Raw genomic sequence first — 288,358 nt, 5'->3', positions numbered from 1 at the left:
TCCCAAGTCTGCGGAAAGATTACATGCTGTTGTGGGCGGAATCTTTGTGCCCTCCAAAATTCTTACGTTGAAACTCCAGTGGGATAGCGTCAGGAGGTGGGGCCCCTGGGCTGATTGGGTCATGAGGGTGGAGTCCTGGTGAACGGCAGCGGTGCCCTCATGAGAGGAGACACATAAGTTCACTGCTTCTCTCTGCTCTCCAGCCTATGAGAATGTGATCATCTGCAACCAAGAGGAGGGCCTTCCCAGGAGCCCCGATGTGACAGCATCCTGATCCTGGACTTCCAGCCTCCAGAACTGTGAGAGAAACATTTCTGTTGCCTCACCTGCCCCATCTCTGGTATCTTGTTAGAGCAGCCCAAGCTGATTAAGATACAAGTACGATACGAAAAACCTTTTCCTAAACCAATTGAGAATAATTTGCCAACTTAGGGCACCATCTTCCCCAAACATATTTCCTATAAACAAGGACATTGTCCTATGTGGCCACAATAAAAAAACCCCAGTTGGGAGATTAACGTTGTTACATCTCTACCAACGAATCCTCGGATTCTTGTTGAGTTTCACCAACATGGTTGAATAATTAAAAATATTATTATTGTTGTCCTGACAACATTTTTAAAAGCAAGAAGGTGCACTTCAGAAATCAGAAGGTGTGGTTATTGGCCAGGGGTCTTCAGTCTCCTCCAGTTTGGAAAGTTCCTCAGTCTTTCCTTGACTTTCAGGACTTCAATACGTGTCAAGACTATGCAGGAGAACATCCCTCCCCTTGAGTTCACCCAGCCTCTCCTGAGAAGGTTCAGTTTATTCATGCTTGACAAGAACATGGCGGAGAGGATGCTCTGTCCTCCTTCCATCCTGTCAGGTGGCTCACAATTTTGATCTAAAGACGGCATCCGCTTTGACGTCTTGATGGAAGGTGGTGTCCTCCAGTCTTCACCACTGTAGAGTCACTCCTTGTCCCTTTGTAAAGTCATTTAGATTTTGTGATGAGAGGCAAGTGGTAAGTTGAATTCTGGGAGATTGGCCAGCCTTTGGTTATTTTTACATCTTCCCGGCTGATCCCAGAGTGCAACCAACTTTGAGAATCGGGGGCCTAATTCCTCCCTGTGAAGTAAGCATCAGCAAAGACACAAGGGGCCTTTGTGACATGAGTTAATAATAACGAAAGCTTACACGGATTAGCCAACATCTATCGAGCCTGTATGCACCTCCACTGTGCTCATTAATCAGTGTGTATTGTTGCCATCGTTATTATTATTCATGCACTCACCAGATTCTTATTGAACACCAGCTAGAAGCCAAATACTTCTAGGGGCTGGGGATACAACTGTGCACGACAGAGACCCAAATCCCCTTTCTCGGGGAGCCTACACTCTAGAGTATCAAACCATACACTGAACACCATGCTAATTGCTTTATGTTCACAGTAATGATGACAATAATAATCACGATTCATCTTTCCTGAGCACTAACTATGGGCCAGACCCTTGGATCACCACCACGACAACACTGGGAGGCAGGTGCTTTTATTATATACTTTGGAACTCATGTCGGGGGAAGAAAGGCTCTAAGGCACATAGAAATGTAGCCAATGAAACATTTGATACATTAATTATGTTCTCTTCGGTGCTAGCAAAGATGATTGTGGACCCTAGGATTTTTAGAGAACCACACCAAACTAACAAATACCACATGACATGCATAAAGCTGGCAAAAATTAGAAAGTTGGACAATATCAAGTGCTGGCAAGGATGCGGGTCAATGCAACCTTTGCACAATGTTGGTTTAAGTGTTAGCCAGTGCAGCTAATTTCAAGAGCATATTCTATGTGTATTCCTAAGAACCCAGGAAATCCAGCCTTGGGTAGATACACTGGAGAGATACACACAAGGTACACACAAGTTTATGAAGAGACATATACAAAGAAATTCATGTGGAGCTGTATGTACCCCAGAGTTGGAGGAAAGCAAGGGGCCCTTACTGGGGAAACAGACAAGCAAAATATGTTATTGTATCGGTGAAATAGTTAGCAGTAGAGAGAAGAAATCACCTGGACTCAATAAAACACAGGCAAATCTCCAAATCATAATGTCAATCCAGAAATATAAGAAACAGAATATTTACAGCATAATAACATTCATAAGAGTTTTAAAACAATCTGTAGACCAACACTGTGTATTGTCCAAGGTGTATACATACATATATGTGTGGAGGAAGGTGGATTGGAAGGGGATGCATTAAATACATGTCTGGGAATGCAGCAGGGACTGCGAGGAGTTGATAATGGGACTGTAGCTGGAGGACCAAGGGATACAATACTAACTAATTAAAAAAATAAAAGAAGGGGTGCCTGGGTGGCTCAGTCTGTTAGGACCTGACTCTTGATTTCAGTTCAGGTCATGATCTCAGGGCGTTGAGATTAAACCCTGCGTTGGGCTCCATGCTGATCACGGAGCCTGCTTGGGATTCTCTCTCTCCCTCGCCTCTGCCCCTTCCCTGCTCTCTGTCTCTCTCAAAAAAAAAAAAAAAAAAAAGAGAGAGAAGAGTTTTATAAGGACAATTCCTTGGTATGGATTAGTGAATATGACCAACTTGATTCTGTGCCTGATTTGATTCTGCCTGGGAACATAATTAAAAGGTGGAGTAATGAAGGTCTTTCAAAAAAGATACACGAGGGACACCTGGGTGGTTCAGTCCATTAAGCATCTGAACCTTGATCTCAGCTCAGGTCTTGATCTCAGGGTTGTGAGTTCAAGCCCCGAATTGGGCTCCACACTGGGCATGATGCCTACATAAAAAAATTATATATATATATATATATATATATATATATATAGAGAGAGAGAGAGAGAGAGAGAGATACACATATATATACACACACAAATAAATATAAATAAATATAAAATATATTTATATAAATATAAATAAATATCATTGTTTATATTTCTACAAGATCATATATACTTACGTATATTTATTCCAGAAAGAACTTCTTTACACTCAACCCTCTTCAAACCAATCATCATGGAAGGAACAGGGTCTTTGGGTCACACTGACATGCTTTTGCATCAAACTGACCTAATGAAGACAGGCCCACACTGATGTTCACCCTGACCCCTACCAGAAGAGCCCAGTGGCCCTGCACTTTTCTGACACCTGTTCTCCATAATACCCTTGTCCAAAGACAGAGACTTCCAGGAAAAACACAGAGCTGTCCCCATCAGGAAACCCAAACATGGGTCCTGGTTCTGCCACTTACTAGCTGGGTGACTTTGGACAAGATGTTCAACTCCTTCAAATATTTCCTCCTCTTTCAAAGCGGGGACCATGCTAGCTAACCAGAAGGTTAAGAAAGAAGGTTGGAGAAATCAGTAAGATTTTGCATGAAGGAGTCATGGCCATTTAGATGCTCCCTCTCCCCATCTCTCTAGAGAACCTCAAAGGTAACTCGAGTCTCTCTATCCATAATATTAAACACCCCCCAAAAATGGCATGAGCCCTGGATGCTGGTGGCAAGTGGGGACTGCATGCGTGGCTGGGCCGCTCTCCCTCAGACCCCCACCTGCTGACCAGGGAGGCACTGGTGGTCCTGGCCTTGCCCCAGCAGAGGGCAGCCAGGTGGGCAGGGAGTGCCTAGAGGAGAGTGGGGGTAGGGGCTCCCTGGCAGCCCACTCGGCTCCACCAAGTGGCCCAGTGTTTTCCAAAGTGCCTGCCATGACTGGTCATGGTCTCTGCTGCACTTCCTTCGAAGTATATGGCACCATCTCCCACCCAGTCATCAAAACCCACAGCACGGCAGACCCCTGTCCTTGCCCGGTGTCTAACCGCAGCCAGGTCCTGTGGGTCCTGCCACCAGGAAGCCCCTCACAGCCTCCCTGGCTGCCCAGAAACAGTCCCAGCCCTCAGAGCGCCTTGTCTCTGGGAAGACCGCCATGATGCCCATTTTCCCTCCAACATGGAGCTTCAGTCTAGAGAGAAGAAACCAAGAAACCAAGAAACCTGGAATCACCAATGGCGGTGAACGGTAGCAGGCGGTGGAAGGCAGCCAGGAGAAAAGGCAAGAATGCATTTAATCCAGACGCTGGGAGGGGAAGGAGAAGGCACGTCTAAGGAAAGCAGTTTGATCCCACAGGATCCTCTCAGCTGGCTGAGATCTTGGATTTCATCCTCAGTGTGGGAAAGCCTTTAAGGGGTGTCAAGCCAAGGAGGAGAAACATCATCTGACTAATGTTTCACAAAGGGGGCTGGGGCTGTAGACAGCAGGTTGGGGGGGTGGTCATGAAGTCAGAGGTCCCTTCTTGTAACCCCACAAGATTGGGAGAGGTCTTCGGGGCTGCCTTCAGTTATGTGCCTTCCTCTGTCTTCATCCTGCTTTGTGATAGTGTTGAAAATCACTCCGTTTCTTCCCAGGGTTTAAAAAAAAAATGCAGGGACAGGTGTGTGAGCCCACTTCCCACTAATGTCCTGAACAGCTGCCGGAACAGCTCTGAGTCCCATAAAGATTCCAACCGGGATGGGAACAGGTGCGACCATCTCTTCTAACCTGGCGATTGGCAATTTCAGTGGGTTGGCACCAACCCGTCTACCTGCAAAGAGCCCGGATGGGGTCTTCTGCTCAATGAACAACAGGCCAAAGGGCCCAGGGCTCCAGGAGAGGAGCTCAGGGCAGCTGCGAGCATGTGACCAGGGTTTTCCTCGGGGCTTTCACAACTGAATCTGGATTTTGCACAGCAAGGGAGGCTCTTATGCCCCCCAACATCATATTCAGGTTTGGTTTTGTTTTGTTTTAAGATTTTATTTATTTATTTAAGAGAGAGAGAGAGAAAGAGAGAGAGCACAAGCAGGGGGAGCAGCAGGCAGAGGGAGAGGGAGAAGCAGGCTCCCCACTGAGCAGGGAGCCCGACACAGGGCTCGATCCCAGGACCCTGCGATCATGACCTGAGCCGAAGGCAGAGGCTTAACCGACTGAGCCACCCAGGTGCCCGCATCGTGTTCAGGTTCTAGAGGCACCTTCTTTACCTTTCTCCAGGACTTTTCTGTGATCTCCTGACCCCCTCTTCAAAGACACTGGACTGAGGTGTCCCTTCATCCAGGAGCCCTGGGTGCTCAGAGAGGGTGCTCGTTCCTGCCCCTCTCTGCTTTCCTCCCCTCCTGAGGCTCAGGCAGCTGCACACCCCACCAGCCAACCTCACTGCAAGACGCGTGAAAACCGGAAGTGCGAGCTGTTTTCTCATCAGTCAGTCGGGCCACAGATGCGGTGCTGTGGGAGCCTGGCTCTGCCAGACAGAGGCTCTTGTTGGCTCTCCTGTGCCCCGATGTGGGCCACGGAGCCCAGCAGGGTCGTAATGAGGATCTAAGGAAGGGCTATCCATCACGGCTGCACATAGAGCTTTAAAACCAAGTGTGAGATGACATTCTGGAAAAGGCAAGACTCTGGAGATAGTCAGAAGATGGCAGGGAGTTTGGGATGGGGGAGTGGGGTGGGAGGGAAGAGGAAGGGATGAAAAGGGGAAGTAGGGAAGATTTTTAAGGCAAAACTATCCTGATACTGTGTTGGCAGACACATGCCATTATACATTTGTCCAAACCTTTGTTTGGACACATCTTTTAAGTTTCCTAGACTCAGTTCCACCGTGGTGGGCAGGGTTACGCACACAAGACGCCAAGCCATTCTCGGACTGCAGCAGGATGTCTGAGAATTCAACTCAGTCCCAACGCTATCTGCTTGGACATAGTGTCGGATCCCACAGACGAAGGGTTCCACTGTCCTACAAGACTGCCCCCCGCCTCCCACTTCAGACGCCAGTCACGGGCCCCAGGCTCTCTGCATCCCTCCTTCTGATGACTGGCTGTAGTTCGGAGCTTCCAGTGACCTCCTCCTTACGTCTGATTAATTTAGAAGAGCAACTCACAAAACTCAGGGCAATACATACTTACGTTTCCTTGTTTACGAAAGGATGTGATAAAGGATACAAATCAATGGCCGGATGAAGAGAGGCACAGGGTGAGGTCCCCAACACTGGTCCCCAGTGTCCCTTCTGCCTGGCTCTGTGGCATGTGGGAGCATCTTAGAGCCCCAAGTGTGGAAGCTCCCCGAAAAGGGCCAAAAAGCCCACATGTCCTATTTCCTCCCACTCAGTCTCTCCCTGTCGTGAATTTGCACGTCCATTGAACACACACAAATCCTCTCAGCTGGAAGTTTCTATCATTCAATCTTTACCATCAAAGAGGAGAAGCTCTTTGTCACAGGGGGTCTCGGATGGTTTCAGAAGCGCAGTGCCCTGGGCTGCTCGCAGCTCCCACCTTGAGCTGGATGGCTGTTTAAACTTGAAAGGGAGCTTCATTACGGGTTAACATCCAGGGTGAAGACATACGAAGCTTGTATCTGATGTTGTTGTTAGCAACGACCGCTGTTACATTAGAAATAAGTGGCAAGCAGGGGCTTCGTCAGACCAGTTAGGAGGAAAAGTTAAAAAGCAAGCTCAAGTATTTTCAGAGAGGGCTTTGAAAAGTTTCATTTGTTTGTTTGGTTTTTGTTTGTTTTTTAAAGAGTTTTATTTATTTATTTGACAGAGAGAGTGAGAGAGCACAAGCAGGGGGAACAGAGGGGGAATGAGAAGCAGACTCCCTGCTGAGCAGAGAGCTCGATGTGGGGCTCAATCCCAGGACCCTGAGATCATGACCCGAGCCGAAGGCAGAGGCTTTAACCCACTGAGCCACCCAGGCGCCCCCCAAAAAGTTTTTTTACGATTGTTCATTTATGTACATCATTGGGTCAGTGAAATGTATGGACTTTTGTGTTTCTTAAGCACAAAGACATGTTTCTCATTGGGAGAAATTAAAGGGAAATGTTACATTTATTTACATTTGTATCCTTTCTCCTCTTTTAGACTTTTAAACATTTAATGGTCAAGGCTCTTCTGATCCATCTTCCTACCTTTCCCCCATCACTTTCCCGCACTGGAATCCCGCACAGAATCAGGGCTCAGCAAATGCTTTGAACAAGGCCAGAGCAGGGAATCTCAAACAGAGACGGGGAGGTAGGAGATGGGCTTCAAAACAGCACGTCGATATATTTCTCATTGTTATGTGACAAACGGCATATGACTCAAAACACTGAGCTCCTGTCACATGCCAGGCAGAGTTGTCGGGACCAGGGATAATCACGGGGCAGAACTGAGCTAATTTCCAAGATGCTCCCATTCTCAGAATGATGGCCAGTGGTGATATGAGGAAGCCAAGTGCCTCCCCAGAGAAGTTCGAGGTAAAGTACAGTTATCGGCACCTTTCCCGTCATACTCCCCAGGCTAAGTTCATCATTCGCTTTTCCTCTGGAAATGGATGTCATTGGGGGGAGGGGAGGGGAATGCAAGGAAAAAAATCCTACTCTCTGAACGGTCACCTGGAGTTCACACATTTATGTCACTTACTCTCAAGCCAGGGGCATGGATGGCATTATTGCCCTTCTGGAGGTACAGAAGGCAAGGCTCAGGGAGGACACGTGATTTGCCCAGAGCCACAGAGCAGGTAAGACGCAGAGCTGGGACAAATTCCCCAGGTACCAACCACCCCCCTCCATCTTGGAGCTTCACATTTTAGCACCCTGTGTCCCCAGAAGCAAGAAGCCCGGGTAGGGGTGGGGGTTGTGCGTGTGGGAAGAGACGGTTCACCTTGGCCCGGACAATCGCACTGCACTCTCAGAAATGAGTGTGGTGGCGAATAAAGCGACAGAAACGTGACCCAAGCTGCCCAGCCCCTGACAGCTGGCTGCCCCAAGGCTGGTGGAGACTGAGGCTGTGACAGCCACCCCTACCCCTATTACTGCTGCTGCCCCTCTCGCTCTCAGAAATGTCACCGTGCAGGGCGCCTGGGTGGCTCAGTGGGTTAAGCCGCTGCCTTTGGCTCAGGTCATGGTCTCAGGGTCCTGGGATCGAGTCCCGCATCCGGCTCTCTGCTCAGCAGGGAACCTGCTTCCCTCTCTCTCTCTCTCTGCCTGCCTCTCTGCCTACTTGTGATCTCTCTCTGCCAAATAAATAAATAAAATCTTTAAAAAAAGAAAGAAAAGAAATGTCACCGTGCAAACGTGGCGGACCCCAGAGGCAGCAGAGGGAGCCGAGCCCCTGGGTCCGGCAGAAAGATCCAACCTTCCCTCCTCCCCCTGCAACTGACTGCTCAAACCTCAGCTTCCAACCGGCTGAAAGACCAGAGACCAAAGGCTGTTTCACAGTTAGGAGGTTCTTGAGTTATTTTAGGAATAAGACCTCACGGGATGATAAAGTTATGTGGCCACTGCTCTGGGCTGAATGTTCATGTCCCCCACAACATATATATGTTGAAATCCTTACTGTGATGGTATTAGGACGTAGGGCCTTGGGAGGTGATTAAGTCATGAGACTAGAGGAGCCCCTTGGGGGGCGGGGAGGATTAGCGTCCTTATAGAAGAAGCCGCAGAGTGCCACCAGGAGAGGGACATCGGGGGTCCTCCTCGTGCTCATTGATTCTATTGTTTCAACCCTTTTCCCAGATGTCACCCCCCCATCCCCTCCCAACCATCAGCCCCTTCTCCTCCATCATCCTGCCCGCTGCGACAGCAGGTCTCAGCCTCATTCCAAGTGGAGACCTCTGAGTTTGGTTTTGTCCAGCAGACAACGGGAAGCCTCTGATGGGCTTTGAGCAGAAAAGGACCCTCCTCATTAGGAAGATTCCTCCTGGCGGTGGTCCCCCGAACGAGCTTGTTGGGGGAGAAGCTCTTCTTGCTTCTAGCCCAGAACCTGAAGCCCAGATTCAGTTCAAGACAGTGGCGCACTGGTGCCACCTGGAGGCCGCCAGCCTCAATTACAGAAGCAGTGATCTGCGAATCAGAAAGTGGCTTTTCGGTGGGGCGGGGAAAACAGCCTGTTTTCTCGCACTGGGCGGAAAAGAACAAGGCTTCGAGGAGGTGCTGTGCTAGACACTGGAGGGGCGGCTCCTTTCTCCAAGGAGATTCTTGAGTTACTTTGGAACCAAAACCTCCCGGAAAGGGAGGTCCCCCACCAGACTGAAATCTGTCCCACAACAGATTTGTCAAAATAAAGGGAAGTCATTGCTCAGAGGAAGGGGGCTTGTTTTTGTCACCCACATGATGCATTCCAGGGGCCTGGCGGCACCTGCTGTAGGAGCCCCCAGCCACGCTGGAAAGAGAAGGAGGCTCTTGGACAGAGTGGAGAGACCGGCACATCCTGATTTCTCCACTACTTTTCTTTCTAATGTTCCCATCCTTTACAGCACAGCCCCGGAAGCAGGTAGCAAGTAAGCGATGCCAGAGATCGGAATGAAGCAGTTTTGGAGACATGGGGACAAGGGACAGCCTGGAGGACTCAATCAGTTGAGTGTCTGCCTTCAGCTCAGGCCATGATCTCAGGGTCTTGGAATTGAGTCCCACATCGGGATCCTTGCTCAGGGGGGAGCCTCTGCCTGCCACTTCCCCTGCTTGTACGCGCTCTCGCTCTCTCTCTGAAAAATAAATAAATAAAAATCTTAGGAAAAAAAAAAAAGAAGAAAGAAAGAAAATGACGACTAGACCTAGCTTCTGAATCTCCCTCTTCCTGCTAGAAGCCCCTTAATTACAGACTTCAGAATATAATTCTTGTGATATTGCATGATTTGTTTCTCTCTTCTTTCCAAACAGGAGCAAAGTATTCCTTATCGGCTTTCTCGGGGTCACTGAGTCATGGGAAGTTTATTACATTATGGCTAAAATCTCTCTTGCCATTCACTCTATCTCCTTCCCTCATACTTGGTGTTTTCTTAAGAACGTTTCTCAGTGGAGACAAGCGAGGTCATTTCCCAGAATCTTTGCCAAGATTGCATGGACTACTGCTTATGGACTGGTGGGAACTTACAAGCTCAGCCATCCCGATGTGCACAGGAAGAAAGGGAGAGTAGTTTACTCACTCAGGACTCAGGCAACCCTGTGAGGTTTGTATTATCATGCACGATTTCAAGCTAATGAAAGAGATGTGCAGAGAATTCTTTGGCCAAGGACATACAGCTAGCAAGTGGAGAAAGTAGGATTTGAAATCCTATGCTTGTCTGACCCCCAGATCCGCCTTGTTTCCTGCAGCATAAGAATTTAGGGAGAGGAAACCGCAAAGTGTTAGAGAGGCAGTGGGAGGGAAAATGAGGTTGGGTCTCAGGGCATATGGGGAGTTTGTTGAGGGTACCCCAACATTGGTTATGGGAATGGGGGCACGAGGGGAGGTGCTGGGGAAAAGGAAAGCCCCGACCCAGCAGGGGTAGCAGTCGGATTTGAGGTATCCCCAAGTCAAATGATTAAGAGGAGGTCCTAGGAAGCCAAGGGGAAAGCTCAGGTCTCTCCTCTTTTGACTGAATATCATGTAATGCTTTTTACTTCCTCCTCTATTCACGGAAAAATACGTGCTATAAAATCAAAGTTCACGTTCTGCAATTGGCTTCCAAGAGGGCTGGGCTGGATTTACCATATTTTCCTTTGAAACTGCCTCTGAGCTTTGTCTTGCCCCGGTTCCCCTCTCAGAGGCGGCAGTGTCCAGAAGCTGAGCCACAGGGAGGAGGTGGGAGGGGCCGCCAAGGAAGCAGTGATGAGCTCGGAGACCGGTCACACCGAGCAGTTGAGTGGCCTGAGTAAGTAAGTACACGTAGGGAAGGTAATGGGAGCCATACTGGAGGAGGGACAGGAAGCAATGGGGAAGGTTGGGAAGGACCGTTATAACAGAAGTATAGTATCAGCTCGTAGTGTTTAAACAAGTAAAACAGATAAATATGTTAAAAAGAAAACCGCAGGCCAAAAATGGTGTCACAAGACCAAGTCACAAAACCGGGGCTTACCACCTAACCTAACCGCAGTTTCAAACTCCCCCAGATCAGTTTCAGCTGGTCAGTCAGGAATTTTCTGACTGGCACCAATGAGGTCATCTGTCACATGGGTCCCCTCCACCTCCAAAGGAAGACAAGGCTATCCACCTAACAGCCCTTCCTGTTATTAAATGAGAAAAATTACGCCGAGTACATTTTGAAGCTCTAATTGGCTCTATGAATCAATTCGTGAATCAGGCAACATCCCTTCTAGAAAGTGGAGGGGAGCACCAAAGAGCTACAGAAAGGGAAAGGTTTGAAGGGTATTGAGCAAGCAGAGAAAGGGAACTATTAGCAAAAAAATACGTTGTGTGAGGCAAGGTCACCTACCAAAGGGAAGGGGGGCGTCTATCTGGAAACTGTTATACGTCACGTACTAGTGCATTTCCTTTCTCGGGCGTACCAGCCACATTTGCTACTGCCAAAAGTTTTACCAATCCCTCTGCTGCCTTTCCCTGGGCTAAGCTGTGCCTCAACTACTATTAGCAGGGAAGAAGCTTACTAGAGTGAGCTCTTGGGATTAACACCCCCAGAGGAAAAGAATGAAGTGATAGGAAGATGTTGGACTATGTCATGGTTTCAAGAAAGCCTCAGCTGACCCCGTGAGGAGCTCCGATACTGGGATGCCCCTTCAGAGTTTTCATGACTTGAGGCAAAAAGTCTGAGTCTTTATGTCCTGCAAAGAACAGTCATTGGATATAGGATGCCCCCAGGAAGAGGACATGACCTTGGGCAAGATGGCTGTCTGCAGCCAAGGGTCATTTCTGGAGGGCCGACAGCTGAAGGTGCTCAGCCAGCGGCACTCCCAGAGTCCTTCAGATCTGCAGGGGAATGGGGATGGAGACCATACCATCCTGCACCTTGCAATCTGGACATAATTTATCTTAATGTGCTCACTACCCCATCAAGGTTCATGCTGTCTACTTGGACATATGGTCACTCTTTTATGATTATTTCACTTGTATTTACATTGCATCCTCCATGGCAGAATTATTGAACTTTAGGACCTTAAATACCAAGAATTGTGATGGGTCTAAAAGGCAGGGAATAAGAATGGGAGCATCATTTTCCTCTGGGTCATTTTTCTAGAGACAGCCATGCTAACCTAAACAGAGTATTTCTCACACTTATTTAAGAAGAGGATCTGGAAGCTCAGAATTCAGGAGGTTGATAATTTTGCTTTGAAGTACTCGAGAGACGCTGTTGGACATCCCTACCCACCGGGATTCTGTTAGAGCAACTCAACACTGCATTGACATTTCACCCCTGCAGAGACGCTAATCACTTGATAAGTTAGTTGACATTTGAGATTCTGAAAGTAGGGGAATGGAACCATCCTTCCGCCATTCTCGTTTATCTCATAAAGGACTTTTGTAGAGAGGCGTGGCTCCTTCTTCACGCAGAGGACACTGACTACAAAACACGGCTCAACACAAGGGGTTCATTGGCTAGCTACTGAAGATGTTTTTCACAAATAGTCCTTCCCACAGGGGAATCTGGCCTATGGTTTCATGGCCACTTCCGTGACGTTCAGCGTCACGGTTGCTGGGTTTTTCTGGAGCTGGGCCACCTCAGGTGTGAATGAAAAGGAACTGTTTCAAGTTCAGCCTAAACCCATGGACTGTGGGGCCAGAGGGAGTCATTCTGACTCACAAGACTGAAATGATGTGTGTTTGGTAGCTATGGAGCTTTTCTGGTCCCCAGGAATTCCCCAGGACACGCAGCTAGCTGAATGTTCCAGGGGTGCTTAACGGTCATTAACATCAGCCTGTGGGGAGGAGAGCCCAAAGGGGGGGGCCTGAGTTTGTGGTTTGGTTTGTTTTTTTATTTCTTCTTCTTTTTTTTTTTAATAAATTCTATTTGTGCCAATATTTTCTTTTCTTTTACTTTATTTATTTTGGAAGTAAGCTCTACACCCAACATGGGGCTTGAAGTCAGGACTCACATGCTCTCCCAACTGAGAGAGCCAGAGGCGCCTCCATGTTATTTTTAAGTCAGAAGAAAACTCCGTGTTTCAATTCCAATCATATTGTAAATAGCCACCATGTAATAACATGTTTGGGTTTACCTTGTTGTTCCCCCTACCTGCCACACATCAGTGTTCTTAAGGGTAAAAAAACATTGGTTTTGAAGACCAAGAAAAAAATGGAAGCCCAGGTTGTACGATGAACATGGGTCCGATTTGTACTTTACTGTGGTATTTTAGGATGGCAAGATTGAGCAAATAATAATGCAGATGTCCCATTAAATGTGAATTTCAGATAAACAGCAAACAATTTTTAGTATAAGTATAGCCCAAATATACATGGTGCCCCATGAAGGTTATCCCAAGTAGTGCACAGCTTCCTGCACTTAATATAGCAACCCTACTGGATTTTTATGTAAAAGGAGTTGAGTTTTGTTAAGAGGTTTGCAAGGTCGGGAGGACCAGCAATGTGGCTGCCTCTGGCAACCAGAAGGGTAATGAATCCAAAGAACCATAGAGGAGACAGAGAGGCTGGGAAGACGGGGGATGGGAAGACCCTAAGCTTACCTCGTCCCATGGATGTAACTAGATAACCTCCACATCTGATAATCTAGAAAATGGCCTGAAGACTGGCAGAACAGACTCCACAACCAAATGTGGAAAAAAAGGCTACATCCAAGAGGGTATGAAAGGCAGAGACGAAGTCAGGAGCTAAAAGGACCCATGGGACCATCCAGGAAGGAAGGACATGAGGGCGTGGAGAAGGGAAAGGAGAAGACCCTTATACCCATAAAAGAAAGACAAATCCCTATAACGTTTGGCTTTGAAAACCAGAGGGGCCCAATCTCATGAGTTCTTTCAACCAGTGGAAAATCCTGGAACTTTACAAATCAGTGGGCTTGGCTCTGGAAAAGCAAGAAAGGTGAGAAGAAACTGAGTCCCTGCCCTTAAAGAATAGCACAGAAAACAGCCTGTTAAGATAGAGCATAGAATAGGCAGGTTGAAAAATGCCTGGGGCTTACAGGAGGGAGAATCTTTTACTACTCTCAGACAGCATCCCAAGGAACAGAGATGACTGGGAGACTCTTCCAGGAACAAAGGAGCAGGCGGGAACCATTTAACTCGTGTGTCCCCCCAGCATAAACACATGGTGGCCACCAGCAAGAACCAGCACAGTGCTGACTTCACTACCTAAATTGCTTGTACCCAGGCCCCCCACCTCCCCAGGCTTTGGTGGGTCTGCCCCCTCCAGAACAGCCTATCTCAGTACCAGTGCTGCGAGCCTCCTCCAGAAGACCAGCACAAACCTTGCCAACACCCAGTCTCTCCACCCAAGAGCCTTGCAGGGCTTTGAGTCCCAAGACAGCAGGGTGGTACCTCCCCTCCCATGGGGGACCAGCACACACCCTGTTAAAAACTGTGCACCCCACTCCAGCTGGCCCAGTCCCAGTGGTATCGGCACATCCCCTCTGCTGGCCTGCAAACCTTGTGGGCCCTGTGTGCCCCACCCACTCCAATGCACTCAGTCGGAGCCCATTTAAACCGGGTTCATAAGCCTGGTAGTGTGCAAGCAGCCCCAACAGGGACCAGGACCACTCCAGAGTGATTCCCGTCCCAAGGAGAGGGAAGAAACCACACACACCAGTCAGGCTGTGGCCCCAACAGTGGGCCAGGGGCAGACCGTTGGGCTGATGGCAGGCCCTGACCAGCAATGAAAGCTTCTCAGGGGACAAGTGGTTTGGTGCTACTGTATCTCTGGCAGATGCCTGGTGTGACTCAAGCCCAAGGCAGCCCCAGACTGCTCCACTAATACCACAGGGGCCAAACACTGCCCATAACAGGCAAAGGAGCCACAGCAGATGGCTGGAATGACAGAAAACGCAGTCAAACCACAAGAGTCGGGTGCATGCGACACACATAGGAGACACCCCTGAAGTGTCTGGCTCCTGTCAACAAGGGACGCTGCGCTACAGGGCACTATATGACCTCTTCCTCATAAGGCCATTACCTCAGAGCAGGAGACATAGATGACTTTCCTAATACATAGAAAGAGACACAGAGTTAGACAAAATGAAGAGAGAAAGAAATATTTCCCAGATGAAAGAATAGGACAAAAACCACAGCAAGAGACCTGAGCAAAATGGAGGTAAATATTATGCCTGCTAGGGAATTTAAAGTAATGATCATAGGGGCACCTGGGTGGCTCAGTGGGTTAAAGCCTCTGCCTTCAGCTCAGGTCATGATCTCAGGGTTCTGGGATCGAGCCCTACATCAAGCTCTCTGCTCAGTAGGGGGCCTGCTTCCCCCTCCCTCTCTGCCTGCCTCTCTGCCTTCTTGTGATCTCTCTTTCTCTGTGTCAAATAAATAAATAAATAGAACCTTTTTAAAAATAAATAAAGTAATGATCATAAAGATACACAGTGGACTTAAGAAAAGAGTGGAGAACACCACTGAGACTGTTAAAAGGAGACAGAAAGATCCAATCAGAGATGAAGAACACAGTAAATAAAATTAAAAATACACTAGATGGAATAAATAGCAGACTAGAGGGAGTGGAAGAAGGAATTAGTGACCTGGAAGAATGGAAAGTTATCAAGCCGAGTAGGTGAGAAGGGTAAAAAAAAAGCAAAAAGGCAATAAACTGAGGGAAATCAGCAACTCCATCAAGGTTAATAACATTCACAGTACAGGAATCCCAGAAGAAGGGAGAGAAAATGGGGCAGAAAATTTATTTAAAGAAAATAATAGCTGAAAAACTCCCTAATCTGGGGAAGGAAACAGACAACCAGATTCAGGAGACACAGAGATCCCCCCAAAAATCAACAAAAGGAGGTCCACATTGAGACACGTAGTAATTAAAATGTCAAAAACTAGGGGTAAAGAGAGAATTTTAAAAGCAGCAAAAGAAAAGAAAACAGTTATATACGAAGAAAACCCAACAAGCTGTCAATGGATTTTTCAGCAACTTCACAGGCCATAAAGGAGTAGCATGACATATTCAAAGTACTCAAAGGAAAAAATCTGCATCCACGAATAATCCCTCCAGAGGGACTGTAATAAGAGACAAAGAAGGGCACTATGTCATAATAAAGGGGATGATCCAACAGGAAGACATAACAATTGTAAATATTTATGCACTCAGCATGGAAGCATTCAAATACATAAAACTGTTAATAACAAACATAAAGGAAATAATAGTAATGCAATAATAATAGAGAACTTTAACACCCCATGCACATCAATGGACAGATCACCCAAACAGAAAATCATTAAGGAAACACCAGCATTGAATGACACACTGGACCAGGTGGATTTAACAGATATATTCAGAACATTACATCCTAAAATAGCAGAATATACTTTTTTTTTTTCAAGTGCACATGGAATATTCTCATTCTCCAGAATAGATCACATATTGGGCCACAAAACAAGTCTCAAAAATTCAAAAAGGTTACCACAGTGTTATGAATCTAGAAATCAACCACAAGAAAAAATATGGAAAAAGTACAAATACACGGAGGTTAAACTACATGCTACTAAACAATAAATGGGTCAACCAAGAAATCAAAGGAGAAATTAAAAATGTACATGGAAACAAATGAATATGAAAATACAATGGTCCAAAATCCTTGGGATGCAACAAAAGTGATTTAAGAAGGAAGTTTACAGCAGTACAGGCCTACCTCAAGAAACAAGAAAAATCTCAAATAAACAACCTAAATTCATACCTAAAGGAACTAGAAAAAGAACAAACAAAACCTCAAACCAGCAAAAGAAAAGAAATAAAGATTAGAGTAGAAATAAATGATATAGAAAACAAACAAAATAAAACAGATCAATGAAACCACAAGCTGGTTCTCTGAAAATTTGTTTAACAACAGTTTGATAAACCTCTACCCAGAATCATCAAAAAAGTGAAAGAGAGAGAGAGAGGACTCAAATAAACAAAATCAGAGATAAAATAGGAGAAATAAGAACTGAAACCATAGAAATAAAAATATGGAGAGAATACATTGAAAAATTAAACAGCAACAAATTGGACAACCTAGAATAAATGGATAAATTCCTAGAAACATATAAATTACCAAAACTGAAGCAGAAATAGAAAGGTTGAACAGACGGATAACCAGCAATAAATATCAGGGATCAAAAAAATCCCAATGAACAATAGTCCAGGACCAGATGGCTTCACAGGCAAATTCTACCAAACATTTAAAGAACAGTTAATACTTATTCTCTTCAAACTATTGCAAAAAGTAGAAGAGGAAGGGAAACTTCCAAATTCATTTCATGAGGCCAGCAGTACCCTGATCCCAAAACCACATAAAGACACACCAAAAAAGAGAACCACAGATCAATATCCCTGATGAACATAGACACAAAAACTCTCAACACCTCTGGGGCAAATAATACATTATATGTTAATAAAAATAATTTTTAAAAATCCTCAACAAAACACTAGCAAACCAAATCCAACAATACATTAAAAAAATCATTCACCATGATCAAATGGGATTTATTCCTAGGATGCAAAAGAGGTTCAGTATTTACGAATCAATCAACGTGGTACATCACATCAATAAGAGAAAGGATAAAAATCATAGGATCATCTCAATAGATGCAAAAGCATTTGACAAAGTACAATATTCATTCATGACAAAAACCGTCAACAAAGTGGATTTAAAGCAAACATATCTCAACATAATAAAGGCCATATACCAAACGTCAACAGCTAACATCATACTCAATGTTGAAAAACTAAGTTTTTCCCTAAGATCTGGAATAAGGCAAGGATATCCTTTCTCTACACTTTCATTCAACACAGTACTGGATGCATTAGGCACAGCAATCAGACAAGAAAAGGCAATAAAATGCATTCAAATCAGTAAGGAAGAAGTAAAACTCTCACAATTTGCTAATGACATAATAATACAGAAAATCTGAAAGACTCCACCAAAAAATACTAGACCTGATAAGTGAATTCAATGAAGTTTCAGGATACAAAATTAATATTCAGAAATCTGTTGTATTTCTATACACTAAAAATGTAGCAGAAAGAGAAACTAAGAAAACAATCCCATTTAAAATTGCACCCAAAAAATGGAGGTGAAAACTATAATACTCTGAAAAACTATAAAACTCTGAAAATTATAATACATTGATGAAAGAAATTGAAGATGACACAAATAAATGGAAAGTTATACCATGCTCATGGATTGGGAAAACAAATATTGCAAAAGACTCCATACTACCCAAAGCAATCTACAGTTTTAATGCAATCTCTATTAAAATTCAACAGTGTTTTTCACAAAACTATAATAAATAATCTTAACATTTGTATGGAACCACCAAAAAACCCAAATAGCCAAAAAAAAAATCTTGAAAATGAAAAACAAAACTGGAGGTAGCACAATTCCAGATTTCAAATTCTACTACAAAGCTGTAGTTATTAAATCAGTATGGTACTGGCACAAAAATAGACAACAGGTCAATGGAACAAAATAGAGAGCCCAGGAATAAACCCATAATCTTATCATCAATTAATCTTCAACTATGAAGGCAAAAGTATGCAATGGGGAAAAGACATGTAACTGGACAGTTACATGCAAAAAAAATGAAACTGAACCACTTTCTTACACCATACAAAAAAATAAAATAAAAATGAATTAAGCACCTAAATGTGAAGCCTCAAACTGTAAAAATCCTAAAAGAAAGCACAGGCAGTAATTTTTCTGACATCTGCCATAACAACATCTTTTTAGATATGCCTCCTGAGGCAAAGAAAACAAAGGTAAAAATAAACCATTGGGACTAACATCAAAATAAAAAGCTTCTGCACAGCAAGGGAAACAAATAATGAAATCTAAAGACAACTTATGGAATGGGAGAATATACTTGCAAGTGACATGTCCAATAAAGGATCAGTATCCAAAATATATAAAGAACTTACACAACTCCACACCAAAAAAAACCCTCCAAGTAATCCCATCATAAAATGGGCAGAAGACATGAACAGACATTTCTCTAAAGAAGACATACATACAGATACCCCTCAGACATGTGAAAAGATGCACAACATCACTCATCAGAGAAATGTAAATCAAAACCACAAGATATCACCTCACACTTGTGTGAATGGCTAAAATAAAGAACTCAAGAAACAAGAGTTGTTGGTGAGAATGTGGAGAAAAAGAAACCCTCATCCACTCTTGGTGGGAATGCAAATTGGTGCAGTCACTGTGGAAAAAAATTAAAAATAGAACTACCTTAGGATCCAGTTATCGGACTACTGAGTATTTACCTAAAGAACACAAAAGCACTAATTCAAAGGGATACACACACACACACACACACACACACCCATGTTTATTGCTCATTATTTACAATGGTCAAATTATGGAAGCAGCCCAAGTGTCCATCCATAGATGAATGGATAAAGAAAATGTGGTGTGTATATATATAACGGAATATTAATCAGCCCCCCCAAATGTAATCTTGCCATTTGCAACAACTTGGGTGGATCTAAAGATTTTTTTTTGTTTATTTTACTAAACAAAATAAGCCAGGCAAGATAAAAACAAAAACCGTATGATTTCACTCACATGTGGAATTTAAGATACAAAACAAACAACAGAAAAAAGAGAGAGAAAGAGACAAACCAGAAAACAGACTCTTAACCACAGAGATCAAACAGATGTTGATGAGAGGAGTTGTGTGGGGGGGATCTAGGTGAAATAGATGAAAGGAATTAAGAATACACCTACCCTGCTGAGCACTGAGTACTAAATGTAATGGTTGGATCACTATATTGGACACGTGAAACTAATATAACATTGTATGTTACACTGGAATTGAAATAATTAATTAATTACGACAAAGAGGAAAGTAAAACTGAGTTAGACAGCCAAACAAAATTGGACTAAAATAAATAGTGTAAGTTGATTTAACTTAAGTCCATTTTAAGCGAAGATTACACGCCAAAATAGAGCAAAAAGTTTGGCTTGGCTGATAGCTGAGGGACTACAGGTCTCTCAGGACAACCCTCTCTTCTTGCCCATCCAGGCAAGAAGGAGGTCTTGTCCTATGAAGCTACAGTCACTGACGCAGAGCACCACAGTCGACAGATCAAAGAAACAGGATTAACACTGACAGTACATATGGCTTTCATGAGACAAATCACATGATAAAAGTAGGCAAAGCCTGAAGACTTCCATCCGTGATAGTAAGACAACAGGCTCCCCACTTAGAGAAAAATAAGTCAAGTCACTCGATCGTTCCCTTGAGGAGGATTAACATAATTGTCTTTGCCCTTGGTCATCTGGAACACTCAGAGCAGCCACCCCCCTCAAAAACAGTAAGCTCCCCACTGGCATCTGGGTCCTGGGAATGATTCTAGAAAGTACTCACCTCCACATCCTACCTAACTGGATGTGGAGCCACGTCTAGGCTTGCTGCTTCATGAACAAGACCCTGACTCAGGGAAGTGGGTAAATGAGGAAGAGAACCTAAAGGAAATGGGTAGAAATGACCACCCTGAAGGGAATCATAAATCAGAAATTCAACCTACAAATCCTCAGAACACTTACACTTGACTTCCCAGGCCAGGATCAGCTTGAAAAGGCTCCATGGTGTCCTCAGCCCTAGACATGACGTGACAGATTTATAATGAGAAAATTATATACAAAAGTGCTATTTAAAAAAAAGAGTTATCTTATACCTCAGCCTTGATTATTTGCAAATCTCCACTCTAGTACCCATTTAATCACATTCAATGCTGGGGCACTGGGGTGGCTCAGTAGGTTAAGCGACTGACTCTCGGTTTTGGCTCAGGTCATGATCTCAGGGTCATGGAATCGAGCCCCATGTTGGGTTCCATGGTCGGCGCAGAGTGTGCTTGTCCCTATTCCTCTGCTCCTCCCCAGTTCATAAATAAATAGCAAAAATCTGTAATCACACTCAGTGCATAAGAGAGCATGGAATCTGAGTCAGAAGTTTAAGTTCTGTGACCTTGCCACGTCATTGCTGTTTGCTTGGCTTCTGCCGCTCCTGACACATGGCAGGGGATGCACCAGGAGCTCTCTAAGGTTGCTTCCAAATGTGTGATTTTGTGATTCTATGATCACTGAAAGTGCATTGTCAGAGGGCCCAGTAGACATTCAGGTGAACCTGCTCAATGTCTTTATTTAAAACTGTCATTATCATTATAACATCTCTGGATAATGTTCCCGGATCTGGGAAAAGAGAAACAAAGACCTTGGTAGAAATGGCTTTGACCCCTCTCTCCTCCTTCTCTGGATTGTCTCTGTCCCCAGATCAGGCTGGACTTCTGGTTTTTAGGAGTGATTCAGAAAGACAAGGGCAGTATTTGTACAAAGCCACAGCTCTTGTATCAACAATGAGATAAGAATGATCTGCCACTCTTCTCTCGTTTTCTTCCCTCTTGCATGGAGGCCCGCTGAACTGGTTCGCCCTGCTGTGGAATCACGAGTACATTTTCAAATGGTCTTCAAGAAGACATTCAGAGTGGTGCCAAGAAAAGACAGTAAAAGATCACGGTTAAGTGCAAAGACTATCCAGTGTATAACCCCTGTTGTGCACAAAAGAGCCATCTGCAGTGGCCATTCAAAAAAATCATGACTCAGAAATGACCTCTAATTACAGAAGTACATTTACTTTTTTCAAACATTTCGTTGGTGGATTAAAGCACAAAGTTTGCTTTCTGGTTGGAGAACATACCACAGCTATGACTCAATGCTCCCTGACCGGTGACTTTCAGGAGAGAAAAAACAATCCAGGCTGGTTAATGAGGACTCACATTAGACTGTGGCTTTCCAGAAGCCTGATTAAAGTGGCTTCCCCACACTATAGAGAATGTGACTTTTTGTCATTGTTTCCTCTTTTCTCCCTTTCTCTGTATTCTTTTCAACATAAATCCATTTTGGACAAATTTGGGGGAAGTTTCAAAGTTGAGCAAAATAAGTCCCCTGTGCCTCAGTTTCCACATCTACCAAAATAGAGGGAATCAAATGTTCTAAGATAGGTAAAAGCATTGTTTCCAGACTCTGAAAACAATGCCTGTTTGCAGCAACTATCCCACCAGTGTTTACAACTAGTACTTATTATTTTTTTTAAGAGAAAGAGAGGGCAAGCATGCACCATGACATGACAAGGGGGAGGGAGAGGGAAAGAATACCAAGCAGATTCTCCACTGAGTGTAGACCTCACCTCCAGGCTGATCCTGGGATCCTGATCATGATCTGAGTTGAAACCAAGAGTCTAATGCCTAACAGACTGAGCCACCCAGGCATCCCGTTCACTAGTATTATTTTATTGAAAATTTTGCCATAATCTCTCCTTCTAGTCTCACTTCCCTCCACGTTCCATCCAATATGTCCCACACATCAGTCACACTGTATGGCCTGCATCTTGTTTGTTATGGGTTATATTGTGTCCCAACCCCGACAAGAGGTCCTAACACCCAGTAGTCCACATTGTGACCTTACTTAGAAATGGGGTTGTTACAGATGTAATTAGTAAAATTTGAAATTAAGATGAGGTCAGAAGGGAGGACCCCTAATCCATAGTACTGGAGTTCGTTCTTTCTTTTTTTCTTTCTTTCTTTCAGATTGTATTTATTTATTTGAGAGAGAGAGAGAGAGAGACTCAAGCTGGGAGAGGAGCAGGGAGAGAGGGACAAGCAGACTCCGCACTAAGCATGGAGCCCAACACAGGGCTCAATCTCATGATCCTGGGATCATGACCTGAGCTGAAATCAATAGTAGGACACTACTGTCTGAGAAACCCAGGCACCCTGTGACTTGGGTTCTTTTGGGGGGAGGGTGGGTATTGAACACAGAGTGGTGAATGTGAAAAGACCCAAGGAAGGCAGAGATGAGGAGATACCTCTCCAAGCTGAGGAATGCTGCAGGTTTCCAACAAACCACTAGAAGAGAGAAGAGAGACCTTCAATAAGTTCTCTCAAGCCTTCAGAACCAACCCTGTCACACCTTGATCTTGGACTTCTAGTCTCCAGAGCTGTGCCATAATCCATGTCTGTTGCTTATGCCCAGTTTATGGGACTCTGTTACATCAGCCCCACCAAGCTAATACACCGGGCATGGACTGAACCTCCCACCTCCCTGTTTCTAGCAATGCTATGCGGGCTAGCTGGAAAACCTCCCCTGTCATCCCTACCAGTGGGAAAATCAGTCCGTACTTCAAACGTCACATTTGTCTGCTCACCTATCAGAATTAACCCATTTTCTACCATTCTTTCTCCATGCCACTCTTAATTCTTATTACAGTCCACATGCATTATCAGCTAATTGGGACTAGGTTGATCTTACTAAGGTCTATATTATAATATACATTCTATACATTATAAGTCACAATCCAAATTTCAAGGATGTATTTTTTAAAAACTAACCTTCCAAATTACGTACAAGGTTATCAGTACATGTAGGGAAAGGTAAATATTTCAGCAAGCAACAAACTTTGATGTAATACAGTTATTATATAATATTGTGTATTACACATTCATATAATACATTTGAGGCAGTGCCTTCACAGGAAGTCACGTGCGTTTGAGGGTCACGTGTTTGCTGTGATGCTTTGGGCAGCCACTCATGAGCAGCTGCTCAATCTCATTTCCCTTTAGACCCTGTTCCATGCTCCCACCAGACTGAGCAACTTACTTACCCACCTCCATGCCTCCGCACCTGTGGCTTGCTCAGTCTCGAATATGCTTTCTGTCTCTCCTTCTGGTCTCCCTTTCGTGGCGCATTCTGATTGCATGGGGGCCAGTGTCTCCGCAATGAAAGAATTCACTTGAGGGCAAACAAAAGAGATCGTGGCGAATCAAATGCACCACAAGGGAGTAGCAGGAAAGACAGCAGAGGAGTGCCGGTCTGCCAGGAGGCGGTGGTGAGGGGCTATAGTTACAGGGTAGAGTGAGGAAGTATGGGAACATACAGGATTTTCCCTTTTTCGGTAATCTTGGGAACTGTGCCTAGGTCCTAGGGCTATTTTGAGGTGGTTCACTTAATGAGCCTGTTTGTGTCACCTCATCAGCTCAGTGGTCGCTGCAGGCCCTTTTGCCTAGCTCCAGCTTCCATGGCTTGAGCCTGTTGCCTGAAAGCAGCCTCCAAATCTTGATCATCAATGACTTATGTGTATTGAGCCTTACTTGGTGGTAAGAGCATTAACTATTCCACTTATTCATCACAATAAATCTGTGAATAGGTATTCTTATCTCTGTTTTATGGAGTGGAAACCGAGCTTTTAGGGGTTAAATGAATTTCCTACTGCCCACAGCTGATAAGTTGAACCAGGTCTGTTGCGGTCAAGCTCTTGCCCAATTAGTTTCAAAAATTCTCTTTTAGGGGCACCTGGGTGGCTCAAGCAGTTAAGTGACCCAAGCTTTGGTTCAGGTCATGATCCCAGGGTCCTGGGAATCAAGCCCCACATTGGGCTCCTTGCTCCTTGGGGAGACTGCTTCCCTCTCTTCCTCTGCCTGCCACGCCCCCTGCTTGTGCTCTCTCTCTCTCATCAAGTAAATAAATAAAGTCTTTTAAAAAATAAATAAAATAAAATTCTCTTTTAAAAATTCAGGTATTACATACAAAAATGTTCACTCTCTTTAAGGGTGTAGTTTGATAAGCTTTGGTAATGGTATGAAATCACCACCATTGTTACAATATACAATAGTTCTCCCACTTTAAATCTTCCGTGTGCCTCCTTGATTGTTGAGCCCCCCTCCCATGCTCCAGCAACCACCAATCTGCTTTCTGTCACTATAGGAGAATTAAACAGTAGACAGTCTTTTGTCTTCTGTGTTTGACTTCTTTCACTCAGCCAGTGTCCTTGAAATTCATCCATATTTTTGCATGCATTCATATTTTGTTCCTTTTTATTGCTAAATGATAATTTACACTATGGATATGCCATAATTGTTTATCCATTCACCAGCTAATGGAATTTGAGTTGCTTCCACTGTTTGACTACTAAGAATAATGCAGCTCTGAATGTTCACAAGCGTATCTTTTTGTGGACATATGCTGTCATTTCCTTGAATAAATACCTTGGAGTAGAATTGCAAGGTCATATGGTAAGTCTTTATGTTTAACTTAACAAGAGACAGCCATGCTATTTTCCAAAGTGGCTGTACCATTTGGCCCCACCAATTTTACTTCTTTTTTTCTATGTATACCTTGTATTTGTTTTTCTTGTCTAATTATATTGCCTAGCACATTCAATACAATGTTAAATAGAAGTGGTGACAACAGATACCCCATCATTGTTCTTGATCTTAGGTAGAAAATATTGACATTAGTCATAGGCTTTGCATACATATTCTTGGATTGAAGAAGTCCCTTTCTGTTCCAAGTTCCCAAATGGATTTCTCATGAAAGGTATTGAAATATGTCACATGATTTTTCTGCCTTTATTGAAATGATCATGTGACTGTCTCCTTTATCTTATTAATAGTGTGAGTTGGCTTGACTCGTTTTTATTTATTTTTTTTTAAAGATTTTATTTATTTATTTGACAGACAGAGATCACAAGTAGGGAGAGAGGCAGGCATAGAGAGAGAGAGAGAGGAGGAAGCAGGCTCCCCGCCAAGCAGAGAGCCCGATGCGGGGCTCGATCCCAGGATCCTGGGATCATGACCTGAGCGAAAGGCAGAGGCTCAACCCACTGAGCCACCCAGGTGCCCCTTGACTCATTTTTAGATGTTAAATAAATCTTGCATTCCCAGGATAAGTACCACTTGGTCATGATATCTTATCCTTTTTATATATTATTGGAGTCAATTTGAAATATTACTTTTGAGGGGTTTTGTGCCCATGTTCATGAGGAATACTGATCTGAAACTCTGTTTTGATCTTATTTTCTGGTTTGGGAATCTAAGTATCATTGGCTCCATAAAATTACTTAGAAAGTGTTCCCTCCTCTATTTTTTAGCATTTGTATAGGATTGATATTGTCATCTCCTTAAATGTTTGGAAGAATTCATCAGTGAAGCAATCTAGACCTATGTGGGAAGGTTTTTAATTATGAACTCAATTTCTTTTATTGACATAAGGCTATTTGAGTTTTCTATTTCTTATTTGGTCAATTTTGATAATTTGTATTTTCCAAAGATTTTGTCCAATTTATTTAGGCTTTCAAATTTATTGGCATAATATTTTCTTTTTAAGAAAAACTACCTTTGTAATTCCTGTAGAATCTGTAGTAATGTCCTTTGTGCCATTCCTGACATTGAGGATTCATGGCATTTTTCATTTCTTAATCAGTCTGGCTAGAAGTTTATCAATCTTTTTAAAGAATAAGGTTTGGTTTTATTGATTTCCTCTATTTTTTTGTTTGCTCTTTTATTGATTTCTGCTTTATTGATTTATTGATTTTTTTATTGTTCCTTGAATTGGTTTTAAATTGTTCTTCTTTTTCTGGTTTCTAAGCCTATACTTCATATCACTGATTTGAAGCTTTTTTTCTTTTCTATTATAGACATCTAAAGTCATGTGTTTCTTTCTAAGTACTGCTTTAGCCAAATCCCACAAATTTTAATTTATTCAATTTCATTCAGACATTTTCTTTTTGTTTGTTTTTTTTTTTTTGGTTGTTTTATTTTTTATTAACATATAATGTATTATTTGTTTCAGGGGTGCAGGTCTGTGATTCATCACTCCTACACAATTCACAGCACTCATCATAGCACATACCTCCCCAATGTCCATCACCCAGTCACCCCATCCCTCCTACCCCCCACCCCTCCAGCAAGCCTCAGTTTGTTTCCTGAGATTAAGAGTCTCTTATGGTTAGAAAATTTTCTAACTTATCCTGTATTTCTTCTTTGATCTACTGATTATTTAGAAATATATAGTTTAATTTTCAAGCATTTAGGTTTTTCCTAGTTATTTTATTTTTATTGATTTAGAATTAATACCATGATGGCCAGATAATATACTTGATATGACTTCAATCTTTAAAATATTAATGAGATTTATTTTATTATCTAGAATATGGACCAGGCTGGTATATGTACCATTTGCACTTGAATTTACATATTTTACCAGTTTAGTGTACCAATAACAGTTAAGCTATTGTTGACTTTTTGACCTAGTTCATCTATCAGTTGCTGAGAAAAAGAAATATTAAAATCTCTAACAATGATTGTGGAATTATTTACTTACCTCTTTCATTCTGTCAATTTTTGCTTCCTGTGTTTGAAGCTGTGTTATTCAGTGCATACACATTTATGTTTTAAATGTTTTTTTCTTATTAATGAACCCTTTTATGATCATATAGAAGTTCTTATATATAAATCTTATAGGTATGTTGTTAGATTTATACTTAAGTATTTCATTGGTGGGGGTTCACTAAATGATATGGTGTTTTTCATTTCAAATTTCACTTGTTCATTGCTGGTATACAGAAAAGAGGCTGACTTTCTTTGTACCCTGCAAAGTTATTATAATTGTTTACTAGTTCTAGAAGTTGTTGTCTTGTTTAATAAATTATTTCAGATTTTCTATATATATGATCACGTCATCAGCAAAGAAAGACAGTTTTATTTTTTCCTTCCCAATTAGTGTACATTTTATTTGCTTTTTCTTTTGTCTTACTGCATTAGCTAGGACTTTCAATACAGTGTTGAAAAAGAGTGGTGAGAGGGGAACCCTTGCCTTGTACCTGATCTTAGTAAGAAAGCTTCTTCTTTCTCACCATGAAGTATGATGTTAGCTAGAGGTGTTTTGTAGATACTTTTTATCAGGTTGAGAAACTTCCTCTCTATTTCTAGTTTACTGAGAGTGTTATCATGAATAAGTGTTGGATTTAATCAAATGCTTTTTCTGCAACTATTGATTTTATCATGAGATTTTCTTTTTTAACCTATTGATGTGATGGGATACCTTACTTGATTTTCAAGTGTTGAACCAGATTTGCATACCTGAGATAAATCCCATTTAGTCATGATATATATTTCTTTTTATACATTCTTGAATTCAATTTCCTTGTATTTCATTGAGTAGTTTTGAATCTATGTTCATGAGAGATATTGGTCTGTAGTTATCTTTCTTAATAATGCCTTTGTCTGGTTTTGATATTAAAGTAATGCTGGCCTCATAGAATGAATTAGAAATTATTCCCTCTCATATTTTATGGAAGGTATTAGACAAATGCTCCAATTAATTCCTTAAATGTTTGGTAGAATTCAGTAATGAATTCATCTGGGCCTCATGCTTTCTGTTTTGAAGGTTATTAACTATCGATTCAATTTTGTTAATAGATATGGGCCTATTCAGATTATCTATTTTTTTCTTGTATAAGTTTTGACAGATTGTGTATTTCAAGGAACTGATCCATTTCATCTAGGTTTTCAAATTTGTGGGCATAAAGTGATTCATTGTATTTAAGATGCTCTTAATGTCCATGGGATCTTTAGTAATGTTTCTTGTTTTATTTCTGAATTAGAAATTTATATCTTCTTTCTGTGTTTCTTATTTAGTTTGTCTAAAAGCCAATCAATTTTAGAGGATACTGGAAAGATGGCACAGTAGAAAGACCCTAAGCTCAACTCATCTCACAGATACAAGAAAATAACACTTATATCAGCATAAAGAACCCAGAAAATGACCTAAAGACTGACAGGAGAACTCCACAGCTAAAGCTAGAGAAAAGGCCACATTGAAGATGGTAGGAAGGGCAAAGACATGGTTTGGGAGTGAAATGGATCATGGCTGTCCATGGTAGGGAGGGAGCCAGTGGTGCAGAGAAGGGTGAAAAACAGACTATGACACAGGGGAGCCAGTACAGGGAAGACAAATGCCCATAACATTTAGCTTTGAAAGAGAGAGGGGACGAATTTCATGAGTTCTTACAACCAGCAGGACTTAAAGCCTAGAATTTTAAAAATCAGCAGGCTCAGCTCTGGAAGAGCCCAGAGGACAAAAGGAAGCTGAGCCATTGCTCTTAAAGAGACAGCATGACAAACGGCCTGTTCAGATACAGGGTAGAACCAGCATTTTGAAAAACACCAGGGACAGATGGGAAAGAGTAATTTACCCACCTCAGAGCAAGAACTGAAGAGGCAGGGATCATATACACAGGACCACCTGTGGGGACCAGCGAAGCACCAACTCTTTCTACCTAACTTGCTTACACCAAAACCCCCTTCTCCTGTGCTTCAACAGATCCAATTTTCCCTGTCACACTTGCCTCAGTCCCTGTGCTGTAGGCATTCTCCCCCAGAAAGCTGGCACAAACCCACCAACACCTTGTCTCCTGACCTGCACATTTTGCAGGATTTCAGTTCTGGCAGCATTGACGGCAGGTCTCATTTCACAAGAAAATCTCTACACACTCTGTTAAAATGCACCCCACCCCGGGGCACCTGGGAGACTCAGTTGCTTAAGTGTTTGACCCCTGGATTCAGTTCATATCCTGAAGTCATGGCTTGTGGGATCAGGCTCCACATCAGTCTCCATGCTCAGTGGGAGTCTGCTTGAATATTCTGTCCCTCTACCCCTTTACATGCTCATGCTCTTTCTCTCTCCCAAATAAATAAATAAATAAATCTTTTTTTAAAAAAATGCACCCAACCCCTTCTGGGGAACCAACACTGTGACAATAGGCAAAGAGAGCCTCTACAGACTGGACCAAAGTAAAAAAAGGCCAGGACTCAACAACAGAACACACACAACACACAGAGGAGACACTCCCTGAAGTTCAGGTCCTGGGAACAGGGGATGCTGCACTGTGGGGCACTACAGGACCTCTTCTTCCTAAGGTCATTACCATCAGGAGCAAGAGACATAGCTGACTTTCTTAACACAAAGAAACAGACATAGAGAGTTAGACAAAATAAGGAGACAAAGAAAGAGTCCCAAGTGAAAGAATAGAACCAAACCACAGCAAGAGCCCTAAGCAAAAATGGATATAAGTAACATGCCTGAAAGATAATTTAAAGTAATGATCAAAAAGATACTAACTAGGCTTGAGAAAAGAGTGGAAGACTATTAACAGAGAGATAAAGAAGGAACCGATCAGAGATGAGAAACACAATAAATGAAATGAATACTCAGTGGAATAAATAGAAGCAGAAGAATGAATGACCTGGAAGACAGAATAAGGGAAAGTAACCAAGCTGAGCAAATGAGAGGAAAAAAAGTTATTCAGATTAAGGACAGTCTTAGGGAACTCAGTGATTCTGTCAAGCATAGTAACATTCGTATTATAGGGATCCCACAAGAAGAACAGAGAGAAAAGGGGGCAGAAAACTTATTTGAAGAAACAATAGCTGAAAACTTCCCTAACCTGGAGAAGGAAACAGATAACTAGATCCAGGAAGCACAGAGATTAGCCCAGAAAATCAACCTGAGGAGGTCCACACCAAAATATATAGTAATGAAAATGGCAAGAAGTAGCAATAAAGAGAGAATTTTAAAATCAGCAAGAGAAAAGAAGACAATTACATACAAAGCAAAACCCATAAGGTTATCCACAGATTTTTTTCAGCAAAAACTTTGCATGCCGGAAGAATGGCATGATATATTCAAAGTAATCAAAGGAAAAAATCTGCAGCCAACAATACTCCCTCCAGTATGGCTATCATTTAGAGTAGGAGAGAGAGTTTCTTGGACAATCAAAAGTTAGAGAACTTCATGACCACTAAACTAGGCCTACAAGAAATATTAAAGAGGACTCTTTGGGTGGGAAGGAAAGAACATAAGTGAGAGTGTGAAAAGTAAAAACCACAAAAGAAATAAAAATAAGTATATCCATAAACATTGGTTAATAGATTCACAAAATAAAAGGATGTAAAAGGAGCAAAGAATGGGTTCAAACTTAAATAACCATCAACTTGATATAGACTGCTATATACAGATGTTAAGTGCATATATAATGGTAATCACTATTCAAAAGCGTTCATAAATATGCAAAGAATAAACAGAAAGGAATCCAAGCATATCACTAAAGAAAGTCAAGAAACCCAAAAGAGAGCAAGAGAAGAAAGGATCAGAGAAAAACTACAGAAACAACCACAAAACAACGAACAAAATGGCAATAAATACATCCCTATCAACAATTACATTGAATATAAATGGACTGAACACTCCAATCAAAAGACATAGAGTGACAGAGTGGATTAGAAAGCAAGACCCGTCCATATACTGCCTACAAGAGACTTACTTCAGACCTAAAAACATCTGCAGGGGCTCCTGGGTGGTAGAGTCGGTTAAGTGTCTGACTCTTGACTTTGGCTCAGGTTGTGATCTCAGGGTCATGAGATCAAGCCCTGAGTTGGGCTCCACACTATGCAGAAGGAGTCTGCTTGAGATTTTCTCTCCCTCTCCCTCTGCCCCACCCACTTGTGCTCTCTCTCTCGCTCTCTCTCTAAAATAAGTAAATGAATCTTTAAATGTCTTTTAAAAAATAAAGGCACCTGCAGACTGAAAGTGAGGGGATGGGGAAACATTTATAGTGAAATAGATGTGAAAAGAAAGCTGGGGTATCCGACAAATTCTATTCTATCTGACAAATTGACTACAAATCTATCTGACAAATTCTAATGGACAAATAGACTACAAATATTTCTACTGTTCTTTCCCTCTTTCTCCTCCTGGTGTTGTAATCACTCATGTTGTAACTGGTAGTTGTCCCACAGTTCTTGAACATTGTGTTCTGCTTTTTTCAATCTTTTATTCTTTTGTCTTTTTTTCTTTCTGCCTTTCAGACTTGGAGGTTTCTACTGCTAAATCCTCAAGTTCACAGATTCTTTCTTCAGCCATGCTCAGTCCACTAACAAAGGCATTCTTCATTTCTGTTATGGTGTTTTGATGGCTAGTAGTTCTCTTTGTTCTTTCTTGGAATTTCCATCTCTCTGCTTTCATGCTTTCTCCTTATGTTTGCTGCTTTAGACATTAAAGCCCTCAGCCTCTTAACTGTAGTTGTTTTCAGTTCCAGCTCTGATACTTCTAACATTCCTGTCATTTCTGAGTCTGTTTCTGGGGCTTGTTCAGTCTCTCCAAACTGTGTTTTCTGCCCTTTGGTGTGCTTTGTGATTTTTTTTTCTGGATCCCTCACTTGGTGTACCAGGTCAAAGTGACTGCGGTAAATAGGCTTTGGGTAACAGGGTGTTGCGGTGCAGGGAGGGGATGCATTCTACAGTCCTGTGATTAGGTCTTGGGGTTTCCATGAGCCTGTGCCCCAGGACTGTGGGCTTCTCCTTCTTCTTAGTCCCCTCCCTCTCAGGTGGGACAGGATGGCCAGAGGGGTTTGGAGGAGGGTATTTCCTCCTCCAGGCCAGTTAGACTCTGGGTCAGGCTCTGGTAAAATCATTTTCCCTGAGGGCAGACCTTGTTAAGAACAGAACGCTCGGGTTGTTTCGAACGGTTCCTTTTCCCCTCCCTCTACCAGAAGCACAACAGGAAGGAGGTAAAATTCACAAAAGTGTGGGGACCCCTCCGACTGGGTCCCCCTGAGGTTTCTGTCACTCATGCCCATCCACGCTGAGCCCGCAGCAGTGTGTCCTGTACTGCTCAGGTTTTCCTGCCCCAGCACTGGGTCCCGTGCAGTTTCTGTTCCAGGAAGTTTTAATTCCCTGGATTAGTCTGTCAGTCACAGCAGCTTGTCCTGTGACTTCACCCCCCAGACAGGCCCAGGGAGAGCTGTCGCTGATTCCATTTGTTCAGCTTTTCTTGCTACGAAGGAGTGAGTAGCGACTCCCGAGCTCCTTATGCATGGAACCGGAAACCTAAAATCCTTGACAAGTTATTTTTACTTTTGGTCACTCTCCAGAGTCAGCTTAGGCATTCTCTGACTTCTGTGTCTGGGATAATTGTCCCCTCCATCTGCCTTGCGGGTGCCCTGTGCTTCCTCTAGTCACAACCTAGAAAATCAGGCCATTGCTAGGATAATTACGGCACATGACCCAACCTCTGCTGGTCATGGAGAGCTTTCCAGAGGACGGGAATTTCAGAGCCCTGAGGACAATGACAAGTGAACCAGGTGGAAAGAGCTTAGCTGTTTCCATGACCATCTCCCTTTTTCGATTCTAAACTCCTGGAGGACAAACTCCACATTTTATTCGAATTTGCATTCCCAGTATTCAGTAATTGTTGAAGGCGGGGAAGGAGTGAAATTTAATAACTGGGAAATGAAGGAAAGGGTGGTGTATCAGTTCGGAGCAGAAAGTACCAAAACAAACTTCAACCTGTGTCCAGGGAACCACCAGTAAGAGTCTGGGGCACTTGGAGCGGCGTGTTGTCTGGGAAGAACTGGGACAGACAAGCCAGCACCCACTGATGGAGGTCGGTGAATGCAGGCAGGGCAGGGGAGCGGCAGGCCCATGAGCAGAGCAGCCCTCTCTATGCACCCCTGTTTCCTGCAAACAGTGACCCTGAGCAAGTCATTCCCACAGTAGGGTTTCCTAGATTCCACATCTGAAGCTGAGAAGTGTTTATAAAATAAAACTCTTTTCAAAATGTATTTATTTGAGAGAGAGCATGAGCAAGAGGGGCAGAGGGGAGAAGGATAGAGAATGTCAAGTGGATTCCATGCTGAGTGTGCAGCCTGACACAGGGCTCGATCTCACGGCTCTGAGATCATGACCTGCGCCAAAACCAAGGTCAGATGCTTAACCCACGGCACCAGCCAGGTGCCCCTAATGGGGAGCCTAAGTGGTGTAAGCGGTTAAGTGTCTGACCCTGGTTTTGGCTCAGGTCATTGCGCTCTGCATCGGGCTCCAAACTCAGCACAGAGTCGGCTTGAAAGATTTTCTCTCTCCCTCCCTCTTCCTTTGCTTCTCACCCCACTTGTTTTTTCTCTCTCTCTCTTTCTCTCTCAATCTCTCAAATAAATAAATAAAGTCTTAAAAAATAAACTTTCAACATTCCAAATGAAGGATGGATTAACTTTTTGCAAATAGGGAGAACCTGTGATAGACTGGCCAGGCCCAGCTTTTCTGCTTGACGGAGGAGGGTCACACCAGTTTCCGAGCATCCCCTCTCCTAGGGCACAACCCTCCACAGCACCCCAGCCCGGGAGGCCTGGTGTGGTGGGGAATGCTGGTCCCCAGAGGCTGAGAGAGACCTCTGAGTCAGCGAAGTCCCCTTGCCTCTGGAAAGGGTAGCATTTCCTTGGACACTTTCTCATAGCCAAAGAAGCCATGTGGGAGCCTGGAGACAAGCACCGGAAAGGACAAGACTGCTCTCGTGAGCACTAGCCTCGGCCAGGTGGGCTTTGCTTGGCATCTCTGGCCTCAGACCTTCAGCACCTGAAGGCCTCCAGGATGTACCCCTGGAACGGGTTCTGCCAGCGGAGCTCTACCACTAAATGAAAATGTCCCGTTACATCGCTGTGCGTAATGAACTGGGGACCTTTCCTCGAGCACAGCGTGTGACACTGTGGGGAAGGCGGAGAGGGACTAAAGGAGAGGAGGGGTGACGACCTGTGTTGCCGGAGGCCTCTAAGTCACTTTTTAATTTTGAAATCAGCCGATTTCATATCCTATCAGCCGATAGGATAACGTAGCTGCCTGCCTCGTTCAGCCGGCTCAGCGAACTACAAGTCAGGAGAGTTCCCACTAAAAATCTGTTTTCTCTCCAGAAATCGGAATCCCTGGCATCCCTGGACCCATTGTCCCATGACAGCTCAGCTGTTGAAAGCTGATGACAGCTGCCCTCTCGTGGGGCTTTAACACCCTCTGGTCCCTGCCGCGTGTCCCCGTCGCCGGCCCCGTCACCGGCCCCGTCACCACGGTGCTCACGTAAGTACACCCACCTGCCTCCTCGCTGCAAGGCAGCTAAGCTTTCTGACCCCTGGGTCAAAGATTCCTTGGCTCTTATAATTTTTTAAATTATTTTTCTAAAGAATAAGTAAATCTATTCTCATTTTCATTTTTTTATTTTAATCCCAATATACGACGGGCTATTATTCATCCATTAAAAAGAACGAAATCCTTCGCTCTTTGTAAACTTGCTTCTCTCTCCAGCCTCTTCCCTCATAATGGGCAAAAGTGGTTTTCCTGTCTTGAGAATCTCATAAATTATTTTTATAAGACACCGTAGATAGAACCCGGACAAGGCTCACCAACCTTCCTATGAGGTGTGAAAAAGTAAAAGATCAAGCGTCCAGAGAAATGATATTTGGTTCTAGGTCTTCCTGCTGCTTATTCTGTGACTACTGCAGGCTTGGCCATCAGCCCCAGGCCTCCACGGGAAGGTTCTTGGTTACAGGCTCTGAATGGATGAACACACCTTACCAAGGTCTCGGGCAGTGTCTGCATTTAACCCGATGGTTTCCAAGCTTCATCCAGCTCTGCTCTCTGTGACTCAGTAAGGGCAAGAGTGGTTTTCTGGTGACTTTATGTGCTGGAATGACAGGGTGACAGGACAAGACTGGAAAGTCTGCCTGATGTTCATTCCGGTTGCCTAGAGCCTGTAAACACTCGTTGCTTCTGCGCTAAGTCTGGATATGCAGAGTAACAAGGTGCACGGTCAGTTCTGGGCAATCTCCTGGGGTTGGGGAATAAGAAAACCTGTGATTAACACAACCCCAAGCCCATACCTCTTGCATACTTGTGCCAACATCACTTTGTGTTTTTGATTGTTTGTTTGTTTGTTTTGTCTTCTGCCCTTTCCTCTGGGAAACTACTAGCATCTCTGAGACACAGCCTTGTGGTCCCTCAGCTGAGAGCTTCTGCTTGCGGCTGGGAGAATGGAGCCTCTATAATGATGTTAGTTACAAACCAGAGAAGCTAAAATGCTCATCCCTCTGGGAGAGGCAACCCGGATCTCAGATTGTATTAGGAGCTGCGTGCTTAACAGCAGCTCATTTCCTGGAAGCTGACTTCGGTTGGGGGAGTGGAGAGGAGCAGGGAAATGCACAGCCCAGAAGCCCAGGCCGGCCAGGACAGGGAGACTCCTGTCTATAATGCATGGGTTACCAGGCAAATCTCAGCTGGTGGTCAGCTCTTGTCAAAGAACTCAACAGGCATCAACCTTATTTTTCCGTAATTTTATCCCTAAGCGGATCTACTACGTTGAAAATAGATCACCGTTAAATGAGAACGGCAGAAGATGGTCCAGAATGAACCAACCTGGGGGGTGGCGGGGTGTGGGGGGATGGGGGGAGGGAGTCCTGCAGGTGCAGGGCCACGCCCTCGCTCGGTGATCTCTTCGGGGCTGTCCTAACCTCTCTGCTCACGCACTGGGCGCAGACTGAAATGTATGGGTCTTGCCCAAAGCCTAGCCCCAGGGCCATGTAGCTGGCCTTCTTCTTCTTTTTTTTTTTTTAATTTTATTTATTTATTTGACAGACAGAGCTCACAAGTAGGCAGAGAGAGAGGAGGAAGCAGGCTCCCTGCGGAGCAGAGAGCCTGATGGGGGGCTCCATCCCAGGACCCTGGGATCATGACCCGAGCCGAAGGCAGAGGCTCAACCCACTGAGCCACCCAGGCGCCCCTGTAGCTGGCCTTCTGATATCCAGCAGCTCCTGCTCTGCCCCACAGCTCAGCACCCCCTCCCTACGGCTACGCCATTTAGTGTCCCGCACAAGCCCTGGGACTCATTCTGATCTGAACGAAGCACGAGGGCTTTAACATTCTTGAACTCAGCTCTCTGGGACTCCAGGTGAAGTGTATGGTACTTGTGTTCTGGTCCCTGGCGACGTTAACCGGGTATTGCTTTGTTCTTAGACTGAATTTCCATTCTCAACCGGTGGTCCCGTTCTCATTATGGGCCCCTGGGTTTTTCCATTTGCTGGTAACCCCCTAGAAACACCTTCCCTCCACCCCTATCCATGCCTCTGGGATCCAGGCCCTCCCACCAGACTCCTTCTCCTTCTTTTGTTCTTTTTAAGATTTATTTATTTATTTGAGACAGCGCGCAAGTGGGGAGAGAGGCAGAGGGAGAGGGAGAAGCAGACTCCCTGCTGAGTATAGAGCCCGATGTGGGGGTCAGTCCTCCAACCCCAAGATCATGACCTGACCTGAAATCACGAGTCGGATGCCCACCGCCTTAGCTCCCCGCGCCCCCTCCAGCCCCCTCCTGCGGAAGAGCCGGGACGGCTGGCATTTGCCCAGTGGCTTCCACGCGCTCCCACTGGGGCTGACCCTTTGGCGTGTTAGCCCTCTATGTCCCCACAGCGCGTGTGCGAGGCAGACCCCGTCCGCAGTGCAGAGACAACGAACAGGGACCATACTGAGGCTCAGAGGCAGAGGCTCATTTCCCAAGACCACCCGACGGGGAGGCGGAGGCGCAGAGGTGTGCAGCGCGGCCGCCTGGCTTAGGGGCTTCTCGTTCTTATCTCTCCGCCCTGCGGACCACCAGGAACGAAGCACAGGTCCAGGCGCAGCTGAATCTGGTCCCCCCCCCACCCCCCCCGCCACCCTCCCCGAGCCCAGCGACTTCCAAGCGCTGCTCAGCCTCGATCGGCGGCAGCTCAGTCCTGTCCTCTTATTCGGGGTCCCTCGCTGTGAAGACTTGACCCCGTGTTGCCAACAGGCTTTGGGGGAGAAAAAACAAACTCTGGAGCCCCTTCGGCGCAAATGGACTCGTTCACTTCATAGCTTGCTGTGTGACCCTGAGCAAGTTTCTCAGCTTCTCTGAGCCTCACCATCGTAGAATAAAGGGTAATGACAAAGCGTCACCTCAGAGGCGGTTGTACAGACACATCTGGCTACCTTTAAAACCTGGAATTGAGAAGCTATTTCTCTGTCCATGCATCCGAACTCCTTGTTTAAAACTTTGTTTTTTTAAAAGCTGAATGCAGGGGGCCTGGGTGGCTCAGTGGGTTAGGCCTCTGCCTTCGGCTCAGGTCATGATCCCAGGGTCCTGGGATCGAGCCCCGCATTGGGCTCCCTGCTCCACCGGGAGTCTGCTTCTCCCTCTCCCTCTGCTCTTCTCCCCTCCCCACCCCTGCTCATGGACACATGTGCGCATGCGCGCGCTCTCTCTCTCTCAAATAATAAATAAATTCTTAAAAAATAAAATAAAGCTGAGTGTAAAAAAACAAAACAGAACTGAGATGACACTTGAAATATCCCAGATGCTGTTGCAATTGAAATCAGGACACTGCGTGGCCCACAGAAGGGGGTGTAACAAGGTCACTTGGGCATTGGTTGAGAACGTCGCCGACAGGCAGCAAAGGCAGAGGAAACTCACGGTTCCGGGCCCACGTCTAGTAGCAACGCCTCTTCCAGGAGGGGCCTCAGCAAGCACGGCTGACAGTCTCTTCAGGCTCCATCAATGTTTGCTGTTGTTTAAAGACACACATTAATTTAAAGTCTCCTCCCATTCTCTCCGTAAATTACAGCATTCAGATGAAGTGGCAGCTGCTGTAATTAAGACACAGTTAATTGCCTATCTCCTTAATTGCAATGATAGGATTTTGACAGTTTGGTAAATAAGAATTGTTTGGTTTCCTCTGGCAACTTCAGCCTTGGCTTCCCTCACAAACGCTGAGTCACCCAACTCCGGGACCCAGGGCTGCGGCTGCCGGAGACGGGCGGGGAGGAAGCGGGTTCACCTGCAGTCCCGGTCGCCGGAGGCGGGAAGGCTGGAAACCACAAAAGCAGGAAGCGTGGATCGCGGTGGCGCAGGAGGGAGCACACACCGGGCCAGGAGCTACTGAGCGCCCACCCCGCCTGTGAGCCCACGTCTGCCCCCAGTGCACGAAGGACGCTGCAGAGTGGCCGAGAGGGACGGCGGGTCAAAGCAAGAGCTTTGGGGTCACGTGGCCTGGGGCTCAGCGCCTCCAGGTGCCTTTTCCGCATGTTCTCATTGGCTTCTACCAAATGGATTTCGCAGTCGCCGCTTCATAACATTTCGAGAATTAAGAAAAATCGTCTTGTAAAGAGCCTTAGCAACACATCAGGCTGGTGACGAGTGGCCGGCAAATGCGGCCACACAGCAGGCGTGACGCCGGCTCCAAAACAGACGTCAAGGATTGTGCTTGCAGTTTTTCTTTCCCGTCAGCTAAATCTGGACCAGAGTCTACCTTCCAGTTCCCATCCCTGACATTTCTCTAGGGTCTTGCCACCTTCCGATAACACTGATTCAAGGAGCCGGAGTCCAAGCGATTAGCATCAGAAAAACTGGACCTAATGTTCAAAGCCTCTAGGAGGCAAGGGGATGCCGTGTTCCACGGTGCTGCAGAGACACCGGAGAGAAAGAAAACAGGTTTCCACGAAGAAACCCTACAAATGCTCCTATCCCACCCTGATCATTAGTAGCACTCAAAGCGTGACCATTACCTCTGATCGCACTGTGACAACTCTATTATTTGTCAGTCCTTGCTGCCCAGAGGCCACACTAAAAAGGGTCTTAGTGACAATGACATCTGGCTCTTTCTTGGGGCCACTGGTTTTGTACTCAAGTTCCTGACCTCCTGGAAGCATGAAGTGAAGGAAACATTGGTATATGAGACGTAACACTGTTTCAACGAACGAATGCATGGAAGGAAGTCAATGGGGGGAAGAGCTCCATTTAATAAGAGTGCGGGGCACCTGGGTGCTCAGTTGGGTAGGCAGCTGCGTTCCGCTCAGGTCATGATCCCAGAGTCCTAGGATCGAGTCTGGCATCAGGCTCCCTGCTCAGCGGGGAGCCTTCTTCTCCTCTCCCTCTGCCTGCCGCTCGGCTACTTGTGCTCTCTATCTCCCTGTCAAATAAATTAAAATCTTTGATTAAAAAAAAAAACTGTAAAAGTAAGAGTGATTTTAAGGAAGTTGGCTCTCGTCCTGCTCAGCACAAATACGGCTTCAGCTCTGGAGAGGGGGGCTTAAACAAGATCGGAGCTCCCAGCGCTTTCACCTAAACAAAGTCCAAAGGAAGGCAGTCAAGGGTGTTCTGGGGCCTTCCCGATGCTGAGGAAGCAGGCTTCATCAAGCTTACTCTTCCAGCCTCTTCATGCATGGCTTCCATTGCCCGGTCCCAAGCTGCTCCAGTCCCCGCATCTAACCTGCATTCTCAGGTCAGGAGAAGGCCTGAGTTAGGAACCAGAGCTCAGCTATCCAGTGAGTAAGGGATTTTTTTATAGGTGCCGGGACAGAAACAACAGTTGTAGCCACTGATGCCCGATGAGATGTTACCACGTGCCAGGCACCGTGCTACGTGTTTTATATGGATTGATTCTCTTCTCCACAGCCAAACCTGTGCTCTAGATAATAATAATGTTATTATTGCCACACGTCAACCAATGGAGACATTAGGGACTAGAGATTAAGAAATAATAAATGGGGGCACCTGGGTGGCTCAGTGGGTTAAAGCCTCTGCCTTCGGCTCAGGTCATGATCTCAGAGTCCTGGGACGGAGCCCTGCATCGGGCTCTCTGCTCAGCAGGGAGCCTTGCTTCCTCCTTTGTCTCTCTGCCTGCCTCTCTGCCTACTTGTGATCTCTGTCTGTCAAATAAATAAATAACATCTTAAAAAAAAAAAAAGAAATAACAAATTGAGGGGCACCTATGTGGCTCAGTCAGTTAAGCATCTGGCTCCTGGTTTTGGCACAGATCATGATCTCAGGGTCCTGAGATCGAGCCCAGTGTTGGGCTCCACATTCAGCATGGAGTCTGCCTGGGATTCTTTCCCTCTTCCTCTCCCTCGCCCTGCTTGCACGCTCCCTCTCTCTCCCTCAAATAAATGAATAAATAAAATCTTTAAAAACGCACGAAAGAACCAAGGGAACTGGGAAAGCAGCACAGAGAGAATTTGACCCCAGGTCTTAGCAAGAGCAAATGTCTTGCTCTTAACTAACTTACTAACTTAAGCTGCTTCTTGCAAAGAAGGGAAGATACGCGCGGGTTTTTAAACGTCAGGTGTAATGGGCTGACACACAGGTAAACAGGACATAGTGACCAGGTATGTGCAAGTCAGGTGGGCGAGGCAGGCTCTCTAGATGAAGACTGAATGGAGATCAGCCAGTCCTACAAAGGGAGAGGGACGTGTTCTAGATCCAGAAAACAGCACACAGAATAGCATAGCCATCACAGATTGCGAGGTGGAAACTGGGCTCTGGATGTCATCTTCTCAGTCAGGAGGAAAAGTAGGGATCAGTGAGGAAAGCGCTTCATTTATCATGAGGAAGAAAGCCTTCTACGCCCGCCCCCACGGCAGATGTTTTACTGTGTGTCATTGGCCAGAACCAAGTCAAGGCCACTGAGAGCCACAAGGAAGGACAGAAAAGCCACAGGTGGTTGAGATCAGCCATGAATCATCTACTGGGGCTGGACCCTTGCAATTGGAACTGAACTGGGGTTGTGTCAGCAAAAGGAGGGGCAGGGGAAGGGTGGTGGGTGGCAACAAATAGGCTCAGCCCGACACTTTCCCACCAAAGCAGAGGGTGAAGTGAGAGCAGCCCCATGAGACTAACGAGGGAAGGACAGAGACTACTTAGTGAGGTGTTGGGATTGAAGCCAGAGGGAGAAGGTTTTTTAGGTAATTCCCAAATATATGGCGAGGCTGACTGAAATGTCAGTGATTTAATTAATCGCTGGAAGGCAGGCTAGTGAGATGCATTGTCTCAGTTCGGGCTGCCCTAACACAGTTCCACAGGTGAGGGGGGCTTCGACAATAGAAATTTATTTCTCACACTACTGGAGGCTGGGAAGTCCAAGATCAAGGTGCTGTCTGATTCAGTTCCTGGCCAGACAGAGACTTTTTCTGGGTTTGCAGGTGGCTGCCTTTTCACTGTGTCCCCACATGTCTCCACATGTGGAGAGAGAGGGAGCTCTGTCTCTTTCTTATTTTCCTTTAAGGACACTAAATCCATTATGGGGACCCCACCTTCATGACCAATCTAACCCTAATTTCCTCCCAAAGTCCCCATCTTCAAACACCACCACACTGGGCATTGGGGCTTCAATACATGAATTTTAGGGTGACAAATACTCCATCCACAACATGCCAAAAATGATTTTGTGACTTAGGAGAGATTCAATTGCTTTGGGATTCTTCAGGGACTTTCTTACCTCTTGGTTCATTGGGAGGGACAAACAAAGCAAGTAAAACTGTTTTTACATCAGCCTCCCTATAATAGTCGATTGTCATAATCACTTGAATAGAAAGCAGTTGGAAGGGCTCCTGGGTGGCTCAGTCGCTAAGCGTCTGCCTTCCACTCACATCATGATCCCTGGGTCCTGGGATCAAACCCCACATCTGGCTCCCTGCTCAATGGGAAGCCTGCTCCTTCCACTCCCACTCCCCCTGCTTGTATTGTATTCTCTCTCTCGATGTCTCTATCTCTCTGTCTCTCTGTCAAATAAATAAATAAAATCTTTTTTTTAAAAAAGAAAGCAGTTGGGGTGGCTACCTGATCCTATTTCCCCAGTGGCTACATTATTGATATGTGACCCCAACCCCTGATGGACAAGCTGTGTCATTTTCATATCAGTTTCAATGCCCCAGGGCACCAGGAAGCCCTGTGTCTCTGGGATCCCAGGACCTGCCCTGGAACCTGCCTCCTGAGGTTTGGTGATTCTCATCATTCTTCCACTCTAACAGCCTTCCAAGAAATTAATTCTTTTCATCAAGTTAGTAGTAATCATGTATTACTTAACATTTATTACTTAACTTCTAACAATAGAACTTAAAACCAAAAGAATTTTATCCACCTTGGTCAGGTTTTTTTTTAATCACTTTATAACGTGTGATTGACATACACCTTGGTTAAGTCGTTCAAAGTATATTAATATGCCACAATCTCTCATATGTGGTATTCATGCCAAAAATGTCTACTTAGCATCTAATCATGAGGAAATGAGGAGGAAAAAATGAAATTAACACATACACTGTGAGACATGTTATATGTTAACTAGTGGGGACTCATAAAACAAGTCATCATCATTGGAATGCCAACCAAGTCACTGTTAGGGATTAGAAAGGGCCAACGTAATTACCAGACTTAATGTGTGAGCTTTGATTGGCTCCTGGATCATTTTTAAAAAATCAACTTTACAAAAACACTTTGGCCTCAATTTGGACTATGTGTGAACGGTATTGTGTAGCATTAGTGTTACTTCTCTTCAGTGGGACAATATGCTGGGGTTGGGTGACAAATGTTCCAATTCTTCAGAGACAAGCTAAAATGTCTAGGGTTAGATGTCATGATGTCTACCTTCAGATGATTTAGAAAAAAGTGTATAGATAACATGGCAACATAGGGAAACCCACAAAACCAGGTGGAAGGTACGTGGATGTTCACTGCCTTATTCCTGCACCTTTTCTGTGAGTTTGAAAATTTTCTAAATGAAACAGGGAAAGTTCCCAATGTGCAAAGTGTCTTACAGGACAGATTTATGTCAGTGAGGCAGAGTGACACGCCTATTCTACCTAGTTCTTGAGGCTGGTCCTGACCTATATAATTATAATTAACTTTTGTAACTATCGAAGGGCTGCCACAGGCATAATCTCGTAAAATCCTGATGAGAATGAGCCTCACGTGGTAGTTTTTAGTGCCCTACTTTATAGCCAGGGTACAGAGTCAACTGGCAGAAACCCCATCCTGGCCTGTATCTGACCTTGTGCCGCCTTGGTTTTCCTCCTTCGCTCGGGGCCAGCGCAGGAAGGAATATCTGGAAGGTCCAGCTGAAACATTATGGAGCATTTGCCTGACAAAGGGAAATTTTTATTTTAATTTCGTTATTTTTTTAAATTGAAGTCTAGGTGCTATCACTGTTACATCAGTGTCCGGTGTACAACATAGCGACCGGACGATTCAATACATTACCCGATCCTCACCACAATAGATGTAGTCACCATCCGTCACTATACAACACTATTATGATATTATCGGCTATATGCTCTATGTGGTACTTTTCATCTCTGTGACTCATTTGTTTTATAACTGGGAGTGTATAACCCTTAATCCTTTTTTTAACTCATGAAAATTGTTAGAAGCATATTGTGTTAGAGAACTCTGAAATTTTTGGAATAATTTTTTTTAATTTGTGTATAGTTGACCCACAATGTTACATTAGTTTCAGGTGTATGACACGGTGATTTGATGAGTGTCTGCCTTACATTGCAAGTGCAACTGCCATCTGTCACAACACCATGCTATTACAAGACCATTGACTACATTCCCTATGCTGTACCCTTCATTCCCACGACTTGTTCACTCCCTGACTAAAAGCCTGTATCTCCCTTGCCCCTTCATCCATTTTGCCCATCCCTCACTCCTTCCCTTCTGACAACCATCAATTTGTTCTCCGTATTTATAGGTCTGATTCTGCTTTTTGCTTGTTTGTTTCTTTTGTCTTTTAGAATCCACATATGAATGAAATCATATTGTATTTCCCTTTCTCTGTCTGACTTATTTCATTTGATATCAGACTCTCCAGGTCCATCCATGTTGTTACAAATGGCCAGAACTCATTCTTTTTTATGGCTGAGTGCTTTTCCATTGTAGATATACACCACATCTTCTTTATCCATTCATGTGTAGATGGACACTTGGGTTGCTTCCATATCTTAGCTATTGTAAACAATACTGCCATAAACATTGGGGTCCATATGTCTTTTCAAATTAGTGTCTTCATTTTCCCTGGGTAAATATCCACTAGTAGAATTACTGGACCATATGGAGATTCTATTTGTAATTTTTAAAAAGGTTTTATTTATTTATTAGAGAGAGAACAGAGCAGGGGGAGGGACAAGCAGACTGCAAGCTGAGAACAGTGTCTGACACCGGGCTCAATTCCATGACCTGAGATCATGACCTGAGCCAAAATCAAGAGTCGGAGTGCCCTCTACTTTTAATTTTTTGAAGAGCCTCCAATACTGTTTTCCCCAATAGCTGCACCAGTTTGCATTCCCACCAACAGTGCACAAAGGTTTCTTTTTCTCCACATCCTCTCCCGCACTTACTTCTTATCTTTTCGATTCTAGATATTCTCACGGGTATGAGGTGATGTCTCATTGTGCTTCAGGTTGGTATTTCCCTGAGGATTAGTGTGGAATTTCGAATTTTTAAAGAAGATTACAGGACACCAGAAACTTGAAAATAATTTCTGAATCACTGCAAAGAAACATTTTCTTTGTCCTGCATCTTCTTTTAAGCCTTCTTCTACCGGAATAGTATCTAATGGTCATGCTCCATCCCTTCCCCAGCGTTTGAATGGAGGCAGAAGGAGCACAGAGGGGTTGTGGTTCTTCTAAAGGGAGAGGAATTTTGCCTTTGGGTGCATTCCTTAGACAGAGCTTTCCGGGCAACACTCTCTGGGGCAGAAATTGCCTGAGCAAGTCTGTTGCTCAGTGCTCAAGGAGCAATACTTCCAGGATCTGACAAGTGGATAAGCTGAATGCTGAATGGTGACCTAGTTGCCACAGAGTCCCCTCCCAATGCTGTGGAGAGCTCCAAGGCTAGGATGGAACTTCAGAGATGTCCCAAACTGGGGCCAGGAGGCTAGACTTCTGAACTCCATATTAGCCACTCATTGGACATGGGTTGCCCCAGAAAGGCTGTGGTAGTCTTGACAGAGGCCACTCTTTTTCGTTGAAAGACATCCTTGGGGGAGAAACTGAACTATGATCTTTCAGAAGGCGATAGTTTCAGTTGGAACACTAGAACCTCAACCTTAAATGGGGATCCAGGAGATGTAATCTGCCTCAACTGAGCTAAGATCCTGCCAGACCAGTGTTACTGTCATGTCTACTCTTCTTGATCCAGAAGAGTTTCTCAGCCTTTCTTTATCTTTCTTGAACTTCATCATTTTTTTAAAATTTTATTTATTTATTTGACAGGCAGAGATCACAAGTAGACAGAGAGGCAGGCAGAGAGAGAGGAGGAAGCAGGCTCCCTGCTGAGCAGAGAGCCCGATGCTAGGCTCGATCCCAGGACCCTGAGATCATGACCTGAGCCGAAGGCAGCGGCTTAACCCACTGAGCCACCCAGGCGCCCCAAACTTCATCATTTTTACAAAGAGTTCAGGCTAGGTATTTTGGAGAATACATAAGCTTATCAATCTTACCTTATGATTAGAGTTCAGGTCGTATGCTTTTGACTCACTGTCTTTCCTCTCAACAGATTCTGCACTTCCCCACATGTGATGTTGTCACCCGGTCTCATTAGTCTCGTGGCCAGAAGGGGAGAAGAGGGTAGGTTCTGATGGCAAGGGGTGGGGGAGCTCTGCATTTTCTCCTCACCACCAAGGAAAGGAGGAACAACAACCCTGAACAGAGAGGAGTGGGCCGCCTCCACGGGCCCAGAGAATTTAAACGAGTCTTGAGTTTTCAAGGTCCTGAAGTGTGATGACTTCTTTTTCCTTCCCAAAACTTGGGTTGCCACTTCTTTTTCAACTATGACCTTGACATTGGCATAGCAAAGTTTTGGGATTGCTCTCTGGGACCCTGCTACTCTTAGATTTCAGAACTGATCCTGAGTCTCACCTGTTTCTGCCCTCCTGCTAGAGCAAATCAGTCTCTCCATAAGCTGCAAAGGGGGTATTCTGCTTTCACATTTTGCCTAATTCATGGTTAATCACCCTGAGATGTTCACTATCTTACTACAAAAATATGTAGTTACTCATCAAGAGCCATCCAATTTCATTGCCTTATAATTACTTCTTCCTCTGACCTCTCAAATGCCTAAGAGTCTGCACCTGCCAGAGTGTTCTATCCTACTCAAATTCTATCCTTTTGTACAGTAAGGAAAGTCTTTTCTTTTTTTTTAAGATTTTATTTATTTATTTGACAGACAGAGATCACAAGTAGGCAGAGAGGCAGTCAGAGAGAGAGCAGGAAGCAGGCTCCCCGCTGAGCAGAGAGCCCTATGAGGGGCTCAATCCCAGGGCCCTGAGATCATGACCTGAGCCGAAGGCAGAGGCTTAACCCCCTGAGCCACCCAGGTGCCCCAGTAAGGAAAGTCTTAACAACTGCTCCACCACAGAAAGCCAGAGGCCATCCTTGTTCCACTTACCACCAGTGTGTAGGTCCTCACCCATAACCTGCCAGTGGGTAATGGAATTTCAATACTCAGTTCAGGGTCAGCTTTCTTAAGCCAACTCTTTCAAATCAGGTTCACTCGGTGGGGGGGGGGGGGGGGTGTTGGGGTGGGGACGACCCCTGAGACAGAGAATTTCATGGAAGTGACTTATTGGGGAATAGTCTCAGGAACTATCCCTGTAATGGAGCAAAGGGACCAGGATTAGGTAGAGGGGGAAAATGAGAAAATGAACTCAGACACAAGAGTGTGACCTCAGCCAGCTGATTCCACAGGGACCATTGGAGCCAGGACAGCCCTACAGAATTGTCCAAACTGAGGCCAGGGGACTGGGCCTTTGTGTCCTCCGGCTGACCGGTCCTTGGAGACAAGGCTGCCTGCAAGTGGGAACCTAAAGCATGGACCAAAGTTTCCTTTGGCCAAAGACAACCCTTGGAGAGGGATTGAGCTTGAGTTATCAAGAGGCAACACACACTCTAAGCAGGTATGGAAACGCTTCAGTCTTGAGGGAGAGAATGGGGATGGGACACCACATTCCCCACCACGTGGATCATCACCCTTTTTGTAGTTAAAGAGCTCATCACCCATCTGAAAGTCACCTTGAGACCAGAGAAGTAGAGGAAGCCAGCAAAGGCAGCAGATGAATGGCCAGGAAACCTGTGTTCAAGCTCTGTGTTCAAAAGAGGGAGGAGAGGGGATGTTTCAGGAAGGTAGGTGAGGAATACTCAGCTCACTGTCTCTGTCCTAGAACATAGCGTGGGTCACTCGAAGTCAGGATTTCTTTTGTACCTACCCTCCTGGGAGTCTAAGCATACCATGGCACCGTGTCCTATAATAATTGTGATATAATTAATGAGATCAAATATTAACAGTAGTGTCCCCAGATTGAAGGATTTCAGATTATTCTAATGTTCCTAGCCATGTTTTTCTATGCTGTCTGAATTATGAGAAATATATCATTTTAAGAAAATATTTAGATATTCTGTGCAGTTGAGGAAGATCTCAGAGCTCTCTGATGTCACCATGGGAAGAAACTTGAGCCTAAGTGGGGAGAGGATGATGCCCAGTGAGCTAACAGTGATCCTGGGAAAGAGTTCCTTAAAGAATATGCTTCTAAATTTGAAGATAAGATTTGGGTATAATAAGAAATCTGGTGATTGCTTCCCTGGATAGTGGTCAGGTTAACCTTGAAAATTTGACCTTTTGAGAGAATCAAATGACAATATGATGTGGTGGAATGATAAATAGCTTTATGACCAAATTTTATAGGATGATCCCACTAATACTCTTCTAACCAGAAGAAATAGTTTGATATTTACAAAACCCAGGGGGGAAATGGAGGACATTTTAAAGCTGCAGAGAGAATAGAGGACTATATACTAGAGGTCACTGAGCTTGGCATGAGCTTGAAGAAATTCATATCAATTAGCATCTTCATGCACAAGAAGTCCTTATTTTTAGAGGGATATACAATGACCTATAATCCATACAACCTCTTCTACTGTGTAGATTACTCATATTTTTTAGTCAAATATTTGTAAACTTACTTGATTTGTATTTTTATATTTTTATATATATGGCATAAAACTACCTATTTTTTCCTTCCTTCTGCCGGTTTGGGATTTTTGCCCTTTTTCTAGCTCCTTTAGGTGTAAGATTAGGTTGTGTATTTGAGATTTTTCTTGCTTCTTGAGGTAGGCCTGTATTGCTATAAACTTCACTCTTAGAACAGCTTTTGCTCCTTCCCAAAGATTTTGGAGCATTGGGTTTTCATTTTTATTTGTCTCCATGAATTTTTTTTATTTCTTCTTGGATTTCTTGATTGACCCATTCATTGTTTACTAACATATTATTTAACTGCCATGTATTTATGCTCTTTCAATATTTCTTCTTGTGGTCCATTTCTAGTTTCATGGCATGATGTTCAGAAAAGATGCATGATATGACTGCGATCTTTTTGAATTTGTTGAGACTGGTTTTTGTGGCCCAATATGTGATCTATTCTGGTGAAGGTCCCATGTACCCTTGAAAAGAATGTGCATTCTACTGCTTTAGGATGGAACATTATGAATATATGTGTTAAGTCAATCTGGTCAAGTGTGTCATTCAAAGGCACTGTTTCCTTGTGGATTTTCTGTTCTGATGATCTGTCCACTGATGTACGTGTGGTGTTCAAGTCCCCTACTATTATTGTATTACTATCAATTAATTTCTTTATACTTGTTATTAACTGTTTTATGTATTTGGGTGCTACTGTGTTGGGTGCATAAATATTTACAATTGTTATGTCTTCTTGTAGAATTTTCTCCTTAATGATTATATAGTGTCCTTCCTTGTCTCTTATTATAGTCTTTAATTTAACAAGCATTGTTACCCTGGCTTTCATTTCATTTCCATTTACCTGATATATATTTTTCCATCCTTTCTTTCAATCTTTGTGTCTAAAATGAGTCTCTTGTAGGCAGCATATAGATGGGTCTTCTTTTTTATCCATCCTGTATCCCTACGTCTTTTGATTGAAGTATTTAGTCCATTTACATTCAAAGTAATTATTGATAGGTATGTACCTATTGTAATTTTGTTACTTGTTTTATCGTTGTTTCTATAGATTTTTTTTTAATCCTTTCGTGTCTTTCTCTTTTTCCTGGCTGTTTGGCTTTCTTTAGTGATATATGTGGATTTCTTTCTCTTCATACTTTGCATATCTATTACTGGTTTTTGATTTGTGGTTACCGTAAGATTTTTATATAATGAATATATAACAGTCTTCTGTATATAGCAGTCTATATTAAGTTGATGAATACTTAAGTATGAACCCATCCTTTACTCCTCTCCCCTCACCCCACATTTTATGTATATGGTGTCATAATTTACATCCTCTTATTTTGTGAATCCCTTGACTGATTATTATAGATGTATTTATTTTTACTGCTTTCGTGCTTCCTACTATTCTTACTCTTAATTATGGTCTTTCCTTTCCACTCAGAGAGTCCCCTTTAACATTTTCTTTTTTAGATTTTATTTATTTATTTATTTGGCAGAGAAAGACACAGAGAGAGAGGGAACACAAGCAGGGAGAGTGAGAGAGGGAGAAGCAGGCTTCTCACCAAGCAGGAAGCCTGATGCGGGGCTCAATCCCAGGACCCTGGGATCATGACCTGAGCTGAAGGCAGATGCTTAAGAACTGAGCCACTCAGGCACCCCCGCCCCTTAACTGTTTTTATAGGGTTGGTTTAGTGGTATGAATTCCTCTACCTTTTGTTTGTCTGGGAGGCTCATCATCACTCCTTCTATTCTGAGCAATAACCTTGCTGGATAGAATATTCTTGGCTGCAATTTTACATTTAATATGTTATGCTACTCTTTTTGGCCTGAAAAGTTGAAAAATCCACTGATAGACTTATGGGTTTTTGGCTGTATGTAACTGTTTTCTCTGGGCACTTTTAAAATTCTTTCTTTATCACTACTTTTTGCTATTTTAATTACTGTGTGTCTTGGTGTGGACCTCCTTTTGTTGATTTTGTTAAGGGATCTCTGTGCCTCCTGTATCTGAATTTCTATTTCCTTCCCCAGATTAGAGAAATTTTCAGGTATTATTTCTTCAAATAAATTTTCTGTCCCCTTTCTCTTCTTCTTCTGAAATCCCTATCAGGCGAATATTATTACCATGGATAGAGTTACTGAATTTCCTAAATCTATTCTCATTTTGCATAATTACTTTTTCTCTTACCTGCTCAGCTTGATTCTTTTCCATTACTCTGTCCTCCAGGTCGCTGATTTGTTCTTCTGTTTCTAGTCTGCCATTTATTCCACCTAGTGTACTTTAATTTCAATTATTGTGTTCTTCATCTCTAAATGTTGGTTTGTCTTTTTTTTAAATATCTTTGTTAAGGGTCTCACTGATGTTCTCCAGTGTTTTCTCAAATCTAATATCCTGATGACCAGTGCTTTAAATTCTCTATCAGGCATGTTACTTATCTCAGTTTTGTTCAGATCTCTTGCTGTGATTTTGTCCTGTTCTTTCATTTGGAACATATTTCTCTGTCTTCTCATTTTGTCTAACTCTCTGTGTCTGTTTCTATGTGTGAGGAAAGTCAGCTCTTGAATGTAGTGGGCCGAGTGTGCAACTTTAACAAGGTGGAGCTGGTCCTTTGCCAGAAGGAATGTGTCTCCTGTGCCAAGGCGTGTCCAGCTGGTACATCTGAAAAGTGTGCATAGGTGCGGCACACAGTTTTAACAAGGTGTGTGCACAGCCATGGGAGGTGACAGGTCACTGCCACAGAGATCAAGGCCCTGCAAAGTGTGTGATCAGGAAAAGTACTGAAAAGGTTCGCATGGGTCTTCTGGGGGAGGGGAGCTACAGTGAAGGCACTAAGACAACGCAGGGGGAGGGAGTGAGGCACAGTGTAAGCAAATTAGGTAGTGAATGCCGGCTCCCCACTCGTTCTTGCAGGTAGAATTGCTCTGTGATTAATAAATAAGTCTTCATCCCCTATGCACCAGGCATTTTTCAAACTGTTGCTGTTTCTAAGCTGTATCTCTAGGGGCTGTTTGTCATGCTGTCTCTTTAAGGGTAGGGACTGTTTCCAACCACCCTCCAGGCTCTCCCAGACCAGAGCCTACTGATTTTTAAGGTTCCAGGATTTAAGTCCCTCTAGGTGAAAGAACTCTAGAAATTTGGCCTTTTTAGTTTTCAAAGCCACTGCTGTGGGGATTTTTCTTCACCATGTGGGCTCCAAGCTGCGAAGGTCAGTTTCTCTTCCCTATCTGAGACTGCAGCTCCCTCCCTCCTGCTGAGGACCATGGTCTATTTAGCTCCCTGCTGGGACTCTGCCCTTCCTACCCTCTTCAATGTGGCCTCTTCTCTCCATTTAGTTGTGGACTTTGTTCCACCAGTCTTCAGGTCATTTTCTGGGTTATTTATATTGTTGTGGTTGTTATCTAGTTGTATCCATGGGACAAGGTAAGCTTAGGGTCCTATTACTCCACCATTTTCCCTAACTCAGCTATCTAACTCTTTTTTTTTTTAACATTTTATTTATTTATTTGAGAGAGAGAGAGCAAGAGAGAATGAGTGGAAGGAGGAACAGAGGGAGAAGCAAACTCCCTGCTTAGCAAGGAGCCTGATGTGGGACTCAATCCCAGGACCCTGGGATCAGGACATGAGCTGAAGGCAGACACTTAGCCAACTGAGCCATCCAGACGTCCCTCAGCTATCTAACTCTTAATGTCAATCTGTTCATATACTCAGAATGATATTTAAACTGACATTCACTAATCTTGGACACCAATAATTTCTGACTTGGGAGATCTATGTTCATTTTTTAACTTTTTCTTTGCATTTTTTTTTTATTGTCCGATATATGTCCATGAATAACATGAGGACATTTTGTTTGTTTGTTTCCTTCATGTAGAACATGGATTATTATTCTTAGAATTAAAAATTAATGTATTTTAATGAAAATGTAATTCAACTTGGGCTTCAGTGTCAGACAAGGCTAGATTCAAATCCTGGATTTATTACAGCCTGGGTGTGTGACTTCAAGCAAGTCCCCTAGCCTCTCTTAGCCTTCATAGAAAATGGAGATATTCACCTTCAACGGCCATGATTGGGATTTGAGACGGTCTCAAACAGCTAACACAGTGCCTGGCAATAGAAGGTGCTTACCCAACAAATGAGAACCATGTATCATTTCTATTAGTGTAATCCCAGTGTGTTGCTTCTATTTGTATCTTTAAATTTTCCCTACTTGTCTACTTTCAGCAAAGTGCTGTGTCACCAAGAATTTGGTATTAAACAACTATCGTGTCTGTTCCATGTGAGCGAGGCTGCCAGTGGGAGCCCCAGCCTAGTCCCTAGGCTAGGGTACATATGCTCTCTCCTATGTACAACCTAAAATTGTATGGGCTAGTTGCAAACACTATTTCCTAGTTGCAAACACTATTCAACCGAGAGGTGTTTCTGTATCCAGGCCAGCCTACTGCAGAGAACACTGGTGTTTTTGTTTTTTTTTTTGTTTGTTTGTTTTGTTTTTTTTTAAGATTTTATTTATTTGACAGACAGATCACAAGTAGGCAGAGAGGCAGGCAGAGAGAGAGAGGAGGAAGCAGGCTATCCGCAGAGCAGACAGCCCGATGCGGGGCTCGATCCCAGGACCCTGGGACCATGACCCGAGCCGAAGGCAGAGGCTTTAACCCACTGAGCCACCCAGTTTTATGTGTTTTTATTTTTGGTAAAGGTTGGTTTGAATGAGCACACTTGTTATTCTGTTCTTCTGAGGTTATGACTTGCTGTTAGTAGTGTTGCAAGTATGACTTGCATGTGGTAGTGTTACTGTGACGTTCCATGGATCGTAAACAATTGTAAACTGTATTTGTAAACAATTAAAAGCTTCCTTTGGCGGCTTCAGTAGGAGCTGGATGGAGCCTAGTCTAGTCTCAGACCAAGCAGAGCAGGGCTCATTTGTCCCCTGTGTGCCCTACTTCCTCAATTCTAGCTTGCAGAGGGCGTTACTTCCCAATACAACACCACCCAGATCTTTAACCTTATGTTGTCCTTGGAATGATCTTTACAGAAAAGAAAGTTCTAGTGCTTAAACAGTCTGGGTTATATACCCACATGGTTTTCTTTTCCACACTGATTTTTCACCCTTTCTTCCTTGTGCAGCTAGGCTCTCATGGAGACCAAAAGCATCCGTACTTTTTATAGGGCTGAGACCTGAAAGGCATCACCTAGCAAAATTTTCTGTCCCACAGTGCATCACAATACCCTTTGAATTTTCTATCCCACAGCGCATCACAATACCCTTTGAATGATGTAAAAGGATCAAGTCCTAAAACTCTGCAGTGTGCCTTTGCAGGATACCCAGCACCAGGAGGCAGCTGAAATAACCGCTGTCCTCAGAAGACTGCCTTTAAGAACAAAGAGGGTTCTACGCACTGCAGCCCAAGCAGGTAACACCGGTCTGGTCATTACCACCCAAACGTCTCTCCTCTCACTTAGTGGTTGCATTACTAAATAGCTGCTTGAATTTTGGATGTTCTGGAGATAACAGCTCACAATTAAAGAAACTCTGTGGCAAAGCATTTTGAAAAGCCAAGAAATCTTTCAGAAAGGGAATATGCATACCTCTCAGCTTCAAATTATTGAGCAGATCTAGCTCATTTTTTTTTCTTAGAAATGAGGTCTTTTGGGGTCCCTGGGTGGCTCAGTCGGTTAAGCATCTGAACACTCTGGAACCCAGAGAAGAGGGCTCCTAGCGATGGCACTAGGGGGTGGATATCCCCAGGGGCCTAACTTCCCCCAATGCCTTGCTTACCTGTTCCACACCTCCAAGGTAAGGAGGCCCCCAGGACTCTGGGGTTATGAAGTACATCCAGAAAACCAATGGTTGTGGCTTTTATACCAGTTTAAATGCCTCTCCCTATTTCTTGACCTTTCCCCAAATTACCAATAAATAACAGACTCTTGGGACCCTGTCAAATAGCCTGCCTCTTCCCCTTCTTTGGACAGATTAATTTAATGATAAAACTTGCTAGTTATTTAATTGAGGTTCACAAGCTGACTATCCTTACCAGGCAGTTACTACTGATCCCACTCACTACCATACTGGGAGGCCCTAACCTCCCACTTAACAAATAATATTTTTAGCTCTTTTGTAACCATAAAAATTGATGCCAACTTAAAATTTTAAACCTCAGAAAGCCCATCTCCATGAGGAAAGCGTATCACATGCTTCATATCAGGGAAAATGTTCAGGTGTGACATCTGTTCTTGGAGCCTTTTCCTTTAAAATTCTGACAGAGGGGGTTGGGAGTGGGCGTGGGGACACGGCCATTCAACTACCAGGAAGGTAACTTGTCAAGGATTCTGTTTCAGCAGCTACTGAGCTTTGGTTGCATATCAGCTTGTGCAACACTGTGATTAATATCTGACTTCAATTCTTCCACCAGGTCAGTAACATAAGAGCAGGACCACATGTCTCTTGTTAAATGCTTTTTCCCTCATGCCTGGTGCAGTGCCAAGCAAAGGTAGTTGATCAATCAGTATCTGTTGAGTGAATCAATGAATCAGTGGCGCTGTAGCAGAAGGAGAAGGGTCTTGGAGTCAGATTTGTGGGTTGTTGCTGGGTTACTGGCTGTGTAACCTTCAACATGAAATTTAACATCTTCTAGATATTCAGGTTACGATCAGGACTCCTGTGGGGACTGAGTGAAGTAGTGTACGTGCCAACAGTTGGGGAGATAACGAGCATTCCCTCAGAATGAGGTCTCTTCCATCCCTTTTCAACAGAGGGTGGTTGATCTTTTTCAAAATTGTTTTGGCTACTTTAGTTCCCTGGCATTTCCAAATAAACTTTATAATAAACTGGTCTATATCTACAAAAACTCCTGCTGGGAAGTTTGACCACATAAACCAGATCTGTGTGGAGAGATTGTCATCTTTGTGCTGTTAAGTCTCCCAAACCATGACCATAGTGTATCTCTCAGATCATCTTTGATTTCTTCCATCAACATTTTTCAGCCTTCAGCATCCGGCATCTGTACACGTCTTGTTAGATTGGTGAATGATATTTCTCTCTCTTTTTAGCTACTGTAAATATTTGTGGTTTTTAAAAAAAATTTAGTTATTTATCTGAGAGAGAGAAATTGGGGTGATTGGGAGGACCAGAAGGAAAGGGACAAGCAGACTCTGTGTTACGTGAGGAGCCCGATCTGGGGTTCAGTCTCATGATGCTGAGATCACGACCTGAGCCTAAACCAAGAGTAGAACATTCAACTGACTGAGCCACCCAGGTGCCCCAATAATTGCCTTTTAAATTTTGGTTCCAATTCCTTATTTACAGTATAGAAATGTAGGGCAGCTGGATGGCTCAGTTGGTTTAGGATCTTTGGCTCAGATCATGATCCCAGGGTCCTGGGTTTGAGCCCCTCTTCAGCAGGAAGCCTGCTTCTCCCTCTCCCTGCCCTCAACTCATGCTCTCTCTCTCTCTCTCAAATAAATAAATAAAATCTTTTTAAAAAGTAAAGCATAGAAATGCAGTTATATGTGTTGATCTTGTATCCTATGATCTTGTTAAAAACAGTTATTAGTTTTAAGAGTTTGTTTGTAGGCTCCTGGGGATTTTCTAAGAGTTTGTAGGCTTCTTGGGATTTTCTACATAGACAATTATATCATTTGTAAATAGGGACAGTTTTCTTCCTTTCCATCTATATGCCTTATATTTCCCATCCCAGCCTTATTGCTGTGTGTAGGAATGGTGAGAGAGACATTCTTGCTTTGTTGCTGATTTTTAGGAAGAAATCAGTCTTTCACTATTAAGTATGATGTTAGCTATACTTTTCTATAGATATTTCTTACTAGGTTGAAAAAGTTCCCTCATGGCTGGCTGAGAAATTTTACCATAAATTTTTATCACAGGTTTTTAATCAGATTTTTGACTGTTATTCTATTTTACAGAATTCTGATGTGATCCATGAAATATTCTATAATTCCCAAAAGTTGCTGAGAAAGTTGACAAGATAAATCTTTTTTTAAAAGATTTTTTAAAATTTATTTGACACAGAGAGAGAGATCATAAGTAGGCAAAGAGGCAGGCAGAAAGAGGGGGGGAAGCAGGCTCAATCCCAGGACGCTGAGATCATGACCTGAGCCGAAGGCAGAAGCTTAACCCACTGAGTCACCCAGGTGCCCCGACAAGATAAATCTCATATCTTTGTTTCTGAAGTCAGTATCTTGACTATTAAGACTGAGGAAGTTTCTTGCAATGTACATCTCGTACTCATTTACCTTAGTTCAATTGCTTCTTTTCAGTTGTACTTTTGGCTAAGATCAAGTGTGTTACCTTAGTTCACCTTCTGAACTTCAGCATAATAAAAAATTCTATTATTAAACTTTAATTTCTGTGTCCTGGGAGTCTAACCATAATGGTTTATGGGCCAATGTTAATTAATTGGAAGTGGTTAAAATTCTCCTAAATAAGAGCTATGAGAATTTAATTTAAAATTAAATTTTAATTTAATTAAAATTTCTCTCATTCTTATAAATGTTTATCTCATTCTTATAAATGTACCTCAAGAAATAAATTCCATAGAATCAAATATAGTTATGCCAGCATGACCAAAATGTCCAACATTACAGCTGGGTTTCATAAATGATGGTATATTCAGTTACTCAATAAACATTTATGAAATGTCCACCATATGTCAGTTATTATCTTTGGCCCTAGGGATACAGCTGTGAGAACAAAAGACACTTTCCTGCCCTCTTGGAGCTTACTTTCCAGTGGGGGGACAGACATAAATAAGGTACATAAGTAAACATGCAGTATGGCAGATACTGATGAGTGTTTTGGAAACAAAGCATAGAGCATGGATAAGAAGTTCGGGCATGGGAGTGGAATGGGGTACTAGTTTAAATAAAGTGAAAGGTGGACCTCACCAACCAATATAAAGGAACATTAAATATTAGAATCAAGTACACTCTGTAGCAACTTGGTAAACTTTTCATATCTTATCCAAAAAAAGGATATAAAGTAGGATGTTTGCTGGGGTCAAGAATTTAAGTATTTGCATATATATATATGATATAAAAAAATGAAAACAGTTGTTTGTGGATAATTTTAATATTATTTTACAGCATTATTTACTCTGAGCATAATTATGTTTTCAATTTAAAACAAGAAAAACATTTGGGTGCTTGAATGGCTCAGTTGGTTAAGCATCTGACTCTTGGTTTCTGCTTGGGTCATGATTTCAGGGTCATGAGGCTGAGCCCTGGGCCAGGCTCCACGCTAAGCAGAGAGTTTTCCTAAGAGTCTCTCCTGCTGCCCCTCCCCCTCTCTCAAATAATTACATCTTAAAAAAAAAAAAAAAATGAGAAAAGTCTGTAAGGTTCCCTAAGGCTAATTTGAAGTCGAATGAAATGTGTGAGGAGGATACAGAGAGAACTCACGTTTGCTCTGGAAAAATTTTATTTGGGGTACAGCTGAGAAAGAAGCTTCTACTGAGGCGACTAATTAAAATTGCATAGATTTTTACGTTACGTTGTTCAGGGTGCCGAGAACAGTGGTTGTGCAGGGTTGGCTGTGAGCATGGAAATGATGGCAAGTTTAACACGTGTTCATAATTATCTCATTCAGCTTTGGCATGCAAACCTATTTTTTAAGATTGACTAAAATGAAATGTACTGACATGTCTTCCTGCAGACGACATTTTCCTCTGCGCTCAAGAGATGACAACTAATCACACAAGATGTGACTTGGTATCTATGTGGTAGCCCAGTTCCCTAAAGATGCAGAAAGACAGGTTACAGCCATTGCCAGACAACGTCTTCCGATGGTTCTGGGAGCTTATGCTTAGACTCCATGTGGGCTGTTCATGTGTTCCTCTGAAAATGTTTTTGTGGCATGGCCAAAGCATGGCAGCCCGGGCCTGGCTTATTCCCTCTGGTGTTGATTCAGAATTTCTAGGCACTGAGCAATCACTCTATCATGAATGGCAGACGCAGTGTTGTCCTCATGAGGCACAAATGTCCCGAATATCTTGCATTCTTCTCTCCAGCATGTCACTTCTCATGAAGGAAAATCCCAGCAGTCACAAAGCTTTCCAAGTTTAGACAGGAGCTCGATGGTATTTACTCAAATTTTCTCTTCTGTCCTTTCTTCCCTTTTTATTTTTTTCCTAATAATCACACAAGTGCCAAAAGAAAAAAAGATTATATAATGAACAGGTCCCATTGGGGAGCCAAATAGTCCGTGACAATGTAATCCGGCTTGAAAATGTTCAAGTTGCTTGAAAAACACACTCAGGGGTGACAGGACGCAGCTAGCTGCCCTGTGGGTGATACGTTGACTGGTGTTGACTAGAGTAGGGGAGAGGGAGGCCCCATACACTGTTTTCTCTCCCAGGGAAACCTGTCTCCCTTCCGGTTACTGCCTCCTGGGGGCTGTCCCAGTTTTGTTTGGCTGGTGCTCGGGGTGTCCTGGGGTTGTTCAATATAGCTTAAGAATGCTCTCAAGATAACTGTCCCTGGAACCGAATGGGTTCCCATCCTGCTTCCTCAGTGACCTTGTACAAGTCACTCTACTCAATCCTTCAGGTTTCTTGTCAGTAAAGTAGTGGGACCACTTCAGGGTTTCTGGAAGGCTCTGAGAAGTTAGTTAATTCATGTCACCTGACACATAATGTAAGCCTGTAGGTAGAAACTCAAATTTCTGTTTTCTCAAAGTTGTTGTTTTGGTTACAGAACACACACACACGTTATTGCTCACTTAACCCTCCAGAGAGGTATTGTAATCATCAACATAGGGAGCGAGGGGCCACCGTCTGTTCGGGCTGCCATAACAAATTACTGTAGAATGGGTGGTTTCTAAACATCAGAACTTTATTTCTCACAATTCTGGAGGCCGAAAGTCCAAGTTCAAAGCACCAGTGTGGTCAGGTTCTGGTGAGAGCCCTCTGCTGGGCTGCAGGCTGCCAACTTTCTGTTAGCTCCCCACATGACAGGAAGAGGGCGGAGCTCTCCGGGGTCTCTTTCATAAGAGCACTAGCTCTGTTCATGGGGGCTCCACCCCCAATACTTCCCAAGGGCTCCTCCCTCAAGTACCACTGCTTTGGGTTCAGGGTATGATGTGTGAATGTGAGGGGCCCAAGGGTAGGGTGTGGGTCTCCTTTCAGTGTTCTCCTGCTACACTGTTCTTCGCCATGTTCATGCAAATAGAGGCCCAGCTGTCTCTATATACATACAATATGAACACAGTACAAAATTTATAAGGTGCACAAAAGGTAAACCATAAAAGAGTAAGGCTTTGTCCCTCCTCTGTCCACCAGGCATTCCCTTTGTTTCCCCAGTCTTGACTTTTTCTCAAGTGAATATTTATTTTTTTAATGAATGAATTAATTTTTTATTATGTTATTCACCATGCAGTGCATCCTTAGTTTTTGATGTAGTGTTTCATGATACATTGTGTGTAAACCCGGTGCTCCATGCAATCTCCTCCTCTGACTCCCCCCCTTCATTTTCCCCTTCCTTCTCCTAATGTCCTCCATGCTATTCCTTATGTTCCACAAGTAAGTGAAACCATATGATAATTGACTTTCTCTGCTTGACTTTATTCACTTAGCATAACTCCTCCAGTTTTGTCCATGTTGATAAAAATGTTGGTTATCATCCTTTCTGATAGCTGAGTAATATTCCATTGTGTATATGGACCACATCTTCTTTATCCATTCATCTGTTGAAGGGCATCTCGACTCCTTCCACAGTTTGGCTATTGTGAACATTGCTGCTATGAACATGGGGTGCATATGGCCCTTGTTTTCACTACATCTGTATCTTTGGGGTAAATGCCCAGTAGTGCAATTGGTGGGTCATAGTGTAGCTCTATTTTTAACTTTTTGAGGAACCTCTACACTGTTTTCCAAAGTGGCTGTATCAACTTGCATTCCCACCAAGAGTGTAAGAAGGTTCCTTTTTCCCCACAACCTCTCCAACATTTATTGTTTCTCGCCTTGGCAATTTTTGCTATTCTAACTGGTGTAAGGTGGTATCTCAGTGTGGTTTTGATTTGAATTTCCCTGATGGATAATGGTGATGAACATTTTTTCATGTGTCTGTTAGCCATTTGTACATCTTCTCTGGAGAAGTGTCCGTTCATGTCTTCTGCCCATTTTTTTTACTTATTTGTTTTTTGGGTGTTGAGTTTAAGAAGTTCTTTATAGGTCTTGGATATCAGCCCTTTATCTGTAGTGTCATTTGCAAATATCTTCTCCCATTCTGTGGGTTGCCTCTTTGTTTTGTTGACTGTTTCCTTTGCTGTGCAGAAGTTTTTTATTTTGATTAAGTCCCTGAAGTTCATTTGCGCTTTTGTTTCCCTTGCCTTTGGAGACATGTCTGGAAAGAATTTGCTGTGGCTGGGGTTGAAGATGTTACGGCCTATGTTCTCCTCTAGGATTTTGATGGATTCTTGTCTCACATTGAAGTCTTTCATCCATTTAGAGTTTATCTTTGTGAATGGTGTAAGAGAATGATCAAGTTTCATTCTTCTGTGTATAGCTGTCAAATTTTCCCAGCAGCATTTGTTGAAGAAACTATGGTTTTTTTCCATTGGACATTTTTCCCTGCTTTATCAAAGACTACTTGACCATAGAGTTGAAGGTCCATATATTGGCTCTCTACTCTATTCCACTGGTCTATGCGTCTGTTTTTGTGCCAGTACCATGCTGCCTTGGTGATCACAGCTTTTTAATATATCTTGAAATCAGGCAACGTGATGCCCCCAGCTTTGTTATTCTTTTTCAACATTTCCTTGGTGATTTAGGGTCTTTTCTGGTTCCATACAAATTTTAAGATTGTTTGTTCCAGTATTTTGAAAAATGCCATCAGTATTTTGTTTGGAATGGCGTTGAAAGTATAGATTGTTCTGGGCAGCATAGACATTTTAACGATGTTTATTCTTCTGATCCATGAGCATGGGATGTTTCCATCTTTTTGTCTCTCCTTAAGTTTCTTTTGTAAGTGTTCTGTAGTTTCTAGAGTATAGATCCTTCATCTCTTTGTTTAGCTTTATTCCAAGGTATCTTATGGTTTTGGGTGCTGTTGTAAATGGAATCAATTCTCTAATTTCTCCTTCTACAGTTAAACATTTGTTCGTGTATAGGAAAGTACCTGATTTCTGTGCATTGATTTTATATCCTGTCACATTTCAAATGACTATTTAGATGGAGTAGTCTTCTGCGGCAAGTCTTCTTCTCCAGTAGGTGACCAATGCAATATGAATTTGAGCCTAGAAACAATATGTATTGTACGTCCACATCTGAGAAACACAAAAAGGTTGATGTAGAGGATGAGCCACTTACAAAATCACTGAAGGGACAATGAGAAGCAAACTCTGGGGAAGGTCTTCGAGAAGCTTCTAGAACGCCTCCACAAAACTGACCCATCGTGGGAGCGGCTGCCTGGGCCCTACGCAGGTGGGCCAAAGCCACCACCACTGCCACTGCAGCGGTCACTCCACACTCCCAAAGATGGACAGCAGGGTTCAGCCACTGCCTTCAATGCACTTGCCTCTTGACACCCAGTGCTGGAGAAACTCACCATACCACAGCTTCCCAGCCTTGCCTGCCAGTGGAAAAGTTCCAAGCAGCAGTCAGTGGCCTCGGTCTTGTTTCCCCCTACTGAGTCTCAGTCCGGTCTGTGGGGTGGGAGGAGTCTAATTCCTATCCACAGCTCTAGGTGCCAGGAATTCTGGGTGTGAAATGCAGAGCCTGCAAGCTTATGTAGTAGGAAGGCACCCTAAGCAGGGTGAGAACCAGCTCAGTGGTTTCTGGTTTTATTTTACATTTTTTTTCAAAGATTTATTTACTATTTTAGAGAGAACAAGGGGAGGGGCAGAGGGAGAGGTAGACAAGCAGACTTCCCACTGGGCGAGGAGCCTGATGTGGGGCTCAGTTTCATGACCCTGAGAACATGACCTGAGACAAAATCAAGTGTCGGACCCTTAACCATCTGAGCCACCCCAAGTACCCCAGTAGTTTCTACCTTTTTTTTTTTAAGCATATCTGTATGTATTGGCTTACGCTTTCCACTTTTTTTTTTTTTGTCCTTTTTTGGCAAAAGCCATGGTTAGTCTATCCACTCCTCAGTTTTCTTACTGTTATTTCTTTCAAGACAGACTTGGTGGCACTAGACAGCTCCTCCGTGGAAATGGACGGTGTGGAGAGTGTGTTCACACAATATGAAATGTAGTATGTAGTGTGTATGCATTTGCAATATCGACCTTCACTCTGTAATATTTTTTAGATTCCCATCTATCATGGCTGCCATCCGACTTCGAGAATTTATTGACCGCCGCCCTGTGATCCCACCCAGGTAATGTCCTTCCAGACAGAGATGCCGTCCAGAGCTGCCCTGGGGCAGTCGGACACCTGGGGGGCCAACTTGCTCACCTGCTGCTCTCTGATTGACAGACAGCTGCTTCCAGAGCTTCCAGTGACGTTTCTTTGGGTTTGGGAAAGTTAAAAAAAAAAAAAAAAAATCCCACACTCATGGTAAAATCCAAGCAAACAGGCAACTTCGAACTCCCCAACGAGAGAAGGATCTTGGTTTTTGCTTGGAAAGCCCACATTTTAGTGGGGGGCCCTTTACTCTGCTTGGAATCAAACAGACTCCTTCATCCTTCTGCCATATGGGGGGCGGTTGCACAGATTGAAACTAAGTAGGATTTTTATGCTTTCTCCCGCTTCATAATGGTCCAAGACTAACAAGTCCTAGATGTGTTTTATTGTGCTAAATCATGGCTGAGAGATAGTGGATAATAATCTATAGGTCCTAACCTCGCCTTCCCTTCACCACTGGCCGTGGGGTCTGCAAAGTGTGAGAAACTGAAATTCAGGCAGGAACTCTCCCATAGCAAGTGACTTGGGAGTCAGCCTCTTTGGCTTCGTGGTTTCAAGTAAGCCTCATGTTTGTTTTAGTGTCTAGTTATTTTTAACAATGTTTAGTCAACAAAGATAAGTCCTTCTGCTTCCAGAAATTACTGAAGCAGGGGCAGCGAAAGGATGCTTTATTCCCAGATACTGTGAGTCCTCTTCGGAGACCACCCTTCACCCACATGAGGAAGAACTGGAGGGAAACAGGGATGGGTTCCCGTATTTCCCAGTTTCTGCCTCCCCACAAGCCCTTGGTCTTTCTGTTGTGTTTGAGGCCTGTCTTGTCCACTGTCGGGTTATTTAACTGCGGGTCATCTCCTGGGCCAAATGGAAACAAACCTCCCCCAGATGCTGCTGCCTGGAGTTCTGTGGAACCAAGTCAGAGTCACTGGGCCTGGCCTAAGCCAGCCTGTGGGGAGCCTGAGGGTTAGGGTGGGACAAAGTGCAGGAGGCAGGGGGTCCATGAAGTCCTAAGAGGGGGGCTGGATTCTGTTCTCTGTGCTCATCCATCCGAGGCCCACAAGGAGGCAGGCTGATGAACTAGGCTGGGATGCCAGCCTCCCCACCGTACTCACGTACTCACGGTGGAGCTGGTCCTCGTGGACTTGACGCCATTGACCTCTGCAACAGTAGGGGGGGCCAACCCTTCCTGAGGTTCCTCAGTGGTACCTCTGGAATGTTATCTCCCACACTCCCCTCCCTCTCCCCATCACCACAGCCGACTGCCCACTCCTGTCCTCCTCCCTCCCGTCCTCCAGAGGGCGCTCCATGAAATGTAAATTGGATCAAAGCCCTCCGTTGTTCGAAACCCTCCAGTCACTGCATGTGGCATAAAATCTAAACTCTGCTGGAGCCTAGAGGGCCCTCCATGAACTGGCCCTGCCCCCGCTTCAGCCTCCTCCCTCCCGCTGTCTTTCCTTTGTTCCCCCAACAGGCCAGCCTTGCTCACACCCAGCACATATTCGCTCATTTCATCTTCGCAGCGACTGTGAGGTATAGAGGAGAAACTGAGGCATGGAGTAGTTCAGCGACTGTCGCAATCCTAGAGATAGGATTTGAAGCCACGGGTCTGGCCTCAACATCTGTGCTCTTGATCCCTGCACTTGGCCGCATGTCCAGGGACGTCCCTGGGGTGGGCTCATTTGCCCCCTCCACCCACCACGGTCACCCCTGTGGAGCCGACGGCCACAGGTGGTAGTTCTTCCCGTGCACATTTGTTGAAAAAGAAAATGAACGTGAATCAGTGAGTATCTCGTCGCAGATTTGTGGCTTGGCCTCCTGCTGACTGGCAGTCGCTGTGGAAGGCACGGACCTCCTCCTTCCTCTCAGACAACATCAGGTCCCTCCCTACATGCCCAAACCTTGGCGCCTCGTGAGGGAAAATGGAATCACACACTGTCAGGGGCACCTGATAAAATTAAATGTTCAAGAGTTCACAGAGCTCCCTTAAGAACTGAACCAGATGCAAGTGTGATGACTTGCTGTCCCCCCAGGTGACAGGCCCCCTCAGGCAGGGCTGAGGGCCGGGTTGGTCTGCAGAGCACGGGATGCTCCCAAAAAGATTGCTTCATGTGAGGAAGCCCAGTGCAGTGTGGAAGAGAAGAGATGGCGAATTTCTGTCAGACGTAGGATGGATTTTTAAAACACCACCTGAAGTGGTGTCGGGGAGACCCAGAGGCAGCCGCTCCTTCCCAGAGCCGTGGCAGCACCTACCACAGATCACCAAGGACGTTCACGTCATCTGGTTGACTCAGGGAGTCATTCCAGGGGGGTGATGGTGTGCCCCACACTTTACTGATGGGGAACCTGAAGATCCCCTCTTCCTTGAGGGGATAACGAGTCTGGGAGAAGGCAGAGCGGGCATGGCGTTGTCCCATCCTCTGTGCTGACTAGCTCATGTCCTCTCTAAGTGACTCATTCCCTTGAGCCTGTTCCTGACTGGCCCAGCGCTTACTCATTGTGTGTGATGAGTTAGTGCCTGAGTGTGGTTTCCCTACCAGATGGCGAACTCTTGGGTAGAAGACAGTATTTATCATCACTGTGTCCCTAGCACCTGGCCCATGGCAGCTGCAGAAGGGCCTTCAATGGGGAATGGTCTCACTGAATGGAAGGCCGCGTTTTCTCCTATTTGAGCTGAAGTCAGTCACATGGGGTGCTTGGAAAGTCTACCCAAAGAGTTGGAGGCAAAACCCGCCCTCTATTCCCCAAACCATTCTGCTTCTCCACCCAGCCCTCCTTCCCTCCAGCGCCCGCTCACACACTTCCCCTTCCTTTCTCAACTCCTGGGCCAAAACCCACCAAGAGAGATTCCCCAGGGACAGCGAGCAGGGCTTGTTACCCAGTGCTGGCAAAGAAGGGCTTCTCCATTCTCAAAACAGCTTTGGCAGACTACGTTCAAGGAGCAGGGCTTAGATGACTCACCTGTATACAGCAGGCACTGGTTATATGCATGCTAGGGAAGAACCCATAGTCAAGACTCAGCCTACGGGAAACGGCACAGCAACGGTGAGAAACCAGTGTGGCTTTGGAACCCCAGCTGGGTTCTTAACAAACCATAACACGGCCCGAGGGTCATCTCTCCAAGGTGGTGCTTCAGAAACCGGATGGGTGCCCAAGAAAGTCCCTCTTCTAGGCACTCAGAAATGTCATTTTTCCGTGTTACTGTGCCAGTTCCTCCCACTTTGTATGACTAAACCCCTGTTGTCACGTACTCTTCAGGGCTCAGTCACATCATCCCAGCCATGGGGCAGGCCCAGACAGCCTGTGATTTTCTGAAAATCAGAGCTCCCCGAGGTCCTGTTTGCCGAGACAGACAGACCCACCCTGTTCACAGTGCCTGCCTTTCATACTTTCTAGACAGCGAGGTTCCCACCGGCCCCCACACACTCCACACAGATCTCAACCCTGGCCACGTGTTGGCTTCTCAAATTCCCCCCACACAGCTCAAGGGTTCTCCGCGTCCCACGTCAGTGATGATTACCATTGCCTCTTGGCCAGTCTCCATACCTCTTGTCCCATGGTCCTCCACTTCGTGGTCCGCACTGCCACTGGCAAAGATCTTTCTAGAGTAAAAATGTCCCTAAGTCTTTCATCTTCTTAAAAACGCTACCAAGATTCCGTGTCACCTACAAGAGTGGTTTCAACCTTCAAGACACAACTTTCCCTTTATGTATAACAAATATCTTGTAATGTTCCTCCTGCTCTTCTGAAATAAAATCTGCAAATAACATAATCCAACTACATGCAATTCTTAAATAACTACATAAAGCAGGGACTACAATCTACAAGGAAAAGTAATTGATTATAAATGAAGGCGTCTTTCAAAAGGTGAGGTCTGGGCACCGTCGTACCCTCACCGCGCCCTCACCGCACCTCGTCTTGCCTCGCCTCGCCTGCCCCCAGCTCTGGGGGTTCAGCTATCTGCCCTGAACACCTTCACGCCCAGAAACACTTCCTACCCAGTTTGTGCCTCAAAACTTCCTCAAAACCCAACCCTCCCCAGTGGGGCTAGGCTTCCTCCTCCAGCCCAAAGCGCCCTATGCTTTAAGCCTTTCTAGTGCCTGTTCATTTCTTGCATCATACGCTTAATCATCGCAGTTTAAAAAACAAAAACAAAACCCTCGTGAAAGTTTGTAAATCTACCCAAAGTAGAAAAAAAAAAATCAGCACGAGAAACACTCATTTATCTATTTTCACATTGCAACAATTATCAGCATTTGCCCCCTGGTTTTATATGGCTTCTTGTTTCTTTTTCTCATATTTTGAACCTAATACCTGACAAGTCGAATATTTCCTTATGAATCTTGAGAACCAAATCCTGAAAAATGAGTAGCAGAATATACTCCCATCAAGAAAGAAATTCCATGGGTTTCAAGAGCTCCTTGCCAGGAACCAGGGACAAAGTGCATGGAATTTTTTATCAGACCACAAGTGGCATTCTTCTGTAAAGAACTAATGGAAGTAACTTCTTTTTTATTTTTTTTAATCACTCTCTTACTTTCTCTACTAGTATATTCGTCACTCATCAGGGAAAGGACGTCCAGGGATATTACCCCGGGCAGCTGGCAAGAGTCCATTTTGATTCTAGTACGAAGAAACATCCCAGGTGAGACACCCTCCCAGATCTTGGGTCTCAAAATTTTCACTAAAGCTAGAAGGCTAAGTGGAAAAAAAAAAAAAAATGGGAGTCACAATTTGTAGTCATAATAGTAATAACAATGGATAATAATAATAATTGTTATTTAATGGATTCAAAAAGTGTGGAAGGAGCTACACCAAACTGTTAACAATGGCTTTTTCTGAATGGTAAGAGGGCGGTATTTGTATTTTATTTTTTATCTTTTTCTCTGTTTTCCAGATTTTCTCTAATGAACATGTATTACTTTTATAATCAACAATAAATATAGAATGTTATGAAATCATCAAAGAAATTAATAAACATCACGAGTTCAGAGTTTCACCTTGTTCAACAAACTTACCCTTCCTGAGACTCAGTTTCCCTCTCAGTAAAATTGTGAATTTGGCCTAAATGGTTTCTGCCTTTCCAGATGCAATTTTTAACAAGAAGAAAAGGAAAAAATAAATAACAGTCACTTCGACATTATTTTCTAGTTTGGAGAGGCTAGAAACCACAGTAGTTAGGAACCACAATTTGAGTTAACTTTTGAAATGGTTGATTGTGGGCAATTTTAAATCCTTCTCTGAAGTCAGTTGCCTTATCTGTTAGGTAAAATAATTGGTGTAAAATTCCAGAACATAGCAAGCTTTCGAAATATGATTGCTATAGTTTTGAGTTCATTGTCTACTATATTTTACAAATTTCTTCTCTTAATCGCCTTCACCATAGTCAACTCTAGATTAGCCTCCATGTAAGGAAAAGGGAGCCAAGCAGCACAGAGTCTTAACTTAATAGAAGATCAAACTAGAAGGCGCGTTAGAGGTCATTCTGATCCAGTTACGTGAATCAGATGTAGCCCAGAGAAGTGCCGTGTCTTGTACCCGAGGTACAGTGGGTTGGTGTGAAAGCTGGTACTTGGGACGATGATTCTCAGTTCAAGGCTCTGTGTTCTAATTCAGATACACAGAGTTAGCTAAACTCTAAACTCTTGTCGGGGCTGGCCCCACCGCCAGGGCACTCTCCCCATGGGCTCTGTGGGCTGTGATAACACCCCCGACCCAACACCCAGTACCTGAATGTCAGTCCTCCCCACAGGACAGCTCAGGCAAAGGGAACCTTGACTCTACTTGACTCTGACAAGACTAGTGCCCACCCAAGACCAGCCTAAAGGGGAAGACTGAGTGCACATACCAATCAGTGAATTTAGTAAGCTTCTAGTTAAAAAGAAGGAAAAGACAAGCCCCTAAGCACTTTCCATTCCCTCCACCAAAAACAACAACAACAACAACAACAAAACAAAACAGGAAATAATGCAGTTCTTGGGACAAGTCCTAGCTTCAGTTTTTGTGGTTGTAGTATAACTTGATAGGCATCTCCTGGCCTACCTTCCCCAGGTATATTCCTCTACCAATACTGTTTCCGGTATTAGAATCGGAACTTTTGAATGAAAGTCTTATCTTCAGGACACTGATGCAGTACTTGAAAATGGCGACTATTCTGGTTCCATAGAAACAGCCAAGGCAAGAGCCGAGCGGGCTGCCAGTCCAGCAGGGGTAGAGATGTAGGGACAACCACCAGGATGTGCTTCTGAAGACAGGCACAGAAGTGACCAGACCTCCAGGATGGTTACACAGAACCCAACCTCACAAAGGACTGACCTGTTGGTCAGGCAACTGATGTTTGATCATTGCAGGGGTGTGAGGCATGCCTTTATAGGGAAAGGAGTGTGCCTGTCCACCATTTAGGGTAGCCACTTTGCAAGACCCAGTGCCTGTAAAGCATGAAATAAGAGCAAGTAGAGGTGGGCAGGAATTCTCGATGCTTCTCCAAGGCGATGAACCATGGAGCCCCATCCACCCACCAGATACCCCTTCACTCCCCACCCCTGACCAGTACCACACCCAAACCATAACATTCTCACCCTTGCTTTTCCTGAATTTGGACAGAACCTACCCATTTCTGCTAACCACTCATTGAAGAAGGCCCATTATAATCAAGTTTTTAACCCGAATATGGAATCACAATACATTATGATTATATAGTTTCAGTCACCTCGTTTAAACGTGATTAATCGTGGTGGTCCCATCAAGTAAGACTACGTCCTACTACTAGATGACTAGGTTCAGATGTTCCTAAATCTCACCCAACATCCAATATTTTTCACACCTAGAGCTGCTCATTTCATATATTTTATAGTTCAAAAATACCCATGTTGGGGTGCCTGGCTGGCTCAGTTGGTAGACCGTGTGACTCAGTCTCTGGGTCATGAGTTTAAGCCCCACATTAGGAGTAGAGAGTACTAAAAAAAAAGGAAAATAAAATAAAAATTTAAAATATGCATGTTTATTACAACATTCAGAAAACATTAATAATAAAGAATTGAAATTACCCATAGTGTCACACTCAGAGATAATCATGCAGAATATTTCAGATCTACACAAAATGGAATGAATAATATTTTTTTCAAAGATTTTATTTATTTATTTGACAGAGATCACAAGCAGGCAGAGAGGCAGGCAGAGAGGAAGGGACGCAGGCTCCCTGCCAAGCAGAGAGCCCGATGCGGGGCTCGATCCCAGGACTCTGGGATCATGACCTGAGCCAAAGGCAGAGGCTTTAACCCACTGAGCCACCCAGGCACCCCAGAATGAATAGTATTTTGAAACCCTTTTTTTCCCCAGTTTATTGGGATTCTGTTGACATATAACATTGTATTCCTTTAGGGTGTACAACATAATGATTTAATATGTGTACATACTGTGAAATGATTATTACGATAAATTTAGTTTATGTCTATCACCTCATAGAGCTGTAAATATTTTCACTCATGATGAAACTTTTAAGATCTACTGTCTTAACACCTCCCAAATATACAATACAGTATTATTAACTATAATCACCATACAGTACATTATATTTCCAGAACTTACTTTCTGGAAGTTTATCCCTTTTGACCTCCTTCACCCTTTTTTTTTTTTTTAAGATTTTATTTATTTATTTATTTGACAGAGAGAGAACACAGATAGGCAGAGAGGGAGCCAGAGAGAGAGGAAGGGAAGCAGGCTCCCCGCTGAGAAGAGAGCCCGATGCGGGGCTCGATCCCAGGACCCTGGGATCATGACCTGAGCCGAAAGCAGAGGCTTTAACCCACTGAGCCACCCAGGCGCCCCCTCCTTCACCCTTTTTTTCCCATCCCCCAGCTCTGCCTCTGGCAACCACCATTCTGTTCTTTTTCTATGCATTTGGTTTTTTTTTTATATTCCACATATAAGTGAGATCATACAGTACTTGTCTTTCTCTATTTGACATTTCTCTATTTGACATTTCACTTAGCACAATGTCCTCAAGGTCCATCCCTGTTGCAGCAAATGGTAGGTTTTCCTTCTTTTCGTGGCTGAATAGTATTCCATTTTCTACGCATACACAACATCTCCATCCATTCATCCGTCAATGACCACTTCCATTGTTTCTGTGTCTTGGCCTTTGCTAATAACACCGCAATGAAGGTGGGGGTGCAGCTATCTCTTTGAGATAGGAATTTCATTTTTTTTCTGATAAACATCCAGAAGTGGAATTACTGGATCATATGATAGTTCTATTTTTCATGTTTTGAGGAACCCACATACTGTTTTCCACAGGGCTGCATCAGTTTGCATTCCTGCCTACAGTGCTCGAGGGTTCCTTTTTTTCTTTTCTTTTCCTTTTTTTTTGCCAACACTTCTTATCTCTTGCCATTTTTGATAACAGCCATTCTAACAGTCGTGAGCTGATAGCTCGGTGTGGTTTTCATTTGCATTTCTCTGACAATTAGTGACTTGGAGCCCTCTTGGTGAACCTGTTTGCCCTCTGTATATCTTCTTTGGAAAAACAATGTCTATTCAGATTCTCTGCCCATTTTTTAATCATATTGTATTTTTGCTATTGAGTTGAGTTAGTGAGGTATTTTGGATATTAAGTCCTTATCAGATCTACGATTGGCAAATATTTTCTGCCATTCTGCAGGTTGCCTTTTTATTTTGTTGGCTTCCTTTACTGTGCAATAAAAGCTTTTTAATTTGATGTAGTCCCATTTATTTTTGTTTTTGTTGCCTTTCCTTTGGGTGTCAAATCAAAAAAAAAAAAAATCCTTGCCAAGACTGATGTTAAGGAATTTACTCCCTATGTTTTCTTCTAAGAGTTTTATGGTTTTAGGTTTTACCTTCATGTCTTTAACCTATTTTGAGTTGATTTTTGTGTATGTCATAAAATAGTTTTATCTGTTACATGTGGCTTTCCAGTTTCCCAATACTACTTATTGAAGAAGAAACTATCCTTTCCCCATTGTATACTTTTGGTTCCCTTGTCATAAATTAATTGACTACATATATGTGGGTTTATTTCTGTGTTCACTGTTCTGTTCTGCTGATCTATGTGTCTATTTTTATTCCAACAGTATACTGTTTTGATTACTGTAGTTTATAATATGAAATCAGGAAGGATGATATCTCCTCTATGTTTTTCTTTTTCAAGATTGTTTTGGCTATTTTGGTCTTTTATGGGTCTATACAAATTTTATGATTCTTTGTTCTAGTTCTATGAAAAATGTCTGGAATTTTATAGGGGTTGCATTGAAAATGCAGGTTACTTTGACAGTATGACCATTTTAGCAATATTAATTCTTCCAATTCATGAGCACAGACTATCTCCCCATTTATTTGTGTTTTCTCCCATTTCTTTTATCAATGCCTTACAGTGTTCAGATTACAGATCTTTCACCTGGTTAAATTTACTCCTAAGTATTTTATTGTTTTGATGCAATTGTAAATGGGATTGTCGCCTTAATTTCTGTCTGATTGTTCCTTGTTAGTGCATAGAAATGCAATAAATTTTTGTATATTGATTTTGTATCCTGCAACTTTACTGAATTCCTTTATTTTTTTTAATTTTTTTGAAGATTTTATTTATTTATTTGACAGAGAGAGACATAGCGAAAGAGGGAATACAAACAGGGGGAATGGGAGGAGAAAGCAGGCTTCCCACCAAGCACAGGGCTTGATCCAACACAGGGCTTGATCCCAGAACTCTGGGATCATGACCTGAGCTAAAGGCAGATGCTTAAAAACTGAGCCACCCAGGAGTCCCTACTGAATTCTTTTATTAGTTCTAACAGGTTTTTTGTGGAGTCTGTAGGGTTTTCTACATACAATAATGTTATTTGCAAATAAAGACAGTTTACTTCTTTTTTTCCTATTTGGATACATTTTATTTCTTTTCCTTGCCTAATTGCTCTGGATGGGACTTCCAAAACTATGTCAAATAAAAGTGGTGAGAGTGAGCATCCTTGTCTTATTTCTGATCTTAGAGGAAAAGCTTACAGCTTTCTACCTTTGAGTATGATGTTAGCTGTGAGCTTGTCATTACACTGAAATATGTTCCCTTGATACCCACATTGTTGACAGTTTTTTTTAAATCACAAATAGATGTTGAATTTTATCAAAATTTTTTTGCATCTTTTGAGATGATTGTATGGTTTTTATCCTTCAATTTGTTATTGTGGTGTATTTTGTTAATTGACTTACAGATGCTGAACCATCCTTGCAGCCGAGGAATAAATCCCACTTGATCATGGTGTATGATCCTTTTAATGTATTGTTGAATTCAGATTGATAATATTTTGTTGATTGAAACCTTGTTCTTTATAGTAGTTTTGAGATCATTTACATCCCATATAACACATCCATTTAAAGTGTTCAATTCAACTGAAACCTTTTTTAGACCTAATTCTGTATTGTAGACTCTTTCCCATCTCAAAATGTATAATTCTACAGCACCACTTTTAATGGTGGTAGGGTACTCATATATATTCATGTTATTTTCCGAATAATCCCCCTTTTTTTCACATGAAGATTGTATCCCTTCCTTTATGGTCATAAAATACCTTGGTGAGCATTCTAGGAGCTAAGTCTTTGCTGACTTTCCTACTTTCTGGAGTTGCTGCGACAAGGTATGTGCACATTTTAAGGATATCAATACTCGTCACCAAAATGTTCTCCCACAAGTTGCCCAGTGAATGTGTACTCCCAGAAGTGCGTGAAGCTATTCCCCCGTTACGTACTGATTCTTCTTTATTTTTACCTTCAGAGGGTGGTTATCTGAGTGGAGGTACAGGAAAGTTATAAGTGATTTCAGTATACTGAAAAATTACAATGGGAAAGGGCCTTGGGGAGATCTGGAGCACAGGAAGTAGCCGCGCATGAGCAGACCCTACAGAACTTTTGGTGCAGGTCACCTTCTGTAACCTGTGATCGGGCAGGAGGAGGGATGTTAAAGCAGGGGGGCAGGGAACCAGGATCCCCGAGCCACCCACTGGAAACTGCTGGGCTGACCCTGGAGCTTTGGAGTCTTGCCAATGGCATCTCGGTAGCCTCCTAGCCACTTCCAGAGAATGGATCTCAGCTGGTGAAAACATGGAATGCTTTTCTTCTACTGGGTGGTCAGTAACCTCTTACTATTTTCATTTAGACCTCTCATAGACTTGGCAATCCCACCCCAGAGAAAAAGTCCGATTCAGCCTCAACTAGACCAACAAACTCTCATCCGATATATTTGTTTCCGAAGACATTCAAAGCCCGCTGAACCATGGTATAAAGAAACCTCCTACGAAAGAGACTATTCTCTGCCATTTTATAAGATCGGTAAGTCAGGTCAACCCCTCTTGCTCTCTGAGATCAACCTCGCCTCAGATGAGCCTTTCTCGTGGGTTCGCTGCCATCCGGGACCAGTCAAGTTGGGGGAAAGCGTTCGTGTGTGCCTAGTGCAGGAAGAATTTTGAGACTGAACCAAGGCTGCTTCCTCCTCTCCTCTTTTTCCTAGCTCCCTATGGAATCAAGGATAAAAATGCACAAATGTCCTTGGTAGGAAGCAAGCTCAAGTGTGACTGTGTCTCACTGAGCCCCTCGTTACTCAACAGATTCCTGATTGTGCCTGAATGTATTATTAAGGGAAAATTTTTTCTTTCTTAGTCTCCCATTTTAAATGGCTTTATGACAAGTATTTGACATTTGAAGACATATTTCAAAAATTCTAATTTCCCTGTATGTTGCAACATGCGTATGAACAGCCACGCCCCCCCCGCCATGTGACCCTGGGGGTGCACACGTGGACCCCGATGTAGACATTACTTGTATTCCTGTTGTCTCGGTTGCTTTGAATTTTAGCAAGTGGGAGGAGTTGCTGCATTGATAGACTTTCTAAATGAGCAAACCTCACAATTTCTGGGGGCTCTTACACTGTGGCAGACACATATTTTGTTCTCCTAAGAGCTTTTAAGGTAAGTGCTATTACTTACCCCATTTTACAATAAAGGAGATCGAGTTGCAGAGACAATTAATGAAGCAGCCCCAGATCACAGCGCAGTAGGTGGGAGAAGCAGAATTCAGACCGAAGCCATCCGAGATTTAGAATTCTGTGCTCGACCCTTAAGCATTACTGCCTTTATCACAGCCGAGAGTCATTTGCATTACTCTTTATTTCATAATTTTCTTTCTTTTTGCTTGAACAAGAACAAGGAAATATGTAGAAGGATGGTGGGGGTGGTGGCTGGGGGTGAGGAGGAGAGGCCCTTCCTTCTGTTCTCCCCGGGAGAGGGCAGCAGCCTCGATGGGGCGCGAGGCCAGAGATGGGGCTCGGGTCCCAAGGGAACCAGGAATCGCAGCGACCAGGAAGACGGGAAGCAGATGGAACCAGGCATTCTCCAGACAGTGGAGCCACGGAGAGGGGGGCAGGAGAGGAAGCGGGATGGGGCGGAAATGGGCAGGAGGCACCTGGCGTAAGAGGTTACCAGCAGTGAAAAGCTGGGGTCTGGGAGGGGCGAGGATTGGAGGCTGAGAAAGTTGCTGAGAGGAGAGGGAGCTGGTAGCTAAGATGAGCTCATTTAGGGAAGGAGGTGCCAGGAGGGAGTGAGGGATGGTGGAAGTGGGGATCCCCCAGGGAGCCCTGGGAGGGCTGTATTAAAGAAAGTTGGGGGGGTGGGAGTGCATGTGAGGGGCTGAAGGGTGCGACCTGGGGGGAACAGAAGCCCCCAGGTCCTGAGCAGCTGGAAAGAACGGGTGGTCAGGAGGTGTCAGTGGGGCTCCTGTCCCCACAGAACAGGTTGAGCAACTTGCCCTTTCAAGACTGACTGAGTAGGAAATCATCTTCCCTCCCACGTGGGAATTTGGGTGGGCCTTGAGTTACCAAAACGAGAGTGAACGGGACCTTCTTTACAACTGCTCTGCTGTGAGGGACTCCACTTAGATGGACACCGAAGATTTTCTCCCGTGCTTGTTTTAGACAATTCCTAATTCTTTCCAAACCTACAGCCCCGGGTGAGTGTTTAGCAAAGGAGTTGGATATTTACCATCTCCTGCGTCCCTAGCCCCGTGCTGGGTGCCAGGGGAGGAGGTGAACACAAGTTCAGGCTCCGACATCAGCCACGGGAAGTTCCCAGTCTGATGGGGAAGGTGAAGCAACCATCAGCCTGTCACTGAATGATTAAGAAGCCACTAGCGGGGTAGGAAGATGGGGTCTAGAACATGGCCATGGGGACCCAAGCTGGGCCCCGCTGGGTGATGTCTGAGGCAGAGAAGTGGTGCACACGGCAGAAGGGACCCTGCAGCCAGAGGGGTGAGCCTGGAGGGTGGGGGAGCAGGGAACAGGCCAGGCACGAGGACACTGGCCTGTCTGGAGGAGGAAGTGGGGGCTCCCGTGCAGTTGGTGGAGTAGGACAGAATGGCTGGAACTGAAGAGGAGTTCGAGGAGGGCGTCTGCAAAGTTTCATTTGGACAATCAGAGCCATCTTGGGACCCGTCAAGGGAGAACCCAGGTGGCCTCGGAGGCTGTTGGTGGGTCGGCCTGCTCAGGATGGGGTGGAGAAGGCACGACTATGTTGGCAGTCAGGCAGGATGGAGCTGTGGAAGCGTGGGCAGGACTCGGGCCTTGGGGGCCGCTGGCCTGCACATTCTAGCTCTGCAGGGTTAAGCAAGACACTCAGCTCCTCTGAACTTTCCTGTGCCTGTGTAGAGTGGAGATTGAACGTCTGTATTTTAGGATAAATTGTTACTATTTAAAGTATCTGTCCTGTGCCCAGAACTGTGCTAAGTGGTATGCACATGTGTGTCCACACTCGTGGTTGCCATGAGTCCTAACAGCCACCGTGAAAAGAGGTATTATTTACTGCACGTAGCAGAAGAGAACACTGAGTCGTAGAGACTTGAGGAAACTTCCTCAAGCTGTAAGTCGTCCATCCAGGCCATCCAGATTCGTCGCACTCCCAACCCTTGCTCGGAATTGAACTGAGGAGGCTTCGTGGGAAATGGGAAGAAGACTCATGTGGTGTAGGATCTGGAGTGGGAAAGGACAGTATTAAGAGAGAATTCATGAGAGAGGAGAGAGAAATTAAAGCTCATTGCTCAGCTTTCCACATCTGTGGCACGATTGTCGGTGCCTCTGATAGAAACAACGGTTTTCCGTGGAAGTGTCAAGTTGGCACCCATAGACCACTGAGAAGAAGACGCTGGAAAGCACAGGCAGGAAACCGAAGACAGGAACAGGGTCAGACAGTCCCCTCCCCTGGGAGGTCTGAGGCCCAACCCATTCAAGAGGTAATTTATGTTGAAATATTCACGGCTCCAGTCACTGAACCACGGATTGTGTGCACATTAGTTATCTTTCCTGGAGTAACGTATCATCCCAAGGCCTAGTGACTTAGAACATAAATGATGATTTCTATCTTTTAGCTGGGCAGTTCGGGCTCAGGGTCTCTCAAGGGGTCAGCCAGATGTCAGTGAGCCCTCTATCACCTGAAGGCTTGACCGCGGCCAGAGGATCCATGTCCAAGGTGGCTCATTCACATGGCTGTCACTCATACGCTGGCTGGCGATGGGGGTCTCGGTGCCTTTCCGAGTGGGTTCCCCACAGGGGTGCCAATGGGTCCTGCCCTGGAATGGCCAATGAAGGGAGAAATTATAATGCCTTTTATGACGTAGGCTCAGAAGTCACACACTGTCACTTCTGAGGTGTCCTACCAGTCACACACAGCCAGCCCTGAGGCAGTGTGCAAGGGGATGATATAAGGCACGTGTGCCAGGGGGTGAGAATTACTGGGATCCATCTTGGAAGCCGGCAACCGTAAGATGATTCACTCATCGGCACCCGTTATGAACTAGCCACTGTATGTCTGGTGGGGGTTGACAAGAACCTGCTCTCAAGGAGCTGACATTCTTTGGGGAGGGGCTGAGGTACAGAGCATAACCAAGGACATTTTTAAAAAATTATAGGCTGGGGGCGCCTGGGCGGCTCAGTCGTCGAGCATCTGCCTTTGGCTCAGGTCATGATCCCAGGGTCCTGAGATCAAGCCCCGCATCGGGCTCCCTGCTTTTCAGGGGCCTGCTTCTCTTTCTCCCACTCCTTCTGCTTTGTTCCTTCTCTAAATAAATAAATAAAAATCTTTTTAAAAAATTATAGACTGTAGTAGGGCTGTAAGGGACATAAGCAGGGTGATAAGTGCGGCTAAGGGAAGTTACTTTTAATAGTGCAGTCAGGGAAAAAACCTCTATACGGTTTTAGCTGAGCCCTGGAAAACAGCAATGAGTCACATGAAGAGCATTTAAAGGAGCAGTGAAAAGCTTGAAAGCAGGAAAGGCCTCGACATGTTTGAGGAACAGAAAGGAGACAGCAGAGCTGGCGTGTAGTCCGTGAGGGTTCGCATGGTAAGATGCCCGGGTTCCAGTCCAAGCCCAAAGGGAAGATCTGAACGGGTTTCGAAGAGAGGAGGGCCCTGTCGTTTGTATTTTTAAAAGATCACTCTGGCTGCTGCTAAGACCCTGTTTGAAGATGAACAGGAGGCAGGGCAGGCAGACCAGTGAGGGAACCATTTACTAGTTCAGAACAGAGATGATGGCAGCTTGGAGCAGCAGGGAAGACGAAAAAGAATGAATGGATTCCAGAGATATTTTGGAGGTGACATCAGTGGGGCTTGGTGATAGATCTGCTGTCAAGAGCGCTTTGATTCATTCATCTGTGTTCTCGCAGTAAATAATCTGAGAGCCTACCCGGATGCCAGGCATTGTGCAAGGTTTTGGCAATACCACATCAAGCAAAAATAGATACAAAGTTTCTATGTTCGGGAAGCTTCGGTGGGGAACGAGGAGAGAAATAAGCACACCATTTCACCTGCCATCAATGCTAGGAAGCAGAGTTTATGTGATGCCGTAGGAGCACTTAACAAGTCAGAAAGAGACAACAACAAGTCTCTGAGGAAATGATGAGCTAGAAGTTCACCAGGCAAGGAGTCTGGGAAGAGCTTCCCGGAGAGTGAGGCATGTTTGAGGGGCGTGACATGTTTGAGGAACTAAAAAAAAAAAATTCCAAAGAAATATACGGAAGCACAGAAGTCAGGAAGGGTGGAGCTGGCTGAGGCTGGAACAAGGAGAGGGTTTACAGGTCATTTTCAGCTGTGACACCTCTAGGCTGAAATTAATGGGAAACCAGCAAAAAGTTTGGAAGGAGGACAGAGGCGCCATGATTAAAAACACATTTTGAGAAGATTGCTCTAACTGTGGAGAGGGAAAAGGAGGCAGGCTGGGGAGGCGGGTGGGGCAGAGATCGAATTTGGTGAGTCAGGAGGCCATGGCAACGGTTAGGCTAAATGTTCTTAACCTCAGTGACATCACTTTCGCAATCCCAATGCCCAGGACAGCCCAGACCGATCAAACCAGGATCTCCCGCTGGGAGAGGGTGGTCCCAGGCATCAGTACCTTAAAAAATTCAGATTAATCCCACAATGCAGCCAAGTTTAGGAAGCAGTGGTTTGGCGACTGAGGATAGCTGGGAACAGTGGAGAATTGGATGGATTTGCCAGATACTTGGTTGGCCATTGTTTTGTAAACAACAGTCAGGCAGGCGAGACCCGGGAGAGAGAGGTCTTAAATCTGAGCACTTAGAGTGAACACAGCAGGGGCTCAGTCAAGCATGTGTTTGAATCAAGAAGCTGACTCCTTGAAGGAGTCTTTTGGGGGAAGGGCTCCTCACAGAGTAAGATGGATGGTATCAAGGTGGCAGGTTTTTTCTCTTGACCATCTGACCAGTCTTTGTGATCAGATTTCAAAGGCAGGGCTTAGGACTGATCTGCATTTCATGGTCAGTTCTTATTTCTTTTTGGGAATTGGCGAGAAACATTAAATAGAGATCGTGATAGATCACAGTTATTACGCAAGAAATTCTTCTTCAGTAAAAAATTCCTCCTCAGGGCATGGGGGCTCATTCATTTCTTTAGGGAACATTTAGGCAGCACAGACTATAGGCAAGACACAGTGTAAGAAATGAAGACTTTGTCCTCAGAGAACTTGAGCTTGGGAGGACAGGATGGCCCCTCAGACAAAAATTGCCCTTGTATTCCTCACCCCGGCACCAAATGCTTAAAAGAACTCATTCTTCAAAAATAAAATATATGTTCTCAATAGCACTGTGACCCTTAGATTCTCTGAACTTCCGTTCTCTCATCTGCGAAAGGATAAAAATAGTATCTACCTAAGAGAACTCAGATATCCCTGCAAAGACTTTAGCATTCTGCCTGTAACATTTATAACCCTTCAAAAAAAAGTTAGCCATTATATTATTACTGATCAAAGAATCAGCATGTGCCAAAAGACAAAAACAAAAACAAAAAACCCAAGGCAATGGAATTGTACCTCATATAGGGATTAAGTTCTAAAACCAAGGCCTAAGGTAATAATCACATAGAATCAAAGTTATCCTTGAAAATCTCTTAAATTGTTCAAAATGATAATATTAAATGATACTAAATTATTAAAGTAGCTGGAGTAAATGGGATTCCGCAAGTTGGTTAAATTTTCTCTCTAGTTCTCAATTAATTATTCATTTTGTTTTTCGATGATGATTTTCAAAGACGTCACCCCCACAATTCCACATGAACAATAATTTCATTTTATCAAATGGCAAGGAAATCCCAAAAATCATTTCACACGTCCTTTGCATAGTATTCCCCACCCCAAATTTGCGTAGCATTTTTCAGGCTCGAGAGCATCTACTGTCTGTGGGCATGGAGATTCAGAAGGAATCCCCACAAAAGTCTGTTGAATTTACCTCGTTAAACGAATGGGTCATTCTGCTCCACTGCAACTCTGACCAAGGATCACTGAGGCTGGTGAATGGGATTCCCCACATGCCTAAGCCACTTAGATACATTTCCCTGAGACACAGTGAAACCCTCCAGAAGGTCAGAGTTGCTATGTTAACCCCACCGTAAGCCTCGGGAAGTCAAATGGTTACTTACTACAGACAGGTACACACTTTACTAAATTCGATTTAAAAATCCTTCCAGGGATGGCATTTCTGGTCATACTCGGGGGTTCAATGAAATGTTATCTATTCTTAATATCAAGAAATGTTTTCATCTTTCGGTGCTATTGACGTGCTGTGGCCAGTGGAAGAGAACAGGGAAACGATCAGGGACTTTGGGGCCAGATAATCCTGGGTGGGGTCCCCTCACGATCCTATGAACTTGGCCAAGTTCATTAATCTTTCTTAGATGGTGAAACTATGGGCGGGTCTGTGAGCGTTACTGTAGATATTAACGTAAGTAAAACACCAAACACAGTGCACAGCACTACACATAATATATTTGTGTTACGATGGTATCATTGAAACGCTCTGCTTTTTGGTTCGTCAAGATGATTGACGCATTTAACCCCCAGCCCTCCTTGAAAGCTCACCTTTGGACAGCAGAACTGTCTGTGACTGTAGATGAGAGGTTATAAAGTACAAGGAACTCCAGTGGGTATGACTTTAGGGATGGCAACAACTGAAGTTTGACACAAACATCATACAAAATGATCCGTTAATAATGTAGGGTTTAAAGGGTGTGGGGGTCTAAAATTAGGATGTCAAATGCCAATTTATATGGCTGATTTAATTTTATTTTCATTGGGCCTAATTCAACAGTCTGCCTATTGATCAGAGATTGAAACACAGAAATAATCTTTTGAGTATCAAGTCCTTCCCCCCCATGTTTTACATATTATATTCATTTGTCTTAAATCTGCCAAATTATTTTGTTATTGCACATAATTGTTGTTGACCATATGTTAAAATTTAGGAGTGAATGGTCTTAAAATAAATCCTTAATTTGTTTTCAATTTCAGATTGGGACCAGAAGTTAGCCACAATTTCATCGAATCCTAGACCACTAAATTCACTGCCAGAGTTCTACTGTTGTGAAGACAGGCTGCTTTGAAAGAAAACGTTTTAAATTAACATAACAATGGCACACGGAAAAAACAACATGCAGAGTTCCTTCTTGATTCCTTTAGATTAAAATAATGACAGAACGACTTTTGACTTAAGAGTGAGTGTATCCAGATGGCTACAATCCTGAAATATTTACCTGTTGCAAATGCTTTTCAGAATAAGGTGATCAACCTAGGGCAGGGAGTCAAGAGTCAAGTTTAAGAGAACTTGCCATCTGTTTGCACATCAGCCCCAACACCAGTCTCATTGCTGGTGTTGACAAACCGTCTTACACGTAATCCAGCAGTTATACTGGGCACCAGGTGAGACCATTATCCGTTCAATAACTGTATCACTCACTGTTGGGAAAAAAAAGTAAAAGAAGAACTTGGGGATGTAGCCAAGAAGGAAGACTGCCAACACCACAGACCCCTAAAGCTGCTGTGGATGTAGTGACCTATGAGACTGGTAAAAAACAAAAGAATTAATTTAAAGTCTGTACACAGAGAATGAATACCCCTATCTGAACAATTGGGCATCAATTCCCCAGGTAAAAAACTAGAGGGTCTTTTCTAAAGAAATGAATGATCCTGAAGAAAAGAATCCTACATTCTGGCCCCTAGTAACCCCCCAACATACAAGGTGGTTCCCCACTCAACATCCCAAAATGAAGCCTACCAGTTGATAAACTTCCCCCAGGAACACAATTTCTGGTTGTGTTCCATTACCATGTCCTCAGATGTGAAGATCTAACCACCACCTGATAGTCGGAAAAACAGCGTAACATGAAAGACAAAGACCAAAATAGAGAGAAGAAATGATGCCGGAGGAAACAATTCAGGGAACACCAAGGAACCTAAACCAAGCTAACAGAGCAACATTGTCATCTGACAAAGGATGCCTCAAAATAATGACATCCACTAACATGAACAGTCTTTCCAAAGCTCTTGGAAATGAAAAATATGATTGCTAAAATTAAAAATCTGACAGCACTAGAAGAAAAATGTGAAAAACTCTTTTTGGAATAGAAAGGCAAAGAAGATTATTGTTGTAAAAGAGACACAGAGGGGCACCTGGGTGGTTCAGTCTGTTAAGTGTCTGACTCTCGGTTTCCGCTCAGATCATGAAATCAAGCCCCACATCAGGGTCCACACCCAGAGGGAAGTCTGCTTGAGATTCTGACCCCCTTCTTCTCCCTCCTCCCCTGCTCCTCCTCCCCCTACTCAAGCGCTCTCTCTCTCTCTCTCACAATAAATAATCTTTTTTAAAATAAAAATAAAAAAATAAGAGACCTAGAATAATAAATTAGGGATTCCATCATCTGACTAATAAGCATCCTAGAGACAGAACAGAAAAAATAAGAGAAAATCATCAAGGGACCAGAAACTTCTCATATGCAGGGGTTTATGCTGTGGCCTCACACATGAAAATACAGAAAATAAAAATAACCAACTTTCAGTTTCACTGATTTTCTCTGTTGTTTTCCAGTCTCTATTTTGTTTCTTTGTACTCTCATTTTTGCTAATTCCTTCCTTTTACTGGTTTTGGGTTTAGGTTGCTTTCTTTTTTTAGCACCTTACAGTGTAAAGTTAGGTTGTTGATGTGAGACCTTTTACTGTCTTCAGTTTCCTGAACTGAACTGCCCATGTTTGCGACATCCCATGGTTTTACTGTGTTGTGCCTTCGTTGTCATTCATCTTTTAAGTGTTTCCTGATGTCCCTTGTGATTTCTTCCTTGACCCACTGGTTAAAAGTGTGTTTTTAAATTTCCACTGTTGATGAATTTTCCAGTTTTCCTTCTGTTATGGATTTCTAATCTATCCTGGAGAATTCCCCATGCACACTTGAAAAGAATGTGTAGTCTACTATTTGGGGGTAAAGGGTTCCATGAAGTCTGTTAAGTCTGGATGGTTAACATTGTTGTTCAAGTTCTCAATTACCTTATTGATCTTGGATCTGACTCTTCTATGAATTACCAAAAGTGGGGTATGGAAGACTCCAACTATTATTGCAGAAATATTTCTCCCCTCAAATCCATCAATGTTTGCTTCATATATTTGGGGCTTCTGTTGTTTGGTGAGTATATATATTATAATTAATATCTCTTGATGACTCCTTTATCAATACATAAAGTCCTTTGTTGTGACAGTTTTTGACTTAGTCTATTTTGTATGATATTAGAATATCTTTTCCATTCTTTCATTTTCAACCTACTTGAATTTTTGGACCTAAAGTGAGTGACCTAAATAAATAAATAGAGTGAGTGACTTGTAGACAGCATACATGACCTTGGGTTAGGCAGAAGACTTCTTAAGATGATAGTGAAAATGCAATCTGTAAGTGAAAAACTCAATAACTTGGACTTGATCAAAGTTTCGAACTTTCATATTTCAAAAAATACTACTACAAAAATGAAATGGCAAGCCACAAATAAGGAGAAAATATTTGCAAAGTATGTATCTGATCAAGAACTTGTATCCAGTTTATATAATGATATACAATGATCTGGTATAATTAAAAAGAAAATAACCTAATTCAAAAATGGTCAAAATATTTGAATACACTTCACCAAAGATATACAAATGACCAAGAAAAGAAGTTGCAAATCATTAGTCACATTAGGAAAATGCAAATTAAAACAACACATCCCTTCACAAACAATTAGAATGGCTACAATCAAAAAGACACACTATTACATGTATTGATGAGGATATGGAGAAGTAGGAACCCTTTATACATTATTGGTAGGTGTAAACTGGTGCATTTTCGAAGTTTCTTTTAAAAAGAAATTATAAATGTACAATATGCTCTAGAAACTCCACTCCTAGGTGTCTAGCCAAGAAAAATGAAAAGATATGTCCACACGGACTTACAAATGCTGCACAGATGAATGAAGAAAAGGTAGCATATCCATATAATGGGCAAAAAAAGGCATGAAGTCCCTGGTATGACTTCATAACATTACATTAAATGAAAACAGCCAGATACAGAAGACTGCATATCCCATGATTTCACTTACATGAAATGTACAGGAAAGGCAATTTAATTGAGACAGAGAGTAAATTTGTGAGGTTGGGGGTGGGAATGGGGAGTGACTACAAATGGGACAAAGAATTTTTTAAGGTTTTATTTATTTGAGACAGAGAGAGATAGAGAGCAAGCAAGAATTCAAGCCGGAAGAGGGGCAGCAGAACAAGCAGACTCCTCACTGAGTGGGGAGCCCGAGGGCGGGCTCAATTCCAGGACCCTGAGATCATGACCTGAGCTGAATTCAGACACCACCAACTGAGCCACCCAGGTGCCCCTGGCACAAAGAATTTTTATGGGGTGATGGAAATGTTCTAAAATTGGATTATGGTGATGGTTGCACAGTTGTTTAAATTTACTAAATCACCACACTGTATTCTTTTTTTTTTTTTAAGATTTTATTTATTTATTTGACAGAGATCACAAGTAGGCAGAGAGGCAGGCAGAGAGAGTGAGAGGGAAGCAGGCTCCCCGCCGAGCAGAGAGCCCGATGCGGGACTCGATCCCAGGACCCTGAGATCATGACCCGAGCCGAAGGCAGCGGCTCAAACCACCGAGCCACCCAGGTGCCCCACCACACTGTATTCTTAAAACAGATGAATTTTATGGTAATAAATTATACCTCAATAAAGTTGTTTCAATAAAAACCATTATGTATGTACAATTTTGACATAAATAAAACAAAATCAAACCAGGAAGTCTCTAAGGAAGACAGATTGATACTGTGCAAAAAGATGATCCAAATCTTATTTTCCTTCTCGGGTAGATTCTGTAAAGGTGGTTGCAGTTCTAGATGAGATCAAGCGAGGCTGATGGTATATACATTGGTATTTCCAAACAAAACTCTTCTTTGGTTTTGGTGAAATAAACAAAAGCAGTGGGGAAAGAGTTATAGAGCTAATAGTCTTTTCTCCCCACCCCCACATTCTGGAAGCAAATCTTCTATGTGACTGCTGAATCCAGTGAAAGCATAGTTTTCCCTGCATTCACCTCTGTATTTGTGTCAGTGTGGACATTCATTCATGGGGTTTCTAAAGATTGAGCCAATAAAGTTGTGCCAAATGCCAGTATCCCGACCATACTTCCCAAAGGTGACAGACAACGGGTTTCCGAAAGTATTAATCACTAAACATAGTTCTGAGGTACACCTGAAATTGGAAGTTACTATCAGTCAACTGCTGTTGCTCATTTCTTAAAAGCATTTAAAATTATATTCTTTTAAAAATTTAAACAATACAAAGATCAATCAGGGATTCCTTCAAGTCCTCTCCAAGTGACCAATGTTAACTCTTTCATATACCCCCCTACATACTTGTCCAAGCTTTAGATCAGGAGTTTTCAATTTTCTCCTTCCCTTCCCCACTCTTTTCCAAATGGAGCTGCACAGTAGAAAACATGCTGTGTTCATGTCAATGTGTCATGCACATCTTATAATCGATACATATCGATCTAACTGGATGTTTTTAAAGGTTTCATAGAAGATTATGGTATGCCATTAATGGACATTCATGTATTTCTAATGATACATTTACATGCAAAACAGGGCTGCTTTTGGGGGGGCGGGAAGGGATTGCTGGTGAGTCAAAGCATTTGCAAATAAATTGTATCTGAAATTGCCAAAGGGCCCCCATTTGCAGTATTCCCCCCCTGCTAGTATACGAAAGGGCCATAGCACTGATTTTTTGCATATTTACCCCTCTGCAAGTTGGAAAGTGGTATTTCAGCACACTAACCCACATTTTCCTGTCTGTAGGGGACAGTGCCTGCCTTTTCAGGTTTTGGACCATTTACATTTATTTTTGGGGGGATTAACTGGTATGTATTACTTTGCCCACCTTTTCTGTTAGCTGTCATGTTTTTACTTGTGGCGGCTGTGTGTGTAAGGGATATGTGTTGAAATATTTTTTCCCAGCTTGCCTTTTGTTTTCTTGGTGTTCTTTGTTTTTGTTTTTTAAAGAGCTTTGTTCCTAAGTATTTAAAAACTTTTTAATTTGGTCAAATCTTATGTATTTCTTTAGGGTCTCTAAGTTTCCTAACTTTTCTATACAAGGCTCTCCTGAAGCTATTTTCCTGTATTACTTTTGTAATTTGAGTTTTATTCAATCTCAAGTTCATGTTTTGAGATTGTTTTGCTATCATTTTTTTAATGTACTTTCCCAATGACATGGAATGCCATTTTAAGCCTCTCTTATCAAGCTTCCATTATGTTGCAGCTACCTCTGAAATGCCCAGTCCATTCCCCTTGTGTATTCGTTCATTCCCATGACATCACTTACTCTGACTACAGGAGCTTAACATTGTTTTAACACCTGGTGGGGAACAGCCTCTCGGCACGTACTTTTTTCAAAAATTCTCTTAGGAATTCTTGCACATTAATTTTTCCACCAAAGTTTCAAAATAATTCTGTCCAGTTACACAACCCCCTGGCAATTCAGACTGGAATGGCATTCAACTCACATACTCAATTGTGAAGGACAGCTCTATCAACCCATTAATATATAAAAAATATATTAAAAGGGCATCTCCCCATTGAAATACCTTGTTCTGCCATTTATCTCCCTTCTACTGCGCTTTAAAATTCGTTCCAGTTTTTCTGTGTCCCTGTTATGCCCCCATAATCATATCTATTACATTTTGGCCTTGACCTTTTTTCAGGGGAAACGTATTTTCGTTATTTGGCAGAGTCCTCCTCCAACTTTTTGCCAACTTTATCTGCCTCACCAGCCCCTCATTCATTTTTTTCAGTTGCTCCAACTTTCCAAAATGTTTCCAGCCTCTGGGTCTTTGCCCTTGTCCCTCTGACTACTCACCTTCTTGATCTGTTTGAATCCTGTTTCTGCTAAAGGCCATTTCTGATTCTTTCTGAACTGAGGTTAAGTTCTTCCTAACACCCTGCACTTTCCCACTGTGGCGCAGATTGCTTATAAATATGTTCGTCTGGCTGCTGCCTTACAATACACCACCGCACCTCCAACACCTAGCAGATTCTAGCAAATACTCTTGTTCAATAGAGATTACTGTAATACAGTTACGTAGGATTTCCAAGACTGAACTATATCTGAAGAGCAGAACCTCTCTCTCAACCAACTTACAGCTCACTTCTAAGGACAGAGAGGTGAGGATCACTCAACCTGGTCAAAATTGAGTAAATGTCTATCAACATCAATAGACTTGCACTTTTTTGATTAAAAAAAAAAAGCAGTGACTTGGAGAATCAATTTTTTTCCTTCATTTGTTTTTTCTGGTAATCTCTATACCCAACGTGGGGCTCAAACACATCACCTGGGATCAGGAGTCGCGTGCTCTTCCAGCTGAGACATCCAGATGATGTCTCAGTTAACACGGGTATTTTTGTTTGTTTTTGTTTTCAAGTTTATTTATTTATTGAGTAATCTCTTTGGAGAACGAGTTCTTCACATCTGCCTCTGGAGCATTACTAAAATGGTTTCAGTAACACAACACTTTCAGCCAAGATGAGAATGTGGACTTAAAAACCCCATTTCAACTCAACCTGATCTGTAATTCAAGTAGGAAGATAAACGGTAAGGAGAAATAAAAGCCCATTCAATTTCCATTAGCATAAATAAAAATTATTTATTGTAATATTAAATATGAATTTTACACAAAAGTCATTATTGATTGGCAATGGGCTTGTAAGATCATCTGTACTATCCTTTTTGTTTACTGAATCCAGCAAGGCTGGCTCTATTTCAGAATTTTCTGAAGTATTAATAAAAATATGTCTAGTGAAGACAAAAGACATTCTTTCCTAAGACTGTTTTGATGTCTCCCCACCCCATCCCTACATACTACAGGAATAAAACTCTTCTTTTATATACTAGTATCACCAGTACTTCTTTTACTAGAACAAAAACACATACACAAACCATACTAGAAATATTCCGTTCTTTTTAATCAGCTATTGATGGTATAATAAAATAAATTTAAGTGGCACCTAATTTAAACATTTAAAATAGTTCACTGAAGGATAATCTACAACACAGTAGGTTAAGCCTAACTGTCAAAACAACACCTCTTTTTTTTCCAAGAAAGAAAAAATAAAGGCATGATCAAAATTATAACTGACAATTGGGTTCATTTGGACACTTATAGATGATTCTGTAGGCATACTGGCAGGCACAATGTTGAAAATCAATCCACTAGATTTAGAAATAATGGTAAGATAAAAAAACAAAACAAAATAAAACCAGCTATACATTTCAGAGTTAATGCCCGAAATTAAAGAAAAATATCCACCAATTATCACAACGATCTTTTAATGACTGATTTTTTTTAAACATTAAGATTGTTGTTTAAGGGAACATCTTTCTCTGGACATTTAATTAAATGCCCAATGTATTAAATAATTTACAGAGAAGTAAGTTTTGTGTTCTGTACAAATTAAAGGATACATGAATATAATCCCCTCCCCCTCCCTCGCCAAAGCTCAAATTTGCAATGGTCTCAGCAGAAAATAAACAGTTCACAAGTTAAACAGAATTTATAGCATTACAAAAGTTTACAGAATCCTCTTTTCATCATTTTTTTCCTAACAGCAAAGATCACACTGACAAATTGAATGACCAGAATGTAAAAAATATTTGTGCAAAACTGCATTAATTGTTCTTCCCGTTTAGTAGAGAGAAAAGCTAAGAACGCACAATGACAATATTGAAGAAAAACTACACTGAAAGGAATTCCATTTTAGATTTCAAACAACACAGATCACACTATGACTAAACACTGAAAGAAAACGTGGCACCGTGAGCAGCAGGAGCAACACAGGACTCGGCGATTCTGCCAGCAGAGGCGGCCGACGCTGGAACACACTGGAAGTTTCTCTCCGCGTCAGCCCGCCATCTTCAGGGGCTGGAAACAATTCTAGGGCTTAAAACTCACTTCGATGTCTTTCTTCTTGAGATTTGCAGATCATAAATGAAATATTTAATAAAGCCCTTTCCCTCCCTCCTGAAGGAGTGTTTCTTGCGTCACTGGAAATCCTTAAAAGAGCTGAATCATAGACTCTCTGGATTTACCTACCCCGATCCATTTCACTGGTAGGGGAAGAAAGTACAAGAATAGTATCAGTTCATTTATAATGTTCAATCCTTGAGATGAAAAGATCCCCACTCTTCTCAGGGTCATTATTTAACTTTCCAGGTGCCTTCTGCGATCCTTTGCCGTCCTGCTAGAAGACCAGGCTGATTTCTAAACGGAACACACCAGCGCAGGTGTGTGCCTTACCAGTTCTAGTTTTAATCATGTGGTATTTCCAAGTCTTCAATGCCTACTACTTAGGTTAGCAAAATATTGGCCCAAACCAGCAGAGACGTAAAGAACCCTGGATTAAGTCCCTAATTACTAGATTAGATCTAAGCATCTTTGATAAAAGCAGGATGCTAAGAGGGGACAGTGTAACTTTTGTATCTCAAAGAAGTAGAAACACCTGGAAGAGAATACTATTTTAACTTGCACAGACTGAACCAGTCTATAGAAATCTCTAAATATTATACCACATGGGTTAACCTTCATGGAATTTTACACAGGACATTGTTAAATTCACTATTGCTTGTATTTCAAAAAAATTGTTGACTAAGACCCATAGCAAACGTGCTGACTAAGCTGGATGGACATCGCGCTGGCTGGGGCAGCTAGCAATGTGGAAAACAAGACTCGTATTTGAGACGAATCACAATACGAATCAGAATAAGTACATAATAGGGTCTACATAAAGGACACCTTCTACCCACTTTGCTTTTGACTTTCCAATCTCTACCATTACAAGTAGAAGGAAGAAAGCAATGTGTTAACAGACTTCCATTAACTGGTCACAGCCATAACCTGGTTATGCCTAACTCCCTGGCCAGCTTGTTTTTAAATAAAGTTTTATTCTTTCCTCTCCTCTTATATTTTTTCAAACTGGATTTCCTATTTTCTGTACCAGTAATTTCCTAATTACTCCCAACTCCCAAGGGTAGTTTAATCGCAAATGGGAAAACACAAGCCATTTTTGGTGGAGGTGAAGATACAAAAGGCTTTGTGACTAAGAGGGAGAAAGCAACAAGCATGAATGTCACGGGGTAAAAACCAGAGTAGTAGAGAATTAAGACAGAGTCAAAACAGTGTGAGGTAACCTACGGTCTTCAGGCACACAAAGGATTAAAGAAAGATGACTATATTTACTCTAAGAAATAAGATTATTTTGCATTTTCCTGGGCATTGATGCAAATCGTGAACACTCTACAAAATAATACTGATCTTTCTTTTATTGTATCTCAAAGGTAGACCGTTAAGTTAGAAATAGAGGAAAGACCGTTGTTCATAAAGTACACTTACCTGGAATTTGAAGCTCATCTTCAATAAATCGAACATAATTTTGTGCATTAACAGGTAGTTCTTTAAACGTCCTTGCATTTGATATATCTGTGTTCCAACCTGGCAGCGTCTTATATTGAACTTCAACTTTGTTTAAGACTTCTTGGTTTGCTGAAAGTTAAAGAGTAAATCTGTTTTTCCATGGTGGAACGCTGCCTGTTGCCAAACAGCTTTTTGCTATGTCAAAGGTTCATGATCTCTTATGAAAATCCTTGGAGCCAGAGGTGTTCTGGAATGCAGTTTCCCAGAGTGCAGGAAGGTCAGACAGTACACTGACCACCCGAGGCAATGTTTTCATAATCCAACACAGTCCTGCAGCAACAGGCTAATTCACTCGAAGCAGAGAGATTATCAGTTCTAAGAGCAACTCAAGTTTTGCTGTCAAAGGACTTTGGTGCCAAACTTTAAACTTCCCATTTTTAGAGCTTTTTAGATACCCCACTGTGGATTAGCGATCATGGACCTGCATACAGGTGGCAACCTCACAGAAAGGAGACTTGCAAACTTGCTCTCATCTGGGAGACCTACTGATTTTGTGACTGTACAAAGCTGACCTGGAAGTTTTCTTTATTATCTCACCCAACCATTTTCTCTGTAACCCCTAACAGGAACGGAAAATGTATGAAAAGTAAGAACAGTTTAACTAGAACTGTTACAGTGGATGCTGTGATGATTCTGTCCAGGCTTCCCACGTCGGGACTGAGACACTCATTCCCCCGCCTGTGGAAGCACTGCCCGCGGAGGACTCGCGCTCAGAAACTGCCCCCAGCTGAAGGGAGCTGCCTCCTTGGAACAGCCCAAATCCCACGACTGGTCAATGTGGACAACAGGCAGCACAAAACCGCAGGTTCTGAGAAAAAGAAAACTCCCAAGCAAGTCCTGAAACTACGCAACTCTCTGCCCGGGGACAATTTCCCGGCCACTGGAAGCCACGACACCAGAGTCAGTGGAGAACAGTGGTCCCACTGAGCTGAGAAGGCAGATAATCGGGTTTCAGGGAAGCTGAAGCGGCGAGAGGCATCACGGCCAAGTGTCAGAGGAGGGGGCTACACAGGGAGCTCCCACCCCTCCAAAGTCCATGTGAGAGTCCCAAGACTAACGTTCAACTTCACATGGGAGGGACCCATGGGACCACCGGAAGGCTTACCAGATGTTAGCTGTCACACAGTGGAGGGGATAGGGTCTAGAGGCCAAGCAGTGCTAAGAGAAGGGAAGGGACGGGATACGCTGGAGCTCCAGCACTGCCCGACTGGAGTGATCTCTTTACACCTTGGTAACTCCTGGCGTCCAGCTGGGAGAGCAGAAAGGCTGCTCCTTAAAATTTAAAAAACCATGTTCACGAGTATAACTGACTGCAGACCCTCCATAACAAAGCCTAAAACCAAGCTACCGAGATCCACAGAGGAGACAGAATTTGGAGACTGACCCACACCAGATTCAAGGTTTGGGAAACACCCGGGGCTCTTCATGTAACTATACTAACGGAGCAGAAAACTGAGCTTATACAAGTTCAAGATGATCAGCCAGTGATTCAACTGTCCCCTGAAACAAGAACCAACACTCTTTAGAGGAGGATAACAGAATCTGAGTCACTACAAAGTAAGTGCATTCAACCAGAAGTCATTGGTCATAGAAACAGTGATCCACAATCAAGGAAAAGAACAGTCAAGAGAAACCAAACTGGAGACGGCCCAGATGTCAGACTAACAGGTAATGATTTTAAACGTGTGTCTAAGAACTTGAGGTGATCCTTGGTTGCCAAGGACTGGTCGTCGTCATCAAGTCACAAAACCTGTACCAGCCTACCAAGTTTCATTCAAGTGCATATTCCTTTGTTTTGCATATTCCCAGGCTTATAGGATGACTAAACAAATGACCAGTTCCTATTTCTGGAAGCTGGAAACATTTATGGAACTTCCTCAGTAACTGAAAAAATCTTATAACTAAAGATATGCCTGAAGAAACACGGTGCCTCGTGCAGGAAGTCTCCTCACAACCACTCACTTTTGACATAGGAGATGAGAAAATCATTCCTGTGGCTTCGAGAACTGGGTGGGTAAATGTATTAAGAGCCTGCTTACTCTTTTGAGCAGCACTCTTTTCTCCTACCCCGCATTTCTCCAGGAAGAGAAGCATGCCTACATAGAAGTTACTTTCAAAGTAGGGAAGATGAGATTCGGGAGCAGCACAGCCGGCTGAGCTCAGAGGGACCATGTTTCTTCTTTCCTGTTTTGAGTCTGAACACATGCTCACTACTGCAATCCGGGACTCGAGTGCACAGCAGCTATGAAACGAATGCCAGTAACATGCGAATATACTTGTGCTATCCACAAAGAGGGTATCAACCCCGTGGCTCTAGGCCACAAGCTACACTGAACTTCATGAAATAGCTCTAACATGTTCACCTAATAATATTCTTTATATCACAGATGGAAAAAAGTACCTGGGAAATGAGGTATGATTTCACCATCTAACTTGTAAGCAACTCCAACTTTGATTTCCGTAAACATGTCCAAAATATCTAATTTGGTAAGTGCCAACCTAAGTGGAAGGAAAGGCAATGTTCAAACAGCAAATCTCTTCAAGATACATCAAATCCCCCAATAAACTGCCCGGGAAACAGTTTTAAAGGGAAAATCTGTACAACTAGAGAAAACAGTAGGTTTGGGATTCTTATCCACTAATTATTTTTTTAATCTTTTATTTGTTATTTGCTGGAAGTTAAGTCAAATTAATACAAACAGAAATAAATTTGTTTACATATTTATGTACATGGGTGAACAGCAACTTTTCACCAAGTGATTTCAGGGAGCCAGGCAGGGCGCTATATGCTCTCACTGTATTTCTCACCTAATTTTCAAAACACCCACGTGAAGTAGATAATACTATTATCTAGATTTTATTTTATTTATTTATTTTTTAAAGATTTTATTTATTCATTTGACAGAGAGAGATCACAAGTAGACAGAGTGGCAGACAGAGAGGAGGAAGCAGGCTCCCTGCCGAGCAGAGAGCCCCATGCGGAGCTCGATCCCAGGACTCTAGGATCATGACCTGAGCTGAAGGCAGAGGCTTTAACCCACTGAGCCACCCAGGAGCCCCAATTATTATCTAGATTTTAAAGATGATGAAAAGGGCACAGAAAGAGTCACTTGACCAAAGTTATGGTACAACACGTGAATCTGAGATTTGAGTTAGACACTAATCACGCCCTAAATGGGTTATATTGCCTCCCCTCCTACAAGCAAAACGCACCATCTACCTACCTACCTATCTCACTTCCCTCTATACTGACATGCACATGGGAGTAACAGGATTCCTTTTTCCCAACTGTGGATGTGTAGGAAGACAACCTGGGGCCTTTTCTCGTGGGTCCCCTTCCCCTAGGTCTTGGTCCACTTGAACCCTGAGCCACGATTTCATCTGGAGGCTAAACAGTAAACTTTTTCTACCAGGGTACTACTTTTCAAGCTTGCACTCCACAAAATGTGACCTGTGGTCATGAACTGTATCTTAGTTCCCTGAAAGAAATGTTTCTAAGAATACTCACGCAGTAAATCCATTAATCATATGAGCATATTTGAGCAAAACCAGGTCCAGCCAGCCACACCTTCTTTTCCTTCCAGTGGTTACCCCAAACTCTCGACCTCTTGTTTGTAATAATTCTCCAATTTCCTAGAAAACAGAAAACAGGACTTTAGGATTATAACACCAATGCTGTAAATCTAGCAGAATTACGCATAAGATCACGTGACAAGTCAAAATCTTATAGAGATGATCATCTTCCAAAAAATTACTCAGTGGAAGACAGAATTCCATACCGATGATATGTGAAGTAGGCATTATTTGGAAGAGATCCACTTTTGGCTTCAATTTTTACCATTTCTGTAAAACCAGTATTTTTTACGATGTTAGATAACTTCTTAAAATTTAGATTAACATAAAAAATGCTGCATATTAGAAACAAGGTTGTTAATTAAGTATTTATTAAATTTATTAAAATAGATAAGCCAATTGTTCCAAGAACTGTAGTTTAATGATCCTCTTAAAATCGTAGGACAAACTCTCAGCTAGTCAGTAGTTGTGGGCAGCACCACGCCTTTCGAAAAGAATGAAGGCTGACGACAATGCTGAAGATCTAAGCCACAGGGGTGACTGGGTGGCTCAGTCAGTTCAGCGTCTGCTTTTGGCTCAGGTCATGATCTCAGGATCCTGGAATTAAGTCCTACATGGGCTCTCTGCGCAGCAGGAAGTCTGTTTCTCCCTCTGACTTCCGCTCCCCCTGCTGGTGCTGTCTCTCTCTGACAAAAAAATAAATTCCTTAAAAAAAATAATAAAAATAAACTTAAAAAAAAAAAAAAGATCTAAGCCACAGCCATTCCTTACAACCTAATTTTTCACTTATCATCTATTTCCTAATTTACACTTTTCTGATTTCTTGTATTCTGACCTCAATCTGTCAGATTTGAATCCCAGCCCCACCACTCTGTGTGACTTTGCACAAGTGATTTCAGCTCTCCGTGCCTGTTTCCTCTTGTGTAGAAGAGGGACAGTGACACCACCCAGCTCCCCGAGGGTCTGAGGTCCAAAGAGCTTCTGAGGATACAATACTTGGACAGTGCCTGGCCCGACGCCACCACTGCAGAGGTGATTAGAGCAAGTCTTGAAGTCACTCTTCTCAGCCTCGGCTCCTAACAAGCTCTTGGTGAAAGGCAGTTTTTATTTATTTATTTATTTTAGATCTTATTTATTTATTTGACAGAGAGAGAGAGATCACAAGGAGGCAGAGAGGCAGGCAGAGAGAGAGAGGGGGAAGCAGGCTCCCTGCTGAGCAGAGAGCCCGATGCTAGGCTCGATCCCAGGACCCTGAGATCATGACCTGAGCCGAAGGCAGAGGCTTTATAACCCACTGAGCCACCCAGGCGCCCCCAGTTCTTATTTTTAACCATTTCTTTCCCCTTCACTATCTCAACCTCCCTCATAAACCCACCTTCATGCAGCCTGGCGCTTACAATTACCTTTAAGTACTCCCTACCCCTTTGTCTTTTGTTGCCAATCTGCTGCCACTTCAGTAGAAAGCACAGGAAGATAAGAATTAAGAGGGGAAAAAAATAGTTTTTATTTTATATTTTAAAGCTTTGTTTATTTGACAGAGAGAGGGAGAGAGAGCACAAGCAGGGGGAACAGCAGAGAGAGAGGGAAAAGCAGGCTCCCCGCTGAGCAAAGAGCCCAACCTGGGCTGGTTCCCAGGACCCTGGGATCATGACTGAGCTGAAGGCAGACACTTAGCCGCCCTGTAAGATTTTCATTTATTTATTTATTTATTTGCTTGTTTATTTATTTATTTGAGAGAGAGAGCAAGTGAGAAACAGAGAGGGGATCTAAAGCAGATTCCACTCTGAGCATGGAGCCCATGCAGGGCTTGATCCCACAACTACCAAGATCACAATCTGAGCCGAAACCAAGAGTTGGACACTAAACCAACCAAGCCACCCAGGAGACACGGAAGTTTTTATTTTAAAACTTTCAGAACTGGATCTAGTGAAAAACAGACTTACATTGTCCTGCTCTGTTGGGAAGGCACCAATGCCAACTCGAGTTGTGTAAGCTTTCACGACCCCATACACTTCTCCAACATTTTGGGGGGGCATTCCCAACCCGGTACAGACACCTCCGACTGTACAGTTCGAAGAGGTCACAAAAGGGTAGGTTCCTAAAAAAGAAACAAATATTATACACACACAGATATACATTACTCTGAAACAATTACTGTAAAAAAAATATGCATTTGAGTACATTCTAGGTACTAGACAGACTTGACTATAAACACCCTCTCAAACCTCAGCCTTTAGTCTCTAGCCCTTCTGTCCGGAACGAGAGCAAACCATAGTGGTCAGAGCTACCCCTGTGGCGCTCATTCTGGGAAGGCTCTTCGAGCGTGTACAGTCAGCTCTGTATGGCAGGTCCTCACCTAATGGATCGCTAAATAATTTCATGCCAAACCCCAGTGTTATCCTACTATGTAGACTTTTAATCTACATGTTTTTAACATGTTCCTATTGTTTTAAAAATGAATTTATTGTTTTCTTGATACAGATTTTTAAGATACAGCCACAATCTAGAGTGACAGTAGAATACTGAGAATTTGGTGATATTCATTATCCTATCTTCTCATCTGTATTAAGGGAATAATCTCCAAAATGACAACAGAAGCTAAGAGGAGTGTACTCCTTCATCCCTAAAGATCCTGTTCCTACTTCAACTATCCACAGCTAACCAGACACTCTGCTTTCTTTCCAGATTCCACAGGCATATTATGGAGTTCAAAAATACATATCTATTGTAATAGAAATAACACTTTTTCTTTAATTGGTTTACTTGAGAGTCAAAAGCCAATGAAATGTCACTAAGAGCTGAGAACACTGACTTATCCTTTGAGATCATGTTCAGAGAGAAAGGCCAAGAACCTAATAGGGCAGTAGCTGGAAGACATTAAAGCCTTAACTTTTTGAAGGTGGAAGAAATGCCCTAATCCACTCAGAATCTTAAGCCTAGGGAGTTAAGCAGATTTCCACAGATCTTAGAATACGCATGTTTAATGACAATGTTTATTAGTTCTCGATATTTAAAAAAAGGCTGAATTAAAGATCCTTCCACAGGACTCCTCTAATCATCTTAGTTTCAAGCAAACAGAGCATGAACCAAACAATGAAATCAGTTTACAGAATCCTAAACCCATTGACCCAAATAGTGATTTCATTTTTCTAATAAACTATAAAATGTAACATATGCATTGTGTATTCTACAGTAGTGCCTTAAAAAAAAGATTAATAGGTGACAAACGTCCATCATTCCTAAATATACAAGCTAAAAGCCTTGTTTTAAAATCCGTAAAGGCAAACATTAATTATTTATACCCTAAGTACTTCAGGGCTGGGTTACGCTCCAGCAAGTCATAGCTCACTTACCAAAATCAATATCTAGGAGCGCTGCATTTGCGCCTTCTACCAAGATTTTCTTTGGTGGTCCATGCAGGGCCTCGTAGAGGAAATAAACTCCATCTCTCACCATTGGTTTAACCCTTTCCATATAACCCTATAGACGGAGACAAAAACCAATTTCAATGTGTGTTATTAAGTTCCCAACATGATCGGTACAAGTAAAACTCGCCAAGTAAAACTCTGTGACAAAGCAAACTTAATTCGTGCAAAGCAGAGGGGGTTGGTGACGGCGCCCGCCCTACCGTATATTTGGATTAGCTCTGGTCTCTCATCTTGATTCTCCAGAACCAGAAAAGAAACCCTGGCTCAAGATCAGTGGAGAAACAATGAAATTCAAAGGCTCTACGTTAACCACTGCAAGTAATGATGACGGCCTTCCGTTCTTCAAGAACCAGCTCTCGGGAAAATAAAAAGAGCTGAGTATACGACATTGTGCTTTTATAGTCTGCGAGGTAGTTAAAAACCGCATTTATAAACCATGGAACCAAGAGTTTTGAAACACGCATCCAGGGACTGGCAAAACGTTGGTGTGGGTCACAAGTGACGCGGCCGAGCATGCAAACAGCAGTAACTGTTGATATTCTTTTGCCCCAGTATTCCGTTACAGCAGCATCTCAGCAGCATTACTCGCAGATAATAGCAAGTACCGTTTTACACAGGAGCATTCTAAAACTCTCACAAAACATATAAAAAGTAGTAATAATACTGATTAATTTTTTAATTCAATTAAAAATGTAATATAAACAGGAGTTCCCCCAAGGCCTAAAGTATAACTACAATAAAATCTAGTTTCAACCATGTTTCATATTCAGCCAGTCTAATGTGGAAATTCCACCATCCACTCATGAACTCACTGAACACGTTATATCCACACCACCCCTGCCCCCAGCTCTAGCCTCTTGCTTATTATTCCTGGTTTAGACCTTTCATTATGCCGGAAATGATCATGCCATTTACCATGTCCCTTATTCCTTAAAGTGCTGATTTGATATCTACCACCTATTAAGAATCTTCTTCCCCAACTCTCTTCACAATTATTCATCTGCTTTACATTCACATGAAACATGGATAAAACAGAACCAAAAAGCCATATCCACACTTTAGTGCATAAATATTTCCAAGTTGCCGGGAATAAATTTGAAGTATTTGTTGCATGACAGAATGAGAAGAAGATGGCAGTCTATTCTAAGCAACGAGCAATACACTGAAATCTAAATACCCAACATTCAGACTCTTCCTTGGAGGTCCCCCCCCCCCCCCGCCGACCCCTGCTTAAGGAATTTAGTGAGTAGATATGCTTAAGGTCTACAACCATTCTAGAATGGCATATGAGGTTTGTAAATTCCTATTCAGCTCTGGAATTCACGTTCATACCTATTTATAGAAGAGAAGAAGTAATAATCAGATACACAGGCCCAGCTCAAACACAGCAAACATCAGGGACAAATGTGAGGTGGAAAGGGTAGGAGATTTGCCTACTGACGAACTCGGGCACCACTGACACCTAAAAACAGCCACACGTGGACCCAACCTTTGGCCAATCACCTAGTCTGTCTTTTAAGACAAAGTTTGGAGCTACAGACACTGGCCCCCTGGGGCATCCTTCCAGATTGGCCCGGCCAGCTCTACAAGTTATCTCGGGCTGCCTGCCCCTCTGTTGATCTGTGCTCCACACTGCTAGGAGGGATTTTTATTTAATACAAATCTAGTCTTTTTTCTGCTCAGAACTACTCAATAGCCTTTCATTAGCTACAGGACACAAAGCCAAACTCCCTATCACTGCGTACAAGACCAATACAAGACCTATGAACTCCTACTCTCTGCTCCCTCCTCAATCTTTTCTTTCAGTCACATCATGTGAAGTGATCAAACATGTCCTGTTCTTTTAGGTAGGCCTATATGCTTTTAGACTTAAAAAGGACAAGTAATTTGCTTTACTAGTTCTTATCTTCAATGCTTTACACATATCTGTGTGGCATTTACTATAAATTATTTAACACATAACTTCTCACAGTTAATTTCCATAAAGGAAATTAACACTCTATGTTCTTAATTCTTGTGTTTGCAGGTCCTAATGCAAAACCTGAATGAATGAAAGGTCTTACATGCCAATCTGGCAAACAAGTTTTAAAAAGGACATGAAAGCACTACCTTGAGTTTTTGTAATTCGCCTTCAATGTCGATTTCCAGAGTGGGGTATATAGATTTGTACTGGTTAGCCAGAACTTTGAACCTGAGAAACAGAGATAAATCAAGACATTAGTTCAACTAAAAATAGTCCAAATAATATCATTCAATTCAAATCGTTTCTGTAGATAAGTGGTTTTAATAACAAATGAATCCCAAATTGAAGCTACATTCTAAGAAACAAAATCTAAACAGATCAATCATATGAATAATGATACACTCCAAAAACAGTATTTTTAATTCAAATTTAGGAATACCAACAACAGAATGTGTGTGTGGAAGGTGATGTGTGTGGAGGGAAGGGGAAGAACTTAAATCTGTAACAACACTTAAATCTGAATTATATTACACTGTGTGAAAAATAAAAGGGGACAGTCTACACGATGCTTTTAGAAGAGAAAGAGGTAAAGCCTTTCTTTGATGCCAACTGTTATTAAATGCAACCGCCAAACTCTCTGTCACTGAGTCACCATAAAGCTTCGATGACGATTAGGTTTCTCATGGAGATTTTTCTAGAGAGTAAGTGTCAATGAGGCAATTTCTATTTTTTAAGGTGAGTTTGGTACACAACAGTTCACCAGTACCTAAGAGCCTAATTATGTCTTGATGGGGTTGGGGGGGGTCCTCAGAACTGAAAAATCAGAGGGTCAAGACTAGGATGTGGTAACCCCACCAAAGCATCCCTTGAAATCTGTTTCTCAGCAAACCATTCCAAACCCCAATCCTTAAATATAATTTTGGCTTTGCTTTCTTGGGAGTACCGCTAGGATACCATCATGAGGTTACTTTTTGTGAAGTTTAATTTGAATTTAAGTAATAAAAATAACTTTAAAGTCCAAATTAAACCAAAAAAGTCAACCACCACTGATGTTGCATCTTGGAATTCAAAAATTCCAATTTGAAAAATTCCATCCTAGAATACCAATTTGCATCCTGGATTTGAGAAATTCCAAAAACCCCATTTACTCTTTCACTCTGAGAACCAAGTTAGTTACCTCTCAGAGAAGCCATCAAAGTCAGAAACCAGATCACACATCCGCAGTCCACTCCGAGCAGCTTTGGAAGAATAAACTGGGCCAATGCCCTTTTTTGTGGTACCCAAGCTTAAAAATAAATCAGAACAAGCTTTGAGTTAGCCAAGAAAGATGGAGATCATCACATCGAATGAAGGTACTCTATTTTCTGTCTTTGCTATTTTCCGTAAGTTAATTGCACAATCCTATTGATTTTCTCTAGAATCTAAACAGGATATTCTAATAATTTTTCTTAAACCTCTGGCCTACAATTTAAACATTAGGGTCTGGATATGCTTAAACTGCACCGAAAATAAAAACCAAAAAAACCCTACTTTTTTCCTGCTTGTTCTTGTCTCTGTTGCTCCTGGATACCATCAGCTGCTTGATGAAAATCAAATACTGAGGGGAAAAAAACCAAATCACAATTGTTGTTGAAACAAAGGTAATAGAGGAAGAGCAAAACATACTGCATTTTGAATTACTTAGGCTATAAATCCCTTAGCCTAATTTCATCAGGACTAATCAAATGGATACATTTTATTTCTTAAAAACATTTATTTATGGGGGAGGAGACAGAAAGAGAAAGAGAGAGGGAGGGGCACGAGCAGGAGGGGCAAGGGCAGAGGGAGAGAGGATCTCAAGCAAACTCCATGCTAAGTGTGGAGCCCGATGACCTGAGCTAAAACCAAGAACTAGGACTCAACCAACTGTGACACCTGGTACCCCAAGTGTATGCGTTTTAAAAAGCAGCAACAACGGTGGGAGCGAAGGTTTAGTATGCCAACAGGTATACGAATAGGGAAATATGCCGGATTGTTCATTCCTACTAACTGCAACCTATGTTGTTTTAGGGACTGTCAGTAAGAGGGTACCCCACAATTCTATGAAGCTCAGTTTACTAGGATACCCTCTTTTCTTCAGCTTCTACCCTCCAGACATCTCCGGGTTATTCTGCCATCTCTCTCTCTCTCTCTCTCTCTCTCTCACCAGTCTCTCACAAGCTTCCACTGTCTCCAGCCAAAACTATAGCCAGCTAATGAGGGTGCATATTTCCCCTCCTGGACATCTCGAATTCATAATTTTTAATGCAACAAAGCCATCGTTCCAAGACACAAATATGATGTCACCACCCCCTATGCCTTTAAAAGTCAATGACTTTCTATTGCTCAAAAGAAAAAGAGGATAATTTGATGTGGCCTCCGTGCATAGATAGTGCGCTCTTTCATCTGAGGCCCCCTTTCTGCCCTTGGGTCACACGGCCATTCTTCCACAGCCGAGGCTACAAGGCATACCCTTCCGCCTGAATGTGCCTTTTCCTGGGCCTGGACGCGCAAGCGCCCTCACGCCCACACACTCACTCTCTCCCACCAGTATTTTATGAGTCTTGGGACCACGTCAGTTCGCTTTACCAGTTGACTTCCTGAGCCTACAAGTTCTCAAATATTTACCAACTAAGTAAATAGCGACTTTATGGGACAGGCAGGCCTAGAATTTGGTCTTCAAACTTTAAACCAAGGCTTCTTTTGTTTCAAAAAAAAACCTTACGGGAATATAATTTACGTACCATAAAATTCACCCACTAAGTACAACTGGATCATTTTTCCGTACATTAAACCAGGGCTTCTTTTTGCTAATGATTGCGACTGTACCCAGTTAGGTTGAAATGTATAAATGTCAAACAGAATGACTGATATGAAGTTCCTAGAACTAGTGGTGGCATGTGTGAAAGAACGATTTGGCAGAGTCAGAAAACTAATGTTGTAGTTATAGATGTTGAAACTGGGGAAAAAAAAAAAAATCAACGCGATCAGACCTTAAGCCACCCTCTAAGCAACCCTAGCCTCTAGGGTTTGATCCTAAAGCCCTTTTTGCCCTGAGTTCCCTTTCTGAGACACTGCAATTGACAAGGCAGTCGTCTCCTCTGCCTGGCAAGGTTAATAAGCACAGACTAATGGGCTTCCCTAGTGGTCTCGTGGGGGTTCCAACACTTCCTACACTAGGTGATCACAGTACAGAAACTAGATTTTTATTGTGTGATTTAAAATTATCCTGTAAATCACTGTCTGTCTCAGTGTCACAGAACTGGGTGACATCCTTAAACTACAGTGGCCTATCGTACACCACAAGATATTTACGGGAATGTGCAAAGCAATATTACTTGTAGAATTCAGTACTGGAAATGACTCAAAGTTTTATCCATGGTAAAAATGGATAAACTGTCCCATATTCATAAAAGGGAATACACGACTCTGCAATGAAAATAAGATACTGCTTCATTTAATAATATGAGGACTCGAATGGGCATACTGCTGAGTGGAAGTCAGACACAACAGATTACATCAATGTGTGATTTGTATAAAATTCAAACACAAACGAAGCCAATCTATGATGAGAGAACAGTGGTTACCCTTGGTGAGGGGGACCAAATAATAACAAGGAAAGGTCATCAGAGAAGCTTTTTTTTGGAATGGAGATATATAGACATACAACATTAGTTTCAGGTGCAGAACATGATGACTGGGTTTTTGTATATACAGCAAAATGACTGCCACAGTGAGTTTAGTTAACGTCCAATACCATAAACAGCCACAGATTTTTTTTTTGTGATGAGAACTTTTTTTTGTTTCTCTTAACTAGGCTCCATGCCCAACGTGGGGCTTGAACTCACACCCCTGAGATCAAGACCCAAGATCAAGAGCCGGATACTCTCCTGATTGAGCCACCCAGGTGCCCCATGCTGAGAACTTCTAAGATCTATGATCTTAGCAACTTTCAAATAATGCCATACGGTATTATTAACTAGAGTCGCCATGCTGTCCAGGACATCTCTGTGACTTTTTTATCCTATAACTGGAAGTCTGTAACTTCTGACTACCCTCGCCCATTTTGCACACCCCTACCAATTGCCTGTCTCTGGCAGTTACCAATGTGTTCTCCCTGTCTTTGAGTCTGTGGGGTTTTGGGGTTTTCTTGCCTAGGACTGCCCGGACTATTCCACTTCTTTGTAGTTCCATACAAGTTGTACGATTGTTTGTTCTACTTCTGTGAAAAATACCACTGTAATTTTGAGAGGGATTGCACTAAATCTGTAGATTGCTCCAGGTAGTACAGACATTTTAACAATACTAACTCTTCCAGTCCCTGGGCACAGAGTATCTTTCTATTTATTTGTGCCAGTGGAGAGGTCTGTCACATGCTTGACTAGCAGAGTAGCTTTTTCAGGCACGAGAAAGCTTCTGTATAACAAGGTAGTCAGTGGTGAAATGGGTAAAATACTGTACACTTAGGGGACATTTTGCTGTATTATGTGTATGTTAAAATGTTTACTTATTTCTAATAATAGCTATCATATGCAATAGGAATTAGTTTATTGTCACGCTCCTAATTCAGTATATACCTTACAGCCTTCCTTTCTCATCTACGTTTGAGGGGCCAGAATAGTTCTTAAGAAGCTGTTTCATTAAATTCCGACCTTGCTAGTCAGTTAGGACAAAAACTGAGATGTTGGAGGAAGCCATTTCTTTTGAAAGAAAAGACATTTTACATTGAAGTATCTGTTTTATCTTCTATGTCCAAATGAGTTACAAAGGCATATGGCAAATCAGAAGTAAATGGTTGATGGAAAGCAGGCAAACCATATTTTTCAGAAGTTAATTCAGTACCCTTGCCACAGAGCTAATGGTTTTTAGGTTTTTCTAGGCCCCAGGGAGCTATTAGGGAAATCAACATAATTACTTTCATAAAGTTCCATCGTGGCATGGAGCCTTAATACCTCCACTAACACTGTTTTTGAGAGAATAGTTTTTGTGTGAAGTCGCGTTGAGTATCTCTTCCATTTTCTAAAGCCTCAATACTGAGGACAAAAAATGCTGCCTTGGGGACTCAGTTTAATTTTTATAAAAGATGATTATGCGTGTTCAATAGGTAAATTTCATTAACACCATTTTTTTTATTATTATCGTTAAGTTTTATTAATACTATTAATGTTACACCATATGAATGTGTCCAGCATGAGCCTCAGTACCCAGAGTATCCACTTTGCTGACATCTCCCATCTCCTCAGGTCTTCTTTCCTCAAAGCGGTTTTTTTTTTGGTTTTTGTTCTTTAAATCGTGGTCACTTAACATGAGATCTACCCTCTGAACAGATTTTTTAGTCACAACACAGCACTGTTATCAACAGTCTCAGTGTTGTACTACGTGTCTCTGGAACCTATTCATCGGTCATCCCCTTCGGCAGATGCCGCGAACGTCGTCTCCGCAGTGAAACGTCCCCAGCCACTTTATCTGAAGTTTTAGATCCCCACCTGCCTCCTAGAGACTGCCAGATGGTCCAGGGGGCTCCTTTCTCTCCTTGGAACTCATCGCTACGTGCCATGGTACATTATCACATGTTCATCTCATTGATTATGTCTCCCCCTACTGTACTATAAGCTCCACTAGGAATTTTCATTGGTCTTTTCTGAATCCTTCGTGCCCACCACCAGACCAGGCACCACACCAGGTCTTTCATCAGGGAGTTGCTGAGTCAAAGGACAGACCACCCAACAATCTGCATTTCAAATGTTTAAAAAAATCTGAAGTCTCAGCCACTTCTCAGGTCTCTTTCCCTTAACAATGATCTCTTATACCACAAATTTTGCTATGCGTTTCAATGAGACAGGGCTCATTGAACGCTCTATGCGTTTCATGAGACCTGGGCTTCAAAGCAGACAAAGCAAAAACTGACAAAACTGAAAAGAAAAATAGACAAGTCCTCAATTCTAGTTGGAGGTTTCAACATGCCTCTCCTTTCTAGGTGACTGACAGCAAGCAGGTAAAAAATCAGCTATAGGACACCGAACAACTCTACTCAAAAGAACATGTGTTCTAAGTGCAGGTAGAACACGAACCAAAACAGACCCTGTGCTGGGCCGGAAAACAAGTTTCAACAAATTTTAAAAGATGGAGATCATACATAAAGTATATTCTCTGTCTGCAACAAAATTAGAAATAAGAGAAATCAGAAAAATCATCCAATATTTAGAAATTTAAACATTTCTCAGTAACTCCTAGGTCAAACAGAAATCACAAAAATACCAAGTATTTTCTACCGAATGGAAACATACAAAATGTCAATATTTGTGCAATGTAGCTAAGGCAGTGTGCAGCTTTAAATGCTTATATAAAGAAAAGAATGGTCTGAAGTCAATGATCTAGTAAGCTTCTAAAGAGGCTAGAAAAAGTGAGTAAAACATGTCAGTCCAGCACAGTTTACGTCAAGGAAGTTATTTTCTTGCATTACTGAGGCTACGCACAGATTTCCAGCCTCTGACTGTTACCTGGAGGCACGGATACTTAAAAACTTTGATGGGCTGCTCTTTTTTTGCTGTTTTTAAAATATAAGCAGGCTCCATGCCCAGGGTGGAGCCCAAGGCGGGGCTTGAACTCATGACCCTGAGATCCAGACCTGAGGTCAAGAGTCAGACCCTTCACAGACTGAGCCACCCAGGTGTCCCTACTGTCGCTGCTCTTGAATGGGGGTCAAGGCTAAAACCAGAGTAGCCACTGCCTCAGGGGACACCCGTACTTAAATACAACGGAAAAGTTTGTACCAGTCCAATCTCTCTTTCTAGGTTATTGTCTCGATAATTAACAATTCCATCACCTCAGATAGGACCGTAATAGGGAAACAAACTTCAAATTTGTTAGTGGGGCTGAAATTACCTTGAGAATCCAGTTTGCTCTAACTAATCGTGGAGGAGAAGGCTACTCTGAATAAAGTCTGGACCATTGAAAAAGCTGCATTATTACATTTAAGACACAAAGAGTTCACTCAATAATTTGCCAGAGAGCAGACCTGCTTTTACATAATTAATGTGCAAATAAATATTTTGATGTGGTATATTTTATAACAGAATTAGAGATGTCTTGTGAAATACTGCTTTTATGACTCATTTGGGTAGCTAATTCTTTCTTCAGAAATTGGTAAAACTAGTCCTAGTTAAGGACTAGGCTTAACAAAAGACCAAAAATGAAAAAAGGAAAAAATTACTAAGATTTCATGTATTTGGAGCCCAACTATATAATCCATCCTATTTAGTCTTCACTAAAATTAAAGAAAAATTGGCTACTAAATGTCACCATGTGACAAGTTTCTGACAATAAGACAGCTAAATGTGTTATGTGCCCCTTACCAATATGAGCTCTGTCAGATATGATAAGCCTTTTTTCCCAGCCTTCCAGACCTAGAGAGAAGGAGAAAAAAGATACAGCGTATTAACCACTTTGTATAATATCTCATTTCTTTAGAAATACAATGTTTAAAAGTGTTTTTCACAGAAGTAATCACTTACACATCTTGTCTTCTGTATAGGAAACATGTTAAACAAGAGTTTTCGCACCTGTCATTCATTGTATCTACACTCATTCACTTATTCTGGCTTTCTAAATATTTTATTCTAAACAGCTCCAAACGTAAGCCAACCAAATCCACATAAAATACTTCTAAGAATCCAAAAGCAAATGGGAGGAAAAGGTCATTATTGTTAGAGGCAGTGGAGGGGTAATTAGCCGCAGAGCAGGAGGAGAATTTCAAGAAAAGGGTGAATTTTGGGACTAGCACCCTTTCCCAAAAGACAATTATAAATAGGTGGGATTAAGCGAAATAATAAAATGTTCTCACTAATTCCTCCAAAGCACCATCAACCACCGACCTTACTACAATGACTTATAACATGATATACACATCTCTCCAGTTAGCTGTGAATGCCTGAGAGCAGGGACCACGAATTTTCATAGCATGGGGCCTATCATCCCCTAAGTGTTCAAAGAACTACTGCTGAATGAATAAATGAATCTAAATGGATATGTTTCTTTAAAGACAGTACCTTAGTGAGCTACATACATTCTAAGAATAAGCTGCCAAGCTCTAAACATTTTCAAAGTTAGTATCTAGATAGTAAAACCTCACTGTTAATTTTGATAATATCCAAAGATGTGTCTCAAAAAGGATTCCTTATAAAGGGGAAGAGTTAAAGTGAAACGGGAATATTAAGCCTCCCCCTCTATAGTTGTTTTTGACATGTGAGTATGTATTCTAAAGTTAGCTTCAGGCATATTATACAGAAAATATTACAAAGAGAGTAAAGCGGATTCAGCTGGTAAGACAGGCCAAAAGGAAAAAGAAAGGAGGGCAAAAATTTTAAAGGGGATTTAGGAGAACAGAGGGCAACATGGGAACCAGCCGACCAAACTCAAAGGCAGCCAACGACACCTAAGTTAAAAATGCAGAGAGGACAACAGAGATGGTAGGGGGGCAGGCAGGATTCCGTGAAGTCAGATTTAGTTGCTAGGAACACTTGAGGTTGGGTTGTTGCTTTTAAACCTGAACAATGAACTTTCACAACATAACGAAACTGAGTATTTTAAATAGGAGCCAAGCTAAAAGGAAATAATGCTTTTCCTCAACTGCGTATTATCTGCATGACCAAATCCCCCCCAAACCCTAGCAAGGCAGCCAAACTGAATGTAAACAGCCTTCTAAAAACCCAAAAGAGATTACTAGGAAGGGCAGGAAATGAAGCCTTAAAACACAATTTTTTTTGAGGAGACGGAAGTAAATATCTGTCATAGGAGAAGCATTTCCTTCATTTGGAAGGAGGGAGGTAAACAACCCACTTTTATCCCTGGGCTCTCTAACCAACAGAAACAAGACTGACTGACCCGGCGTGCAAACGGGACCTCACTGGTTTCCTGACTCAGGAAGTTAATGTTTGGTTTGGGAGATGGGGACACCGACTTGAGCACAAAGGACAAAAACAACTCGGGAATCTCTGAGTCTCACCGCCAGTGCATAGTGATCCCAGCAGCCTGCAGACACTCTGCGGATGACCCAGGTGTGAAAAGTCCGGGCTTACACAATGACCGTATTATGTATGGCTTTTGTTTAAAATACTGATTAAAATGAATACTATTTAACTGACATTGAAAAAGCTGCCCCACAGTAACCAGCAATTTTAAAGTATAAGACAAAATGTTAACTTTGTCTGACATGAGATCCCAATGTAATTTCCAAAAAACAAACTAGTCCCTAGGTAAAGTGGTCATTCTTTCCATACCTTTTCCTTTTTGGACATTTTTCTCTGCTTCCTCAAATAATCCGGGAAGATGAATTACCACACCATTTCCTAAAGGAAAGCAAACAAATCCCAACCTTAAATATCTATACTTATAATACAGACATCTACGATAACCCTTACCTAGAATAGTGTAAAAATGAGGACTTTGACAAATGGGCCATCTGATCAAGGGAGTTACCACAGAAATGATTCCAGTTTTAAACAGTGGTGTAATGTAAATACATAATACATAGAATATAAAACACTAATATTACATTCAGTATAATTTGAAATTTTTTTGAAACAAAGTAAAACTGATCTTTTGAAAGAACCAAGTTGCGTCGTTCTAGGCAAATGGAACCAAGTTACAGCAGACGTTAAGTGAAAGCCTTTCAAATTAGGCAATCATATCCTATTAGTGATGAGAAAGTCAATTTAGTGGGTTAAAAGTGATTAGCATTTTTAAAGATTAAAAAACTAGAAGATTGCAGATTGCATCATGTTATAAGGGTTCAGAATCAATCCACGAAACACTCCTTACATTGCTCACTGTGCATCAGTGTTTGGAAAGCTAACCTGATGATCTAGTTTATAAAATTAAGATCGCCAATGACAGTTAAACACAAATTACTCCAAAAAGTATTAGCGTTAAAAGAGAGAGTTGTAAAATAGCCAGTTAGGTATATTCCAGAAGGTCCAAGGTGAAGACTAACAAGGGATCAATGAGTCATTTGAGTAGTGAGAGATGAAATCAGCTCAGATAATGAAAAATGAACACAATTATCAACTGAGGGAGGGGGGAACCCCAAGTGGTTCGGTTCATACACTTACCAATGAATGCAGTAACGTTTGGGTTAATTATTCCACTGGGCAAAAGATGAAAATCATATTCCACAGAATCTACAACAACTGTATGGCCGGCATTATTTCCTCCCTGAAAGTACAAGATAGGGGAAAATTGAACCTGGCAATAAATATGACGAGTAACATATGTCCAAAGTGAATTAATCATTTCTTCCTGAAATGTCAATATAACTTAAGAAAACCCAAGTATGTGTCTCCCACAAATACGTGCTCTTCAGAGGCTTCACGTTATTTTGGCTACCCTCTCTTCTTTCCCCATCACAGTGCCCTGGAGTGGTTTCTTTCCTGACAGGAACTAGGAAACTGGGGAATTCAGGTTTCTGGAATGTTGACAGACATACACCCTCTTAAAAGAAAAAAACATGAAAAAAGTACAGGGAACAATATTTCGTTCTTGGCACTCTCTAGGACATGGAGCAATCTAATTAAAAATCCAATGTATTTTATCTAAACGTAGAAAAATCCCTAAATTAGGGGCGCCTGGGTGGCTTAGTGGGTTGGGCCTCCGCCTTCGGCTCGGGTCATGATCTCAGGGTTCTGGATCGAGCCCCGCATGGGGCTCTGTGCTTGGAGGGGAGCCTGCTTCCCCTGCTTTCTCTGCCTGCCTCTCTGCCTACTTGTGATCTCTGTCAAATAAATAAATAATATCTAAAAAAAGAAAAGAAAAATTCCTAAATTAGAAAAGAGGAATCTAACCAGTTACCCTAAGTTGATGTAAACATTGCGTAATTCCCATCGTATTCAGAGTATCAAGCAGCTCTGTGACCTGAAATTTGTATTTATCAACTGGGAAATTTCCCAAGGAACTTTCTCAAATATTAGCTACCCTGAGACTCTAATTTTTAAATTTATGAATCAATCCTGTGAGTCTGTTTGGTACCAATCCCTGAACCACTCATTTCTGGATAAAATAATATACTGGGTCAAGGTATCCCTAAGCCGAGAAACACACTATAAACCCACAGTGAAAACTTCCTGAAGCTCAGGCCTAAAATGGTCAAGAAGAAGCAAGATATGAAGTCGGGCTCTAAAAATCAGGTGCACAGCAGATGGTTCAAGTGACCGGATAATTTTTCTATTTTTAAGTTTCAAAAACACAGAAGAAAAACCAACCAACTGATTATATGCCTAAACTTCTACACTTTGACCGTAACAAAAAGTTTAAAGCAAAAAAACCTAGGAATATATTTGCAACAAATAAAAACCTTAACATCCTGGCTGGACTTTTAAAAAAATGTCAATCGAAACTACGTCCCTTCAGAATGACTAAGGTTTAACTTTATCCCAAGGCTGTTTTTGACAAAATGAATTTACTTTTTACCAAATCATCACCAATCACAAATTCACACACACACAAAAAAGTCAGAGAGCAGATCCTGCAAAGAAAAAAAAAAAAAATCCTCTAAAAAGTAAATGCCTATTTAGACGGTATTTTTGCACAGATGCAAAGAATCCTTACTTAAAGACTAGTGTATGTCAGGTGTGAAAAAGACTGCAGTGGGGACCTGAAGTCTGGAAAACAATGGGGGGATGGCGAGCAGTACCTCCTTCCCTCAATACACCAACAGGAGCAGTGACTATTTCCTTCCTATTTATTTTTTAATACGAAATGTCTGCATAGAATACAAAAGGCACAGCCGGGATACACAGTGAAGTCTTCCTCCTGCTCCCCTCCCCACCCGCCCTACCCCGCTCCAGGCCAGCCAGCTGCCACCAGTTTTTGGTGTCCTTCCCGAGGGAATTTTGCACAGGCGAACAGGTATTTGCATGTTGTTTTATTCCACACATCAAATGGCAGCAAACTACATAGGCCTGGGCAGCTTGTTTTTACTCAGCAAATCTGGGCACACATTCCTCACCCTGCAGCCAAAGCATCTCCTCCTTTTAACAGCGACACTGTCCTGCTACTCATAGGATACGGAATTTATTTACCTGGGCCCACCAAAGAGGCAGCCCGGTTATTTGCAACCTTTTGTCATTGTAAACTATGTCACAGTACACTTCCTGGTACACACTTTATTATTACTTCACACTTGTGCGAGCTTATCACAATTCTGATAGATTCCCAAAATAAAAATAACCCCGGACAATTCTTACTTGGTTTTTAAAGAGTTTCTTTTACTCTATCCCTCCTACCAATATTAGCCTTTTTATCAGGACTTTTTATGATTTAGGAAACCTCCCACAAACTTTCAGGAAAAATCTTTTCAGAATATGAAGTTCATTAAAATTTCTTGAGATCCTATGAAGATGCTAAATTCTAAATTGTTATAAATCACTAAATCTAATAAATTTTCACTAAACTGCTAAAGCATTAGTAATTTTGCCACAAGAAAACCAGTCAAGATTATTTCAGCAAAATTGGTTTATTGTTTTAATCCATCATTTGCTTAAGATAAAAAAAAAAACACAAACACCATAACTTTTGGAGAAGACTTTTGAAGTAAGTCTCCTTAATTTACACAAAATTATTTTTATAGAGATACCAACATAAATCTTTTGCTGAAACTATTATTAACTCGGTGGTGCCCAATTACGATCTTATTGTGTAACAAAACCCTACTTTGGTGATATTTTACAGCGCTGGTAAGAGCAACCATAATAAAGACGTTTCTTTCCACGACGCAGGTGCTTGTGAACTGAGCCATCGAGATAGAAGGTGTGAGGGGGATAAACAGCCTTAATCTGTAAATTCTTCCAAGTTTACAGGTGGTGGTTTGGACTGGAAAATTCGCTGCTAAAGGCTTGAGTCACTTTACTGAACTGCTGGGCTCACTCCAACATTAATCTACCCCTTCAATAGCCAATGTCCTAGAAGGCTGTCCTAGAAGGCTTACTATCTGATTAAAATCTCATTTAAAGTCTATTTTGTTTAGCAAGAAAATATGGTTAAATATACCCAGAATAACCCTAGATTATCCTATTAAGGAGCTAGGGGAGAAAAATGTAAGTATTCTTCTTAGTATCCTTAGTCATTAGTGCCCTAAGGGGAGTTGGGGGTATGACAGCTTCTAATCTTAAAACACACAACTGTAGAAAAAAGATTCTCAAGGTGGAAAAAAAAAAAAAAAGATTCTCAAGGTGAACGGAGAAGGGGCTACTAAGGAGATTCTTAACAAGACAATCTATACATGAATTAAGTTTTAGTATACAGTCATGTTTTACAAAATGCAATAGACGAAGCTTCAAATGTGAAGTGTCTACTTGGATGCTAACATAAAATATTTATATTTTATATGTGGAATACACAAAATTCACCTTGGGAGCTCAGGCATTTGTCTCCGAACATAGATTATACTGGTCCAAGGAGAGGTCACAGGCGTTAGCAAACAGCAAAACAAGGTTTCGACAGGAACACCACTGCCAGCCACCACCTCACCCACCCACCCAAACCCTCCAGTGAATTACAAGGGCAGAGTCTGAACCGCTGGTTCCACATTTGTGATCACACCGCCTCTCCCATGAGCAACTCTATGAGCGGGTGCCAGAGTGAGCAGCAAGAGCGCATATATTTAATCAGGTTTAATAATTCTTGTAAGTAGCACTGGGGAGGCCAGAGAACTATAAAATATTTTCTTGCCTACTTTTAACAGGAACACACCATTTGCTTCTCAATGCAAAATTTCTGCAAAACAAACTTGATAAATTATCCCTAATTTATGTAGTACTAATCATGTATTCAGGTTATCAGTTAATATAACTACCTCTTGCTGTTTTGCTAAATTCCCAAAACTCATGATCCCAGTCACTCATGTAGCATTTAACACTTAATTATCAAAGCTGTATGTTTTATATTATGTAACTAAAAACACAGAATATTGTGGACTAGCAATTAATGTTGTTTTCCAGATCATATCAACAGAGAAAATGCTTTTTAACTATTTAAAACTTTTAATATTTTAAATTGTGAAATATAACCTCTAAAATCCCAAGAAACAAAAGACCAGCATAACCCCAAAGTGACTACATATTTCTTTATGGCAACTTTCTTTAAAGAAAAACATAAGTTTATAATGCCTTATTGATCACTGAATACCAAGAATAAATACAAATTCATTGTATTAAAGAATAAATACACAGAAAAAAAAAATCCAATCAGGTCTCATCAGTCACAAAACATCCCCTAATTTGGTATTTATTTTACTTTACTGTTACATTAGGATTAAATGTAAAAAAAAAAAAAAAGTATTAAATAAGCTTTTTAATGACCAAGAAAAAAAATGCCCCATTGACAAATTAGAAGATGATGATGGGGTGAAAAAGGAAAAAAAAAAAACAACAACTAAAATTCTAGTTCTCAATGCTAAAAAAAAAAAAAAAAAATCAAAATTTCTGATGTATCTTTTTCATTTTTTAAACCATTACTGAAATAGTTCATTTTCATTGTTTTATAGTTAAGATAATAAAAACCTATCTAATCCAAATATTCTTCCCTCAAGAAAAACCCTAGGTCAAACAGTTAAGACTATTAGCAGACAATTCACAAATAATAACCCAAAACCAGTATCTCCTCCTTCCGTATTTTCCTATCTGAAATTAACTCTAGGTCAGCTATACCTTTTGTGTGTTCAGTCCCTTTTCTTTTCCTTCCTCCCTCCTAAACCCCTTATTTTGCAAATCATAGTAATCATTCCCTCTGGCCACAGTAAATTGATCCAGACCTGGAAACTTGATCTAACCTAAGCCTGAGACAAGCTCCTCCCCTCTGGGAATTTGATTCTGAGAGCAAGGAAGACAGTTAGGCTTGGCATTTAGTGACACCCTGCATGGCGGGGTGGGGGGGTTTGGGGGGGAGGCTGCCAGTTCTGGCTGCTGAAATTCCAGGAGCTGCCTTTACCTAAGGCCGCTCTGAGGACTGGCCACCCAGCTCCTGCCTCAAACAAATCCCCATTTTGCTTAAGATCATCTCTCCATTGCTTGCAAACAAAAGAATCCAAATGATTCACAACACAAACTAACTGCGACATAGTATGTATACAGCGGGCTCTCTAAAGTTCACATCTTGGCCTGGCGATAAAATGATCTCAGCTGTGTACTTAGCAATTTGGTTTTAAGCTTAAGAAAGATCATTTTCTTTCAATGGCTTGAGGAACCTCTGGTTCTGAGGGAACCAGAAGCTGTCAAGTCCAACTCTAGAACAAAAGTTTGGATCAGGAAATGCTGATATGTGGAAGTTTCTAATTGAGAAGCTCCAAGGTCCAGGGGAGATTTAAAAAAAAAAAAAAAGAAAGAAAAGTTTGGAAGGGAATGAAATGATATTGGTCTGCAAAAGTAACTACTTACCCAAAAAAAACCAACAACAAAAAAGTGACTCCTGCTTGTTAACTAAAGTTGGCTATTAGGTCTTGCTTTACCCCAAACTATGCTGCCTGCCCCGCCCCAATTTCCTCCTGTGATCCAGGAGTTAAAGACACGTCCATAGCCTCCTGCAGGGTTACAACCTCCAACAATGGCATCTCTGCCAGCGACCATAGAGGCCCAAGAGTCCAGGGCTAACAATCTCATGCACACAGCCGGGAGGCATTTCTCAAGCCACTCAGGCCTCTAAAATGGTCTATGTGTCTTCTCTTTGTCCTTTCTGCTCTGAATACATGAACACTCTTATTATAATCACGGAGCTCTAAGTGAACATCCGTCAAGAACAGTGAGTGCTCTGGATCACACCAGAGAGCAGCAATGCCTCGGACCCCATGCCTCAGAGCTATTCCAGCCACCAAAACAAGGGCCCCCATTTCTGGCCTAGAGTCTTCAAGCATCTTAGAAACCTAACAATCTTTTGAGACAATGCTTATTACCTGCGCCGGTTTCTTGGTAAAGAGCTGTGTCTGTCCTAGGTGAAACATTTCACTATTCAACAAAACTAGAACACTTGTTAATCCACAGCAATAAAGTAATTATAAACAAGGATGTTCTTTTTTTTTTTTTTTAAGATTTTATTTATTTATTTGAGAGAGACAGAATGAGCAGCAGGGAGTGGAGAGGGGGGCCTGCAGCAGGCTAGGGAGTCAGAGGACCCTCATGACTGAGCCAAAGGCAGATTCTTAACCAAATGAGCCACCCAGGTGCCCCAAGGTTGACTATACTTTATGAAAAGTTGTATAATTACAATTAGCTTGTGATTTCAAAGTAGAACAGGTTAAGTTACCACCAGTAAGCTAAATAATTAAACTATTCAACAGTGACCAGATACACTAGATAGGAAGAGAAAACATATACAGGGTATCTGGATTTCTTTTTTGCAAAGACATCCAAGCACACTTCTCGGTTATCTTTTAAGGCTTTAAGATACCCACTTTACATTATTACAGTTAACTTCCAGTTTCATACACAGATAAATACACATGATGAAAAGCTTTGGAGGTTCTTAGGTCTAAATGAAGAAGCTTGTAGAATCTAGGTACCTAAATCTAATATACACACTTACTAAACCAGGGTCCCAGAAGGGAAGATCATACATGCAATCAAAAAATGCATAAACCAATGATGTGTGATGCAGCTCTTTGTAAATGCTTGATTAAAAACTCACCTAATCATTATATCTATAAAAACATTTTCTTAAAAACACACTGAAATTAAACAGCCCATTTCAAGTAAAAAAAAAAATTGCTCATATATATAAAATGTTTCCTTTAAAAAGGTTTTAAAAAGCTTGATGCCAAAAAAAACCCCCACTTGATCAGACAAAAATCCCATTTTTAAAAGAATTCTATTATACTGAATTAAATATAATTAAAAGTTCAATGCAAAGAACCAGCCCATATTGGAGCCAAAGTAGCCATGGGAACAGTCTACTATTCTTCTCAGTTGCTGTTTGCTAGGCAAACTAAATACCTCAAAGTCCCTTTTTCCACTGGTAAAAGTTTTATAACAGTTACCAAGCTTCACTTATTGGTATGTAGCTCATCGACAGTGATCTTTAGTGTCAAAATATAACAGTTCCCCAAGAGATAATAGAGTTAAATTTGTATCCAGTTATAGTAAACTATTACCTATTTTTCAATTTACCATTTCACCCTAGATTTGTTCTGGGCAACAGTCTGTTCTAAAGATAACTTCAAATTACCCAACTAACTGACCCAGTCCCACCAAAATTAAAGAAAAAAAAATTGACCAAAAATCACTGAGATGATGTCATTATTTAAAAATTTATGCCTCAAAATTAGAGATTATATATTTTTAAAGAATTATATATCACATATACTGTTATATACTACTGTACTATTACATACAAATGAGAGGATTTATAGATCATGTATATCAATAGAATAGGCTTAAAGAGTGAACAACTTGGGACAACCTCATTAAACTTTCAGATCCACTGCCCTCAGCAGACAAAAACTATTTACTAGAATTACATGGCATTTGCCTATGCTGAGGAAATACACACAGATACAAATATCAGTTCTCTATTTTCAAGCAGGTATAAGAGATAAGACTTTAGTATAATCTGTTAAAGCCTTTGGACATAATGGCACAATATAGTAAGTACTACTTAAAATACTAAGTAACAAGTATTAATTCAATAAATGCTGGGGATTCCACCTTAAAATCATGCCATCACTCAGTTAACTTGTCCAAGGAGATGTTAAAATAATCTACAGGAAAGGGTTAAGCTGCTGGTTTCAAAGAAATTTCTAGAGGTGATCCAGTCACCCAATAAGTATTTGTTGAGTATTTACTTCCTCTCTGCCTAACAGAGCACTTGATGCTATGGAAATAGACAACAACAAAGAATTAAGTCCTCTTTTTGAGAAAACTTCTAGCAGGGAAAACACAGTAATCCAAGAAAGCAAGATTTAACCAAGTACACCACACACTGGTATACAATTATGTTCTTGGGAAATACTATGAACCAAAACAAACAAACAAAAAAACAATACAAAAACAGCTCATAGTCGGGGGCATAGAAACAGCAATTATTTTAAACCTGGAAGAATGACTTACCTTAAACCCTAATTCTCTACCATCTTCCAAATTACAGGAAGTGATCTGGGAGGTAATTTTAGCTGTATAAAGTCAAGGCATTACATAACACTTTAGTTATCCCTTTTAAATTATCTCTCAATTTTTCTGATTATTCCAAGGAGAAAGTCTCAGTTTGCTGCTGTTAGGTCTTTTCACTTTTCTTTCTTTCTTTCTTTTTTTCTTTTTGGACTTAGCTGGTTTCAGAGCCTTCTGTGAATGCCAGCATCTAGCCACAAATTAACATTTTTTTCATTGTATTTACTACACAGCAAGCTTTTTATATATATAACAATGACAGAATAGACTTTTCCTTTATAATTAATTTCAGTTAATATTTTCTCTTTATATTAACTTTAAAACCTTGGGGGAGAAAAACACTAAGAAATGAAATACTGTTCTGGCTATTCCCAACCACAGGCAACTTCCAAGACTCCCATGTTTGCTTTCCAGGTGAACACTAAGTAAGCCCTCGCTTAAGAAGCAGTAGGAAGTGCAACAGTTAAAATCTTTGTAGTTTCTACTCAACAAAATAAAGAAAATAAACTATAACAGTTTACTTTGGAGGATCTGGCGGGGAGGGGGAGACAGCAAGAAACTTCCTAACAGGGGCGCCTGGGTGGCTCAGTGGGTTAAAGCCTCTGCCTTCAGCTCAGGTCATGATCCCAGGGTCCTGGGATGGAGCCCCGCATTGGGCTCTCTGCTCAGCAGGGAGCCTGCTTCCTCCTCTCTCTCTGCCTGCCTCTCCACCTACTTGTGATTTCTGTCTTTCAAATAAATAAATAAAATCTTTAAAAAAAAAAAAAAGAAAAAGAAACTTCCTAACAAACCTACTTTTAAGCTGCCAGAAAGGGGCTTTCCTCTGCCCATACCTTAACTCTTAGAAAAACCTGTACCAGTATCCTTCTCCACCCAACCCTGGCAATACTTGCTTATGTAGCAGCCGTCCAGTAGACTGTAAGCTACTTGTGGGCACATCCCTGCATTTTTTTTTTTTAAGATTTTATTTATTTGATAGAGATCACAAGTAGGCAGAGAAGCAGGCAGAGAGAGAGAGGAGGAAGCAGGCTCCCTGCTGAGCAGAGAACCCAATGCAGGACCCTGGGATCATAACCTGAGCCAAGGCAGAGGCTTTAACCCACTGAGCCACCCAGGCGCCCCACATCCCTGTATTTTAAACTTCTTAATTCTGGGGCCAAGCAGTTCCGTAAGACCATCACCTGTAGATCCTCATTATGTGATTGCTGGATAAATGAACTAGGCCTGGAGTACTATACTTGTCCTAAAAGACACCAGTTTAAAATTAAGATGTTTCTAGTGGTTGTCCTTTGATGCAAGTTCTACACACATATTTATGGATCTAGAGAATTTACCAAATTATAAATAACTGCATAAAAATCTTGAATCTGAAATATAGGCCTTAAGTGCACCGATGATGAAAATGCCACTATCTTTGCATCTACTCTTTCCAAAAGGCATTTGATATATTAAAATATCCATTTAAGTACAATGTCAGTTTTTCTTTTAAAATTTTTATTTTGGAAAAAATTTCTTATGATTCTGTTGTTAAATTATGGATACATTATATGTATACCACTGCTCAAGAAACAATCTGTATAAAATTTGAATTTGGGGCATAAATATGACCAAAAACACATATTAAACTCTAACAAAGTACCTATTTTCAGTAATAGACAAAATTTAAATGATCAAACAAGTCAATTCAAGCTGAAAATGTCTTCTCTAATGTTGACTTACCCCAGAGTTCTACACACACTAAGAATTTCCACATTCCGTAGTCTTCAGTTTTATAAGCCAGGAGAACTTCATTAAGAAGTCAGCTTGCTAGAGCTGGCCAAGTAATATAAAGTTAACCAAAGTGAATCATAAGAGATACACTTCAATCTATTCATTCTATGTCTACTTTCACTAACAAAACTAGTAAGTATCCTTCTAATGATGAGTTCTTAAAAGGCACCAGCACATGAAGCTTTTAGAATTATATAAAGTTTGCAGGAAGTCGAAGTTTACAGGAGAGGAAAGTCTCCCTAACAGGTTCGCTCAAACGTTCCTCCTCTATCTTCAGTTAACAGTTTAAATAAAGCCAAACTTGGCTCCTTCTCAATGACTTCTCTCTAGGCTTTCCAAGGGCATCAGATGAGATTGGTCCATGACCTTCTTCAAGAGGACATTCATGATAACACAGTAACACCTCCTCCAATCTACAAACTAATTCTACTATTTTTCAAAGAAATATTACAATTGAGGATCTTTTAGAATAAATGCTACTGATTGTTACGTTTTCTAAACCTTCTTACAATCCATAACGTAACTCAGCCTAAGTATTATTTCCAGAAAAGGAAGAGCTCTGGAACGACGTGGAAGGGGACAAACAGGCCTGGTCTCTCTCCCTTTTTACCCAAGAAGAGTTAGGTATTCTCATACTTCTTTCCCTACAGCATGGCCAGATCTGATTTTAAGACAAAAGCAGGGTGAAAATTGACTTGCAGAGCCAACTCCTTAGGCAATGTTGGGCAGGACTTCGGTGGAAACAAGCTTAGGAGTAAGATACTGAGTCAGGTAAGTCACCTCCCCAGAGAGGTGGAGGGATAGAGATCCAAAGGTGGGGAGAGGTGGTGGGGTGCTGGTGGTAATACGAAGAGGCAACACCTACCTCAGCTAAGAAATGGGCAGGGAGTTTCTGCATGCAAAAAAAGAGACAAATCAGAATCTCTGTATTTAGCTTTTTCTGTGCGTGTGATTACCTTGTTCCTGCGTGCTCAGAATGATAATCACTTTCAGGTGAATAGCCTTCAATCCAGCGGGCCTACTAACTTGTTAGAACATACACAGCATGGCATCCTCATTGTGCCATGTTCATGAAGAAGAAACCCTGTCGCGACGTAAACAGCAGCTCGTTTCAGACATATTACAATTTGTTTTGAAAGTGGTTATTGCTCAACTAGTTCGAATTTTGAAACTGGTAATAGTTATCTAAGAGCCTTTACAAAAGCTTAGCCTAGAGGCTCCTTCAAAGCAAGCGACAAATAGGAAGAAAGCTTACACTGAAAACCACGTGTCTCCCGGTAGGAAGTACATTACCAATCCATTTCCCGAAAGTTCACTTTCCCTGTGAGCGTAACAATGTAAATATTTCTAAACACCAGATCTGACATCCACGTATTTACTTGCCTCACTCGCAAAAGAGCCGAGATTCTCTCCTCTGGGACCAACGAGTAAAAATCATCTACCCTTAATATCAATACGCGGGATACGGAGTCAGAAACCCGGGCTATTAACCGTCCAAAGGCGGGGATGGGTTCTCAGGTCAACAAAGTGGACCCGAGGCGGCAAAGGTCTGAACACCGGGGGCCTGCAGGTGGGGGAATGGCGAGCGGCTTTCGGGCGCGTCGGAACAATCCAGTCCCACTTGGTCTCTCTGGGTGGGTGGGCGATGGCGGGGGGCGGGGGGGGGCAGCTCGCAGCCGCGAGGGGTCTCCGCCCGGAGTCGGGAGCAGGCTTCCGGCGGCAGCTCCTCCAACTCAGACCGCATCCCGCCCCCACCCCGGCCCCAAGCTCGGGGCTGGGCACTGGCCCCCAGACTGAAAACTGCTACTCCCCAAGCATCGCGCATCTCTCAGGGACTCCGGGTCCACCCTGGTTTCCTGCAGCGCCACCGCAACCCTCAGCCCAACACCTCAGGTCAGGGGTCTCTGACCTCCCGCCATTTCTTCACGTCGCCGCAGCTCCGAGCGGGAGAGAACCTCAAGGTGACACCTTTGGGACGACGGATCCAGGTTCCGCGCCCGCGCTCTCGGGCCCGGCTTCCCGTCACAGCCCGGTCGCCTCACCTGGCAGCGGCACACGATGTCGGCGTCCTGCGCCAGCAGATCCACCACCTTCCCTTTGCCTTCGTCGCCCCACTGCGCGCCCAGCACCACCGTCACCCGGTTCCCCCCGGGCCGCGCCCCGGGGCGGCCACAGTCGCCGTTGGGCAGGGAGGATGCCGCCGGGTTGGTCTCGGCGAACGCCATGGCTCCGGTGACGCGAGGAGAGCCCGAAAGAGACGCGGGCGACGACGAGTGCGCGAACTGAACTGCTCTGCGACCGCCAGCCACATGCGGAGGAAGAAGGAGCCAGAGGCCGGCCCCGCCCCCGCCCCCGCCGGGCCACCACCCTCCAGCCAGGCCCCGCCCCGCTCTCCGCCACAGCCCACTCAAGGGGCGACCATGACTGCCCCGCGCAGGCCGGCAGCCGTAGCACCGCCGGCAGGAAGAGGCCCCCGGTGGCGGCAACCGCCGCCACCCGGGACCGAGGCCACGCCCCTTCCGCAGCCTGGCGCGCCACCCCAGAGCGAGCCCCGCGAGCGGAAAGGGGCAGGGGCGGGGCCTCCAGCGCGCTTCGCCTCAACGCCCCGCCTACCTGCCTTTCTCCCGTTTTTCAAACCGGAGAGGCGCGGAGGTGCGGGCTCGAGCGTCGCACTACAACTCCCGGCATGCAACGCCCTGGCCGAGGCGACGTTTTCTGGTGCCATGCTGTTTGTCGTCTCCAGGTCACCCTCTCTGAAGGCGTTTTCAAATTATTTTTTGACGACTTGTTTTTATTAAGGGTAGGGGCAGTGTGTGCGAAACACAAAGGGCGGAATTCCAAAATACAAATGGGATGGATGGAAATGTAGATTTAGAATTGGGAACAAAAGTTCTACAAGTAAGAACAGAGATGGGACGGGGATCCAAAAGGGTGTATTCGAAAGTAGAGCAATAGTCTAGGCCATACCACCCTGAACGCGCCCGATCTCGTCGAAAAGTAGAGCAATAGAGGGCCCTGGGACTGAAAATCTAGAGCTCAAGTAAAGTTCGAGCCCTTCTGTTTTACACATTAGTAACAGAGGCTCAGAGAGGAGGACAATAGTGATGTATAGTTTGTGCCAAATACTGTGATGCACTTCGCTCTTTTAAAGATAGTAATTAGTACTATCTTACCCTTATCTTACAGGATTTAAAAGTGGGAATAGTAGGGGCGCCTGGGTGGTTCAGTGGGTTAAAAGTGGGAATAGAGTCACATTAAATGCAATGTCTACCACATATACGTCAAATATACACAATCACGCTCTCTAACGGCCCCTGGGCGTATTGTAGTATGACACTAGTTTTACTCAATGATTCATAGTCGGTAAACACTGAGGACCCACTACAAACTATGCAGGTACTGGGCCCTAACGACAAAAGAGTAAAGATAGAGTTGCAGTACTCAAGGACTCCGATTATTTGGTCTACCCACAAATAAACATAAGTTATAACACTATGTGACAATTTTGGTATTTGTTTATTTTTGGCTTCACAAGATTACAAACCTCTCCGTAAACCAGAAAGCTGTCCTATGTCTTTGTACCCAAGTGCGCAAGGTGGTGTTGGACCTAGAGTAGGTGCTCAGTAAGTACACGTTACTGTTCCCATCCGCTGAACTTAAGAACCACTTACGGAACGCCTCATCCTGAAAAGCACGACCAGATCACATTGTTTGTTATCGCAGTACTTATATACGGTCCCAACGAAAATGTGCGCTAAGATACCGTTACTTAAAAGCTTCACCTTCGTTCAGTCAGGGATTTTCCGAAGTGGTTTTGCTGTCTCACTCCAAAACAGCACGGTTTCTGCCTTTCTTCAAGACTGGTTTGTGTTTGCGAGTCCGGCCAACTACGACGTTCCTGGGAAACCAGGTAGCGGCTCGCGCTGGCACGCATGCGCACACGCAGTCGCCTTCGCGGGCGGGGACATCCGACCCCGCCCCGCCCCGCCCCGGGGCGCGCGGACCCCAGCACCTCCTCCGCGGGTCCGCCGGCGCCCCCCGAGAGCGCGCGAGGCCAGGGCGGGCGCGGCCTGGGCGGTTGGGCGGAGGCTGTCCGGGCGCCATGTCAGCCCAGGGAGTGGCGGTGCTGCTGTCGTGGCTGAGCTGCTGCGGCTGGGCCGTGTGGAGGTAGACAGACGCCAGTGACAGCCCCGGAGCACCGGGCGGGGATGGGCCCTGGGGCCTCGCCCCCGCGCGTCTGCGTCCCGACCCACCCGCCCACGGGGACCACCACCCGGAGCCCCGGCTCCCGGCTCCCACTACAGGCCCCTCCCGAGAGTTTCCGCTGGATGAGGGCCGAGCAGTGTTAGGGCTTTGCTCCCCCAGGGTCTGGGTAACTTCGTGGGACAGCTGAGCCCCCAAACTCCCTTTCTGCCGCGGCAACCTTGGTTTGCCGGAGAGGAGCAAATGAGAGCCCCAGAGTCGCCCCTGGGGAGTGGAGGCAGGGGGCGAGGCCACGTCTCAAGGATAACTAGGTAGTTGACGGTCTATGTGAGGCGGGTGCAGGAGTGATTGGTGAAAAGTGCTTTATAAAATGTGAAGCGCTGTGCCGATGGAAGGGGATGTAATTCCTGCATAAGCAATGAGAGTTGAGTCTGAGATCTGATTTAGGGAGGGAAAGCTTTGCAAGTTCTGAGAAATCCTCAGTGCAAGTGTGATTTTTGTTCAGTCTTTAGCAACTGCTGGACTGGGAAGTGTATCAAAATATTTTAGATTTTCAACATAGGTTAAAATACAGATAATTAACCCGAAAAATAATATTATGAACATTCCATTCAATGGAGGTCTTGCTATGACTAATTAGTACCCTCTAACATTAAGATGTAGGGCGCCTGGGTGGCTCAGTGGTTTAAGCCGCTGCCTTCGGCTCAGGTCATGATCTCAGGGTCCTCGGATCGAGTCCCGCATCGGGCTCCCTGCTCGGCAGGGAGCCTGCTTCCCTCTCACTCTCTCTGCCTGCCTCTCTGCTTACTTGTGATCTCTCTCTGTCAAATAAATAAAATCTTAAAAAAAAATTCCTTTAACATTAAGATGTAAAAATTCCGGCAATCCATTAAACTATTACAGAGATTTAAGAGGGAAGGGATCCAGGGCGCCTCATTGGACAGATGGATGGGGGCATCGAAGACAGTAAGAGTAGCCTTCGAAAGGATCAGTGAAGTGGTGAGAAAAAGAAAAAAAACAGCATTCTGACAGAAAATTGTAAGCTTTTGTTTTCTCCTCTATAAAGTGAAGAAAATAAAACCTGTCTCATGGGATTCTCGTGAGACTTGAAAGCGAAGATATATTTAGCTCCCAGCACGTGCCTGGCAAACAATGGATCGATAAGGATAAGGGATATTATTAAGGATGGCCTGTGAATTCAGGGACTTCAAAAATTTTATACTGTACACCAGAGGTCACCAAACTTTCTGTAAGGGCCAGGTAGTAAATACTTGAGGCTTTTCAGCTGATACAATCTGTGTTTTAACTACCCAGCTCTGCCATGCGCACCCCAACAGTAGTAAACCAATGGGTGTGGCTGTGTGTCAATGAAAATTTATTTACAAAAACGGTGGAATTTCACCTTGGCTTGCCAACCCCTGGTCTACCTTCATAACTGAAGGGAATGCTAAATTTCTTTCCCTTCCCTAAATTTTCAATGAGAGTTTACTGAAGACAAAGATAATTGTTTATTATGGTAGTCACAGGCTCCTTGAATTTTATATCTTAATAAGGTTTTCTTTTATTTTTTTTTAAGATTTTGTTTATTTGACAGATCACAAATAGGCAGAGAAAGACGAGGAAGCAGGCTCCCCGCTGAGCAGAGAGCCCGATGAGGGCTCAATCCCAGGACCCTGGGATCATGACCTGAGCCGGAGGCAGAGGCTTTAACCCACTGAGCCACCCAGGCGCCCCAAGGTTTTCTTTTAAAGGACAAAATTTCCTGAATTTGATGTAATGGTTTTTTTATTGTAATCTTTTTTGGGGGAGAGGATGGAGAATTCAAGGTAGATGTCTTATTTAAATAATTCTTTTTTCCCAACAGCTAAGAGACATTTACCTAAATTTTCTCCCAAGAGTATTAATGTTTTTAACATTTCTTATCCCAATGGAGTTGTTTTTCTTAAATGATCTAAGGTAGGACTGCGATTAGTTCTTTCTCTTTATGAATCCAGATCCATTTTCTAGCTCCATTTATTGAACACCACCTCTGTCCTATACAAAATTTCCCTACAGACTTAGGTCTGGGCTTACTATAGAATCCCTCTTATTTAGAGAAGAAATTATTTTTAATATTTGCATTTGCCCTTTTTCCTCCACAGGTATTCCACTAACAGCCCAAACTACCACATTTTTAGTACCAGAAGTACTGTAAGTGTATATTTTTCAAACTATAGCTTATTTATATTTATATAATTTTATTTATTTTATATAATATAATAAATAATTTATATATTTTATAGTTATATAATTATAAATATATTTATAAGAGTAAATATATTATTTATTGATTTTTTTATAATATTATTATCTACCTTAAAGCAGAGAGCAGTATTTTATACTCAGTTGTATAGCACAGTTATACCTTTTTATTTCATTTCCTTTGTCTCATTTATCATCCTAAGATAAACCCCCTTGCCAATAAATGTCCTTAAATATATATGTAGCAAATATAAGTGGTACAGTTTTGAGTTTTTTGTGATTTAATATTGACAGATAGGGTGGCCTTACACTATATTGTGTAAACTGTTGAAAATGAAAGATAGTGCTATTAATATTTACGATGGGACAACAGATATGAATTGCAACTGCCTTGACAAACTGGGATGAATGGTCACTGAAGCCATAGACTTCATTCTCTGTATTACTTTTTTTTCAATACTTTGTTTACTTCATTTCTTCTTAATGCTGCCTACTTACTAGTATGTGTGTGATTTGTTTTATTTGTACAGCAGCCCACCCCAGTAATGGGCACATGGCTTTCTATCTCCACAAACAACACTGTGATGAATGCCCTTTTACATGTTCTTATATGGGTCTGTGCAATAATTTTTCATCTATAATTGTTGGGACATAGGAGCAAGCACCTGATTTAACTAAATTCCCCATGATTATTCCTGAATGGCAGTCATAGTTTCTACTTTCACCTAGTGCACATCTTCACTAAAGTTTGGTATTACTGAATTTTTTTTTTTTACCCATTTTATTACTATGTGTAGTAGCTTATTGCTGTTATTTTCAACTCTCTGGTGACTAGTGATTTTGAGCATCTCTACCCATATTTATGCAGTCTTCTCTTCTGAGTTGCCTGGTCATAACTTTTGCCCATTTTCTATTTAATTTTGTGCCCTTTTCTTGTTGATTTACAGAGTGCTGTATACATTCCACCCTCTTTATTAATTAAATGTTTGCTTCAAATGTTACATTTTCTTCTCTCTCATCTACTCATCTAACCATTAATGTTATCTGTGGATATTTTATTTTTTAAGAAAAGGCTCACTTTGTTGCGCCAGACCACCCCCCTCCACACACACACACACACACACACACACACACACACAACACGCTTTTTGACCTCATACTTTCTACTTTTTTAGAGTCTCATGAAAAATCTTTTCCTACCCAGAGTTATGAAGATATTTATCCTATCTTTTATTTTATATGTGTTATATCTTGATCTTTGAAATATAGGTCATAAATCCATCTGGAATCCACTTGTATATAATCTAGAGTATGCATTCGCATTATTTTCTGTACGTAATGAACCACCTCCTATTAAACAACTTAGTGTTTTTCTATTATTTTTCTGGTATTATCTTTTTTTCATATGTAGTTGTATCAATTTCTGAGCTCTCTTCTTTCCTATGGGTAGAGTTGACTGATCCTCTCTTGTTTCATGTAGCTGCAGTTTAATTTCAGTGCTGCCTACAGTTCCTTTGAATTAACCAACCATAATATACGCATCATTTTACTCTAGATAAGTAATTAGATTGTTTCCATTTTTAGTCTTTTTAGACTGCTGTGATTAGCGGAGTACTAGACATGGTAGCCTACTATCAACATTTTTATGCCCATCTTCTGTGTATATGTATACACATATACATATATGTGTATATATATATGTATATATGCATATGCATATATATACATATATGTATATATATATGCATTTCTTTTAGGAGTGAGATTGGTAAGTCGTAGGGTATTATGCATGTGTTCAGCTGTAGTCAATAGTGCCAAAAGAATTTATAAAATAATTGTATCAGTTTACACTTATATTCTATGTTTATATATATCATTGTATTTACACTATTCAGAATCAGGCAGGGGAATCTATAAAACTATGTTTTCTTTTACAGTGTCATTTGTTTTTAAATTCATTGCTATCCATTTCTTTTTTTTTTTTTTTAAAGATTTATTTATTTATTTATTTGACAGACAGAGATCACAAGTAGGCAGAGAGGCTTTAACCCACTGAGCCACCCAGGCACCCCTATCCATTTCTTATTAAAGCTGTACTTAGGGGCGCCTGGGTGGCTCAGTGGATTAAGCCGCTGCCTTCGGCTCAGGTCATGATCTCAGGGTCGTGGGATCGAGCCCCGCATCGGGCTCTCTGCTCTGCAGGGAGCCTGCTTCCTCCTCTCTCTCTGCCTGCCTCTCTGCCTACTTGTGATCTCTCTCTCTGTCAAATAAATAGATGGAATCTTTAAAAAAAAAAAAAAAAAAAAAAAAAAAAAAAAAGCTGTACTTACTGGTTAAATTGTCATTTGTAGTTAGTTTATTTAATATCATTTATTTATGTATTTCATCTTTGTTTCTTAAACAGCTTTGTTGTATAATTGACCATTTTTTTAGTCATTTAAAAAATCTCCTTTTTTCTAAGTAATTTCTACAGCTAACATGGGGCTCAAATTCACAACCCTGAGATCAAGAGTCGCATGCTCCACCAACTGAGCGAGCCAGGCACCCCCTAAAAATCTTTTCTGATCTCTGCTGTTCCTTTATCATTTTTACGGAGGTGACAGAAATGTGTTATGTTTAATTTATAATTGGTAATCAAAACAATGGAGTTATGTCATTACAGAAATGAAAATTGGGAGCCAGAGTCTGATTTTCAACAAAGGAAGTAGACAAAAGTGAGTAGATGGTAAAACCAGTGGCTTTGCAGGTTGCTTGCAGGTGATATTCAAAGAAAGAAAGAAAATATTGAGTGTACAGAAGACACTTTAGGGATTAAATAGTTCGTAAATCTTAATTGAAAGCATTTTAAAATAATTTTTCCTACCTATTTGCTTTTCCTGGAACTTTGGCATGAGGCCCAGGATTCAGATTTGACACACCATCCAGGAACCTATGAAGGTGCTCTCAGGGAACATAAACTGGTACAGGCCATCTCTGTACTTTCCCTCTGCCTCACTAAAGCTTGCCAGTATCTCCCAGAAAGGAACTTAAGCATTTGTCTAGAGCCTGGTGCTGCCCACAGGATACCTCTAGAATGCCTGGCTCTGGTGACCATTGCTTACACTTGTAGTCCCATAGGACTGTATTTATTTGTATACTTTAAAAGCTGCTGCTTGAGTGTTTAGCTTCCAGCCACCATGAATCTAGGTGCTGGCTGAGATCCTCCCTTTGAAACATTGACTGGACTTGGCACATCCTCATAGATTGGGAGTTATTAAAAACAAAATAAGAATGCTTGGAAAATCACAAAGTTTTGAAAGAGCAAAGAGCTAGGGCAAGGTTAAATGATAAGACTCATCTTTTACACTCCTCCAAGACAAAGAGATGTGGTTATTTTATTTAATGCATAACAATGTACACAAGAGAGTCAAGGAAATAAGAGAAACAGAGGAATATGTTCCAAACAAGAGACTTAGATAAAAGCTCAGAAAAAAACCTCAATGAAATGGAGATGAATAATTTACCTAAAAAAGAGTTCGAAGTAAGGGTCATAAAGATGCTCACAGAACTCAGGAGAAGAATGGATGAATACAGTAAGAACTTCAACCAAGAGATACAAAATATAAGAAGAGACCAAATAAAAGTCACAGAGCTGAAGGACACAGTAACTGAACTGAAAAATACACCACAGGGTTCAACATCAGACTAGACAAGGAAAGGATCTGCAAACCTGAAGACAGAGCAGTGGAATTCACCCAAACAGAGCAGTAAAAAGAAAAAAAGAATGCAGAAGAAAACTAAACATATTTTAAGTCATTTATAGAAGAACATCAAATGGACTAACATTTACATTATGGGGCCCAAAAGGAGAAGAGTGAAAGGAGCAGAAAAATTTTTAAGAAATAATTACTGAAAACTTCCCTAACCTGGGAAAGGAAACAGACATCTAGATCCAGGAAGCCCAGAGAGTTCCAAATAAGAAGAACCCGAATTATTTAAATTATAATTTAAATGTCAAAAGTTAAGCACAAGGAGATTTCTTAAAAAGCAGCAATGCGATAATTCATCAATTGAAAAAAAAAAGCACTATCTGCAAAGTGAAGCACAATAACATGAGGTATGGCTCTACTTATTGCCATTTTGTTAACTGTATTCTAGCTGGTTTGTAATTTTTTATGTGTTTTTCTTCTTCTCTGCTCTCTTCCTTTGTGGTTTCATGACTTTCTTTTGTGATATGCTTAGATTCTTTCTTCTGTATCTTTTTTGTGTCCACTATAAGTTTCTGCTTTGTGGTTATCATGAGGCTTACATACAAAAAATTGTAACAAGTCTATTTTCAGTAGATAATAACTTGTTTGATCACAGTATAAAGCTCTAAACTTTTACTCACCCTTTGCACATTGTTTTTTTTTTAATATTTTATTTATTCATTTGCCACAGAAAGATATCACAAGTAGGTAGAGAGGCAGGCAGAGAGAGTGGCAGAAGCAGGCACACCTCTGAGCAGAGAGCCTGATGCAGGGCTCAATCCCAGGACCCTGAGATCATGACCTGAGCCAAAGGCAGAGGCTTAACCCACTGAGCCACCCAGGTGCCCCTGCACATTGTTTTTAATGTCACATTTTATACCTTTTTTATCTTATGCATCCCTTAACAAATTATTGAAGTTATATTTTTACTTTAGTCTCTTAACCCTCACACTAGTTTTATAAGTAATTAACCCATTACCTTTACTATATATCTTTTAAGAGAAATTTATTATTTCATATTTTCTTATTACTAATTAGCACCCACCCAACTTTTTTTTTCAGCATGGAGTCACTTTTGAATTTCTCATAAGGCCATCTTAGTGATGATAAACTCCTTTAGCTTTTGTTAATCTGGAAAACTCTATTTCTCCTTCAATTCTGTAGGAAAGCTTTGCTGCACAGAGAATTCTTATATGGAAGTTTTTTCTTTCGGCACTTTGAATATCTTGTGCCACTCCTTTCTGGCCTACAATATTTCTGCTGAAAAATCTACTGGATAGCCAATGCCTGAAAAAACAAATTGAGAGAGAAATCAAACAATAACTTGAGACAAATGAAAATGGAAACTCAACATACCTCAATGAAATATTAGCAAACTGCATACAACAATATAGTAAACAATCGGGTGGGCTTTATTTGGGAGTGCAAGGATGGTTCAATATCTGTAAGTCAGTCAGCATCATAAACCACATCAATAAAATGAGGGGAAAATTATATGATTATCTCAGTAGATGCAGAAAAAGTATTTGACAAGATTCAAACTCCATTCTCAACAAAATGGTATTAGAGGAAACATACCTCGACATAATAAAGGCCATATAGGAAAAATCCACAGCTACCATCATACTCAATGGTGAAAAACCAAGAGCTTTCCCTCCAAGGTTAGGTCCAAGGTAAAGAACAAGACAAGGATGTCTACTCTCCTCACTTTTATTCAACATACTGGAAGTCCTAGCCACAGCAATCAGACAAGGAATAGAAATAAGATGCATGCTTATTAGTAAAGAAAAACTGTCACTATTTGCAGACCACATTATACTTTACATAGAAAATCCTAAAGACCCCACAAAAAACTACTAGAAGTAATAAACCAATTTAGTAAGGTTACAGGATACAAAATTAATAAACAGAAATTTGTACTATTTCTATACACTAACAATGAAGTTGCAGAAAGAGAAATTTGAAAAACACCATTTACAATCACATCAAAAATAGTAAAATACCTAGTGATAAACTTAACCAAAGAGGTGAAAGACCTGAACTCCAAAAACTATAAGACACTGATGAGAGACACTGAAAATAACACAGATGGAAAGATATTTAATACTCATGGATTGAAAGAACTAATAGTGTCAAAATGTCCATATTATCCAAAGCAATCTGCAGATTCAACGCAATCCCTATCAAAATACCAACAGCCTTTTTCACAAAACTAGAACAAATAATACTAAAATTTGTTACGTGGCCCCAAATAGCCAAAGCAATCCTGAGAAAGAAAAGTAAAGCTGGAGGTTCCACAGTTTCAGATTTCAAAATATACTACAAAGCTATAGTAATCAAAATAGAATGATACTGGTACAAAAATAAATGCATAGATCAATGGAACAGAATGGAGACCCCAGAAATAAACTCACATTTATATGGTCAATTAGTGTATGACAAGGGATGCTAGAATATACAATGGGGGAAAGGCAGTCTTTCGAATAAATAGTGTTGGGAAAACTGGACAGCTACATGAAAAGGAATGAAACTGGACTACTTTCTAACAACATAAAAAAAACCCCAAAAACTAAAAGTGGATTAATAACTTAAACATGAGATCTGAAACGAGAAAAATCCTAGAAGAGAACATAGGCAGTAATATCTGTGACATTGACCATAGCAGTGCTTTCTAGATATGTCTCCTAAGGCAAAAAAAAAAAAAAAAAAAAAAGCTATTGTTAAACTATTGATAAACTGTTGGGACTACATCAAAGTAAAAAGCTTTTGCACAACAAAGGAAACTACAAAACTAAAAGACAACCTATGGAATGGGAAAAGATATTTGCAAATGACGTATCTGATAAGGGGTTAATATCCAAAATATATAAAGAACTTACACAACACCAAAGAAAACCACAAATAATCTGGTTTAAAATGGTCAGAGCAGCTAAAGACATTTTTCTGAAGAAGACATGCAGAAGGCCAACAAACATGAAAAGATGCTCACCATTACTAATCATCAGGGAAATACAAATCAGTCTCACAATGAGATATCAGTTCAAGCTATTAAAATGGCCAAAATCAAGAAGACAAGAAACAAGTGTTGATAAGGATGTGGCAAAAAAGAAACCCTCATTTATTGTTGGTGGGAATTTGAATTGATACATCCACTGTGGAAAAGAGTATGGAGGTTCCTCAAAAAATTAAAAATACAGATACCTTTTGATCCAATAATTCCACTACTGAGTATTTACTCAAAGAAAATGAAAACACTAACTCAAAAAGATGCATGCACTTCTGTGTTTATTGCAGCATTATTTACAGTAGCCAAGACAGAGTAGCAACCTAAGTTTCCATCAGTAGATGAAGTGATACACACATGCACACACACACATACACAGGAGTATTACACAGCTATAAGAAAGGATGAGATTGTGCCATTTGAGACAACATGATGGACCTAGAGGATATTATGCTAAGTGAAATAAGTCAGACTGAGACAGACAAATACCATATGACTCCACTCCAAATGGAATCTTAAAAATGTGAATAAACAAACAGAGCTATCCCAGTCATCTTATTTCATCCATAAATATTTTAGTTTGTGTATTAAAAATGCTAAGATTCAGGGTGCCTGGGTGGCTCAGTGGATTAAGCCGCTGCCTTCGGCTCAGGTCATGATCTCAGGGTCCTGGGATCAAGCCCCGCATCGGGCTCTCTGCTCCGCGGGGAGCCTGCTTCCTCCTCTCTCTCTGCCTGCTTCTCTGCCTACTTGTGATCTCTGCCTGTCAAATAAATAAATAAAATCTTAAAAAAAATGCTAAGATTCTTAAATTTTATTTTATTATTATTATTTCCTTAAGCAAGCTCTGTACCCAATGTGGGGCTCAAACTCATGATTCCAGCATGCTCTACTGACTGAGTCAGCCACGTGCCCCTCAGCAGGAGAAGCCAGTTAGAAAGGATGCATACATATGATTCTATTAATACGAAATGTCCTGAATAAACAAATGTATAAGAAAGTGATTGCCTAGAGCAATAGTATAGGTGTTTGGGTAGTGAACCCCAAAGAATGCAGGGTTTTTTCATGGAATGAGAGTTTCTGATGCTCCACATCCTCAATAGTCTTTAGTAATTGTCAGTGTTTTGGATTTTCACCATTCTAATAAGTGTGTGCTGCTATATCACACACATTGTTTTAATTTGCAGTTCCCTAATTACATATGAGATAGAGCAACTTTTCATGTGCTCTTGTCATCTCTATATCTTCTTTGCTGAGGTTCCTGTTTGGATCCTTTGTCCATTTTATTTTTTTTTCTTTTTTTTTTTCCTTTGTCCATTTTAAAATTGGTTTTGTTTTCTTATTGTTGAGATTTAAGAGGTTTGGGGGGGTTTGTTTGTTTGTTTGTTTTTAATTTTGAGTACTAAGTTTTATCAGATACAAGTAGTTTTGCAAATATTTCCTCCCAGACTATGGACTATGGCTTCCCTTTTCATTCTCTTAACAGTGACTGTTTTCATTTTAATGAAGCCCAAGTTATCAAACTTTTCTTCCATAGATCATGCCTTTGGTGTTGTATCTAAAAAGTCATTGCTGAACTGAAGGTCCCCTAAGTTTTCTCCCATACTTTAGTCTTTTCGGTCAACACTTAATGAGCTTATTCTCCTTTTCTTTATTATTTTCCTTCTTCCAACAAAATTTTTAGATGCGTTATTTCTACTTTGTCAAAATATATATAACACCTATTAGTCTTTAACCTTTATTGTCATGCGTTAATGTTTTATCTACAATCAAATATATTAATGCTCACCACCAATCCTTTTTCCAGTTTTGCCAGTTTATACTGTATTCTGGTACAGTTGTTGATAAAGTTTCTATAATGGCCAGATAGTATGTATTTTAGACTTTGCAAATCAAATGATTTCTGTTAAAATAATTAACTCTGCCACTGTAACTTGAAAGCAGCCACGGACACTAAATAATGAAATTGAATGTGGCTGTATTCTCATAAAACTTTGTTTACAAAAACAGGTGATGAGCTGGATTTGGTACACAGGCCATAGTTTGCTGCCCCTTGCTCTAGTAAATTCCTCAGAAAGAGCTCCTAGATATAGTATTTCCTGACTTTTTTTTAAAGATTTATTTATTTTAGAAAGAGAGGATGCAAGGACATTTATGGGTGTCATATAAGGGTACAGAGGTGGGAGAGAATATTCAAACTCCTTGCTGAGTGCAGAGTCCAAAATGGGACTCAATTCCAGGACCCTGAGGTCATAACCTGAGCTGAAATCAAGAATCCAATGCTGAACTGACTGAGCCACCCAAATGCCCCTTCTGAATTCTTTTTAAAAAACTTTTTTTTTTTTTTTCTGTGACTTTAATAGTTAAAGGAGAGCTTGGTTGGACATAGAATCTTTGGTTCATATTATCATTCGTTGTTTACCTTATTTCATTCCTGGTTACCTTCCTTGTCACTTTGCTATATATGTTGCTTTAAAGAATTCTGATGTTCTTGTATCCTATTTGATGTTTTGGTTTTTTTTTCTTTTTTTTGGTGGGGGGAGGTCTGAGGATTTGCCTTTACTTTTAAAGTCTAATGTTCTCTCTGATAAGTTTCAGAGCTGACTTTTAAAGTTTATTTTTTTGGGTAGCAGTGATCTCTCTCTCTCTCTCTCTCTCTCTCTATATATATATATATATATATTTCTTTCTGCAAAGCTTTTTTAGTTACAGATTTAAATATTCTGTTGTTTTGTTTTTCAACTCTGGGGAACTCCAATTGTACAAGAGTTGGATTTTGTCTGCCTTCCATTTCAATTACTTTCTCTCTCTCTCTTTTTCCTTCTTATTCCACTTATAGTCTCTTGGTTGTTTTTCTGCCTTTCTTCAATGCCTTTTGTTTAGTTTTTATTCACATATAATTTCCCACTAGTATCTTTTAATTTAGTCTGCATTTCCTTTATCATCCTAGTTCATGTGCTGGTTTAGTCAACTCTTATTTCTATTTGTGGTTCATTTTCTGTTCCTAGCTTATGAATTTATTCTCTTCTAATTCTGTTATACAGTGTTATATTAGTTTGAGGTGTATGCTATAGTGATGCACCTAATTTATGAATTTATAATTCAAGATTTTTCTTTCTCTTATCAGCAAATGCTTGTTTGAGATTATTTAATTCAGTTTAGGATGTTAGTTTGCAGTTTTCTTCTGTGTTTGGTTTTTTGAAGGGACTTTTTTTAACTGAAATGTTTTTTTTTTTCTATTATAGTAGCTCTGTATAAAGTCTGATGATATCTTTGAATTTTATGGGCAGTTTGCCAGCTTGGGTTGGTTGGAAGATACCTAGTTGAGGCACCTAGATGCCTCTGTCCAAATCTGATTTCAGCCCAGGTCATGATCTTAAGGTCCTGAGATCGAGCCCTGTGTTGAGTTCCATGCTGGGTGTGGAACCTGCTTACGATTCTCTCTCCCTCATCCTCTGTTCTTCCCACATCCCCCCACAATCATTCCTAGTTAAACCTAACTTTCCTCTCTTATTCTAGCAAAGTGCAGTTTCTTTATTTGATAACTTTTTATTGGGAGTGTGGCATTTCCCTGGATGTTTTGTTTGGTTTTGTTTTTTGACTTGTCTTATCCTAAATTTCCCCTCTTGATTCTCCTTCCCTTCACCACTCACTCTCTGAAGGGTGTCTCCCTTTCCTGAGTCTTCTCTGCAGAAGTGCCATCTTTCCAGTGGTCCCATCTCAAGTCTCATATGCCTTTGGTTCTTGTCCTCCTAGTCAGTGCTCTCACCTTCTAGGAGTCTTTTTCTATTATATTTTTGCACCTAAGGAGTGCTTTTTCTCCCTGTGGGTGATTTTCATTCAGTCTTACCTTTTATTTTCCTGCTTTTACCCTGTAGTTTTTCAGAAGACCCCTCACTCTCCACAAAGAATTATGATAGGATCTTGAGTGAGAGTTCTGCTAAAGATAGTTAACTTTTTACTTACAGGTTTCTTGAAATTTGTAGTGTGCTTTGTCTTCTAGGTATGTTATGATGTACAACTTTCTGGGTTTTATTTGTTGATCTGTGCTGTTTTTTTAGAAATGTGTGGAGATAGTAACTTATGTGGCCATCCTTACCTGGGCTAACCATTGTCCTCCCACCACTCATGTTTTGATACACTGTTAGACTGCAGTAATAACAACTATATCCCTTTTATACTCACTATGCAGATCTTGTTCCACAAAAAAAAAACTCTTTTTTTTTTAAAGATTTTATTTATTTGACAGAAAGAGATCAGAAGTAGGCAGAGAGGCAGGCAGATAGAGAGGTAGAAGCAGGCTCCCTGCTGAGCAGAGAGCCTGATGTGGGGCCAGATCCCAGGACCCCAAGATCATGACTGGAGCCAAAGGCGGAGGCCCAACCCACTGAGCCACCCAGGTGCCCCCCCCCCCGCCCAGTGCTTTTATTAATATAGCTCCTGGTTGCTTTTATTTTTTTAATTATTCTTAATTTTTTTCCTAGGTATGAGCTGTCCCTTTTCGATATGTTGTTTCAAATTATTTTAGTTCACATGTTAGTCTCAAATTATAGTTAATATTGAAAAACACTTTAGTTTTCTTCTTTAGTATCCACAACTACATGTATATTGAATTTTCTTTGCCTATCTTCTATATTTGTCACTTACTCCTGAATTACTTTCTATTTCTTTTATTCTTAAAAACCTATTTCTCTCAAAGCCTTATCTATTGTTTATTCACAATTGTGGTTTTTCTAATTTGGTTTATTTATGAAATGACTTTTTCTTTTGTTTCTGTATTTTTCCCAACATAGAAGTCAGCTTACAAGTTTCAAACTCTGATTTATATTGTTCTTTCATAACTTCTGTCATTCTCTGATTTATTTTTCCTCATTTTAAAATACCAGATGTATCAGCCAGTGTTCTCACAGAGAAACAGAACCAATAGAACTTATACATATGTATACTAAGAGATTTATTTTAGGAAATTGACTCACGTGATTGTGGGAACAGAAGACTCTGAAATCTTAAGGTCAGGCCAGCAGGCTGGAACTTCAGGCGAGAGTTAATGCTGCAGTCTTAAAGCAGAATTTCTTCTCCAGGAAACCTCGGTTTTTTTCTGAATGTTTCCAACTGATGGAAGAGGCCTCATTCACATTATCATCAAAGACCTTCTCTTTTACTTAAAGTCAACTGATTGTAGATGTAAACCACATCTATAAAATATCCTCACTGCAAAACCTATGTTAGATTAAATAACAGGGTTCTGTAATCTAACCAAGTTGATACGTAAGACTAACCCCCATATTAAGTTGTAGATTTCACTTATTTATTGGGTATGTTCTTACAGAGATGTTATTTTGCTTTGTATTTTCTTTTTCTTATAACAACTGTGTGAAATTAGACTGTAATCCTTTTTCTGTTGCTTTTTTTTTTTTTAACATGAAATTGATTTACCTGATCTTTAAGGTGAGGTGGGTCAAAGTAACTTTTAACTTCATAGTTTTAGAGTTACCTCTTCTGTTGTTTTGTAAAGTGTCCAAAAATAAGGCTAATACTTTTTGAGATCTCCAGATTCTGTTTCCTTCTCTCATTCATCAGTAGTTTTTCTTTCCTTTGTCTTTATTGTCCTTTTCCAGCTCAACTGGGATTCTTTTCCCTTCATTACACATCCTTGTCCTGGAAGCTATCTTTAGATCCTTGGTTTTGGTGTTCATAGATCCTAGCTTCTCCTGCCCCTTCAAATATTATCATGGACCTCTTGGACTTAGAAATTGAAAAGTACAACAACCCCTCTGATTAGAGTTGCTATATTCCAGTTGTCCTGTCTTGGTTTCCTATGAATACCTATCACTGATTTCAGTGTTCTTCTCTTTTGAGTGAAAGGTCCCCCAATAATGGTTCTGTGATTAAAGGAGTGAGACTGATACAAAGTGAAGGTCAAGCAAAGCTTTATTTCACGCCAAGCATCAAGAATCAAACCGAACGTTCTGGGCTGTGCCTCTTACAGAGAGGGCAACATCTCTCTGCTTCACAGACTAGCTTTTAAGGGCAAAGGCCATGCAGTTGGGCCTGGCCATGCACAGGTGGCCAATGAAATTGTAACACACAGAGAGAGCTGCACAGTCATGTTAGGTCACACATAAATGGCCAATTGAATTACAATTTACCCTAGTAGATATTTGAACCAGCCTATCACCTTGGTCAGAATTGGTGCCCAAAAGGTGCCCAAAGGGCCGGTCCCATACTCCTTAGTAACTAGGGAGACAGTATGCGCCCCCCCACTGATCGGATGTCTCCACCCTTGTATTTGGGCTTTGTTACCTGGGACTGGTTTCCGAGTCTTGTTTTTAAGTAAGTCCCCTGGGGGAAGGGGGGCAGGGACAGTTTAAGTTTTAAACAACAAAGTTATTATTTAACGGGATGGAAGTTCTCTGGCTAAATAGGTCCTTACACTGAGGTCTACCATATTTGCTTTCTTTTGCTGCCTTATGCTGATACCATGTGAGTCTGGTTATTTTAGCTAGCTTGTTCCAACCCACTTATACTTTGGGCTTTTGAGGAGTACTTTGTCACTAAGTTGTATTGTTGACATTATCTGATGTTATTGTTTTTTCTTGGTACTATCCTAATTGTCTTCTCTGTGCCTACAAGGAAATTTGAGTAGATTGAAAAACTACATCACCACTAACCCTTCCCAATTAATTTTCTTTTGCAAATGCCTCCTTTTGTATCCTTTCTTTTACTTTTTTGGTTTTCTCTGTTGTTATTTTATTAGCATCTTATACTGAGAACCAAGTTCATTCGCTTTCAAACTACCTTATTTCTTTTGTATATATTTAAGGCTATCAATTTCATTTTAGGGATTATTTATACTATATACTACAACTTTTGAGAACATTGAATGCTTTTATTCTTTAGTTATAAATATTTTGTAATTTCCACTGTGATTTCTCCTTTACTTCATGAATCATTTGGAAGTAAAGTTTAGGTTTTGTTTTCTTTTTTTCCTTTAAGAATTACAAATATCTGGGGCGCCTGGGTGGCTCAGTGGGTTAAGCCTCTGCCTTCAGCCCAGGTCATGATCTCAGGGTCCTGGGATCAAGCCCCACATTGGGCTCTCTGCTCGGCAGGGAGCATGCTTCCCCCTCTCTCTCTGCCTGCCTCTCTGTCTACTTGTGATCTCTCTCTCTCAAATAAATAAATAAAATAAAATAAAAGAATTACAAATATCTTAAGAATTTCTTCTGGCTAACTTTATGAGAAATTCTAATTTTATTTCATTAATATCAAAGACATAGTATGTGTGATGATACTTCTTTGAGATTCGCTAAGGCTTCTGTAAATATGATCAATTTTGCTAAATGTTCTATGTGAGATTGGAAAGAATATATTTTATTTTATTTTGGCTAATTCTATAGGTTTATATATAGGTTTATCTTTAGCTCAGAAAAGTATGTCAAAAATCTACCACTGTATTTGTGGCTTTTAAGTTTTTTCCTGGTACTTCTTCGTGCTTTAGATCAATGCTTTATATAATTTATAGGTTCAATGCAGTCCCTATCAAAATACCAACAGCATTTTTCACAAAATTGGAATAAATAATACCAAAATTTGTATGAAGCCACAAAAGACCCCAATTAGCCAAAGCAGTGTCGAGAAAGGACAAAGCTGGGGGTATCACAACCCCCAGTTTTGAGATAAACTACAAAGCTATAGTAATGAAAATAGAATAGTACTGGCACAAAAATATACACACAGATCAATGGAAGAGTAGAAAGTCCAGAAATAAACCAATGAATATATGGTCAATTAGTCTATGACAAAGGATGCTAGAATTTACAGTGGGAAAGACAGTCTTTTCAATAAAAAGTATTGGGAAAATGAGACAGCTGCATGTAAAAGAATGACATTGAACTATTTTCTTATACCATATACAAAAATAAATGCAAAATGGACTAAAGACCTAAACTTGAGACCTGAAACCTTAAAAATCCTAGATGAGAGCACAGGCAGTAATTTCTCTGACATCAGCCTTAACATTTTTCTAGATGTCTCCTATGCAAGGAAAACAAAAGCAAAAACAAACTATTGGAACAACATCAGAATAAAAACCTTCTTCATAGCAAAGAAAACCACCAACAGAACAAAAAGACAACTTACTGAATGGGAGATGTTATTTGCAAGAGACATATATGGTATAGGGTTAATATCTAAAATATATAAAGAACTTATACAACTCAACACTGAAAAATCCCCTAAATAATCCAGTTAAAAAATAGGCAAAGGACATACAGATGGCCACCAGAGACATGAAAAGATGTTCAACATTACTAATCATCAGTGCAAATTGAAATCACAGTGAAAATATCACCACACACCTATCAGAAGGGCTAGAATCAAAACCATAATAAATAACAAGTGTTAGTGAAGATGTGGAGAAAAAAGAACTTTTGTGCACTGTTGGTGGGAATGCAAACTGAGGCAGCCACTGTGGAGAAACAGTATGGAGGTAACTTTAAAAATTAGAGGGGCACCTGGGAAGCTAAGTCATTTAAGCACTCGGCTCTTGGTTTCAGCTCAGTTCATGATCTCAGGGTCACAGGATGGAGCCCCACATAGAGCTCCATGCTCAGCATGGAGTCTGCTTAAGATTCTCTCCCTCTGCCCCTCCCCCTTCTCAAGCTATCTCTTTCTCTCTCAAATAAATCTAAAAAATTTAAAAATAGAAATACCATATGATCCAGTAATTCCAGTTCTGGGTTTTTACCCAAAGAAAATGAAAACACTAATTCAAAAAGGCATGTGCACACCTATGTTTATTGCAATGTTACTGACAATAACTAGATACAGAAGCAACCTAAGTATCTATCAATAGATGAATGGATGAGGAAGATTGCTTATCAAAAGTTGAACGGTTAAGAAACACACACACCCCCCAGAATGTTACACAGCCATGCCAAACGATGAGATCATGCCATTTGAAACAACATGGGGGACTGAGAGGGTATGTTAAGTGAAATAAATCATACTGAGAAAGACAAATACCATATGATTTCACTCATAAGTGGAATCTTAAGAAACAACAATAGCAACAACAAATGAATAAACAAAAGGCAGAATCAGACCTATAAATACAGAGAACAAACTGATGGTCTCCAGAGGGAAGGGTGATGGGTTGAGCAAAACGGGTGAATGGGAATAGGAAGTATAGGCTTCCAGTTATGACATGAGTAAGTCAGGGGAAAAAAAAAAGACACAGTATAAGGAATGTAGTCGATGATACTGTAATAGCAGGCTATCAGCACAGGGGCAGCTACACTCGTGAACGTGGCATAATATAAATATCTGTGGAATCACTCTGCCATACATCGTGTGTCAACTATACTCAAAAGAATTGTTTTGCTTTATGTATTTCAGAGTTATGTTACATCTTCTGGCAATTTTTTCCTTTTTTCTTCTTATACATTGTCATTAATCCTATAATTTAAATTTATGACAGAGTTGGTATTATAACCCCCATTTTACCGCTGAAAAAACTGAAGCAGTATTTACAGATGTATATCTACATGAAATGACTGCCTGTGTTTGTGCACATAATTGTTACTATAAATGTGAAGTTGGGTTCCAACCCTGGCTTAAGAAGAGGACCAGGGGCACCTGGGTGGCTCAGTCAGTTGTGTCTGACTTTTGATCTCAGCTCAGGGTGAGTTCAGGCCCCATGTTGGGCTCCACGATGGGCCCAGAGACTCCTTCAAAAAAAAAAAAGAGAGAGAGAGAGAGAACCAATGTTAAGACTAAGACTGATGATGTTAGAAATTGGATCAGTATCCTTCAAAAAGGGAAAGAAAGAACTTATAAATCAAAGAACATAGAAACAGAAAAAAAAATAAGGAATAAGGAAACGGGGAAAATGTGACTGATGGAAGTTACCGTGGGTGAGTCAGTGATACGCGAAGAGTAGGGCCTCAGAATTTACCGTGACTTGTCTTTAATGGAAGGATCTTGTCTCACTCATTTTTCTTTATCCTCAGAATCTACTGGAGTGCCAGTCGCCTGCTGGATACTTGATAGATTATTTCTGACATAAAATAAAATAAGAATCAATTTTGGGCGGGGGGACCTCTGAAACATCTTGGAAAAGTTAAGTGACTTTTCCTTTGTCACATTACTTTGTAAAATTGTAACGGAATCAAATTTTAGTTCTTCTTTTTTTTTTTAAATAGTAAGGACCCAGGAAATTGAGCCCTCCATCAGAGCATTGAGATAAAAATTTTGGAGAAGACTTTTTTGCTTGAACTATTTTATCTTCTTTTTTAGATTAAGTTAGAGTATGAAGGAACATTATTTTCTGAGTGGAGTGTGCCAGCAACTTGCTCTGTGAAAAATAAAAGGTAAGATTTTTGCTGTGAATATCAACATTCACATTTCACATAAAAACATATTCATATACTGTGGAAGTTCAGATTCAAGGCTCTGATTGAACGTAAATTTCTTCCCATTACAATATGCGAAAAAAAAGACAAAAATCTCATCAAAAAGTAAAAGTAAAATATTGCTATATTTTAAATGTTTCTTGTTAACATACAATTGATGTTTTTAGACTTAAAAAGCAATAGGGGAATTTTTACTAATCTTGTATGTATCTATGCTTATTTTTCTCCCTGTTCTTTTTAAATACTAGCTCCCCCAAGACAGAACTGCGTTGTTCCTCTCCTGGTGTTCAGACTATAAGACCACTTGTTATCGGCCCAGTAAGTTGATTTTAAAGACAAGTTATTAAATCTTGCATAAGTATCTCTGTTACATTTTATTTTCCCAATTTGAACTTTCAACCTGTTTTAAATAGTAGAAGTGTTAAGTATAAATAAAAGGTATTTTTAAGTTATTGTCAATACGACAGTTTTCAGGTATATCTCATAGCAGATTGTAAGTTAGGAAATGATGGGTGCTTGTGTGGCTCTGTTGGTTAGCCGTCCGCCTTTGGCTCAGGTCATGATCCCAGGGTCCTGGGATCAAGCCCCATGTCAGGGGTCCCAGCTCAATGGGGAGTCTGCTTCTCCCTCTCCCTTTCCCTCTGTGTGCTGTCTCTCTCAAATAAATAAATATTTAAAAATTCAGTTCTAAAATGGTATGTGATTTTTATCTTAGCCTTTTCACCAAGTATGTTAAAGCCCCTGTTACCATCTTATTGATAATAGTACTCCCCACCTAGTGAGTCTCATGTTATATACTTTTATGACAATTCTCTGGATAAAAAGCCGTCTCTGGCAAGTTTGTTTTTATGATATTTTCTTCAATTCAAGAAAGCATATGTGAATGCCAACACATGAGAGTGATGTTGAATCCTCTCTCGTTACACAAAAAGAAAGAGTTAGGCATTAAAAACATTGGCCCTCTGTTAATTAGTAACAGGTACTGTCCATGCACCTTATAGGTGATATTCCCACAAAAGTGTGCCCAAAGCCATTGCTGGAGAGACTCCATGTGACAAATCTTTTCTTTATTTTGGGGCTTGTGCCTTCTTTTTAATGAATAATCTTTATTTTCAGATAATAAGTAGAGTGCTATGGGAGAGGCCAGATGAATATTAATTCATTTTTTCAAAACTTGTAGATTGAAAAATAGTGAATTTGTCTTTTGAGTTTATGAATATTCACCAGGTTCATGGACAAAATTCCCAAACATTCTGTCATATGTTGGAAGCCCAAATGTGAAATATATAGAAATTTTGTACAGACAAATATGCATATATAAGAATATCTTTGTCATTTATGTATGGTCCCATCAGATCTTACAACCTTTAAGGATGTACATGTGACTTTTGGAATACTCTCCAAAGCACTCAGATACAACAATCAAAATTGTCTCCAGTGCCCCCGGTGAACAAAATCATCTCTGATTCAGAATCATTAAACAAGAAAATGAATTGAATTGTTTTCAGTGAGCAAGACTGTCTAGGAAAACTCACTGTTTTCCTTCACACACTCACAGAGAGCACGTCTGTTACCAGATGTGGTGTGGGGGTTGGTCTCCCTGCGGACTATTTCTGACACCAGCGGAGTTTCCTGCAGGTCAGAGTTCTGGCCTTTTCTGCATGGAGTAACTTCACATCCTACCAGTCAAGGGCTCAGTCCCGCAAGACTGCCCACCTCACATGCCAATTGCAAGTTCCAGTTTGTCACCTGACTGACTGGCTATAAACCCAGGTTCCCACAACCTTGTCTTCAGATTCAATAATGTGCTAGAACAGCACACAGAGCTCAGGGAAACATTTACCAGTTATAATAATAAGTAAATAATAAATATTATAAATATAAATATAATAAACCATTTACTGATTATAATAATAAAAGATATGATAAAGGATACAAATGAACAGCCAGAAAGGAGGTGCCTAAGGCAAGGTCTGGAAAGGCCCTGAGCACAGGAGTGTGTGGCCCGTGGAGCTGAGCTGTGTCAACCTGCCAGCATGTGGACATGTTTACCAACCTGGAAGCACTCTGATTTTTATGGGGGCTTCATCCCATAAGCATGATCAATGATTAACTCATTTTCTAGTCCCTCTCCCCTCTCCAGAGGGTGGGAGGTTGAGCTAAAAGTTCCAAGTTTCTAATGATGGCATGGCCTTCGTAGGGACCAGTTCCCATCCAGGAGCCCACCCAGAGTTGCCGCATTAGAACAAAAGAAAGCTCCATGTCAGACCCTCCTGTCATTCGGGAGATTATAAGAACTGTAGGAGCTCTGCATCAGGCACCAGAGTCAAAGACCGAATATTAGTAGGAACCGGGCAAAAAGACACATATATACATGTTTCATTATTTCGCAAAGACAAATATAACAGAAACAATACGCTATCTAAATTTGTCACTCATGATAGTAAATTCTTAATTACAAAGAGTAGCTGAAGAATAGAACTGGTATTATATGAATATTCATTAGTTCCATTCTGAAATTTGTTCATTATACTTCCTCTGATCTTAGATATTTAATTTAGTTCCTCTGTGACTCCTATGCCTGTATCCAGATGTGTATTTATTTTAAAGTTACATTTAGATATCATAGTTTATTTTCCATTTTCTTTCAGGATTCAGAAGAAGAACGCAATTTGTCTGTGGACAGTTCCCATATATGTTTCCTGTGGTATTTTAAAGTTATGTAAGTAATGTAATATCATATTGAATACAAAGCTTTTTAAGAGTATTTAGCTTTGGGTGTCTGGATGGTTCAGTCGGTTAAGCGTCTGCCTTCGTCATGATCCTAGGGTCCTGGGATTGAGTGCCGAGTTGGGCTCCCTGCTCAATAGGGAGCCTGCGTCTCCCCCTGCCCCTCCCCCTGCTCGTGCTCTCGCTCGCTCTCTCTCTCAAATAAATAAAATATTTTTTTAAAAAAGAGTGTTTAGCTTTAATTTTGAATTAACCACAAATGGTTATCTGCATTATTATTTTCTGCATTATTATTTTCATGTAAGCTTTTCATTCACCAATCAAGATATCCTCAAATAAGATGCCAAACTACTGTTGGGTAATAAACATTAAAAGTAACAGTAGAAACCACCATTTGAACATAGAATTCTAATGTTCAGACTTTATGTAAATTATCTCTTTCAATTTTCATAACAAACACACGACTATAAGTATTATTATTGTTATTTTATAAATGAGGAAAAGTGCGCTTGGATAGGTTAAATAATTTGTATAAAAATATACAGCTACTAAAAGATAGCACTGGGATTTGACTCTGGTTTTTAGGCTACCGGGCTTTTTGATTTTCATTATATACATCCTGTTCCAAAAGGATGCTCTTTGTTTTGGATAGTTTCTCAAACCCATTTTAACACGAGAGTGAGTGAATATAACTAAAAAGGGAAAACTGGCACAAGGGAAGATAATTAACTGCATTACAAAATTGTTTGACAACTTAAAAGCATCAGTGAATCCAAATATTTTTCACTGTCAAAGTCAAGGCAATATCTTGTATAGAACAATATCCTGTATAGAATACAAACAACTGTCTTACGTGTCCCGGCTCTCCAGAAGACTGCGATGTGTCTATTTTTTTTTTTTTTTTTTTTTTTTTTTGTCAACCCAACTTTCTTTCCTTTGGGAGAACCATCCCTCCCCTATCCTGTGATAAATTAATTTCGTGTGATTTATGTGGTACTAACTCCACACACTCAAATTTTGGGGGCCACAGTGATTCGGTGAGGATTGACACATGACCCAGGCAGAATCAGTCAGGATACTCGTATCTTCAAGAAAGCATAGTTGTTACTGATGGTTGTCTTGGTTCACGTGGTCCCTTAAAGCCAGGTAGCTCTGCAGTTTCTATGCACTTTTTGGATCCACATCCTGATAACTAGATTTTAGCAGGCCGGTCCAGGGGTACCCAGTTAGCTGTTCCCCTCCGAATTGCTGCCACCCACCCAGAGTCTTACCAAGAAGCAAGGGCTACGTCTCTGCTATTCCTGAAACTGGCAGACTTCTGTCCTTGTTGTTGGTTTCAGAAATGCCAATTACCAGCTTTCTCCTGTGGATTTTGAACCAACTGGCATATAGACAATGGATAATGTGGAGATAAAAATTCCTGGTACAGCTGAACTGGAGAATAAAACCTGCTTTTCTGGCCAAATGGGCTATTTTCTGCTTCCCCCAGGTAGAGACCATGGGAACCATCAGAAAAGAGAATCTACCAAAAAAAAAAATGCATTTATAGTCAGTTTCCCACATCTCCAATCTCACACATACTGAGCCCCAAGAGCTGGTGAAAGAGATGGGCCTCCAGATTACCCTGATCTGGTTATGGATTGTGAAAGCAAAATCCAAAGACAAAAAGAGAGAACTCAGTGGGAGCTAAGTGTTTTCCTATTACATAGGTGGTAGAAATGTTCATAGTCTGTCATCTGTAAAAATACCATTTAAAGAATAAAATGAAGCTAGTACCCAGGTAGTCATCACACAAGTCAAGAAATAAAACATGATAGGAACCCTAAAATCTGTTACTTAGAAATGCAGAGGGGCGCCTGGGTGGCATAGTGGGTTAAAGCCTCTGCCTTTGGCTCGGGTCATGATCCCAGGGTCCTGGAATTGAGCCCCATCGGGCTCTCTGCTCAGCAGGGAGCCTGCTTCCTCCTCTCTCTCTGCCTGCCTCTCTGCCTGCTTGTGATCTCTGTCTGTCAAATAAATAAATAAAATCTTTAAAAAAGAAAGAAAGGAAGAAAGAAAGAAAGAAAGAAAGAAAGAAAGAAAGAAAGAAAGAAAGAAAGAAAGAAATGCAGAATCTGGGGCTTCATTCCCAAGCTCCTAAATCATTATGTGCATTTTAACAAGATCCTATAGACATTGTATGTACATTACTGCTTAGGACGTACCACTTTAATGCACATAAATGAAAATTTCTCTAGGATAAAGACCTGCAGGTAGAACTGACTAAAAGTAGGATATGCATTCGCTCAGCTTTACTAGTTAATGCCTAATTTCTTTTTGAAAAGATAGTTCTAATCTACCCTCCACCAGCTGTGGAGAGAAGTTGCCATTGTACCATATCCTCACCAACTCTTAATATAATCTGACTTAATATAATAATTGACAAATATAATTTGTCAGTCTGGTAGGTGTGAAATTATGCCATTGTGCATTTCTGCATTTCCTTGATACTATCAAGCATATTTTCAGTTATTCATGAGGGATTTTTCTTCCCTCTCTGTTAAATGAACGTTTTTATCCATTTTTGAGTTATTTTTATGTTTCATAATAATTTATAAGATTTCATTGCATTTTAATTTCTAGGACATTATCTATACATTTCAACATGTGTCTTGAAAGAATTTTATCCTAGTTTATGCAACTTTTCACTTCTTATGACTCTATTGATAACTAATATCCTTCCTGTTGTAGATGAATTTATCAACTCTTAACCTTATTGGGTTTGTGAATTTTTAAATCAATTTAAGAAATCTTTTCCTCCAAGTTTGTAAAAATAGACTTCTATGCTGCTTTCTGAAAGTTCTTAATCCATCTGGAATCAGTTTTTGCATATGCTTTGAAATAGGGATCCAATTTTATGTTTTTGTCATGAATAATTAATTTTACCAGACCCAGTTATTGAATAAGGTATTTACCAGTAGTAATGCCTACGTTGTCATAGATCAGTTTTCCACGAATGCAGGTTTCTTCCCAGCTGGCTATGCTACTTAAATCAATACTACATTATCTTTATTACTATGGTTTCATTTTGCAAATCTCAATCAGAGGCAGTGCAAGCACCGGACTCTGAACCTAACTCTTGACCTTCTTCAGGCGTCTCTTAGCTATGTACTGGGCCCATTTTAACTACCTGTGAATTTTTAGAATTGGTTTGTCAAATTCCACAAAAACTTTAGTAGGGATTTTTATAATTTGTCTAAATATTTTAATCAACTTGAAGAGTCTTTCAACTCAAGAATAATATATAACTTCCATTTATTTAGGTCTTTTTACATGTCTGCCAATAAAATTTCATAGTTTTTCATGTAAGTGTCTGGACATCTGTATTAGACTTATTCCAAGATGCTTTATAATTTTGTTGCTATTATACTCAATTTTTTAAAGTTGCATTTTCTAACCAGACCTTCCTGTTGTATAGAACACAACTTACTTTTGAATATTAATTTTTGTATTCCACAACCTTGCTAAATTCTTATATTAATTCTAATAATTTATTTATATCATCTCTTAGAATTTTTACAAATCACATCACCTGCAAATAATGGTGGTTTTGTTTATCCCTTTCCAATAATTATGCTTTTTCTTTCTTTCTTCTTAAAAATATTCTTGTTATTTATTTGACAGAGAGAGACACAGCAAGAGAGGGAACACAGGAGGGGGAGTGGGAGAGGGAGAAACAGGGTTCCCACTGAGCAGGGAGACTGATGCAGGGCTCAATCCCAGGAACCTGGGATCAAGACCTGAGCTGAAGGCTGACGCCTAACGACTGAGGCACCCAGGTGCCCCTGATCTGTGTTTTCTATTTTTCTGCTAACTTTGGGCTGTTTGTTCTAACCATTCTGACAGATGTGAGGCAATATCTCATTGTGGTTTTGATTTGTATTTCCCTGATGATTAATGGTGTTGGACATCTTTTCATGTCTCCATTGGCCATCCATATGTCTTCTTTGGAAATATATCTATTTGGGTCCTCTGCTCATTTTTTAATGGGATTATTTGGATTTTTATGGTGTTAAGTTGTTTAATATTTTGGGTATTACTATTTGTATTGCTTTGTATATTTTGAATATTACTGTTACTGGACATATCATTTGCAGATATCTTCTATTATTCAGTAGGCTGCCTTCTTATTTTGTTGATGGTTTCCTTTGCTGTGTCAAAGCTTTTTACTTTGATGTAATCTCAATAGTTTTATTTTTGCTGTTTCCCTCAACTAAGGAGATATATCTACGAAAATGTTTTACTGCTGATAAGAAAGAAAGTACTACCTGTGTTTTCTTTTAGGAGTTTTATGGTTTCAAGTCTCACATTTAGGTCTTTAAACCATTTTGAGTTTATTTTTGTGCATGGTATAAGAAAGTGGTCCAGTTTCATTCCTTTACCTGTAGCTGTCAGGTTTTCCCAGCACTATTTGTTGAAGAGATTATCCTTTCTGCATTGTATATTTTAGCATCCTTTGTCAAAAATAATTGACCATAAAAGCATATGTTTATTTCTAGGCTGTGTGTTCTATTGCTCCGTGTGTCTATTTTTGTGCCAGTACCATACCGTATTGATTACTACAGCTTTGTAGTATATCTTGAAATCTAGAATTGTGATACCTCCAGCTTTGCTCTTCTATCTCAAGATTGCTTTGCATATTTGGAGTCTTTTGTGGTTCCACACAAATTTTAGGATTGTTCTAGTTCTGTGGAAAACATTGTTGGTATTTTGATGGTGATTCCACTAAGTCTGTAGATTGCTTTGGGTAGTGTAGACATTTTAACAATATTGGTTCTCCCAATCCATGAATAGGGACTACCTTTCCATGTATTTGTGTCCTCTTCAATCTCTTTCAACAGTGTTTTACGGTTTTCAGAGCATAGGTCTTTCCCCTCCTTGGTTAAGTTTATTCCTAGATACTTTATTATTTTTGGTGTAATTAGAAATGGGATTATTTTCTTAAATTTTCTTTCTGCTGTCTCATTATTACTGTTTAGAAGTGCAACAGATTTCTGTATATTAATTTTGTATCCTGAAATTTTACTGAACTCATTTATCAGGTCTAGTACTTTTTGGTGGAGTCTTTAGGGTTTACTATATGTAGTGTCATATCATCTGGAAATATTGACAATTTTACTTCTTCTTTGCTGATTTGTATGCCTTTGATCTCTTTTTCTTGTCTGATTGTTGTGCCCAGGACTTCTAGTACTCTGTTGAATAAAAGCAATGAGAGTGGACATCTTTGTCTTATTCCTGACCTTAGAGGGAAAGCTTTCAGTTTTTCACCATTGAGTATGATGTTAGCTATGGGTTTGTCATAAATGGCCTTTATTATGTTCCCTCTACATCTACTTTGTTGAGAGCTTTTATCATAAATGAATATTATGCTTTGTCAAATGCTTTTTCTGTATCAGTTGAGATGATGATATGGTTTTTATCATTTCTCTTGTTAATGTGATATGTAATGTTGATTGATTTGTGAATACTGAGCCACCCTTGCATCCCAGGATAAATTCCACTTGATCGTGGTGAATAATTTTTTAAATGTATTGTTGGATTTGTTAGTTGAAAATTTTTACATCTGTGAGCAGAGATATTGGCCTGTAGTTCTCTTTTGCTTTATCTGCTTTGGTATCAGGGCAGTGCTGGCCTCGAATGCATTTGGACACTTTTCTTCCTTTTCTATTTTTTGGAATAGTTTGAGAAAAATAGCTGTTAGTTCTTTAAATATTTGGTAGAATTTACGTGTGAAGCTATCTGTCCTGGACTTTTGTCTTTTGGGAGTTTTTTTGATTACAGATTCAATTTCAGTGTAGTAAATTGGTCTGTCAAAATTGTCTATTTCTTCTTGATTCAGTTTTGGAAAGGTTATGTTTTTTGGAATTTGTCCATTCCTTCTAGGTTGTCCAATTTGTTGGCATGTAATTTTTCATAATATTCTTACAATTCTTTGTATTTCTTTGATACTGGTTGTTAATTCTCTTCCTATATTTCTGATTTTCAGTTCTCTCTCTCTCTCTCCTTCTCTCTCCCTCCGTGTGTGTGTGTATGTCTGTCTGTCTCTTCTTTTGATGACTCCAGCTAAAGGCTTATCAATTTGGTTGATCTGTTCAAAGAACCAACTCCTGGTTTTACTGATCTATTCTATTGGTTTTTTAGTCTTGATTTTATTTATTTCTGCTATAATCTTTATTATTTTCTTTCTTCTACTGGCTTTGTGCTTTGTACTTCTTTTTCTAGGTCCTTTAGGTGCAAGGTTAGCATGTTTATTCGGCATCTTTCTTATTTTTTGAGTTAGGTCTGTTAGAACAGATTTTGCTTCATCCCAAAGATTTTGGACCATTATATTCTCATTTTTATTTGTCTTCTTATATTTGTTAATTTCCTCCTTGATTTATTTATTGAACCATTTATTGTTCAGTAGTATATTACTTAGCTTCCATGTATTTGTGTCCTTTCTGGATTTTTTTCTTGTGATTCATTTCTAGTTTCATACATACCACTGTGATCAGGAAAAACGCACGGTATGATTTCAGTCTTTTTTAATTTATTGGGACTTGATTTGCTGTCTAACATGTGATCTATTTTGTATAATGTGCAATAGGCTCTTGAAAAGAATGGGTATTCTACTGTTTTGGAATGGAATGTTCTGAACATCTGTTAGATCCATCTGGTTTAATGTGTCATTCAAAGCCACTATTTTCTTGTTGCTTTTCTGTCTCTGTGATCTACCCATGGATGTAAGTGAGGTGTCAGGGTCTCCTTCTGTTCCTGTGTTACTGTCAGTTTCTTCCTTTATGTCTGTTAATAGTTGCTTTCTGTACTTAGGTGCTTTCATATTGGGTGCATAAATATTAACAATTGTTATGTCCTCTTTTTGCATTGTATCCTCTATCACGATGCCATGTCCTTCTTTCTCTCTTGTTAGTCTTTTTTTTCTTTTTTAAGATTTTACTTATTTATTTGACACAGAGAAAGAGATTGAACAAGTACAAACAGGGAGAGCAGCAGGCAGAGGGAGAGGAAGATGCAAACTCCCTGTCAAGCAGAGACCCCAACTCGGGGATCGATCCCAGGACCCTGGGATCGTGGCCTGAGCCAAAGGGAGACACTTAACTGACTGAGCCACCCAGGCGCCCCTTGTTAGTCTTTGTTTTAAAGTTTATTTTGTTTGATGTAAGTACTGCCTCCTCAGCTTTCTTTTTCCATTTGCATGATAAATGTTTTTCCATCCCTCCACTTTCAGTCTGCATGTGTCTAGACGTCTAAAGTGAGTCTACTGTAAGCAGTATATAGATACATCTTACCTTTTTATCTTTTCAGTCCCCCTATGTCTTTTGACACCAATGATTGGAGCACTTACTTTTTTTTTTACATTTAAAGTAACTATTGATAAGTGTGTACTTACTGCCAGCTTTTACTTATTTTGTCGTTGTTCTTGTAGTTCCTCTTGGTTCCTTCCTTTTTCTTTTGCTCAATCCCCCTGTTGTTTGATGGCTTTCTTTAGCGATATGCCTGGATCCCATTCTCTTCATTTGTGTGTCTATTAAAGGTTTTTGATTTGCGGTCGCCACCATTACGTTCGCCATTACCAGGCACTTCAGGGATGTCTCCTGTGTGGGTCGTGTGTGCCCGACTGTTGTGGCTGAGCCACATTTGCCTTCAGTCCAGTCAGCTGCATTGGCCCACTTTTGCCTTTTGTGGGTGTACCCAGCGGGACTTAGTCCCCATGCTGTCCCTTGTCCCTTAGGACCAATCTGGAGCCACTGTGGGCTTGCAGTTTGGTAGTTTCAGAAGTCAGAGTGGATGCCTGCCCTCAGCTGTGGTCTCACCAACCTACAGGGCACCCACCCTGCCTTGTCCCAAGAGGCCTTCATCGGTGGGTGGATCTGGCAGTTAGACCAGCTGCCTGCCTCCTTTCCATTCGCTAGGGCTGCTCCCTCACCAGCCTGCAGGGTGCTCTCCCTGTCTGTCCCTTGGGAGGCTCTTGTTGGTGGGTGAACTTGACAGTGAGACTCAAAGTTTGCCCCCAGTCTTTTTGCGGGTGCTGCAGTCACACTGAACTGCAGGGCTCTCTCTTCCTGTGCTGCCCCTGAGAGTGTTTTGTTGGTAAATGGAGGCACAGTCAGAATGAATGCCTTCCCCCAGTATGTGTGCTGGCGCTGCAGTGACGGTGACCGGTAGGGCACTCATTCTACACGGCCAACTACAAGGTCCAGCTGGGACTATGGGAACATGTGTGTGTGTGTTGGGGGGTGGGCTATTATCTTCCCCTCTCCCCAAGAGCAGAGTCACTTTGGAGAGCCACTTGTCCCTGCCAAGACTACTTTTGCAAGGTGTGTTGGGGCAGGGGCCACTTTGAAGGGACACCTGCCAAGTGGGGTGGGTGGGATGGGGTGGAGACTCAGAAGAGCGTGGAGACAGAGCACGCAGTGAAGCAACATATGTGGATTGTGTTTGGTGGTGCAGTGGGGGGGGGGGGGGGCGGAGATATGGTGCCTACCAGCTCTTTTGTTCTTGGAGAAGTCTCCTGAAGATCCTCCCTGCCCCTCCAGCACACATTCGGAGGTTAGTAAATAAATCTACACCTCAGTAATAAATCTACCATATACCTCAGGCCCTTTCCAAATTGCTGCCCCTAGGTTGTATCGTGGCTGGGTTATTTATTATACTGGCTCTTTAAGGGTGGGGATTCCCTTTCCTATTGTCCTTTGGCTCTCCTGGAGCTAAGCCCCCTGATTTTTATAGTATTCAGAGGTAAGCCCTGCTGATTGTAAAAATTCATGAAATTGAGCCCCACTGGTTTTTAGAGCCAAATGTCATGGGTCCTTGTCTTCCCAGTTTGGGTGCCCCATACCAGGGGTGCCGGGTGTGGAGTCGGAAGCTCTTGCTTCTCTATGCTTGTGGTCCTTCCTCTTTGTGGTTAACCTCTCCAAAGTGTTGGCTCCCAACTACGTTTCTGCCCCTCCTAACCTTTCGATGTGGCCTCCCCTCTGTGATTAACTGTGGAATGCATGTTCTGCCAGTCTTTGGGTCATTTTCTATGTTAGTTACACTCATGTGGCTGTTATCTCAGTGTGTCTGTGGGATGTAGTGAGCTCGGGATCCTCTGACTCTGCCATCTTTCCAAGAACTCGACATCTCTTTATGTTGTGTATCCGTTATCAGATTATTGTAGCTAGAACTGTTTTTGATAATTTTGTCCTTTAACCTTTGTACTAATGGTAAGTGACTAACACACCACCTTGTTAAGATTTTAACTTATCCAGAATATCACTATATACTTACCTTTATTAGTGTGTTATGTATTTTCATAGTTTCTTTTTACTTCTTAGAGGCCTTTTATTTCAGCTTGGAGAACTCCTTTCAGTATTTCTTATAAAGCAAGTCTAGTGGTGATAAACTCCCTCAACTTTTATTTGTTTGGGAAAGTCTTTATCTTGCCTTCATTTCTGAAGGGAAGATTCACTGGGCAGGTGTTCTTGGTTAGCAGTTTTTCCTTTTAGCACTTTGAATATATCATCTCCTACTTTCCTGACACATAAAGTTTCTGCTGAGAAATGCACTGTTCAGCTAAGGGGCATTCCTTTGTAGGAGAGGATTTTGTTTTTTCTCCTGCTGCTTTAAATTCTGTTTTTGTCTTTGGTTTTAGACAGTTTTATTATAATGGTTATGGAGACCAAAATTTTCGATTAAAATTTTGGGTGACAGCCTTATGAACTTGAATATCAAATCTTTTCCTACTTTTGGGAAGTTGTCAGCCATTTTATCTTTAGATTTCTTCTCTTCCTTTCTGAGACCCCAGTGATGCATAGATTGTTTCTCTTAATGGTATCTTATAGGTCTCACAGGCTTTGGTCATTCATTTTTATTATTATTATTATTATTTTATTTTCTGAACTGGGTAATTGCAAATAATCTGCCTTTGAGTTCACTGATTCTTTCTTCTATTTGGTCCAGTCCATAGTTGGGGCTCTCTTGCAAATTCTTCAGTGTGGTCAGTGTATTCCTTAGCTCCAAAATTTCTGGGTTTGGTTTTGTTTTGTTTTATGTTTTCTATCTTTGAACTTCTCCTTTTGTTCTTCTACTGTTTTTCTGATTCCATTAAATTGTTGATCTTTGTTCTCTTGTAACTCTCTGGACATCTTTAGACCTGTGGTTTTTTGTTTTTTTTTTTAATTCCTTTTTAGGGTACTTATATCCATTTTGGGGATCCATTACTGGAATTTACTGTGTTCCTTTGGTGGTGTCAGGATAACCTGATTCTTGATGTTCCCTTTAGCCTCACATAAGTATCTACATATTTGAAGAAGCAGTCACCTCTTCCAAACTTTGGGAGACTGATTTTGCTAAGGAAAACCTTCACCCCAGGATAGAGCATATTATGACCCCAGGTCTCATGAGGTAAGGCACGACAGGGGCATGTGGCATCTTTGGCTTCTGGGAGACATGATGTCTTATTAGCTCAGGCCAGTGGGGTCCATAGCATCAGCAACTGTGTGGTAGTTGGTGAGTGCGGTATAGTCTCCATAGTCACTGCAAGGGCTGGTAGGGTTCTCAGCAGCAACTCCAGCTCCGGGGACTAGGGACCAGAGCAGGAAGTGCTAGTGACCCAAGCCAGTGGTGTGCACATACTCAGCTGTGGGGGCCTGCTGTAGTTTTTTGTGTACTAGCAGGGGTCAGTTTCAGACATGCACATCGTGTTGAGGGCAAGGGCCAGGTGAATGCAGGCACGTTAGCAGCTGTAGAAGCCCTGACCGTCCATGTGCTCTCCTGTGGCTGTGGTGTCTCACCATAGATGCTGGCACAGTAGTGGAGGCCAGTGAGAGGAGACAGGGCCAGGTCTGGGCTCACAAACAGCATTGAGAGCCTTGACCATTGGGATGCATTCCAACAGCTGCAGGGCTTACCACAGACGCGCTCACGGTAGCAGAACAAGTAATGGAAGTAGGGTTGGGGGGCCTACAGCACATTTGGAGAAGCTAGCCCCAGGCACCCACAAGGGGTGGAGTTCGAGGCTGCCTCTTCACTAGCACAGCTGCAGAGGCAGGGGGTAGGTGCCTGTGTGGATCCCATTCTCTGGCACACGTGAGGGAAAGGGAATGGGAAGGGACACAGGCAGCTGGGATCTGCAAATGCAAAAACCTGTGGGTTAAAAACCAGTGAAATCTGCAGGGGTCCATGATAGCTGTACTGATCACTGGTTTCTTCTGTGGGGAAAGTTGCCAGGTCCTCTGTAAAGAGCAAGTCACCGGGAACCCTGGTCGCTGATACTGGGTGGCCCCTGCCCTTCTTCCTTGTTCCTCGTCATCTCTATACATCTCAGCTCTGTTGGTCCCTGGGTGGGTGAAACCAAAGCAGGTTCTTCACGCAATACCCAGAAAGACTGGAGAAGCTGGTCCCTCTCCCTTTCCTGGGGAGGGGAACTCTCTGGCCAGTGAGTTACCTCTTGGCACTGAGCAGTGTCAGGTTGGTGGATGGGGGGATAGGGACAAAATGAAGCATTCTTTCTTCCTTTTTTCTGCAGTTGTTCTCAGGTTTTTGTTCCACTATGTTGAAGTTTCTTAAGTTGACTTTTTTTTTTAAAGATTTTATTTATTTATTTGATAGACAGAGATCACAAGTAGGCAGAGGCAGGCAGAGAGAGAGGGGGGGAAAGCAGGCTCCCCGCTGAGCAGAGAACCCTATGTGGGGCTTGATCATGACCTGAGTCGAAGGCAGAGGCTTTAACCCACTGAGCCACCCAGGCGCCCCTCTTAAGTTGACTCTTAAGCACTCCAGAACTGTTTATAGATAGCTGTCTAATTGTTGGTTTTGTGAGGGACAGAGGCCAGCTTCTCCTACTGCTCCATGTTGGTGACATCAGCTTCTCCTATTTCTATAATGATCCTTTCCCAGTTTCTTTCTTTGGCTTTTTATAATGTCTCCTTACCTTAAATGTCAGCACCACTCAGGTTTCTTTCCTTGGCCCCCTTCTAACGTTACACTTAAGTCTGTGCACCAACTCAAGAAAGCCAAGCAAATGATAAAAGATCCAACAGCAAGTTGCTTATCTTCCATGGGAATCAGGTTATTACTTTAACATCAGCTGATACTATCACTCTACAAGGTTACTTTTTACAAAAAGCTTTTTAGTCTTAATACAAAATAAGACCTTTCTCATGTCAGTACAGTTATCCTTTTGCCTTTAAATATTCCTTTACAGATAGATAGATAACTTAGTGACGCACTTCTGTTCTTACTTCCTGCACCTCTGACAAGTAGCATAACACAGGGCAGACATACCAGCCCTGGAACTATGGAACTTTTTGATCAACTTAGTACCTTGTGAACTCTTAGCACATTTGCCTTTGTAGATTTATAATACTTGTTTTCATTTTTTTCTAAAATCAGATTGAACATATGAAATATTGTTTTCTTTTTCTTTTTTTTAAGATTTTATTTATTTATTTGACAGAGAGAGAGATCACAAGCAGGCAGAGAGGCAGGCAGAGAGAGAGGAGGAAGCAGGCTCCCTGTGGAGCAGAGAGCCTGATGCGGGGCTCGATCCCAGGACCCTGAGATCATGACCTGAGCCGAAGGCAGTGGCTTAATCCACTGAGCCACCCAGGCGCCCCGAAATATTGTTTTCTTTATATGGTCCCAGACACTCACCTCATCCATATTTACTGACTCCCAAAATATTTTCATTTGTTTTATATATAATAATGTCCTGGGCACTGTGCATCAATTAGCCAATAAAAGGACGTAGTCCTGAAGCATTGACTTTTAGAGATTATATGATTAAAAAAATAGACATCTTTAAATGAAAAAAAATATCACTTTCTAAAAAACATGCAACTTAACATACAAATCAATGTCCCTTTCAGAAAATTTATATTGCAAGGCAGATTAATAAATGATTTGCATTGCTAATTAATGAATTTGTATTTGGCATAAGTTACAGCATGTAAACACTATGGGTTTTCTTGGGCAAAATGATCATGTCACATTTTTAAAGATTTATACTTGTGCGACTTTGGCTATATGAACTCGTGGTTTTGTTAAGACAGCATGCAGATTCAAGCCTCTAAGCCCTTTGACATGTGAGAACCAATAGTTATGTTTAATTATAGATATATGTAGCTTTTTAAACATTTAATATTTAACTGTTTATCTGTACTAGAATATAAGGAAGGTATTGAAGGACTTAGAAACATGTATATTGAAAATGGAATATTCAAACTAATATTTAGTGTGCTGTTTACTAAAATATGATTCCTCTTTTTCTCCAACAGAAATTTCTTCCACAATTTAACCCAGGTAAAACATTTTTTAAAAATTTTATATATCCTTCGTATATCCACTACTATATTATTTCAATACTTCTAATCATTCATGCTTCCCACAAGAAGAATTTTCCAAACTAATTTTCAACAAAAGAAGCTTAGAGTGCAGTGATACTTCAGATATGGTTTGAGGACCCCTAGAGCTCCACAGACCTTTTCAGGAGATCCATGAGGTCTACCGTTTTCCAACTACATATCTGTGTGAGGATAGATTTTCTCCAGATGCTTCCACCAAAACAACATACACCAACAGCTTGAATTGAGAACACAGATGATAATTCAGCTGTCTTCTATTAAATATAAAACCATTTTTCTAATTTTTTGTTTTGTAAAATAGTTATTTTTCATAAAAATATATATCATGTTAACATTTATAGGTTTATTTTGGCTTTTAAAAAAAGTACCTTCCAATCTTCTCAGTTTTAATTTGTACATGGTAGCATGGTAAATACTGACAGATCTAACCCACATAAAACAAAGACTCCATGAGACTTTCAATAATTTTTAAGGCTATGAAAGGGTCTTGAGATCGAAAAGTTCTAAAATCTGATCTGGAGACTCTTACCTATAGGAAGCAAACTGAGGGATGTTGGAAGGGAGGTGGGTGGGAGGATGGGGTAATTGCCTGATGGGCATTAAGAATGTGATGTGGGTATGATAACAGTGATGTGATGAGCACTAAGTGTTATACACAACTGATTACTTATTAAACTCTACATATGAAACTAATGATGTACTCTATGTTGGCTAATTGAATTTAAATTAAAAAAAAAAAATCTGGTCCAAGGGTGGAAGCTGGCAGTGGAGTAGGAGGACCCCAGGCTTGTCTCTTTCCATAAATACAACTAGAGAGTATCAAATTATCCTAAATACACCAGAAGTTGACCTGAAGACTGGCAGAATAAACTATACAACTATAGGTAGAGAAGTCACACTGAAGAAGTTAGGAAGTACAGAGATGCAGTTTGGGAGAGAAAGAGATCATGGCCACTGTGGAAGGGAGGGAAGGGTGAGAGCTAGACTAGCACACAGGGGAGCACATGGGAAAAATGAATCCCATACCTGTTGGCTTGGAAAGTAAGGAGAGCTGAATATTGTGAGTTCTTGCAACCAGCAGGGATTAAAGCCTAGAGTTTTAAAAGTCAGTGAACTTGACTGGGATACAGCCCAGACAGTGCTTCACTGTGCTTGGGAAGAAGCCTGACAAACAACTAGCTGACACACAGCATGGAGACAGTGATGGAGCACCTGCAGCACACACTGGGTGTGAGTCCCAGAGAGGCAGCACTCATGGAGAGACACCTCTGGGAACAAAGGAATTGGCCAAAACCATTTCCCTATCCTGACCCTCAGTATAAGCACAGGGCCACCTGCAGGAACCAGTGCAGTGCCGACATTTGCTAACTTACTTGTGTATATAAAACCCTAACCTCCACCCACACTCCAGTGAAACCACCCATCTGAAACGTGCTTGCCCAGTCCCAGTGCAGCAGGCCATCTCCCCCAGAAGACTGCCCAAACCCCTGCTCCCACCATACTTCCCACTGTGGGAGTTTTATCAAGCCTCTGTTCTGCCAGCAGTGGCAACAAGTCTCATTTCACAAACAGACCAAAGCACACCTAGTTAAAACATGCCACATTAAGTCCAGGGACCAAACACTGCCTGCAACAGGCAGAGAGACTCTGCAGATAACTGGCCTGAAGGATAAAGCAGCCAGAATGAAACAACGGAGTACATGTAGCACATATTGGAGACATTCCCAGAAGTGCCAGGCCCTGGGGAACAAGGGACATTACATGGCAGGGCACTACAGGACTTCTTCTTCATAAGGCCATTACCATCAAGAATAGGAGACATAGCTAATGTTTCTAACTCAGAGAAACAGGCTCAGAGATGTAGACAAAATGAGAAGACAGAGAAATTTATCCCAAATGAAAGAACAGGACAATGCCACAGCCAGAGAGCTAAGTGAAACAGATATAAGTAACATGCTTTGGTAGAGAATTTAAAGCATTGATCTTAAGGATATTCACTGGACCTCAGAAGAGTTGAAGACATGAGTGAGACCCTTAACACAGAGATAAGGAACAACATAGAAGAGAGAGAGGGCATGATAAAATGAGAAACATGCTTCATGGAATGAACAGAGGTTAGAAGAAGGAGAGGAATGAATTAGTAACCCAGAAGACAGAATGATGGAAAGTAATCAAGGTGAACATAAGAGATAAAAAAGAATTATGCAAAACAAGAATAGAGTTAAGGAATTCAGTGACTCAATAAAACATAGTAACATTCATATAATAGGAGTCCCAGGAGAAGAGAGAAAATGGATCAGAAAATTTATTTGGAGAAATACTAGCTGAAAACATCCCTAATCTGCAGAAGGAAACAGATATCCAGTTCCGGGAGACACAGAGAACCCCCATCAAAATCAACAAAAGCAGACACACACCAATACATATTGTAATTAAGCTGGCAAAATATAGTGATAAAGAAAAAATTTTTAAAGCAGCAAGACAAAAAAAGACAGTAACTTACCAGGGAAAATCCATAAGGCTAGCAGGAAATTTTTCAGCAGAAACATTCCAAGCCAGAAGGAAGTGGCAATGGGAAAAATCTGCAGCTGAGAATACTCTTATCCAGCAAGGTTATCTTTCAGAAAAGGAGAAGAGATAGTTTCCCAGACAAACAAATACTAAAGGAGTTCATGACCACTAAACCAGCACTGCAAGAAATATTAAGGAGGACACTTTGAATGGAAAGGAAAGGCCAAAAGTGACAGAATAAATGTAGGAATCACAAAACCAGTAAAAATGAATATTTCAGTAAAAAGTCAAGGAATTCACAAAATTGAAGTATGTGAAATATAACAACATATATCTAAAATGTGGGGAAGAGAGTAAAGAATGGGTTCAAACTTTAATGCCATGAACTTAACATAGACTCTTACATGAAGAAGAGGTTATATACAAACCTAATGGAAACCACAAATCAAAAACCACTAATAAATTTACAAAGAATAAATAGAAAGAAATCTATACATACCACTAAAAAAATCAGCAAATCATGAGAAAGGGAAAGGAGAGGATCAGAGAAAATCTTCAGAAACAATCACAAAGCAGATAATAAAATGATAATAAATTAATATCTATCAATAATTATTTTGAATGTAAATTGACTAAATGCAAAGATGTAGGGGTGACAGAATATATAAAAAACCAACACCCGGGGCGCCTGGGTGGCTCAGCGGGTTAAAGCCTCTGCCTTCAGCTCAGGTCATGATCCCAGGGTCCTGGGATCGAGCCCCGCATTGGGCTCTCTGCTTAGCGGGGAGCCTGCTTCCTCCTCTCTCTCTCTCTGCCTGCCTCTCTGCCTACTTGTAATCTCTATCTGTCAAATAAATAAATCTTTAAAAAAAAAAAAAAAAAAAAACCAACACCCAACTACATGCTGCCTACAAAAGACTCATTTCACACCTAAATATAAGTACCAATCCTTATATTGGACAAAATGGACTTTAGAACAAAGAGTGTAACAAGAGACGAAGGACACTACATAATAATAAGGAGGACAATCCAACAAGAAATATAACAATTATAAATATGTATACATCCAACACAGAAGCATCCAAATACGTAAAACAGTTAATAACAAACCTAAAGGAACTAATTGATAATACATTAATAGTAGGAGACTTTAACACCCACTTACATCAATGGACAGATCATGTAAACAGAAAATCAACAAGGCAACAATGGCTTTGCATGGTACATGGAGCCAGATGGACCTAACAGATATATTGAAAGTATTCCATTCTAAAATAGTGATTGAAAATTTACTATAAAGACAGTAAAATAATAATAACTATCATAATAAGTAAACCTCCTGGTATAATGAAGCCTCCATAAAGCCCCAAGAGGACAGGGTTCAGAGGGCTTCCCAGTTGGTGATCATATGGATAGTCAGAGTGAACACCAAGAGAGGACATGGAAACTCCTCCGCCTTTTCCCATGCCTTGCCCTCTGCATCTTTTCCATCTGGCTGTTCTTAAGTTACATCCTTTTATAATAAGCCAGTAATCTATGAACTTCTCTTCAACTTCTGGATCATCCCTGACTCCTGCATCTAGGGAGATGTTGAAGAGAACTCTTGACCAAGAGCCTGAATGAGTAAGGAATTCCCCAAAGAGAAGCTAAAGACAAGGCCATTGCTTTGGCTTCCTGATTCTTCCCTCAGCTGAACTGGGAAGTCATTCACAAGGGAGAAGTGAAAACAGCACCTTATCTCTGGCTTCCTGTTTTTTTTATTTCCTTGCACTCCAGTATGTGGTTTCTGAGAGTGAGGAAGTAGAAGCTGGCAAAACTATTGTCTGAGTTACAGCCTCGGAGCCATTCAGCTGAAGCACACAGAAGTGACCTGGCAACACTTCAAGGTTTCAGCCACAGGCCCTGCCATGGAAGCACGACGCAGGATACTGATTCCCCCTGCCTCTTGCTGTTATTCCCATCCCAGGGAGTTGCTGTCTGCTGCCCTCTGCCCAGCCCCCCAGTAGGTACCTCAGCAACAAAGTCCAGGGGCAGACACAGGCCCACAACATGCATTTATGTACATAATTTTAAAATTAACATAATTTAGCGACGACGTGGATGGAACTAGAGGGTATCATGCTTAGTGAAATAAGTCAATCGGAGAAAGACAACTATCATATGATCTCCCTGATATGAGGACATGGAGATGCAACATGGGGGGTTAGGGGGGTAGGAGAAGAATAAATTAAACAAGATGGTATTGGGAGGGAGACAAACCATAAATGACTCTTAATCTCACAAAACAAACTGGGGGTTGCTGGAGGGAGGGAGGGTTGGGAGAGGGGGAGGGGGTTATGGACATTGGGGAGGGTATGTGGTATGGTGAGTGCTGTGAAGTGTGTAAACCTGGTGATTCACAGACCTGTACCCCTGGGGATAAAAATACATTATATGTTTATAAAAAAAAAAAAAAAAGGAAAGAAAGGATGAATACCCAACTTTTGTAGCAACATGGACGGGACTGGAAGTGATTATGCTGAGTGAAATAAGTCAAGCAGAGAGAGTCAAGTATCATATGGTTTCACTTATTTGTGGAGCATAACAAATGACATGGAGGACATTGGGAGATGGAGAGGAGAAGGGAGTTGGGGGAAATTGGAAGGGGAGGCGAACCATAAGAGACTATGGAGTCTGAAAAACAACCTGAGGGTTTTCAAGGGGCGGGGGTGGGGGGTTGGGGGAACCAGGTGGTGGGTAATAGGGAAGGCATATATTGCATGGAGCACTGGGTGTGGTGCAAAAACAATGCTGAAAAAATAAATTAATTAATTAAAATTAACATAATTTAAACAGTACTTTTGTCCTAGCATGTGAAAAATAAATAAACAAATAAACCTTCCAATAGCAGATCAAGATAGTTGAATGAGTCCATGTGTCCATGTGCACCCTTAATCCCAAATCCAGCTGATGTTATAGAATTTCTTATTAAAGCTATAATTGGAACAGTGAAAAAAAAAGCAAGAGAGTGTTTATCATTGGATAATTTTAATATAGGAAATAGAGGGAAAATTCTAGAAGTAGAATACATATTACAGACCCAAATAATACAGAATAACCTCCATCTCACTCAGAACAAAGAAATGCCTTTAGAAAATATGTGTGGAGAATGCCAGTCTATACATTTACATCAACATAGGCGCATTTGTGTCAGAAATAAAGAATCTAAAGCCAGAGTTACAACGTTGACTTTGGAACTATGAGTGTTAGAAGATAAGCCCTGCTAGATAGGGGTGATGTTTTATTGTATGTATGGGGATAGACAATGAAGGCCTCCAACCTATGAGAGAAGGAGGAGCTAAAACTAGTCTCCCTACATTTCACTAGGGTTTATAAAATATCTGTAAAGTGTGAAAGAGTAAAGTTCCACTCACAGGCTTAGTGTAATTCCAAAGAAATGATATATCCTCTGGGGGCTATAAATGCATTAGGAGTTAGCTACATGAAGTGTCACGTGGATGTTCAAGTTCAGTAGCCCAAGAGTGTGAAGAACATAAAGCCAAGTAATAAACACAAAATGCAAGCAGTGAAATACATAGGGTCCAGACAGAGGTGACTGCAAAACTCATTTCCATAACCCAGAGCATATAAGATTCTCATAGAAGACAGTCCCTCTGAAAATAACCTCAAAGTAAAAGGTATAAACCAGGGCCCCCTGGGTTTCGGCTGGGGTCATAATCTCAGGGTTCTGGGATTGGAGCCCGCATCTGGCTCTCTGCTCAGCGGGGAGCCTGCTTCCCTTCCTCTTCCTCTGCCTGTCTCTCTGCCTACTTGTGATCTCTGTTGAATAAATAAATAAAATCTTAAAAAAAAATGTATAAACCACAAAAACAGTCTGGAATAGACACATAAAAATCAAGAAAGTTCATACTATTGAAAGCTAGAAATGAGAACCATCTGAAAGACTACTAAATCCATATTTGAAGTATTCAAAGAGATAAAAGAAGGAATTGAAATAAAAAGCAATTATACAGCATCCAGAAATTGAAAAACCTCTCACCAAAATGTCTTGAAATGAAAAATAGGCAACTGAAAATAAAAATTCAGTGACAATTTCAATAAAAGACCAGATATAGTTGAGAAAGTTGCAGAATTAGTAATTTGGAATAGGAATCATGAAGAATGCAGTGCATAAAAGTGAAGATATGAAAAATATCCAAAGAGTTAAAAGACATAGACTGAGACAGTTTATTATACATGTAATAGGAATTCCAAAAAGGGAATAAAATGAATTGGACATAATACTGAAAGAGAGGATTATGAAGGATTCTTCACAATTGAAGACATGAGTATTCAGACTGAAAAACTAAAATGCAGGATGTAGTAAATAATGATGAACAAATGAACTATATAATATGCTAATAAATTTAAATAAGCATTGATAATCAAAACTTTTCAGTAATGATTTTTTTAAACAAAATAAAATGAAAAAGCTAGCCAACAAAACAGTGGAAAATGAAGGGGGATTTGGGTTTAAATTTGTTTAAGGTCCTTATAAGCATTCAGAATAGGGATACTGGATTAACTTTAGCCTACATTAAATATGCATGTAAAAATGTAAGATTGATTACAATGGCAAAGGACTGAGAATGAATGTTTATTAGTAGGTTACTATTTCATTATGATTCCTCCATAATTTGGAATAATAAGCAGTGGAAAAATTAATGAGAATATGTAAAGATCTCTAATATAAAACTTTAAGTGAAGAATACAATGTTTGAAAACATGTGTTTAGCATACTTCACTTATATAAAAAATCACATCTTAATTAGTCATGCACAAAAATTTTACAGAAATATAAATAAGAAAACTTACTAATAGTAGATCCTTGTTGGGTGCGGTGGGCTTGTGGGGATTGAGTGATGGAGTACAGAATGGGAGAGACAATTTCAACTTTAGTTTTAATTTGTTTTTAACTATGTGAATAAATTGTCTATTTGAGAAAAAAATTAACAAGAAAGAAAAAAACTAGATCTACATCTATTGAAATGACCATGGCATATAAGTAACAAAAGCAAGTTAGAAATAACATGCATCGTGTGATTTCATTTTTGTAGAAAGTGCAGGGGTGAGGGGTTGCTGTGTCTAATTATGATTGTAGAGAAAGAGATTTATACACATTCATACAGAGTTTTAACATTGGTTACCTCAAGAGTATAGACAGATCTTAACTCTTCCTTCATAGGTCTTTGGTTTGTTCCACTTGTTACACACACACACACACACACACACACAGATCGCTTTTGATATTTTTAATGGGATAATCACAATTTTTTAAGTAAATAAAAACATTTTTATGGTTGTGTTTTGCCACAACTAAAAATGAAATCTGCCCAAAATGTAAGGAAACACAAACGTTTTTTATTTCATAGGTTATGGTTGTATGGATATATGATCCAGAAAATGCGGACCCTGAAGAGTTGCTATGGACTGCCCAGGAACCATCACTAGTAGGTGGAAACATTATTATTATCATAAATTTAAAAATATGCTATCCTTCGGATAATCTATTTTAAGCATTTCAGAACTAACTACATGCATCTTAATTGTCCAGTATCCTTCGCCATCGTAGAGATTTTGTGCTAATGCTCAATCACCGCAATTACAGATCTTTCTCTTGAATTCTATTGAGCATTGTCTGTAATTTCTATGAACTGCATTATTCATGAAGATGCTAACATTCAAAGTGCTTTAAAGATGTTCCTTGTGCATCTATCTTAAAATCATCCTCCAATATCTGTCCAGTCGGTTAGTGAATCCTTTACCACTTGGAGACTAGTGAATTTCCTAAAGGTGCAGCACAGCGGATAAATACGGATGGTTTTCAATTTATGGTGGCTTGACTTGTGGTTTTTCATCTTAACCATAGCAGTGATATGCATTCTATAGAAACTCTATCCTGAGCTTGGGTCTTTTCCCCAGGCTAGCGGGCTAGCAATATGTGGTGTGATACCATCACACGACGCTGGGTGGCGGCAGTCATCACAGGAGTAAAGCATCAGCACACTTAAACTATTCTGAACCCATACGACCACTTTTTTCACTTTCAGTACAGTATTCAGTGGTTTCCATGAGATAGTTAATACTTTATCATAAAACAGATATAGTGTTAGATGATTTTGCCCAACTGTAGGCTAAATATAGGTGTTTTGAACCCATTAAAAGTTGGCTAGGCTAAGCTATGGTGTTGGTAGATTAGGCACATAGAATGCCTTGTTGACTTACGATATTTTCCATTGACATCAGGACATATTCCATCATAATTCAAAGAAAATCTGTAAATCCTTTCTCTGATTTGTTACAAATTTACTTCTTTCAAGAACTGAGTTCTGTCTTCTGCTATAATTGAAGTGTATTGAAGAGAAATATAAAATGAGTGGTTTTAATCTCATATGATATTATGTCTTAATGAGTCAAGATCTGGTTTTTGAATAGCATGTTACATGCCTCTTGGTAATGAAATTCACAAGAGATGGACTGAATCAGAATGACAGCCTATCAATGAATTGTTTTATTTGGCAAATGGCTTTAGAGGGCATACAATTAGTCAGTTGTAATTAAACACTTTAAGCATTACTGTTACTTAATTTCTAATCCTTTTAAGTGAAAATATGTGCATTTTAATGTTATTTCACCCATGCATACCTAAGACTTTGCTTTTTGAAAATTTCATGTTTATTCACGACCATGTCATTCCCATAAAACCTTTCTATGGCTCTTAGTTACCAACAGCAGACTCTTGGCTCTTAAGACACTTGTGGCACACAAAGCCCTGGAATATTCTGTCTCCGCCACTCTTCTCTGGTCTCAGCTCTCCACATGTCCTACCTCCAGCAACAGCACTCTGCTGTTTCCCTGCACACACCTGCTGTTCCATGGCTCTGAGTCTTTGCTGATGCTGTTCCCTCTGTGGTAGCTTCTCATTCCCTATGTTCATTTTCTCATGTTTTCTGTCTCAATTCAGATATCACTGTGTCTAGGATGCTTGCCTTGACCAAATCAGGATTTTTTCATATGAGTATTTTGAGGGCATTATTTTAATGCTACAGTTTTGGTAAATCATCAACAAAACAGCTCTGGCAAAATAAATGTAAATTGTCTGTTCGTGTTTTTATCAGCCAATATGTAATATGACTGACGGGCACTCAAATCATCGTTCTACCCTTTACTCTTCATTCTCTTCCTGAACCACCTCTGACTTTGAACTCTAAGTATTCCCTCGTCTTTAACTCATTCCTGTATTTTATTCTCTCTTTGGGCCTCAACCCATCCCTGTCTCTCATTAACTTCCTCTATGAGTATAGAGCCAACACCCACACCAGAGAAAAGAGGACCAACAGTGGGGTACAGCTCAGGGGTAGGGTACAGAATAACTTATTTGTACAATTTGGTTTAAAAAATATTCAAAAGTTCAGGGTTTAATTTTGAGGGTTTTTTATTTACCATTTAACTGTAAATTATATCATAAAGAAAAAAGCATAAAATTTTAGTATATACCTTAATGAATAATTATAATTAGTTGTATAACCACTATCAAGAAGTAAAACACTAACAGTAGTACAGAAGTTCCCCTTATGTGCCACCTTTGTGGACATAATTTCTCCCTCCACCTTAGTAGTTGATGAGTATAATTCCTGTATCCCTCTAAAGGTAACCATTATTCTGAATTTTATGGTAATAATTTCTCTGCTTTCATTTTTAGTTTGCCTCATGATTCCTAAACAATGCAGTTTAATGGGTTTTAGGTTTCTGTTTATTTTTCTACATTATATAAATGGAATCATGTTTTATATACATTATGCATATTCCTTTTGGGTGGTCTACTTTATATTGGATTTATTTGTGTTGCAATGTACCTATAGTTTATTCATTTTTGTTCCTGTATGATATTTCATCATTTCAACCTACTATACCTTTTTTATTCATTCTGCCATTGATGAATTTTGGGTTGGTCTATGTTTTGTTTTGTTTGTAATGAGTGTTGGTTTCTTTCTGGTTCAGCTTTTTTTTTAATTTTTTTTTTTAAAGATCTTATTTATTTATTTGAAAGAGAGAGAGATCACAAGTAGGCAGAGAGGCAGGTGCAGAGAGAGGAGGAAGCAGGCTCCCTGCTGAGCAGAGAGCCCGATGTGGGGCTCGATCCCAGGACCCTGAGATCATGACCTGAGCCGAAGGCAGAGGCTTAACCCACTGAGCCACCCAGGCGCCCCTTTTTTAAATTTTTTTAAGATTTTATTTATTTATTTGACACACAGAGAAAGATCACAAGTAGGCAGAGAGGCAGGCAGAGAGAGAGGGAAGCAGGCTCCCCGCCGAGCAGAGAGCCTGACACAGGACTCGATCCCAGGACTCTGAGATCATGACCTGAGCCACCCAGGCGCCCTTTGTTCAGCTTTATTGAGATGCAAATGATATATAATATTGTATAACCTTATCAACTTCTGTTGTACACTGCTGATCTGATGCACTTACGTACTGTGAAATGATTACCACAGTAGCGTTTTTTTAACCTTTATCACCTCACATAATTACTTTTTTTCTTTTTCTTTTTTTTTTTTTTCTCTTCTGTGGTGGGGTTATTTAAGATTCAAGATTTACTCTCTTATCAACTTCTAAGTATTTAATACTGTGTCGTTAACTATACTCATCATGCTATACATTAAATTCCCAGAATTTACTCATCTTATAACTGGAAGTTTGTGCCTTTGACCACCATGTCCCCATTCTGCTCACCCCCTCACACCCCGCAATCCCCATTCTACTCTGCTTCTGTGAGTTCAGCGTCTTTTAGAGTCCACATACAAGCACATCATACAGTATTTGTCTTTCTCTGTCAGGCTTACTTCATTAGCATAATGCCCTCAAGTTCATCCATGTTGTTGCAAATGGAGACATTTCCTTCATTTTTATGGTCAAATGATATTCCATTGTGTATTGATGCCATAACTTCTTTATCCTTTCATCCTCCAATAGTCACTATATCCCCTTGAGGGTTTTCTCTATATAGTATCATGTCACCTGCAAACAGTGAAGATTTTACTTCTTCCTTATCAATTTGGGTGCCTTTTCTTTTACTTGTCTGATTGCTGTGACTAAGACCTCCAGTACTATGTTCAAAGAAAGTGGCAAGAAAGGACATCCTTGCCTTGCTCCTGACCTTAGGGGAAAAGCTCTCAGTTCTTCCCTGTTAAGGATGTGTCAGCTGTGGATTTTTCCTGTATAGCCTTTATTATGTTGAGGTACGTTCCCTCTAAACCTACTTTGTTAATGGCTTTTATCATGAATGGCTCTTGTAATTTGTCAAATGCTTTTTCCCTGCATTTACTGAGATGATCACTTGGTTTTTATCCTTTCTTTTGTTGATGTGATGCATCACGTTGGTTGATTTATGAATATAGAACCACCCTTACATCCCAGGAATAAATCCCACTTGATCTGGGTGAATGATTTTTTTTAAATGTAGTGTTGGATTTGGTTAGCTAATATTTTGATAAAGATTTTGCATCTGTTTCATCAGAGATATTGGCCAGTAATTCTCTTTTGTTATAGTGTCTTCATTTGGTTTTCTTATCAGGGTAATGCTAGCCTCTTAGAATGAATTTGGAAGTTTCCCTTCCTTTTTTATTTTTTGAATAGTTTGAGAAGAAAACATACTAACTCTTCTTTAAGTGTTCACTGGAGTTCAGCTGTGAAGCTATCTGTTCCTGGACTTTTGTTTGTTGGGAGTTTTTAAAAATTTTTGATTCGATTTCCTTGATGGTAATCAATCTGTTGAAATTTTCTATTTCTTCCTGATTCAGTTTGGGAGATTACATGTTTCTAGGAATTCTTTCTAGTTGTCCAATTTGTTGGCATATAATTTTTCATAATAGTCTCTTATATTCCTTTGTATTTCTGAAGTATCAGTTGTTATTTCTTCTCTTCTCTTTCCAGATTTTTTCTTGTTATTGATGTCTAGTTTCATAGTGCTGTGGCTGGAAAAGATGCATGGTATAACTTCAGTATTTTTTAATTTGTTGAGACTTGTTTTGTGGCCTAACATATGACCTACTCCAGAGAATGTTCCATGCACTCTGGAAAAGAATGTGTATTCCACTGTGTTAGGATAGAATATTCTGAATATACTTATTAAAGCCATCTTGTTTAATGTATCATTCAAAGTTACTGTTTCCTTGTTAAGTATCTAATGATCTATCCATTGCTGTAAGTGGGGTATTAAAGTACCCTACTATTGTTGTGTTAATGCCAATTTCTTCCTTTAATAGTTGCTTTATGTAATTAGGTACTCCCATGTTGGGTGCATAAATTATTACAATCATTATATCCTCTTGTTGGATTCTTTCTTTTATCATTATGTCATGTCCTTCTTTGTCTCTAGTTATATAGCCTTTGTTTTAAAGTCTATTTTGTCCAATGTAATATTGTTACCCTGACTTTCTTTTCACTTCCATTTGCATGATAAATGCTTTTCATCCCTTCATTTTCAATCTGCATGTGTCTTTAGGTCTGATATGAGTATCTTGTAGGTAGCATATAGAGGAGTCTTTTTTTTTTAAAGGAAAGCCACTTTCTCCTCTTTTTTTTTAAGATTTTTTTAATTAATTAATTTATTTGACAGACAGGGATCACAAGTGGGCAGAGAGGCAGGCAGAGAGAGAGGGGGGAAGCAGGCTCCCCGCTGAGCAGAGAGCCTGATGCGGGGCTCGATCCCAGGATCCTGGGATCATGACCTGAGCCGAAGGCAGAGGCTTTAACCACTGAGCCACCCAGGTGCCCTAGGAGTCTTGCTTTTTTATCCATTTCATCACCCTGTGTCTTTTGGTTGGAATATTTAGTCCATTTACATTCACAGTAATTATTGATACGTATGTATTTATTGTCATTTTGTTACCTGTTTTATGATCATTTTTGTAGTTCTCTGTTTCTTTTTTTCTCTTGCTATCTTCTTTCATGGTTTGCCAACTTTTTTAGTGATATACTTGGATTCCTTTTCTTTATTTTGTGCATATCAATTACTGTGTTTTTAAATTTATGGTTACCATTAGGTTTATGAATATAACAGTCTGTATTACTCTGATGGCCACTCAAGTTCAAATCTATTCCAAAGGCACTAAATTTTTATTCCTCTCCCCTCTACATTTTAGGTATATAGCATCATACTTCATATCCTTCATTTTGCAAACCCCCTTATTTTAAATAGACATACTTAATTGTACTACTTTTGTGCTCCTTGCCTTTTTTTACTCCTGCTTATGTTCTTTCTTTTCCCCTCAAAGAACCCCCTTTAACATTTTTTAAAGGCTAGTTTAGTGGTAATGAACTCCTTTAACTTTTATTTGTCTATGAAATTGTTTATCTCTCCTTGTATTCTGAATGAGAGCTTTGCCATATAGAGTATTCTTGGTGGCTGGGTTGTTGTTGTGTGTGTGTGTGTGTGTGTGTGTGTTTTCTTTTCTTTCAGCACTTTGAATATATCATGCCACTCTCTTCTGGCCTGCAAAGTTTCTGCTGAATAATCTGCTGATAGCCTTTGTGGTTTCCCTTGTATATAACTGTTTTCTCTTACTGCTTTTAAAATGATCTAAAACTACTTTTTCTTATTTTAATTACTATGTGCCTTTGAGAGGACCTCCTTCACTTGATTTTGTTGAGTGCTCTCTGTGCCTCCTGGATCTGGATTTCTGTTTCCTTACCCAGGTTGAGGAAGTTTTCAGCTATTATTTCTTCACATAAATTTTCTGCTTCATTTTCTCTCTCTTCTCCTTCACAGATCTCTGTAATGTGAATATTGTTATACTTGATGGTGTTGTGGAGTTCCCTTAATCTATTCTCATTCTTTATTAATCTTTTTTTCTCCTGTTCAGTGTGATTGTTTCCCATTACTCTGTTCCCCCAGTCATTGATATATTCTTCTGCTTCCTCTATTACTCATTCCCTCTAGTGTATTTTTTTTATTATTATTATTTTTAAATTTCTTTTCAGTGTACCAGAATTCATTGTTTATGCACCACACCCAGTGCTCCATGCAATACATGCCCTCCATAATACCCACCACTAGCCTCACCCACCTTCCCACCCCCCCCCCACCCCTTCAAAACCCTCAGATTGTTTATCAGAGTCCATAGTCTCTCATGGTTCATCTCCCCTTCCAATTTCCCTCAACTCCTTTCTCCTCTCCATCTCCCCATGTCCTCCATGTTATTTCTTATGCTCCACAAATAAGTGAAACCATATGATGATTGATTCTCTCTGCTTGACTTATTCACTCAGCATAATCTCTTCCAGTCCTGTCCATGTTGATACAAAAGTTGGGTATTCATCCTTTCTGATGGAAGCATAATACTCCATATGGTATATGGCCCTCCAGTGTATTTTTAATTTCAGTTATTGAGTGCTTCATCTCTGATTGGTTCATTTTTATGTTTTGTATCTTTTTGGTGAGAGCCTTGCTGAGGTTCTCCACTCTTTTCTCAAGTCCAGTGAATATCTTTATGACCATCACTTTACATTCTCTATCAGGCATATTACTTATCTATGTTTCACTTAGCTCTCTTGTGATTTTGTCCTTTTGTTTGGGGCATATTCCTCTGTCTCCTCATTTTATACAACTCTCTATGTATGTCTCTATATGTTAGGAAAATCAGCTATGTCTCCTACTCTTGCAAGTAGTGGCTTTATAAAGAAAGGGTCCTCTGATGCCCTTTAGTGCAGTGTTTCCTGTTCACCACAACCTGGCACTTCAGAGGTGTCTTACGTGTGTGTTGCTTGTGTCCTACTGTTGTGGCTGAGCCACATTTGCCTTCAGTCCAGTCATCTGCAATGGCTCTCCTTGCCTGTTGTGAACAGGGTTAGGTCCCTATGTTGTTATGGGCCAGTCTGGGACCACCCTGGGCTTCAGTTAGGTCAGACCAGACACTGACCGGGCTGCAGCTGAACCAAACTACAGGGCACTCTTCCTGTGTGTCCCCTGGGAATCTTTCATTGGCAGGTGGGGTCTGCAGTGAGACCAGTTTTCTGCTCCCAGACCTAGTTGGGGCCACAGGTCAAGAGTCACTTGGAGTGGTACTGGCCCAGCAGGGCTGCTTACACAATGCCACACTTGTGTCACTGCTTTGGATGTACTCTTATGAAGCCAGTTTGGAGGGGGCAAATTCTGAAGAGAAGCCTGGGGTGGATGCCAGGAAGATCCATGCTGGTCTGCTGTGGAAGGGGACTTGCAGCCACCAGGGAAAACTGCCAAGCCCAGGCTGGAGAGGGTAGGTTGGCGGAAGAGTTCAGGGGTTGGGGTCTACAGTGTTAGTAAGGTTTGCTGAGGTCCACTGTGGGAGGATGCTTGGCACTGATTTGGAGAGCTGCTGAGGCTGGGTTGAAGGTAAGTCTGCAGGAGGACATGGTCGCAGAGCACACTGTTGGCAAGCTAATGGAGAGTGTTGATGCTGCACTGGTTCCTGCAGGTGTTCAAGTATCTAAGGGGAGGGAAATAGTGCCTACCAGCTTTTTTATTCTTGGAGAAGTTTCCCAAAGATCCCTGCCCTTCCAGCGCATGTTGTGTGATTAGTAACCAAATCTCCCTCCTGTATACCCCATGCTTTTTTCAGACCACTGCTTCTATGCTGTATCTTAGCAGGGTTGTTGTGCTGTCTCTTTAATGGCCAGGACTCAGTTTCCTCTTGCTACTCCAGAGTCCAGCTACTGTTTTTCTTTTTTAAAGGTTTTATTTATTTATTTGACAGACAGAGATTACAAGTAGTCAGAGAGGCAGGTAGGGAGAGAGAAGGAAGCAGGCTCCCCACTGAGCAGAGAGCCCAATGTGGAGCTCGATCCCATGACCCTGAGATCATAACCTGAGCCAAAGGCAGAGGCTTTAACCCACTGAGCCACCCAGGTGCTCCCCCAGTCACTGTTTTTTTAAAGTTCCAGGTGTTAGGGTGCTTGGGTGGCTCAGTTGGTTAATGACGGCCTTCAGCTCAGGTCATGATCCTGGAGTCCAAGGATGAAATCCCATATCGGGCTCCCTGCTCAGCAGGGAGTCTGCTTCTCTCTCTGATCCTTCCCCCTTTCATGCTCTCCCTATCTCATTTTCTCCCTATCTCATTTTCTCTCTCTCTCTCAGATAAATAAAATCTGTAAAAAAAAAAAAAAAATGTTCCTGGTGTTAAGTCTCACTGATTATAAGAACTTAAGAAGTTAAGCCCCTCTGGTTTTCAAAGCCAAATGTTATGGTTGGGATTCATCTTCCCATTGTGGGCCCCTGTGCCTGGGGTGCCCAGTGTGGAGTGTGCTCCTCTCCCTTCTTCTTGCTTGACGTAGCCCTCCCTCCCGCAAATAGTCGCACAGGTCAGCTTGGTTCCCGAACATGTATCTGCTTTCTGTCCTCCTTCATGTGCCCTCTTCTCTGTGTTTCACTGTGAAGAATCTGTTCTGCCGGCTTCACTTCATCTTCTGAGTTTAGGATCCTCCTACTCCACCATCTTCCCCAGAAGTCTACAATTTCTATTAAATTGGTTTACATTTTATAAGAGTTTTATGGTCCAGAACGTGGTTGATCTTGGTGAATGTTCCATGTGATCTTGATAAGAATATGTGTTCTACTGTTGTAGGATTGAGTATTCTATATAAGACAATTAGATTAAGTTGTTGATAGTGTTAAGTGGATATTTTTGTTGATTTTCAGCCTGATTGATCTATCAGCTACTGATGGGGTGGTGGCATTTAAGTTTCTGACTATTATAGTAGATTCTCTTGTTTCTCCTGGCAGTTGTCAGTTTTTGCCTTGAGGTGTTGTTGTTAGATACATTCATGTCTAGGATTGTTATGTTCTCTTGGGAAATGAACCTCTTTATTTTTATATTCTGCCCTCTTTGTCACTAATAAAATTCTGTGCTGAAGTTGGCCTTGTCTGAAATTTTATAGTCCTCCAGTTTTCTTTTCATTAGTTTTAGCTTAGTATACTTTTTTCTCTATTTCTTTACTTTTAAACTGAGGTTTATGTTTAAAACATGTTTCTTAAGGACAACATATAGTTGCATCTTATTTTTAATTCACCTTTTTTATTTTTATTTTTAAAATTCTTTTAAAATGATTTTTTTTACTTCTTTAAAATTAACATATATTATATTACTAGTTTCAGAGGTAGAATTTAGTGATTCATCAGTGCATACAACACACAGTGCTCATTATTTCAAGTGCCCTCTTTCATGCCCATCACCCAGTCACTCCATTCCCCCACCCACCTCCCCTCCAGCAACCCCTCAGTTTGTTTCCTATACATAAGAGTCTGTTATGGTTTGCCTTCCTTTCTGTTTTCATCTTATTTTACCTTCCCTTCCCTTCTCCTGTGTTCATCTGTTTTGGTTTTTAAATTCCACATATGAGTGAAATCATATGTTGCAATTCTCTGGCTTATTTCACTTAGCTTATAGTTGTATCTTATTGGGATTTTTCAAAAAATTCATTCTGGCAATCTCTGCTTTTTAATTGATCCATTTGGACCATTAACATTTAAGCTGATTATTGATTTATTTGGCTTAATATCAACCATGTTTGTAACTATTTTCTATTCATTGCCAGATGCTTCTTTTTCTGCCTTTTTGGTTTTAATTGAGCATTGTATAGGATTCCATTTATTTCCTCTCTTAGTGTATTGGTTATATTTCCTCAAAAAATTTTAATGATTCCCCTGGAGTTTCTGGAGTTTACAATGTCCATTTCAACTAATCCAAATCTACTTTCCAATAACACTATTCCACTCAACTCTAATTTAGGTTCCTCATAACAAAGTATTCTCAATTCCACCCTCTTGTATCCTGTTACATTGCTGTCATTCATTTAATTATCCATGTGGGACTGTAGTCCAATACTTTGTTACTATTATTAATTTAAACAATTATTTTTTGGATGAACTCAAGAATAGTGACAGCTTGATGGGTACAGGGTTTTCTTTCAAGTTGATGAAACCATTTTGGAACTAGAAAAAGATAGTTGTTGCACATCATGAAGGAACTAAAAACCACTGAATTGTAAACTTTAATGTGGTTAATCATATGTTAATTTTACCTCAATACAAAAATAAGAAGAAATTGTTTTCTTTAATCCTTGTTTGCTCCTTTTCTAATGCTCTTTCTTTTTTATGTAAGTCCGGGTTTCTTACCTTTATCATTCTTCTTCTGTCTGAAGAAAATATTTTTATTTATTTATTTATTTAACAGAGAGAGATCACAAGTAGGCAGAGAGGCAGGCGGAGTGAGGAGGAAGCAGGCTCGCTGCTGAGCAGAGAGCCGGATGTGGGGCTCAATCCCTTGACCCTGGGATCATGACCTGAGCTGAAGGCAGAGGCTTTAATCCACTGAGCCACCCAGGTGCCCCAAAGAAAATATTTTAACATTTCTTGCAGGACAGTTCTGGTGGTGAGGAATTCCCTTGGTTTTTGTTTTCTGAGAAAGTTTTTTTTTTCTTTTTTTAAGATTTTATTTATTCACTTGAGAGAGAGAACAAACAGTGGGGGAGGCAGAGGGAGAAGCAGGTTCCCCGCTGAACAAGGAGCCTGATGTGGGGCTCAATCCCAGGACCCTGGGATCATGACCTGAGCCGAAGACAGGCGCTCAACCAACTGAGCCACCCAGGCACCCCATCTGAGAAAGTTTCTATTTCTGTATCACTCTTGAAGGATAATTTTGCTGGACATAGAATTCTAGGTTGGTGGATTTTTTTTTCTTTCAACTTTAAATATTTCAACTCTCTTCTTGCATGTGTGCCTCTGACAAGAGGTCTCTTAATTATTATTCTTCTTAATCAGTAGGTACAGTGCTTTTTTTCCCCTCCAGCATTTTTCAAAGATGTGGTTTTTGCCTTCAGTTTTCTGAAGCTTGACTATGGTATGCTTTGGAGTAATTGTTTTACATTTAGTATTCATGATGTTCCCTGAGCTTCTGGATCTTTGTTTTGGTGTCTGTCATTAATTTTGAAAATTCTTGGCCATTATTACCTCAAATATTTATTTTGCTCCATTCTCTCTTCTCCTGGCATTCTAGTTGTTTATGTGCTACATCTTTTGAAATTATCCAACAGTTCTTGAAAGTTCTGTCCTTTTTTTTTTACTTTGTATTTCAGTTTGGGAATTTTCTTTTGACCTACCTTCAAGCCCACTAATTCCCTCCTCAGCTCTGGTGAATTCACTGATGAGCCCATCAAAAGCGTTCTTCATTTCTATTACATTGTTTTTATTCCTAGCATTTCCTTGACTCTTTCTTAGAATTTCTACTTTTCTGCTTACATTACCCATCTGTTCTTCCATATTTTCTAATTTTTCTATTAGAGTCCTTAATATATTAATCACAGTTATTATTAATTAGCTATCTGATAATTCTAATATGTGTATCATTTCTGATTCTAGTTCTGAAGTTTGCTTTCTCTCCAGACTTTGTTTCTGCTTGCCTTTTGGCAAGCTTGCAATTTTGTTTGTTATTGTTGAAAGTCACATATGTTAAATTGGGTAATGGGAACTGAGGTTAAATAGGCCACTTGTAAACATGGATTTATATTAATCTGGCCAGTAATTGGGCTTGGTTTCATGTTTGCTGTAACTACAGGTGCCAGAAGCTTAAAACTGCTTTAAGGTTCTTGTTTTTGTCTCCCCTTTTGACTTTAGACACGCCTAATTCCTCTCTTCAGAGATTGTATATGTCCTACAGTTCTTTAAGCTATGATCCATTATTATACTGAAGCCTTTTTGATATAGTAAGGTATGCGCAAGGGGAGCCTTGTACAATCTCCCACTTAAATGTCAGTCTTTTAGTGGGCCTGCATCTCTGGTATGTGACCTCCAGAAATGTTTATTCCTGTATAGCTTCCTCCCTCAACCCCCCTTAACTGATTGAGACTGAAAGTCTAGAGGAGGTAGGAGTGAAAGGAATAACTTCCCCTATGATTCTGGGACAGGGCTCTGGTAAAGACTTTCTCCCTGAAGAGCAGGCCTTTGTTGTGGAAAATGCTCTTTGTCTATTTCACAAAGATTACTTTTCCTTTCCCCCTGCCAAAGCCCTGAGGGGATCTTTCTCTAGTCTCCACTGTGAGGGATCTTTCTCTAGTCTTCATGGTGAGATCTGGTGGAGTTTCCCCTAAAATTGTAACCATAAGGAGTTTCTTGACCTCGCACTCAGCTTCCCGCAATTTGTCAAAATTACCATTAAAGTGTTCCTTACCACCAGTTTATGGCTCAGTAGCTTCTTCTCCATGTAAATAGATTCTCAACTATGACTTTCTGGATTCACCTGTCTCTACAGACCTTGGGATGGTAGTTTGCACTGCAGACTCAGTTCCCTGGATGGGCTCAAGAAAAGTCATTGATTTTTAATTTGTCCAGCTTTTCCTTGTTGTAGTAATAGTAGTGACACCTTCTAAGCTCTTTACATGACGGAGCTAAACCTCTGTACAATATATTTTTAGTTCCATTCATTCTTCAATTCATATCATGCAGCTTCAGTTTCTACAGCCAAGAACTTCCATACATGGTTGTACAACTTGATCAGGATAGTCGCTGTGGTGACTCTACTTTTAATCTACTGAATTGTGGAACCAAAGTCCATCTCCATGTCATGAAATCTAATGGACACTTTTCACAACTTGGCAGAATTTAACATGTTTAACCACTTCTTTGTTATTTGAAACACTCTCCTCTAATGGCTTCTCTAGCACCAAAACATGTTGGTTTCCCTCCGATTTACATGTTACCCTTTGCCATCTCCTTTACTTTCTCCTCTTCCTTCACTAATCTTTCAATGATTCTTTGCATTTGCTCCTTAGGGGATCTTACTTGACCCAAATGTTTTCGATATTATACAATAATGAGTTACAAATTCATACCTCCAGCAAGAACTTTCCTCTTACCTTTCCAAATCATAAATTCAACGGACCAGTGGCATTCCTGTTTAGAGGTCTTATAAGCAGATTCTATGTAGTGTGGATAAAGTGGACTCTCCAGTTTCCCTATAAATCTGTTCTTCCCACAGGAGTCACCGTAACAGTACGTGACACCATTATCCTCCCAGTCCCCGCCCTCCTTTTTAATAAATATTTTTTTTATTTATTTGTCAGAGAGAGAGAGAGAGAGCACAAGCAGAGGGAACAGCAGGCAGAACAGGCAGGGGAGAAGCAGGCTCCTGGCTAAGCAAGGAGCCTGATATGGGACTCAATCCCAGGACCCTGGGATCATGACCTGAGCTGAAGGCAAATGCTTAACCAACTGAGCCACCCAGGAGTCCCGCCTCCTAGTTTCTCAAGGAAAAGCTCCTTAACTAATCTCAATGCCCTCACTCTATCTCCACCCTACAATCCATTTTCCATATGACAGTAGATAGTTTTGAAATATATTATGTCAAGTTTCCAATTTCAGACTAGATGGAGTAAATGCATTTCATTTGACTTCTGCCACTATTCATAATGAAAGAAAAACCCTAGACAAAATGCATTTCACCCACAGAAATACTGAAGGACAGAGAAAGGAAAGTAGATGTGGCTAGGGACCTTGAGATTCTAAGAGAGCCCTACCCGCGAGTTCCCTGAATTTTTCCTGGTCTCCTCTATACTCTGGCAAGCACATAAGAAAACAAGCCCCAAGAAAGGCCCGAGTTCTTTGTCCAGAAGAACAGAAAGACCCATTGGTGGCCCAGGACAGAAGTTTTTTTTAACATACCTGTGTATTCTTGCACCAACCACCACACAAAAAGAGCCGCTCCCATCTCCCATTATAATAGGGGCTGCAGTAGTGGACCCATTGGCCAGAGCCCTGTTCTTCCTCCCACCTCCTGCTGTAATGAGGAACCTTCCCTCCCCTGCGGAGCCTAAAGGTGGAAGTCTGACTCTCACCCCTGGACAATCAGGAGGAAGTGCCCTTCACTCACGAGGCTTGTAGGCAGAGCTCTTGACTTTCATCCCCACCCTGCAGTACCAAAGAGGCCAAGCTAATTACCACGACTTTTCATGCATAAGACACACACACACACACACTCACAAGGCAGCGCCTCATCCTGCCAGGTGGAACTCTGACTTCAACCTCTGCCTTCTGAGAACGCTGTGGGACCCCTCCTCTGCAGAGCCTGCGGATGGAATTCCCCGTCAACTCCACCCTGTAATAAGGAAGTAATGCAGCAGTGAGGCAGTACCCCTTCCCCGTGGTGCCTGTGGGCGGGACTCTGACCAACCTCTGTCCTGTAATAACAAGGAAACACAGCTTCCCCTCCCCACCTGGTGCTGTGGAGTCCTTTATTCCCGTTAATACAAAAGTGGGACAAAATAGCCCTGCTGTAGCTCTATAAGTTAAATTGACATTTGAACCACAGTCCACAAAAGGGATCTAGGACCTGCATTCTGATCCTAAACAGATTAACTACTGGATAACATGAAAGATTTAAATAGGAATTAGAATCTTATTATATAATACTTAAAATAGGGGATACAATCCAAAAATTACTCATCAGACCAAGAAAAAGGAAAGTCTCAATTGAAAAAAGATAGATATCATATGACACAAATGTCACGTGGTTAGAACAAACAGGGAAGTAAAAGAAACATTTCTAAACTGTAGCCAAACCTTAAAAGATATAAGTTATTTTAATAGCAAGCAGATATCATGTACATTTGTTTTTAATCTCTTTGGGTTTTTAAGAATTTCCAGTATTAATCATTTGCCTCAGGATTTCTTTTTCTAATAATGACTTAGTGCTGTAAATATTTGTTTACAGATTCATTTCTTCCTATTGATTTCTTTTTTTTTAAGATTTTATTTATTTGTCAGAGAGAGAGAGAGAGTGAGCACAGGCAGACAGAGTGGCAGGCAAAGGCAGAGGGAGAAGCAGGCTCCCTGCTGAGCACGGAGCCCGATGCGGGACTCGATCCCAGGACGCTGGGATCATGACCTGAGCTGAAGGCAGCCGCTTAACCAACTGAGCCACCCAGGCGTCCCTCTTCCTATTGATTTCTTGTGGAAAAATCACTCTAATAGTAAACACAGATTTTAAACTTTTTTAATGAAAATATTTTGTTTGGTGTCTTCTGAATTTTAAGAGATAGCTAATAAGATTTTCTAACTATAATTAAGTATATAACTTAGTATTAGATAGCATTTAATTTTATGTAACTAAGTATTAAATATGTACTTAATTGTATAAAATTTTAAAAATTAATATAAATTTATATTTATAAATAAAAAAATTAAATCTAATTAAATATGTATTTAAATGCTTCAATTTACATGTATGTACTATTTATATTAATTGCGATCTTAAATACTTTTCTTAGTGTCCTTTAGCTTCAGAGGTGAAAGCTCTCAGAAACTCATATGTATGGAGAAAAAATATCCAAAACTTAGAAATAAGGCGTGTTCTTTCAGTGTCGTATTGGAGAACTGTCTGACAGGCTCACCCCAGGATCCCTCAGATATCGAAAGGAAGGTACTTTTTGAAAAGATTGTATAAAATAAACATAAACATTTATCATTTTAATAACTATAGTAAGTGTACAGTTCAGTGGCATTAAGCACATTCCTAGGGTTGTGCTTCTGTCTCTGAGAATTTGACAATTCTAAGTATCTCATATAAGTGGAATCCTACAGTGTTTGTCTTTTTGTGACCGACTGATTCACTTAGCATAAAAGAGCCAAGATTCATCCATGTTGTAGCATGTGTCAGAATTTCCCTTCTTTTTTTTTTTAAGATTTTATTTATTTATTTGACAGACAGAGATCACAGTAGGCAGAGAGGCAGGCAGAGAAAGAGAGGGGGAAGCAGGCTCCCCACTGAGCAGAGAGCCCAATGCGGGCCCCAATCCCAGGACCTTGTGATCATGACCTGAGCCGAAGGCCGAGGCATTAGCCCACTGAGCCCCCCAGGTGCCCCAGAATTTCCCCTCTTTTTAAGGCTAAATATTATTCCATTGTATGTATAACAAAGGAAACAACAAAACTAAAAGACAGTCTATTGAATGGGAGAAGATATTTGCAAATAACATATCTGATAAGGGGTTAGTATCCAAAATGTATAAAGAACTTTTAAAACTCAATATCAAAAAACCCCAAGTAATCCAATTAACAAAATGGGCAGAGGACATAAACAGACATTTCTCCAAAGAAAACATACAGATGGCCCTCAGACACATGAAAAAATGCTCAACATCACTCATCATCAGGGAAACGCAAATCAAAACCACGATGAGATATCACCTTGTACATGTTGGAACGGCTAAAATCAACAACACAAGAAACAAGTGTTTGTGCGTCTGTGGAGAAAAAGAAACCCTCGTGCACTATTGGTGAGAATGCAATCTGGTGCAGCCACTGTGGAAGACAGTAGGCAGCGTCCTCAAAAAATTAAAAACAGAACTACCCTAGGATCTGGCAATCACACTACTCAAAGAATACAAAAACAGTAATTCAAAGGGATACATGCACTCCTATTTTTACTGCAGCATTATTTACAGTAGCCAAAGTACAGAAGTGGCCCAAGTGTCTATCAACTAATGAATCTATCAGTGGGCACTTGGGTTGCTTCTATCTTGGCTATTGTGAATAATGGTGCAGCGAGGGTGCCTACGTGGCTCGGTCGTTACGCATCTGCCTTCCCCTCAGGTCATGATCCCAGGGTCTTGGGATCAAGTCCCTCATGGGGCTGCTTGCTCAGTGGGGAGTCTGATTCTCCCTCTCCTTCTGCCCCTCCTCCTGCTTGTGCTCTTTTGCTCACTTTCTCTCAAATAAAAAATACATAAAAATCTTTTAAAAAGTAATAATGGTGCAGTGAACATAAGAAGGCAGATATCTCTTTGATATTCTGTTTACATTTCTACTGGATACATGCCCGGAAGTGGGATTACCAGATCATATGGTAATTCTATTTTTAATTTTTTGAGGAACATACATACTGGTTTGCATAATGGCTATACCCGTTTATATTCCCACCAATAGTGCACAAGGATTTCCTTTTCTACACATCCTGTCAACCCTTCTTATCTTTTTACTTTTTGATGATAGCCATTTTAGCAGGTGAGAGGTGATATTGTGATTTTGTGATTGATTTGCATTTCCATGGTGATTAGTGATGTTTAACGCCTATCATATACCTGTTAGGGCCATTTATATGTCTCCTTTGAGAAATGTTTATTCAGATTCTTTGCCTGTTTTTATATTAGGGTTAATTTTTTCTTGCTTTTGAATTGTTCGAGCTCCTTATACGTTATGGGTATTAAACTCTTATTAGCAATCTGGCTTACAAATATATTCTCTCATTTAGTAGATTGCCTTTTCACTCTGTTGATTGTTTCCCTTGATGTGTGGAAGCTTTTTAGTTTCATGCAACCTGATTTGTCTACTTTTATTTTGTTGCCTGAGTTTTTTTTTTAATTTATTTATTTTCAGCATAACAGTACTCATTGTTTTTGCACCACACCCAGTGCTCCATGCAATACGTGCCCTCTCTATTAACCTCCACCTGGTTCCCCAACCTCCCACCCCCCGCCCCTTCAAAACCCTCAGGTTGTTTTTCAGAGTCCATAGTCTCTCATGGTTCATCTCCCCTTCCAGTTTCCCTCAACTCCCTTCTCCTCTCCATCTTCCCATGTCCTCCGTGTTCTTTGTTACGCTCCACAAATAAGTGAGACCATATGATACTTGACTCTCTCTGCTTGACTTATTTCACTCAGCATCATCTCTTCCAGTCCCGTCCATGTTGCTGCAAAAGTTGGGTATTCATCCTTTCTGATGGAGGCATAATACTCCATTGTGTATATGTACCACATCTTCCTTATCCATTCGTCCGTTGAAGGTTCTTCCACAGTTTGGCGACCGTGGCCATTGCTGCTATAAACACTGGGGTACAGATGGCCCTTCTTTTCACTACATCTGTATCTTTGGGGTAAATACCCAGCAGTGCAATTGCAGGGTCATAGGGAAGCTCTATTTTTAATTTCTTGAGGAATCTCCACACTGTTCTCCAGAGTGGCTGCACCAACTTGCATTCCCACCAACAGTGTAAGAGGGTTCCCCTTTCTCCACATTCTCTCCAACACACGTTGTTTCCTGTCTTGCTAATTTTGGCCATTCTAACTGGTGTAAGGTGATATCTCAATGAGGTTTTAATTTGAATCTCCCTGGTGGCTAGTGATGATGAGCATTTTTTCAGTGTCTGATAGCCATTTGTATGTCCTCATTGGAGAAGTGTCTGTTCATATCTTCTGCCCATTTTTTGATATGATTATCTGTTTTGTGTGTGTTGAGTTTGAGGAGTTCTTTATAGATCCTGGATATCAACCTTTTGTCTGTACTGTCATTTGCAAATATCTTCTCCCATTCTGTGGGTTGCCTTTTTGTTTTGTTGACTGTTTCCTTTGCTGTGCAGAAGCTTTTGATCTTGATGAAGTCCCAAAAGTTCATTTTTGCTTTTGTTTCCTTTGCCTTTGGAGACATATCTTGAAAGAAGTTGCTGTGGCTGATATCGAAGAGGTTACTGCCTATGTTCTCCTCTAGGATTCTGATGGATTCCTGTGTCACGTTGAGGTCTTTTATCCATTTCGAGTTTATCTTTGTGTACGGTGTAAGAGAATGGTCGAGTTTCATTCTTCTACATATAGCTGTCCAGTTTTCCCAGCACCATTTATTGAAGAGACTGTCTTTTTTCCATTGTATATTTTTTCCTGTTTTGTCGAAGATTATTTGACCATAGAGTTGAGGGTCCATATCTGGGCTCTCCACTCTGTTCCACTGGTCTATGTGTCTGTTTTTATGCCAGTGCCATGCTGTCTTGGTGATCACAGCTTTGTAGTAAAGCTTGAAATCGGGTAACGTGATGCCTCCAGTTTTGTTTTTGTTTTTCAACATTTCCTTAGAAATTCGGGGTCTCTTCTGATTCCATACAAATTTTAGGATTATTTGCTCCAGCTCTTTGAAAAATACCATTGGAATTTTGATCAGAATGGCATTAAAAGTATAGATTGCTCTAGGCAGTATAGACATTTTTACAATGTTTATTCTTCCGATCCAAGAGCATGGAACCATCTTCCATCTTTTTGTGTCTTCTTCAATTTCTTTGTTGCCTGAGTTTTTGATGTCATCCAAAGAAGCCACTGCCCAGACGGATGTCAAGAAGCATTTCCCATATGTTTCTTCGAGTAGTTTTATGGTTTTAAGTCTAAGTCTTTATTTTGAGTGGATTTTAAAAAATATGATGCAGGATAAGCATTTAATTTATTCATCCACATGTGGACATCCAGGTTTTCCAACACATTTGTTGAGCAAATTACCCTTTCACTATGTACATTCTTGGCACTCTTGTCAAAAATCATTTGACCATAAAGGCATGGATTTATTGCTGGGCTCTTTATTTCATTCCCCTGGTCTATATATCTATTTTTATGGCATTACTATACTGTTCTGATTACTATAGCTCTGTAATATATATTGAAATCAGGAAGTATCATGCTTCCAGCTTTGTTCTTTTTTTTTTAAAGATTTATTTATTTATTTTAGAGAGTATGAGAGCACATGAGCAGTGGGAGGGGCAGAGGGATGGAGAGGGGAAGCAGACTTACCACTGAGTGAGGAGCCCAATGTGGGGCTTGATCTCAAGACTTTGAGATCATGACCTGAGCCGAAACCAAGAGTTAGATGCTTAACAGACAGAGCCACCCTTGGTGTCTGGGGTCCCCTCCAGCTTTGTTCATTTTGATCAAGATTGCATTTACTATTTGGGGTCTTTTGTGGTTCTATACAAATTTTTGGATTGTTTTTTCTAATTATGTCAAATGGCATTGGGATTTTGATAGAGAATGAATTCCATCTATAAAGCACTTGGATTAGTAAGGACATTTTGGCAATATTAATTCTTTCAATCCATGAATATGAAATATCTTTACATTTATCCATGTTTTCTTTAATTTTCCTCACCAGTGCTTTTACAATTTTTAATATAGAAACCTTTCACATCTTTGGTTGATTCCTAAGTTTTTTATTTTTTTGTTGTTGCTATTGTAAATGAGATTATATTCTTTATTTCCTTTTCACATGGTTTACTGTGAATAGAAATACAACTGATTATTGAATATTGATTTTTTTTTAAAATTCTGCAACTTCACTAAAATTAATTCATTAGTTCTAACAGGGTCTTTTGTTGTTAATTCTTTAGGGTGTCCTCCATATATGATTATGTCATCTGCAAACACAGATCATTTTACTTCTTCATTTCTGCTTTGGATGACTTTTACTTCTTTCTCTCGTCTAACTGCTATGGCTAGGACTTTTAGTACAATGTTGAATAAAAGTGGTGAGATTGGGCATCCTTACCTTATACTGGATCTTGGAGGAAAAGCTTTCAGTTTTTCCCCATTGATTTTCATGCTAGCTAAATTTTTCATTTATTGTGTTGAGGTAATTTCCTACTATACCTATTTTGTTGAGACTTTTTATCATGAATGAATGCTGATTTTTTTAAATGTTTCTTCTGTATCTATTGACATGATCATGTGGTTTTAATCTTTCATCCTATTAATGTGGTTTATCACATTGATTTATTTGCATATGTTGCATATGTTGAAACTTCTTGCATGAATCGTGGATGAATCCCACGTGGTCATGGCGTGTAATCTTTTTAATGTTCTGTCAAATTTGGTTTGCTAATGTTTTATTAAGGAGTTTTGCATCTATATTTATCAGAGATATTGGCCTGTAGTTTTCTTTCTGGTGTCTTTGTCCGGTTTTAGTTTTTATCAGGCTGGCCTCATAAAATGAGTTTGGAAGTGTTCCCTCTTTTAGTTTTTGGAAGAATTGAGGAAGGATTCATATTAATTTTTCTTTGAATGTGGGTAGAATTCACCCATGAATCCTTCTATCTGTTCCTGGGGTTTTCTTTTTTGGGAGATATTTGATTATTGCTTCAATCTCTTTATTTGTTGTTGGCCTGTTCAGGCTTTCTCTTCTTGATTCAATGTTACTAAGTTGTATGTTTCTAGGAATTTATCTTCCTTTCTGGTTTATCTAATTTGTTAGCACATAGTTGTTTATAATAGTCTTTTATGATTCTTTTTATTTTTGAAGCATCTATTGTAATATCTCCTCTTTCATTTCTGGTTTTATTTATTTATTTTTTTAAAGATTTTATTTATTTATCTGACAGAGAGCGCGATCACAAGTAAGCAAAGAGACAGGCAGAGAGAGAGGGAAAGCAGGCTCCCTACTGAGCAGAGAGCCTGATGCAAAGCTCGATCCCAGGACCCTGAGACCATGACCTGAGCTGAAGGCAGAGGCTTAACCCACTGGGCCATTCAGGGGCCCCTCTGGTTTTATTTATTTGAGTCTTTTTTTTTTTCTTAGTCTAGTTTAGGATTTGTCCACCTTGTTTATATTTCAAAACACTAATTCTTAGTTTCATTGATTTTTTCCCTATTGTTTTTGTGTTCTCTGCTTATTTCTGCTCTGATCTTTATTATTTCTTTCCTTCTTCTCACTTTGTGCTTAGTTGGTTTTTTTTTCTAGTTCATTGAGGTGTAAAGTTAGGTTGTTTATTTGAGATTGTTTCTCTCTCTCTTTTTTAAAGATTTTATTTATTTATTTGACATATCACGAGTAGGCAGAGATGCAGGCAGAGAGAGAGGAAGGGAAGCAGGCTCCCCGCCGAGCAGGGAGCCCAACGTGGGGCCTGATTCCAGAATCCTGGATCATGATCTAAGCCAAAGGCAGAGGCTTTAACCACTGAGCTACCAAGGCGCCCTGTTTCTCTTTTTTAATGTAGGCATTTATTGCTTCCCTCTTAAGTACTGCTTTTGAAATATACCATAATTTGTGTTTTTGTTTTCATTTTTCTTGAGATCTTTGTAAACTTCCCTTTTGATTTCTTCCTTGATCCAGTGGTTGTTGAAGAGTATGTTGTTTATTTTCCCTGTAGGTGTAGTCCCTGAAGACTTGGGACTCTTTGTGTTTGTACTGGTTTGAAAATAAAAAGAGCACCCATCCAGAATATAGTAATCATTATACATGTTACCTACATGTATAATGGGTACACAGTACGGAAGTCTGGTGAAAGCTTCCATAATAAAACCAGCTTTTCTGAAAACTTTAGGCAGACTACTCATTTGTTCTTCCCAACTCTGTCCCTGAATTTCTAAAATTTCTGATGGTTTCTCCCACTTGCCACCTGTTTTCCACATAATGATGGAAGGGTAAAAGCAGGGCAAGGATGACCCTGCCTCTAGTTGGCTCCAAGACACTTCTGATATCTTTTAAGAAGTCACAGGCTGATCATATCGGTCCAGCAAATTGAAGCAACTGATGCCACCATACTGGAAGCATTTATTCTGCCATTAATTTATTCCAAGTACTCTGTAGTCCTTCTTCTGAAGCTGCCATATCATACTTTCAGACAGTTCAGTGGCATACATTTCTTCATAATGAGGGCTCATGATTTTTATGACCTCTCCATATCCAGCACTGAAATCAAGAAGTCTGTGGATTTTCCAGTCTGGATTAGTGTTTAGCACTCTCTGAAACTGATCTGGTGAAAACACAAACATTGAGCCTCTTCCTAGCAGCCCAGTAGCAACCCACTGATAGATGTTCTAGACATAAACAGGTTAAAAACAGATGACACAAAAGAGTGATATAATTGAATAAATACCCAGCCCGATTTCTCAACTCTGTTGTTTAAAATCTGGGTTCCCTGATCAAGGTAACTCTGAAAAAAGACAGCCTGGAATGATCAGCACAACTTTTCTCCACTGTACACATCCTACTGGTGGGTCCCCTTCCTGCCACCTGCTGCCACCCTGGTACCCTTGTCATGTTCACTTACAGGGAGTGGGTGGTTGAATCCCACAGAGTCCACATCCTCTGTGCTAGCCATATGGTTGCAAGCAGGCACAACCAGCCCAAGAGCAGTTTCATTAGGGGCCACAGCTGCTCTTTTGATTACTGCTGGCACCTGGGTGAGGAGGAGAAGGTGCTGCCTGGCAGCGTTAGAGCCATCATTCCCAACTTGCCCATCCAGCCCCTCTGCATCACTTCACTTTCAGCCTATGTGTGTCTTTCAATCTAAAGTGAATCCCTTGTGGACCACATATTCCTGGATCTTGGTTTGTTGTTGTTTTTATCCATTCAGACACTATATACCTTTTGATTGGGGAATTTAATCCATTTACATTTAAGAAATTGTTGATAGGTGAGGACTTAATATTACCATTTGTTAATTGTTTTCTGTCTAATTTGCAGCTGCTTTGTTCCTCTCTTTCCCTATTGATGTCTTCCTTTGCTATTTGATTGGAGGGGATGGGGATTGCAGTGCTTTGCCATGATTCTTTTTATCTTTTGTATCTCTACTATAGGTTTTTTCTTTGTGATTACCTTGAGGCTTGCATAAATTATCTTGTAGTTAAAGAGTCTATTTTAAATTGATAGAACTTCAATTACATATAAAAACTACATTTTTACTATTTGTGTTCTTATAGTCAGAGACTTCTTTACTTCTTCTTGTGTTGTATATCCATTAACAATTTTTCTTTTTTATCTAAGAGATTAGCTTTAAAAATAATTTATGCATCACCATTACAATTTTACCTTGTTCTGCATTTGTCTATATAGTTTTCTATACCAGTGAGGTTTATGCTTTCATATGCTGGGGTCCACATTGGTGAAGACTGTGGGGGTCCTCAGTAGAGAAGGCTGTGGAGGTCCATGGTGGTTTTGAGGACTGCTGGGGCCTCCCTGCTCTCCTTCTCCCCCATGGGAAGTTGTAGCCAGCAGAATTCCTCTTGGCATTGAACTGTGCTGGACTGATGGTTAGAGTAATGGAGATTAAGTGCCTCCTGTGCTTTTCTGTGGAGCATCTTCAGTTTTTGTGCTCCACTGGGTTGCTGAAGCTGGAGCTCTGGAGCTCTCCCAAAACTATTTTTGCCCATGGAGAGCGGTTAAATTGTTTTTGTGAGAGAACGTCCTCATCTGCCATCTTATTGATGTCACTCCTCTTTAGTTAATTTCACTTTTAATTTTTTCCAGTTTAACTGAGATAAAATTGACATACTATGTTAGTTTAAGGCTCGATTTATATATATATTGTGAAGTCATTTCCATAATACATTGAGTTAACATCCATTATCTCATATAGATACAATAAAAAGAAAAAGCAGAGGAAGGAAGGAAGGATGGATGGATGGATGGGTGAGTTTCTTCTTGTGATGAGAATTCTTAAGAATTAATCTCTTAACAACTTTCCTATATACCATACAACAGTGTTAATGGTAGTCACCATGCTGTATACCACATCCCTAGTTCTTATTTATCTTATAAATAAAGTTTGTGCCTTTCCCCACCTTCTTCCAATTCTCCTTCCCCAGCTGCCTGCCTCTGGTAATCATAAATCTGATCCCTTTTTCCATAAATTTATTGTTTTTTTTTTTAAGTTCCCCATATAATTGAGATCATCCAGTATTTGTCTTTCTCTGACTTCTTTCACTCAACATAATTGCCTCATGTTGTCACAAATGGCAGGATTTCCTTGGGGTTTATTTTATGGCTGAATAATGTTCCACTGTATATATAGAGTATATCACAACTTCTCTACCTGTTCTTCTGTCACTGGGCACAGGTTGTTTCCATGTGTTGCTATTATAAATAATGCTGCTACGAATACAGAGGTGCAGATATCTTTTGGGTTAGTGTTTTCATTTCCTTTGAATATCCTCTCAGAGGTGAAATTGCTAAATCATATGGTCATCCTGTTTTTGCTTGTTTGTTTTTATAACCCTCCATACTGTTTTCCATAGTATCTGTACCATTTGCACCATGTACACGGGTTCCCTTTCTTCCGTATCCAGGTCAGCATTTGTTATCTCTTGTCTTTGATTAAGGCTATCCTAATCACCAAACCCATCTCATTGTGGGTTTGATTTGCATTATCCTAATAACTGGTGATGTTGAGCATCTTTTCAAGTACCCATCGGCCATTTTTATGTCTTCTTTGGAAAAATCCCACTTGAATACCGTGTATGATCTTTATAAGTGCTATTGAATTGGTTGGCTGGTTTGTAGTTGAGAATTTTTGCACCTGTATTCATCAGAAATACTGGACCGTAATTTGTCTTCTAGTGGTGTCCTTTTCTGGCTTTGGTATCAGGGCAATGCTGGCCTTGTAAAATGAGTTTGGGAGCATTTTGTTCTCTTTGAATTTTCAGAAGAGTTTGAGAAGGATAGGCATTAATTCTTCATTAGATTCTTGACAAAATTTATCAATAAAACCTTTATTTTTAATAATAGTCATCCTAATGGATGTGAAGTTGTATCTCACCATGCTTTTGATATTCATTTCCCTAATGATTAGTGGCATCGAATATCTTTTCATGTGCTTATTTGCTATTTGTATAATCTTCTCTAGATAAATGCTATTTAGGTCCTTTGCCTATTTTTTAATTGGCTTTTGTTGTTGTTGAGTTTTAGAAGTTCCTTATATATTTTCTATATTAATCCCCTGTATTATATGTGATTTGCAAATATTTCTTCCATTCTGTGAGTTGCCATTTTATTCTTTAGATAGTGTCTTTTGATACACAAAAGCTTTATATTTTGATGAGGTCTCATTTATCTATTTTTCCTTTAGTTGCCTATGCCTTTGGAGTCATACCCCCCAAAAATCAATGCCAGGGCACCTGGGTGTCTCAGTCAGTTAAGAGTCTGCCTTTGCCTCAGGTCATGATCACAGGGTCCTGGGATTGAGTCCTGCAACAGGCTCCTTGCTCAGTGGGAAGCCTGCTTCTCCCTCTGCCTGCCACTCTTATACTCTCTTTCTCTCTGTCAAATAAATAAATAAATAAATCTTTTCTAAAAATAATTGATGCCAGATCCAATGTCATGAAGATTTCTGACTGTTTTCTTCCAGAGATTTTATAGTTTTACCTTTTATGTTTAAAGAACGCACTGTTGATACACCCAAAAACTTGGATGGATGCTAAGTCGAAAAGTCAATTTTAAGTGTTGCATTCTGTATGATTCCATTTATAGAAGATTTTAGAGGTGACAAAACTGTACTAATTGAAAACAGATAAGTGGTTACCAGAAGTTCGAGTTAGCAGGCAGTTGTGACTCTTAAGAGTTAACAGGAGGGAGTTTCTTATTTGTGACAGAATGGTTTCATAATTTGTATTCTATAACAGCTCTATATTGTGGTGATGGTTACATAAATCTAGACATATGATAAAATTTCACATAACTATACCAAAAAAGGAAGCACTTTGTAAAAAGAATGATGAAATCTTAGTAAGATTCATAAGTGAGTTAACAGTGTTTTATCTCAAATTCCTGGGTTTTGACATGCACTAAGATTATATAAGCTATTGTCATTGGGGAAAGCTGACTCACTTCTTGTGAGTCAAACTATTTTTTAAAAAGTAGTTATCATTCTATTTTAAAATGTCTTTTAACATTTGCTCATTGTACTAAGAATAAAATCCAAACTATTTTCCAGGACCGACAATACTTAGCATGATGTGGTTCCTGCCTGTCTTTTATCTAACCTTTTCCTGTACTATTTCGCTCTTACTACATTCTAGCCATTATCTTTCTTTCAAGTCCTCAACCATAATAATTCCTCTCCTCCCACAGACCCTTTGTAACTGTTGTTCATTCTGTCTGGAATGTTCTTCTCATAGCTGTATTGTGTGAACTATACTCTCTTCTGGGTGGTGAGATTTTTTTTCTTCTTTAATCCAGGTTTACAAGGCAGCCTCGAGGCAGTAGTGCCACAAAGAAATAGTCCTTACTGTGGAAAAGACTGTACAGCTGATTATATTTATGGCAGTAATATTCATAATAGTGAAAAAATAAAAAATTACCTCAATGTCCAGTAGGGGAGTGTTCAATCAATGATGATAATTCACACAATGGACTATCATAGTATCATTAAAAATGACATTTATATAGACTGCTAGTTCTATGGATACATAACAGATGCCTACACTTGGTAAATTCTAAGAAATATACTAATAGGGTTTTTATTTTTATAATTTCTATGTGTTAATTTTTGCCATATTTATATATGTATTTTATATAATATATATTATATATTTAAACATGTTTAAAAACATGTTTTATAGATAAAACATTTTTTTATCCATAAAACATGTTTTTAAGCTTGTTTGAGTGATTATCTTAAATTTTCTTAAACTATCCTTTTTTCTATTGTATTTTTGGCATGTGTCACTTATTATGTTTTATTCCTGTCTTATTCTATGCTACATTTATTCCTTTCCTTTGCAGTTATATGAAAGACAGTTGTATTTAAAATTCTGAATAGTGAAAAAAATTAAAATAAAATTTTGAATACTGAATAATATTTTTAGAAATAAAATTTTAAATATCCATTATTTATTATATACCAGACAAATCTATGCTTCTCTATCAAAATCAATAAATGTGTATTCTTCAGGGAGGCCTTACCTGACCACAGTCACTCTCAAAATTAGGTTAAATCCTATTAGATAACCTGATGGTCCCAATGAATGCCCTCTAACTGACATTCATCATAGCGATCTCAAAGGCCCCTTTGTTGATGGTTGACATTTTTTTAGGAAACTAACTGGAGCATTATTGGAGGATTAGGGCAGAAGGAAGCCATGGAATTTTACTTTATTTGTTTTTTATTAAAGAGTTTTATTTATTTTGAGAGAGAGAGTGTGTGTGAGCAGGGGGAGGGACAGAGGCAGGAGAGAGGGAATCTCTAACAAACTCCACACTGATCATGGAGCTGGAAGTGGACTGGATCTCAAGACCATGAGGCCAGGACCTGAACCGAAACCAAGAGTCAGAGTCTTCACCAGCTGAGCCCACCAGGTGCCCCAGAAGCTGTGGAATTTTAGACTGACCCTCATTATCTGAGTTTTTATTCTAGGGATTCCCTATAATGATACCATTGCCTCTATCCCAAAAATACCTGTTGGGAAAAATTCCAGTCAGTTCAACTACTCCTTAAATCTCATTAGAAAAAGAGGAGGCTTGTCAGATCTATTGTTAGACAAAGAGAATTTCTGTTAAAGCCTCCAGATGTCATTTGAAACCTACCTTGAAAGATTACATTGGGGGTGACTGGGTGGCTGTCAATTAAGTGTCTTACTTCAGTTCAGGTCATGATCTCAGAGTCCTGGGATGGAGCCCCATGTGGACCCTGACATGATTCCCTGCCTGGGGTCTGAGTAGGGTCCAAATAGGGCTGTACTCAGTGCGGAGTCTGCTTCTCCCTCTCCCTCTCCCTCTCCCTCTGCCCCTCCCCCCTGCTTGTGTTTTTTTTCTCTCAAATAAAATCTTTTTTTTTTTTAAAGATTTTATTTATTTACCAGACAGAGATCACAAGTTTGCAGAGAGGCAGGCAGAGAGAGTGGGGGGGAAGCAGGCTCCCCGCCGAGCAGAGAGCCTGATGTGGGGCTCAATTCCTGGACTCTGGGATCATGACCTGAGCCGAAGGCAGAGGCTTTAACCCACTGAGCCACCCAGGCACCCCAATAAAATCTTTTTTTAAAAGAATATGTTGTTTTGAAGTCAGATTCATATAGAAACAATTCTAACAGATTAGTTTTAGAAACTCCATTACACAGTTCATTGAAATTAAAACATGAGAGCATTTATTTCAAGGTCCCCATAATCTCAATTTATTCGGGAATCTGATTATGTATAGTTTTTTCAACATGTTGGAAATGGTATTACAACTTCTTTGTGTTTCCTAAAGTTCAATGGGGAGGAAACTATATGGTAAAAAAACAAACAAACCAACATAAAAACCCTGACTCTTGAAAATCTGGTAAATGTATAAATATAAATAATGTCTTAGCTAACATGTCAAAGTCAATATATCATGACTTAATTTCAGAATAATTTTGTCTATGAAAAGTGAAAAGAGGATTTTTTTTTTTTACAGAATTCTATAGTGCTTACCAAGCAGTTGGCCACTTTGGGACAGAAGCCTGTCATATACACATCTCTGAAGAGAAAAATTTATTTGCCACATGACAAAATGGAGAATGGGTATTTAATTTTAAAATTTCACACATAAATTTTATTTTTTCAATTTAGTAAAATAACTATCAAATTTAAAGTAAAAGAAATTTACTCTAAAACCTTAGTGGAATTTCATGTAATATATGTAATTTCCAAGTAGCTTCTGTCACGATGTACCCCCAAAATTGAAATAATCAGAACTAGTTACCAACTTAGAAACTGCCCGTCACACTTCTGGAGTATCATTTTACAACTGGTATTAATTGCTAAACTTCAGTCCCAGGGCCTCATTCAGGATGTCACCAAATCCCAGCACTATCTCCAAATGCTTCCTGCCGGTTCCAAAAAAGTGAACCCCAGTGGTGTAACTGACGCCACAATCGCCACCACCACCAGCGCACACACAACACCACAAATCCCACCTGAAAGTAAAATCTGTTCATTCAGTAAGTGATTATGGTGTTTAGCCAGCCTTTCTTAATCTATTACAACTAGGCACAGGGCAAGGGGCGTATATCTACAAAACACCATTTCTGCCCTCAGTGGTCTTCCTGTAGTTGGGACTTAGGTAGACAGTAAACAAATAGAGGTGAACCCAGGTAAAATGGAAGAGAGGGTGCGCTAATCGAGGCTTGGGTGAAAGGGAATCAAGCTGGACTTCCCTAAAGAGCCGACATCTGCATTATGGAAAAGAAAGAAAAGTGAGCCAATGGGGGGAGCGCTCCGAACAGAGAGGCAGGATAGACGAGAGCTTTCAAACAGAGACCTGAGAAAGCAGACACATTTCAGGAGATGCAAAGTAAAGGGTGACATTCAGAGAGAGAAGATGTTTTAAACTGAAATTCTTTCTGACTCTGTGAAACTTTGGGAGATAGGGAGGTAGGAGAAACCGTCGTTATAAAAACCAACTAAAGGCTTGTCTGATTGAGCGGGCCGGTAGGAAGGGTACAGGCACCATTTGTTTCTTCTCTATTATTAACTATATGAAACTTCGTTTGATTCATCCTTTTAAAGTGTACGATTCGATGGCTTTTAGTATATTGACATAGTTGTGGAACTATCACCCTTGTTTAATTCTACAACATCTTTATCAACTCAGAAAGAAACCCTGTTCTCGCCTCCTCCCTAATCTATTTTGTGTCTCGATGGATTTGTCAATTCTGGATATTTCATATTAAGAGAATCATACAATGTATGGTCTTTTGCGACAGGCTTCTTTCAGTTAGCATGTTTTCAGGGTTCATCCATGTTACAGCATGTATCAGTATTCCGTTCCTAAAAAGGAATAAAAATTGCCAAATAATATTCCATTGCATGGATATGCCGACTTCTAAAAAATTTCGTTCTTCAGCTGATGGACGTTTGGTTTTGTCCACTTTCAGGCTATTATGAATAGTGCTGCTGTAAACATTTATTTAAAAGTTTTTGTGTAGACATGTTTTTATTTCTTCTGGGTGTGTACCTAGGATTGAAATTTTGAGTCATATGGTATCTCATTTCATTTCTTTGTTGTCAGAGAAAATATCTGTGCTATTTCAATTCTCTTATATGCATTGAAGGTTTGTCTTATGGCCTAACATACAGTCTGTCTGGGGGGATTTTCCCTGCCCACTTGTGAAGAATGTTAAGTCCGCTGTTGTTGGGTGGAGTGTCCTGTAGGTGTCTGTTAGGTCTAGTTGGTAGAGAGTGTTGTTTATGTGTTCTGTCTCTTTGTCGCTCTTTGGCTAGTTGTTCTCCCCCATTACGGAAAGTGGTATATCAAAGTCTCCAACTATTATTGTTGAATTGTCTATTTCTCCCTTCATTCTGTCCATTTTTACTTCATGAATATACCATTTGGCTGTGGTATATAACTCTTTTTACACATTGATGAGTTAAAAGGTCTGTGACTTTACCCATAATGTCTTTATCTGGTTTGGGTATTAGGGCATCTTTCTCTGTTGTTCTTCTGTTTTCAATTTACTCATTTCTGCTGCCATTTTTTCCTTCCATCCTTCCATTTCCTTTAGGTTTGTATTGCTTTTGTTCTCTAGTTTTCTAAGGTGAAAGCTTAGAGCATTGATTTTAGATCTTTCTTCTTTTCTAATATATGCATTTAATGCCATATATTTCCCTCCAAGCCTTGCTTTCAATGCAGCCCTCAAATTTTAGCAAGCTGTATTTTTTTCATTTGTTCAAAACATTTTTCATTTTCCTTTCGTTAAAAATATTTTCAAATTTCAGTTGAGATTTCTTCCTTGAAGGTTCCAAATCTTTGGGGATTTTTCCAGCTATCTTCCTGTTATTGATTTCTGTTAATTACATTGTATTTTGAGAGTATACTTGGTATACTCTCTACTTTTTAAAATTTCTTAAGATGTGTTTTCTGACCCAGGATATGGTGTGTCTTGGTCAATGTTCCATATGAACTTGAGAAGAATGTGTATTCTGCGGTTGTTGGATGAGATATTCTTTAAATGTCAATTGGATACCCTTCATTGATGGTGCTGTTCAGTTCAATTATGTCCTTACTGACTTTCTGCCTGCTGGATCTGTCAATTACTGAAAGAGGAGTTTTGAATCTCTAACTGTACTAGTGGGTTTTTCTATTTCTCCTTGCAGTTCCATATTGCTTAAAAAGATATTTGTGGCAAAAATAGTTTTTAAAAAGCACAGCAATGTAAACACAAATGCAAACACAAAATCAGGCCAGTGATTATGTGTAAGCAAGTGGGGATGGGGAAAGGAGAGGCATATGACATTTCTAAGATATTGGTAACATTTTGATTCTTGATCTAGGTGATTAGTACACAGAAGTTCATCTTTGTATTATTCTTTAACCTTTTGCATATATGATACATTAATAATAAAATTATTGAATAAACAGTATTTTAAAAGAAACACAAAGAAAACATGCATATATAGAGAATATCAGGGGTTCATTTTCTTTAAATATTGCCTTGCATGCCATAGAATACCATCCACATGATTGACTAATCTGGGTTTAGAAAAGTTTATCCTTATAAAAGATACACTTTGTGGTAAAACAAGAAAGCAAAATAGAAGAGATGGTTCTGGGCAGAACTTAAAAGACAATGGAACAAACAAAAAAAGACAATGGAACATAAAGACAGGGAAGAGAGAACAGGCACTCCAAGAGAGAGGAAGAACACAAACAGTCCTGGTAGGCAAACAGGAAGAACACACCTGAAATACAATGTGGCAAGTGAAATTAAATAGGAAAAAATATGGAAATTCCCTGAAAATCATTTGGAATAGCTTGAATTTTTTTTTTCCGGGATATAATTAAGGGGCCACTGATGTTTCTAAGCAGAACATGACTAAATGAAATTCAGTTTAAAGGAGATAAATTAAAACGTGACAGATTAAATGCCTTATTTAATTTCTATTCTCTCCCTTTGTCTCACTAAGATAGTTGCAATCCTACAAGGAGAAACGATGGGAAGGGAAGCAAGAACAGAAAGTAGAAAGCAGAGAGAGAAGTGGTGTCTGACATAGCAGAGCATGAAATTGTGTTAATGAAGAGCTTGCGGAGGGAATTCTAAAGGGATGGGAACCCTCCAGGGTGCCTTCAATCCTTTCCTCCAGCTCTGCTCCCTGAATATGGAAACCTAGCATATATCCTCTTGGCAAGATAGAAGAGGATTTTTCTTTGAATTAACATGATCAGACCTACTTAAAATAACTTAAATCTGGAGTCAGAAGGGGAGAAGCACAATGGAGCACTAGAGGAGTGAGAAGTATTCCTAAGAACTGACCCAGAACTTGTTACAACTTCTTTCATATATATTAAAGGAGAACCAAAGACTACCAGAGAATTGCAGAAAGCTTCTAACATGAACATCAGACACTTAAATCAATAAAGAGAACAATGGAACTCAGAGGAAACAAAAGATAGCAGGAAGCAAAAGAAAAGATCCAAAAAAGCATAAATAACATCTTCACAGAAATAGAAGATATTGTATACATAAAAGAAAACTAACGTGTTATAAAATGGGAAAGAAGTAAGAAAAGATTTTGAAAAGTGTATAATCACAATGAAAAACATCAAACACTTGAAAACGAAATGATAGACATGGAAAATTGAAATGCTCAGTATGTTCTGACCAGGCCTTAAGTGTTGGCTCCTCTCTAGGCCTTGTAGATAAACAGTTCTCCGTCCAACAGAAGAGTCACCAATACTTCATTATACGGTGACTGCACATATGGACAATGTAAAAAAGGTACTGATGATTGCAGAAACTGTACTCGAAACCGTTGTTTTAGAGTCAGTAGTGTGGCTTCCAAAAAGCCGTAATTGCATCGCATTTCATGGTGGCATGGTTTAGGGCACAGAGGTTTGGTAATAACCCTACAGCTGCCTAACCCGGATCCCCCAGCCTGCCAGGACCACATTCTGAGTGGGCAGAATGCCATCACCCAAGTATGTACACAGTGAGGAAAGAGGAAACGCAAGAGACATTTACTGAACATCAGTAGCCTGATGTCTCCTGGATGGCCCTGATGAGAAACTCTCCTTGGAATTTTTCATAACTTCTGAGATACATAGGAGAATTCTTATTTTCACAAATTCCTCTATATGTCCACTCAATAGATAGACCCAGCCCTGTCAAATTTTAGAAGACCAAGAGTAAAGGGGAAGATCCTAAAAACTTATAGAAAGGCAACCCACTAAATAATAACAAGAATCAATGTATCATCTGATTTTTCATTAGGAAACTTTAATACAAAAAGACTGGAGAAAATGCCCTCAGATTTCTGAAGTCTCTGCCTAGAATTTATCCAGCAGGTGTGTAAAATATTTTCAGATATTCAGAGTCTCAAAATTTTATGTTCATCTATACTTTCACAGAGAGGTACTAAAGAACATGCTTTAGCAAAACAAGAACAAAGCACAGGATCCAGTAAATGGTGGCTTCAGCCCAAAGAGTAATGAAGTGAAGCAAGTACTAGATTATCTCCACATTTACCACATGGAAAATACTGTGGAACACCACATTACCTGTTGGAATACTTAGGAAACAACAAATTCTCAAAAGGAAATAATTACTACCTCTGGGAGAATTATTACCTCATGAATATATATGTGTATATGAAATGTAATTATAGTAAAATAACTGGCATAGTAGTAAACGATATTTACACAGTAAAACAATGGAACATAATACAGATTAAGCTAAACACTGTGATAGTGGGAGAAGTCGTGTAAGTAGTTACGTTTCATGAGAAATATATCTTCCTCTGGCATGTAAGAAGCCAATAGATACTGTGTAAAGTCATATATTGAGAGAAGCACAAGAATATTTGAGAATTTGAAGACACATTTCAGATGAAAGAGCTGTAAGAGTCAAGACTGTTTTCCTTTGGGAACAAGAGTGATAAATGAGGAGAAATGGGGCAAAGATAGCATTTTAGTGCTATTTGATTTGTTTAACCCAGATATATGTTGATAAAAGTAAAAAAAAAAATTTTTTTTAAATGATAAATGGGAACAACGTACAAGTTAGATGAGAGAAGAGAGAGAGAGGTCATTTTATTTTTCTATTTTCTATTTTTTTCTTCTTAGGACCTGGCGTATTTTGGTGCCAATGACATTAGATGATATGGTAAAGGAGATTAAAGGAAATCAAGTGGCTTTTCAAGATTGCTTTACTGCAGATTTTCTTTTTGTGCTGGCCTTTCCTTTGAGGACAATATCTGAGGTTCCTGGATTTTTACCAATCTCTTCACCACGTGGTAGTCAGTTAATGGCAACCTGGACTGCTTGTGTTCCTTCATTTGTTGTTGTGGTTGCTGATATGGAGACCTTTGAAACAAATGATTCATTCCACAGCTGGACCAGAGTCAGAGTGCCTCCAAACATTTTGACTGAAGATGAAAGACACAATGTATCTGATGTGAGCCTATCACCGGATGGAATATTTTTTCTAATAAATGGCGTTCTTTACATAAGAAATTTTACTGAGTTCAAAAGGCTGGGAGTAAGTGAAAATCTTCCTGATAGTGGAATTATTGGTATTACCACAAGAAAATGGTGTTGGATCAACTATTTATTAAAGGTTAGTAAAAGATTATATATATATATTACACTCACACATTTAGACTTATTTACTATATTATTTAATTAAGTGAAAAATGAGACTACACTATACAGCTTTTTTTTTTATTGGTGGCAAATTTGACATTTATTTATATTAACTTGCTTTAACTCCTAAGATAGTCTTTTGATACCAGCTTTATAGTGATATTGTCCTAGGTATATTATATTGATTTCTAATTATCAGTCTCCACCTCCCATCGGGCTCAAATCATTTGAAACTTCTACCAGAAACAATTTTGATTCTTGTAACGTCGATGTAGACTATGGAGCAGCACTGGCTTGAGTAGAACTAGCCCCCTATCGATGCTGCCAGTACATAGCAGAGCTCACCCACGCACATCCTGAAATGAGTATTATATCCCAGTGGCACAGATGGTTGCATTAATTTTTTTTTTTTACCAAAAAAACTTTTTTTTCATTTTGGTGAGGTCAAATTTACCCATTTTTTCTTGTATAGTTTGTGCTTTAGACATCCTATTTTGAAAAACTTTATCCAAATCAAACACACTATGAAGGTCATAATTTCCTATGTTTCCTTGTAGGATTTTAAGAATTTTTTTTTTTATTTCTTTTCAGTGTAACAGTATTCATTGTTTTTGCACCACACCCAGTGCTCCATGCAATATGTGCCCTCCTTAGTACACACCACCTGGCTCCCCCAACCTCCCACCCCCTGCCCCTTCAAAACCCTCAGGTTGTTTTTCAGAGTCCATAGGAAGGGGAGGTGAACCATGAGAGACTACGGACTATGGAACTATACAGCTTTCTTGCAGAGTTATTTTATTAATGGTTGCAAATAAGTCCATCTTCCTAACCTAACTTTTCAGAGGCCTCTTTATAGAGATACACTATCTCTATAAAGAAATAAAATAAATCTTATATATTATTATGCAGTCATTTAGCCATATTATGAGAGTTTTGTTTAACCTTGACATGGGCAAAAGGTCCAAAAAATTAGTTTCCCCAAAGTGTCTTGTACTCTCAAAAAATGAATTAACTCCTCTCTTTGACAATATAGGGAATAAGATATCCTAAAGTTTATTCCACTACAAAACACTTAAAATGTTATGTAAACATTTTAAACTTTTTTAAAAGCAAATAGCTATACCTGTATGGAAATAGGAGAAATCCTGAGAGGAATGGGGTAGTCCGAGATCGCTAATCCAGAGGCATAAGCCAATTCCCAGATCTCAGCTGCCATAAGCTCATGTGCTGATCTTAAATACTTAGACGTCTGGTACTTGGGACACAAGGCCTTGGGCCTGAGCAAGGTAGGGCATCTGATAATCATTTTTCCATAAAACAAGAACCTTCAAAAACTTTCCCAACATAATTAAATCTATCCCAGCATTAACTCTTAGAACGAGAGAAAAGTCTGTCTTCAGAATCTGTGATGAGAAATCAACCCACATGGACTCGGGGGCCCAGATTCCCAGGACCTGTGTGGTTTAAAAAACATTAAGGCTATCACCAAGCAGAATTAAACACCATCCTTTCTGGAGAAATAAACCCTCAAGTCAGGCTTTGAAAATTTCCCACAGATAATATTCTGACGAAATTGAGCTCACAGTAAAAAAAAACGACAAAACACACAAAGAAACAGATGCTGTGAGAGCTGGCAGAAACAGTAAAGAGAAGAATCGTTCCTACAAGGCCATCGGGTATTGGAGTAGGCAAAATACAAAATATCTTTAATAGATTTAAATAAATGGAAAACATAGGGAAAAAGGAATCTACCAAATGGCCAGGCAGTTAGTAAAACCAAAAGCAAGCAAGCCATTACTATAAAATGTAGGGTAGTGGTTATCTCCATATGGGGAGAGAGCATGGGGGAGAGAGCATGGGGGACATTTGGGAGTTCTGATAATACTCCATTTCTAAATCTCCACAGTCACTACAAAACCGTGTGCTTTGTCACAAATCTTCCAGCTGTGTATTTTTCTATCCAGTCCACTTTCTGTATGTGGACTGTATTTTAAAGGTTTTAATATATAAAAATAAATGTTAAAACATTACATTTCATGTAATAAGCTTAGGTAAAATAATGAAATTGAAATTAAAATTCAATGGACAACTTAAATTGAAAATTAGATGAGAAGAAATTAAACAAAATAAAAGATTGAGAGAAAAAGAAATAGAAAACAAGAAAAAAAAGAATGAGAGAAAAGAGAATGGAAAAGAAAAGATCCAACATACATCTAATCAGCATTCCAAAATGAAAGACTAGAGAGATGGGAAAGAACTGAGAATTTTTCAGACTTCAAGAAAGATATCAATCCTCAGTCCAAAAGTACTAAAAAATTCCAATTGATATGGTAAAAAATAAAACCCCCTTAGCACAAAATAATCAAATTGCATGGTCACAAGTTGCATGGTAGTCAAAGACTAACAAGATATTGAAAGTATCCAGATAAGAAAGACAAATTACAAGTAAGGCAATAAAGTAATTAGGACCAGTGGAAGCCAGAAAGATAACAAAATACTCAAATAACTGAAATCAAATTATTGTCCATCTAAAATTATACACATTCAATGAAATAATCCTGAAGAACAAGAATGTTTGAAACTATTTTAAAGAACCCAAACCAGATATTTTAGAATATAAATAGAATAACTGCATTGAAAACTTATTAGATGTCATCAATAGCAAAATGGAGATGACATGACATCGGAAATAGTTGATAAAACTGAAGTGTTAAAATTTCAATAGAAATTTTCCAATCTAAACAATAGAAAAAAAAAACCTGTCAAAACCGAACCAAGTCTGGGGCACCTGGGGGGTACAGTTTGTCAAGCGTCCAGCTCTTGGTTTCAGCTCAGGTCTGATCTCAGGGTCATGAGATCGGGCCCCATGTCAGGCTCTGTGCTCAGCATGGCACCTGCTTGAGACTCTCTCTCTCCCTCTCCCGTTCTCTCTCTCTCTCTTAAAGAAATAAATAGATCTCAGAAAAAATCAAACCAAGTTTTAGAGACATGTGGGATGATACCAAAAGGTCTAGCATTCATGTCATTGAAGTTTCAAGAAGGAGAGGAGAAAGAGTATCACGTAGGAAAAAATACTAGAGTAATTAATGGTTAGAAACATTCCATATTTGGCAAAAGATATAAACTTATAGGGTCCTGAAACTCAGCAAACTCCAAACGAGATAATTGCAAAGAAATTCATAAACCATTGAAAACCAAAGGAGAAAAAACAGAAAGCACCCAGAGAAAAATGACATATCCTGTACAGGACATCAATGATTCAAGTGATGGCGGATTTCTCACCAGGAGCCACAGATGACAGAAGGTGATGAAGTAATATTAAATGCTGAAAGAGAAGAAATATTAACCTAGAGTTCTATTTCTAGACAAAAATGTCTTTCAGGAATTAAGGAGAAAAATAAAGACATTTTTAGATGAAAGAAAACTTAAGAGAATTTGTTACCAGCAGACCTCTTCTAATAAATGCCTAAGAAGCTTATCAGGTAGAAAGGAAATGGAAAAAAAAATTTTTTTAAAGATTTTATTCATTTGACAGAGATCACAAGTAGGCAGAGAGGCAGGCAGAGAGAGAGAGAGGAAGGGAAGCAGGCTCCCCGCTGAGCAGAGAGTCCGACATGGGGCTCGATCCCAGGACCCTGGGATCATAACCTGAGCCAAAGGCAGTGGCTTAACCCACTGAGCCACCCAGGCGCCCCTATTTTTGATGATAGGAAATGGAAAATTTAAAAAGTCAGGAATTAATAAAGAACAATAAAGAAATGGTACTTATATGGGTAATATATAAGTTCCTTATCCTATCTTATTTCCTTAAGATAGGTATGACAGCAAATATGTATAAGAGCAAAACTTAAAACATAAATATTTTCTGGTGGGGCTTTTAATGTATCTTGATATATAGGACAATTACAACATAAATGAGAAAGGAAAAAGGAACCTATGGAGTAGTGAGGTTTCTTTATTCCACTTAAAATATTAAAGTATTAATTCTAAGTAGGTTGTGAAAAGTAAGGACATAAATTGTAAACCCTAGGGCAGCCACTAAAAAAGCAAATGATCAATATATAAATCAAAATGGAATACTGGGGCACCTGGGTGGCTCAGTGGGTTAAAGCCTCTACCTTCAGCTCAGGACATAATCCCAGGATCCTGGGATCGAGCCCCACATCAGGCTCTCTGCTCACCAGGGAGCCTGCTTCCCCCACTCTCTCTGCCTGCCTCTGCCTACTTGTGATTTCTGTCAAATAAAGAAAATCTTAAAAAAAATAAAATGGAATACTAAAATAAATATATTTTAAAGATTTTATTTATTTGAGAGCGAGAGAGGGCATGAACAGGGGGAGCAGCAGACAGAGGGAGAGGGAGAACCAGGCTCCCCACTGAGTAGGGACCACTTTGTGGGGCTCAATTCCAAGACCCTGAAATCATGATGCAAGCCAAAGGGAGATGCTTAACCGACTGAGCCACCCACATGCCCCCTAAAAATATATTTTTCAAATAATCCAAAAGAAAGCAGAAAAGGCAAAAAAAAAAAAAAAAAAGGCAGAATGCAAAAAAAAAAAAAAAACCCACTAGGACAAAAACAGGATACAAAGTAAACAATAAAATGGTAGCGCTATATAGAAACATATCAATAATTTCTTTAAATTTTAAATGGCCAGAGCACTAATTAAAAGACACCAGTTGCCAAATGGATTTTTTTTTTCTTTTAAGTTTTTGATGTTCCAGTTAGTTGCAGGCACCTGGATAGCTCAGTCTGTTGGGCATCCAATTCTTGATCTTGGCTTGATCTCAGGGTCCTGAGTTCCAGCCCCAGTGGTGTGTGGAGTCTTCATTGGGGAGAAGACTCTATACCGTTAGGATGTCTATGCTTGAGAAATTCAGCACACGTTGTAACAATCCCAGTGGGTAGCTGTTATTCATGTCACTGTTCTCTTATATGCAATCGAAATTGAGAAGCTGGTTCTAAAAGTCATATGGAAATTCAAGATAGAACCAAAAAATTACAGATATCAAAAAATAAATGCCACTAAAAGTGTATAAGATCTTGGTTGAGATCAAAATAAAATATCAAAAATATTAATGAAGATCTAAATAAGTAGCTAGCTCTATCATGTTCGTGGATTAGAATACAGAATATTAAGAACGTTTCAGTTCTTTCCAGATTTATCTATAGATTTGATGCCAGTCAAAATTGCAATGTTACTTTGTGGCGCTCAACACACTGATTCTAAAATATATATATGAAAGAGTAAAGAGCCGAGGGTTGGGAGGGGATGGAATAGCCAAGTGTTTCTTCTGTCACATATCAAACTTTATTATAAGGCTATAGTAATTAAGACATAAAATATTGAAAGCAGCTTTTTTCATTTAGAAATTGAACACAGCTTTTGGTGTGTTCGGTCTTCTACTGTCTGAACTCTTCAGAGGGTAGACACGAGCTTTCGTATGTTTCATGCTTGTATGGTGTATCGTTGTTTTTGATCCTTTTACTATCAATCATTCTGTGGCTTTCTATTTCTTACAAACTGCAGAGCCTTGCTTCTTCTCCAGTGTGACAACCTGTGCCCTAACGTTACAATCTTCAGTCCACTGAGATTTAACATAACTATTGCCATGGTTGGGAGTTAGGTCTACATTTTGGCATTTGTTTCCTATCAACCTCACTGGTTCTTTTGCTTCTCTTTTCTTGTCTTGTGAATGAATCCTGTATTTTTCAGTATCTCTGCATCTTCTACTGTATTGATTCTCTTTCATTCAAAATTGTTAGTGGTTACACTTGGCTATCCAATAATTTTTAATTTATCAGAGTCTAATTTCAAATATATACTTCCCAACAGTATTAAGAAACTAATAACTGTATGATTTCACTTATACCCATTTTTACCCTTTATACTCTCATCTCATATTTTACTTCTAAATATGCTATAAATCTCAAAATGCAATTTTTTTTACTTTATTTTATTTTTTCAGTGTTCCAAGATTCATTATCAAAATACATTGTTAATAATTTTGCTTTAAAAAGTTAAAAGTTTTGCTTTTGTCATATGGGGCACCTCTGTGATGCAGTCAGTTAAATGTTAGACTCTTGTTTTTAGCTCATAATCTCAGGTTCATGAGCTCAAGCCCCGAGTCAGGTTCCCCACTCAACACGGAGTCAACATGGAGTCTGAGATTCTCTCTCCCATTGCCCCTGCCCTTCCTGTTCATGCTCTCCCTCTCTCAAATAAATAAATAAATAAATCTTTTAAAAAATGCCAATTGTCATAAAGATATATAGGTATATAAATATCAACTGATAACAAACTAACTCTTTTACATCTATATTCTCCTGGGTATGCTTTATTTCTGTTTGCATATCCAGAGTTCTTCCTGAACTCATTTCCATTCAGCCTGAAGAATGTCTTTGAATTTTCTTGTATAACACGTTCTCTCAGCATTTGTCTGTATAAAAGTGTCTTTATTTTTTCCCTCCATTTTTGAAGGACATTTTTCACTGAATACAGAATTATAGGATGACGGCTGGTTTTTGTTGTTTATAGAGTAATTTATAAAAACATCATTCCTTTATCTTATGGCCTCTTACCCTTTTGGGTAAGAAGTTAGCCATTATTCATCCCATTGTTCTCATATATACCGTGTGTCTTTCTATCTGTAGCTGCTTTCAGAATTTGCTCCTTATCTTTGGTTTTTAACACTTTTATCATTGATTAGGTATGAGTTCCTTTGTATGTATCCTGTTTGTGGTTCAAGGGAACTTCTTGGATTTCTGGGGTAATATCATTCATTAATTTAGAGGTATTTTTGGACAGTGTCTCTTCAAATATTTCTTCTGCACAATTCTGTTTTTCCTTTACTTCTAGAAGTTTAAAAACACATGTATGATACTGTTTAATATTGTCCCACAGATCTCAGACAATCTATTCATTTTTTTACCCTATTTTTTCTTTGTATTTCAGTTTGTATATTAAACTGTCTTTAAGTTATCTACTTGGTTTTCCCACTTACTCTTGAATCCATTGAATAATTTTTAATAAATTTTTAAATTTTTTATATCTAGCATTTTCACTTCTTTTTTATCATTAACATATCTCAGCTGAAATTCCCCATCTCTGCCCTCATGTTGCCCATCTTTTCCACTAGGACCTTCAGCATTTTTATGAGTTGTTTTGTCTGTAGCCATGCTTGGGCTCGTAGCACTGACAAGATTCCAGAGATCTCTTCCTACTTTACAACTGGCCACCACCTTTCCACACCTAGGGAGTGCTGTCTCGTCTCTATAGCCTAGCTGCCAGCATTTTGATCACTAAGGGATTCTTTCCTCCCTCATCTTGGTCCAGATTTTCATGCTTTGGGAGATGTATCTCTCTCTCTCTCTCTCTCTCTCTTGCTTTCCTGTCCCAAGTCAGAGCTAGAGACTGCTCTACACTGGGTAAAGGCCGACCATGGGTCAGAGAGAGAGTTTCCCCCAGCTACCATTTCCCCCTATGGTAGCTGAGAATCCAGAATGCAGGTGGATTTCTCTCAACTTGGCTGCCTTGCTGCCTGGCCCCTCCCTATCTTCAGAGGATTACTGCTTTATATTTGGGAGAGGCCTGAATGCCTGAGAGGGATCTCTCAGCTCCCCTACCTTGTCTCAAAATATTTGGCTTACTTCACACAAGCACTAAGTAAAGATCTATGGGAAAGTTTGTGGGTGGGTAAAAACTCATTCCTTGGAATTCCCATCTGTCATATTTATGATGGACTCCCATCCCTCTGCCAAGAAGAAGAATAACTATGGGTCTTTTCTATGAAGGGCTCATTTTGTTTGATACATTTCCTCTTCAAGGATTGTCTCACACTCATTTAAAGCAACTAGGTATAAACATTAAGTTGAATCTTCATTTGATAAAATGGCTTTTTCCTGAAATGACTCTTCACCAAATGGTCTGTTTCTTTGGTTGCCAGTTTGATATCTGTCTACATCCTGTTTGAGTATATCTAATACTAAATACTTGGGTATTACATAAACTTAAGGAGACAAGATGTGTCCAAGAGACTTTTTGGTCATCATGAACGTAGAGGTTACATGTTAAGTAAAAATCTCTAAGAATTAGAGAAACAGTTGGGAAGGAGAGATAGGGAAGAAGGGTTCTCGGCTCTCTAAATGAAATTAGGCCCACTGAATTTCAAACATAGCAGCCTTTCAGGGGCCTTCCTCTCTAACAGCCTGTGTTCATAAAAAGGTGGTATTGATTTGTCTAAGGTTTTTAGTTCTGTCTTCTCATTATCTCATATCCAAGGAAACTATAATTCCAAAAATAACTTGATGTTTGAAGTGTCTTTATACCTTGACAGTAATGAACATGGAAGGGACACTCATGGCCAGAGTGGATAAATACATAAGAAAAGAGAAAGCTGATATTCTCTGAGGGTCAACTTAAAAGTGAATTCAGATGAATTATTTCTTCAGATAGAAACAATATATCAAAGAATAAAGTTACTGAAATAATTTATTTTTATGAATACATATGATATATTTCTATGTAATATATTTCAATGCCTGGAGTATTCAGAAATACCCTAAACGCTAAACCTTAATAGACACTACATTTTAAATATAGCAAATTAGAAGACCAGACTTGTTACGACTACCACTAAAACCATAAATCTTCTAATATTTTCAATTTTTTAATAGGGTAAAACAAGAAGTAGACTGGCAATCTGGACAAAAAATGAAGTTTATCTTGGATATGATTTTCTTAAATTTGTCAAAATAATGACTACTGAAAAACTAAAAAATTTTCTAAATATACCATCAACTGCTACGCTGACTATACACAATGTCGAGTATCCAGGACACCCTTTGGAACTTGCCTTATTTTTAAGTTACTGCACTACATGTACGGTCAACAAAACGATTTACTTGGTAATATACAGCGAAGATACAGAAGACTGCGTGAACCAAAACTTCGCGATAGATGTCCCTATTGACAGTTTTTTAACTCCACATTTTACATTCACAGCACTGCCAGGTTTAGTGCTCTGGGACAAATATAGGATCTACTATTTTTATCACAATTTCACCGAGACTGGAGTTTTACAAACACCTACAGAATTTGGAAATCTATCCAGATTAGCAAATAACAGCATTATTCACAATATTTTCATAGGTGAGGCATTCTCATTCTGCAAAAATTATTCTAGATTTTATGGTAGACCTCTTCCTCATGAAGATGTAACAATCACAAATGCACTCGTATACGATGCTTTTGGTAGGTAGAGGTGTACTTTTACCACCTAAAAATGGGTATCTTAAGTTCTACCAAGGTTAACTATGATCTCACATAGAGAAATGGCAAACTCAAGTTTTGGGTCTTCCCCATAGATTCGTTTTGATCATTCAGCAGATACGAACCAAGCAGCCCACACAGGCATTTTCAGCGTAAGACGTGATATGGTGCTGTCTAGGGCTACCTAGGGCTACCACAATTGGGTAGCTTCAAACAACAGAAACTTATTGTCTCAGTTTTGGAAACTAAATGTCCCCATTCAAAGTGTGAGCAATGCCATGTTCCCTCTGAAACCCCAAAACTCATCCATTGCTTCTTCCTAGCCTCTGGTGGCTTGCTGGCAAACCTTGCCATTCCTGGGCTTGCAGCTACCTCATTCCAACCTCTGCCTTCATCACGACATAGATTTCTCCCTCTGTCCTCACACGCCATCTTGTTGCAAGGGCACAGGCCCCCCCTGCTCCGGGGGGACCTCATCTTAACTAATCACCTCTGTAATGATCCTGTTCAAAGGAGGTCACATTCTGAAGTAGTACTGGGAATTAGAATGTCAACATCTTTTGTGAAGGGACACAATTCAACCTATAGTAGGTGTCGTAGAGTTGAATGGACCCATATTCACCTCCATGAGCAAGTCATTGAACATTTGCAAGTCTCCTTTCCTAATCTGGAATGTAGGGTGGTTGTGTTGATTGGATAAAGGCTTGTAAGATGCTTAGAATAAAACTGGACACGTGATAAACCTTCAGCTAACAGTAGTTATTCTGAATCTTACTGTTCCCAAGATAGTATACTAAACATTATAGGCAATGCAAAGAAATAGGAAGTTCCATCCTCAAAAAGTCTGGTTAGGAGATAAACCTAATGATGGAATTTAAAGGAAATGTTGCTGTAATTTGTAATGTCTTTCTTTTTAAAAAGAATATTTTATTTATTATTAATTAGAAAGAGAGCATGAACAGGGGGAGGAAGAGAGGGAGAGGGACAAGCAGACTCCACACTGAGCCCAGAGCCCGACTCAGGGCTCAAGCCCACAACCCTGGGATCATGACCTGAGCTGAAATCAAGAGTCAGACACTCATCCAAATGAGCCACCTGGGCACCCCTTATAATGTCTTTCTTTTTTTTTTTTTAAGGTTTTATTTATTTATTTGGCAGAGAGAGAGAGAGAGATCACAAGTAGACAGGCAGGCAGAGAGAGAGGGGGAAGCAGACTCCCCACTGAGTGGAGAACCTGATGTGGGGCTCGATCCCAGGACCCTGAGATCAAGACCTGAGCCGAAGGCAGTGGCTTAACCCACTGAGACATCCAGGCGCCCCTGTAATATCTTTCTTGATGCCTATCACCTGGCATCTCCCAAACAGTTGATTTTTATGTTCCCCTTTACAACAACACTCTAAAAAATATTGCCTAGTTTCACTTCTTCGTGTTTCCTCCCTTTCTCTTGAAGCCGCACGAATCAAATATTCCATGGGAAGTGCTCTTTTCAAGGTTCTTAACGACCTCCACTTTGCTAACCCAATGGCCAGTTTTCAGCCATCCTCCATGAGCCGGCGTTGTCAGCACGGCATGATTCCTTTTTTTCCCCCCAAAGATTTTATTTATTTGACAGAAAGGGAGAGAGCATAAGCCGGGAAAGCAGCAGGCAGAGAGAGAGGAAGAAGCAGGTTCTCCACTGAATAAAAAGCCCAACCTGGGGCTTGGTCCCAGGACCCTGGGATCATGACCTGAGCTGAAGGCAGACACATAACCAACTGAGCCATCCAGGTGCCCCTAGCAGGGCCTGATTCTTGAAACACATTTTTTCACCTGACTTCCGGGGCGTCGCGTTTTTGCCCTTCCTGCTACTTCACTCTCTGCTCCTCTGCAGCCTCTTTTTCTTGATCCCTCGTCTTCCTGATTCCCAAACGGAGAAGCATGTCAGGGTCTAGTTTCCAGACATCTTGCAGAGCTCCTTTTCCATGCATTCTGCCCTCAAGCCATGACTCCTAGCAATATGGTTAATGTTGTGACAGAGCCAATATCAGGAGCTAGAGAGGCACGCAGATTGAGGACCTCACCCATTCTGGGGGGCGGGGAGGTACAGAAGGCTTCCCTGCGGAAGTGCTGTCTAAGCTGAGGCCTGCTGAATGGGTAGAGGTTAGTTAGGCAATGAAGACAACAGCGGGGACAGGGTGCCCAGCAACCCAGAGACAGAGACAACAGGGTACAGTTCTGGCCTTGAAAGACAATTCACAGTTGACACAGAGTTCTCCAGAGAGAAAAAGGAGAAATCTCTGCTGGAGAAATCAAGTTCAGGTTACAAGAGTCCTTTACACAAGCCATGTGAAGAAATCGGACCTTCTCCTAAGACCCATATAGGGAGTTCTAAAGAGTTTTGAGCAAGAGAGAAGCAGAATCATATTTGTGTTTTATTAAAAGGCCATTGGCCACAGTGATAAGGAGATAAAGTTAGAATAATCAACGGGGGATACATTTTAGAAGAAAGGTTGAATGTTATACTGAAAGCCATTTGGAAATGCTGAAATAAAAAGTCTAAACTGTCTATAAGCATATGAACTATGAATTTAAAAAGCCCTTAGCCTGCAACATTTCCATTTCTTAAACAACCCACTATTTAAAAGTTGCCTTGAGGACATCTGGCTGGCTCAGTTGATGGAGCATGGGACTCTTGACCTTGAAGCTGTGAGTTCAAGCCCCACACTGAGTGTAGAGATCCCATAAAAATAAGATCTTAAGGGGCACCTGGGTGGCTCAGTTGGTAGGCCTCTGCCTTCGGTTCAGGTCATGATCCCAAGGTCCTGGAATCGAGCTCTACGTCGGGCTCTCTGCTCAGCGGGGAGCCTGCTTCTCCCTCTCTCTCTGCCTGCTTGTGATCTCTCTCTCTGTCAAATAAATACATAAAGTATTTTTTTAAAAAAATAAGATCTTAAAAAAATGTTGCTCTGATTTTATCTGGACTTCTAAAAGAGCAAATTCAAAATATAATACGCTATATTTTCAAAACATCTAATACATATAAAAATGATGCCATTTTAACTGCCGCATTGGGTAATTCTCATTTTACCATACATTTCATATAAGAGGTTATATCTAGTTTCTTCCTACGTTTATTGGCCATACTCTTGTATAAATTGTCAGGTCATACTGTGAAGTTTTTTGTTTTGTTTTGATAAAGAAAGGGAGAGAGCAAGCCCGGGACAAAGGAGGGGCAGCGGGACAGGGAGAATCTTAAGCAGGCTCCATGTGCCGCACAGAGCCCAACATGACATGGGGCTTGATCTCATGACCCTGACATCATGACCCAAGCCAAAATCAAGAGTAGGATATGCTTACCCAGTGAGCCACCCAGGTGTCTCGCTTATTAAAACATTACTAAGTGAACTTTGGATTAAATGTGAAGTTAAGATGAAAATTAGGAATTATTTTAAAAATGAGATTAAAAACATTGTATATAAAGGTTTATGGATGCAGCTAAAGCCACAGTGAGAAAAACATATAGCCTTATGGGTTTTTTTAAAGATTTTATTTATTTATTTGACAGAGAGAGATCACAAGTAGGCAGAGAGACAGGCAGAGAGAGAGGAGGAAGCAGGCTCCCTGCAGAGCAGAGAGCCCGATGCGGGACTCGATCCCAGAACCCTGAGATCATGACCTGAGCCGAAGGCAGTGGCTTAACCCACTGAGCCACCCAGGCGCCCCAACCTTATGTTTATTTGTAGTTTTAAATGCTTAGGAAACAAGACTGAAAATAAATGAACTAATCATTTACCGTAAGAAAAAGGCAACAGGCACCAAAGTTACAAAAGGAAAGCACAAGTGGAGAACCAAGAATGACAAAAGCAGAAATTAAGGAACTAAATAGAAAGTAGATCTGATAAACAAGTCAAGGGTTCCTTTCAAAGGAAAAGAAAACAAAAGCAAAATACACGATTTCAACTCAGGTCATGATCTCAGGGCCCTGGGGTCCAGTCCTGCATCAGGCTCCCTGCTCAGTGGGAGTCTGCTTGGCTCCCTCTCTCTCTGCCCCTCCCCTCCCCCTCTCTCTGCCCCTCCCCTCCCCATGCTGTCTCTCTCTCTAAAATAAATTGATTTTTAAAAATAATGTTTTAATGAGCAGCATGAAAGAAAGAAGAGTGCTGGAAAGCACAGACGAGGGACATCTAATCCAGATTTATGAGATTAGGAAAGGCCGAATAGAGGAAACGCCTTCCAAACTAAGCACAGGAAGAGGGTGCATACTAGAAATATTAGATCAACGGTCAGGAGGGGGGCTGAAGGAGCAAAGTCCCGAAGGCAGAGAGAACATGCCAGGTTTGTGGAACTGAAATTTGTTGTGTCCATGTAGTTTGTGAGCCCAAAAGTGGCAACAGACAAGGCTCGCTGCACATCACATGACCTGGACATTAGCTAAATCCAAGAGCAGTATGTATATACATATATATTTGTGAGGCTACACATTTTGTGTATCATCACACTTTATTTGTTTCCTGCACCTACTTTCCTCACTCAACATCCCGGTGGATTTTGTTGGGTCATCCGCCTGCAATTTTCTCTCCTTCTACCTGGTGAAGTTTCTAGAAACACAACACACAAGGCACAGCAGGCCCAGAATTGGTTAAGCCTGGAAGGAACTATTGCCGAAAGCAAAACAAAACAAAGTTAAATCTATAAAGTAAGTTATATGAGGAAAAGTAGCTTGTCACCGCGGTGCCCGAAGGACCTCGGCGCTGCAGCTCCCCTGAGCACAGCCGCAGAGCTTGCCGAGTTCGCCACACGTCAGCATGGGCGCTCCATGCCCCCGGTGTGGGGCCTCAGCATTAAGGGCATCTCCCCCTTGCAGTTATACTAAAACACTCTGAAAAATATTCCGAGCTGCACATTAACCTTCCGATCGATGCAACAATTTCACCAGCATTTATCACAATGTTGAATTCCTACTGACGACATTATCACTACATGAGAGCTTAAGGTTATAAGGACATGTATGTGGACAGCGATGTCTTTTTAAAGTATTCTGATCCTGAAAACAATTGACATTGCTAATTTAGGAGTTTTACTAGAATGTAATTTATAGTAATTTGTGAAAATGCCACTTTATTCAAATTTATTCACATTTCAAATGTAAGTTACGTAAGCACAGTACACTCTGCATCTTCCTCATTCTACGAGTTGACTTTGCTCCTTCCAGCCAGTCCCTTTAAAGTGTTGTTGTTGTTGTTGTTGTCATTGTCTTAAATTAGGGGACGTATACCCCTAGAAACCATCCACAGAGAATGTCATGTCTGGAAAGAAAGCCATGAAATCAACTAGTCCAACTATTCATTTTACAGATACAGCTACTAGAATCAAAGAATTTAAGAGACTTATTGTCTGTGAACCTCTGTGACTTAAGCATAATACTCTGTTAAGAGAAGGAAGTTGGTTATTCTTTACAGAGTGAACCTGAAGACGTATCAGCACACACACACGCACACACCCACACCCCCATTTCTTTATCCCAATGGTGTCAGTCTCTTACAGCTTCTATAACAAAATATCATGGGCTGTGTGGCTTAAATGATAGAAATTCATGTTCTCACAGTTCTGCAGCATAGAAGTCCAAGATCAAGGTGGTATCAAGGTTGGTTTCTGACAAGGACCCTCTTCCTTGCTTGAAGACATGGGCCACCTTCTTACTGTGTCCTCACATGGCCTTTCCCCTGCCTGCGTGCACAGAAAGGTCTTATGTCTTCCTCCTCTGACAAGAATACCAGTCATATTGGACTAGGGCCTTATGACCTAGTTTAACTCCCATTACCTCCTGAAAGACATTATCACCAAATACAGTCATAATGCAAGCTAGGGTTTCAACCTATCCATTTTGGGGGCATGGGGGAAGACAAAATTCCATCCATAGCAGAATGCTTCCTAATAATACTGTTCCTGCATGCCCATGCTCATTATTATTTAGTGCACTAATTCCAGCTTTTTTGTGTAAGTGATATCATAGATAAAGTGATGTCATAAATACAAGAACAAATGTATCCAGGAAAAGAATCACCGTGCTATGAAGTAGAAGCCTTCCAGCATCACATAAGGTTGCAGGTTTGCACCTACACACTCCAATTTTTCTCAAAACAGATATATCCTTCATTAGTATGAAAGAAATAATTTTGGTTAGAAGTGCATGGATTTGGGGCACCTGGGTGACTCACTGGGTTAAGCCTCTGCCTTCGGCTCAGGTCATGATTTCAGGGATTGAGACCTCGGATCGAGACCCGCATCAGGCTCTCTGCTCAGCGGAGAGCCTGCTTCCCCCTCTGTCCCTCCTGCCTCTCTGCCTACTTGTGATTTCTCTCTCTGTGTCAAATAAATAAATAAAATCTTTAAAAGTAAAAAAGTGCATGGATTTATGGTTACTTAGAATAACAAATTTTCTCCTTCTTTTCCAGATTATTATGGAAATATTTTGGTAAAAATGGAAAATAACATCATGTTTTATTTCAAGATCAATGTTAAAGATGCAGTAAAACTACACTCATGGACAAATAGCACAGTTAAGTCATTAATTCTATTGAGTACATCTACTCAAATATATTTCATATATGTTTTTGAAAATGCCACAGTACAGTCACAGGAATATCCTTTAAAACTGGAAACACAAAGTGTGAATTTCCATGTACAAGAAAACTGCCCCTACATGGCATTTCATAATAATGTTTTTAGTGTTTTTCACCTTTTGGACAAGGGACAGAACCTGTCCTATTGGACTCAAATAGTCTATACAGAAAATCTTGGTCTGTATATTATTGTGGAATCATACGGCCCAAATATATTACAAGAAATACAGAAAGTTCACTATGAAGTCGCCCTAGGGTACTGCACTAAAACCGTGGTAAGTTAATATTTTAAATTTTATTCATTTGATTGTAATAAATGTAAAATTAAAATATTTATATTTTTATCCTATCACGAAAAATATAGTATCTGACATCATCAGTGACATTTGATGACGTTTTCTGATTACAAACACTTAGTTTTATGTCATCTCGACTCATGTTGCAGTAATTTCTGTTAGCAGAGTGTGGTAAACAATGTTTAATTTGAAAAGAAATTGAAACTTCATCTGTTATAAATGTGTGTGTGTGTGTGTGTGTGTGTGTGTATTCCTGCTCAGCCTTTTTTTTCTCTTTCAAATAAGCAAATAAAAAATATATATACATATGTATTTATATGTAAAATACATACGTGTATATATATATATATATATTTTAAAAGATTTTATTTTATTTATTTGACAGAGAGAGAGATCACAAGTAGGCAGAGAGGCAGGCAGAGAGAGAGGAGGAAGCAGGCTCCCTGTGGAGCAGAGAGCCCGACGCGGGGCTCGATCTCAGGACCCTGAGATCATGACCTGAGCCGAAGGCAGCGGCTTAATCCACTGAGCCACCCAGGCGCCCCTATATATATTTTTAAAAAACAGATTTTCCTATATAACACTGCCCCAAAACCTGACGGCTTCAAACAGCACCCAGTTCTATTTGTCAACAATCTGGGTGGTGAGTGGCTGGGCGATAGTGCTGGTTTCATCCGTCTGGGTTCGTTCATGAGGTGGTGGTCATCTGGTAGCTTGTCTGGGACAAGGTGATCTAGGACGGCCTCAATCACACATCAAGCAGTTGGTGCGCCCACTGGCTTGTGTGAACAAGGCAGCTCAGCTGAGCACTTGTCTCTGATCCATATGGCCTCCATTGTCCAGGCCAGAGCTGGCTTTTCCCCAAGAGTCTCAGGGAAGTATTCCAGGATAGTGTGAGCAGATTCCTGTGGACCTCTTGAGGCCTACATTTGGCCACATTCTATTCGTCAAAGCAATTCTCAAGGCCAGCCTAGGTTAACAGGATGAAGAAATATAGTCCATCCCTTGAAGGGAGAACAGCAGACTTACCCTGTGAAGAGAGGTGCCTACAGGAATGGGAGGAAGTACCGCAGCTAACTTTCAGATGGTCCAGCACAGCTAGGTGCAAATGTACTTTAGATATTATTTTGTATGCTACTTTCCAGTGAACATTATAGCATAATTGTTTCACATATTACTACAATTTCTTCCCGAATACTGTATATTCTACTTCCCACCTTCTCTTTCTGCACTCAGCTTTCTTTAGCATTTACAGTAGTGGGTATCTTAACAGAGGCAATGGAATGAAATGTTCAGTAAACTCCAAAGTCAGTTAAAGCAGAGAATCATTAAAAATGAAAATGATATGAATGAAATGTTATACTTTAACTTAAATAAATGAATGTATATTCATTAGTCAACCTTTTAATATAGGACCACAGACTTTTCTTTGAAATAAGTCAACTTACTGGAGCATCTCCTCTCCTTTCTTGCATAACCTTATTCATAATGCATTATCTCTTAAGTTCCCGGGGGCGCCTGGGTGGCTCAGCCGGTTAAGCATCTGCCTTCAGCTCAGGTCATGATCTCAGGGTCTTGCAATCAAGCCCCATGTCAGGCTCCATGCTCAGTGGAGAGTCCGCTTCTCCCTCTCCTTCTGCTTCTCCCCAGACTCTTGCTCAGGCTTTTTTTTCTCTTTCAAATAAGCAAATAAAATCTTAAAAAAAAAAAAAAAAAAAAGGTAGAGGAGGGGGAAAAAAATTAATGACACTGGCAAAGCCATCAAAATTCTAGATTTTTCCCACTTTTTCCAATCTCTTACTGTTACCTTGCTCATACCTAATTCATCAATTTCTTCAGAGACTTGCTTTATTAAAATTTTCCAAAGTAATCATTTTGTTCTCAGGGAAACAGTAATGCTACTTTCCTTTTACACTCAATTTCATCAGTCCATAATATTTAATTCCACAACTACAATAATAACACGATCTGGCATAAATAGGTTTAGAAACACAGAGAACTGATTTAGATTTGCATAATATATGGATAGATCTTAAAACATTGTTAGGTGGAAAACAGTGTCAAGTAAGAAACTGAGATCCGTCATATAGTAACATTTACAAAAATTGTGAACACCTACACATAAGTCACAAGCAACCAAAAAAAAGCATTATTCATTTTACACAGACACAATACCCAAGGTCAGTTATCAGACAATATGACATCATCAAGTATAATGACATCATGCTTGCTTGATAAATATTATGGGGGTCTGCACATGGGGGAAGAGGGAAGGGAATGAGGGCAGAAGATACAGGGAAAAACTAAAACATAATAAATAAAATAAGACTGGATTGATCATGTTCAAGAAACAAGGAGGGTATTTAATTCACTTTTCTGAAACTGAGGTACCCCCTTCTCCCAGAACAAGAGCAGAAAAGATTTACAACCTCCTTCAATCCAGGAAAGTTTTCTTTGATTACCTAGCCACAATATCTGCCTAAGGTCTCATAAGTTTTCTTTCCAAGAATGTGCTGTATAATGTACTTTTGCCCATCTGCAATTCAGAACTTCAAAATACAGCTACCAGTCCAAATATACAAATAACAGTCATGACAAGTGTTCTCCTTAATGCCCGTCACCTCCTCCTCTCTGATAACTATCAGCGTCTTCTCTAGAGTTAAGAGTTTGTTTTTTGGTTTCTCTCTCTCTCTTCCTCTTTGCTCGTCTGTTTTATTTATTAAATTCCACATATGAATGAAATCATATAATATTTGTCTTTCTCTGACTCATTTTGCTTAGGATTATACTCTCTAGTTCCAAAAATGTCATTGCAAATGGTAAGATTTCATTCTTTTCTATGGCTGAATAATATTCCATCACACACACACACACACAGTGCAGCCACCGTGATGGAGTTTCCTCAAAAAGTTAAAAACAGAAATACCCTATGATTCAATAATTGCACTACTGGGTATTTACCCAAAAAACACAAAAACACTAATTCAAAGGGATTAGCAAAGTTTTTTCATCTTTCTGTGCCTTAGTACTTTCATCTAAGTAATGATGATAATAAGAACAATATAGTATATGTAATATAATATCCAATTAATATGTAATTATGTCTACGTGTTAACATAATGTATTGTTTTCTATATTAACCACTATATAGTAATAAAATAATTATTATCATAATATTTACTTCATCAGGTTTTTAGGATTAAATGAGTTTAACTACATAAAGAACTTACAGGTGCCTCTGGCCCGCAGCCAACACTAGGTTTACTTGTTGCTACTACAACTATAATCACCACTGTTGCTGCGACTACTGCTGTTCCTGTTACCACCACCACATTTCTTCAACCCTAGCGCACGTTTTTTTTAGCATTCATGAAACAGGATGAGTCTTACATCCTGTGGCATCTTAGAGCCGATGAATTACAGTAGTAATGTGATAACCTTGCTTATTTTGTGCAGATTGGGTCAATACAACTTCACAGACTAAGCATTGTGTGTCTTGGCTAGTAGGATTGTCAAGTATCCTAGCTCATTACTCAATTTGGGGGAAACAAAACAAAACAGAACGAAACCTGAATATAACACCTATATAAAAAGTGGATGACTTTAATTTTGAAAAGGTTTTAGTGCTACTAACTGGTTTCATAATGATACTTACACAAAAAATTAGTTTTGAAATTTTGAAAATGATTTGAACATCTTGATTGACATAGTCTTCTTTTAAATTGAGGGTTTTTTTTATAATTGAAGAGAACATCATATTCATTTCAGACACGCAACATAATGATTTGGTGTTTGCATATGTTGTGAAATGATCACCACAATAAGTCTACTTAACATCCATTGCTACACATAGTTACAGATTTTTTTCTTATGATGAGAACTTTTAGTGTTTATTATCTTAGCAACTTTTAAGTGTACAATACAGTATTATTAACTGTAGTCACCATGCTGTAACTTACATCACCATGACTTGATTTATAAGTGTGAGTTTGTACCTTTTGAGTACCTTCATTCATTTTTCACACACACCACTCCCACCTCTAGCAACGATCAAGTTGGTCTCGGTACCTTTGAGTTGCGGGATGGGGAGTGAGGGCTGGGTCCGCTGGTGGGGAGAGTGTTTCGGTTCCACATGTAAGTGAGATCATAAAATATCTGTCTTTCTGTGTCTGGCTTGTTTCACTTAGGGTCATGCCTTCAAGATTCACCCATGTTGTTGTAAATAGGCAGGATTTCCATGTTCTTTTTTTTTTTTTTTTTTTAGATTTACTTATTCATTTTGAGAGAGAGAGAGCAAGATTTCCTTGTTCCTTATGATTGAATAATATTCCATGGTGTGTATGCAGAAGAGAAAGAGAAACAGGTTCCTTTCATGTCTTGACTACTGTAAATAATGCTGCAAAGGACACGAGGGTGCAGATATCTTTTTGAGTTAATGTTTTTACTACCTTTGGGTATATTCCCAGAAATGGAATTACTGGCTCATATGGTAGTTCTGTCTTTAGTTTTCTGAGTTGTCTACTGTTTTCTATAGTGGCCTCACCAATTTACATTCCCACCAAGAGAGCACAAAATTCCCTTTTCTCCACATCCTCACCAACATTTGTTATCTCTTGTGGTTTTTGATGATGGCCATTCTAGCAGGGATGAGGTGATATTGTGCTCTTGATTTACGTTTTCTTGATAATTAGTGATATCATGGACCTGTTGGTCATCTGTATATACATCTTCTTTGGAATAAATATATATTCAGAACCCTTGCCCATTTTTAAATCAGATTGTTTCCTCACTGTTTAATTATCCAAGTTCCTTATATATTATGGATATTAACTCTTTTCCAGGTGTGTGATTTGGAACTACTTTCTCTCATTGTTTCTTTTGCTGTGCAAAAGTGTTTTTTAGTTCGATGTAGTCCTATTTGTTTATTTTTGCTTTTGTTGCCCTTGCTCTTGGTGTCAAATCCAAAAACATTATTGCCAAGACTGATGTCAGGGAGCTTACTGCCTGTTTTCTTCTAGGAGTTTTATGGTTTTAGATCTTACATTCAAGTCTTTAATCTCCTTTTGAGTAGATTTTTGTGTATGGTGTGGGCTAGGGGACCAATTTTTTTTGCATTATTTTGCATGAAGTTATTCAGTTTTCCCATTTATTGAAGATTATCCTCCCCACTGTATATAATTAACTCCCTTGTCATAAATTAACTGACCGTACACACATGGGCTTCATTCTAGCTCTGTTCTGCACAGTTATGTGTTTGTTGTTATGCCAATACTATACTGTTTTGCTTATAAAGCTCTGTAATATGGTTTGAAATCAGGTAGGATGATGCTTCCAGCTTTGTCTTCCTTAGGTTGTTTTGGCTATCCTGGTTCTTTTGTGATTCCATATAAATTTTAGAATTCTTTGTTTCCATGAAAAATGCCATTGGCATTTTGATACAGAATGTCTGGAATCTATATATTGCTTTGGGTTGTGGGAACATTTACCAATATCAATTCTTCAAATCCATCAATACAGAATATCTTTCCATTTATTTGTCTCTTCTTCAGTTGCTTTCATGAATGTCTTAAGTTTTTAATATACAGGTCTTTCACCTTCTTGGTGAAATTTATTCTGAGGTATTTTATTCTTTTTGATGCACTTGTAGGTGAGGTTGCTTTTTTAGTTTCTCCTTCTGATTGTTTATTATTACTGCATAGAAACACAACATATTGTTGTATATTGATTTTGTATTCTGTAACTTTACTGAATTAATTTATTAGTTCTAACAGTTTTTGGGTAGAATAGCGGTTTTTTGGTTTTGCATATATAGACCATGTCATCTGCAAGTAAATGTTCCAATTTGTATGTCTTTTATTTCTTCTTCTTGTCTAATTTCTCTGGGTGGGATTTCCAGTATTATGTTGAACAAAAGTAGTGAGAGTGAGCACCTTTGTCTTGTTCCTGATCTGACAGGAAAAGCTTTCAGCTTTTCTCTATTGAGTATGGATATTAGTGATAGGCTTGACATACATATCCTTTACTATGTTCCCTCTATGCCCACTTTGTGGAGAGTTTTTATTATAAATAGATGTTGCATTTTGTCAAATGCTTTTTCTACATCTTCTGAAATGACCATTTGATTTTTATACTTGATTTTGTTGATGTCATGTACCACACTGAGTGATTTGGAAATGTCGAGCCATCCTTGCTTCCTTGGAATAAATTCTACTTGGTTGCGGTGTTTTCTTCTTTTACAGTATTGTTGCATTCAGATTCCCAAGTTTTGATGAGAATTTTTGCATCTATCTTCATGGAGGATCGTAGCCTTTAATTTTATTTTCTTTGTGGCATCCTTGTCTGGTTTTAGTATCAGGCTAATACTGGCATTGTAAAATGAGTTTGGAAGTGCTCCCTTTTTTATTTTTTGGAAGAGTTTGAGGATTGGTGTTATTTTTTCAGTGTTTGGTATAATTCACCAGTGAAGCCATCTGGTCTTGCACTATTGTTTGTTGGGAAGATTTCGATTACAGATTCGATCTCCTTACTAGTATTCAGTCTGTTCAGATTTTCTATTTCTTTGGCAATTCAGTCTTTGTAGGTTATATGTTTCTTGAAATTTATCCATTTCTTCTAGGTTGGCCAGTTTGTGGGCATTTAGTTTTCTCTTATGATACTTCGTTTTTCAATGGTATCAGTTGTAACATCTATTTCTGATTTTACTTTTTTGAGTTCCTTTTTTTAATTGGGAGTCAGGCTAGGCTTATCAACTTTGTTTATCTTTTCAAAAACCAGCTCTTATTTCATTGATCTCTTCTGTTGTCCTTTTAGTCTCTATTTCATTTATTTCCTCCCGGATCTTTGTTAATTTCCTTCCTTTCACTGAATTTAGGATTTGTTTATTCCTCCAGTTTTTTGAGATGTAAAGTTAGGTTGTTTATTTGATTCTTTCTTGTTTCTTGATGTAGGCATTTCTCACTATGAGGTTCCTTCTTAAAACTGCTTTTGCTGTATCCCATATATCTGAGTATGTTGTATTTCTGTTTTTATTTGTCTCAAGGTATTCTTACTTCTTTTTTGATTTCTTCATTACTTGTTCAGTAATATATTGTTTAATCTTCACTTATTTGTGAATTTTCCAGTTTTCCTCTTGTAATTGATTTCTAGTTTCACACCATTGTAGTTAGAAGAGATGCTTGATTTGATTTTAATTTTCAAGTATATTAAGATTTGTTTTATGACCTAACATGTGATGTCTCCTTGAGAATGTACTGTGTGTACTTGAGGGAAATGGGTATTTTGTTGCTTTTGGATGGAAAGTTCTGGAAATGTCTATTAGGTCAATCTCATCTACCCTGTTGCTTAAGGTTAATGTTTCCTTATTGATTTTCTCTTTGGGTGATGTATCCATTGATGAAAGCGGGGTACTAAGGTCTCCTACTATTATTGTATCGCTGTCTATTTTTCCCTTCAGCTCTGTTAATATTTGCTTTATATATTCAGGTGCTCCTTCGTTGGGTGCATAATATTATATCCTCTTGTTGGATGCCCCTTTGTCATTTATAATAACCTTATCTGTCTTTTATTACAGTGTTTGTTTTGAAATCCATCTTGTTAGATGTAAGAGTAGCTACCCCGGCTTTCATCTGATTTCCATTTGCATGGGATATCATTTTCCACCCCTTTACTTTCTGTCTCTGTGTGTTCCTACATCTGACAGGTCTCTTGTAGGCAGCACACATGTGGGTCTTGTTCTTTATCCATTCAGCCATCCTATGTCTTTTTACTAGAGAATTCAGTCCATAATTAAAGCAATTATTGATAGATACATACTTATTGTCAGTTTGTTGATGTTTTCATCAATAACAAGTTGCTGTTTTGTAATTCCTTTGTGCCGTCTTCTCTTGCTCCCTTCCTTTGTAGTTTGATGTTTTTCTATAGTGATATGCTTAGACTCCTTGTCTTTCTCTCTTGTATGTATACTGTAGGTTTATGCTTTGCAGTTACCATGAGACTTACCTAAAACAACTTATGTTCGCAACAATCTATTTATTTTAGGTTGATAGTAATTTAAGTTTGTTCACAGTCTAAAGTTCTACATTCTTACTCTCCTCCCATGTTTTGTGTTTTGGTGTCACAATTTACCTCTTTGTATCTTATGGATCTCTGTATATTCACTAATAAACTGTTGTAGTTAGTTATTTTTATTACTTTTTTTGTCTTTTAAGTTTCATACTAGCTTTCTAAGTGATTAATCTACCACATTTACAATATTAGATAATTCTTAATTTCACTATTTTTTCATCTTACCAGTTTGATTTATACTTTCATATGTTTTCCTGTTACTAATGTGTCATTTCAACTTTAAAAGTCCCTTCAACATTTCTTTTAAGGTTGGCTTAGTGATGATGAATTCCTTTAGCTTTTGCTTATTTGGAAAACTGTTATCTCTCTTTCATATCTGAAGGACAATGTTGCCAGAGATAGTATTCTTGGATGGCAGTTTTTTCTTTTAGTACTTTGAATACATTTTGTTGCTCTCCTGTGGCCAGCAATGTTTCTGCCGAAAAATCTGCTTATTGTCTTATGGGGGTTCCCTTGTACACAGATTGTTTTTTTCTTAATGCTTTTAAGAGTTTCTTTTGTCTTTAACTTTTGATATCTTGATTATAAGGTGTCTTGATGTGGGTGTCTTTGGATTCATTATATTTGAAACCCTGGGCTTTCTGGATCTGGATGTCTGTTTCCTTCCCCAGATTAGGGAAGTGTTTGGTCATTCTTGGAATAAGTTTACTGCCCCTTTTTCTCTCTCTTTTCTTTCTGCAACCCCTATGATGCAAATGTTGGTCCACTTGATGTTGTCCCATAAATCCCTTAAGCTCTTCACACTTTTGCATTCTTTTTTCTTTTTGCTAATTCTAACAGGGTGAGTTCTACTGCCCTATCTTCAAGTTCTCTATTATATTTTTCAGTTCAATTATTGCATTTTTCAACTCTGTGACTCCCACTGGATACTTTCTTGTATTTCTGTCTCTGTTGAGATTTCCACATGGTTCATCCATTCTTCTCCTGAGCTCGGTGAGCATCATTATGACCATAATTTTAATCACCTTATCAGGTAAATCATTTATCTCCATTTCATTAAGGTGTTTTGTCTGAAGTTTTATCTTGTTCTTTCATTTAGAGTGTATTCCCCTGCTTCTTCATTTTTTTCTTGGATCTCTGTGTTGGTTTCTGTGTGGTAGATAAAATAATCATCTCTCGCAGTCTCATGTAGGAGATGAACCTTATCATTCGATGCGGCCCTCTCAAATCTTTGTGATCGTCCAATCAGGCTACTTTATTCTTAGTGGCTCCCAGTATTTGATGGTGTGCCAAGACCTGTCAGCATCTCCAAGGGGAATATCTCAGTTAGCACCTAGATGCAGGCTGATTAGAAGGCAGACCCTGATGCAGCAGCTTTTAAAGCATACAAACACATTTTTGTCTGTTCCCTCAATGTTGAGCCCTGGATTAATAGCCAGGTAAGAGCTGTTCTTTGCTTACTACCGTCCTGTTGAACCCATGAGCACCAGCCCTGCCATCCACCAGAGCCAGGCTATCAAGGAACATGTTCTTTGGGTGGCAGACACAAGAACTAGGGAGCCAAACATGTATATAATCTCCTTTCTTGGGGCGCCTGGGTGGCTCAGTGGGTTAAAGCCTCTGCCTTTGGCTCAGGTCATGATCACAGGGTCCTGGGATCGAGTCCTACATCAAGCCCCACATTGAGCCCCCGCATCGGGCTCTCTGCTCAGCAGGGAGCCTGCTTTCCCCTCTCTCTCTGCCTGCCTCTCTGCCTACTTGTGATCTGTCTGTCAAATAAATAAATAAAATCTTTTTAAAAAATCTCCTTTCTCAGAGATACCAACAACCTGAGACAAGGCAGAGGGAAAGCACAATGATGGTGTACTGCTTAGCCTCTCTGATCTCTACAGAGGATTGTAGTCAGCCCTTAAATGTGTGTCAAACTAGAAGCCTACCCCTAGGCCACAGCCATAAAAATAAGCTAATAGACCTCTTGCACAGAAAGACTTGGGGTGCGTTTCGGTCTACCATTACTGCACTGTACCCGGGGGAAGGGAGAATAACAGATGAGAACTGTTTCTCTTTTGTAACAGTCCTGTGGTTCCAATCATAAGCCCCTCTGGTCCCCAATGCCAGGAAATCCAGGGGTGTCTCCTGGGCAGCAACCACAAAAATTAGGGCACCAGGTGTGTGCACAAGCTGCTTTTAGAGAAATACCAGTGACCTAGAAAAAAGCAGCAGAAGACTGCAGAAATACTGCTTCCCCTCTAAGGTCTCTGGAGAGAATTACCGTTGGCTCTTAGATATTGCTTTAATTAGAAGCCTGCCCCTCAGGCCACATCTATGAAGCTAAGCTACTAGGTGTCTTTCACAGAAAAGCTGGGTATTTGAGTCTGTTGCCTCTGATGTGCCTTGGGGTTAGAGTCAGCTAAGACTTCCTCCTATGTCCATTACCTCCACTATCGGACTCACAAGCACAAGGCCCACTGGCACCAGAGCCAGGTGGTCTCGAGATTCCTCTGGGCAGCAGCCACAAAGATCAGGGTATTAGACCGGTGTAGAAGCTCCTATCTGGGAAATGCAAGAGGCCAGAGTGAGCCAGAGGGAGAGAACAAATATGGCACCACTTACCTCCCCCTTCGGAGCATTTTGGTAGGTTCCTCCCTAGATGTGTTTAATTCAATGCCTGATAAGTTTATAAGCCTCTCTCACAGAAAGCCTGGCCACTTCTCAGTCAGCTGCTTTGTATTGGGCCCTTAGGGTGGCTGAGTCTGCCGAGGAGAGCCTTCTGAGAACTGTTTCTCAGTTCGAAATAGCCTTCTGGGTCTTGTGGAGGCAAGCCCCATCGGCTTTCAAAGCTAGATGTTTGGGGAGCTTGTCTCTCAGATACGGTCTTAAAAGCCGCGATGCCACATGGGTTCAATCCTTCACTCCTCACGGGGGAGATCTCAGGAATCTGAGTTACCTCCCAACTGTGGGTTACCGTGCTGAGGTTGGAGTCGGCGGTGAGGCTGTGTCTTAGCCTCTCCCACCTATTTCTGCATGGTTGTTTTTGTTTTGTTTTGTTTCATTTTGTTTTTCTCACTCACCTAATGTGTAGGCATTGCTCAGCTGGTTTGGGGGTTTCTTTTGGAGAACATCATTCTACATGTAGCTGCAAATTTGGTGTGTCCGTGGGAGGAGGTGATTTCAGGATCCTCCGACGTCACCATCTTGAATCAGAACGCTGCCTATTCCTTTTCTTAATGGTGACTTTTAATAAGTAGAATTTTTAAATTTTGATAAAGATTTTTTGTCTGTGGCTATTGCTTTTTGTGTCAATAGATATCTTTGCCTGTCCCTAACCCACAAAAATGTTCTTCTGTGATGTCATCTCAAAGTGTGAGGTTTTCGTATTTATGCCAATAATTGGTATAGTCAAACCTTAATTTTTGCCCAACTAATGTGCGTGTTATTTTCTTATTTGTTACTCTCTTCTTTTTAATGAGGTTAAACACTTTTCCACGTGTTTATTGGCTATTTGGATGCCCACCTCTGTGCAACCCAAGTTTTGTCACTTTCTTGATAGGGTTGTGTGCCTTTTCTTACTGAATTTTTTGGCATCTCATAGACTATCTTTTTGTTTTATTTTTGTATAATTGGCATATAATAAATTGAAAATATTGTGTTTGATAAAATGTGGTATATGAATACACCCAGGAAATTACAACCACAGTCAAGATAATGTCCATGTCCACCCCTCAAAGTTTCTTCATGTTCCTTTGTCAACCATCCCTCCTTCCATTCCCCATTACTAGGCAACCACTAATCTGCTTCCTGTCACTATACATTAGTTTGTTTTTCTAGAATTTTATACAAATGGAAATATACAGTATGCACTCTGTTTTATCTGCCTTCTTTCACTCAGCATAATCATTTAGAATTATTTCCTTTTGATGAATCAATTCCTGTATCACTATGAAATGACCCCTTTTCCTCTAGTGATAATTTTTTGCTCTAAAATCCACTTTGTGTGATATTTATAGAACCACTCCAACCTTCTTTAGAATAATGTTAGCACAATATATCTTCTCTTCTTTTAATATTTAATATTCTTTTAATATCAACCATCTGTGTCTTTAAGGTTTTTTAAAATTAGATTTTATTTATTCAATCTGAACATTTTTGCCTTCTCATTGGGTGCATTCATGTAATTTTTTTTATATGGCTGAGTGTAAGTCTACCGTTTGACCATTTGTTTTCTATTTATCCCTTCTGGTTTAAAAAAAAAATTTTTTTTAACTACCCACATGGGGCTCGATCTCAGCACCCTGAGATCATAACGTGAGCTGAAAGTGAGAGTCAGATGCTCAACTGACTGTGCCACCCAAGCAACCCATTTGTGAAAGTATTCATAAGAATTCCCTGACATTGAATAAGAATGTGTCCTGATCTTTAGATGACCTGTGTTCACCATGGTCAGGGGCACATCTAGGGACACTACTGCCTTGAACTTCTTTAAATCCCCTGAGTCTTCTAGGCCAACAATTCTGGGATATAAAGCCATACAAGAACCTACTCATGGCCACCAATGTTAGAACAAACTTCTCTTCTTGCTTTTTCTGATTGCCTAGTTACTGATGTCACTGAAGGGTTAAGGAGGGCACAGATTAATCCTGACTTACTCTTAACCCTGAGAATATAGTCTCCCAAGTCTATGGCCATACCACCCTGAACGCGCCCGATCTCGTCTGATCTCGGAAGCTAAGCAGGGTCAGGCCTGGTTAGTACTTGGATGGGAGAATATAGTCTTCTGATAACTCAGGTTAATGTAGGGAGGATATCCAATGTGATTCTCTATCTTGAATTACCCCTCTCCTGACTAGGTTGACAAATGCTTTTAGGCTGAAAGTGGACTATGGGCTCTGGTGTTCTGCTTTATTCTCAAGGTTCCTATTTCCCTGTCTTCAGGCTAATAGTTCCCACTTGTTAGTTATTGGGTGCTTTTATTTTTTATTTTTTTTTAAAGATTTTATTTATTTATTTGACAGAGAGAGATCACAAGTAGATAGAGAGGCAGGTAGAGAGAGAGAGAGGGAAGCAGGCTCCCTGCTGAGCAGAGAGCCCAATGCGGGACTCGATCCCAGGACCCCGAGATCATGACCTGAGCCGAAGGCAGCGGCTTAACCCACTGAGCCACCCAGGCGCCCAGTTATTGGGTGCTTTTAAGGTGACTCTTAAAAGGCTGCTGTTTGTAGGTCTTGTGATATGTTTGTTTTGGTTTGGTTTTATTTTATTTACATTCATTTGATGAACATATAGTGTATTATTAGTTTCAGAGGCAGAGTTCAGTGATTCATCTGTTGTATATAACACCCAGTGCTCATATGTTTGTTTGTTTGTTTGTTTGTTTAAGATTTTATTTATTTGACAGAGAGAGATAACAAGTAGGTAGAGAGGCAGGCAGAGAGAGAGGAGGAAGCAGGCTCCCTGCTGAGCAGAGAACCCAATGCGGGCCTCGATCCCAGGACCCCGAGATCATGTTCTGAGCCGAAGGCAGAGGCTTAACCCACTGAGCCACCCAGGTGCCCCATATGTTTGTTTTTAAGAGCAAAAGTTTGTCCATATAACCTACCTGCTGCTCCTAGAAATGAAAGTCTCCAAATTATTTCTTAACTATTTATAATGAAATGGTTATGAAACAGATGATTACATCTGTTTCATAACCATATAAAAATATATTTTTTAAATCGTTCCTCTGGGTAAATATTTTCAGTGATTATAATCCAAAATAATATACGTACATGTTGGTTGAGTTACAGTCCCAAGTTTGAGCACTACTTATGTGACAATTGATAAGCAACACTTAAAGAATATACTTACATTTCAGAAAAGAAAAATTTTAAAATCTTCAAGCCTAATTGTGCACAGGAACACCTTTAAAAAGTGATTTTAATGGTTACACATGAAGAAAAAGCGTGCTGTACAATAGAACACAAGTGGAAACTCGACACTTAGTTCCTCCCCTTGAACACGAACTAGATTTACTTTTCATGCAATGACCTCCACGGCCTTCAAGTTTTTATCACGAAATATTGTACATTTTGTGTCATACCGCTCAGCATCCAAAACATGAATAAATAAACCTTGTCTCAGAAGTAAGATTTTTGCAAAGCCAGAACCAAATTAACTCTCTGAAGATGTCCGTATCTATCTATCTACCTATCATCTAGATATCTCTCTACCTATATAACAAAGAACTACAACCAAAAAGATAACTTAGGGGTTATAAAGACTATAGTTTCCATTCTTTAAGAATGTAACTATAGTTAGCATGCTTTATAAGAGGCTTACAATTTTTTGCCCCTAATATCACACATATTCTATAAATGGCTTTACCCTGAAAAGATAGAAACCTTCTGGGATGCTGAAAATTGAGATGAAACACGCCCCAGGTGGAAGAAAATCACAAGGAATACATATAAAAAGGCAAATGAGTTTTTTTTTAAGAGTTTATTTATTTATTTGACAGACAGAGACCACAAGTAGGCAGAGAAGCAGGCAGAGCTCCCTGCTGAGCAGAGGGCCCGATGCAGGGCTCGATCCCAGGACCCTGAGATCATGACCCAAGCCGAAGGCAGAGGCTTAACCCACTGAGCCACCCAGGCACCCCTGAGTTTTTTCTAATTACTCAAAAACAAGAGAAGTTGTTTCTGGCAAATAATTCCTCATAGTCTCAAAAATTACTGACAACATGATATCTGTAATTATTTAAAAACCTCAAAGAAGAAATGAAAAGGTCCAGAGACAACAGGATCAGGAAACGGGAGTGCGCTGGCTACACAGCAGGACATAAATGAAAATAGGAATATTGCAATGACAGAAGTAAGTGAAGAGGGAGAGAGAAGCAATGTAAATAAAAGGGCTTCCTAAGATCAATCAGAAGAGAAAATAAGAAAAATGTAACAAATGAAATCTAATATGTCCATAATTGGAGTTTCTGAGATAGAAAAGAAGTTGGAAAAAATGCTAAATATATTCCTTTTCTTACCTAAAGAAAGGTTTAAATCCGTCCTGAAAGTATTCATTGTCACCATTCCCCATTTCCATGTTTTACACAAATGCTCATTTTCTTTTCCAGACAGTCACATTTTTTCAGAATGTAAATTATGAGGCTGTAGATGACTACTTCAAGTTGCAGTAAGTATGACTTTTAAAAGAACCTGTTCAATGTGAACTGTGCTATTGAGATGATTGATTTGTAGGTATTCTTTCACTTCCATGGCCTCATGACATTTTAAATATCTAGATTTCAGATTTCTTTTAAGTGTTTGTTTAGATGTGAAATTGTTATTCTGTATAAAAATGTAAAATGCTCCTTGTAATTAAATGAAACACTTCTGGAGGTTTCCATCTGTCCAACTGAAGATGCAGAAAATGGACTATTTCTTTTTTTATTTAAAAATCAATTAATTAACATAGAGTGTATTCGTTTCAGAGGTAGAGTTTAGTGATTCATCAGTTGCTTATGATATCCAGTGGGCTCAATCCATCAAGTGAAAAATGGGCTATTTCTTAATTCATTAATTTTCAAGCATGTGCTCATTCATTCCCATCCCAAAGTCTTTGCATACTATCCTTGGGCAGACTAGAACTCTAATATGAGTAGGTCTTTACCTATGAGCAGAATCAGAGAAAACATCATCTTTGACTCTTGGAACAGGTAGCACATGAGCACATCATTTCTGGAGGAAGCAACTGACCTGGAATTGTATCTTGAGGCATTTCTACGGCCATCATTGTGTCCTGACTTGATAGATTTCTGGAAAAATAACACTTTTTCTAGGAAAAATTCCATTTTTCCTTAGTCTGCTGCTCCCCCAAGTGAGCTTGAGCTCTATGCCAAGCACTTCGTAGGTGCTCAAAACACATGGTGAACAGGTAAGAAGAAATCCTGCCATCATGGGATCCATCTCTAGTGAGAGAAGACAAAGAACAAGTAACCAAATAAATGAACGAGGTAATTCCAAGTAGTTATATGTGCAGTTAAGAAAATAAAACAGGAGGGCACCTGAACAGCTCAGTCGGTTGAGTGTCCGACTCTTGATCTCAGCTCATGTCATGATCTCAGGGTCACGGCATCGAGCCCCACGTCCGGCTGCACACTCAGCAGGGAGTCTACTTGGGATTCTCTCCCTCTCCCTCTGCCACGCCCCCAGCTCTCTTTCTCTCTTTAAAATAAATCAATCTATCTTTAAAAAAAGAAAGAAAATACAACAGAATTAAGTGGTAGAGTCACTCTCTGGTCAGGAAGGGGAAGAGAGAAAAGACTGCTCTAAAGACTGTAGTCAAGGAAGGTTCAAGTCATCCCTCAGCCCCTCGCCAACACTTTTCTCTCGATGCTTCTAATGTTACGGGTTCCTTGGGGTATTTTTGGTTTTTTGGATATTTACTCAGAATTCTGTTGCTGTTGAATACACATCAGATTGTCCAAGATACTTCAGGTCAGTCCGAGACTTGACAAAAAATACAAAAAGCTTTGCAGTCAGCTGTGATGGGGAAAAAACAAACCTTCCTATAAGAAAACTTGTATAGAATATCGTAGATGCAATATTTACTATAGTGTCCTTCATAGACCTAGACTATGTTCCTGTATTTATCAAATCAAAGTTTCCATCACACTGGAAAACAAACCACAATTGGCATAATTATAAGATGCTTCCTGATTTCAAGGGTGTTAAATGCGAAAAAATAGGTATCTTAGAATTGATGAAATATGGTACAGTGATTTAAAAATATAAAATGTGCTATTCGTATCCTCATTTATACCTTTATACCTAATACCACTTTATACCTAATATATGACAAATAAATAAATATTAAAATGTGATGAATATTGGAAGAAAAAAATAACATTTGTTTGTGGTTTGTGTTTTCCCAGTTTTTTTCAAAAAGTAAAAACCTTAGCAGTTTTATTGATACTCTGATCTCAGCTCAGGTCATGATGTCAGGGTCATGGGATCGAGTCCCATGTCTGGTTCCACACTCAGCAGGGAGCCTCCATAAAACTTTCACAACTTCTTCAGCGATTTCGACCTCTCCCGTTTTGTCGGGGCACAAAACAATTCTTAGGCACTTCAGAACCTAGAAATTCGATCTCACTTTTGCTTCCACTCATATCATAATAAGCAGCATAATGTGGCTCAGAAAACTAATCGCATATTCTCATATTAGAAAACAAATCTCACTTATTCTTTATGGTTCCAAAAGGGTCATGGATAGGAGGAAAAGATCCACAGAGGCTAGAGAAAGAACAAATAATGCAGCTGTGGCCTTCTGGGGTCATCAGAAAGCAGGACCAGATGTCAGTCGCACAGTCTCCTCCTCCAGGGAGGATGTTAATGAAACGGGGCGGAGGCGGGGATGGGGTGGGTGGGTGGAAATGTTGACGGATGCTCATCTCTGTTTCCCATTTGGGGCCGACCCTACGCTAGCCCGCCGGGCGGTAAGAGCAACTTCAGGGAGTGACCACAGTGCCTTAGCAGAAGTGGAGAACAGTCACCCCCACGGCCCCCTCCCAGACCTCTAGAATTCCTCCTGGGCTCCAGTCATCCAGTGTCCATGGGACGGTCCGTGGGCTCCACGGGAAGTCAGGCATGGTGCCTGCCTCCCTTGGGATTCTCTAAGCACCTGCACGTGCCATTTCTCCTAGAGACGAGAACACGGGCCTTCAGCTTGTGCAGTTTCGGCCTAGTGAGTATGCGAGAGCGTGTCCAACCGCCCAAAAGGTAAGTGATAGAGGTGGATCAACGCCATTACTTCAGTAAAGCCGCAGGCGGTGGGCGAAAGAACCGCCCCCCCCCCCCCAGGGAAGTGTGTGTCTATGTCTCCCTGGTGGGGGGGAGGGCATTATTTCACTTTGGAGACAGACCACAGTTCCGTCTTCCAGGGGCCTACCAGCGAAAGTGAGGTGTAGAAACACACACCAAAGTGGAAAATGATTCGTTTCAGGAGATAGAACTGCATAAAGGAAAACTGAAATGAACGGGAACTCAAGTGGGGTATGGTTTGTCAGAGAAGATGGCTTTTTAAAACTTTTTAAAAAGGTTTTATGAAAGCTAAAATTTATTGTGTACCTACTGTGTGTCTTTGCTTCAGCCTCTTTGTAGGTAAAGGGAGTTACGAGGATGAAAAGACGGGCTCTTCCTTAGGGGCAAACCAAAGCTAGTCTACGGGTGCATGACACACAGTTGTGAGAGAGCTTAGAAGAGTGGGCAGAGCGGGGAGGGGCGGGTGAGGCGTGGGTTGTTGGAGAACAAGTGGAAGGTGAGCAGGCTGATACCAAGGGCATTCCAGGAAGACACGTTTACAAAAGCCCAGCCCCATGAAACAGCCTGTCCCCAGAAAGCCTTAGCGATTCCTTCCAGCAGGAATTTTCCCAGGGAGCGAGGACACCACCCCAACACATTATCGGCCAGCACTTCTATGTCGAGGACCAGTCCTAGATGTGGTTGCTGGTTTTGTTGGCTGGGCCCCAGAAGAGAACGGATCAAGTGGTGGTGGGTCTTGACGGAAAGATTTGAGGACCTCAGTCAACCATGGGTGTCACGTGAATAGATTAGTGAAGACAAAGGTCAGGCCCATGCTTTGGAACGCTTTGAAGGGAAAACCAAAGATCTGGTCATGAAGGGACACCAAGGACTGTGGGTAGAGTTGCTGACAGAACAAATCAGGTCCTGTCTCCGAGATCAGGTTGTGCCTTTCCAGTGAAGGCGGAGAGGTCTGGGTTTAGCAGGTTTAACTCTTTAAATCCATCAAGCTTGTCTGGACAGGGTTCTCTGTCCCCATCCTCCTGACTCCCACGTCCTTCCTCGGGGTAGGGAGTATTAGAAGTTCTTTCAGATTCACTTGGTGGAGAAATGCAACCTACGTGTTTGAGACTGAAAGCAAGTGTCTAGATCCCACTTGGCAGGCCTGGGGGGTGTCTAGCCCTGCAGTGGGTAAGCGCCCTGGAGCCAGATGGGAATAGAAATAGGCATCCTAGTCAGGGAGGAGCCCGGTCTCTTGTGGTAAAGAAGTCAGCAAAGAGCTAGATGGTCACGCATGAGTCAGGGCCAGGCCGGTGGAACAGAGTTGATGATCCTGGTGACAGCCGTGCTGGCGAAAGACGAGACGCGGTTAGTTCCTGAAATACCGATGTGGAAAAGCAGAGAACTAACCTCCCAGCTCTGTGAGCAGCAGGGCAACACGAAGCAAAGGCAGGAAAAATGTGATCAAAAAGAAAGAGTAAAACAGGACGGAAGAGTGTTACAAAACCCGACCTTGAAAAGGTGATTATTTCAAATCTAAAGTGTAATTGCGTTTCACTGTAGGGACATTTTCACTCATGTGAATTGTTTTTTTGTTTTTTGTTTTTCTCATGTGAATTGTAACCACGTGTCTCACCACTTAAATTCCTCCATTTTAGGTGTTCCAAATAGCCGTTGGCTGTGATTCCAGTAAATACATTGTTGTTAAAGGGCAAGTATATTTGCATCTGACCTGTCTTACTCTTTACCTTTTCGAACAAATGGTGAACTGCATGGTGATCGCCAGTGGTCCCATTAGCCTGATGACTAATTGTTCATCACAATTAGTTTGTGATGAATTAATTAATTAATGAACATTTAATTGTTCACGATGAAACCTGAAAATTGAACTGACATGGGCGTCCAGAAACTGAACTGACAGTTTGTCCCAACCTGATTTGTTTGAACTTTGGGCCAAGTCAAACCTTTCATCTGACTCATACCAACAGGGAAAAAGGATTAACCTCTTTCCCTGTGACCAGCGTTTTTCTCCACCTTCCCTTTTAACCATCCTGTTTCCATCCGTCACCCTTGCCTCTCTCGCTCTACGGGCTAGCCCTCATTCCCCGAGAAATGAGAGGGAGAAACACTTAGTCTCTTTTCCCTCCTCCTCAAACCAGTTATAATGCCATTTCTGCCGCAGAATTGCTTACGTCCACATCCGAAAACCCTGCACCATTACCCGTGGGAAGTTTTTTTCGAGCAAACCTCACAAAAGCACCGGGGTTTCTTCCAGAGAAGCCCAAGGTGTGACTTGTCTTGCTTTTACCAGGGTTCACGATGAAGCATGCTGATTTCTGTTACCCACTGGCCACCGCGGGCTCTCTCCTCTGCGGGGGAGAATCCAGGTCCATGTGCACAGTCCGCTCAGTGGAGGTGAAGTGGGTCCTCAAGACAGCGACGTACCTAATAGACTCCTCTCCCGTGGCCGGGAGTGGCGGCGAGCCGGGGAGTGGAGACTCTTCTCCGAGTCGATTTATGGGATGACTTGCTCTCATCCAAATAAATATCTACTCACCCGCTATCCTAATAATCTTTTGAGTACGCAGTTGTAACCATCAGTTGCTGGACTGACAATCAAGTTTTCCTATTTCAGTCAGCAAGGGATGTGCAGTTCCCACAACTCCTTTTCCGGGATGCACAAAGGCTAACTGGTGGGTCTATCCAGGGCATGGCGTCCTGCTTCTGGAATGGTCTGTGGACTGGCACTGGCATCGCTGGGAGTTTCTTGGAAATTCAGGCTCCTGTGTTCAAGTTCCTGTGGTGGAGGGCATCTCATGGGGTCTATATTGGGCTTCAGTGTAGGAAATGGTCTAGACTTCCAATATCTATCTAAACATGGTGGTGACCAGGGTTCCTTCTGAGTTACAATGGAAGCAGCCAGAAAAATGGTCAAATGAATAATTTAACTTACTGAAGACATCATTTTCTAGACCATGATAGCCTATGTTTGCACTAACCAGAAATTAGGTGCATCCTTAAAGTAGCTCCTTACCTGCACAGCTGAGTCCCCAGCAGCAATTAGAAATTGGTGGGGTTTTTAATTGAGGAATAAAAATAGCCCAAAAAATTTATCTTCATTTTGATAGATTTTCATTGAATTTTTCACGTGTATCAAATACAAATAAATCAGTATGTTTCAAATCCTGGTGTCCTCAGAAATATTGATTTTTTAAAAATAGAAATGCTAGGGCCATTGTGCACCTGGATGGCTCAGTTGGTTGAGGTTCCGACTCTCGATTTTGGCTCAGGTCATGATCTCAGGGTGGTAAGATCGAGCCCTGCATGGGCTCCATGCTGAGCATGGAGCCTGCTTGAGTTCTCTCTCTCCCTCTCCTTCTGCTCCTACCCTGACTCTTGTGCATCCACTCTCTCTCTCTAAAATAAATAAATAAAACCTTTTAAAAAAAAGAAAAGAAAAGAAAAGAAATGGTAAGGTCACACATTAACCCCAGGATTCTAATTCAGTAAGTGATGATTCTGTGATACTCTCAAGTTTGAGAATCATGGAGTTAAATGATTATATGTTTGTGCAAGTGTATAAGGAATGATATTACAACTTTATCATGTTTTGTTTTTTGTAGATTTAATAAAAAAGACTGTCTTCAGCATGATTTCTTTTACATTATTGAAAAGTAAGAAATATTTTTGACATAAGCACTGTTCTACAGTATTAGTACAAATAATTTAGAATCCGCTAGTATTTATTCCTATTAACATCAATCTTTTCTAATATATATGTTCATTGCTATAAATTTACCTCTAGGTACTGCTTTTGCTGCATCTCACAAATTTTGATAAGTTGTGTTTTCATTTCCATTTAGTTCAAACCTTTTTTAATTTCTCTTAAGATCTCTTCTTCAATACATGTATTATTTAGAAGTGTGTATTTAACCCCCACACAACTGGGGAGTATTTTGTAATCAATTTCTGTGATCCTCCTTACTCAACAAAGTAATGCTTTTAATTTATAAGTTTTAAAAGAGGAAAGAAAAATAAGTAATGAAAAATGTCTTTCCTACAGGTCATATCTGAGGAATCAGCCATCTAAAAACTTGGTAAGAAAAGCATACTTTTATCAATCAGCCAAATATAGAAAATAACTAAAGCATTTTTCCTTTTCTAGAGAGTAAAATATAATTGGAAAAAATATGGCTGCCCGCTGAGACTTGATTTCGGAGAAATGTTTCACCCTTTGATTGAATTGTAAGTATATCCTTACTAAAATTTTTAACTTACTTCGAAAGTTTCAAAATGAAAGTATGAAAACAATGCTAATTAATCATGCACTTAATAACAAGTATTTCTGAGCACTTGATATATGCATCTCTAAGTTTTCCGTACTAGTTATACAAAGTTGGACCACCCATGGTGCCTGCATGTTGAGGGAGGTTATCATTTCACTGCTGAGACAATGCAGGTAAGACAACTGAGGCTCTTCTCGGTGATGCAGGTTGTCTCTTCACCATTGCCTTATTCTCTCTAATCTCTCCCCAAGCTCCTACCAGCACCCCTGCCTGTTTGATAGGACCTACCTTCCCCAGGTGACGTATGACTTTTCTTTCCATGGACCAACAATAACTGAAAGCTTGCAAGGAACAAAACTACATGACTAATAGGGATGATGCAATGGGGAGATTTCAAAAATGTTATCTGTAACTTAATTCTTACAAACAGTGTTTTAAAATAATTGGGTAAAACTCTCTGAGGAAGACTTTTCCAAATAATTTTCTATTATTTTGTCTTCATCTTTAATTTTATTCTTGATTTATGATTACAAAACTTACACTGTTTGTTACAAAATTTAAAATGCAGAAAAATATGAGACAAATGACCCATTTCCTAAATTCGTTTGCTATTATATACAAAATGGTGGTGAATATTCCCTTCTGTACATGTTTAGACACACTCCAGATATGCCATTAGGGAAAATTACTGGAAGCAAATTTTCTATGTAAAAAACATCAAAACTTTAGTCAAGGCTTCCAGCTTTTGGGGCTTTCTAAGGCTAGAGACAACTTCTGAGATCTCTCAGTGTGGGTAGGGGTGGCATAAGGATTCAGGTGTTCCTTTTTTTTTTAACATCTTAATTTAATTTTATTTTTTTCAGTGTTCCAAGACAGGGGCTTCAATTTAGTTTTGCTATAGGGGCTTTCCCTGTTGGGACCCAGAAGGTCTCTACCGTCATGTCCTGCCTACCATTCCTCACCCATGCCACTTCTAAGATTCTGTGCTGTGCCCTCGACATCACTGTCCCACAGTCCCTCTGTCCTAGGTCCTCTGGGCTGTCAGGCTGGTCAGGCTAATCTGCTGTCTTCTGAAGTTCTGATCCTCTTCTAGACATCCAGTGACGCCACTACTTTTCCCGGTAACCCTAGACACTCCTTCCTCCACTGAGTCCTCATTTTTTTCCTTTGTACTGTTTAAGTTTTTATTTTAATTCCAGTGAGCTAACACACAGTGTTACATTAGTTTCAGGTGTATAATATAATAATTCAGTAGTTCCATACTTCACCCTGTGCTCATCAGGACAGGTGCACTCCTTAATCCCCCATAACCTCTTTCCCCCATCTCCCCACCCACCCCTTCTGATGACCATCAGATGGTACTCTATATTTAAGAGAGTGTTTCTGGATTTGTCTCTCTCTCCATTTTTTCCCCTTTGCTCTTTTGTTTTGTTTCTTAAATTCCACATGTGAGTGAAATCATATGGCATTTGTCTTTCTCTGACTGATTTATTTCGCTTAGCATTATACTCTGTAGCTCCATCCATGTCATTGCAAATAACAAATTTCATTCTTTTTTACAGTTGAATAAAAATGTTCTAGTACACAAATGGAATATTAAACACACACACACACACACACACACACACACACACCACATCTTTATCCATTCATCAATCAATGAATACTTGGATGGGTTCCATATCTTGGCTGTTACAAATAATGCCACTATGAACATCGGGGTGCATGTATCCCTTTGAATTCGTGTTCTTGTATTCTTTGGGTAAATGCCCAGTAGTGAAATTGTGGAATTGTAAGCCACTTCTATTTCTAACTTTTTAGGAAACCCCATATTCTTTTCCACAGTGGCTGCTCCAGTTTTCATTCCCACCAACAGTGCGTAAGGATTCCTTTTTCTTCACATGCTGACCAACACCTGTTATTTCTTATGTTGTTGACTTTAGTCATTCTGACAGGTGTGAGGTGGTATTTCATTGTAGTTTTAATTTGCATTTCCCTGATGATGAGTGATGTTGAGCATCTTTTCATGTGTCCGTTGGCCATCTGGATGTCTTCTTTGAAACATTGCTTATTCATGTCTACTGCCCATTTCCTAACTGGATTATTGGTTTTGGGGATGTTGAGTTTTATAAGTTCCTTCTGTTTTGGATACTAACCCTTTATCACATATGTCATTTGTAAATATCTTCTCCCATCCCACAGGTTGCATTTTAGCCTTGTTCATTGTTTCTTTCACTGTGTAGAAGCGTTTTATTTTGACAGCGTCCCAGTAGCTTATTTTTGCTTTTGTTTCCTTGCCTCAGGAGACATATCTAGAAAAAATTTGGTGCAGCCTGTGGCAGAGACATTACTGTCCGTGCTCTCTTCTAGGATTTTATGGCTTCATGCCTCACAGTTGGGTCTTTCATCCATTTTGAGTCTATTTTTGCGTCTGGTGGAAGAACGTGGTTCAGTTTCATTCTTTCGCATGTTGTGCGAATTGTCCTATTGCCCTCCATTCTGATGCCCTGTGTCAGCGTTTAGTCCGTTTACATTCAAAGCAATTATTGATGAATATGTATTTATTGCCATTTTGTTACTTGTGTGGTTCTTTCTGAAGACTTTTCTCTGGTCTTGTCTTTCTCCCTTGCATGTTTCATTGATTTTCTTTAGTGATGTATTCGGATTTCTTTCTCTTTACTCTTCTCATGTTTATTAGTGGTTTTTGATACATGGTTACCCTTAGGTTTGCATATAACCTGTTCTGCATGTAGCAATGTGTATGAAGTTCAGGGTCATTGAAGTTTGAACCCATTCTTTTCTCCTCTTATCCCCATGTTTTAGGCATATGTTGTTATATTTTTTATCCTTTTTTTAAATTTATTTTATTTAATTATGTATTTTATTTTTATTATTTATATTTATTTTATTTATATTTTAAAATTTATTTATTTATTTATTTAAATGTTTTATTTATTATTTATTTGTTATTTTATTATTTATATTTTATTTATTTATTTATATATTTTATTTATTTTTATCAGTTACTTCACTGATTTTTTTTACAGAAATATTCTTTTTTATTGCATTGGTGTTTCCTACCTCTCTTCTTCTCTGTATTAATTGTGGAGTTTGTCCCTCCTCCAGCCTTTACACTGCTCTCTGGTTTAACTTGGGACTGGCCAAGTTGAAAACATGGGACAGGTGAGCTCAGAGTCCTCCTACTTGACCATCTTCCCGGGCTCCTTGTTTGCTTTGTTTTTGTTCTATGCAGCATCTTAATCCTCCAAGGATAAATAATCTTAATGTTCTCTCCTGGAGAAGTGTATTCTTCTCTTCAACTCATTATTAGTAAACACCTCTGAACCTTTTACTGTGCGAGGCCCTGGGGATTCAAAGATAAACAAGACAGGATTTCCTCTCTCAAGGGCTTAAGAGTCTGATGAATTAGATAAACATATTAGCTGATGCAGAATAATAAAAAGCTACCGAAGGGAGAGGGGCTTTGGGAAATGTTTCCAGAAAACCACATTTGATCTGAGTCACGGAGTCTTAAAGGATAATACATATTTAGCGGAAGGCAGAGCAGGGAAGAAGAGAAGTGGGGAAGGTGGCAATGAGCTCCACTGGGCGAGGCTTTCACGCCAAAGTGATGGTTTGAGGAAGAAGATGTCTAATGCTGTTGGGGCATAAAGTAAGGCATGAAGTGTCAGGACGAGAGAAATTAGCTCAGTGGAATGCGGATCATGGAAGATTTCCTGTCCATACTATGGTAGAGTGGCGTGGTCAATTTTTTGCCTTAGCTAGTCCTCCCCGGGAGAAGGGAGAAGATGAACTTCAGGGAAACAAGTCGAAATAGCACGAGACAGGCAGTAAACTGTATTGGTGGTCCATGGAGGAAAAACGCAAATGATTGAAATGGCAGCACGGACAAAGAACAGGAATCGTTTATGAGAAGAATTAGTGATTATAATAGGTAGGGGCTTGGATAGATCATTGGTAGATGAAAAGAGACAATGGGGAAAATGAAACGAGTCCCAGCGACTTCAGTGAGAAGAGACCTTCCGTAACCTCCACCCCCTTATCTGCACCCACGAGCTCCATCTGTCTTCCTGTCATCATAGGTGAACATTTGTGTATCTAAAGCCTCTCCATCTGTGAACTGGATCCCCACCCGCTTTCCTACTTAAGAGCCCTGGTCCCAAACCTCTGCCCGCCTTCTCCCACATCATCGGTTTTCCCCCTGTCCTGGATCATCAGAGAAATCCGCAGTTCTTTCCCTCACTGAAAATAAGAACAGGAAAAACCCCTCTGATGACCCCCACTACCCGTGTAGCTACTGTCCTCACTGTCACCAACTCTCCTCCTCCTCTTCCCCCATCCCTCCCAGTCAGGCTTTTACCACCACCACATCCCCACACCCACTGCTCAGTCTTCGGGACTCACCCTGGCTGATCTCGTTAACCGGAATTACACAGCTGATCATTCCCTTGTACCTGAAATATTTTCTTCATTTGGCTTCCAGGCTATCACACGCTCCGACTTTTCCTGCTACCTCATGGTATCTTACCATAAACCCAGTGAAAAAGACAGGTGGCTGACATGTTTGTTTATGGCCTCTTTAAGGATAGATTCTTTTAATGGAGGTGAAATAGACATAATGAAACATAGCCAATTAGGTGGATACATCGTAGCCAATGCAATGCTGCTCAGCATTAAAATGAATGATGTAAGATGCTTGTAAAAGGGAATCAGCCAAGAAGTTCAGGTCGGATAGGGAAGGACGGGTAGTCAGGAGGGGGCCGCTGCTGAGGAAAACAGAGACCAAGAGACTGGAAACTTCTATGGATCCATCTCAAAACCTAATACTGAGTGGGGGAAAAAGGCTGCCAAAAGATCCTTACAGTGTAATGTTCTGTATGTATATTTGTAAACTCAGAAAACAATACTATATACGATTTATGGATATATTTATGGATAAGTAAAGTATAACACCTGGTTGGAAATGATATGTAACAGTTTGTACATTTTTCTCTGTGTCTTTCTGCATATTTGAACTACTTCCTAATTAGAATAAAATTAGCTATAGGAGGGGCGCCTGGGTGGCTCAGTGGGTTGGAGCCTCTGCCTTCGGCTCGGGTCATGATCCCAGCGTCCTGGGATCGAGCCCCGCATCGGGCTCTCTGCTCCGCGGGGAGCCTGCTTCCTCCTCTCTCTCTGCCTGCCTCTCTGCCTAGTTGTGATTTCTCTCTGTCAAATAAATAAAATATTTTTTTTTAAATTAGCTATAGGAGCCAGGTCTGTGAAGATACCTAGGGCAGTAGGATCAAAGGGCCAGGTGGCAATGTTAAAAGAAGAAGAATTCATCCTCTGAAACTTGGGAGGGAGGGGGGGCATAAAACTAAAGGTAGGAAGTGACGGGTTCGGAAACAGGAGTGCGGGAGTTGAGAGAAGTCATGTCTGACAGCCTCAGTTTACTCACATGGAACAGAAAGGGCCACGTGCACGCTGGGAGCACCGAGGGGTTGAGGAGAAGCTTTGAGGAGGGTGTCAGGGCCACTGAGGGTGCTGTGAGAAGGGCTGGCCACGGACCGATAGAAAGATTATCAGAGGACACCAAAGGCACAATTGACTGAAGACACTGCGAGCAGCCGGGTGGCGCATATTTGAATTCCGCAAGTAGCCTGTGCAGGAGGCCTAGTGTGACAGCCAAGGGTGGGGTGAGATGCTGGAGGCAGGGCGAGAGCCACTGAGTGAAGCCTGGATGCGGGGCTGGAAGGGAACAGCCTGGAGGAGGAAAGCAGAGGGAGGGAGGACTGGATGTCTGGTGAGGTCAGGGGCCGGTGAGAGACTGTGGGGGAGGGGGAGGGTCAGAGACCCGCAACAACACTTCGGGCCACATGGCAGCCTGTCCTTCTTAGAGCAACTTAATCTCTGCTACCAGGAGCCACTTGATAAGGCAAGTTGCTTCCAATTCTCCTGGGATCAATAACCGAGCTATTACAGCATCACAAAACAGAAAGTAAGAGACACGGTCGTACACTGGGTTGAGGGTCACACGGGACTGGAAGCATATGTGTCCAATGGATCAACAGCGGAAATGTCACAAAGGAGAAGTTATAAAGTATAGGGAAGTTAGTTGCCCACGAGTGACATTTCTGAATTTCTCAGGTTTCACTGGTGTCCTATCCTACTAATGAACATTAATAAAAATAAGTCATGCTTGCCCGGGCAAGTATTTTTGTCCCATATTCTCCATGAATCAGTTAAATATTACCAAAGATCATTTACAAACCCCGGCAGTACGGGTCATGTAATTTATCCTTATTGCCACTAGATGGCACTATAGGCTATTGCTTTCGAGCGTGGCCACCAATATCCGCTCCCAGTTCAATGAAGATTGTTTTAAAATTTAATAAATAAAACATATGACTTTACAACTAGTTCTTAATAATTCAAGAATCTGATGGCTTTTGGAAGATGGAATTTAAAAAAATGCTACACCTTCCAAAGCTCCCCGAATGAGAGCTTTGCTAAAGCCTGACCCGAGTCCCCGAAACTGCAGGCACAATCGAGCGTGTCACACACGTGTGCGTTGTCCTGTGGGAGGAACTTTAATTAGAGGTTAGAGTTCTCTAGGACCTTCCTCCTGTGCCAAGAAAGACGTCGATCACCACGACTCTAACCCCTAGTTACTCACACCTGAGTTCATTTCTTTATGATTTCTTTTTTTTTTAAGATTTTATTTATTTATTTATTTGACAGAGAAAGACCACAAGTAGGCAGAGAGGCAGGCAGAGAGAGAGGAGGAAAAGCAGGCTCCCCGCTGAGCAGAGAGCCCGATGTGGGGCTCGATCCCAGGACCCTGAGATCATGACCTGAGCTGAAGAGGCTTTAACCCACTGAGCCACCCAGGCGCCCCCATGTCTTTATGATTTCTAAAAATGAATTAAGATGGAAGCAAAAAAACCTTCTCAGATGTGTACAGATGTCCTGCCCAATTTGTGAATGGGACAAGAGCAGTTTTTTTTTAAATTTTTAATTTTTTATTAACATAATGTATCATTAGCCCCAGGGGTGCAGGTCTATGAGTCATCGGGCTTTTATAAGCCGGAATGGATGGTGCCAAGTTGTAGCCGATGCAGAGAGCTAGGTAGAGCGACCGCGGTATCCGGCAGAGATGTGGGCTGAGAGTAAGGAAACACCGCGGTCAGGGCCCCGTGATCTGGTGGATAGACACAGAGATGGGAAGCAAGAGAACGTGGCAGACCCTGGGGCAACAGTCCAAGAGTCAGAGCCCAGAAGCAAATGCCTGGGACCAAAGCCCTAAGTGAAATTTCCATCCACAGTGGGGGTGGGGACAATCCCACCAGAAAAACGGACAGTGGCGGTCGGAGAAAGTAGAGAGGACGGTGTTCGAAACAGTTGCAAGCTCTGGTAATGCACCGGTGTAACTTTACCGCTAAGTGAACTTTAGCTTTGAGCTCAAGCCACTATTTTCATACGGTCGCAAGAAAAAAAAAAAAAAAAGATCTTAATCTGAAGTAGCATCTTTTTTGAAACGCACTGAGTTTGGGGTGAGTACTCTAAGCTCACTGGGGCTTCTGTGTCCAGCGCTGGCTTCCAGGGAGTGGGCACCCTGGCTGGGTAGGACTGTCTGCGGGGGTCTGCTGTGGGTCAAAGTCATGACAATCTCTCTGGCCTGGGCTGTGTGTGACTGTGGCTCCCAGAAGCTGGTGACCCCTTCTGCTTCTCGGGACCCCACCTCAGCTCTCCCTGCTGCTGCCGACCCCGACACTGAACCCCGTCTTCCAGCCGGGTCCCCCCACACCCACCCCAGGAGTTCTGGAGCATCTCCGCTCTCATCGCAGCGATCCCGTCGCGGGGCAGCAGTCACCCAATGAATACTTGTTGATTAAATGACCCCAGGGTCCCCTCGCTCTGCCCTTCTCGTTCCTCAGTCCTTTCTGCCTGCTCCCAGCCCACTCGGCTACCCTCGCCCCCTCAACACACGGTTCCTGTCAAAGTGAACAGCGTTTAAGCTTCCAACTGTGAAAAAGGCGAACATATCCTGCTTTACTCCTAGGAGGTTGATTTCGAGAGCTGAAGGAAGCCTATACAATGGGTACTGGGATGGCTCCACAGAGAAGTGACAATACTGAGGTTTTGAGAACCTTAAGTCACTCCACCGGGGTCGCAGCGCTGCTCCGAGAAGCCCGTCAGACTGGAGGGCTGCTGCTCTCAAGATCTCTTCTGCTCTAACGGATTGTTGTTGTGTCCGCTGTCTCGCTCAGACACAATGGCAATGGCTACATCGAAGACGTGGAAGTAAACTTCATCGTGTGGGAAATACACGGCAGGAACGACTACAGTTTTAATAACACCATGAAGAAGGTACGGCTCTTTGAATGGGAGTAGAGCTTAGCGCGCAGTACACCTGCCGATCTATTTTCCATCTGTGTATAAATTATGTAAGGAGAGTAGAACTGACTGCATGTGGGTAGAAAAAAAACGGGACCTATGTATTGTATCTTGTGGCTACCGAAATTCACGTACGACAAAAGAAGCCTTGGTCACCTGAAACAGACATAAAGGGATCAGAAAAAGAAAATAATGTTTATAGTAGGGTGACGCAATCGTAGGCGTTTTCTTCTGTCTCCACAGTGTAGTCAGTGTTCGATTATTTATGGCTCTGCCTTTGGCTCTCGCACATTCATCTGGCGGGTGCTACATTAAAGACACCCGCTCTAGGCTTCCTCTCACTTGACTTCCTTGCGTCATTTGACCCACTGACCTTGGCTTCACTGTCCCCACACTCCTCTTCTGACTGGTCGATCTCAGCCTCCCTGCTGACAACCCTTTCCACTTTGCAGGCCATGGCAGAAAGGCCTCACCACCTCCGGCCACCAGACTCCACTCCTGAGGGCCTCCCCCTCATGACCTAGTGTCTCCACAAACAGCATATGGATTCTGGCTTTTCCCCCAGAAATCTCGTGCTCAAACAAAGTCAGAGATCAGACATAGCTCCTTCCAAAAGAGCTTTCTCATCGATCAGAGACCTTAATTCTCCAAGGAGAACCCACCCAGGTAGCAGCCAAGAGACGAGTTCCACCTGCTACCTGCTCCGGGCTCCTGCAAGAACCATCTTTCGATGATGGGGTCAAACAAATCCATCCCACCACGTTCCTCCTCCACTTGTCCAGCCCCCAAAGTGTGAGTCCTTCTGGCCTACTCTCTCCTCACAATCTTGTCCCTAAACTCTTCCGTCCGTCTGGCACCTGGGCCCAGATTCTCATTACTCTCCACCTTCTCAAACTCCTCTAATACACTATAGGGCTAAATGACCCTAGATACTCCTTCAGGAGACATTCCTCAAAAAATATAATTTCCCCTGTTTTTTTTTTTTTAAAGATTTTATTTATTTATTTGACAGAGAGAGAGGTCACAAGTAGGCAGAGAGGCAGGCAGAGAGAGAGGAGGAAGCAGGCTCCCTGCAGAGCAGAGAGCCCGATGCGGGGCTCGATCCCAGGACCCTGAGATCATGACCTGAGCCGAAGGCAGCGGCTTAATCCACTGAGCCACCCAGGCGCCCCTCCCCTGTTTTTCTCTCAGATCGAGAGTACTCTTGATGGGCTGTGGAATCAAACCGCTCCCTAATCCACACTATCGTTTCCAGATCCGTACCTCCTCACCCTAATCACAGTGTCCCTTGTTTGAGGCACCTGTCATCCAGATGGCATGGACCCCATTTCCCCCGTCGCTGTCACATACTGAGAACTTGAATGGGTTCTCTTCCTGCCCTGAAAGCAATTACAGTTAGGTCCTCTGAGTTTTTGCTGGGAAGAAGCTTTCTAAGCAGGAAGGACATTTTCTGGTCTCGTTTGCGGCTACGTGGGGCCATGTGACCGGCTCTCCTGCTGTGGAATGAGCAGAAGTGAGAGGTGTCCCTTCCACGATGAGGTGCTGGAGAAGGGCTCCCACGAGCCCCCGAGCTCCCTAGCTTCCTCCATAGCAGTCTCTCCCAGCGACAGCTAGAGATGGAGAGATGCAAGCTGGATGAGAGGAGTCCAGTGAGGGGACTCTTCAAGGAGCCAGGAGACAGAGAAGCCCGATCCTCTACTCTGAGGAGCGCCACCCACAGAGACCATCCCCGCAGGGGCCTCGGCACTGGACTACGTGTGAGCAGGAATTCAACTGCGGTGCGCGAGGGCCCTGAGGAGTGGGGTTTGCTGCACAACAGAGGCTGCCTCGACCGACGACCAGCGCAGCTCCCCCCGTTATCATTACATTTAATGCAAACACTCCAGTCTATGGCCTCAACCCCCAATTCTCTAGCTCTGTTGCTGTTCTTCCCACTATGACTCTCGCCCTTGCTTTTCCTTACACTGTCTAGACATCCACCACCTAGAGCCCTCTGCCCTCTCCCTCTCTGCCATCCCATGTTTCCTCTCCTTTTCCTATCTAACTTGAGACCTCTGGGTCCGTCCTCCAGCCACCATCTTTCCCATATCTCCAAGTCATCTTCCGCAGTGTTGTTCCTACACACCCGATGGCCACTTTAACCATCAATCATTCAGCCTCATCCATGCCTCTGTCTGAGCCGCCAATCACTTCTAGAAAAAAACAAATCAGAATTGCAGTAACTGGAATTTAGGGACTCAACTATTAGGAGTGAAGGCTGAAAACAGAATTGGTCAACTGAAAGAGGGGTCAGAAGGAAATGCCCAGAACTATGCATAGGGAGGTAAGCTGATTGAAAATACAGACAAAAACATAATGGAGATTTACTGCCTAGATCTAAGGACTGGGGTCCTAGAAAGAAAAAGAGAGTGTTGACCAGAAGCAATATTTACCCAAAAGGCAAAAGACATCAAGTAATCTTCATCCAGAAATGCTACTGTGAACATTTTAAAATGAAAAACAAAGAGAAAATCCTTAAAGGTAGTCAAAATCAAAAAAGAAAAGTTACTCTTGAGAGAGTAGTAATAATACTTAAGGCTGATTTCTCTATAGGAATAATGCAAACCAGAAAACTTTAAACAAAAATATCTTTTTTTTCTTTCCCCCCTTTTTTTAGGAGGGAAGGGCAGACGGAGAGGGAGTGGGAGAGAGAGAATCTGAAGCAATCTCAATGCCCAGAATGGAGCCCAACATAGGACTGCATCTCACAATGCTGGGATCATGACCTGAGCCAAGATCAAGAGTCAGTTGCTTAACCCCTGAGCCACCCAGGCGTCCCTGAACAAAAATATCTTTAAATTACTGAAAGAAAATAAATTCCAAATCCAAAATTCTATATGCAATGAAAATAGCCCTTTAAAAATGAAAAGGAACAATAGATAATGCTTTAAAAGGCACATGAAACCCAGGGGAATTCTACCAAACATTTAAAGAAGAACTCATTCCTATTCTCCTGAAACTGTTCCAAAAAATAGAAATGGAAGGAAAACTTCCAAACTCATTCTATGAGGCCAGCATCACCTTGATCCCAAAATCAGACAAGGATCCCACCAAAAAAGAGAACTACAGACCAATATCCTTGATGAACACAGACACAAAAATTCTCGCCAAAATACTAGCCAATAGGATTCAACAGTACATTAAAAGGATTATTCACCACGATCAAGTGGGATTTATTCCAGGGCTGCAGGGTTGGTTCAACATCCGCAAATCAATCAATGTGATAGAACACATTAATAAAAGAAAGAACAAAAACCATATGATACTCTCAATAGATGCTGAAAAAGCATTTGACAAAGTACAGCATCCCTTCCTGATCAAAACTCTTCAAAGTGTAGGGATAGAGGGCACATACCTCAATATTATCAAAGCCATCTATGAAAAACCCACCGCAAATATCATTCTCAATGGAGAAAAACTGAAAGCTTTTCCATTAAGGTCAGGAACACGGCAGGGATGTCCATTATCACCACTGCTATTCAACATAGTATTAGAAGTCCTAGCCTCAGCAATCAGACAACAAAAAGAAATTAAAGGCATCCAAATTGGTAAAGAAGAAGTCAAACTATCACTCTTCGCAGATGATATGATACTATATGTGGAAAACCCAAAAGACTCCACTCCAAAACTGCTAGAACTTGTACAGGAATTTAGTAAAGTGTCAGGATATAAAATCAATGCACAGAAATCAGTTGCATTTCTGTACACCAACAACAAGACTGAAGAAAGAGAAATTAAGGAGTCAATCCCATTCACAATTGTACCCAAAACTATAAGATACCTAGGAATAAACCTAACCAAAGAGACTAAGAATCTATACACAGAAAATTATAAAGTACTCATGAAAGAAATTGAGGAAGACACAAAAAAATGGAAAAATGTTCCATGCTCCTGGATTGGAAGAATAAATATTGTGAAAATGTCTATGCTACCTAAAGCAATCTACACATTTAATGCAATCCCTATCAAAATACCATCCATTTTTTTCAAAGAAATGGAACAAATAATCCTAAAATTTATATGGAACCAGAAAAGACCTCGAATAGCCAAAGGAATATTGAAGAACAAAGCCAAAGTTGGTGGCATCACAATTCCGGACTTCAAGCTCTATTACAAAGCTGTCATCATCAAGACAGCATGGTACTGGCACAAAAACAGACACATAGATCAGTGGAACAGAATAGAGAGCCCAGAAATCGACCCTCAACTCTATGGTCAACTAATCTTCGACAAAGCAGGAAAGAATGTCCAATGGAAAAAAGACAGCCTCTTCAATAAATGGTGCTGGGAAAATTGGATAGCCACATGCAGAAAAATGAAATTGGACCACTTCCTTACACCACACACGAAAATAGACTCCAAATGGATGAAGGACCTCAATGTGAGAAAGGAATCCATCAAAATCCTTGAGGAGAACGCAGGCAGCAACCTCTTCGACCTCAGCCGCAGCAACATCTTCCTAGGAACAACGGCAAAGGCAAGGGAAGCAAGGGCGAAAATGAACTATTGGGATTTCATCAAGATCAAAAGCTTTTGCACAGCAAAGGAAACAGTTAACAAAACCAAAAGACAGCTGACAGAATGGGAGAAGATATTTGCAAACGACATATCAGATAAAGGGCTAGTATCCAAAATCTATAAGGAACTTAGCAAACTCAACACCCAAAGAACAAACAATCCAATCAAGAAATGGGCAGAGGACATGAACAGACATTTCTGCAAAGAAGACATCCAGATGGCCAACAGACACATGAAAAAGTGCTCCACGTCACTCGGCATCAGGGAAATACAAATCAAAACCACAATGAGATATCACCTCACACCAGTCAGAATGGCTAAAATTAACAAGTCAGGAAATGACAGATGCTGGAGAGGATGTGGAGAAAGGGGAACCCTCCTCCACTGTTGGTGGGAATGCAAGCTGGTGCAACCACTCTGGAAAACAGCATGGAGGTTCCTCAAAATGTTGAAAATAGAACTACCCTATGACCCAGCAATTGCACTACTGGGTATTTACCCTAAAGATACAAACATAGTGATCCGAAGGGGCACGTGTACCCGAATGTTTATAGCAGCAATGTCTACAATAGCCAGACTATGGAAAGAACCTAGATGTCCATCAACAGATGAATGGATCAAGAAGATGTGGTATATATACACAATGGAATACTATGCAGCCATCAAAAGAAATGAAATCTTGCCATTTGCGACGACGTGGATGGAACTAGAGCGTATCATGCTTAGTGAAATAAGTCAATCGGAGAAAGACAACTATCATATGATCTCCCTGATATGAGGACATGGAGAAGCAACATGGGGGGGTAGGGGGATAGGAGAAGAATAAATGAAACAAGATGGGATTGGGAGGGAGACAAACCATAAATGACTCTTAATCTCACAAAACAAACTGGGGGTTGCTGGGGGGAGGTGGGATTGGGAGAGGGGGAGCGGGCTATGGACATTGGGGAGGGGAGGCGAACCATAAGAGACTATGGACTCTGAAAAACAACCTGAGGGTTTTGAAGGGTCAGGGGTGGGAGGTTGGGGGAACAGGTGGTGGGTGATGGGGAGGGCACGTTTTGCATGGAGCACTGGGTGTTGTGCAAAAAGAATGAATACTGTTACGCTGAAAAAAATAAATAAATAAAAAGGGAAAAAAAAAAGGCACATGAAATTAGAAAAAGAAAAATTTTAAAGTGAAAAGAAATAAACAATGGGATAAAAAGGATTTAAGAAAAAAGTGACAAATACTGAAGACAGGCAAAGAAGATCCAATAGTGGGTAAATGGACGCCCTGAAAAAGAAAACCAGAGGGGCACTGGGTGGCTCGGTCGTTAAGCCTCTGCTTTCAGCTCAGGTCATGATCCCAGGGCCCTGGGATCAAGCCCCACATCGCTCTCCCTGCTTAGTAGGAAACCTGCTTCTCCCTCTCCCACCCACCCCCCCCCCCCGCTTGTGTTCCCTCTCACTGTCTCTCTCTCTGTCAAATAAATAAAATCTTTTAAAAGAAGAAAAAAAGAAAACCAGAATAAAGGAACAAAACTGATGCTAATCATTCAAGAAAACATCTCTACCCTACCCCAAGCAAAGAAGTCTTGAAGCTTCATATTGAAAGAGCATAGCATATACTCAAAATATCAAATCAGAACAGCTAACCCAAGTGGCCATCTAGGCCAAAAAAAAAAAAAAAAAGGCAATTTACATATAAGGAAAATAAAATTAAATTATAATTTTTATAGCAATGCTTTATACCAGGAAAAAAATGGAGTAAGATATTTGAGATACTCAAGGAAAATAAACACAAGCCAAGGATTTTATATTCAGCAAAACTGATGACTCTAGAAAAGGCACAAACTGCTATTAACATGTCAAACGCTCAGAGGGTATTGTTCCCAGGAGCCTTTCCTGAGTAACTTACTAGATAATGAACTTCAAACCACCAAAATCACTAAAGAGATATCAACACAAGGACTAGAGGGAAGCATTATGTAGTAGGGAGTTACTATGTATATGGTATATTACAGCTCCATACTGCATATTACATAGTATGTAGTTTGGAGCTGCAAAACTGAAGCAAAGTGAGGAAAAGAGGAAAAGGATAATATACAATGGTTGTATTCTCTGACAATAAAGATATAACACAACTATAAATTATGCTAGGAGAATATGAGAGCGTACGCTGGGGAAAATACAACTTTCAGTAATCATGATAGTGGGGGTAATATTTATATGAGTTATTCCGATCTTGTGAGGTGTGTAATCTGAGATACTCTATTTTTTTTTTGATGTGAGATATTCTAATACTATCATTCTTCAAGTGCTTTTGAAGTAAAAGCAAGGAGATGCGTATGTAGTATAGAAGTTAAACAGAACATCCTGAATTTGAACAGGACTCAGTGTAAACTCATGCGGTATTAGAAACTCATAGGATCTGGATATAAATATATAACTGTCTTGTTCAGAGAGAATGAGATAAATTTTTCCTACACTGCCCATTAAAATTCCTAGAAACATAACTGCTCAGTAGCAGTAAGGATCCTCAGTACCCACATGGCTGTCTTGAAATATCATTTCCCACTAAAACTAACTGGGGAGATAAGTAGCTGATTCCAAGCCTAGGGGAGAAACAAACATAATGAACTTGGAACAGTTTGATCTGCCCAATAGCAAGGAGTTATCAAAGACTGCTAGGGTCATGTCAAAAGCAATGAGAAGTCAACTTGAAGAGGTTGGCAAAAGATGGGACAATGAGCGCTTCCTTACAGATAGTTATTGCAATACTGCTAAAACCCATTAAATATGTTAAACCTATGAGTTCATAATGAATTTTTCAAAAAGGTCAACTTTGGAGAATGATAGGAAATTAACTCCTTATTTTTAAAACTGGCAAATAAAGAGAAAGACACCAATATTTATCCTACCATCCCCAAATGAACTATACCAGTGAGTAAAGAAATAGTAGAGAAGGGAAACATCTCTTTATAGCATGTTTCTAGTTGACAAATGGAAAAATAAGAGAGAGAGAGAGAAAGAGAGAATATCACTATTTTAAGCCCAAATAATAGAGGTTACTATAAACAAATTTATATTAACAAATTTTGACAACAAAGAAATGGATAAAATGGACAGTTGCTGGGGTGCCTAGGTGGCTCAGGGGTTAAGCCTCTGTCTTCAGCTCAGGTCATGATCTCAGGGACCTGGGATCGAGCCCCACATCTCAGCAGGGAGCCTGCTTCCCCCCTTTCTCTCTGCCTGCCTCTCTGCCTACTTGTGATCTCTGTCAAATAAATAAATAAAATCTTTTAAAAAAAATAGACAGTTGCCTTGGAAAACACAATTTACCAAAGTAACTTATATTCTAAGAAAGAAAGAGACATTTCTAATCCCAAAATAGACATCTCTAATCCCAAATGCCTTTCGTAATGAAGTCTACCAAACATTAAAGGAAAATTTTCCTTCAGTTTTCTAAAAACTCTTCCAGAGTATTAGGGTGGGGAAAGTACTTCCCAATTCATTTTGTGAATCCAGGAGGGCCTGATGAGGACCTTAAAAGAAATGGGCATTATAAGCCGATCACACCATGACACCAGACACAAAGAGCCTAACCAAACACTAGCAAATCAAACTCAGCAGTATATCTAAAAATCACACATCCAGACAAGTTTTGTTTATCTCCTAACTGGAGAGTTGGAATATCTCTTGAAAATCAAAGAAATCTACTATAGTAACAGAATAAAGAATAGGCATGGGTTATTAAAATAGTTGAAAAGTCATTTAAAAAATTATTCATACATAGCATTATTTTTAAAATAAATTCTCAGAATTCTCAGGGTCATGAGTTTAAGCCCCACATTGGGCATGGCGCCTACTAAAAAAAAAAAATGAATAACCCAAAAATAAATCTTGGAAAATTCCAAGTATATGGTAACTACCTTAACCTAATAAAATATAAGTACAAAAAAAAAAGAAAGAAAGAAAGAAAGAAAGAAAGAAAGAAAAAAAAGCCTTAGAAAACATCTTACTGGGGCACCTGTGTGGCTCCGTTGGTTAAGCCTCTGCCTTCAGTTCAGGTCATGATCTCAGGGTCCTGGGATCCAGGCCCACATCTGGCTCCCTGCTCAGCGGGGAGTCTGCTTCTCACTCTCCCTCTACCTGCTACTCCGTCTGCTTGTGCTCTCTTTCCCTGTCAAATAAATAAATAAAAATTCTTTTTTTAAAATGGTTTAATTTACTTACTTGAGAGAGAGAGCGTGCGCGCCAGAGGGAGAGAGAAAGAGAAAGTGCACAAGGTGGGTGGGGAGGGCAGAGAAGCAGACTCTCCACCGAGCAGAAAAGCCCAATATGGGGCTCGATCCCAGGACCCTGGGATCATGACCTGAGCCAATGGCAGACGTTTAACCACCTGAGCCACCCAGGTGCCCCTAAATAAAAATTCTTGGGCGCCTGGGTGGCTCAGTTGGTTAAGCGACTGCCTTCCACTCAGGTCATGATCCCAGAGTCCCGGGATTGAGTCCCACATCGGGCTCCCAGCTCCATGGGGAGTCTGCTTCTCCCTCTGACCTTCTCCCCTCTTATGCTCTCTCTCTCTCTCTCAAATGAATAAATAAAATGTTTTTTAAAAAATTTCTTGAAAGAAAGACAAGAAAACATCTTGGTGGTGAAAATTTGAAAGCTTTCTCTCTGAAGTCAGGAGTGAAACAAGGGTGCCAGTTATCACCATTTCTATACAACACTGGTCCTGATCTCTGTAATAAGGCACATAAACAGTAATAATAAAAGTATAAGGATTGGAGAGGAAGCAAGAAGACTGTCATATTCACAAATAACATGACTTCAGGTGAAACACTCAAAATTAGTGAGTTTAAGAAGTTTTTTTGTGCAAGGTCAATACACAAACTTCAGTTGTTCCCCTGTATAGCAACAAACATTTAAATAATGAAAAGAAATATATATTGTTCAATGACATTAAATATACTAAATACTTATGAATAAATTTATATACAAACATATGTATGTACAATTTTTAATACATTTTTATTTCAACTCCCAATTAGTGTACAGGGCACTACTCTCAGGTGTACAATACAGTGATTCCGCACTTCCACACCACACCTGGGGCTCATCGCAAGTGCCTTCCTTAACCCCCATCACCTACCTAACCCATCCACCCACCCACCTCCATTCCGGCAACCATCAGTTTGTCCTCTGTAGAGTCTCTTTCCAGGTTTGTCTCTCTTTTCTTTTCTCCTTCCCTCATTTGCTTCTTAAATTCCTATATGTATGATTTTTTGACAGAGTGGTTGTTTAAATGAAGCTCAGACATGGAAGTCAATGACAAAGCTTAACCAGAACCTTCCACTTGAAGAAGTCTGGGGACCTGAGGTAAGGAAAATAACCCAGCAAATTTTATTTATTTATTTATTTATTTATTTATTTATTTATTTATTTTTAAAGATTTTATTTATTTATTTGACAGGCAGAGATCTCAAGTAGGCAGAGAGGCAGGCAGAGAGAGAGGAGGAAACAGGCTCCCCACTGAGTGAAGAGCCCGATGCGGGGCTCGATCCCAGGACCCTGGGATCATGACCCAAGCCAAAGGTAGAGGCTTAACCCACTGAGCCACCCAGGCGCCCCGCAAATTTTATTTATAATAACTAATTTGGCATTTCAGGATTAACCGAAGTTTGATGGAAACATTTTGGATTTAAATTTGGTTTTGCAAATCAAATCCAACTTTTCTGTTGGATAATATTGTGATTTCAGTAATGTATCATCTTAATTTCTGTTCAGTATTCCATGGTTCCTGTGTTACTAACAATTTCTCTCTTTTTTTTTTTTTTTGCTGAAAATCGGTATTTGTAGATTTATTAAATGACTGACAAACATGCTGAAGCATTGAGAGTGAGTCTTTCTAAAGAACACCTGAACTATCAATTCTTGTACAACTGAAATATCACAGGGCGCCTGGGTGGCTCAGTCAGTTAGGCGTCTGCCTTCAGCTCAGGTCATGATCCCAGGGTCCTGGGATCAAGCCCCACATCGGGCTCTCTGCTCAGTGGAGAACCTGTTTCTCCCTCTCCTTCTACATTCCCTCCCCCATGCTCTCTCATTCTCTTGCTCTCACTCTACCTCAAATAAATAAAATCTTTAAACAGAACAAAAACAACTGAAATATCATGTCTTGAATGCCAACTATCAGTCCTATACTGCTTTCAATTTTTTTCAATCAAACTTTCTTGAATAGAAATTAGTTTATGTTATTTGGAGAATCAAATCATATCTCATAAATAAAAGTGACCTATATGGTACCTGGGTCCACAAAAATCTAAACCCTACAATAGGAATGTTACTTTGCTTCTACATCAGATTCTATGTATGTCACGACAGATACATACAAATGATTGTAGTATCCTCTGTAGGATAATAGAAACATTCTACTTTCCATCCACCATGTCCTATCCTTCCAGCACCATAACCCTAGAACCTTTACTCTAATAATCCTTCAAACAATCCTTCAACCTCAAAATGACCCAACCACCCTCACGCTGAGCCCAGGTTCTCTTCTTGCTCTGTATGCTGCTTAAATTCCATGGTCAATAATTTAATCACTCTATTAAAGTGTACCCTCAATTTCTTCCTTCCTCTCACTTCTTTAGACTTGTGTGGCTAAATCACAACCCTAGTTAAATCCCAACTATCTGCCTTGGCAGCCGACTCTGGTCAAAGGAATACATACCCATGCGGATTTGTTTCACCTTCATTTCATGATTAAAACAGTCCTGCAGTACTGCCCAACAAACATAAGTGTATTTCTCCAGTTCATTCCCATTTCCCCCCTAGCTACTGCATACTTTCTCCTCTCCCCTATAATCTCCAACACCTCTTCTGCTAGAGAAGGACCTTAAGGTTTTTATCTTTGTTTCCTATTCAGAACTATAAACACTGTTTTTCTTATGCTATTGGAAAACCAGGAGACTTAAATCAACCATATGAGATAATCAACAAGTCTAATTATAACCATTTAATTTGGCCTGGGGACCATTCTGGAATGTATGTGTTTCGTGTGAAGATCCTGGATCCAAACTATAGGTGAATATAAATGTTTTATTATAATAGTTTTAGCATTTGTTTAAAGGGATAATGATGCAGTTGAATAATACTTTACAAAGCCCAGTAAATGAATTACACTAAAACATGGTGACATCACAGAAGGCACGAGGGAAGACGACCACAGCTAGTAGGAAAAACAAAAATGCCATACAGTCTGGGGTCACCACTACAAGAAGAGTTTCACAAAATGCTAACTCAAAAAGTTATGTGTACCCTCATGTTGATAACAGCGTTATTTACAATAGCCAAGACATGGAAGCAACCTAAGTGTCCATTGATGACTAAGTGATAAAGAGAACATGGTATATATAAATATACAATGAAGCATTATTCAGATATAAATAAAGAAGGAAATCCTCTACCTCAAGAAAGAAGAAAAATCTCAACTCAATTTTACACCTCATAGAACTAGAAAAAGAACAAAGCCCAGAGTTAGTAAAAGGCAGGAAATCACAAAGATCAGAGAGGAAATAAATCAAATAGAGACTAAAAAGACGATAGGAAAGATCAAGTAGACTAAGAGTTGGTTTTTAAAAAGATAAATAAAATAGACAAAATTTTAGCTAACCTCAACAAGAAAAAAAAAAGAGTACTCAAATAAATCAGAAATGAGAGAGAAGTTACAACTGATACCAAAGAAATATATATGCTCATAAGAGACTACTATGAACAATCATACACCAACAAATTAGACAACCTAGAAAAAAATGGGGGGTAAATTCTTAGAAATGTACAACTTACCAAGACTGAATCATGAAAAAATGGAAAATGTGATCTGACTGATGACTAGTAAGGAGAGCGAATCAATAAGAAAAAAAACCTCTCAACTAACAGAAGTCCAAGACCAGATGGCTTTGCTGGTAAATTCTACCAAACATTAAGAAAAATATCTATCCTTCTCAAACTTTTCCAAAAAATATAGTAGGAAGGAAAATTTATAAACTCATTCTGTGAGGCCAGTTTTACTAATACCAAAGCCAGACAAGGATACTACAAGAAAAGAAAATTACAAGTCAATATCCTTGATGAACATACATACAAAAATCCTCAATGAAATATTAGCTAACTGAATTCAACAATAAAAGGGATCATATAAAATGATAGAGTGTGATTTATTCTAGGGATGCAAGGATGATTTGACATCTGCAAATTAATCAATGTGATATGCCACATTAACAAAATGAAGGATAAAAATTGTACGATCATCTCAGTAGATGTAGAATAGCATTTGACAAAATGCAACATTCATTTATTATAAAAATTCTCAACAAAGTAGGTGTAGTAGGAACATACCTCAACATAATGAAGGCCATATAGGACAAACCCGCAGCTAACATCATACTCAGTGGTGAAAAGCTGAAAGTCTTTCGTCTAAGATCAGGAACGAAGATGAGAAACAAAGGTGCCCACTTTTATTTTTATTCCACATAGAGTTGGAAGTCCTATCCAGAGCAATTGTAGAAGATTCCAATGAATGGAAAGATATTCAGTGTTGGTAGAACAAATATTGTTAAAACGTCTATACTACCCAGAGCAATCTACGGATTCAATGCAATCTCTATCAAAATTCCAATGGTATTCTTCACATAACTAGAACAACCCTAACATTTGTATGAAATGACAGAAAAAAAAAAAACAAAACCAAATAGCCAAAGCCATCTTGAGAAAGAAGAACAAAGCGAGAGACATCACACTCCCTTATTTCAAATTATACTACGAAGTTTTGGTAATCAAAACAATATGGCCTCAGCATAAAAACAGACACATACATCAATGGAACAGAATAGAGGGACCAAACATAAACCTAGGCATTTGTAGTCAATTTATTACAAAGGAGCCAAGAATATATAATGGGGAAAGGACAACCTCTTCAATAAGTGGTATTGGGAAAACTGGACAGTCACACACAAAAAATGAAACTAGACCACTATCTCACAGCATACACAAAAATTAACTCAAAATGGATTAAAGACTTGAATGTAAGACCCTACACCATCAAGCTCCTGGAAGAAAACATAGACAGTAAGCTCCTTGATTTCAGTCTTGGCCATGATTTGTTTGGACTTGACACCAAAAGCAAAGGCACCTAGAGTGAGAATAAACAAGTGAGACTACATCACATGAAAAAGCTTCTGCCCAGCCAAGGAAACCGTCAACAAAATGAAAAGGCAACCTGTGGAAATCACACATCCAATAAGGGGTTACTATACAAAATATACAAAGAACGCATACAATACAATACAAAAACAAACAATCCAATTAAAAAATAGACTGAAGATCTGAATAGACATTTTTCCAAGACAGACAGATGGTCAATGGGTATCTGAAATGGTACTCATCATCACTCATCATCAGGGAAATGAAAGTCAAAAACTCAGTGAAATATCCCCCTCACACCTGTCAGAAGGGCCAGTCTCAAAAAGACAAGAGATAACAAGTATTACCAAGGATGTGGAAGAAAGGGAATCCTGTGCACTCTTGGTGGGAATGGAAATTGGCACAGCCACTCTGAAAAACACTATGGAGTTTCCTCAAAAAGCTAAAAATAGAATACCATACAATCTAATGATTCCTCCCCTAAGTATTATCCAAGAAAATGAAAACCCTAACTTGAAAAGATGCACCCTCCTGCTCATTGTGGCATTATCCACAGTAGCCAAGACAGGGAAATAATGCATGTGTCCATCAATGGATGAATGGATAAAGAAAATGTGAGAGATGATAGATAGACGATGATAGAGTAGATAGATATATTCCTAGATACATGTCTATATTTATATATATATAATGGAATATTATTAAGCTATAAAAAAGGAAGGAAATCTTGCCATTTGCTACAACATGGATGGACCTGGAGGCATTATTCTAGAGTCGACTTTGGTTTGAATCCTACTCTTGCCAATGGTAGATATGTCATCTTAAGCGAATCACTTAGTCTCTGCACTTCTTGTTTATTTGTAAAATGGGTCTGTAACATTGATCTTACAGTATTCTGAGGATTAAACGAAAGTACCCAGGTAAAAATCCCTAGTTTTGCTCAATCAAGGTAATTTCCTTTCTTCTCTTTTCTCCCACATGAAGATGGGTGAAATGCTATCATGAATGTTTATTTAGCTCTGTCCTGTCTCATTCCAAGCAGTCTCCTGAATCGTGAGAGATAGTAATTTTAGAAATAATCACACAGTGCCCTGTATCAAGCTCTGAACATCCTTAGCTTCCTGAGTCAGCCTACATCACGTGAACATCACAGGCTCTTTGGGCAGAAAAACCTGAATTCAAATCCCAGCTCTGCTGACAACCACAAACTTTTGCAAGTAGCTTAACCGGCCTGAGCCTCTGTTTCTTTCCAAAAGAAACGATTGCTATGAGGATTAGGCAGGTAACTCATGTAGGGCATTTGGTCCACCACCTGGTACAAAGCAAATGCTCGTTTAGTATTCATTCTCAACAAGTACTAATGCTGAGTAAAACATTATGACTATTATTCACATTATGCTTATGGTCACCTTGGGACCCACTGTCAAAACGATGTCAAGATGTTAGGAGGGCAGTGAGGGTGCACTGACAAGCTGAGAGAAATCGTGCGGCAAACAGCCCGAGGCACACGTTTGGAAAAATCACCACAGCTGTGATGTAAATGCATCCCTTCTCTCTGGTATTGAGAAAGTGACACCTTCATTAAGATTATCTATGAGTCGGGGCGCCTGGGTGGCTCAGTGGGTTAAAGCCTCTGCCTTCAGCTCAGGTCATGATCCCAGGGTCCTGGGATCGAGCCCCACGTTGGGCTCTCTGCTCAGCGGGGAGCCTGCTTCCTCCTCTCTCTCTCTGCCTGCCTCTCCGCCTACTTGTAATTTCTGTCTTTCAAATAAATAAATAAAATCTTTAAAAAAAAAAAAAAAAGATTATCTATGAGTCAATCATTACCATAAAGATTTGGAGGGAGGCTTTTCATATATTGCATGTAATTTAATCGTTAATATTATTTGTCTCATTTACAGTTTCTGTAACCTAACAGCTATATTTGCGATAGAGACCTTCGGAATGATTCCCAGGTAATGCCTTCTGCCTAATCAGGCTCTAGGGAGGGAAGCTGTAGAAGACAGGGGTGGCAGCCAGGGCAGGAAAAGCACGTCTCCCCCATTTCCCTGGGACCCTACTACTTCTGCCTCTTATGTTGACGTCCTCAAATTGTATGTATCAATTATCCCAGGGACACAGCAGGAAGGAATTGCTGCAGCAGGGGTCCCATTTTGTCCCATCCCCTCAGCAGCCACGGTCTTCCCATCAAACACGTCCTTGGACCCCACCTAAAGGACAGATCATGGGCTGCCGCAGGGGGGCTGGGAGGAGACAGTGGCTGGTTGAGTCAGCCCTCGCCCACGGGCCATGTCATTCTGATGTAACCAGAGACCGGTAGAAAGGCACATTCCCGGACTCCAGTCTCCTTGGAGAGCAAAGTCTTAAGGCTGACACTGGGATCGCACATGACTTTGCTTCTCTGTCCTGGGCCTGGTTTTTTTTGTTTTTTGTGGGTTTTTTTTGCTTTCATTCTTTTGTAAAATGTTAACCAAAAATGGAAGACAATGAAGTGACTCCTGGCCCTACTCTAAATATTACTGACTCCTTGATGTTTTGTGCCAATGGAAGATTAATAGTGCAAATAACCCACAAATGAGATAAGCCACTCATTGTTTCTAAGTGACTTCGGGAAACATCTATGGCCTTTGGCAGTGACTTCTCTTCCTCATTAGATTGTTACGTTTAGATGAATATTAAGAACATCTGTGCACCCAAGTACCCACTGTCAGAAGGGGCACTGGTGAGCTGGAGAGGAGAGAAACGGTGAAGGAGGAGTTCACCTCTTTGCTCACCTCCCCGGGGCTGGATCCCCGCAGCCAGGGGAAATGGTGCAGCTGAGGGGGTCGGCCCTAGGTTAGTGTCTGAAGCTTAGTCTCTGCAGCTTAGTCTCTGCTGCACCTGAGCCCGGGAAGTGGGAGCAGAGGCAGAGCAGAGGCCAGCGGGCCGTGACCATTTTCCGAGGAAGAAAGCCTTTCTCATAAGCAAACATTGGCTGTAGGAGGCAAAGATCTTGGCACTTTCTTGTCTTCTGGGGGGACCCAACCACTTCCCCCAGTGTTCCACTGTGTCCTTTGGAGTTGCTACCTTTTAGCCAGCGAACTCCCCTCAATCCTCAACTGTCCTCTGAGCTCCCCTCTATGTCCCCACATCCCCCGAGGACCACTGCCTCACCTTCAGCCCTCTAGAGTGACGGCTGTTCACTTTCCAACGACCCCCCACCAGGTGGTCAGGGCGCCATTACCACTTCCAGACCATTATTTATCCCGGGTCTTCTAAAACAAAACCAAAAACAAACAAAAACCCTTTTTTAAACACACACCCTTTTTTACTTACTATTTCCTTACATTTCCAAGTGTATTACTCCAATAACACCTGCTACTACTCCCTTACCCCCTCTGGGATTTGCCCCCCCCCCAAATCTGGCCCCCAACTACCTACTTTTTCTGATTACACCTGAGCAGCCAAGGACTAGTAAAGAAAGTTACACAACAGGACTGAGTAATCACCAACTTCATGCAGGTCACCCAACACCACCTGAGAATCTTAGTACCTTTCTCTGGTCAGCCAGTATCTCCACTCGCGGTAACTGCCTCTGACCTCCTGGAATCCGCTTCCTCCTCGGACCGTCTTTCCTTAACAAACATCAGATGAGCTTGTGTCCACCATTACAAAGAACTTAGAAGCCCGCAGGCAGGGACACGCCTGATTCCTGATTCCTGGTTCCAAACATACCTACTAACTCCATTCTCTCCTTTTTCCATACTGTTCAAATTAAAGACATTTTATTTCTCCCCTTTAAGTATAATCCTTCCACAGGTGCTTTGAAACCTCTTACTTTCCACTCTCTAAGGAAACTTCCAAATCGATTATTTCTTCTGTTTTATATGTTCAGCTTTCCCCCTCAACTAGATCCTCCCCATAGGCTTTTAATCACCCTCAAGCTTTTAATTTAAATGCAAATAAAACCTCAACCTCTATCCCTCTCCAGCTGCCATTCTCTCTCCCCACTCCTTTGCAAGACAAACTTCTCAAAAGGCTTGTCTACAGAGTCTCCTTTTCCCTGTGTTCTATCCCCATTTCTCCTAAACCACCCAACCTGCTTTCTGTCTAATTACTCCACCAGTGACCTCTCCCGGTTGGTTTTTGAATTAAAGAACCACCTTTCCCAGTCTTGAAGGACTGGTCTCAGGTAGGAAATGAACTTTATTCTTCAGCCTGGCCCTAGCTATTTGTTGTCTCTCAAATCTTTGATTGTCCAAGATACCTTCTTAGTTCCCAAGACCTGTCAGTGTCCCAAAGAAGAAGACCTCCATCAGCACCTAGATGCAAGCTGGTTGCAAGCTGGACCGTCAGGCAGCAGCTTTTAAAGAATGCAACTAGGCCTCTTTCATGGAAAGACTGGGAGCTGGGCATTTTAGTCCACTGTCTCTGTGCTAAGGGTTACAAGGGGAGACATAGCCACTGCAAGTCCTCTGGACTTGCAGTCTTTTATCTGCTATAACCTTTATCTGCTATAACCCTGTGGGTCTCATAGACACAAGCCCAGGTGGCTTTCAGAGCTAAGTGTTTGGGGACCTGTCCCTCCAGTGGATCGTTCATGAACTGGGACTCAATGTTGGGCCCAAACTCTTTGCTCCAGGGAGAAGGTGGAAACTCAGAGTCCTGTCCTGGTCTTACGCTGCTGTGCTGGGTTTGGGATTTATGGTGAGACTGTGTCCCAGTCTCTTCTACCCATTCTGATGTGGCTATATTTTTTTCTCACGCAATGTGTAAATGTTGCCCTTATCTGTTTCTGGATTTCTTTTGGAGGGAACTCTCCCTTAGGAAGCCATGGCATGGGAGGTGAGTTCATGGAAGGAGGTGAGTTCAGGAGCCTCCTAGGTCACCATCTCCAACTGGAGCTGGCCTAAACGCAACCTGATAGATACTGGCCAGTCCTCATCTCATTTCACGCTTCACTGGTGTTGACTTTCCCTTTGACCTCTATATTACTTTACGGGTTTTCCTAAACTTCTATAGCCACACTTTTTCAAGTAAAGAGAGCCTTGACCTCCTTTACCGGCCAGTAAATGATTTCCCTCAGTACTCAACCCTGGTCTTGTGAGCTTCTCCCTTTGGCAAGCTCATCCATACTCGTGGCTTCAGTAAGCATCTACGTACACATGACTTCCAAATCATAACTCTGGTCCATCCAGAGCCATGCATCCCACCATCTATTAACTTCTTCTCTTAAGTGGCTCACAGACTGTTCAAACTGGACATGCCCCAAAATGATCTCATGATCTTATCACCCACTCCCTTGCCCCATTATTTGTCCCACTCTAAAAGGGGATCCAACAGGATAATTGTATACAGTTGTCATTGTGCGGCTCCAAGAGAATCTATTCGCGTGGGCTATAATATGAATGGTGCCTTCTGGAGATGAACAGTGTGGCAACCCTGTTTTCCAGAGTTCCTTCTCTTAGGAAAGGGCAAATGAAATGTACAAGCCAAATACCTATGAGTCAAAAATGAAAATAAGAAAACCCCCCCAAAAGACAAAAAAAAAACCTAGAGTTGTGTTCATTTCTCTGTTTCCCCCAGTTCATCCAGTCACTAGCTCCCTTTCATTTAATCTCCTGAATTGCCCTCAAATGAATCTACTTCTTACCAACCCCATCGCCACCACTCCAATCCAAGCTACCATTGTCTCAGATGGGAACTACCACAATAGACACCTGACAGATCTCCCCTCATTCATTTCTATTTTCTTCCGTTTCATTTTCTTCACTGAAGCCAAAGTGATCTTCTCAAATGCTATTTTATAACTTGAAACACTTAAGTTTCTTTCCTTAAAATGGTAATTCCTCAACATGGCCTACAAGACCTTCAGTGAATCAGGCTGCCGCCTACTTCTCTAATCTCGACTTGCATTATATTCCTCTCCTCATCTTTGCTCTAGACCCACCAACCTTTCAGTCCCCAACCTTCACCATATTCTGTCCCATAGCAGGAACTTTGCACTTTCTGTTTCTTCTGTGTGGCAACTCTTCCTTCCCCTCTTTATCTACTTAACTTCACCAACTACATTTCCATTTAATTCTTCAAATTTTAGGATCATTATCTTTTCCCCCATGGAGGCATTTCTTAACCCTATCACCAGATTAAATCCTGCTATAGTAAGCCTTCATTGCATTGTATATCTACTTGGTTTTTATCAGAAGTGCAATTTTATATTTCTCTTCTCATTATTGATTAACAATAATGTCCCCACTAAAATGTAAGCTCTCTAAGGAGATGGGGACCATGTCTATTATTACTTATCATTGTCTTTCCAGGCACTACCCCAATACCTGTCTCATATCAGATGATTTGTCGAGTTAGTAATTAACTTCCAAGAAGGAAACAATTCACAGGAGCCAGATTAAGCTTGTATCCACCTAGGAGGAAGGTCAGAGTAAAAGGACTAGGACCCAGGGAAACCATAACACTGCAAATAATTATGGCCTAAAAAGGAACCGAAAACTGAAGTCAGATACCAGGGCAGGACACCAAAGAGAAAGTAGCACAGCCTTTGGCTCAAGTGGTAAATCCACTCTGGTGGGAGGGAGCCATGCAGAGTCCCAGGGGAAGGGACAGATGTCTGGCACCCAGCTGAAAGTAGCATCTAGGAAGTGGTGTACACATAAGCACACACGCGCGCGTGCGTGCACACACACACACACACCTGATTGACCCTCCAGTGCCTCCAGTCAATGTGCCCCACAGGAAACCAGCTGTATTTACATGCCCTCGCTAAAGTGTTCTTCCCTCTGAATTTCCTCCGTCAGTGAATGGTGACGACATCCTCATAGTCACCACATGCCAACACCTGGGAGACATCCTTTACTCTCAAACCCCACATCTCAACAATCTCCAAGATCAATTCAGTCTAACTTCCAAATCTGTCTTAGATCTATCTGCTTCTCTCCACTTCCTCAGCCACTAAGTCCTTTGACACACTTGCATTATTAAAAACCTCAAAACTGGGGTTTCTCCCTCCGCACTCATATTTCCCCATTCATCCGTTCTTCCCTCTATGTTCAGAATCATCCTTCCCAAATCCACACCCTGTGGCTTCATAAAAGCTGTCTCTCTCACCTCTAGCCACCAGTCATTCGTCATCTCTACCACTCTGCCTACCACGTGAGCTCTTGTCATACTGAACTAGTTTTAGTTCCAGAATGTCTGGGGTGATTATCAGGTTTCCCCATGCCTCCGCAACTATGCATAGCCATCTCCCTCAGCCTAAAACTCTATGCCCACCTGTTTCTTCCTCTACTTCCAGGCATCTTTATCTAGAGAACCCATTCTAAGTCTCCAAGTCCGACTCCTATCCAGCTAACTCCGCTAATCAGTTGAAATTTCTGCTTCACCGGAAGGTCTTTCTTAATGTCTGGCCCCCATGAATTTTACATTTCTTTCTCTCACTCTATTAATCACACTGTCTATTCTCCTCCATAGCCAACCTCTAACACTAAGAGGCAAACGTCCTGAGGGTAGATAAGATGTCTTATTAATCTTTGTTTTCTGTCAGTGGCATAGGAACTGGCCATTCAAAGATTGTTTGACTAAACACATTAAGAACCAAAGTGAGTGATGACTTCTATTGACTTTTTTTTTCTCTTATTTCAGTCCAAGTGGCTACCTGGTTGCTGCCTTCCTCTTTATCCTGATGCTACTGTTCTTCAGTATTCTAGTTTTGAGCTATTTCCATTATATGAGGATTTATAAACAGTATTTTTATGAGCCAATTAAAAGATATGATAGAAAACAAAAGGATAATTAGGAAAAATGAAAGTTTGTTTGGTATGGATATATATACATATACTTATATTACAAGTGTCTGTGTGACTAAGAAATGCTAAAGATAAGCACATAGTAAGTATCAACAAATTCAAGCTCTAAAAATGTCCTTAAATTATCCCAACACAAACATTCTTATATCTACTATGTGTTATTAATTTTAAGATGTTTGCCTTTACCTTAAGGTACTCTATATACTCTTATGTGACTTTTTTAAAAATTAAAATAAAACTAAATTTGCCTATTAAAATCCTAAGAATGAAAGTAAATTTTTGGAAGTGTGTAAATGTGTCAAATACTTTTTTTTTTAGCTTGGGGGAGGGGCAAAGGGAGGAGGAAGAAGGAAGCAGACTCCCCGCTGAGAGCAGAGCCTAACTTAGGGTGAAATCTCACAGCCCTGAGCTGAAATCAAGAGTTGGACGCTTAACCGACTGAACCACCCAGATGCCCCTCAAATATTTATTTGCGTGAAACTTTTCATATGAAACCTCATATGGCTGTAGTTTATGTATAAAAGTCTTAATATGTCCTAGATAATCTCTCTTATGTGTATTTCAGAAGTTTTTCTAGTGGTAGATTCACACATGAAGTGTACAGCTTATACTGAGAATGAGAAGCTGCTCTCTAAGTTTTTTTTTTTTAAAGATTTTATTTATTTATTTGACAGAGAGAGAGATCACAAGTAGGCAGAGAGGCAGGCAGAGAGAGAGGAGGAAGCAGGCTCCCCGCGGAGCAGAGAGCCCGATGCGGGGCTCGATCCCAGGACCCTGAGATCATGACCTGAGCCGAAGGCAGCGGCTTAATGCACTGAGCCACCCAGGCGCCCCTGCTAAGTTTTAATCTTAAGTTTTAGAATACAATTTTCATGTTCAGCATAAGCTTCTTTTTTTAATTTTTTTTTCTTTTTTTTTTTTTACAGATTGAGAGAGAGAGAGAGATTACAAGCAGGCAGAGCAGCAGCCAGAGAGGGGAGGAAGCAGGCTCCCTGCCAAGCAGAGAGCCCGACACGGGGCTCGATCCCAGGACCCTGAGATCATGAACTGAGCTGAAGGCAGAGGCTTAACCCACTGAGCCACCCAGGCACCCCCAGCATAAGCTTCTTAATTTATCCAAATGTTACCACAGCTTTCAAACAATTAGTGTTTGTAATAGTCAGAGTTCAACTAGAGAAGCCGGACTTGTGGGAGGGGTGTGTGTGTGTGTAAAGAGATTTACAACAACTGCCTTGTGTGACTGTGGAAGCTAGCTAAAGAAGTCTGAAATCTACAGCACAGACATCAAGAATAGAAGATCACAACAAATAAAAGAGCAAGATGGAATTCCACGGGCACAGATCAGAGTTGCTGTCCGTAATGAGATTTCTTATTTTACCAAAATCAGGAACAAGACAGGGATACCTGCTATTCATCACTGTTTTGTAAGTTCTGACATTACAAGAGGAAAACAAAATGAAATGACCATTATAAATACCGTGGGAAAGGAGATTTTAAAAATCCTCTCTTTCAATAACAAGATAATATGCCTAGGAAACCCAAAAGTAACAAGAATTATTAGGTTAAGATAACCTGATTTGCTCAATATGGGATAAATATTTAAAAATTAATACCTTTTCTAGGCGTCTGCCTTCCACTCAAGTCATGATCTCAGGATCCTGGGATCAAGCCCAGTGGGCTCCTTGTTCAGCAGGAAATCTGCTCTTGCCGCAAGCACACACTCACTCTCTCAAACAAATAAACAAGCAAAATACCTATTTTCTCAATAATGTTATATAACAACAATAGAAAAAATAAAAAGTAATTTACTCATTGTAATGACAAATTATACAGAAAAAAAATTTAATATAAAAGGTGTATGACAGGGGCGCCTGGGTGACTCAGTGGGTTAAAGTCTCTGCCTTCGGCTCAGGTCATGATCTCGGGGTCCTGGGATCGAGCCCCACATCGGGCTCTCTGCTCGGCGGGGAGCCTGCTTCCTCCTCTCTCTCTCTCTCTCTGCCTGCCTCTCTGCCTACTTGTGATCTCTGTCAAATAAATAAATAAATAAATAGGTGTATGACATACATGAAAACAATCTTCAAAATCTTTATTGTACGGAGGAGTCAAGATGGCGGGGAAGTAGCAGGCTGAGACTACATCAGGTAGCAGGAGATCAGCTGGATAGCTTATCTAAACATTGCAAATACCTACAAATCCAACGGGAGATCGAAAAGAAGAACAGCAATTCTAGCAACAGAAAATCAACCACTTTCTGAAAGGTAGGACTGGCGGAGAAGTGAATCTAAAACGACGGGAAGATAGACCGCGGGGGGAGGGGCCGGCTCCCGGCAAGCGGCGGAACAACAGAGCACAAAATCAGGACTTTTAAAAGTCTGTTCCACTGAGGGACTTTGCTCCAGAGGCTAAACCGGGGTGAAGCCCACGCGGGGTCAGCGTGGCCCCAGGTCCCGCAGGGTCACAGAAGGATCGGGGGTGTCGGAGTGTCGCAGAGCTCGCAGGTATTAGAACAGAGAAGCCGGCTACAGAGACAGAGCCGAGGACTGAGCGCTCAGCTCAGGCCCCTCCCCCAGAAGATCAACAAAATATCTAGGCAGGACGAAGTTCATCTATCAAGGAAAACAGGTTCAATACCTAAGACAGCAGCAGACTTCCAGAGGAGGAGAAAGCAAAGCAGGGAACTCATGGCTTTCTCCCCATGATTCTTTAGTCTTGCGGTTAATTCAATTTTTTTTTCTTTCTTTTTTCTTCTTCTGCTAAATTTTTTAAAACTTTTACCCTTTTCTTTTTTAATGTTTTTTGACTAGTTTATCTAAAATATATATTTTTTCTTTCTTTTTTATATTTTTTCTTTATTTTATTTTTTAAATTTTTTTCTTTTTTTTTTCTGAACCTCTTTTTATCCCCTTTCTCCCCCCCACAATTTGGGGTCTCTTCTGATTTGATTACAGTGCATTTTTCTGGGGTCTTTGCCACCCTTTCAGTATTTTATTTGATCCTTCATATCCTCTTATCTGGACAAAATGACAAGGCGGAAAAAATCACCACAAACAAAAGAACAAGAGGCAGTACCGAAGGCTAGGGACCTAATCAACACAGACATTGGTAATATGTCAGATCTAGAGTTCAGAATGACGATTCTCAAGGTTCTAGCCGGGCTCAAAAAAGGCATGGAAGATATTAGAGAAACCCTATCTGGAGATATAAAAGCCCTTTCTGGAGAAATTAAAGAACTAAAATCTAACCAAGTTGAAATCAAAAAAGCTATTAATGAGGTGCAATCAAAAATGGAGGCTCTCACTGCTAGGATAAATGAGGCAGAAGAAAGAATTAGTGATATAGAAGACCAAGTGACAGAGAATAAAGAAGACGAGCAAAAGAGGGACAAACAGCTACTGGGCCATGAGGGGAGAATTCGAGAGATAAGTGACACCATAAGACGAAACAACATTAGAATAATTGGGATTCCAGAAGAAGAAGAAAGAGAGAGGGGAGCAGAAGGTCTATTGGAGAGAATTTTCCTAATATGGCAAAGGGAACAAGCATCAAAATCCAGGAGGTGCAGAGAACCCCCCTCAAAGTCAACAAGAGTAGGTCCACACCCCATCACCTAATAGTAAAATTTACAAGTCTTAGTGACAAAGAGAAAATCCTGAAAGCAGCCCGGGAAAAGAAGTCTGTAACATACAATGGTAAAAATATTAGATTGGCAGCAGACTTATCCACAGAGACCCGGCAGGCCAGAAAGAGCTGGCATGATATATTCAGAGCACTAAACGAGAAAAACATGCAGCCAAGAATACTCTATCCAGCTAGGCTATCATTGAAAATAGAAGGAGAGATAAAAAGCTTCCAGGACAAACAAAAACTGAAAGAATTTGCACACACCACACCAGCTCTACAGGAAATATTGAAAGGGGTCCTCTAAGCAAAGAGAGAGCCTAAAAGTAGTAGATCAGAAAGGTACAGAGACAATATACAGTAACAGTCACCTTATAGGCTAATAATGGCACTAAATTCATATCTCTCAATAGTTACCCTGAATGTTAATGGGCTAAATGCCCCAATCAAAAGACACAGGGTAGGGCGCCTGGGTGGCTCAGTGGGTTAAGCCGCTGCCTTCGGCTCAGGTCATGATCTCAGGGTCCTGGGATCGAGTCCCACATCAGGCTCTCTGCTCGGCAGCGAGCCTGCTTCCCTCTCTCTCTCTCTGCCTGCCTCTCTACTTGTGATCTCTCTCTGTCAAATAAATAAATAAAATCTTAAAAAAAAAACAGGGTATCAGAATGGATAAAAAAACAAAACCCATCAATATGTTGCCTACAAGAAACTCATTTTAGACGTGAAGACACCTCCAGATTTAAAGTGAGGGGGTGGAAAACAATTTACCATGCTAATGGGCATCAGAAGAAAGCTGGGGTGGCAATCCTTATATCAGATCAATTAGATTTTAAGCCAAAGACTATAATAAGAGATGAGGAAGGACACTATATCATACTCAAAGGGTCTGTCCAACAAGAAGATCTAACAATTTTAAATATCTATGCCCCTAACGTGGGAGCAGCCAACTATATAAACCAATTAATAACAAAATCAAAGAAACACATCAATAATAATACAATAATAGTAGGGGACTTTAACACTCCCCTCACTGAAATGGACAGATCATCCAAGCAAAAGATCAACAAGGAAATAAAGGCCTTAAATGACACACTGGACCAGATGGACATCACAGATATATTCAGAACATTTCATCCCAAAGCAACAGAATACACATTCTTCTCTAGTGCACATGGAACATTCTCCAGAATAGATCACATCCTGGGTCACAAATCAGTCTCAACCAGTATCAAAAGATTAGGATCATTCCCTGCATATTTTCAGACCACAACGCTCTGAAGCTAGAACTCAATCACAAGAGGAAAGCTGGAAAGAACCCAAATACATGGAGACTAAACAGCATCCTTCTAAAGGATGAATGGGTCAACCAGGAAATTAAAGAAGAATTGAAAAAATTCATGGAAACAAATGATAATGAAAACACAACGGTTCAAAATCTGTGGGACACAGCAAAGGCAGTCCTCAGAGGAAAATATATAGCAGTACAAGCCTTTCTCAAGAAACAAGAAAGGTCTCAAGTACACAACCTAACCCTACACTTAAAGGAGCTGGAGAAAGAACAAGAAAGAAACCCTAAACCCAGCAGGAGAAGAGAAATCATAAAGATCAGAGCAGAAATCAATGAAATAGAAACAACAACAACAACAACAACAAAAAAAAAAACAATAGAAAAAATCAATGAAACTAGGAGCTGGTTCTTTGAAAGAATCAATAAGATTGATAAACCCCTGGCCAGACTTATCAAAAAGAAAAGAGAAAGGACCCAAATCAATAAAATCAAGAATGAAAGAGGAGAGATCACAACTAACACCAAAGAAATACAGACAATTATAAGAACATACTATGAGCAACTCTACGCCAACAAATTTGACAATCTGGAAGAAATGGATGCATTCCTAGGGACATATAAACTACCACAACCGAACCAGGAAGAAATAGAAAACCTGAACAGGCCCATAACCAGTAAGGAGATTGAAACAGTCATCAAAAATCTCCAGACAAACAAAAGCCCAGGGCCAGATGGCTTCCCAGGGGAATTCTATCAAACATTTAAAGAAGAACTAATTCTTATTCTCCTGAAACTGTTCCAAAAAATAGAAATGGAAGGAAAACTTCCAAACTCATTTTATGAGGCCAGCATCACCTGGATCCCAAAACCAGACAAAGATCCCACCAAAAAAGAGAACTACAGACCAATATCCTTGATGAACACAGATGCAAAAATTCTCACCAAAATACTAGCCAATAGGATTCAACAGTGCATTCAAAGGATTATTCACCACGATCAAGTGAGATTTATTCCAGGGCTGCAGGGTTGGTTCAACATCTGCAAATCAATCAATGTGATAGAACACATTAATAAAAGAAAGAACAAGAACCATATGATACTCTCAATAGATGCTGAAAAAGCATTTGACAAAGTATAGCATCCCTTCCTGATCAAAACTCTTCAAAGTGTAGGGATAGAGGGCACATACCTCAATATTATCAAAGCCATCTATGAAAAACCCACCGCAAATATCATTCTCAATGGAGAAAAACTGAAAGCTTTTCCGTTAAGGTCAGGAACACGGCAGGGATGTCCATTATCACCAATGCTATTCAACATAGTACTAGAAGTCCTAGCCTCAGCAATCAGACAACAAAAAGAAATTAAAGGCATCCAAATCGGCAAAGAAGAAGTCAAACTATCACTCATACTATATGAGGAACTATATGTGTTCCACTATATGGTGTTCCATATAGTGTTCCACTATATGTGGAAAACCCAAAAGACTCCACTCCAAAACTGCTAGAACTTGTACAGGAACTCAGTAAAGTGTCGGGATATAAAATCAGTGCACAGAAATCAGTTGCATTTCTGTACACCAACAACAAGACAGAAGAAAGAGAAATTAAGGAGTCAATCCCATTTACAATTGCACCCAAAACTATAAGATACTTAGGAATAAACCTAACCAAAGAGGCTAAGAATCTATATGCAGAAAACTATAAAGTACTCATGAAAGAAATTGAGGAAGACACAAAGAAATGGAAAAATGTTCCATGCTCCTGTATTGGAAGAACAAATATTGTGAAAATGTCTATGCTACCTAAAGCAATCTACACATTTAATGCAATCCCTATCAAAATACCATCCATTTTTTTCAAAGAAATGGAACAAATAATCCTAAAATTTATATGGAACCAGAAAAGACCTCGAATAGCCAAAGGAATATTGAAAAAGAAAGCCAAAGTGGGTGGCATCACAATTCCGGACTTCAAGCTCTATTACAAAGCTGTCATCATCAAGACAGCATGGTACTGGCGCAAAAACAGACACATAGATCAATGGAACAGAATAGAGAGCCCAGAAACAGACCCTCAACTCTATAGTCAACTAATCTTCAACAAAGCAGGAAAGAATGTCCAATGGAAAAAAGACAGCCTCTTCAATAAATGGTGCTGGGAAAATTGGACAGACACATGCAGAAAAATGAAATTGGACCACTTCCTTACACCACACACGAAAATAGACTCAAAATGGATGAAGGACCTCAATGTGAGAAAGGAATCCATCAAAATCCTTGAGGAGAACACAGGCAGCAACCTCTTCGACATCAGCTGCAGCAACATCTTCCTAGGAACATCGGCAAAGGCAAGGGAAGCAAGGGCAAAAATGAACTATTGGGATTTCATCAAGATCAAAAGCTTTTGCACAGCAAAGGAAACAGTTAACAAAACCAAAAGACAACTGACAGAATGGGAGAAGATATTTGCAAACGACATATCAGATAAAGGGCTAGTATCCAAAATCTATAAGGAACTTAGCAAACTCAACACCCAAAGAACAAACAATCCAATTAAGAAATGGGCAGAGGACATGAACAGACATTTCTGCAAAGAAGACATCCAGATGGCCAACAGACACATGAAAAAGTGCTCCACATCACTCGGCATCGGGGAAATACAAATCAAAACCACAATGAGATATCACCTCATACCAGTCAGAATGGCTAAAACTAACAAGTCAGGAAATGACAGATGCTGGTGAGGATGCGGAGAAAGGGGAACCCTCCTCCACTGTGGGTGGGAATGCAAGCTGGTGCAACCACTCTGGAAAACAGCATGGAGATTCCTCAAAAGGTTGAAAATAGAACTACCCTATGACCCAGGAATTGCACTACTGGGTATTTACCCTAAAGATACAAACGTAGTGATCCGAAGGGGCATGTGTACCTGAATGTTTATAGCAGCAATGTCTATAATAGCCAAACTATGGAAAGAACCTAGATGTCCATCAACAGATGGATAAAGAAGAAGTGGTATATATACACAATGGAATACTATGCAGCCATCAAAAGAAATGAAATCTTGCCATTTGCGATCACGTGGATAGAACTAGAGGGTATCATGCTTAGTGAAATAAGTCAATAGGAGAAAGACAACTATCATATGATCTCCCTTATATGAGGACATGGAGATGCAACATGGGGGGTTAGGGGGATAGGAGAAGAATAAATGAAACAAGATGGGATTGGGAGGGAGACAAACCATAAATGACTCTTAATCTCACAAAACAAACTCGGAGTTGCTGGGGGAAGGTGGAGTTGGGAGAGGGGGAGGGAGTTATGGACATTGGAGAGGGTATGTGCTATCGTGAGTGCTGTGAAGTGTGTAAACCTAGTGATTCACAGACCTGTACCCCTGGGGGAAAAAAAAGGATGAATACCCAACTTTTGTAGCAACATGGACGGGACTGGAGGTGATTCTGCTGAGTGAAATAAGTTAAGCAGAGAGAGTCAAGTATCATATGGTTTCACTTATTTGTGGAGCATAACAAATGACATGGAGGACATTGGGAGATGGAGAGGAGAAGGAAGTTGGGGGAAATTGGAAGGGGAGGTGAACCATGAGAGACTATGGACTCTGAAAAACAACCTGGGGGTTTTGAAGGGGCGGGGCTGGGAGGTTGGGGGAACCAGGTGGTGGGTAATAGGGAGGGCACGTGTTGCATGGAGCACTGGGTGTTGTGCAAAAACAGTGAATACTGTTACGCTGAAAAAATAAATAAATTTATTTAAAAAAATCTTTATTGTAGGAGGTGAGACAAAATCTGACAAAAATAATTAATAGGGAAAAAGAGAAGCAAAACTACCCAATAGAAATGAGAGCAAAGAATATAGTCACTTTACAGTGGGATATACCCACATAGCCAATAAACATATTTAAAGCAACTATTTTTTAGTGTTTATATGTGCCAGGAATTGTTCTAATAACTTACCTAACCCTCTTTAACAAGGCCTCAAGATGGGAGTGTTATTTCCCAATACAGAGATGAGGAACTGGCACAAAAAGGTAACTAATGTTTGTAAGGTCCTGCAGCTGATAAGAGAAGGAGCTGGAATTCACACTCGGGCATGTGGAGTCCAGATCCGGGGCTCATCATGCCCCCGGGATGCTGGAGCTCGCTCGCCCTTGGGAAGATACAAACCAAAGTTACAGTGAGGCTTGCATCCCTCACCTGAGGGCACAAACTCGGAAGGTTAATACTCTTGGGAAAGAAGAGGAGGGTCAGGGATGGGAAGGAAATTCCCTTTTTAAAAAGTAGAGGCGCCTGGGTGGCTCAGTGGGTTAAAGCCTCTGCCTTTGGCTCAGGTCATGATCCCAGGGTCCTGGGATCGAGCCCCACATTGGGCTCTCTGCTTGCAGGGAGCCTGCTTCCTCCTCTCTCTCTGCCTGCCTCTCTGCCTAGTTGTGATTTCTCTCTGTCAAATAAATAAAACATTTTAAAAAATAAAATAAAAAGTATTTATTTATTTGAGAAAGAGTGCGAGCGGGGGGGTGGGGGTAGGGCAGAAGGGGAGGGAGAGAGAATCCCCAGTCGACTCCGTGTTAAGTGTGGAGCCTAACATGGGGCTGATTCTACGACCCTGAGATCATGACCTGAGCCCAAACCAAGAGTCAGATACTCAACCGACTGAGCACCCCGGGAAGGAAATTCTCTTGCACTTCAGAAGGAAAAGAGAATTATTTCAGCTTTTTTGGAAAGCATTCCAGTAAGATCTATTAAAAATATACATGCTCTTGGACCTAGAAATTCCACTCTTAGGGATCTATTTATGGGATGAGATGGGATGGGGAGGAGATATATATATATATATATATATATATATATATATGCTGTATCATTGGTTATGACAAAACTCTACCAAAAAAAAAAAAAGAATGCTTATCAATAGGTGAATAGTTGAGTAATGATTGTACCTTGGCCCTACAGATCAATCTGTACCAGTTGATCTAAAAGATTTTCCACAAGGTTTTGTTCAATGAAAAGAGGAAGCCGCAGAGAAGTATTTACAGTACGAGCTTATCGTATGAACCAAAGAAAAGCCCCATGCATGAGAGCGTGAAGAAACGTAGGGAAAGATGCATATCCTTTGTTGACATTGTGTGCGTGCGCGCGTATGTGTCACCGTGGGACGGCGAGTGGGGATGTATGCAGAGGCGAAGTGACGAACCGAACCCTTAAAACTGTGAAGAGGGAAACAAAACAGGAACAGCTCGTGAAATTTGCTCCTAACTGCAGAACCGGGTATCTGCACAAAGACAAACGAAAGGGCCATAGGCACCCAATTTAAAGTGACATAATTCCAGTTGGTATTTGCTTTCTTGCTATTGTTTCCCACCACATTGAACTTACACTATTTTTTTTGAAAGATTTTATTTGAGAGAGAACCCGAGAGAGAGAGCCCAAGCAGAGGAAGCGGCAGGCAGAAGCAGCAGGCTCCCCGCTGAGCAGGGAGCCCAATGCGGCTCAATCCCAGGACCCTGGGCATCTGATGATCCTCCCAACCTGCCACAACTCCTATTTCCTTTCATTTGAGTCCCTCCTCCAATAAAATCACTGCGTAGTTAATCCCACGTTGGTGACTGTTTCTCAGAGGACCTGGAGGAACGCAGGATGACACGGGTGGTCTGAGGAAGCAGAGTCAGAGGGTATTTGAGACTGACCCAGCACCCAGCAGGCAGAGACAGCACCATGCTGATGGGTATGTGGCGCCTCAGGAGTTTCTGGCTCAAGCTGGTGGTTCAGTTGCTAAAGTTCTCGCTGGTGGTGGCCTGGGGAAGTGTCCCAGTGGAGGCAAGTGCTAGCGGGTGCAGTGAATGTAGCAAGCGGCTGACAAACGTGGGCTGACAAAGACAGCAAAGTCTGTGAGTTACTGCTAAGTTATGTGGCTTTTCTTAAGATTATATTTATTTGAGAGAGAGTGAGCAAGAGAATGAGCAGGGGGATGGGGGCTGGGGGCAGAGGGAGAGGGAAAAGCAGACTCCCCACTGAGCAGGGAGCCTGATGCCGGGCTCTATCCCCGGACTCTGGGATCCTGACCTGAGCCCAAAGCAGATGCTTAATGACTGAGCCACCCAGGCACCCTAAATTATGTATTTTTAAAATCAAATTATAATTGACATGTAATATTGTATGATTGTATAAATGTTAGATGTACAATGTGTTGTTCTGATACATTTATATGCGGCAGTAGGGTCACCTTTATGGCATTACCTAACAACTCGGTCATGTCATATAATTATCGTCTCACTTTTTCGCGATGGCAACAATTAGGATCTGATCTCTCAGCAACTGTGCAGTTTATAACGCGGGATCGTTGACTATAATGTGATGCTGTACAATGGCTCTCCAGGGCTCATCTCCTAGCCCCTGCCCCATCCCCCCAGCCCTTGTGTCTGGTAACCCCCATTCTACTCTCTGTTTTTATGAATTTGGCTTCTTAGGATTCCACATGTGAGGTCCTGCAGTATTTGTCTTTCTCTGTCTGGCCTTATTCCATTTAGCATAATGTCCTCAAGCTCCATGCATTTTCTTGCAAACAGCAAGCTATCCTTTCTCATGGCTGAATAATATTCCACTATATATATATATATATATATATATATATATATATATATATATATGGCATATACATCCCTTCATCCCTCAACACTTCAGTTGTTTCCATATCTTGGCTACTGGAAATTATGTTTCAATAAACATGGGAAAATGCCTATTATTTCTTCCAAGTCGTGTTTTCATTTCCTTCGGCAATAGACCCAGAATGGAACTGCTGGATCACGGGACAATTTTATTTTTAATTTTTTGAGCAACTTCCATATTGTTTTCCCTAGGGGCTGAACAAATTTGCATTCCCACCAGGAGTGCACAAGGGGTCCCTTTTCTCCCCAACCTCGCCTTTTATTGTTGACAACCTGCAGAAGGTTGGTGAGAGACAGAGCCCCAGCAGCTGAAGGCTAAGCGTGAGAACCACAACGTCTCCGAGGTGACTTATATAGAGAGATCATTATCACCAGTAGCAGGATGAGAGACATGATTGAAGACCTTCAATCCAAGGGCTCTAGAGATGTTTGAACCCTTGACCAAGGCAGATCTCTGACGCAGAGGTCAAGGTGCTCATAGGACAAACTGGGGTCCTGAAAACTGGGACAGGGTGGGCTGGATGGATGTCTTTCCACACCCGCCCCTCCCCATGCCCACCTTCTGGCACAGACATTGCCTGTCTGTCTCTAGTAAGAGCCACCACTTCTTCTGGTCTGGAGGATGCTGCGGAAGCCACTCCCTCACTAGAGAACATGTGCTTCCCCTCCCACCCCCCGCTTGCTGTTCTGGGTTGAATCCTAGCCTAACGCAGCTGGTGACACGTTGCACCTGATAAGGGAGGAAGGAGGACAAAAACAAACATGCATGTCTGCCCAGGGCCAGAGCAGTACACACGAGACTGGATTCCAAGTGTTCTTTAAAACTGGATAAGCAAGTTTTTGCTGACTTGCAGGCACTTTCTCAGGATATGGGATTTAACTAACACCCTAGCAAGGACCCTAAGGGATGGGGCAAACTTCCTTCTGGCTCTTAGAAACCTGGAAAAAAATGGCAGCCAACTCTCAGCAAGTAGAAAAGCCTGAGTGTCCTGGCAGGTGGTAGAGGAAGGAATAAAGCAGCTCAGGGAGGTGACGGACTGGAATGGAGGCATTACATGAGGTCCAGAGGGCACACTATTTCTCAAGGACGAGGGGATGGGAGGACCACCAGCATCACTGAAACCCCCGGTGGTGGCAGCCACTGCAGCCAGGGATGAGGGCAAGGGAGGCAGGCAGAGACAGAGTTTATTAACACTCATGGGAAGGATGAGGCCTCAAAGTGAGAGACACTTGGTGAAGGCACGTTACTTCTAGAAACTGGGAGACCAAAATTACCATGATGACAAGAAGTGGTCAAGGGGACCTGATGTGGAGGGAACTGTGGTCAGTAGAATATGCTGGCATTGGTGGCAAAATTGTCAGACAGCCAACAAGGCTCTTGATTATATCGGAAAAATAGATGTGGTGGTTAAGGGTAATTGTTCCAATAAAAAGTCACAGTCCCTTGCTCCTGTCGCCAGACCTGAGCAGATTACCAGATCCGGAATCTGCCAGTTCCCAAGGAAGAAGGACCCTACAACACTGTGGCAAGTCTATATGATAACAATTCCCCCGCCCCATCATGAGACCTATGGCCATTTACTCAGGTGACCATACCAGTGAAAGGGGAACAACTAGGCATTTGGAGGACAATTAGATACAGATCTGAGTTGACATTGGAACAAAGACACCCAAAGTGTCATCAACCCCCCTTTACAGGTGGGGACCTTGAAGGGCCACAGGGGCTCACAGCCACCCAAAGGTCCTTTCCCCATCCTCAAGCACATAACTGAAATTAATACATGTGGCAGTTGGAGTAAAGCCTACATTGGACTCCCAGCCTGTGGAGTACGAATGATCATAGTGGGGAAGGTCAAATGGAAACCTTCCAAACTATCTCCTACACATACACTTAGCCATGTTAGAAAATCATTGCCATTTTCCAGGGGGGATAGCTGAGATCAGCTTAGACCATTAAGGACCTAAAAAGATGGAGGGTTAGTGGTCTCTGTCATGTCTTTACTTAATGACCCAACTGGCTCATGCAGAAAAGTAAAGTAAAAGTAAAAGTAAAGGAGAATGACTCCTTCAGAGTTAGCCAAGTAGGAGCACCAGTTCCAGCTGCTAGATGTGTATCTGTGTTAGGGTGGGTTCACTGGAGCTCAGGTATCCCATGTGCAACAATTGATCTGGCAGATGTATTCTTCTCTGTCCCATGAGAAAAGAAGATCAGAAACAATTCATATTCACATGGAAAACAATATTCCATTATCTGCCCATCTTACAGAATGCGCAAGGACACATCCTCATACGGGTTACCAAAATGGCAAGCCAAGTCCTTGCCTGGTCTGGTCACGGAGTCCGGGATGCGATGTTCTTGTGGGACCCAGGTCTTTTTGTACCGATTAAGAACAGAACAGCCCCTAAGGCAGTTGATTGCCCAGACTTCAACAAGAATGAGATCTATATTTAGTGCCAATATGGAATAATTCTGGAGACATGGGAAGCACAACATGGATAGGTGAGCTACACTGAACTCTTATCACCTAGCCAGGAACAACTAAACGTCTTGCATAAGGTGATCAAGAGCAGAAGTGCCTACCTGAGCGGCTACTTCAACGACCACTATCAAAGACCGATCAAAGATCGTCGCTTTCCTGTCACATCCATAAGCTGGTTCAATTATCAATGGCTTAAAAAGCCACTTCATCAGTAAAGACATCTAAGACAAAAAAATACAAGTAGCCTCTGAATTTTTCAACAACATTTCCTCCTCCGCTGGTAACTCTGAAATGTAAAACGGACTGTTTCAAGATGAACTCTAGACTCCACCTTTGTGCCTTTTGGTGACCAACCGGATCCTCCTGCTATAGCTACGTAAGAAAGCTTGGAAGTGGAGCCTCCGGCCCCGGTCAAGCCTTCAGATGACTGAAACCCCGAGAGAGACCATAAGCCAAAAATATTCACCTAAACATGAATCCAATGTTCTCAGATTCCTGACTTAGAAACTAAGATTTTTTGCTTGAAGCTGCTATGTTTGGGGGTAATTTGGCACACAACAGGAAATAAGGCACAGCTGGATTCCATTCCTCTCTACAACATGGCTCACGGAGCAAGAAATTTAAAATTTATTTTTCTCTATAATGCTTTGGAAACTTTTATCTCCCTCCATGTTGCCTAAGGAATCCTTTGTGGGAGGTCATATCAAGGGTCCTACCAGTCTCAAATCTGCCTTTCTGGCTGCGATGAAGGCTGGAACTCTGGTCAGTCTCTCTGGTACCACGTGCCAGAGGGATACTGGCCAGCAAGGAGAAGAACGAGGGCTTCCTGTCCCCACCTTTCCTGTCTGTGTAAACTTAGCCATATTTGTATGTATTTGTATTGAATATTTATTCACCCCAGCAAAGCATAAGGCTTGAGTAGCACTGTTTGATTTCTAACTCAAATTCATAAAAACCTTCCAGGACCAGCATCATAGCGCCCTTGAGAGACACTAAACACAGCTCAACCGGACTCTCCTCCAAGCTTCAAAACTCTTTAAATTCCAACCTCTCTGTTCCCCAAGACCTGGGAATGACAGCTGCTTCTGGGCTGATTACCTCTGTGACACCTCAGTGCTCCCTTTTTTGTCTTTTTAGGCCTCCAGTACCCAATTTACATTTATATTACATTTTATAGGACATGTTTCTTATATTAAATCTTCTGTGTTAATATTTATATTATATTTCCTGTTTATTTTAAAATTTCTCTTGCTAGTTTCTTTAATATTCCTAGAGCAACTCCTGGCAACTACCCCCCCCCCCAAAAAGCCTCCTTTTTATGCTCAACTACTGTTGTCTCCTTCAATTTAAATGATAAATTAATGAATATATATATATTTTTTTTTTATGTCTTCCACTGGTTTGTAAGCTTCATGAGGGCAGCAGTCTTGTTTTATCACAATATACGAGTGATAAACAGCGGTTGACATGTAAAAAGTATTTCTTTAATATTTGCTCAAAATGAATGAATGATGGATAATAGTTTTTGGTGGATCAGTACCTAAATTACACAAGCAATACAAGTCATTTCATCATCAGACAGTGAATTCTCTTGTGTCTGATGAATGTGGAATGATCCTGGGACATCCTGTGTGGCAGGTAGAATAATAGCTCTCCAGAGACGTCCCCATCGAATTCTCCAGAACCTTCAAATATATTACCTTACATAGGAATAAAGACATTGCAGATATGATTATTTACGGATCCCGAGATGACATTATCCTGCATTATTCAGGTGGGCCAATGTAATCACAAGGGTCCTTCTAAGTGAAAGAGGATGACGGGAGAGTCAGAGAAGATATGATAAAGAGAGGTCAGGGCAATGTGGCCATGAGCCAAAGAATGAGAGCGGCCTCTAGAAGCTGAGAAAGGAAGCAGATTCTCCCTCTAGAACCTCCAGGAGGAACACAGTCCTTGACTTTTAGCCCAGGGAGACCCATTTTGGACTCCTAACCAGCAGGACAAGAAATTTGTGTTATGTCATTCTAAGATTTTTTTTTTTTTTTTTGACAGAGAGAGATCACAAGTAGGCAGAGAGGCAGGCAGAGAGAGTGAGAGGGAAGCAGGCTCCCTGCTGAGCAGAGAGACCGACGCGGGACTCGATCCCAGGACCCTGAGATCATGACCCGAGCCAAAGGCAGCGGCTTAAACCACAGAGCCACCCAGACGCCCCTGTGTTATGTCATTTTAAACCACTAAGCAGGTGATCATTTTAATAACAGAATAGGAAATTAATACCTCTTGTGGAGAAGTCATATAGGCGCCAGGTTAAACTGGCCTAGTGCTCGAGAGAGACAAGGGGTGTGGGGTTGGGGGCATCAGACTTTTTGGCTGGCGTGGGACAGCGACAGCTCGGAGCAGATGAGATCACAAAGGGTAAGGCAAGTGGGCGGGGTCAGAGGTCAAGTGAACCAGCGGTGTGAGCCCTCAGTTGCGCAGCCAAGACTAAGTGTTAAGGGACAGAGCCTTTCCCCCACACCTTTAGTTTGTTCAACAGGGTTAGGTGGAGAGGAAGGCCAGAGGGAAAGGGAAGGGAAGCAAAGCAGGAGAATCCACCAGAAATTAATTTTAGAAATTTGTCCACAGCACATCTGAGGACAGTCAAATATCACACACACAACACCTACCTTCACACACTGGCCAGTGAATCCTGTTTCCCTAGTATATTGGTTTTTACCTATTCTACACCTCTCTCTCTCTTCAAATTCCCTATATCCCTCGCATTGCCTCTGGCTCT

The 288,358-nt window shown here is 40.8% G+C and overlaps 3 protein-coding genes, 1 long non-coding RNA gene and 1 pseudogene across 5 annotated transcripts; 2 read left to right on the top strand and 3 right to left on the bottom strand.

The window, feature by feature from the left end:
* The first annotated feature begins 62,594 nt into the window (after positions 1 to 62,594).
* On the top strand, positions 62,595 to 81,599 carry C17H1orf100 (chromosome 17 C1orf100 homolog). Of its 2 annotated transcripts, none has more exons than XM_045982070.1 (4): positions 62,595 to 62,650; positions 67,220 to 67,315; positions 73,925 to 74,001; positions 81,508 to 81,599. In XM_045982070.1, the coding sequence occupies exons 1-4, from the start codon at positions 62,595 to 62,597 to the stop codon at positions 81,597 to 81,599; spliced, it is 321 nt and encodes a 106-aa protein (XP_045838026.1). The 2 variants fall into 2 exon arrangements, with proteins under 2 accessions (XP_045838026.1, XP_045838025.1); XM_045982069.1 differs by having other exon boundaries at positions 73,829 to 74,001.
* A 6,909-nt stretch (positions 81,600 to 88,508) lies between these two features.
* Positions 88,509 to 122,327, bottom strand: ADSS2 (adenylosuccinate synthase 2). The gene is made up of 13 exons (XM_045982860.1): positions 121,974 to 122,327; positions 110,128 to 110,230; positions 109,297 to 109,365; positions 107,374 to 107,424; positions 101,531 to 101,597; positions 101,178 to 101,285; positions 100,147 to 100,228; positions 97,963 to 98,089; positions 96,553 to 96,707; positions 94,545 to 94,669; positions 93,438 to 93,535; positions 90,956 to 91,105; positions 88,509 to 89,673 (listed from the first exon to the last, which is right to left on the bottom strand). The coding sequence occupies exons 1-13, from the start codon at positions 122,154 to 122,156 to the stop codon at positions 89,621 to 89,623; spliced, it is 1,371 nt and encodes a 456-aa protein (XP_045838816.1). The 5' UTR covers positions 122,157 to 122,327; the 3' UTR covers positions 88,509 to 89,620.
* Positions 122,328 to 123,934: 1,607 nt separating this feature from the next.
* CATSPERE (catsper channel auxiliary subunit epsilon) lies at positions 123,935 to 271,682 on the top strand. The gene is made up of 22 exons (XM_045983515.1): positions 123,935 to 124,098; positions 126,276 to 126,324; positions 143,407 to 143,480; positions 143,771 to 143,840; positions 146,174 to 146,244; positions 159,551 to 159,575; positions 167,560 to 167,637; positions 197,110 to 197,216; positions 202,756 to 203,259; positions 211,960 to 212,426; positions 218,982 to 219,424; positions 234,612 to 234,670; positions 237,183 to 237,258; positions 238,938 to 238,990; positions 240,903 to 240,953; positions 241,343 to 241,376; positions 241,445 to 241,524; positions 249,839 to 249,938; positions 259,800 to 259,886; positions 261,436 to 261,593; positions 265,613 to 265,666; positions 271,347 to 271,682. The coding sequence occupies exons 1-22, from the start codon at positions 124,034 to 124,036 to the stop codon at positions 271,498 to 271,500; spliced, it is 2,859 nt and encodes a 952-aa protein (XP_045839471.1). The 5' UTR covers positions 123,935 to 124,033; the 3' UTR covers positions 271,501 to 271,682.
* On the bottom strand, positions 130,848 to 181,976 carry LOC123928385. The gene is made up of 3 exons (XR_006815683.1): positions 181,878 to 181,976; positions 138,084 to 138,219; positions 130,848 to 131,390 (listed from the first exon to the last, which is right to left on the bottom strand). It is a non-coding gene; the product is annotated as an uncharacterized LOC123928385 (long non-coding RNA).
* Positions 189,956 to 191,099, bottom strand: LOC123928201 (annotated as a pseudogene).
* Positions 271,683 to 288,358: the final 16,676 nt, after the last annotated feature.

This window comes from Meles meles, chromosome 17 (genome assembly GCF_922984935.1).
Source record: "Meles meles chromosome 17, mMelMel3.1 paternal haplotype, whole genome shotgun sequence".
Classification (NCBI taxonomy): domain Eukaryota; kingdom Metazoa; phylum Chordata; class Mammalia; order Carnivora; family Mustelidae; genus Meles; species Meles meles.
Note: the sequence above shows the minus strand (reverse complement) of the source record. Positions and strands in the feature narration are given on the sequence as shown.

Bases quoted from the DNA above. Each gene is read 5' to 3' on its own strand.
- C17H1orf100 (XM_045982069.1), top strand. From the start codon at position 62,595: ATGGCTGCCATCCGACTTCGAGAATTTATTGACCGCCGCCCTGTGATC. The intron at 62,651-67,219 runs GTAATGTCCTTC...TTTCTCTACTAG, and splicing joins CGCCCTGTGATCCCACCCAG to TATATTCGTCACTCATCAGG. The intron at 74,002-81,507 runs GTAAGTCAGGTC...TTTCAATTTCAG, and splicing joins TCTGCCATTTTATAAGATCG to ATTGGGACCAGAAGTTAGCC.
- ADSS2 (XM_045982860.1), bottom strand. From the start codon at position 122,156: ATGGCGTTCGCCGAGACCAACCCGGCGGCATCCTCCCTGCCCAACGGC. The intron at 110,231-121,973 runs GTGAGGCGACCG...TTGTACTTTCAG, and splicing joins ACATCGTGTGCCGCTGCCAG to GGAGGAAATAATGCCGGCCA. The intron at 101,598-107,373 runs GTAAGGGGCACA...TTTTCCCCTCAG, and splicing joins ATCTGACAGAGCTCATATTG to TATTTGATTTTCATCAAGCA.
- CATSPERE (XM_045983515.1), top strand. From the start codon at position 124,034: ATGTCAGCCCAGGGAGTGGCGGTGCTGCTGTCGTGGCTGAGCTGCTGC. The intron at 159,576-167,559 runs GTAAAACATTTT...TTTATTTCATAG, and splicing joins TCTTCCACAATTTAACCCAG to GTTATGGTTGTATGGATATA. The intron at 241,525-249,838 runs GTAAGTATATCC...TGTCTCGCTCAG, and splicing joins TTTCACCCTTTGATTGAATT to ACACAATGGCAATGGCTACA.